General features: G+C 41.2%; 2 protein-coding genes, 1 non-coding gene and 1 pseudogene across 4 annotated transcripts; 1 reads left to right on the top strand and 3 right to left on the bottom strand.

The window, feature by feature from the left end:
* Positions 1 to 18313: 18313 nt before the first annotated feature.
* On the bottom strand, positions 18314 to 18444 carry LOC119051133 (small nucleolar RNA SNORA8). The gene has a single exon (XR_005082875.2). It is a non-coding gene; the product is annotated as a small nucleolar RNA SNORA8 (small nucleolar RNA).
* A 34700-nt stretch (positions 18445 to 53144) lies between these two features.
* CTNNA1 (catenin alpha 1) lies at positions 53145 to 274830 on the top strand. 2 transcript variants are annotated; one of them, XM_037147500.2, is made up of 18 exons: positions 53145 to 53224; positions 100843 to 100949; positions 102509 to 102704; positions 129523 to 129689; positions 130230 to 130349; positions 142076 to 142345; positions 144888 to 145091; positions 223178 to 223258; positions 224429 to 224581; positions 246476 to 246568; positions 258142 to 258298; positions 265953 to 266153; positions 266715 to 266866; positions 269449 to 269559; positions 270726 to 270907; positions 271064 to 271169; positions 272643 to 272777; positions 273641 to 274830. In XM_037147500.2, exons 1-18 carry the CDS (start codon positions 53209 to 53211, stop codon positions 273926 to 273928), a joined length of 2739 nt encoding a protein of 912 aa, XP_037003395.1. In that variant the 5' UTR covers positions 53145 to 53208; the 3' UTR covers positions 273929 to 274830. The 2 variants fall into 2 exon arrangements, with proteins under 2 accessions (XP_037003395.1, XP_037003396.1); XM_037147501.2 differs by lacking the exon at positions 53145 to 53224 and adding an exon at positions 60143 to 60251.
* On the bottom strand, positions 71655 to 75646 carry LOC119051100 (60S ribosomal protein L4-like; annotated as a pseudogene).
* Positions 205998 to 207879, bottom strand: LRRTM2 (leucine rich repeat transmembrane neuronal 2). The gene is made up of 2 exons (XM_037147503.2): positions 207876 to 207879; positions 205998 to 207544 (listed from the first exon to the last, which is right to left on the bottom strand). The coding sequence occupies exons 1-2, from the start codon at positions 207877 to 207879 to the stop codon at positions 205998 to 206000; spliced, it is 1551 nt and encodes a 516-aa protein (XP_037003398.2).
* Positions 274831 to 288358: the final 13528 nt, after the last annotated feature.

Genomic DNA, 288358 nt, shown 5'->3' with positions numbered 1-288358 from the left:
CCCTCTTACTCTTCGGGATGCTTCTTGTACACTACATCAAAGTGTCCCAGACTTACCTCTTCTTCTGGCCACTGATGTGACAGTTTCAAGCTGGCTTAAACCAGTTTATGTGGCCTGACCGGACAGGACCTTCCCCTTGGCCCCTGACCTTACCTTCTGGATTTCTAACCCAGTCCTTCTTTGTGGCTAGGGAACTACCCGCTGGCTTTACTGCCCGAAGGGCAGGGCAGGTGATAATCTGGAGACAACTCTTGACAATGGGGGTTGAGGGTTTACAGACCCTTCAGAAATCTTTTCTCAATGCTCCCTGGTTGCTTAAAGCTGTAACCAAATCAATAACATGTTCACATATTGTCTCTGACCTTTGTTCTATGATTAGCTTTCAGGGGTACTCAGGCTAAATCATTTCCCCTTTCCCTTTGTTCTCTCTGCCCTAGCCACATTGGCTTCCTTTCCGTTTTTCAACTTTTTCCCACATCAGGATTTTCAACTGAGATTTTCCCACCACCTGGAGTTCTTTTCTTTCTGCTGTGGAAGTCCCTTGGCTGAGACCTAAATGATTAGGAGGCAGCCATGAGAAGGAAGACCTGGGAGAACAATGTCCCAGGCAGAGGGCTGAGATTGAGACAATGCAAGAGACTGAGGAGGACACAAATGTGGCATGCTCAGGGGCCAGCAAGAAGGCCTTGGTGACTGGAGCAGAGTGAGAGGGAACAGCACAAAATGCTGTTGGAGAGGGCAGGGACCACTAGATCAAATGTAGTTTTATGGTCCACAGTAGGAAGTTTGAATAATATTTTAAATGCATCAGGAAGTAAGCTCCGCTGGAGGAGGAATTTTGTTGTCTGATACACTGCTGGCCCTCAGTAAGAAGTAGGCACTCAATAGGTGTTTGTGAAATAATGAATAAACATCCTTTCCTAAATAATGAATAAACCTCCTTGCCTGTATCCATTGTTGACATAAGAAATGTCCAAACTTGTAGAGAATTTTTATGAGTATATCTGAGCCAAACTGAGGACAATTGCCAAGGAGCCAAGATCTCAAATGCTCTGGAGAATAATAGTTTTGCAGTTTCTTTTATGCATTTGAAATTAAGGAGGGAATATAAGGAAGATTATTACATGGAGGTGGGAGAAAGCAAGGTGGGGACTGGAGTACAGGATGATAACAAGATTATATGCTCTCCTGAGGGTGCTTATGCTTATTCCAAAGGTGTGTCAACCTAGATGCACAAAAACAGTAAATAAGGCTTGCTTAAGACAAAGATACATGTTTTACTAAAAAAAATGTTATCTGCCTGGGGTGTGACTACCTAGCATGACCTGCCCAGTTAGGAATTTATGATCAGATTACCCCATCAGATTACTTTCCATAGGACCCCTTTTTCTTCTTCACCATGTCCCAGCCACCTCTTATTCCACACAAGGTGACAGATTAGTTCTCTTTTTCTAAGATGACAGCTCCAGGAGGGACAGGGTCAGGCTTGGTTTTGTTTTATCCTGAGAGAATCTTTTGGGAGTGAACACCCTGCCTGCTCTGGGCACTGACTCTTGTGTCCTTTCTTTTCTCCCGCACTCAATTCTGATGCCATCCCTCACTTCTCTGCTGTGCCGGGCTCTGCTCCTGACACCATTAGTCACCTCCCTCAGTTCTCAGCTTCCTTAATGAGCAGCTGGCTTGTCTTCAGGCCTGAAACAGGCCTCCCCCTGCTTGCTGTTTTCTGTGTAAGCCAGGGCCTGGGGTGGGAATGTAAGGCTCAGAGAAGGATCTCAATCTTTTTCCTTGTCTCTCCATTTTCATGTTCTGAAGGTGGGGGGTGGGAGTGGAGAACAAAAGGGGTTATCTCTGGGTAAAGGAGGAGGTAAGTGGAAGACAGCTAAAGTTTAGGGGTGGATTATAACGGTGGGCCCAGCTTTCCTGCTAGAAAGGGTCCATGGAGGGGACAAGGAACAGAATGAGATAGTAGCTGAAGTAACTGAGTCAGAGCTGAAGGGGAGAAATATCATTCTGGTGGGCAACTGAGGCCAGAGGGCTTTTGCTTGGCTGATGGCCTTTCCTGCGCTGGCCAGTTTCTGCCCTGTGACTGTTTCCCATGTATAGAGTCAGGGAGATGACAGAATAACTTCTTAAGGGCTCTGCCAAATACCAAAGTACATTTGATTGAGATTGTGCTTGTCGTTGGTTGATCTGAGGTGGCCCTGGGGAGGCACACGCCCCGAAGGGCCAGGGTAATAGAGAGTTTCCACACTCCTGTGCTGGGGAAAGAGGCTGTACCTGGCGGAGGCTCTGCAAAAAAGAAATGGCACACTCAAGTTGAAGAGAAGCTAATAAAGGAAATATTTCCTGGGCTGGGTTACAGGAAGCAACAAAGGATGCAGAGGCACCCAAGGCTTGGCCACAGAAGACTTCACCAGTTCTTGGCTGAAAAGGGAAGTAATAAACACAGTGGTGTTTTCAGAACCTGGTGAGACCTGTATGTGGGAAAGCCATTGTCCTATAGGACAATACCTATATGGTATTGTCCTATACCATACCAGCTCCTATAGGAGCTGTGGTCTTCTGCAAAAGAATATGGATGCTGCCAACAGTACGGCCCGGCAGTGCAGATTGTCTTTTGCCAGTGCCTCCCATTGGCCAAACCCAGCAGGCCGCTGAAGGCGAGAAGCCAGGGTGACTCTCTCCATGGAGGTCAGTTTCCTGTGGCCTGAGCAGGACAGAGAAGAACCTTCTCATCTCCTGATGTCACCCACTCCAAGGCCTACCTTGCCCCTACCTGGTCCCTAAATAGCTTCTGGGTCCCTGTGCAGTCTGTGTTCAGAATCCATACCATACCAGGCTGAGGGGGCCAGGTCTTGGCCAGGCTCAGGGGAGGCCTGGGAGGGAGGATTGCAGGGAGGATTTCAGTTGTCCAGAGTCTACCTCTACCTCGGCTGTTTAGCATTGGGATTCCCAGATGGCCCCATTTTCCTTGTGCCAGGATTTAGGAATAGACAGACGACATAATTACACTTTTCTAACAAACCTTTGCCCCCCTTTGAGTCTGTTTCAACCAGATGAGGCAGGAGGTTTCTCCCTGCTTCTCCCCTGCCTGGGCTCTGGCTTCCATCCCTTATCCTCTGAAATTCCATTTTGATCTGAGGAGCTGGGGGAAGCTGGGGGAGCACCCTGACCCTCTTAGATTCTTAGAGACTAAGAATAGGCATTCCTGCTTGACTTCTCCTAGAAGTGCTAAGATCCTTCCTCCTCCCCCATAGAACTATTAAATTATTAAGTTTCATGGGTTCATTTTTCAGCACTGTCCTGGGTTTCCACCTTGAACCTTAACTGATTCCTTCCCCCACACCAGATCATTTCTCACCCTGGGTCACCCTGAACGTTCTTAAGGGAGGAACTTGAGGTGGACTCGAAGCTCTGAAGCCTAGGGATCCAGTCATAAATGTGTATTATATCATTCAGAGTTCTCCAGAGAAACAGAACCATGAGGACTATACAAATAAATATAGATATAGTTATAAAATGGGAAATGAGATTTATTATAGGAAATTGGCTCATACAATTATGGAGGCTAAGAAGTCCCATGATCTGCTGTCTGCAAGCTAGAGACGCAAGAAAGTTGGTAGTATACTTTGAAGACCTGGGATCCTGAGAGCTGATAATATAGATTTCAGTCTGGATCTGAAGACCTGAGAACTGGAAGTGCTGAGGGCAGGAGAAGGCTGATATCCCAGCTCATAGAGTCAGGCACAGAGAATTCAACCTTCTTCACCTTTTTGTTCTATTTGGGTCTTCAACAGATTGGTTAATTTTATGTGTTAATTTAATTGGAATACAAAAGGCCCAGATACCTTGTTAAATATTATTACCTACCCACACTGGGGAGGGCAATCCTCTTCACTGAGTCTACCAATTCAAGTGCTAATTTCTTCCAGAAACATCCTCACAGATACACCCAGAAATAATGTTTAACCAGATTTCTGGGCATCCTGTGTCCCACTCAAGTTATATAAAATTTATTATCACGTAATACTTACCAGTTCAGGTAACTGTTCTATCCTTCCTTTTCCCAGCCTCCAAGACCAACTGGGCCTAGGTTTTCCTAGTACACACACCTTGTAATAGGAGACTACTGTTCTGGCCTGTCTAGCATTCATTTTCCCTGGCACCAGCTCTGGGGATTTGCCTTAGGGTACTACTTCAGCAGTTATAATTTTGGTGGGCTGTTAATGAAGACTCCCTCAGTTCATTGGATGAGGAGTTGGCATGTGACCTGAACTAGGCCAATTAGGTGGTCTTTCTACCTTGAATCTTGAATGGAATGATGCAACAATGGAACTCATTTATCCCCAAGGCTAAATGAAGAGATTATTTCTTAGCCCCAGCTACCCTGATTACACTGTCCTAGTTCTTCATCTTGCTGGAACAGTCTCTTCAGTGTTGTTGGGTTGTTGTTTTAAAAATCCTGTGGGCCACCCCCATTTTTTTCTAGTATAATCATTTTTTTTTGTTTAAGTTAGCTAAAGTTTTTCTGTTGCTTGCAACCAAATATTCTCAGCAATAAAAAATTCACTTTCTTAGAGGAGATAGGGGTTTGACTCCTCTAGTGGGTTCATGTCTAGAATCTCTGGCTTGGCTGAAAATCTCATCTAGTCCTCTAATGAAATGGAAAAAGAACTCCTGTTGCTAGTGTATGCTTGTCACACCTCATCTCAGGAACCTCTTCTCTGTTGCCTGACTCATCGACATCCACTCTCAGGTCCTGGCAGGGTAGCTCAGTTGGTTGGAGCATTGTCCCAAAATGCCCAGGTTGTGAGTTCATGGTCAGGGTACATACAAGAATCAACCAATGAATGCATAAATAAGTGGAACATCAAGTCAATGTTTCTCTCTCTTTGAGAGGGAATTGATTCCCTCTCAAATCAATTTTAAAAAATTCCCTCCCAGCCTGACTTCCAGGTCTCCACACTCAGGTCACAGCCTGAAATAGCCAAGCTTATCTTCCATGACTCCCTATCACAAGTTCTACAGTTAGGTCAGACTGGTCTCCTTGTCATTTTCCATAAATAGCAAACTCATTCCTGTGATTTTTTTTTGGCACTTGATAAGCTGGTAGCCCTCTGTTGAGTGTCTGAGTCCTTCTCAGCCTTTAAAATCTTAGGCCACAGCCTTCCTCTTCCTTTCCTAGTACATCAACCCCATAGCTGCTTCGGAAATAATCTTCTCAGTGGTTTCTCTCACTGATGTGGGCCAGAGCAAGTGATTTCTGTGGTTGACCTTTGTTTTCTTTGTAGACTTAAGTCTTTGAGGACTGAGGTGTCTTGGTACTTTTCCTGTACGGGTCTTGGTGTGTGAGCCTGAGCGTACAATGTGTGCTCTTATTTATTTCTCCACCCCAAGTTTGGTAATTGTATTGGTCTATAACCCATATTCTTTTTTTAAAAAGATTTTAAAACTTATTTTTAGAGAGAGGGGAAGGGAGGAAGAAAGTGAGAGAAACATCAATCAATCAGTTGCCTTTCATATATCCCCACCCAGGGATCTGGCCCACAGCCCAGGCGTGTGTGTTGACCTGGAATCAAACTGGCGACACCAGTTTGATTCACCAGTTTTGATCTGCAGGGTGACACCAAACCTACTGAGCCATACCAGTCAGAGCAACACACATTCCTTAAATTTTTTTTTTAATTTTAGAGAGAGAAGTGGGGGAGGAAAGAAACATCAATTTGTTGTTCCACTTATTTATGCTTTCGTTGGTTGCTTCTCGTATGTGTACTGACAGGGGATTAAACCCATAACTCACAACCTTGGTGTATCAGGATGATGCTCAGCCAGGGCAGCCATATTCTTCATTCATTCATTTACCCAACATTTATCACCCTATTACTAAGCGTGGGTTCTCTACTAAGCTCTGGAGGTACACAGTGAATAAAACATAGCCAAGGAGTTCAGTCTAGTAATTAAGATTTATTGAGAATTAGATGTAGCAGGATGACTTATTGAGAAAATAACCTCGTGTGGTTTTCTCAGCTGTAGGTTCACCTCAAAGGAATGAAAGGCATTCCACTCCTCTTAGGGAAAAGTCAGACTTTGTGTCCTTGAGGTTTGAATTTTTTAAAAATTTTTTCTCCATGAACTTAAAGCTCACTTCATGAGCTTCGTGAGGATTTGTATGTTTCCAGGTAGAAAGGAAAAACTGCAAGCAGCAGACAACCTAGATGACAACTTCTGCACAGGCTTCCCTAACAGAGATTAGGATTGGAGACATCTTCCCAGTTAGAAGAGGGATGGGCCCTACTCAGGAGGGTTAGTTGGAACTCTCAAGACTAGAAAGGGGATGAAGGTATGAATTCTAGGGGAGCAGAGACCTGAGCTCACATAACCGCAGATCTGAGATGAGAGGACCTAGGAAGAAGACTATTTGGGTGAGCCAATATATAATAATAATAACAGCCAGCCTTCACACTTTCTGTATGCCGGACACTGTGTTAAGTACTTTCTGTGTATTCACTTATTTCTCACAAGAACCATATGAAGTAAGCGACATTATTGTTTCCATTTTACAGATGAGGCAAATGAGTTGCCGAAGTTATGGATCTGAGGATCAAACCTAGATAACCACTGAGGGACATGAGTATCTGTGAGCTCTGACCACAAAAAGCCACAATTTTTGGAGCCTTGGCAAAGGTCACAGTGGCTGGACTGTTCACTGAGGGGAGAGAGCTGCTGCAGAACCCCATGTTCAGACGTGTGGCACAGCCCAGGTAACTGGCATGAACTGAGGACCCGGTAATCTTGCTAGGAAGGGGCTTATATCAGTTAACTATGGTATCAATAATGCTGTGTAACAGTCACCATATTTCACTGCACACAATAGTAAACACTTGTTTAGCTTATGTGTATGGGGCCCAGTGGGGGGCTAGTTGTGTGCAGATTGGCTTTGGCTGGGTGGTTCGGCTCTGTTCCATGTGTCTCACACCATTTTTCCAGGACCAGCAGGCTTATGGTCAGGGAATGTTTACTCATGGAGACGGACGAAACACAAGATTGATAGCCCCAATGCATAAGTCATTTTAAGTCACTGCTTATGTCAAGTCTGCTGAAATACCACTGGTCAGAACAACTCATATGGCCAAGCCCAGAGTTAAGGGATAGAGAAATGCACTCTATCCACAGGAGGAAACCCCAAAGGTACCTGGCATAGGATTATATAATCCTGTGACCTAAGTGGAAGGGAAGAGATGGAACAATCTAGTATTCCACAGAACTTATTTCTTCCTTTTTATTGAATTTATTGTGGATTTAATTTTGATTTTGAGTGATAATAAAATCCTACATTATATTGTGGAGCACTTCATGCCTCTTATAAAGATAAAATCTATCTTCGAGGATCACTAAAGTTTGCTATGTGACTATTTAAACCTTTAGTTTTTATTTTAGTGAAAATCTTAAAAATGCCTTTTAACAAGAATATGCTCTGGATTGTCTAGATGACTACAAGAGCTGCCTTACAGTTTCCAGAGCCCCAGTGATCACCAAGAGTACCAACATCTAACTTTACAATGCACGTTTCTCAAACTAGGTACCGTATTCATAGGGAGCCATGCATTTTCAAGGTTGGAAACATTTGTGAGAATGATATACAGCAGGCAACATGTAAAAGAGGCCCAGATACAGTTTTATGGGCATCTAAGGGTGTGGGAGCCAGGGGGAGCTATGGGACTTAGGGCAGAACTTAAAGCCAGACTTACTCAAATGTCCCCATACAGAGAAGCTTAGTAGCATTTGAATAGATCTTGAGGGATGATGCCGTGGAGTCCTGGGGATAGTCTCCAGGTTCCCTCCCTGTGTGGACATAACCAGATTTTTAGTTTCTAGGGCTTCTCAGGGCAGAAGGAGCTTTACTTTCCATTCCTGCAAATCTGGAATCTGTTTATGCATTTTTTTCATCAAGGTCTTCTTCTTTACTTTCACAAATATGCTGCTAGTTATAGCATTTGAAGAGGAGGCTGGGGAGTGCCAATGACTAAACTCCCTGGCTTTGAGCCAGGCTAACCAGGGCTCAGATCTTGGCTTTGGCATCTACCAGCTCTGGGACCTTCAGCAGTCACGTGAACTCTCAGAGCTCTGGTTCCCTCATTTGAAGAAGGGAATCTTAATGTTCTTATGGGGGTGTTTAAAGAATCAGAATTTGTCAGTGGGCTGTGTTTCCTTTGGGGAAGATTTTTTTACTTCTAATTCAATTTCTTGAATGATTATAGTTTTATTCAGATTCCCCATTTAAAATTGAGTCAGTATTAGTAAGTTATATATGTCAAGCAATTTGTCTATTTCACATTTATCTTCTATTGTATTGGTATGAAAATTTAGGCCCTGGTCAGGTAGCTTAGTTGGTTAAAGTGTCATCCCAATACACCAAGGTTATAGGTTTGATTTCCAGTTAAGGCACATACAAGAAGCAACCAATGAATGTGTAAATAAGTGAAATGACAAATCAATGCCTCTCTCTCCCTTCCTCTTTCTCTCTAAAATCAATAAATAGTAATTTATTCATAATATCCTCTTATCTGTATTTTCTTTCTAATACCTGAAGTATCTATAGTAATATCTCTCTTTTCATTCCCAACATTGTTTATTTTTGTCTTCTTTAACTTTTTCTTGGTCAGTCGCTTCAGAGATTTATCAGTTTTCACAGAACTGGCTTTTGGCTTGGCTGATCATTTCTGTTGCTTATTTGATTTCTATTTCTTCAATTTCTGTTTTTCATGTTGCTACTTCCTTCTATTTTCTTTGAGTTTATTGTGCTGTGTTTCTTTTTAACTTATTAAGATAGATCCTTAGCTCATTAATTTTCATCATTTTTTCTTTTCCAGGATGTATATTTAAGCCTCTACAATCAGGGGTGTCCAACATTTTAGTGTCTCTGGACCACACTTGGAAGAAGAGTTGTATTGAGCCACACATTAATTACATTGTGACATGCAATCACATAAAAAATCTCATAATGTTTTAAGTAAATTTACATTTTTGGGTTGGGCCGCATTCATAGCCATCCTGGGCTGCATGCAGCCCATGGACTGCAGGTTGGACACCCCTGCATCTACATTTTCTTTTCGAAGCTAATGAGAAAGATACCTTTAAGTGCCTGGTCCCAAATAGGCACTCAGTAAATACCTTACCCGTACCATCATCGTCATCATCACCATCATCATCCAGTGTCAGATGTGGTGAGACTCCCTAGCTCTCTTGCTCTCCAACTCTAATTTGATACATGTCCCCTGATTGTTATTCAGTATACTCTCTGAAGACTTATTCTGGGCCACAGATTTCCTTCTTTTTGGGATTTTAGGGAGGCCCCCTCTGAATGTTAAGGCAGGGCATAGACAGGAACATGTATCTCTGGCTCTATCTTCCTCAGAGAGCTCAGGCCACGTCTTCCTAGGATGGCTGGCAAGTCCCAGGCCTGGGGGAAGTGTGAGTTTAAATCTGAACACTGTGGCAGATTTTATTTTCCAAAAACGGCCACAATAACAACTTCCATTCTATATGCTCTTCTAGAATCTTATTTCCCCTCCCAAGAGGTGGAGTATAGCTCCCTTCCTCTTGACCTTGGTGGGCTTGTGGCTCCTTGTGGATTATGGATTTATAGACCAATAGGTTGCAGCAGAAATGATGCTGAGAAAGCTCTGATGCTTGGTCATAATAGGAGATGCAGCTTCCACTTTTTAGCTGAAAAACTCATGATTAGAGCCCCAAATCACCACATAGGAAGTCTGACTATCTTGTGGCTGCCACATGGTGAGGAAGCCAAATGCAGGCACTCTGGCCTCCAGTCCTCATCTTCAAGTCAGCCCAGATCAGGCCCCAGACATGTAAGTGAATGAACCTTTGGTGATTCCAGCCACCAGCTGGACATACCATATCCCTCTAATCTAACCAGTGGAGGTTCCAGACCTATAGAACAGAGACAAACCATAGCCCACTGTGTCTGTCCAAATTCTTGATCTAGAAAGTCATGAGCATAAAAAAGGATTGTTTTAAGCTCTGGGCTTTCAAGTATTTTGCTGCACAGCAACAGATAACTGAGACAGTGCTCGTTATTTGTCTGGTACCCAAGTTCCCCAAGTAGAGGCTATAGAAGCAGAGCACAGCAAAGGTCTTTGCATGAGTCCTGTGGGGACCCACTGGAAATGAAGATTCTTTAATGTTATCAATTTTCTAGAGTCACCTCCCCTAAAACCCTTGGTCCAACTTTTCCAAGTGCTAAGACTGTCCTTATCCTTTATCAAAAAGGCTAGGTGTCTCCCACATGACATTGGTGTGCTTTCAGTGTAGCTTCATCTACAGCTAACATGTATTGAGAACTTACTAAGTGCCAGGCACTATACCAAGTATTTTATGTACATTATCTCTCTGAATTCATATAACAAACCCATGACTACTATCATTCCCATTTTAAAGATGCGAAGTGAGGTGATCACACTGCTGTTGTATCGTACTACTGGTCTGTATATCAAATGCAGAGCTTATGAAGGAGAGCCTGTGGAATGATAATAGAGAGTGTTGTCAGCTCCACATTTGACCTCTACATTGTCCCCCAGACCTGGGAGCCTGCCAACACATTTTCTATTTAAAAGATGGCTTCCTGTTAGGTTCTGCCAGTTAGAACCACTGGCTGGAGACTGGAAGAATGGAATAAGGGAGAAGCCGTGTTCTTGCTGCATTTTGATGGCACCTCTAAGTAAAGGCCACATTGCTTGCTGTTGGTTTGCTCTTGGTGCAGGCAGGTCAGTTCCTAATAGTCTCAGCAGCACAGCAATTTTCAACTATGGTTATCATCGTTTCTAATTTTACTCTTCCAGCCTTAGGGCTGACAGTGACTTCCTGTAATTACTAATCTTTGGAAAAAACCTCATCTCCCTCTTTTTGCTCCTCCAGCTCTTTCAACATGTTTGTAACCATTTCCTCAAATTAAATTCTTTCTACTTGAAATACCTAGAGTGATTTCTGATTTTCCCTGATTATCTATTGACTAATATACTTGGCTTTACAAAATGTTGTATAACCTGTCCTTTTTTCAGCTCTCCAATCTGAACCGCATTCTCCTGCTTGCTCACTGTGTTTCACTCACACGTGTCCCTTTTCTGTTCCTCAAATAATTGCAGCCTTTTCTTGCTTTGGGGCCTCTGCACTTGTTGTTCCCAATGTTTAGAATGCTTTCCCCCCAGCATTTTGCAAAGCTGGCTCTTTCCCATGCCTCTGGTCTCACTATAAATATTAGCTTTGCAGAGCAGCCTTCCCTAACTAGAAATCTAGAATAAGCCTTCCCCTCACTCTTATCACATTACCTTTTTATTGTCTTCACGGCACTTATTACTAACTGACCTTACCTTGCTGATTTATTCCTTAACATGTTTATTGTATGCTTCCAGACCAAGATGACACTGACAGCACAGAGAGCCCGTCTCTCTTGTTTATTACTGTATCCAATGCCTGGCACAAAGTTGGTTTTTAATACATATTTTTGGTTAGTGAATGATGGAATGAATGAATAATATGCAAGCCTCTCCTCAGGCCTGAGATGTGCCCTGGCACCTACTGAGATGTTTGACAGTGAAGACATCTTCCTGCCTCCCTTGAGGCAGGACCACCAAGGTTTGTGCTCCAGCAACAGGGCCCTGAGCTCCACTCGTGCCTTCAGGCAGGCCCCTCCTGGGCATCGGGAGGCCTCTGATGGCCCTGCTGTTGTCTTCTGGCATGTCCTAGTCAGCCTGTTTCTTACTATGCTTCTTGCAGGCCGCAGGGCATTAATGATTAAAAGTGTAAACCTGCTAAGGGCCAGTATCAATTAGACCACACGCCCACCAGGTGGGCAGCCCATTAATTCCAATAATCCAGAACCCACTCTTACAAAGCTTTTTCCATCTGTGTACTGCATTTGATTACTACAAAGAAAACAAACAAGGTTGTTATAAAATTAATTACTGATCGTGACATTTGTAGCACATAATAACAAGCAGAAGGTTTCTGTTACATAAACATTTAACCCAAATCCTTGCTGTAATGACAAACTGAATCCAAAAAGACAGTGAAATACATACTGGCATGCACGACTAAGAGCCAATATATTTTTATTTCATGACATTATGAACAAAATAAATTATGGGATCTTATTCTAAACAAAACAAAAACTCATTTTACTGCTGCAGGGGAAGAGAGAAACCAGCAGGATGAAGACCGAGGCTTGCTTTGCATGGGTGGTATTTTGTCATCTTGTCCATCTCCCTGCCTTTGGGAAGATCTCTTTTTTGGTTTTAACACCTCCTAATTTGAGACTATCTTCTGGAAATCAGACTGGCTGACACAGGCAGAGGAAACAAACAGAAAACCCATAAGAACCTCTATAAGAACATTAGGATTATAGTTTCCAACAAAAAATTTAAAAAGTTTTGTATATTTATTCATTTTTAGAGAGTGGGGAAGGGAGGGAGAAAGAGAGGGAGTGAAACATCACTGTGAGAGAGAAACATTGATCAGTTGCCTCTTGCACACACCCTAACTGGGGACCATACCCACAACCTAGGCATGTGTTCTGACCAGGAGTGAGAGAGGTTTGAGAGAGAAAGTAACTCTGGGGTAGGGCCTGGACTTGGCCAACCAAGAAGAGCAGAAGAATCTGGCCAAAGGCCGGCCTACTGTGCACTAATTTATCAGCCATTGCAGGCACTTTCCCAACCTAGTAATCCCTGTTTAGGCAGTTGGATGGGGTGGGAATGAGAGCTTCCACATGCTCTCAGAGGCTGGCAGACAGACTCATTTTGTTGTCTTTCTTTTTTTTTATTGATTATGCCATTACATTTGTTCTATTCCCCCCGTTCCCCTCCACCCTGCATACCCTTCCCCCACTATTCCCCCCGTTTAGTTCATGAACACGTGTCTCAAGTTCTCTAGATTCTATATTTCCCCTTCTATTCTTGCCCTCCCCCCTATTTTCTATCTACTGTCTATGCTACTTATTTTCTGTACCTTCTCCCCCCTTCTCTTTCTCCCACTCCCCTGTTGCTAATCCTCCACGTGATCTTCATTTCTATGGTTCACTTCTGATCTAGCTGTCCTCTTAATTTGCTTTTGTTTTAGGTGTGGTTGTTGATAACTGCGAGTTTGCTGTTCTTTCACTGTTCATCTTTTTTATCTTCTTTTTCTTAGGTAAGTCCCTTTAACATTTCATATAATAAGGGCTTGGTGATGATGAACTCCTGGAATTTGGTCTTATCTCAGAAGCACTTTATCTGCCCTTCCATTCTAAATGAAAACTTTGCTGGATAGAGCAATCTTGGTTGTAGGTCTTTGGTTTTCATAACTTGGAATACCTCTTTCCAGCCCCTTCTTGCCTGTAAGGTCTCTTTTGAGAAATCAGCTGAGAGTCTGATGGGAACTCTTTTGAAGGTGACAGTCCCCTTATCTCTTGCTGCTTCTAGGATTCTCTCCTTCATTTTAATCTTGGCTAATGTAATGATGATGTGCCTTAGGGTGTTCCTTCTTGGGTTTAACTTCTTTGGGACTCTCTGAGCTCCCTGGATTTCCTGGAAGTCTATTTCCTTTGCCAGAATGGGGAAGTTCTCTTTTATTATTTGTTCAAATAAGGTTTCCACTAGTGACTGCTCCTCTTCCCCTTCTGGTACCCTATAATTTGGATGTTGGAACGTTTAAAGATGTCCTGGAGGTTCCTAAGCCTCTCCTCATTTTTTTGAATTCTTGTTTCTTCATTCTTTTCTGTTTGGTCATTTTTTTCCTTCCTTCTGGTCTACTCCCTTGATTTGAGTCCCAGTTTCCTTTCCATTACTATTGGTTTCCTGTGCATTACCATTCATTTCAATTAGTTTAGCCTTCATATGTTCCTCTAATTTGTGACTAAAATCAGCCAGTTCTGTGAGGATCCTGATCACCAGTGTTTTGAACTGTGCATCTGAAAGTTTGGCTATTTCTTCATTGCTTAGATTTATTGGCTCTGGGGCTCTGAGTTGTTCTTGAGCCATGTTTTGATCTGTTTGTGCCTGTTCCGTATGAGGAGCAGAGTCTTAGTTGTTTACCAGGGCTGGGCCACCCAGGTCACTGGTTTGTGAAGCTGTATGTGGGGGCGGGGTCAGAGAGGGAGCAATGGCGGTCCTCTCCACTTGCCCATTCTGTCCCACAGCTCGCTCCCGCCTGTTTATCTGAGTGGAAATGTGCGAGCCGGCCGCCCTGCGCCGTGCAGTCTCAATGGTCGCCTCTTCACTGGTTCATCTGCACACAAATGCTTGACCAACCACAGACAGCCAGCCGCGCCTCTTCCCTGTGTCCACCCATAGCTAGCTCGTACCTGGGATCCGCGCCTTCAGCTGCCTGCGCACCACCCCTGTCGGGGATCTTTTTGGCCAACCTGCTGCACTGCTGGCTTCGCCCCTCTTACTGGTTTAGGTGAGCATTTCATTGTTTTCGGACTCCGTATTGTCGATTTTCTGTGTGGTTTGGTTGCGTTTATTGTTGTTAAAACTTTGTTGTTTTTAGATTTGGTTGTGTGAGGACGCAAGGTGTTTCCACCTACGCCTCCATCTTGGCGGAAGTCTCATTTTGTTGTCTTTCCATTATTTCCTTCCAATTCCTCTGCTTTATGCTAACTAAACCACTCACCATTCTCTGTATAAGCATCTGACTGTACCTCTTCTGTGGCTTTCTCATATTGTTATTCTGCTAGCATGCCCTGCCTCCTTCTCCTATACCCATCTAGATATTCTAGTGTTGTTCAAAACCCAGCCCCAAAGCCACTTCCTCTAAGAAGCTTTCTTTGATCTCTCCACTGGAGAGTTTTGCTCTCCGCTTTCACTCCTAATGCCCTGAATTATAGGACTCCAGTCCCTTTTATTGTTTAATAATGAGAGTTCACATGCTTTTAACCCTTCGTGATGATTATATTATTTTTCCCAATGATTTACTTTTCCTCTCTGTGAAAGTATTATAAATCACCAAATATCCCCATGTGACTTTCAGTATTTCTTGTGGAAGGAGGATACTTCATTACCCCGTTGTTTCCAGGTTTTGCTATGTGGCTTGCTTTAGCTAGTCAAATGAGAGTAGATGTGAACACATACCATGATACAATTTTGCAGATGTCTCACTGAGCCTCAGGACAACCCTGTGAGAACAGTAGAGGATAGTGAACCTCTCTGTTGCCTTTTGTCTGTCTAACATCTCTGTTTTCTTTGGGGAACTACTCCTGCCCCACTCTGGGGGTTCTGCTGGGGCTGCCAGTCATAACACTAGCCCCTCTAGTCACAGCGGTAGTCATGTGACCAAGGCCTGCTTTATCCCAGTATCTCATCCTCTGGATAGAGTGATTGGATTGGAGATAGGCATATGACCTAACTAGGGCCAGCAAGCCCTTTCCTGAGAGAAAGTGCAGATCCAGAAGAAAGATGTCTAGGAAGAGTCCTAAGTATGAATGGGAAATCTTAAGAGGACACTTACTATTCCATAATCCTCCTCGTACTCTAATATGTTCACCTTTTCACTCTTCAAAACTTCTGCTTCATAACTTATCCTAGCTCTTCAAACATCTTTCACTCCTCACTTTTAGCTGATGACTTTTCTTCATACCTCACGGAGAAAATAGAATCAATTAGACAAGGTACTCCCTCATTTTCTTAGCCCCAATTCTACTTGCCTACCCGTATATGTACTCATATAATTGCCTTGCCCCTTTATACAGTAGATAAAGGCTCCACCCCTTACAGTATAACAGGTGTGCTGAGACAAAGAAATATGGTCCAAATGAAAGAACATATCAAAGCTCCAAAAATAGAAGCAATGAAGAGATAGCCAACCTATCAGATGCAGACTTCAAAACACTGTCAATCAGCATGTTCACAGAAATGGTTGGGCATGGTCGCAAAATAGAGGAAGAAGTGAAGGCTATGCAAAGTGAAATATAGCAAAATATACAGGGAACCAACAGTGAAGGGAAGGAAACTGGGACTCAAATCAATGATATGGAGTAGAAGGAAGAATAAACATTCAACCAGAATAGAATGAAGAAACAAGAATTTTTAAAAATGAGGAGAAGCTTAGGAACCTCTGGGACAACTTTAAATTTTCCAATGTTAAATGTCCTGAATCATAGGGGTGCAAGAAGAAGAGGAAAAGCAAGAAATTGAAAACTTATTGGAACAAATAATTCAGGAGAACTTCCCCAATCTGGCAAAGGAAATAGACTTCCAGGAAGTCCAGGAAGCTCAGAGAGTCCCAAAGAAGTTGGACCCAAGGAAGCACACACCAAGGCACATCATAATTACATTAGCCAAGGTTAAAGACAAGGAGAGAATGTTGAAAACAGCAAGAGAAAAGTAGAGAGTTACCTAGAAAGGAGTTCCCATCAGACTGTCAGCTGATTTCTCTAAAGAAACTTTGCAGGCAAGAAGGGGCTGGAAAGAAGTATTCTAAATCATGAAAGGTAAGGAACCTACATCCAAGATTGCTCTATCCAGCAAAGTTTTCATTTAGAATGGAAGGGCAGATAAAGTGCTTTCCAGATAAGGTCAAGTTAAAGGAGTTCATCATCAGGAAGCCCTTATTATATGAAATGTTAAAGGAATGTTAGACTTATCTAAGAAAAAGAAGATGATGAAAAATACGAATAGTAAAATGACAACTATCTGGTTTGGGACTCACAACTATCAACAACTGAACCTAAAAAAACCCCAAAACAAAACTAAACAAACAACTGGAACAGGAACAGAATCACAGAAATGGAGATCACATGGAGGGTTATCAGTGGGGAGGGGGAAAGGGAAAATGGTAGAAAGGAACAGGGAGTAAGAAGCGTAAGTGGTAGGTATAAAATAGACAGAGGGAGGTCAAGAATAGTTTGGGAAATGGGGAAGCCAAAGAACTTATATGTACAACCCATGGACATGAAATAAGGGGATGGAATGATAGTAGGAGGCAGGAACAGGGTGGAGGGGAAGAAATGGGAGAAAAAATGGGACAACTGTAATAGCATAATCAACAAAATATATTTTAAAAACACAATAAAAATACCAGTTTTTTTTTTTTTTTTTTCTCCCTGTGACCTCCCCCCCTGCCAAACCGCCCTCCCCCCCCCCCACCTCTTTTCTACTTCTTTTGTTTTTGTCACACCCCTATGTTTTTTCTTCTCTGTTTTCTCCCCCCCCCCCTCCCCTCCTCCCCCTGCAACCCCCCTCTTTTCCTTTGTTTCGCCCCTGATCTAGCTATCCTCTTAGTTTGCTTTTGTTTTAGGTGTGGTTCTTAATAACTGTGAGTTTGCTGTCCTTTCACTGTTCATCTTTTTTTATCTTCTTTTTTCTTAGGTAAGTCCCTTTAACATTTCATATAATAAGGGCTTGGTGATGATGAACTCCTTGAATTTGGTCTTATCTGAGAAGCACTTTATCTGTCCTTCCATTCTAAATGAAAGTTTTGCTGGGTAGAGCAATCTTGGTTGTAGATCTTTGGTTTTCATGACTTGGAATACCTCTTTCCAGCCCCTTCTTGCCTGTAAGGTCTCTCTTGAGAAATCAGCTGACAGTCTGATGGGAACTCCTTTGTAGGTGACTGTCCCCTTAGCTCTTGCTGCTTCTAGGATTCTCTCCTTCATTTTAATCTTGGCTAATGTAATTATGATGTGCCTTGGTGTGTTCCTTCTTGAGTCCAACTTCTTTTGGACTCTCTGAGCTTCCTGGATTTCTCGGAAGTCTATTTCCTTTGCCATCTTGGGGAAATTCTCCTTCATTATTTGTTCAAATAATTTTTCAACTGGTGGTTGTGCCTTTCCCCCTTCTGGTACCCCTATAATTCGGATGTTGGAACGTTTAAAGATGTCCTGGAGGTTCCTAAGCTTCTCCTCATTTTTCTGAATTCTTATTTCTTCATTCCTTTCTGTTTGATCATTTTTTATTTCCTTCTGGTTCTCTCCCTTGATTTGAGTCCCAATTTTCTTTCCATTACTATTGGTATCTTTTGTATCCCCATTCATTTCAATTAATTTAGCTTCCATATGTTTCTCTAATTTGTGACTAAAGTCAACCAGTTCTATAAGGATCCTTATAACCAGTGTTTTGAACTGTGCATCTGAAAGACTGGCTATTTCTTCATCACTTAGGTCTATCGGTTCTGGGGCTCTGAGTTGTCCTAGAGCCATTTTTGGTCTATTCGTGCTGTTAAGTGAGCGGAGCGAAGCCTTAGTTGTTTACCAGGACGGGGCGACCCAGGTCGCTGGTTTGTGACGCTGCGTCGTAGCTGTCTCTGTCGATCTGCGTGTGTTTGCGGAAGCCAAAAACCAGTTAACATGCACAAAGCCAAGCAAACCAATGATGCCAGATACTGATTTATATTGCACTGTTTTTTGAACACACAGCAGGAATAAAGTGCTGCATGCAGATACCATGCAGTACAATCATTATTTTTTTATTATTACTTTTTATTTATCTCCCAAGAATATGTTTATTGATTTTTAGAGAGAGAAGAAGGGAGGGAGGGAGAGAGAGAGAGAAACAGAAACGTTGATGTGAGAGAGAAACATTGATTAGTTGGTTGCCTCTCACATGTGCCCTGACTGGTGATCGAATCCTCAACATTTTGATGTGTGGGACAATGCTCAACTAACTGAGCCAGGGCTATGGTTTTTCTTATAGCAGCCCTAGGGTACTAATATGTCTAACCAGCATCTCAAATTTAAAATGACCAAAATAGAACTCTTATCCCCACTTGTGCCCAAGCCTGGTTTTGCCCCAGACTTTCCCTCAAACCCTCTTTCTACCCTGATCTCTGCTCTCCTTTTCATATGGTAACCAGAGTATTTTAAACAAACAAACAAACAAACAAACAAACAAAAACTTAAGTTAGATCTCCTCCCTCTGTTTTTTTTTTTTTAAGATTTTATTTATTTGTTTTTAGAGAGAGGGGAGGGGAGGGAGAAAGAGGGAGAGAAACATCAGTGTGTGGCTGCCTCTTTGTTCATCCCCTACTAGGGAACCTGGCCTGCAGCCCAGGCATGTACCCTGACTGGGAACTGAACCTGTGACTCTTTAAAAGTCTACAGGCCTGCACTCAGTCCACTGAGCCACAGCAGCCAGGGCCTTCTGTTGTTTAAAATCCTCCAAAGTCTTCCCATAATCCTCTAAATACAATAAAAATGCCATAGCTTGCCTATAATATCCTTTGTGATTTGGCTCCTGCCTCCTTCCAGGCTGTTATGTCTCTGCTCTCGCTGGCTCACTGTTCTCCGCTTACCCTGGCTTCTTTCTGTGTCTTGAACAAGCTCATTCCTGACTTGGGACCTTTGTACTGGTGATTATTTTACCTCTGTCTGGAGCTGCCCATCCAGAGGCCTGCCCTTAAATGACCTTTCCTGGCCTCCCAATGTAAAGTGGGTCCAATCTCTACCAAATACCAAGTTTTATTTTCTCCGGGGAGAGCATATCACTGCATGCTGAGTTCCTGGTTCCAGTCCCTGTGGTTTTGGTTCTGGTTCTTTGACCCTTTGATTTGAAACCTCTCCAAGCTTGTTAGTCAATGCATTCAATTTTTGCTTAAGAATCTGAGGGAGGTTTCTGACGATCTGAGTCTTACCTAGTTAAAAGCTGAGCCCAGTATCTACAAAGGAAGGCCCTCCCCACCCTCCTCAAGGAAGGCTGCTCATAAGTTCAGGCCGTTTCTGAGCAAGAAGCCCTGCTGGCTTTAGATAAACGCCCTCAATCCTTCTATCCTGGGATGGGAAAAAGCCATCTTCAGCTTCCACCGAGGGAAGAGGGAGGCAGACTCACAGTTTATCTTCCAAATGCCATGATGCCACCAACCAGCTATCGGAATTTTCAGGGAAGCAGAGCAGAGCAAGACAAAAGGCTTTAGGAAGAGAGGAGCCTCAGGGATATGTCTGTGTGATCTGCAATTTACTGCCATCTCCACAGAGTTGAAAGGAGCTCTGCAGCTCTGTGTGTCTTCTGGTGGGTGATGATCAAAATTGCATTTACTGAGCACCTTCCGGATGCCAAGCACTGTGATAACACATCAGTTGCCACCATATGGGGAGTACAGTCTCTGGACCATGCATGATGCTAGGCACTGTGGAAGCATTATAGCACCTAGTTCTCCAAACAGTTCTCTGAGGTAGGTATTATCTTTAACTATCAGATGAAGAAATAGACTCAATGAGCAGAAAGGACTTGCCAGGTAGTTTCTACTGCAAAGCTGTGATCTTCCTTGTACATGTCATTGCCTCTGCTGGTACCTTATTCCTAGTATGAGAAGAACCTGTGACTAAATGCAGGTACTGAGACCTGCAGTCTAGTCAATGAGTCACTAGAGTGAGGACTTGCCAGCTCAGGAATCTGATCCTCAGGGAAGCTGCCCCTAGCCCTACTACAGCTGTGCTTTATCTCCAAGGCCTGAGTCACTTCCCTGGAAACTCCCTTGCAGACACTGTCTCTGGAATAATATAATTCAGGAGTCTGAGCTGAACTGTCCATGGGGATGATTCTTGCCAATGCCTCAGGTTATTTGCTTCAGCCTGTTTGGGTAGCTGCATCCTCATGAGGGTGAGCATGGAGCAAGGGCCCAGCAGGAGCTTCCCCAGATATGGACAGGCTTAGTAGCTAGAAGCTGCCAGGGTGGGGCCAGTAGCATATGTAGAAGGCTGCTGGGGGCAGAGGTCTGGGAAAAGAATGGAGTGGGCATCTGTCACCAAGACTATGATTTCTAAGACCCCCTCCTGGGGGCCTAACCAGAATCGTAGCCTGAGATTCTGTGTCAGGGATATGGCTACATTAGTGAAAGGCCTATAGCTTGACCTCCTGGCAATGACAGTGAAGCCATTGGTATGCACATATGCCATGGCTAGAAACTCAGCAGGGACCTGTTGGACGAGAGTCAGAAGTCTTATCCTGGGTGCTGACACAGGCCTAAGGGCCTGAGATATTCATACATAGCATCTTAGCTACTGAAGCCTTTAGGTACATGGATTCCAACCTGTTTGTTGAACAGATGGGGAAACCACAGCCCAGGTAGGGGAAGTGGCCTGCTAAAGATACCGTAGCAAGTGAGTAATAGAGCTGGCACCTCTCACACTTTAATACTTTTAGAGGAGAAATTCTCTATCTCTTCTCTGCTCTAACACTAAAAATAGAACATGGAATATAGGAGGGAAGCAGTGTTAGCCTGGCTGCTTTGGGAGGGCCTATGTGTCTGAGCCCATGTGATGCCCCCTGAGTATTCCTGGAAAGCCAAGTGAGCATCCTGAGTTGTATGGATGGGGTTCTTGCTTATGCTAATCACATATGAACCCACCTCCAAATGCAGAAGGGTGTTCCCCAAACCCTCTGGGCACGGCATCTTTGCCTGTGATTTTCCTCTGATGATATCTTGTTTTGCCAACTAAATTAAGACTATGACAGAGAACAGAGACTACCTCTAGCAGTTTAGTTCAATTAAGGTTTCACATCAACAAATTAAAATGCGTCCTCAACTGTCTGCAAAGTAAATCTGCCTGTGTTTAGGAGGAGGCTCAGACATTTGTTGTTCAGGTACCTAGCCTATGAGAACTGAGCATCAAAGAGGGCCTAACCTTTCTGCGACTGATGTTAGGGTTCAGGGCCAGGGTTTGTCTCCAGGCACTTAACAGCTTCTGGGCCAGGGCTTCCCAATTGTGAATATGACAACTAGGCTGAACCATTGATGAAGTCCTCTGTAAAATGACAAAAATGTGAAGAATGTAGTCACATTTCTCATAAAACTAAGTCAATTTAAATTAAAGGACTATCAACAAATATTTTTCAAATACCTAATTTATCAGTCACTCTTCAAGGCACTGAGAATACAGCAATGTAGACAAAATAGACAAAAATCCTACCTCTCAGGGAGTTTTTTTCTATGGGGGAGAGACAGGTAATAAACAAGACAAATGATTGAAATACACAATAAATTAGAGTGATAAGTGCTATGGAGAAAAATTAAGCCAGAAAAGAGGACAGGGAGTGTGTAGGGCACAGGGATTTGTGATTTTAAATGGGGGTAGTTGAGAAGGCCTCCATTAGAAGGTGAGAATTGAGTCCAGTCATGGAAGGTGAGGAAGTGAGCTATGTGAATTTGGGGGCTGTGGGGAGGCAGTACTCTGGCGAGAGGGTTGCCCAATGCAAAGACTAATGTGTGACTGTGCTAGTGGTATGTGGCTGGAGCTGAGTGACAGGATGGTGAGGAGGTTGCAGGAACAGGACTGCTGGCCTGTAAGCCATTGTAGGGACCCTCTGAGTAAACGGGAGGCCATTTCAAAGTTGCTTCTCTGTCTTAGGTTTGAACAGGATGGCTGTGGCTGCTGCGTGGAGCACAGACAGAAGGAAGGCAAGGCTGGCAGCAAGGAGACTGGTCAGGAGACTATTGCAGTGACTGAAGTAGAGTAATATGGTGGCCCAGGTGATAGCTCAGGAGCTGGGGGAGACATTGACTCAAAACGTTTGAAATGAGTGATATCCCAGGAAATGCAACCTATGAGGTTGGCATCCCCTTGAAGTCTTTGCTAAAAGGCAATTCCACGGGCACTTAGCTGTGGGGAATTGTGACAGGGCCCTCAAGTCCTAAATAGCAATACATGGGGGCCACCCACAAAGCAGTGCTCCAAAAAGTGGGACTTTCCCTTTGTAAAATGAGATGGATAATTTTTCTTTTCTAGAGAAGGTAGGTACAGGGTGTTTCCTCCTTTGAAAATTAGAACAGAGAACCAGATAAAAGGCAAGCCCCAGAAAGGCAGTTACTGTGCCCACATCCTATTCTCAGGTGTTCTCCAGCACCTACTTCAAGGCCCGGGACGTGTGTACGCTCAAAATAGTTGTTGAAAAAATGAATGAGTACCCCTCCTCCCAAATTTTAGGTAGAAATTTAAACAGTTTTAATGAAACCCTGAAAATGTATATATGTTTTAAACCCAGAGGATTGTTTGTGTAAGATTTTTTTTGTTTTCTGTGAATATAAAGAATTATCATCACATCGGTGATGTTCTTGCTTCTGAGGGATACAAGCAATTTGAGGGTTTTTCTCAGTTTCTCCTTTTTTGTCTGTTTGCTTTCTCCCTCTTCTTCTATCATCTTAGTTGGCCATCATATAAAACTCAATAATTTTATGCTTTGTGTTCCTACTATTTAAAGTTGATAAGTGGAATGTTTTTTATTTCTATCTCTTAGAAAAAAACAATAACTAAATTTTTTTTTACTTGCATAACTCTCAATTGATTTTTTTTCTCACTGTGTGTCAGTGCCCCCACTTTCTGAGCCTAAGAAATTAATACCATTTCCTGGTGGGAAGGAAAACACACTCAGCAAGGGACTTTGGCCTTCTTACTACTTCAGACTTCTCCCCTATTTAACTTGCATGGTAATTTGCATAGATCTACATATGTTATGCAATCAGCTTCTCTCCTTTTATATTTAAGCCTAAAATAATTTTCATTTTATGAAATTTTTATTCTCTGCTGCCTTCTTTATTTCTTACTGGTCCCAAGGTTTAGATTTTTGTAAAAGGAGTTGATGAAAGGCCACGTACAGACATATCACCCAACAGCCATGTGGGAGAGGGAAACTGAGGAACAGCATGATGAGGTTGTTTTGGGGATTCATTTATTCATCTATTGAATGTTTTTGAGCACCTCCTATGTGGTAGGCTCTGTGCCAGGTGCTAGCAATATAGAGGTGAGCAAGCCAGACGCAGTTATTACTCATATGAAACTTGCACTCAACTGAGGAAAGTAGACAGTAAATAAGTAAACAAATAAAAACATGATTTCTGATGCTAATAGGTGCTGAAATGAAAACATAACAACTAGAAAACTTGTTTAGATTGGGTGGTTTGTAGAACATCTCTCCAGAAGAGTGACATTTGAGCTGAGGCCTGAATGATAAGGAGACAACCATGTGAACATCTGGTGGGAAAGTGTCCCAGATGGTTGGAACAGCCCTGCCATGAGAATGAGCTTGGAGGGTTTGAAGAACAGGAAGAAGATATATCATTCAGAGTAGTTTCAGTGCAATGAAAGAAAAGTTACCCCAATTCAAAATGGAGCCATTACTTCACATAAAGGAGCCTGGGGTCAGAAAGGGTAGGGTTGTAAGGTTGGTTAATTGAGCAAATCACTATCATCTAGGGCCAGACTATTCCCTTCTTTCTGCTCAGTCACCCTCTTGGGGTGACTTCCTTCAGGATGACAAGACAGATGTTAAAGCTCCAACAACTTCCTCATTTCTTGGTATCCAGATGCAGAAAGGAAGAAGGCAAATCCTTCCTTTTTCATAAAAAGGAGGCCCTTCCCTTGACTCTACACAGATTTCTCTTTGTATCTCACATCTCACAAAATTTCATCACATACTCATTCCTAAACAGGTCTTTAGCAAGAGGAATGAATGACTCAGACTGGTTTAGAATTTGGACAGGTAAGCAGCTCAGCTCCTACTGAACTTTGTTAGAGAACCAGTACTCCAAAAACCAGGCTTCTGAATGTAAAAGTAGGCTTCTGTGAGCAAGGAAGAAATGGGCACAGCTGGCTGTAAGTTGGTACTTGAATATTGGTCATAGGAAGTCAGTGTGGCTGGAGCACTGGTATAGGAGGAGCTTATGGAGATGGAATCGAGGGAATGCACAATGTGTTTCGGGTTCTTCAAATGTAATCTTTCAGACCCATGTAAGTCCCTATAGACTTTACTCCATTTTGCACCAGCTACTTCCTCCAGGACTCTGCCCACCACAGCAGCCACCCCATGTCTGGGTGTGGAGTTACAGAAAGACTGCCCAGCTTGGATGCCAGACATTGGCTCCACCACTGACTAAGAATACTGGGTAAATCATTTCCTTTCTTTAGGTTTTAGTTTCATTATCTATGGAAATGGCACAACATTTGTTCTCCTGGTCCTTCAGGGTGGTTGTAAGAATCAAATGAGCGAGTATCTATCTGCATGGCCTTTGAAAACTGTAAAATGCCATAGTTATTATTCTTGCTATTGCTGTCATTCAGGTTCCATGAGAAACAAAGGTGTTTTAAATTTTGAGTAGTCACATCCTCTAGCTTCTTGGGAAGGGACAGCGTCATTTTGGAAAGCTGTATACTCTGAGGGGGTAAGGAAGGCACCCTTTTGCTCTTCATGCCCCCAGACTTTTGCTCAGTGTCTTCCAGGCCCCCAGCAACTTTCTGTGCTTTGCATCAGGGATGTCCTTAGAAACAAGCTGGGCTGATGTTCAATGAAAGGTAAGCTAAAGCTGGCTGAGTTATTATTCTTTTTTCTTGATAAAAAGCGTGGATGTATTTTCATTACTGGCAGAGTGCTTTTATCTGGTGAGGACAATTAAGCCCTGGAAATTCAGCAGTCTGTTTCATACTGAGAGAGGATTTGAGAGATGACTCTCACCAAACAGGCCCCAGAGGAGATGGAAATGTGGCCACCATGTCCAATAATAAAAAGCCATAGAATTTTTGTGGTAATAAGGTAAAGCAGCCCCCACTACTTTCAAGTGATTTACCCCACAGTGGAGTGCTGCTGCTACTCCAGTGGGAACGGTGACCTTGACCCTTATCCTTCCCCTCCATATAACTCAAGACCTTTGGCTGTCTTATTCCCTATTCTCACCATCTCTTAGGAAAGTAGTCAGGGAGGAGTTCCATGTTATGGGAGCTGCTTCTATCAAATGTTACCCTTTAGTTTAGACACACTCTTCTTGGTTTTCTCCATAATTTTAAAAAATGATCTTATTTATTTATTTTTAGAGAGAGGGGAAGGGAGGGAGGAAGAGAGGGAGAGAAACAGCCATGTATGGTTGCCTCTCACGTGCCCTGCACTGGAGACCTGGCCTGCAACCCAGGCATGTGCCTGGACTGGGAATCAAACTGGCAACCCTTTGGTTCTCAGGCTGGCACTCAATCCACTGAGCCACACCAGCCAGGGCTTTCTTCGTAATTTTTTGATCTTCTGTACTCCTCAAGCCACATCCTATGACCAAAGAATCAGATATCTAGGACCAATTTAGTTGTCCGTCCTCCCTCCTTTCTCTTCCACTTCCTTCTTTCTATTTTAAATGATAAATTAGCAGCTCTAATTCCCAGCCCCTTGAAGAAGAGAAGAGAGATGACCACTTCCTCCCTATCTTCTCTGCTCCAGTGCAAGCTGAGAGGAAGTCTACTCCTCATATACTAGGGGATGGGGACAGTTTCTCCCACCTCCTTCATCTCACCATCTTCTGCAGCCAGCACTGAGCTCAGGACAGTCAGCTTTCAGATGTTTGATGAATGAATGAATGAATGAATGAATGAATGAATGAATGAAAAAAGCCACCTCTGTGCTGGTTTATATTTCATAGCTTTAGCTCTTTGTTCTGTTCAACACCCACAGCTCCTCGCTGTCCTAACTGAGAAAGTGGAAATTACTTCAGAGATACGGGGACTGAGTGTCAGTGGAATGATAGCGATCTGGTACATTATTACAATTTTTTTCTTAAACCACTTAAGCAATAGTTTTCCTCCTGTTTACTGTTAGAAGGGATCCCAAATCAGTTGTGAAATTTCATCTGCCTTGAGGGAGTAAGAGGAGAGGGCTGGGGTAGTTGTCCAAACTTATTATCATCTCCATTACTCAGATGTGTTCCCCTGAGCTTTTACATGATTTTATTTTAATGCTGTTATTTGTATTAGGCTAGTCTCCAGCTCAGCCAGGCCAAAAAGGGAGGTGGAGGAACCAAGAAGGAACTGATGGAAAAATAAATACCCTAAGGGTTCATGATGATCCGACCATGGCTTTAATATGAATTGAATTTGCTCTAATCTGCCTTCCCACAGTCAGCATTTCTGCTAGAAATAATTTGTAATTATCAGACTCCACTTAGGCTAGAAGACTCCTTGCAAAGGACTCTGATGTGATTAAAGGAAGGCTTGGAGATAAATTTGCATGGTTCTTGTCCTCTCTGCCAATGACATTCCTGGAGAAGTCATCTTGTCCTTCCTGGCAAGAGAAATTCCAAGGGCAGATAAGAACTGGGGACCAGACTTCAGGTTCACTGGGGTTGCTGCTCCAACACTGGCCCAAGAAGAAGATGCTTTCCTGGAATGATGAGCCTGACCAGTTTTCTGTCTCAGCATTCAAGAACTGAGTCAGTGAATGGTCCAGAGTGGGATGGCACTAGGTACCCAATAACAGCTGTGCCTAGCACTTTAGCATGAAAGTTCTTTTTTAACTACCCAGTACCCAGCGTGGGTCATCCCAGGGGAGTTCTGGGTCCTGGTCTTGCCCCTAGTTGAGAAAAGTGACAACCCTCTTTACTCCTTGTCACATCTTTTTTGTAAAAATCCTCACCTGAGAATATGTTTATTGATTTGAGAGGGAGAGAGAAACATTGATGTGAGGAACATCAATTGTTACTTCTCATATGTACCCCAACTGGGTATCAAACCTACAACCTAGGTATGTCCCTGACTGGAGATCAAACCCATGACTTTTGGTGTATGGAATGATGCTCCAACCAACTGACCCGCCCACCCAGCCAGGACCCCTTTTCACATCTTAACCCTTCAATTCTGCAGCAGCTGAACCAGGGAAGGGCAAAAGTTAAGCAAAGGTACACTGAAAAATAGAAAAATATTGTTTGAAAGAAAAGAAAGGAAAACTAAATAAATGGAAAGATACTTGAGATTCATGGAAGACTCAAAGTTGTTATGATGGCAGTACTCCCCAAATTACTCTACAGATTTAACTCAGTTCCAGTCAAAATCTCAGTTGCCTCGTAATAAAAAAAAAAAAGCTGAACAAACTGAAAATCAGCAAGTTTTCTGGGATCCATCAGAAACTGAGGTCATGGGACAAACTGCCACCTGCAAATTGGGGAGAGAAGTAAATACACAGAATGCAGATCAATTTACCTGAAACAAAAGCTACTAGAGCCAGGAACCGGGAGGGATGAAGTACTGATACATGTGAAGTAAAAGAAGCCTGCCACAAAAAAACCCCACATGTTATGTAATTCCTTTGATGTGAAATATTCAGAGTAGGCAAAGCTTAGAGACAGGCAGTAGGTTAGCAGTGGCCCGGGCTGGTGGGAGTGGGGAATGAGGAGTGACAGCTAATGGACACAGGGTTTCTCTCTGGGGTGATGAAAATGTTCTAGTGTTAGATAGTGGTGATGGTTGTACAACTTTGTGAATATATTAAAAGCCACTGAATTGTACATTTTAAAATAGTATTATGCTATGTGAACTATATCTCAATTAAAAGCAAAAGTTAACCAAAGATGATTTGGGATGGGAAGCTCAAATTTTTCTTCAGATTGAGACTGCAGACCATTTTCAGGAACTAGACCCTTTGTAGGTCATTTTCCTTCTGACTCACTGACCAACTCAGCCCCTCACACATGAGGGGGGGAAAGGGCTATGGGAAATGGCAGGGAGATATATCTTTTACATCCAAAGAGGCCTTGGAGGTAGTTTCCTAATAAAGATAACTCTCTCCCTCACCACAAGGACTTAATGAGGCCCAGCGGGGTTCAGGGACACCCCCGAGGTTCTCCCAGAGAGGAAGAAGTTACCATCTCCCCTAGGAAAGCATTGCACATTTAGCAAAAGCACCACAAAGCCCACACTGCTCAAAGCACTACAAAGCAGCATAAGTGAAACCCGCTTCTCTGTGCCACTTGCCCCACATACTTTGTTGCTAGGCCCAGATGACTGGGGAGTATTGTTTTTGAGAGAGGGTCAGAAGTGGTATTTTAGCCCATTAAGGCTTCTGCTTCACATGGCCTGATTTTCCTCTGGCATGGCATTAGACTTTTTCTCTAGCTTCCAAGGGAGGCAGGATTTCAGCTGAAGGTAATTTATGTTAATTTTTTCCTTTTCTGGTCCATTAAGTTTTGTAATGTTAATATATCTTATAAGAGGCCCCACTACATGAGCTGCTACATCCTTCGTGGGGTGCTGCAGGGCCTACTGCTGGCACAGCATCCAGGGCCTATGCTTGCCCTTCCTCCACTCTCCACCTGCAGGGGCATTGGTGGGGAACAGAGTTGGCTCCCATCTGCTCAGATGAAAGTTAATGGTTCCCTGCAGTAGGACCTCCAGAAACCCTGGGAGGACAATGCTACCAACAAAAACCTCTCCTGGGCAGTTTCTTTACAGTTCCCTTAACCACTCTTGTTCCAAGCTCAGCTTGATACAGTCTAGTGGGGGGATCTCCTGAAAGGAGGCTAGGGCGGAACAAATTAAGCAACATACATTTCATAACCATCTATTACACATGCTGTTGAGGGGTGGGGATGTGGGCCCTAGGTGTTAGAAAAGGAATACAAAAATACTTCCTGCCCTTCAGGTGTTTTTCCTCTGGATGGGGGAGAGGGCAAATGTACCCAAGGACAGTCAGTTCTGTTATAAAGTGACTTGTGTGCTCTTAAAAATCCCCCAAGGCTTATGGGGAAATGGGGTTGGGGGCTCAAGAGTGGAAACTTCATCAATGACATATTGAAAAGAAAAGGAGCCTAATACAAATGGTAGCACAGCTCTACAGATGTTAAATAGTTTAGAAAACAAATACTATAGTAATATGGCACTTTGATTTGAACAGGACTTGAAGTTTGCTTGTGGAAGTGGGAGTCAGAAAAGTTGCAGCATGTAATTGTGAAGTGGTGGAAGGAGGGTTATCTAAAATTTGATGAAAAGTTGTAATACCAGATGTGCGGATGGGTATGATTCATAACACATGTGCTGAGTTGAAGTAGCTCAATTACTTTGTACCAGTATATCAATCACTTTGGACCAATTTACTGTTTCAAAACAAGCCTTATAAAAGTATAATACCAAAATCTATACCAAAATCTATAATAAAGGTTTGTAACAGAATTTCTAATTCATTTGTTTTCTCCACATTTTTTTCACTCTTCCCCTTCCAAGTAGATGGCCAAGTCTTTTGTAATCCTTGGCCGCAGGGACATTTGCAGTACAAAAAAACATGCAGTCAATAAGTCAGTAAACAAGTCATCAGTCTCTCCTATACACCAGACAGGGTTCTAGGCACAAAGGGATAGAGCAATGAACAAAACCACAAAGCCTTTGTGTTCATGGAGCATTGGTTTTAGTGGGATAGGCAGACAATAAGCAAATAAATATGTAATAGAATGAGAAGTGAGAAGTTCTATAAGAAATCTAGAGCAGAATAAGTGGCTGGAGAGTAATTGGATTGGAGGGAGAAAACATGACTCCTTTTTCAAAAAGATGGAGTAGCTGTAGGAGAGAAAACATTTAAGCAGAGACTAAATGAAGCGAAGGAGTGAGCCATGTGATTATTTAAGGGAAAGTGTTCAAAGCAAAGGGAAGAGCAAATGCAAAGGTCCTAAAGGAGAAGCAGGCCTGGTATATTTGAGACCAGGGTCTGCAACTGAGTGAGAGGTAGAAATGAGATAGGATAAGACAAGACCTGATTACATAACATCATGATTACATAGATCATGGTCAGGTCTGTGGATTTTAAATTGTATTTATTTATTTTTAGAGATAGGGGAAGGGAGGGAGAAAAAGTGGGAGAGAGACATTGATGTGAGAGAGAAACATGGATCAGTTGTCCCTCACACACACCCCAACCAGGGACTGGGCTGCAAACCACAAATGTGCCCTGACCAGGAATTGAACCAGTGATCTTTCACTTTGTAGGATGATACCCAATCAACTGAGCCACACCAGTCAAGTCAGGATTTTTTTTTTTTGTAAGTATGATGGGAAATCATTGGAGCATTTTGAGCAGGTTGGAGAGACATGATCTCACTGAAGTGTTAAAAGGTTCACTACAGATCAGTGCGGTTGAACAGAACTTTCTTCAATGATGGAAAAGTTTCATATCTACTCTGTCCAATATGGTATCCACTGGCCAGAGGTGGCTACATGAGCATTTGAAATGTGGTATGACAAAAGGAATTAAAATTTAATTAATTTAATTTTAATTAATTTAAATTTATTTTTTAAATTTTATTTTTATTGTATTTTTTCATTATCATTTATCTGCCTTAAACCCTCCCCCCATGTGCAATCTCCACACTGTTGTCCACGTCCATGAGTCCTTTCTCCTTCTTGTTCAATCCCTCCACCTGCTGACCCCTCGCCCCAGAGCTGTCGGTCTGCTCTCTTTCTATGAGTCTGTCACTATTTTCTTGTTCATTAGATTCCACATATGGGTAAAATCATATAGTATTTGTTTTCCTCTGACTGGCTTATTTTACTTAACATATGTTCTTCAAGTCTACCTGTCATGTCACAAAGAGTAAAATTTGCTTCTTTTTTACAATCAAGTAGTATTCCATTGTGTGAATGTCCCACAGTTGTTTTATCACTCAAGTCCTTTAATTCATTTTGAATTTATTCGTGTGTGTGCATGTGGTGTAAGGTGATCTAGTTTCATTTTCTTGAATGTATTTGTCCAATTTTCCCAATACCATTTATTCAATAAACTATCTTTAGTCCATTATATGTGCTTGCTTCCTCTATCAAATATTAATTGACCATAAAGGTATTTATTTCTGAGTTCTCTGTTCTGTTCCATTGACCTATGTGTCTGCTTTTTAAAAAAGATTTTATTCATTTATTTTTTAGAGAGAGGGGAAGGAAGGGAGAAAGAGAGGGAGACAAATATCAATGTGTGGTTGCCTCTTGCACACCCACTACTGGGGACCTGGCACACAACCCAGGCATGTGCCCTGACTGAGAATGAAACAGGTGACCCTTTGGTTCACAGGCCAGTGCTCAATTCACTCAGCCAACCAGCCAGGGCTATTGATCTATGTGTCTGTTTTTATGCCAGTACCATGCTGTTTTGATTACTATGGCCTTATAGTATAGTTGATAGTAGGTAGCATGATTTCTCCAACTTTGTTCTTCTTTCTCAAGATTACTGTTTCTATTTGAGCCTTTTGTGGTTCCATATAAATTTTTGAAATATTTGGTTTAGTTCTGTGAAATATGCTATTGGTGTTTTAATGGGAATTGCATTGAATCTATAGATTGTTTTGGATAATACAGGCAATTTAGTGATGTTATTTCTTTCTATTCATGAACACAGTATGTGCATCCACTTATTTGTATCTTCTTCAGTTTCTTTCTTCAGTGTCTTATAATTTTCTGAGTACAGGTCTTTTACATCCTTGGTTAAATTTATTCCTACATATTTTATTCTGTTTAAAGCAATCGTGAATGGGATTGTTTTTTTAATTCTCCTTACTCACAGTTTATTATTGGCATATAAAAATATTACATATTTCTGGATACTAATTTTCTATCCTGTTACTTTACTGAATTCATTTATCAGTTATATTAGTCCTTAGTGGAATCTTTAGGGTTCTCTATGTGTAGTATTATGTCACCTGAAAACAGAGTTTTACTTCTTCCTTTCCATTCAGAAGCCTTTTATTCTTATTTCTTGTCCAGTTGCTCTGAGTGCAACACCCAGTACTATGTTGAATGAGAGGTGAAAGTGGGCACTTCCGCTTTCTTCCCCATCTTAAGGGGAACACTTTTAGTTTTTGCCCATTTAATATAATGCTGTTAGTGACTTTGTCATACATGGCCTTTATTATGTTTAGGTATGTTTCCTTTATTCTCACTTTGCTGAGAATTTTTATCATAAATGAATGCTGGATTTTATCAACTGCTTGATCATACTGATATGATCATGTGATTTTTTTCCAAAAGATTTTTATTTTTAGACAGAGGAGAAGGAAGGGAGAAGGAGAGGGAGCCTTTCTCACAGATTGAGAGGCATCAATGTGTGGTTACCTCTGGCACACCCGCTACTGGGGACCTGGCCTGCAACCCAGGCATGTGCCCTGACTGGGAATCGAACAGGCGACCCTGTGGTTCATAGGCCAGTGCTCAATCCACGGAGCCACACCAGCCAGGGTGATCGTATGATTTTTATGCTTCATTTTGTTTATGTGATGTGTCACATTTATTGACTTATGAATGTTGTACCAAGGTTACATTCCCTGAATAAATCCCACTTGATCATGGTGTATGATCTTTTTGATGTATTGCTATGTTCAGCTTGCTAATACTTTTTTGAGGATTTTAGCATCTATGTTCTTCAGGGATATAGGCCTATAATTTCTCCTTTATTTTTTTGTAGTGTCTTTATCTGTTTTTGGAATTAGGATAATGCTGGTGTAAAATGAGCTTGGGAGTCTTCCCTCCTCTCGAATTTTTTGAAATAGTTTGAGAAGCAGAGGTGTTAGTTCTTCTTGGAATGTTTGGTAAAATTCACATGTGAAACCATCTGGTCCATGGCTCTTGTTTGTTGGGAGGTTTTTGATAACTGCTTCAATTTCACTAGATACATTCTGTCTATTCAGATTCTTTGATTCTTCCTGATTTAGTTTTGGAAAATTATAGGATTCTAGGAATTTATCCATCTCATCCAGGTTGTCCAATTTGTTGACATATAGTTATTCATAATATTTTCTTATAATCCTTTGTATTTCTTTGGTGTCAGTTGTTATTTCTCCTCTTTCATTTTTTATTTTATTTATATTTAAATAGCCACATGTGGGTAGAAGCTACTGTATTAGATAGTGCAATTCTAGATATTGTGCATAAAATAGACTAAAAGGGAATGCAAAGGGAAGCAGGAAGACTAGTCAGGATTGCGGTAATTTGAATAAGAGATGATGGGCATTTGGACTGAGGTGCTAGCACTGGAGGTGGTGAGAAGTGGTTGGATTCTGGATATATTTTGAAGTGGTGTCAGCACACTGGTGGATTGAATATTATAGCATATTAAAGAAAGAAAGACATTGAAAATGATTCTTAAGTTTTTGGCATTAGCTGAATGAACAGTGGTTTCTCTGCCGTGAGAAATAATGAAAAATGAGCAGAAAGTTTCCATTTTGCATTTTGTTTTTTCCCTCAAACCTATGCTCATTGAGGGTTCTAGAGTTGGTGGTAGAGAGGAGGGTGCCCTATTGGCCAGCCAGATTGGGAAGAAATCTAAAGTCCAGGATCTTCCAAGCTGTGCAGACCTGACCCCACTCCCTGACAGTACCCCCGAGTGAGCTACTCTAAGATGTTGGGCCCCTAAGAACCTCCTGCCCCATGTCTGGCCCCAAAGCACCAGGACTTTCTGATACAAAGGGACCAGTGGGCTGGGATGATGGATGCGTCAATGGTGGCCTATATGGCTGACATATGGAGGAACTCCCGCTTGTAACACTGAGCTTTGTGAGGGTGGGAAAAAATAACTGGGCATCGGTGTTCAGCCTCAAGAGGTGGTTATTTGCAGTTATCTTTTAGTGAATTTAAATAAAAGAAGGAAGCGTAGGTACTTGAGAATCATTGTGGTTGGGTAGGCATTTGGGCTGATCTTGGTTAGACTCGAGGGAGATTAGGAGGCAGAGTTAGGAATGGTGGGTGCTTCCACAGCATAGATTCCAGGTTCTGAGTCAACTTTCAGAGTTTCTTCTGAGACATTCTCAAGGGGTATAAAGGATTCTTTCATTCAGGCCATTCTATAAACATGTTAGGAATAACTTTTATTCTCTTCCTTTTTCGTTTTGAGGAGGGTGGGGTTCACACACTGGCATATCTGTGTAAAGCAGGGATAACAAATACCTCTGTCCAGCAGTAGGTGAAGAGTGTAAACAAATCTGAGTTTGCATCCCAGGTCCCTCCCACACTAGCTGTGTAATTTAGGGCAATTAACTTCAATTAATTACTTTTTTCTGAGCCTCAGTTTACTCATTCATAATATGGCACCTCACAGGTTTGAAATGAGGAATACATAATGTATGTAAAATACAGGGTCCAGTATAAGTAAGGCTTGCTTGAGAGTGGTTGGTAGGGTAATAATATAGGTGTAATAATTTATAGTTTTAATTTGAACATTTCACCTATTATGTCATATGGTGTGCTTGAGTGTGATATTGTTATGTTACAGAATCACATGCTTATGATTTTGTGATAAAAAAAGGGATGCTATTCGAGCCAGACCCTGTATTTTGCATGGCATCTCACACGTAGTAAGAGCTCAGTAAATGCTAATTTCCTTTCCCTGAAAATTGGCCAAAGCTGCTCCTAGTAGCTTTGGAACAGAGTCGTCTTGCAGTATGTTTGCCCAATATCTCCTCTGTTTGATCTGTGTTCTCTGTGGCTTGCTCAGATCCCTTCATGGTGTTTTCTCTCCTGCATTAATTCTAAGCAACTGCTTGTTATTGGAGCAAAATTCCCTCTTTGCCTAGTACCTTGTGATCTGAAAAAGCAGCTGTAAATTGAAGGTGTACTCCCTATAATCCAGCGCTATTAGTAATTTGCTCTTTAAAGGTTAATGGCCATGGCTGCACCTTTGGAAAACTCGGCCTACAGCACTCAGCAGAAATTATTACTGAGGAAGGTGGGGATGGGAGGATGTGGTGAGGGAGTTGAAGAATATGTGTAGTATGAGATGATGAGCCTCTATGGGGAGAATGGTACATTCTGGGGAAACAAAGATGGGTGATTAGAAGTCCCCAGCCATGAGAGGGAGCAGGATTGTGGCTTCCATCCAGGCTCCTTCCTGGACTGAGTTTTCATTGCCTGTCTCTTTCTGGAGAGTGAGAGCTCCAGAGAGGACTTGTGATGATAAATTGGTGCCTGATTGTGCTTCGGTTGCAATTTATTTAAAGTTGACAATAGGGTTTCTGCCTTTTACAAGCAGGCTTTCAACACTTGAATTTCTGAGGCTGGATTTTTTTTGCCTTGATAAAAAAATGGTTAAATTTCACACTTATTATAGCACCTGGCATCTGGCACCTCCAGAGACTTTCTAAAACTAATAAAATGAAACCCTCAGCACTACTGTAAACAGGGAAGGCAGAGGAGAGATCCTATATCCCCTCCCAACAGGAGACAAGAGGCCAAACATACTCCACCTCCACCTCACAGGTGGACCCATACTTTTTAAAGTCAACCTTCAAAGGGTTTTTTCTTAAATTTTATTTATTTATCTTTAGAGGGGAAGGGAAGGAGAGAGGGAGAGAATATCAATGTATGGTTGCCTTTCATGCGTCCCCTGCTAGGAACTGGCCTGCAACCCAGGCATGTGCCTGACTGGGAATTGAACCTCTATCCTCTGGTTTGCAGGCCCACACTCAATCCACTGAGCTACACCAGCCAGAGCTTCAAAGGGTTTTTGATTAGTCTTCAGAGAGTTGCTAGCTCAGATCATCTCCTGGAGGTCAGGATCTGCCTGAAAAATGGGTCAGCCTGGCATCAGCCTTCATATTTTACCTACTGGAGATGAGGCCTTGAGATTCAGGAATTCTGCTTCAGCTCCCCATGATCTATATCAGACAATTACCAATCAGAGAAGTTGGGTTAATTTATGCCAAATGTCCCCAGGGGTTGAAGTATGTGAGCATGTCTGCTCTGAGATGGGAAGATGAGTACAGGATTTAGGATGTGGTTCATCTGAGGAAAAGTACAACTGAATGATTCTCTCCAACCCTACAACCCAGCCAATTCTGATATCCCATCTTTGATTGGGCCCCTATTGAAAAAAGCAATGAGCTTTATAGTCAGAGACCTGAGTTCAGATCTTCCTTCTGCTACTTCCTAGCCTTAAAACTTAGTAATCCCTCCAACTCTCAGTTTTCACATCTGTGCAACAGGAATAAAAGTACTGTTATGGTCATCTATTACTGTGTAACAAGCTTAAACCTAGTGGCGTAAAAAAACCCAGCCAATTTGTGATGGATGGTTGTTGGACTTATGTGGTGATCACTTTGCAATATATACAAATGTCAAATGATTATGTTATAAAGCTGAAATTACTATGATGCTTAAAAACAACAACAATTTGTCATGGTCACAGATTCTGTGGGTCAGTAATTTGGATAAGGCACAGTGGCAATGGATTTTTTTCTTCTTCATGATATTTGGCGCTTCAGCTAGAATGATGTGAAACTTTTCTCGATTGGAGCTGTGGACCAGAGCATCTATACATGGCATCTCCACATGGCTTGGATCTCCTCATAGCATGGTAACCTTTGGGATCTGGGACTTCTTACATGATGGCTCCAGGTTGCAAGAGTGAGGCCCAGCCAATAAGGCAGGAACTCATGGCCTTTTATTACCTGGTTTTTGGGGTCACATGCATCATTTCTACCATATTCTACAGTCAAAGAAGTCACCAGCCTGCCCAGATTTAAGCAGAGAGGATGTCAAATAGATCCTACCTTTCAGTGAGGGGAAAATCAAGGAACTTGAAGCCATGTTCTAATACTACCACCAAATCTCCCCTCACTTGGTTCCTGTGAGGAATGCAATAACAACCTGGTGCATAGTAGGGGCTCAATAAATAATATTCTGTACCCCCCCATCTTCTTTATGACTTTAGAATAATTTACACTCACTCCAAAGGAGAGGCACACAACCAACGTTGCCAAAATAACTAAAACTGCTTCTGTCTTTACTGTTTTATGTCCCACTCTGGACTGTCACAAAGCTTGGACAAATTGTCCTCCAATGCCAAATCTTAGGGTGGTGACCTGGAGCAGGAAGGTGGTTTAATGTTCCTTGGGAATTTCCAGACTTGCTGTTCAGAACAGAAAACTGAAGCAAAAAACAGAGTATTGCGGTTCAATTCCCAGTCAGGGCACATGCCTGGGTTGCAGGCCAATTCCCAGCAGGGGATGCATGAGAGGCAACCATACATTGATATTTCTCTTCCTCTCTCCTTCCCTTCCCCTCTAAAGATAAATAAATAAAATCTTTAAAAAAAACCTGAAGCAAAAGGGGGAAAATCAAGTCCAAACTGATAGAGAAATTAGCCCTATGATTCTGTCCTAAGCTCATCCAAGCCTTGTACTTAAAGCTTTAAGGTAATTCTGTGTTTGAGTGTGTCTCCTTCATGTCCTTCAAGGAAACCACCCACAGAAGTGTTTAGTTATCTCTGATGAAAAGAGCAGTCCAGTGAGGCAGAGAGTCTGAATCAGACGGGAGTAAGAAAGCTTTCAGATCTGGAGCCCACTCAGAGAACGCAAATTCCAGATTTAAAACTCAGCTCCTATTTCATGAGGTCCAACCCCACTCCTGTTTTCAGAAAGAGCACAAGCTCTGAGAGCTCTCTCTCTCTCTGACCAAATCAGTCTCACAAGGCCATGGGGAAGAACTGAGTGTAATGAATCAGGAATTTAGAGCTTCTTTTTTCTCCTTCAGTTGTACAAGGGAACATAAATTAAGGGAAAAGCTGCTAAGTGAAAGAAGAATGTGTAGGGTTTTAGCCAACTTTAAAGCTTTGAAAGCATCTTTGGAATCATATTGTAATGCTTTCTGTTGGCTCCCCAAGAGATCCTGGTGAGCAGATGGATGATGAGGACCATATCAGACAAGCAGAAAGGATATCCAGGAGATGATAAGGTGAACAGCAGTATATTAGTTATCTGTTGCTGTGTGATGAATTATCCCAAAATATATTGGCTTGAAAATAAACATTTATTATCTCACATAGTTTATGGGGGTCAGAAGTCAGGGAGCAGCTTAGGAAGGGGATTCTGCCTCAGGGTTTCTCAGGAGGTGGCATCACTTGGGTCTGCAGTGATCTGAAGGCTTTACTGGGGCTGCAGGATCTACTTCTAAGATGAGTGACTGATGAGGCTATTTGTTGGAAGTCTCAGTTTCTCCAAGAGATGCTTATGATATGGCAACCAAACCTCAGAGCAAATGATGAGAGAGAGAGAGAGAGAGAGAGAGAGAGAGAGAGAGAGCCTAAGACAGAAGCTGTAAGTCTTTTATTACCTAATATCAGAAGAGACATATTATTACTTGTGCCATAGTCTACTGGCCATATAGACTGACTCTGGCATAGTGTGGGAAAGAATTACACCAAATGTGAATACCGGGAGACCAGTATTATTGGAGTGTAAATACAGATGGGAGGTGTACAGAGATCAGGAGGGCAGGTGGTTCTGGGTCTTTTGAAAGGTTTTGGGCTCAGAGAAGGGCAGCCTTCCTATGATCTGTACTCTATCTTCTCTTCTTCACCCCCAATGTGCTGTAAATTCTGTGAGGAATGGGGACTGTGTTTGTCTTGGTCACTGCTCTTCCTGGTGCCTGGCCCATGCCTAGTACATATATAATAAAGCCCTCGATAAATGTTTGTTAATTTATGTGACACATAGGAAAAGACATCTGAATCCCAGGCTCAGGAATGTGGACTTGTTATCATGGGTCATCAGAAGCCACTGGGCAGAACACTCTTAGACCCAGTTTATGTGAGGGCTCTTGCTGCTTCAGCTGCCTGGAACACTCTCTTCTGAACTGCTGCTCATCATTCAAGGAGAACTGATAACAGTCTTAGAGGAAGTAGGGTGTGTGTGTGTGTGTGTGTGTGTGTGTGTGTGTGTGTACAAAAGCTCAGGTGGCAGAAAAATTCCAAGCCCAGAGCAAAGGAAAAAAGAATGAGTGAAGATTTAGGCATTTTGAGGTGGAGAAGAGGGACCATTTAAGGTCACAAGACAAGAGAAAGGGGGAGCAAGGGAGGTTTGCACTGCCTTGACGAGCTACTAGAAGTGTTGAGGAAAAGGGAGCGAGTGATATTTTAGTGAGGGGCTATTTAGTGTCAAGGAATGGAAACCCACTCAAACTGGCTGAGGTTAAAGGGTGTTGATTGTGAGGCTAATTACTCTTCTAAAGCTCCTGGAAGATCAGAGCTCCAGTTGTCCATCTAGTAACGCCTATAGCCTCCTACCCTTTAGTGGCTTCCTTCCCCTTGTCTCACTTTCGCACTTTTCTTGCTCCCTCACCAGCATTTCCTGGTATCACTTCCAGAAAAAACAATCTGAGCTTGAACTCTTGTTTTAGGGTCTGTTTTGAGGGAACCAAAACCATGAAAGATATCTCATCTAATTGGCATTAGATGTCAATTTTGAGGTCTTGCATGTTGGAAATGAAAGACAGAGGCTGCTTTTTCGATGCCCAGCATTGGAGTGAAGCATCTACAAGATGCTTTTCCTCTTATAGTATAGTTCTGGTGGTTATTCTGTTAACAGAGCTTTCCATCTTTTCAAAACTTGCCTAGTTTGGAATATGCCAGTCCCTGCTCTGTCACATATGCCCTTGAATTAATCTTTTCATGTCTGTTGTATCTGAAAGAGCATCAGACATGAAAAATAAAATGCTGAGCAAACAGAACAGGTGAGGAAGAGGAGAGAAGAAGAAAAGAGGAAGGGAGATGAAGGGGCTAGAAAGTAGAACATGTAATGTAATGCAGAATCAGACAGAAGCGAAGGCAGGGCGAGGGGAGGCAGGTTGTGGAAAGTGGGCAGGGCTTGGACACTGAGATTTTAGGAAGCCAATATTGAAATAAGGCCAGTGAAAAGCAGACGTGGGCCTCAGCTTGTAGTAGGTTTTTCAATTCTTCTTGACTGCATTTTAAGTAAACTCTTCTACCAGCTTGGCATGTGGCAGAGTGGAGATGCACTGCTGATGCTGGGCTGCTCACAGCTGCACTGTGCAGGGATTTCTTCATTGTCTTCTTTGCATTTACATCCACTGCATCGAGCAGGTTGGGTACTGGGATGGGTGGCTCAGATGACTTGCAGAATTGAGGCATATGCTCTCCTGGATATGTGGCACTAAAAGCACAAGGACTCCTCCCCGGAGCCCACCTGCAAACCACCAGGAATGCAGTATGGGCTTTGTTCAAGACTGACATCCCAGGGGTGAGAGTGGGCTGGGGAGTGAGTGAGTGTGGGGTTTGGGCCAATGTAGCCCCTCTGGAATTTCTGTGGAGATAACGCAAGGACTGAAGATGTGATGAACAGAGAATGCAGGTGCCTGGGGTGAAAGTTCCTTCATCCTTTTCCCAAGAGGAGGCTTTGTACTTCATGCCTTCCTGGAATCCTCCTGCCAAGGGAGTTGGACCCAAGAAAAAAGGCTGGATTTGCTGCTTCTTGAGGTTGGGAGGCAGAATATTGTCAGGACACAGAGGGAACAAGTGTGGGGAGGGACAGGGATAGAGCTAAAGACTAAAGTGAGACAGTATTTGGGTGGGGAAAGAGTCTTTGTTGTGGTCATGCATTCATGCAAATATTCATTCATACATTCATCTATTTGCAGGCATTTGTTAGATGCCTACGAGATACTGAGCTCCGATGCACAAAGCTTTCTGCTTGTGTGTTAGGACAGCTCCCTTGCTGTGGTGAAACTGTTGTCCTCTGTTCTCTGGGGAGGAAATTACAATTGATCAGGTGTGGGGGTAGGTATGAATTCTAGACTGCTGTCTATGGAGGGATGAGCTTTCAGGTATAGGAGGCCTGGCAGAACATGCAGACCCCTGGCCAATACTCTCTGCACATACCCCACATCCCCCTGAACCTTGAGAGAGGGCACATGTGTGTCTTTTGAAGCAGGCCCCTTTTACTCTGGGCAATCTGCCTTTTGCTTCCAGCATTCTTCCTTCCCAGATACGGGAAGGACTTGCAGAATGACATTTTTCCTTCCTTCATCCTTTCTCTTTCCTTCTTCTAGTACTTCCTGATCTTCTACCAAGAGCCCACCCAGCTGGGTGCCTTCCTTAAAGCTGTTGAGGAGAAGTATTATTCTGTCATTATTCCTCTCTCTGGCCTCAGGGAGCTAGGCAGAGACACTTTTCCTCCCTCTTTTCTCTGCCTCAGTTCGGCTCTCTGAGGTCACAAAAGCTGGTTTTTGGCTCCCTCCTTGGAGACAGTTCACTATAACCTTTCCTTCCTGTCCCCACTTTCTGTGGCACCTATGAGCCAGATGAAACTGAGGCACCACGAGTCCTGCTATCTGTGTTTGTGTCCATCCCATTAGCACTTGGGTCACTTTAGAGCCTCTGAGAGCCAGGGCACTTTTATAAACCACGGGAAGAGACTGAAGCTACCCCAGCCTTCTGGATGTCAAAGGTTCCCTCTCACATGGCTCCTGCCTCAATAACCTACCCCTGTGTGTGTGTGTGTGTGTGTGTGTGAGAGAGAGAGAGAGAGAGAGAGAGAGAGAGAGATTAATTTTTTTTCATTTTGGTTTGTTTCTGCCTCAGGCACATTTTCTCTGTAATTTTTGGAACCCAAATATAAGGGAAATCTCATTTGCTCTGTTCTGACTCATTTACAATTAAATACACTTGTTCCCATCTGTGTCTGTATACATCTGCATACATTTGCTATAGCATCGCCCTTAATTTTGGAAAATGATGTGGCTAGTGTTATTTTTACCCTGACTGTCAGATTGGCTGAGAAGACCAGTGGGAGTTTACCCCCCAGTGACAACACCCACACAGGCCTGTTACTGAGAGGTAGGGGTGACATTTCTTCCATGTGCAGGACAAGCAGACCAATAGTGGTCTTTGTGGTTGCCTATCTTAGTAGTTCCAGCTGCCAGACTGGCCGTTGCCTGCCCTTTTCAGTGCCAAGGCCTCACTGACCACACAGATGGGCCTTGAGTCCCTAGGCCACCTGCTGACAGCTGCTTCACTAAGCGTTGAATTTGGAGGTGGGTGTAGCAAGGTGAGGAAGGGGCGCTTTCTGACTCTCAAGTAAAGTGCCCACTGAGGAAGCACTGCCAGGTCATCTCAGCCCATTCCCTCCCAGCCTGGGAAAAGTGAGGAGCTGTCTTTACCATTCAGAGGGGTGTGGTGGTATGTGTGGGCACCAGTCTAACCTACGTACCTATAAATACCACACCATGATTGTCTACTGTTTCTTTTTTAAACCCAAGTTACATCGTAAAGATATTCACATTTAATGAGATGGTGGTGCCTGTCAGCACACTTTGAGCCCTTTTGATATTATCTCATTGAATAATGTTATTTATACCCATATGCCAATATAGAACTTGGCCAACAAAAATTATAGGATATAGAAAATAGATGGTGACTGCTGCTGATTAGAAAAACATTAATATCAAGATAGTATTTGAGCCCTGGCTGGTGTGGCTTGGTGGACTGAGCACTGGCCTGCAAACCAAAAGGTCACTGGTTCGATTCCCTATCAGGGCACGTGCCTGGGTTGTGGGCCAGGTCCCCAGTTGGGGGGGTGTGAGAGGTAACCAACTGATATTTTTCTTCTTCTCTTTCTCCTTCTCTTTCCCTGTCTCTAAAAATAATAGATAAATAAAAATTTTAATGAAAGATCATTCTTCCTGAAAAAAAGATTAAAAAATTGAAACAATACATAATTTCTGCTGATCTACAACCTCTCTTGGAAATTCTGTGATGGGCAGTGCTGCTGCTGCTTTTGATAAATAATTCAGATCTCCTCAGGGAAAACTGGGCTTTCTTATTTCTTCTTCATCACTTCCATGACCCCAGACTGCACACTTCATGCACCTCTAAGAGGCGTAAGATGATGTCAGCATTGTCCAGAGTGTCTTCCTGTTCCCTAGAGCATCCTTAAGCTGAGAAACAATGATGCCACGGGCACCAGTTACAACTGAGGGGTTTTTTTTGTACTTGGTGTTGTCCTGGGCCTATGGACTCCACAGAGGTGGAGAAGCCCCCATCTCTGCTTCAGAGAGCTTAAGGCTTAGCCAATATTTCTAATCTAAGGTTAGTTTCTATCCTCTGCTGGGTTCCTGGACATCTGCTTTTTCCATTGAGAGCCTGTGCCCAGATTTCTTTGACTGGTTAACGTCTTATCTTTTGTTCAGTCTGAATGGTTCACATACATAGTCATTAATCATTTCTGGCACTCAGGGGCAGAGTCAGGTGCTCCTTAGATAACCAAACCTATTATATATAGCTTCCTTTGCCTAGGTTTTAGCTTTACAATGCTTTTTAAAATTTCCTCCCTTTTGCCTGGTTAACTCCTTGACTTAGACACTACTTTCTATAAGAAGTCAGGCTGGGCTGGATGGCCCTGCTCCTGGTCCTCACAGCTGTGTAGTGTAACTGCCTGGGCATGTATCTATGGTTCTAATAGACTGCATGCTTTCTGCAGGCAAGAGCTGTGTCTGTCTTGTATCCCTTGTGCCTAGAGCAGGGCCTGATGCTTGGAGCTATTTGATAAATATGTGTTTAAAGTATGGATGGATGAATGAATGCATTTATAAACTAAGTCAATTTATAGACTCTAAGCTCTGCTTGCTATAACAGTTCTCTCAAAGGGAAACCTGAACAATGCATCTCCACGACTGTCATAGTTGTGCAATGCCCCTGAACTCAGATCTCCTGTGTTTTAGCACCCAGCTCTGACACTTTCTGACTCTGAGACTATGGACAAAGTATTCAACTTCCCTGTGCCTTAATTCCTATATCTAGAAAACAGGGGCGTTGATGTTGGTACCTACCTTACAGAGTGTTGCACAAAAGAGCGAATATATGTGAAGTGCTTAACACTGCCTGTCATATAGTGTACTGTTTGTAAGAATTTGCTAGTATCATTATGGAGCATTTTCTGTCATATAGGCATCATGATAATGCTTTACAAGAGACTACTTCAAAAGAGTCTCCTACCAACCCTAAGGGTCAGGTAATAATCTCCCTTGGGGAAACTGAAGCTTGGTGAGGCAACACACTCAGTAAGAAGTCAAGTCACAGGTAGCCCAGCCAGAGAGTCCTGCTCAACTGCTAGGCAGTGCTACCCAGATCTTTGCCTGTGCTGCTGACTCTGGCTTCATTCTAAGATAAGGGTTCCCTCCTGACCTTCGTCTTCAAGGATAGCATCTTCATCGTCATCATTGTTAAAATTGACATTAGCACCATCAGCGTCAGCTTCAGCCAAAAGGACTTTATTAAAAGCATCTAATTACACATTCTGCTGTTATGTATATTAGACAATAATAATTAGACTTCTAGGAGCTTAGCAACTAAAGCTTGGGTTAGCATGTTAAGGTCTCCCAAAGAGCAAAATAAAGGTAAAGCTATAGAGCAACTCATGCCTGGTGGTGTCTCCTTGGGCAGGCTGCTGGACCTCTTTGAATCTCAATGATTGGATGAAACCTACTTTTCTTTCCCCTAAACCCTAGTGAGATCAGGTCTGAGGACATGTTTGGTGGAGTGGGAAGCACTGTGCAAACTTTAGCTTGAACTTCTCTCAGGCCTCCTTGATTGATCCTGTGTAAGGTGTTAGTAAGAATACTTCTGTACTCCTCACCTATGAATTAACAGCTCTTGCCCAAGAGGGAGTACATGGATGGTTAGGAACAGGGTCTTTTTGGCTATACTCACCCACCTTTGCTTTTAATTATCAGATTTTAATAAGGTGTTATTTTTCTGGTTTGGCCCGTTGGAAGGAGGCTGCCTCTCTGCTGTAGGTCTAGATTTATGACAACCCCTTCTAACACTGCTATAAAATTGACCATAGTTTCCTAGTCTGTTTCTCTGAACCACATTTTTCTATCTAGTCAATCAATAAACATTAGTGATATGCCTACTGTGTGCTGGTGATTGTGTTATGTAATAGGGATAAGGAAGTGAATAATGTCTTCCTTTGGGAGCTCACAGATGTGGGCAGGTGGGGTAGGTAACAGGTAAAGGTATCATTTCAGTACAGTGAGATGAGCCTTGGCAGGGGTGCGTTCCAGGCTTGAATATCTGGGAAGATTTCAGAATCTGGAATAAAAGGCAGAATAAGGGACTTCGGCCAAGATGGAAGCGTGGGTAGAAACATTGTGCCTTTTCACACAACCAAGTTTAAAGACAAAAAAGGTTTAGTAACAAAAAACACAGCGAAAACACAGAAAATTGAACTATATGGAAGTCCGACAACAATGAACCATTAAACCAGACCAGTAAGAGAGGCAAAGCCAGCAGTGGAGCGGGGTCAGGCAGGAAAGATTCCCTGACCCAGGCGCACAGGCAGCTGTGGGCGGATCCCAAGCGTAGAATAGCAACGGGTGGACCCAGTGAGGGTGCTAGGCGGCAGGCTGACCACAGTCACACATTCATGTGCAGATAAACCAGTGAAGGAGTGAGCAGTGAGACAGACCGTGCGGCCTCAGCGGCGGGAAGCAGCAGAGGGGACCGCTATTGCCACTCTTTGACCCTGCCCCCACATGCAGTGTCACAACACAGCGACCTGGGTGGCCCCACCCTGGTGAACACCTAAGGCTCCTCTCCTCATACGTAACAAGCTTGAACAGATCAAAACATGGCTCAAGAAGAACTCAAAGCCCCAGAGCCGATAACTTTAAGTGACCAAATAATAGCCAAACTTTCAGATGCACAGTTCAAAAACACTGGTGGTCAGGATGCTCACAGAACTGGTTGATTTTAGTCACAAATTAGAGGAACAAATGAAGGCTAAACTAGTTGAAATGAAGGGAAATGCACAGGAAACCAATAGTGATGGAAAGGAAACTGGGACTCAAATCAAGGGAGCAGACCAGAAGGAAGAAAAAAATGACCAAACAGGAAAGAATGAAGAAACAAGAATTCAAAAAAATGAAGAGAGGCGTAGGAGCCTCCAGGACATCATTAAATACTCCGACATCCGAATTATGGGGGTACCAGAAGGGGAAGAGAAAGAGCAAGTGGAAAACTTATTTGAACAAATAATAAAAGAGAACTTCCCCATTCTGGCAAAGGAAATAGACTTCCAGGAAATCCAGGAAGCTCAGAGTCCCAAAGAAGTTGGACCCAAGAAGAAACACACCAAGGCACATCATTACATTAGCCGAGATTAAAATGAAGGAGAGAATCCTAGAAGCAGCAAGAGATAAGGGGACAGTCACCTACAAAGGAGTTTCCATCATACGGTCAGCTGATTTTTCCAAAGAGACCTTACAGGCAAGAGGGGGCTGGAAAGAAGTATTCCAAGTCATGAAATTCAAAGACCTACAACCAAGATTGCTCTATCCAGCAAAGCTTTCATTTAGAATGGAAGGGTAGATAAAGTGCTTCTCGGATAAGATCAAATTCAAGGAGTTCGTCATCACCAAGCCCTTATTATATGAAATGTTAAAGGGACTTACCTAAGAAAAAGAAGATAAAAAAGATGAACAGTGAAAGGACAGCAAACTCACAGTTATTAACAACTACACCTAAAACAAAAGCAAACTAAGAGGACAGCTAGATCAAGAGCAGAACCATAGAAATGAAGATCACATGGAGGGTTAGCAACAGGGGAGTGGGAGGAGGAGAAGGGGGGAGAAGGTACAGAAAATAATAGCATAGACAGTGGGTAGGAAATAGGGGGGAGGGCAAGAATAGAAGGGGAAATAAAGAATCTAAAGAACTTGAGACACATGGTCATAAACTAAAGGGGGAGAATGGTGGGGGAGGGGGTGTGCAGGGTGGAGGGGAATGAAGGGGGGAATTGAACAACTGTAATGGCATAATCAATAAAATATATATTATAAAAAAAGGCAGAATAAGTATATGACAGGGAAGTGGGTCTAGAAGAGAAGGAAAGTCATTCCAGGCTGAAGCCATTAAGGGCTTCAATTAGCAAGGCAAGACCATTCATTCATTCTGTACCTACTATGTATACAGACGATGTTCCACTGGGGATTAAATGGTGAACAAGACAGACAAGATCCAAGCTGTTAGACCACATCCTAGAGGGAGAAGACCAACAATAAGCAAGTAGACATGCACTTGCTGATTGACGTATGACATGAGTGATGACATGCGCTAAGAAAATATATTGGGGTGATGGGATAGTGACTATCTAGCTACCTTAGAGTGGATGGTCAGGGAGGCCAAATTCAGGAGGTGACATGTAAGTTGAGACCTGAATGATAGGAAGGCATTATTGCCTTGGCTGGTGTGGCTCAGTGGACTGAGCACTGGCCTGTGAACCAAAAGATTGTTGGTTTGATTTCCAGTCCGGGTACAAGCCTGGTTTGTGGGCCGGGTACCCAGTTAGGGGCATGTGGGAGGCAACTGGTCAGTGTTTCTCTCCTTTCCTTTCTCCCTCCTTTCCCCACTCTCTAAAAGTAAAATCTTTTAAACATTTTTTATTTTACTTTATTTTTTTAATTTTTAAAATATATTTTATTTATTTATTTTTAGAGAGATGGGAAGGAAAGGAGAAAGAGTGGGAGAGAAACATCAATGTGTAGTGCCTCTCACACCTTTCTCCAATGTGTGGAGAAAGAGTGGGAGAGAAACATCAATGTGTGGTGCCTCTCACATCAATGTGTGGTTGCCAGGCGGGGGACCTGGCCTGCAACCCAGGCATATGCCCTGACCGGGAATCAAACCAGCGACCCTTTGCTTCACAGACCCATGCTCAATCCGCTAAGCTACACCAGCCAGGGCTATTTTTTATTTTTTTATTTATAAAAAAGATTTTATTTATTTATTTTTGGAGTGAAGGTAAGGTAAGGAGAAAGAGGAGAAAAACATGAATGTGTACTTGTCTCTGGCATGCCCCCCACTGGGGACCTCGCCCCCAACCCATGCAAGTGCCCTGACTGGGAATTGAACCAGCAACCCTTTGGTTTGCAGGCCCACACTCAATCCACTGAACTACACCAGCCAGGGCAATAAAATCTTTTTTTTAAAAAGGCATTGTCACAGGGAAATCTGGAGCAAGATTCTTTCCCCCGTTCCCTGGCAGGGGGACACCTGGTGAAAGAAACAGATCACAAACAGCCCTGTAGGCAAGTTTAAATTGTTTAGATTTTATCCTGTAAATGAGAAGCCATTTGAAGCCCTGGTCTCCTGGGTCTCAGTCTCAATGGAGACACAGGACATCTCCCCACTCACTAAACCTAACCCCTTGGAGGGCAGGGCAGTCAGAAGATATTGCCCACCACCATGTAAAAAGGGCTTTGGTGCAAAGAGCCAGATGTCTGGTAGAAAGTTCAAGGTGAGAGCAAAATCCTGAGGGCAAATGATAGTAGTCACAGCTTCATCTAAAGCAAATTAATGAAAGGAATGAATAATTGAGATCTAAGGGGACCTTGCTCTGTGCACCACATCATGGCCCACGAGGCTGAGGAGGTTGGGTTCCCTGGAGTGCCCCTCGCTGGAGGCACTGATGGATTGTTGCTCAACACAGCAGGCAGACGTCTTCTGAGTCCATGACTTCTGCAGTCCTGGGCAGTGGGGAGGCAGTAAAAGGGTGGCCACTGTCATTTACTAAACTAGCTGTTGCTCAACAGAAAAATCCCCCAAATGGATTTCACTGAGGGCATAAAGCCCACTTTCCATAGGATTTGTTCTGCTGAAGTGTGGCATGTTGTGGGGGCTCAGCCCGGCCTCCTCTCTGTGTCCAGAGGCGTTTCTAATGCTCCATCTGGCTTGGTTACTCTCCTGCTTGGAATTCTGTAGCAGTTCCCTGTTCTCCCCAGAATAAACTTCAAAAGAATTTATTAGCGTGGCATGATTCTAATCCTAGTCACTTCTCCATTCTCTTTGACCTTGTTGTGCCTTTTTTGCTCTATATTCAGCTATGCTGAATGCCTTGCTTTCCCCCAGAATCCACTCTGCCTCCATGCCTTCGTACAGGCTGTTCGCTTGCTCTGGAATGCCTTCCCTTCCCTCTAACTCCTCTACACCCGGCTAACTCCTACTTGTCTTACAGGCCTTGGCTTAGATGTCAGAAAGTCTTTCCTGACCCACAGAGCTAGGGCTGAAGCTCAGTGGGCCCAAAGCACTCTTTCCCTTTTTTCCCCCAGCTTTATCGAGGTATAACTGACAATTTTCCTATTTTTCTACTTAATTAACTACTTACCTGCAGTTCATCTGTCAGGTCCCCCTGAGTCCTCCCAGACTGTACCAGGCTCCCCTCTTATATATTCTCATATTATTTTCCATTCATAGCTTATATCACAAAGGGTAATGATAGGTCTGGGAGAGTGGTTAATTGATATCTGTCTCCTCCACTAATCTGTAAGCACCATGGGGGTATATGCCTTGTCTGTTTAGCTCGCCACTATATCCCAAGAGCTTGACACATAAATATTTACCAAATGGATGCATAAATGAATTCCTCCCACAACACATGGAAATTATTTCCAGCACAACACTTAGCTCATTATATTATAAGAGCCTATGTACTTCTATCTCTCCAGGTGCCTTGTAAGCTCCTTGAGGGAAGGAATGATGTTTTGCTCATCATGACTTCCAGCGTTTGGCACATTGCCTGGCAATTAGGCACTCAAATAATATTTTTAATAGATGAGATGAATAAATGAATGAATGATAACAAGCAGTCACTCATGTTCCCTTATACTTCATTCTTAATCCAGCAAAGTGACCTTTTAAAAATGCAAATAAGATGGTGTTCGCTATACTTCTTAACCCCCAGGGGTTTCCCATTACTCTTAAAGGATACCCCAGACTCCATACTACCTACTTCTCTGACTTCATCTAGTACTACTGTTTTCCTCACTTACTGTACCCCTTAGCACACTGACTTTTCTTGTGTTCTTTGAATGCACCAGCCTTATTCCCACCCTAGGCCCTTTGCTCTTGCTATTTCCTCCTCTGGGATATTCTGCCCCATCATGGGGCTCATTCTGGTCCTTGAAGTCTCAACTCAAACATTACCTTTTCTGTGAGGCCTTTCCTTACTCCTCTATCTAAATGAGCACACCTCCTCCCCATCACTCTTAGCACTTACTCCTATCTGAAATCATATTGTTCACTTGATTGTTACTATCTTCTGCCTCTATAGTATGTAAATTTCATGACAGCTGCCCTCTACTGTATCTCCAAGGTCTAATACAATGAGTATCACATAGTAGGTGCTCCAAAACATTTGTTGACTGAGCAAATGAATGAATGAATGAATGAATGAATATAATAGCCTTCTGTGATGGACAGGCTGGTCCTGCCAGACTCGCAGGCAGATAGAAGAGTGATTTATTATGATTAAAGAAATTAAGAATCTGGACTGGTAAGAACTGATGGAGGGCACTGGATTCCACTGTGAGCTCTTGGAGTCTTGGAATACCAGGGCCTACTTAGCCCTGACCCCAGTCAACCCAGAATCAAATTCACCCTGAGTAAACCAAAAACAAAGGGGCCCCAGCCTCCACTTTAAGTTCTCTTATATTCTGAATGCCCACATGGGGATGTTCAGGGGCATGTAACGATTCCTGACAGGTGTACCTCTCTTCTGTGTTCCAACAAGTTTTCTTTTTCTCAAAGTTTCTTGGAGTTTAGAAAAATTGTTATATGACAGAAGCAATCAGTGGGATGAATGACTCATTCACCAATACATCTGAGATCTAAAGGGTATTAATTTAATTCAGTTTATATTACAATGTAACAATTCTTATGTGATAGCACTTTTCATACTCCTACAAAAATCTAAAAGTACTAGACAACAAATAGATTTTTAGAATGGTGAATACAAAGAATCAGGTTTCTACAGTAAAGCCCATTGGTATTTTAAAGACAAGAATAAAGCCCAATCAATCTCCTTTCTCCAGCCCCTCTACTTTTAAAATATTTCTTTTTAGATATAATTTTGCTTGGTTGTCACAATCTAACTTTTTTCCTTTCAGTTGTCTTTCCCCATTGTTATCAACAAAACTATGAGCATGAAGGGCGTGGGAAGTGTTTGCCTTTGTGTACATGTCTTTGACCATATCAGAGAGGAAAGAATGATGAACACTTACTGCTGTTTGGTTTTAAGAACCAAACGTTGATTTCATTTTCTGCAGGGAAAAAGAATAACATGAATAGAGAGAACCTTACACATTTTTCGTAAGTGTCAAGGGCCTAAGTTTGGTTCTTTTATATAGAGCTTAACTTACTGGTTAAAGCCAACAGCATTTTCTATTAGAAGTGGCCTGGGAGGGAAATAAGGGAGATCCTATATTTCTTACCCCCCCCCGCCCCAAAAGCCCCCAACCAGCCCCACTTGTCAAACTGCTTAAAGCTGTGCAAAAGGGCAAAATGTATACTGCATAAACCAGGTATTTATTTATTATAAAGCTTTTATTTGTTTATTTTCAGAGAGAGGGGAAGGGAAGGAGAAAAAGAGGGAGAGAAACATCAGTGTGTGAGAGAAATACCAGTTGGTTACCTCTCACACACCCCCAATTGGGAACCTGGCCTGCAACCCAGGCATGTGCCCTGACTGCAGATTGAACTGGTGACCCTTTGGTTCACAGGCTGACACTCAATCCACTGAGCCATACCAGCCAGGGCAAACGAGACATTTAAATGATCTCAGTCATGGTATAGTCTTGACATGGAAACTATTTTGAATGTGGCTTTTCAACAAAGATTTTAAAAAGTCACTGACATTTCAGAGGCTAAGTGGGGGGCAGTTAAGAGCCTGGTTCTGGGTTCTGGCAGATCTAGGTTTCAGCTCTGCCACACATTCCCAGTATGACCTAAGCCTGTTTACTCCTTTATAGGATGAGGAATGCAATAGTAACTGCCTTAGGATTGTTAAGAGGCTTGGGGAAAATGTGCAGCTCTTAGCACAGAGCCTGGCATGTACCAAAGACTTAGTAAGTATGAGCTATTACTTTTCGTCATTGAGTGTTAAAATAATTATTACTGTCTGAGCAAATGAATTAACGAGTGAGTTTTAAGCATACTTTGTTTTCAGCTCAAGCTTAGACTAAGTATCAGTGATTCTCAACTCTGGCTGCACATTAGAATCATCCAGGAAATGTTTAGACCCCACCTAATAACTGAGTACGAACCTCTGGGGTGTGTGTGTGTGTATTTAAAGATTTTATTTCTTTCGTTTTAGACGGGAGGGGATGGGAGGGAGAAAGAGAGGGAGGGAAATATCAATGTGTGGTTGCTTCTCTTGTACTCCCTACTGGGGACCTGGCCTGCAACCCAGGCATGTGCCCTGACTGGGAATTGAACCTGTGACCCTTTGGTTTGCAGGCCAGTGCTCAGTCCACTGAGCCACACCAGCCAGGGCTGGTATATTTTTAAAAAAGCTTTCTAATTCTAAGCTTTTTAGAAAGGTGATTCTAATTCTAATGTGCAGCAAGAGGTGTGCATTACTGAGCCACATAGAAATGAGGGAAATACCCTGCTGTTAGCTAAGCTAATCTAATAAATAAAACTGTCAGGGTGGGCAGGGCTTTACTGCTTCTCCCCAACCCCCCACCCATTTGAAAGGGAACTGAAAGGCTACCAGAACCTCTGGCCATCCGATTGCCTTTGACCATGATGCAGTCCCACACTTTGGTTCTACCTTTAGTTTTTAATTCTTGTCCAAATCTGACTTCCTTTCTTGGCTTTCCCCAGGCTTTCCCGAGTCTCTCTGATTTCTTCTTTGGAACTTAATGGGGAAAGGAGTGCTCATAATTTCATGGCTACAAGAAGAGGTAAAGATTTTTAAATCTTTCATTACAAAGCTTCCAAGTTGGTTCTCATCTTCATCATTCTTAGATCTTCACTCATTTTGGTTCTACCTTCCTGAAAAAATGTGGAGTGTCTCAAATGAGGTCACATTCAGGAAACTGTCTGTAAACTATAAAGCTATGTATATACACATATGTATATGTATATATACACATTATGCACAAGATATAAAATAATGAAACCCTCCTGATGTAGAGAACCTCTAAAATATTCATCTTTATTGACATTTTATATTACTTTTTAAAATACTCCATAAAGTCTTGCTAATTGACCTTTTTGATTGTTTTTTTCTCCCCTTAAAATTCTTGGTGCAGCTTTAACTCTCATGATTACGTGCACTATGTCAGTAACCTGAAGGAAGTTGAAACCTGAAGTCTCAACCCAAATGTCATCAGTTGATACTAGTGACCAAGTCCTTGGTTTCAATGACACTTGATTTTCTTTCGATATCTATGGCCATTCTCTTTCTGCAAACATTTTTAAAGTACATTTTATGTTCTAGGCACAGTAGTAAATTTTAGGAGCAGATAAGCGAAAAAGACAGGATTCCTGTATTCATGGGGTTTATAGTCTAATGTAAGAGACCGAAAATAAACCAGTAGATAAACAAGACAATTTTAGAAAGGGATGAATACTATAAAGAATAGAGATGCAGTAATGTGGTGAAGAGTGACTAGGGTGTGGGAAGTGTGGTCGGGAAGGGCCCCCTTGGACAGGTCATGTCAAAACTGGCCTTCAAGAATGAGAAGGGGTGGGGAGGGATAAATAGGCAGAACAGAGAATTTTCAGGGCATTGAAAATACTTTGTATGATGCTATAATGATAGAAACACATTATTACACATTTGTCCTAACCTGCAGAAAGTACAAAAGTGAAAGTAAACTATTGCCCTAGCTGGTGTGGCTAAGTAGACTGAGTGCTGGCCTGTGAAGTGAAAGGCTGCTGGTTCAGTTCCTGGTCAGAGCACAAGCCTGGGTTGTGGGCCAGGTCCCTGCCTGGGGGCATGTGAGAGGCAACTGATCCATGTTTCTCTTGTGCATCAATGGTTATTTCCCTCTCTTACCCTTTATTTACTTCTTTAAAAGTAAATAAATAAAATCTAAAAAATAAAATAAACTATGGCCTTTGAGCAATTACGATGTGTCAATATAGGTTCATCAGTTTTAACAAATGTGCCACTCTGGTGGGGGATATTGGTAATGGGGGAGGCCATGCTTGTGTAGGGATAAGGGGTATATGGGAAATCTCTGTATCTTCCTCTCAGTTTTGTCGTGAGTCTACAACTGCTCTAAAAAAATATTAAAAAATGGCTTACTGGTTAGAAAAAAAACAATGTAAGTGATTTCAAATATTCAATATATACGACACTAAATAAAACAGAGAATAAGAAGGAGCCAAGCTGAAGAGTTAGGGCAAAGAGATTCCCAAGTAATGGGTGCAGTAAATGCCAAGAGCCTGGTGTCAGAAAGGAATTGGTACATTTTAGAAGAAGAGAGATCTCTGGGTTGCAGTGGGGACCTCAGTCTCCTATTCTGGCTCCTCTTACTCTGGATGTTGGTCCTGGACTTCCACCTCTTTTTGCCATATATTCTTCAGGTGCAGATGACTCCCACAATTTTAGCTCCACTTGGGGCCTTTACTGAGTTCAGATTTGGATATATTGCTGCCTACAGGATATCTCCTCTTAGGTGTTTAGTAGGCACTAAAACTAAGCATGATCAAAAATAGCCCTTTGTCTGCCCTGGCTGGTGTAGCTCAGTGGATTGAGCACGGGCTTGTGAACCAGAGTATTGTGGTTCAATTCCCAGTCAGGGCACATGCCTGGGTTTCAGGCCAGTCCCCAGCAGGGGACACATGAGAGGCAACCATACATTGATATTTCTCTCCCTCTCTCCTTCCCTTCCCCTCTAAAGATAAATAAATAAAATCTTTAAAAAAAATAGCCCTTTGTCTTCCTTGTTTTCCACCCACCACCCCTATACACTTTACCTCCAGGGCTCTCCATTTGGGTAAATGGCACCACTATATCTGCAGCTGATCAAGTCTGAAACCTTTATATCCAATCTACTGGCAAGACTGAGGATTCTCTGTCTTCTTGCACAGCTCCCAAATCTCCCCACTTCTTTTCATCCCACTACATTTAGCATATACTATGTACTATCCTGTATGTTTAGTAAACCTAAAAGTCCCTCCATCTCTCTCCCTGCATTTAACCACTGTAACACTTTGCTGGGTATCCTTATAGACTTGTAACTCTTTATTCATTCAACTGAGTACCTGTTTCCTGCCAGGCACAGTTCTAGGTGCTGGAGCCACAACAGTGAGCAGAAAAAGAACAATATCTTTTAATGACACTACATTTCGTTGGGGAAAACAGGCAATAAGTAAATAGATAAACATATAATGTGTTAGGTGGTGACAAATGCTATGTAGAACAGTAGGATAAAGAAATAAAATGGAGAAGGGAGGGAAAGGAAGTGGGTGCTAGTGTTATTTTATCAGGGGTGGTTAGGGAAAGCCTTTATGACAAGGTGACATTTGAGCAGAGATCTGAAAGAAACTGTGGAGTGAGCTAAGGGGTATCTGGGGGGAAGACCATTCCAAGAGAGGGAACTGGAAATATAAAGGCCCTGAGGCAGGAAAGTGCTCAATGTGTCAGGGGAATGTCTAGGACCCCAGTGTGGGCTGGAGTGAAGAGATAGAAGGGGAAAAGCCAAAGATGGGTCTGAGGCTTCTGGGAAAGATTATGTAAATGTTACTTCAAGTGAGATGGGAAGAACTGGAGTGTTTTGAACAGATGATAAGTTTTAAATGGCTCAGCTGCTATGAGAAAAAAACATTAAAACAAATATGTGTTCATTGTTTAATCATAAAAGGGATATTATGTATATTGCTTTACAATCTGTTTTTTTTCAAAGTGAATTTATAAAAAACAAAATATGGTCATGTTATCTGTTTAAAATTCTTCATGGTTCCCCATTCCCTCACATTAAAGTCTAAAGCCGTACAAAGCCCTGTCTAGTCTGGTCTCTGCCTACCTTGCCAGCTCCCAAATCAGAGAGCTTCTTTTCCTGCAGTGAGGCCCAGGGCCTTCATATGCGCTTGTCTAGAATTGAATGCTTCCCTTCCCTCTCTATCCACCTTGTCAATGTCTTTTCTAGATACCAGTTACTCATTCTTTCATTCATTTGACTAATATTTATTGAGAGATCTGCTGTGTGCCAGGCACTAGGGACCAGGGACATAGCACTGAACAAAAGAGACAAAAATTCTAGCTCTTGTGGGGCTTAAATTGTAGTGGGGAGGAAGACAGGAGAAAACAATAAGTTAAAAATATGAATATATACATATTTATAATCTGTGACTATAAATCTATATATGACTCTATATGTCAGATGGTGATACACCCTAAGGAGAAAAATAAAGCAAGTAAGGAGGCATGGGATGTGGGGGAATGGGTTACAGTTTTAGATGGGGTGACCAAGAGGAAGCCTCACTGAGAAAGTGACAGCTGAGCAAAGACCGGGGAGGTGGGAGAGTGAGCCAGGCAGCTATTTGGAAAGCATTCCAGGCAGAAAACAGAGGCCTTAAGGTAAGAGCCTGCCTGATATGTTCCCAGAATAGTAAAGAGGCCAGTGTGTCAGAGAAGTATGTTGGGGGCAGGTGAACTCTAGAGGCTCTCATGAGGACCTTGCCTTTTACCGAGTGAGACAGGAACCACTGGAAGGTTTTGGGCAGAGCAGGAATGACATGTTCTGATTTACATTTTAATAGGATCACTTCAGCCACTGAATTGAGATTAGACTGAGGGTTCCTGTAAAATTCAAGCTAAGTGACCGACGATGGCTTGACTCAGGATGGTAACAGCAAAGATGGTAAAAAGTTGATAGATTCTGAATCTATTCTGAAGGTAGAGGCACAGATGTCCTGAGGAATTAGACATGAAATGTGTGAGAGAAAGAAAATAGTTAAGGATGACTCCAAAGTTTCTGGCCTAAACAAGTAGAATGCAGTTGTCATTGAATGAAATGAAGGAACCTGTGGGATTAGCAGGTTTTAAATAGAGATATGAGGAAATCAGTTGTGGCCATATAGACATATAAAGTTTGACATGCCCAGATGTGTACTGGATATTCAAATGGAAGTATCAAGTCAGGAGCTGGATATGGGAGTTCAGAATTCAGGGCAAAGGTTCAGGTTGAGACATAAACCTGGAATTGTCAGCATATTTAAAACCAAAAGACTGAATGAGATTATCCTTGGTTTGATGGCAGACAGAAAAAGAGGTTCAGGAATGGAACTTGGGACAGATACTCTAATAGCAGTTTTTACACTTTTTGATGTCAAGATCTGTTTATATTCTTAAAAATTTTGGAGGATCTCTGCCTGGGAGGTGGGAGGAAAATCAGAAGAGCCTGGTATCCTGGAGGCCCAGAGAACATAGTGTTTTAAGGAGGAGAGTGATCAAATGAAGTCAATGGTGGACAGAGACTGACCACTACAACTGGCATCAGGGATCTTTACTAAATCAGTTTTGGTGGAGAGATGAGAGCTAACTTCTGACTGGAGTGGGTCAGAGTGGGTCAGAGCATAAAGGTCACTGAACCCCAGACTAGGTAAATTTCCCTCCAAATCTACTTGTATCTCTTCTCTATCTTCACCTTGACCTTTTTTCCCATCCCCTCCTCCCACCATCCTTTTAAAAAAAATTATCTATTTTAATACCTGTCTCTTTCATTACATTTTAAGTTGTGTGAGAATAGGGATCAAGTCAGTTTTATTCACCGCTGCTTCCCCAGCACATAGCAAGTGCCTGGGACATATGAATACTCAAGTCTTCCCTAGTACGCTTTTCAAGCTTTCTTGGAGGTGGGGAACTGACTCCCCCTGGACGATGGGGTATACTGCAAGTCTCTCATCATATTCTTTCTGTCACCTGACCCTTTGTTTCCTGAAATAAACCTTGCACTTTAATTTTTAGGGTCTGTCTTAGTCTGTTTGGGCTGCTACAACAAATATACCACAGGCTGAGTAGTTTATAAACCAAAATTTCTTTTATTTTTAAAAATATTTTATTTATTTACTTGTGGAGAGAGGGGAAGGGAGGGAGAACAAGAGGAAGAGAAACACCAGTGTATGTGAGATACATCAATGGGTTGCCTCTGGCACTCCACCAACTGGGGACCTGGCTTGCAACCCAGGCATGTGCCCTGACTGGGAATGGAACCAGAGACCTTTCAGTTCACAGGCTGGTGCCCAATCCACTGAGCCACACCAGCCAGGGCAGAAATTACTTCTAACAATTCTGGAGAGTCCAGTGTCATCATGTTTTGGTGACAGCTTTCTTCCTGGGTCATGGTCAGAACATTCTTGTTGTGCAAAAGGGGCAGGTATCTTTCTGGGAACTTTTTAAAAAATTAGGGCACCAAGCCCTCATGATCTAGTCACCCTTCGAAGGCCCTATCTCCTAATACTATCGCCTTGGGCAGTAGGTTTTCAACATATGAATTTTGGGGGATACAGGCATTCAATCTATATCGCAGTGCTCCTTGCTTAGAAGGGCCCCATGCTTGGTTCGATGCTCAGCTGCTGGTGTCTTGAAATTGCTAACAATTTTTGAACAAGGGGTCTCACAAATTAAGTGGCTGGTCCTGAGTGAAGTGATGGATATACAAAGATATGAAGCATAATCCTTTAACTCTATCTTTTGTTAGTTCAAACACATATTTATTGATTGACTACAATGTTTTCAGGTAGCCAAGTATATAATGGGGAGAAGCCACAACCACTTCAGGCAGGGGAGATCGAAAGAGCAAAGATTTTGAAGCCAGAAACAGAATGGGGTGTAGTTGAATAAAAATGGCCTGGTTAAGGTTTTGGGCACATTCCCCCAAATGTTAACTGGGCACTGACAAGGGGATGAGCACTGTGCTGAGTGAGTGCCAAGGGATACAACATTTGCTTTCCTGGGGGAGAGGGAGGTGTGAGCAGTAAGGGGTGAACATGTGCAGGACAGATCTCTCTAGCACCCTGATCAGTACTCAGCACTAAGTCAGGAAAAACATCATTGGGGCTGATAGTGAATATGTAATTTTTTGGGTTGATTTTACAGGTTTTTTTTGTTTGTTTGTTTTGTTTTGTTTTGTTTTGTTTTGTTTTGTTTTTTGAGCATTCACCAGGGAGGTAAGGAAGACTGTGTGGTAATAAAATTTCCCTCGTTGCCAGAGGGACAGGGAGAGAAGCGAGATCCTTTCGGTTTCCTTGTCTGTCAAGTGAGGGGATGATTTCTAGTAGGGCTTTCATCTCACATTATTAGGTCCCTCGAGTCGGGTTCTAGTGTCACTCTGCCACAGGTCTTGAGGCCTGTTTCTCTTGTAAAGCAGGGGGTGGGCCTACGGCACTTTTCTGTAAGGGTGTGACTGGGGAACACCTGTGGCACTCCTCAGAGGAGTGTGCCCAGGTCCTTGGGGCACCAGTCACGGATGGGGCCTATAAAGACCGCGCCCGGAGACTCACCTGTGCGCTGAGCGGTGACTCACCTGCCCTCCCTCCTACTCTGGCTGTTCCTGGAATCACCGCTCCTCCTTCTTCTCGGGGCCCGGGGTGGGGTGGGAGGGCATTCCCTGCTTGAGAGCCCACTAGGAGTCTGGGAGGTGTTAACTGCAGTGGAAGGGCGGAGTGCACGACGTCCTTTTGGGGGTTCCAGCCCGGCGTCGCCAAGCTCTCTTGGTTGGGTACTCTCCCCCCAAAGTGAGGGCCGGGAAAGCAGGGCAGCGGCGGGAGGCGCCAGGAAGAGCGCGTCGGAGGGAGGTGCTGGGAAGGGCGGGCGTCGCCCGGGCCGCGGGGCGGGGGCCGCGGGCGGGGGGCGGGCCGGGGGCGGGGGCGTCCGGCTGCCCATTTCCTCTTTGGAGCCGGACGGGAGGAAGACAAAGCGGCCTTCGTCGGCATCGGGCTTCGGAAATTTTCCTTCCCTCGCCTCGTTCGCCGCAGGTAACTCTTCGTGCGGGCTTGGACTCCCCAGCCGGGCTGAAGAGCTCTTCAGGGGGTGGGGAGGGGCTCCCTGTCCCCCGTGACCCCGTGGGGAATGGGCTTCCTACGGGTGCCGTTGCGGCGTCCCGCCCGCTCGCCTTGCGGGACCCGGGCCTGAGCCGAGACCGGCCGGGCGGGGCGGGCCTCTTCTGGCGCTCGGGAAGTTGAGGGGCCACAGCGGCCGGAGCCTAGCGAGCCTCAGGCCCCGCGCTACCGACACTCTCCTTCTCGGGAAAGTTTGTCCGGGTTTCTAAACTTTGTTCAAGTAGCCTCGGTGCGCGCGCCTGGCCCCCGCTGGGCCCCCGCGGCTGCCGGTGGTGAGGAGTCTGCGCGTTGTTCCCGGTGCGGACACGTTCGGGAACTGAGTTTCCCGGGGAAGTGATTGTGGTTTGTGGTTTCCGTGGTCTCACTCCCCCGCCCCCGTCACCGAAACTTCCTGGTCTGCTGGCCAGAAAGTCTGATGGCCCGCACACCCGCATTCCCGGGCGCGAACGAATGCGAAAGTTTGTACGCTCGCTTTCTGACACTGTCTGCTTGGGAAGATGCGCCACACCCGTGTAGATTTTTGGCGTGTACCAAGTTAACCTTTGTTGCGCTGTTACTCAGGCTTCTGGCGCTGGTTAATTGGAAGCTCTTAACTCGGATCAGCCCTAGTTCTGAGTGGTGTTAGTGTCTTGTCGACTTTTAAAGGAGTGTGTGTGTAGTGAAGCACTTGTTGGAAAACATGTTGACTGAATGTCTAACCTTGGCCTGGCAGGAATGGCTTCCCAATAATGCAGGCGGCAATTGGCTCAACTCCAGGATTGACACCCTCTGTTGTTCTCCTGCGTCTTTGTAACATTTTTGTGTTTGTTTTGTACAGAATTCACAATTTAGAAAAGAATACATTAAGTCTCCAGCTAAATTAAGGGTATTTCATATTTATGTTGAAGGAAGTGATTACACGGTATTGTTACAACAGGATTCGAATTTCGGATATTTTGTTTAGCAGTGATTTTTTAAAAAAAAGAGACTGTACAGGTGTGTTACTTTAAGAAACAAAATTGTAAATCAAATTAATTAGGATGTTTTATTCGTTTTACAAGAAGAAGGAGCAGAGAAATTATCCATGATCTCTGCCTACTTAATTTATTCCTCTTGACTTTTATTAAGTTAAAAAATAATTTCTTAGCCCATATTCTTAAGGATCCACAGGTGACTAAGATATGACCTTTACCCCTGAGAGCTCACTGTGTAGTAGGGAAGGTGCAAACCGAGGTGTGTGTAGTACAAGGGAGGCAGATTGTTTTAAGTGCCATAAACAGTACTGATGAGTTACTTGTGTGTGCGTCTAATCTCATATAACATTGGGTTGGCCAAAAAGTTCATCTGTTTTTTTCCGTAGGATGGCTCTAGTAGTACTTTTAACTGCATTTGAAACAGTTTTGTTAGATTGTATTGTGTCAGCTATTATATCGGTGTGCATTAAAAAAAATTGGTGAATTTTTGTGTAGCCATTTTTAATACTGAATATGGAAGAAAATATGTAACATTTTTGGCATATTATGCTTTATTATTTTGAGTATGGTAAAAATGCAACTGAAATGCAAAACAAAAGATTTGTGCAGTGTATGGAGGTGCTGTGACTGACTGAACGTGTCAAAAGTGGTTTGCAAAGTTTCTTGTACTGTTGACATTTTGCCCAAATAATTCTTTGCTATGGGTCTGTCGTATGCATTGGAAGATGTTGAGCAGCACCCCTGGCCTCCACCCACTAGAAGCCAATAGCAGGAGGGAGCCAACATACTCAAAATATCTAAATCAGTAAAGTTATTGGTGAAAATGAAAATGGGTCTTTTACAGAAAAAAACCAAACAGACTTTTTGGCTGACCCAATGCTAATGATAAGAGAAAACTTATAGAGGCATGGAGAGGGGGCTTCTTTTGTTTGGATAAGGCCAGAAAGGCTTGGAGTGGGTGGGCGGGTGGTGGCATTTGAATTGGATGAAAAAGTAGGATTTTATCAAAGGAGGAAGCATAGAACTGCATGGGAATTTTTGGAATTGTGATATAACTCTCTCCTGTTTTCTTTTTTTTTAAATTTTTATTTATTTATCTTTAGAGGGGAAGGAAAGGAGAGAGGGAGAGAAACATCAATGTATGGTTGCTTCTTGTGTGTCTTCTGCTGGGAACTGGCCTGCAACCCAGGCATGTGCCCTGACTGGGAATTGAACTGTGATCCTTTGGTTCACAGGGCCGTGCTTAATCCACTGAGCTATGCCAGCCAGGTCTCCTGGTTTTCTTTATTCTTTTGGCTCTTGCCTCTCAGTCTCCCCCCACCCTGTCACCCAGGTCTGCTCATAGCCAAAATTCTATTCAGTATATCTCAGTCCTTCACACCACCGATGTGGCATTACCCTCATTTAGAGATCAGGGATGCCTTCTTCAGTCAAGTTGAGGATCACTTCTTAGAGCTGTCTTCCTGTCACCAAACTTGTGTGCTAAAGTCCAAGCTTCTATTTTGAGTGCAGGTCTTGAGAGCTATTGGGTGTCCCAGGTGCTTCTCAAACTGAACATGCCCATAATGAGACAGCTCTTTCTTTTGGAGATCTAAACAAGAGGTGGTGATCAGCAGTAACTGGCAGACCCTGGAATTTCTTAGAGAAAATAACAATAGTGTGAGACCTGACAGACAGATCTGGTTGTAGGGGTGGTGGTATGTGTGCTACTGAAGATTTGGATAGAGAGAACAGGGGCCTTTGCTCTGTAAAAGTCCTGAGATGGGCAAGAACTCCATGTGTTTAGAGGCCTAAGAGAAGTCTTGTATAGCTTGAACATTTTTTGGGTGGGCAAGGCTTCACATAAGTTTGTCAGGAAATGCCATGTCACATGTTTGGATTTTATTCTAAGATCTCTAAGAGGCCATTGTAGGGAGTTTCATGATCTCATTTCCTTTTTAAGAAGATCACTTTGCTAGTGCTTGTAGGGCTTATATTTGTGTACAAGTAGAAGTTGGCAGTTGAGCTAGGAAGATGGAGTGAATGTGTTGAGGATGAAGGAGCTGGTTTTGGAGAAATGAGACAGGGCTTAAATGTGGATTGGCTGTAGGAGCCTAGGTTTATCTGTAACTTGATTCCTCACTGATGCACCCAGCAGGAATACAGCCCCTGCCCCATTCGTATACCATCTTTTTCACATATTGCTCTTATCTTGGGACTCAGATTAGCACTTTACATTTTGATTGCAAACCTTCTTTGCTGTAAAGTACGCCAACCCCCGGATGGCATACTCCTTTATACTGTGCTTTTATTGATGTCCTGCTTGTTTTTGGTGCTACAAAGTGAGCCTATCAGCTTTGTGAAGACAGGGTTGGATAGCCTTAGTCTTTGGCACTGTACCCTATATGGAGGGCAGATTAGGTGCTTTGTTGAGTGGAAGAGGAAAGCGTCTTTTCTGTCTGGAGTCTGGCTTTTGGGTGGAACTGTGGCAGATGAGGATACAGATTATGGAGGATCTTGAATACCAAATTGCTGTTTTGGTCATATTGAGAACTATCTCCTATTCTTCTTCTTCCATTCTTCCATTCTACCCAGATCTAATCAGCGACGAAATCTCCATCTGGTGTTCATTTTACATAAATTCCTTTTCTCCATTCGTTGTGCTTTTACTCTAGTTTAGATTATCTTATATTTGAACTATGAAATTACTTGTTTTCTGGGTAAATTGTTCCATTTTTTCTCCCTTTTCTTTGTCTGGAGCACCCTTTTCTCTCCCTCATCCATCTGACAAACTGATGTATTTTTTAAAACCTACTTTAGATGTCAGTGACTCTGGATTTTCTTTTGGCTGTCAGGGCTTCTTGGGTACCTTGTGCAACTTCTGTGGTTGCATCTTTTATAAATATATATATATATTTTTTCGATAAATATTTTTAAGATATGACTTCCTCACACCTGGGGGTTTCTTAGAAGTAGGGTCTAGGACTTTGTTTTTGGTAAAATATTTAAACATTAAAGTAAAACACACATAAAAGTATAACATACACATAGAAAAGTACTCAAATCATGAGTAGCTGCTTCATAAATTATTTGTCTGAATACCACTGATATCCACCATCCAGATCAAGAAATAGAAAATTACATATATTCCAGGAATTCCATTTTGTTTCTTTGAAGTTACTATCAACCCCTGCGTTCCCTTCAGTTTTTAATCTGAGATGTTAAGGTTGTTCAGTAAGTGTTCACCAAAGTTAATTGAATTTCTTCCTGTCTTCCCCTCCATCTTTCAGTCTTTTACATATAAGCAGAACTCTCATTTGTGAAACTTACCTCTATCTTGTTGCTGCACCCTCAGACTCTTAGATTGGCATTGGAATTTAAGGTCTTCTAAATTCTGGCCCTTAAAAAAGTAAAAAATTACTTTTTAGCCTACTTTCTACTATAAATTGTTGCTGCATGTCTTTTGCATTTGCCAGGTATTTATACTGGGATGCTTCATCCTTTGACACAAATGTTATCCATCTCTGAAGGATGATTTACATTTTTTTTCCATTGAGACATTGGTTATCTTTGCTGGAAGTTTTTAATTTATCTGAAATCCTAAAATTTGGGCCTGATTATGACATTCTCACTCACATATCCTGTTTTTTTTTTTTTTAACATTAAAAAAAAGATCTTTAGAGAGAGGTGAAGGGAGAGAGAAAGAGAGGGAGAGAAACATTGGTGTGTGAGAGAAACATCCATCAGTTGCTTCTTGCATGTCCCCAACTGGGGACCTGGACTGCAACCCAGGCATGTGTCCTGACTGGGAATGGAATCAGCCACCCTTTGGTTTGCAGGCTACCACTCAATCCACTGAGCCACATCATCCATGGCACATATCCTGGGTTTTTTTGGTGCCAAAATATACATAAAATTTTCTATTTTAACTTTTTATGTATGTACTTCAGTATCATTAAGCGTATTCACATTGTACAACCATCACCATCATCCATATCCAGGACTTTTTTCATTTTCCCAACCTGAAACTCCATATTCATTAGATAATAACTTCCACTACTTTTCCTCCAGCCCCCTGGCAACCATGATTGTACTTTTTCCCTCTTTGAATTTGACTACTGTAGGAACATCATATAGATGGAATAAATTATCTGAATAAATTTATCTTAATAAATTATTTGTCTGAATACCACTGATATCCACCATCCAGATCAAGAAATAGAAAATTACATATATTCCAGGAATTCCATTTTGTTTCTTTGAAGTTACTATCAACCCCTGCGTTCCCTTCAGTTTTTAATCTGAGATGTTAAGGTTGTTCAATAAGTGTTCACCAAAGTTAATTGAATTTCTTCCTGTCTTCCCCTCCTAGAGTAATTTGAATACTCTAGGTAGTAATAAGTATAATAAACAAGAATTATGTGGTAGGGTGTCTTCTATTGCTAATTTGTTCTTTTATGACTAGCTTGTTTTACTTAACATAATTTCTTCGGGGTTCTCATGTTGTAGCATGTGTCCATTTCTTTTTAGGCTGAATGGACACTTGGGTTGCTTTCTCTTTTTGGCAAGTTGTGAATGTTGCTATGAACATGGTTGTACAAATGTGTGTTTGTATTCCTGCTTTTAATTCTTTTGGGTAGAGTGCCAGAAGTAGAATTTCTGGGTTATATCATACTGTTTTCCACAGTAGCTGCGCCAATTTACGTTTTTATCAGCAATACATAAGAATTCTCATTTCTAATTTCTCCACGTGCTCGTCAACACTTTATTTTTATCTTTAATAACAGCCATTCTTTAAAAAATTGTTTTATTAATTATGCCATTACAGTTGTCCCATTTCCCCCCTTCATTCCCCTCTACCCTGCACACCCCCCATTCCCCCCCTTTAGTTTATGACCATGTGTCACAAGTTCTTTAGCTTCTACATTTCCCACACTACTCTTGCCCTCCCCCTGTCTATTTTCTCCCCACCATCTATGCTACTTATTCTCTGTACTCTTTCCCCCTCTCTCCTCCTCCCACTCCCTTGTTGCTAACCCTCCATGTGATCTCCATCTCTATGATTCCACTCCTGATCTAGCTATCTGCTTAGTTTGCTTTTGTTTTAGGTGTAGTTGTTAATAACTGTGAGTTTGCTGTCCTTTCACTGTTCATACTTTTTATCTTCTTTTTTTTAGATAAGTCTCTTTAACATTTCATATAATAAGGGTTTGGTGATGATGAACTCCTTGAACTTGACCTTATCTGAGAAGTGCTTTATGTGCCCTTCCATTCTAAATGAAAGCTTTGCTGGATAGAGCAATCTTGGATGTAGGTCTTTGGATTTCATGACTTGGAATACTTCTTTCCAGCCCCTTCTTGCCTGTAAGGTCTCTTTGGAGAAATCCGCTGACAGTCTGATGGGAACTCCTTTGTAGGTGACTGTTTCCTTATCTCTTGCTGCTTCTAGGATTCTCTCCTTCATTTTAATCTTGGCTAATGTAATGATGATGTGCCTTGGTGTGTTCCTCCTTAGGTCCACCTTCTTTGGGAGTCTCTGAGCTTCCTGGACTTCCTAGAAGTCTGTTTCCTTCTCCAGATTGGGGAAGTTCTCCTTTATTATTTGTTCCAATAAGTTTTCCATTTGTTCTTCCTCTTCCCCTTCTGGTACCCCTATAATTCTGATGTTCGAACATTTAAAGATGTCCTGGCGGTTCCTAAGCCTCTCCTCATTTTTTGGAATTCTTGTTTCTTCATTCTTTTCTGGTTGGATGTTTCTTTCTTCCTTCTGGTCCATTCTATTGATCTGAGTCCCAGATTGGTTTCCATCACTATTGGTTCCCTGTGCATTTTGCCTCATTTCACTTAGTGTCGCCTTCATTTGTTCCTCTAATTTGTGACTAAAATCAACCAGTTCTGTGAGCATCCTGATCACCAGTGTTTTGAACTGTGCATCCAATAGGTTGGCTATCTCTTGGATGCTTAGAAGTATTGGCTCTGGGACTTTGAGCTGTTCTTCTGCTTGAACCATAATGTTTTGGTCTGTTTGTGCCTGTTATCCCTGTGAGGGGAGGAGGCTTATGTGTTCACCAGGGCGGGTCAGCCCAGTTGCTGGGTTGTGACTGAGGACAGGGTCAGAGAGTGAGCTGTGGCGTTTTTTCCACTCTCTCTTGGATTTCAGTCCCCTCTGCCCCTTCCCACAAGCAAATTGGGCCCTTCTAGTGCGGTTCCAGCGTGGGTGGGCTTGTGTACATTCTAGGACCCTGTGGGTCTCTCCTATGAACTCTCCTGTGAGGCTGGGAGCCTCTCCTGGCACCTCAACCCCCGTAAGTTTTTCCAACTGGTGCTTTCAGGCTTTTATTTCCCGTCACTGGGGCTCTGGGTTGCGTGGTCTCTCTCACTGTTCATTTTTTCACTTGGTTTATGTGTACATGAATGTGTGACCACTGTCAGCTGCCTTGTGCCCTCACTGGGTCTGCCCATTGCCACCCCAGGCCTGGGATCTGCCAACTGCCACCTGCACGCCTGGGTCAGTCTGGCGGCCACCGGTTTTTCTTGCTGTGACCTCTCTCCGCCAGCTGCCAGCTCCCCCCCTCTTACCGGTCTGGATGAATGGTTTGTTGTCGTCAGACTTCAGTACAGTTCATTTTTCTGTCTGTTTTGGTTGTTTTTCTAAATCTTTGTTGTCCTTTAATTTGGTTGGGCATTGTATCCACCTACACTTCCATCTTGGCCGGAAGTTCTAATAATAGCCATCCTGATGGATGTGAGGTGATAGTTCATTTTGGTTTTGATTTGCCCTTCCTTAATGATTAAGTGATGTTGAGCATTTTTTAATTTGATTATTGGCCATTTGTATATTTTCTTTGAAGAAATCTCTACTCAAGTCTTTTGCCTATTTTTATCAGTTGCTGTTGGGTTGTTACATTGTCTGGATATTAGTCCCTTATTACAGGGGTGTCATATTTATTTTCACCAGGGCTCCACATCAGCCTCGCAGTTGCCTCGTTCAAAGGGCCGAATAAAATTTTAAGACTGTGTAAATGTAACTACTCCTTAACAGTTAAGTGAGAGCTCAGCACAGCCACCGGGTAGAAACAAGGTGCTGGGCAGGGCCGGATTCAGCCTGTGGGCCTTGTGTTTGCCACCTATGCCTTATTAGATACATGATTTACAAATGCTTTTTCTTGTTTTACGGGTTGTCTTTTTACCCCGTTGATAATGTCTGTTGAGTCAAAAAAGATACTCCTTTTTGTTGTTGAGTTGTAAAGGTTTTTAAAATATCCTGGATATTAATCTCTTATATATCATTTGCAAAAATACCTTTTCCATTTTTATAGATTGCCTTTGTACTCTGTTGATAATGTCCTTTGATGCGCAAAAGTTTTAACTTTTAATCAAGTCCAGTTTATCTGGTTTTCCTTTTGTTCCTTGTGCTTTTGGTGCCCTCTTAGAAATCATGACCATATCCAATGTCATGGAGCCTTTTTATATTCCATGTCCCCCCCAGCTCCCCAGCTGAACTGTGGATGTCTTGAGGGCAGGAACTAGATTCCTAGATTCCTTTGTAATAACCACTTTATCCTCCAGCATATGGTAAGCAAGGGAGATATGGGGGAGAGAATTTTTAAAAAATGGAATTCTTAACAGGTCATAATAAACAATAAAGAATTATGCAGTAGGGTGTCTTCTGCTATTGCTATTTTGTCATTGATTATATGTCTATTATCTGATAAATGGTGATAATGTGCTTTTTGGAGTTTTTAATCTTGTGAGTTCCAGCTTGAGAGTTCAAACTTTGTCATCTTTGTAATGAATAAAATGATTTACAAAGGATATTTATTTTAGCTTCAAATGTGATGAAATGCTGATTTATTCTTTTAGTTATGGAGTGTTGGACAAGTTTTTATCCATATGAAGTAGGTTGTCTTACAGATAAAACCAATGAACTAGTTTAGTATTTAAATAACATTAAGTTGCTGATTTACCTTTCTTAAGACTCTTCTAGACCATAAATTCTTTTGCCAGAAGTTGAGCTTTAAGGCAATTACAGTCTTTTGTATCTTCCTGTCTCCTGTGATACCTGACTTATTTTTAAACCCATAGCAGATACTATTCAATAAATACCAAATTACTTGGGCTATATGTAGGATTGTGCCAGTTTGAGATGGTGGTGAAGGTATGGCTTTATATCCAGTTTATTAAAGTTTTTTTTGGGGGGAGGGGTAAAGTTAATTTATATTATTTATAAATACTGTTAACATTTTGGTGTATATCCTCTAATTTTTTTTCTAGGCATGTATATTGATTATATATAAGTTTTGTAAAAACCAGATTTTACCTTATATGTTATTTTATAATCTAATGTCCATTGGTCATAACTTGAACATTTCCCTTATTAGTAACATCACGTTAACCATTATGCACCACTAAGGAGAAAGAAATACTCCCAATAAACTAGGAAATGCCATCAATTGTAAGACATATCTAGATTTTTTAAACTTAAGAATATGAAATGCCTATACTTTATTTATTTTATTCTTTTTAAAAAAACTTATTTTATTGATTATGCCATTACAGTTGTTCTGTTCTCCCCCTTCATTCCCCTCCACCCTGCACACCCCCTCCCCCACCATTCTCCTCCTTTAGTTTATGACCATCTGTCTCAAGTTCTTTAGATTCTATATTTCCCATACTATTCTTGCCCCCCCATCTATTTTCTATCTGCTGTCTATGCTACTTATTTTCTGTACCTTCTCCCCCCTTCTTCTTCTCCCACTCCCCTGTTGCTAACCCTCCTTGAGATCTTCATTTCTATGGTTCTGCTCCTGATCTAGCTGTCCTCTTAGTTTGCTTTTGTTTTAGATGTGGTTGTTAATAATTGTGAGTTTGCTGACCTTTCACTGTTCATACTTTTTATCTTCTTTTTTCTTAGCTAAGTCTCTTTAACATTTCATATAATAAGGGCTTGGTGATGATGAACTCCTTGAACTTGACCTTATCTGAGAAGTGCTTTATGTGCCCTTCCATTCTAAATGAAAGCTTTGCTGGGTAGAGCAATCTTGGATGTAGGTCTTTGGATTTCATGACTTGGAATACTTCTTTCCAGCCCCTTCTTGCCTGTAAGGTCTCTTTGGAGAAATCCGCTGACAGTCTGATGGGAACTCCTTTGTAGGTGACTGTCCCCTTATTTCTTGCTGCTTCTAGGATTCTTTCCTTCATTTTAATCTTGGCTAATGTAATTATGATGTGTCTTGGTGTGTTCCTTCTTGGGGCCAACTTCTTTGGGACTCTCTGAGCTTCCTGGATTTCCTGGAAGTCTATTTCCTTTGCCAGATTGGGGAAGTTCTCCTTTATTATTTGTTCAAATAATGTTCCACTCATGGCTCTTCCTCTTCCCCTTCTGGTACCCCTATAATTCGGATGTTGGAGCGTTTAAAGATGTCTTGGAGGTTCCTAAGCCTCTCCTCATTTTTTGGAATTCTTGTTTCTTCATTCTTTTCTGGTTGGTCGTTTCTTCCTTCTGGTCCACTCTTTTGATTTGAGTCCCAGTTTCCTTTCCATCACTATTGGTTTCCTGTGCATTTCCCTTCATTTCAGTTAGTTTAGCCTTTGTGTGTTCCTCTAATTTTTGGCTAAAATCAACCAGTTCTGTGAGCATCCTGATCCACCAGTGTTTTGAACTGTGCCTCTGATAGGTTGGTAATTTTTTGTCCATTTAGATTTGTCAGCTCTGGGGTTCTGAGTTCTTCTTGAGCCATGTTTTGATCTGTTCGAGCCTGTTATGTATGAGGAGAGGAGCCTTAGGTGTTCACCAGGGTGGGGCCACCCAGGTCGCTGGTTTGCGATGCTGTATGTGGGGGCGGGGTCAGAGAGGGAGCAATGGTGGTCCCCTTTGCTCCTTCCCCCCCTCTGGCCTGTCTCACTGCGCGGTCTGTCTCACTGCGCATTCCTTCACTGGTTTATCTGCACGCAAATGTGTGACCACGGTCAACCTGCTTCCTTGCACCTTCTCTGGGTCCGCGGGTTGCTACCCCATGCCTGGGATTCGCTCATGGCTGCCTGGGTGCCTGGGTCAGGGGATCTTTTTTGCTCGACCCTCTCTGCTTCTGGCTCCGTCCCCTTACTGGTCTGGCTTTGGTTGGTTGTTGTTGGACTCCCATATAGTTCGACTTTCTGTGCTTTGGCTGCGTTTTTTGTTGCTAAAATGTTGGTTGTGCGAGAATGCACAGTGTTTCCACCTACGCCTCCATCTTGGTGGAAGTCCCCCGAAATGCCTGTACATTAAAATTGATGAAATAATGTAATTGAAGAATGCTAACATAGCAATTTTTGCCTTTGATCAGAGTTTTGCTCAAAATTAGCTGTGTAAAGTAATTTAACCTTTATGGAATAAACAAACCTAAGTTTATGCAGCAGGCTTCTATTTTTCTGTGATGGGTTTCTTTTCTGCAGGCTTCTTCTCATGCTGGTTTCGTGGTAGCTGCGGCCTTTATTTGCACCAAAGGTTTCTTCTTTTTCCTAATGCCAACAGGCCTCTTTCTTTTCTTCCCAACCACAGGCTTCTTTTCTGGAACCCCCTTCTTATTTGGTTTGGCTTCTAGCGATGTTGCTTTCTCCCTCTGAAGGCTGTGGTTCCTGACCTGGCAAAGAATGGTGTGTCTGCGCATGGTCTTTGTATATGGGTTTAGCTTCAACATGATTCTCAGGTTTTTCAGTGGATTCTTCCTCAGGACTATGTGATGAATCTTGTGTGGTTCTTGGAGGGCTTTATGGATCTCTGGGCTTTTCAAGATTCTGCTAAGGTTTCTATTGAGCATCTTGCACGTGGGAAGGTTATAGTTACTGTTGAGGGAGGCAGGTTAATGCCAGGTGTCGTATAATATTGTTCATCTAACTTGTGGAAAGCACTTTTAGTCCAAATGCAGAAATGGCCCACATGCCCACCAGGAGCAGGTTTCAAAATGTTCACTTTGCTTACATTAAGCACCATAATTCCATCCCCATAGTTGCCCTCATTATAGATGATGGAAGGTCCCTTGTGATCATGATGATTTCTCATTTTGCCCTTGCTAACTGTCATTTGCTGAGAGACATAGGCCTCCTGATAGGGTTCTAGGCCTTAAGTTTCTCCTTTCCAAGTACTAACCAGGCCCTACCCTGCTTAGCTTCCAAGATCAGACAAGATGAGTTATGTTCAGGGTGGAATGACCTTAGACCAGGCCTTAAGTTTCTTAAGATGCAAAACAGCTTCCCTGGTTTTCTTGTAGCCTTCAACCACCAAAGGAAGTTGAGGAACTTCCTGGGGGAGGGATCCAAGAGGGAACAATGCTGCTTGCTCTAGGCTTTCAGTCATTTCCCTCAATACCCACAAGCAAATTGGGACCTTCTGGTGCTGATCCCCAGGTGTGTGGGTCTCTCCATCAAGCTGTCCTGTGAGGCTGGGAGTTTCTCCTGCTGCCGCAATTTCCACAGGTTTTTATAGCCAGAGGTTGTTAGGCTTTATTTCCCTGTGCTGGAACCCTGAGTTGCACTGTCTGTCTCATTCCCCAGTTGTTTCTCCTGGCTTATCTACATGTGAATGTGGGACTGCTGTGTCTGCCAACCATGCCTCGCCTGCTGGGTCCTCTGGCCACCATTGCCTTGCCACGTGTCCTTTCCACCCCAGCTGTGGGTCTCTGCCCCTCCTACCAGTCTGGCTGAATGTTTCTTCTTAAATCCTTGGTTGTTGGACTTCATACAGTTTAATTTTCTGGCATTTGTGGTTGTTTTTTTTAAATTTATTGTTGTCTTTTTGGTTGTGCAAGGTGGCAATATGTATCTACCTACACCTCCATCTTGGCCGGAAGTCCCAATTTGTACTTCTTAATTCCACACCTTTTCCCCCATTTTGGTCCTCCCTCCCAGCTGATAACCTTCTAAATGACCTCCATATCTATGATTATGTTTCTGTTCTGCTTGTTTGCTCAGTGTATTCTTTAGATTCAATTTTTAGATTCAATTGTTGATAGTTGTGAATTTATTGCCTTTTTAATGTTCATGGTTTTGTTCTTTTTCTTAAATAAGTCCCTTTCACATTTCATACAGTAGTGGCTTGATGTTGATGAACTCCTTTAGCTTTACCTTCTCTGGGAAGCACTTTATCTGTCTTTGTATTCTAAATGATAGCTTTGCTGGATAGAGTAATCTAGGTTGTAGGTCCTTGCTTTACATCAGTTTGAATACTTCTTGCCAGTCCCTTCTAACCTGCAAAGTTTCTTTTGAGAAATCAGCTGACAGTCTCATGGGAACTTCTTTATATGTAACTATCTGCTTTTTGGCATTTAAATTATTTTTTATGTGTCTTCGTGAGGTCCTCTTTGGGTCCAACTTTTTGGGACTCTGTGCTTCCAGGACTTGTGTCTGTTTCCTTCACCAAATTAGGAAAGTTTTCTTTCATTATTTTTTCAAATAAGTTTTTAATTTCTTGCTCTTTCTCTTCTCCTTTTGACATTCCTATGATGCAAATATTAGTATGTTTGTAGTTGTCCCAGAGGTTGCTTACACTATCCTCTGGTTTTAGATTCTCTTTTCTTCTTGCTGTTGATTGAATGTTTTTTTCTTCCTTATGTTCCAAATCATTGATTTGATTCTTAGCTTCATCCACTCCACTGCTGATTTCCTAAAAATTTTTCTTTATTTCACTTAGTGTAACCTTCATTTCCACCTGGGTCTTTTTTATGCTATTGAAGTACCCAATGAGTTCCTTGAGCATCCTAATAACTGGTATTTTGAATTCTGCACCTGATAGATTGCTTATCTCCATTTTGTTTAGTTCTTCTGGAGTTACATCTGTTCTTATTGGGTCCATATTTCTTTGTCTCCTAATTTTGGCAGCCTCCCTGTGTTTGTTTCTATGTATTAAGTAGAGCTGCTTTGACTCCCTGTCTTAGTAACATGGCCTAATGTAGAAAAACCGTACCCATAAGTTGGATGAGGTGGAGCCTTAGGTAATCACCAGGGTGGGGCAACCCATATGAACCCCAGGTTGATGGGGTCTCATATATGGTGACTCTGTGTGGGAGAGGGCTTAGAAAAGGGACAGTGACTGCTGCCAGGCCTCTGGAGTTTAGTCTGAGAGGAAGCTGCCCCTGGCACTCATCCTGATGCCAGACACTTCATTTCTCCCCGTATGCCACTGCTGCCCTTCCAGCTGCTGTCCTGGTGCTGGAGCCCAGAGTGTCAGTCTAAGCTGTAAGTCTGTTGCAGGCCCTTTAAGAGGAGATGCCTGAGAATGTGCAGTTTCTTCTGCTGCCCCAACCTCCACTGGTTTTATAGCCAAAGGTTATGGGGACTTATTTTTCTGGCATTGGAGCCCTGAGCTGAATGGTCTGGTGTGGGGCTGAGATCCCTTACTTCTGAGATATCCCTCCCGATTTTTATCCACCACAATGTGTGGATGTGGGACTACTTGTTCCATGTTTCCATTCCTCCTATCTGTTTGGATGAAAGTGACTTCTTTAATTCCTTGGTTGTCAGACTTCATACAGCTCAATTTTCTGATGATTACTGGTGCGAGTTGTTTGGTAGTTTACTTGTAATTTTTGCTGTGGTTGTGTGAAGAGGCAAGCCCTATTTACCTACACCTCCATCTTTACTGGAAGTTATCAGATATTTTTATTGTGATAAAGTTCAACTTACCTGCTTTTTCTTTGTATCATACCCGAGAAATCATTGCCAAATTCATTGCCATGAACATTTTGCCCTGTTATCGTCTAAGAGTTTTGTTTTAGTGCATACATTTAGGTCTTTGATCCATTTTGAGTTAATTTTGGTATATGCTCTTAGGTAATGGTCCAATTTCATCCTTTTGCATGTGGATTTATCATCTCAGCACCATTGTTGAAAAGTCTGTCCTTTCCTCATTGAGTAATCTTGACACCCGTGTCAAAAGTTATTTGACTATATATCGTGTTGCAAATTTTGGTTCTATTCTTTTGCTTTTGTCTTTTTTTCTCTAGGCAAGTACCACACTGCTTTGATTATGTAGCTTTATGGTAAGTTGGTGTCAAACTAGAATTTGAAGTTAATAATGTTTTGTACATTTAAATTTTGTGGCTTAACTTTTCTATATTTTGATTGTGGAGATGATTACGTAACTGTTTGAGTTTGTCAAATGTCATAGAATAGTGTACCAGAGTGAATTTTGCTGCATGTAAAAAGTGAAAAAAAATGAACAGGTTAAAATTAAATTAATTCAAAATGTGTATTTTTCTGCTTTCTACATATAAAATAAGGGAATAGTGAAAAATGTGGAATCAGTTATCCTTTCTGCTTTCCTAGCTCAAATCTGTTTTTTCTCATGAGTGACTGAAACCACACCTTTAGAAGACTTAGGGGAATTTTGGTCATGTAGTGCATGTCGGAGGGTTTAAGTCTTGTTAGTACCTTCTGTTTTCTCAAGAAGTTAAACACATCAGGCATCTGGGAGAGTCTCAGAGCAATAGTTCTGAAAATTTGCCCAGTTGCTGGTGTGCTTGCTTCCAGACCTAGAAGCTTGGTGATCTGCTCAGTGCCCCAGTGATGTGGGCGTCGATTGAATGGGCCAAACATTGTGGGGAAGTGGACAGTCTGGACTGACTTGCCCTGTGTCATGCTGTTTGCTCACTTTAAGAGCACTATACTAAATTTGTCCATTATTGAAAGTTCAAAGTGTGCAGAAATAGAAATAACCATGTTTCAAAATAAAAGTTGCCCTTTTTCTGTTTGAGTTTCTAAATGTTCATTATTTTCTTCTTTATTTTTTAAACTGTCAAATATGTTTTTCTTTATATTCAAGCATGCCCCAACTTCATTTCTAATGGAGCTTGAAATTAGCATGCATTTTTATTTACTTGTTGATGAACTCTCATCTATCATCCCTACTCTTTGATTCAGATTTAATTTTTCTGAAAAAGCAAATTTTAATTTTGCTTTTTCACTGGCTGCAAGTTTGGAGTAGTGCATATAATGTAAATACAGTTCAAAAGGCACCTTCAAGTGTTATTCTAAATATTGGTAACAAAGATTTGAACATTTGGAACAGTTTTTATTATATGGGTAGTATGATTTGATTTTTAAAATTTCTTGTCATCTGTTCCATGTTCCAATTATAGTAAAAGAAGAGAGGGAATTATATCATGGAAGTTTTTATAATTTTCATCTGTGAGATTTTTTAAAAGACTCAGAGGACTTTACAGATAAAATTATCATTTTATTAAAATTTTATAATTAATAATTTATTCCAACTTAATCTTAGTATTAAATAACTAGTCTTATTCTCTTTTCCTAAAAGTTTATTGATTGACCTGAGAGAGAAAGAAGAAGGGAGAGAGAAACATCAGTTTGTTGTTTCACTTATTTATGTATTCATTGGTTGACTCTTGTATGTGCCCTGACCAGGGATCGAACCTGTAACCTTGACTTTATTAGGATGATGCTGTAACCAACTGAGCACCTGGTCAGGGCTAACTAATCTTATTCCTTAGTTGATAATTTAAAAACTTAATTCTTTCCTGGATTGTTTTGACTATTCCATCAAATTACATTGAGCTTTGGATTTCCTTCATATTCTTGTTCTGAGATTTTATAACTAAATACTGTAATACATAAATAGATCATCTTTGTATTTTGAAAATGTCTTATTGCTTTGGTTTATTTTGTTTTGCTAGTATTTGACATTAGGAATTGAAGGTGTGAGTTAGAAGCCTGGTTAATTATCAATTTCCATAATCCTGTACTGGTTTATTAACCAGGTTGGACTGCAGAGTGTTCTTGAAACTGAAAGTGCTGTCATAACTCAGGAAATGCATTTCTAGTGACATGAAGAATAGGAGTCTTTGTTAATAGTCCATTTGCCCTGTGTAGCTCCAATACCTGCTTTCTTTCCAAGCAAAGATGCATTGTTACTATTCTCTCCTTGTATATTGAATATTTCATAATGTTAAATATTTCACTATTAATCCAGGCTGTTAATCATGGTTCGTGAAAAATGATAGTGCATTGAATAAGGGAGAAGCCAAAAGGGTAAGCTACTATCACTGATGAATCAGTGTTTATGGAGATTTTCTATTCCTGGGGAATCTCTAAATTGGCAAAAGTTTTTTGTAATCATCTGTTGTCATTTTCTTGCTTCCTTGGACTTTCTATCATGTTCTCAGAGAAGCTCTGGACTGACTTTGAAGTGTATCTTTAGAAACCTGTCATTTTGTAGAGAAGTGGCTAAGTGAAATGTGAGCTTGATAGTTTGAGAGAAAGGGGGGAAAATTCAGAAGAGGGGGAAATCCAAGGAAATGAAAGATGGCAACCTTTGAGAGAAATTTAAGCTTCTTTAAGACCAGTGAAAGATGTGATTTTTGGGGGGTATCTGTATTGAGTCAGGGTCTAAGGCAGTATTTAGTTTGGTGTATCTCTACTGCAGTAGGAAGGATTCAGATAAATACTGTACATTTATTGTAAGTCTGCATTTCAAAGCAGGTGCTGGGAGAGATGTTAAAACTGCAGTTACCATTGCTAACCTCAAGGGATTTACAAACTAATGGGATTAGCATTAGTAATACCACTGATGGGTAAGAAATAGCAATCTGTACCCATTTTTGTTAATTTGTAATAAGAGACATTACTATTTTTTAAAAGATTTTGTTTATTTTTAGAGAGAAGGGAAGGGAGAAAGAGAGGGAGAGAAACATCAATGTGTGGTTTGCCCCTCCCATGCCCCACACTGGGGACCTGGTCTACAACCCAGGCATGTGCCTTGACTGGGAATTGAACTGGCAGCCCTTTGCTTTGCAGGTCGGCACTCAATCCACTGAGCCACATGAGCCAGGGCTTCCTTCTTTCTTTTTTTAAAAATACATTTTATTGATTATGCTATTACAGTTGTCCCATTCCCCCCTTCATTCCCCTCCACCCTGCACACCCTCTCCTACCCACATTCCCCCCCAAATTCCCCCCCTTTAGTTCATGTCCGTGTGTCTTAAGTTCTTTAGATTCTATATTTCCCATACTATTCTTGCCCTCCCCCTGTCTACTTTCTACCTACCATCTATGCTACTTATTCTCTGTTCCTTTTTCCCCTCTGTACTCCTCCCACTTCCATGTTGCTATCCCTACATGTGATCTCCATTTCTGTGGTTCTGTTCCAGTTCTAGTTGTTTTCCTTAGTTTGTTTTTGTTTTAGGTGTGATTGTTTTTTTTAATATATTTTATTGATTATGCCATTAAAGTTGTATTCCCCCCTTCATTCCCTTCCACCCTACACAACCCCTCCCCCACCATTCCCCCCCTTTACTTTATGACTACGTGTCTCAATTTTTTCAGATTCTTTATTTCCCCTACTATTCTTGCCCTCCCCCCTATCTATTTCCTACCTACCATCTATGCTACTTATTTTCTGTACCTTCTCCCCACCTTCTCCTTCTCCCACTCCCCTGTTGATAACCCTCCATGTGATCTACATTTCTATGGTTCACTCCTGATCTAGCTGTCCTCTTAGTTTGCTTTTGTTTTAGGTGTGGTTGTTAAAAATTGTGAGTTTGCTGTCCTTTCACTGTTCATCTTTTTTATCTTTTTTTCTTAGATAAGTCTCTTTAACATTTCATATAATAAGGTCTTGGTGATGATGAACTTGAATTTAATCTTATCTGAGAAGCACTTTATCTGTCCTTCCATTCTAAATGAAAGCTTTGCTGGATAGAGCAATCTTGGATGTAGGTCTTTGGATTTCATGACTTGGAATACTTCTTTCCAGCCCCTTCTTGCTTGCAAGGTCTCTTTTGAGCAATCAGCTGATAGTCTGGTGGGAACTCCTTTGTAGGTGACTGTCCCCTTATCTCTTGCTGCTTCTAGGGTTCTCTCCTTCATTTTAATCTTGGCTAATGTAATGATGATGTGCCTTGGTGTGTTCCTTCTTGGGCCCAACTTCTTTGGGACTCTCTGAGCTTCCTGGATTTCCTGGAAGTCTATTTCCTTTTTCAGAATGGGGAAGTTCTCCTTCATTATTTGTTCAAATAAGTTTTCCACTGGTGGCTCTTCCTCTTCCCCTTCTGGTAGCCCTATAATTCGGATGTTGGAGTGTTTAAAGATGTCCTGGAGGTTCCTAAGCCTCTCCTCTTTTTTCTGAATTCTTGTTTCTTCATCCTTTTCTGTTTGGTCATTTTTTTCCTTCCTTCTGGTCTAGTCCCTTGATTTGAGTTCCAGTTTCCTTTCCATTACTATTGGTTTCCTGTGCATTTCCCTTCATTTCAGTTAGTTTAGCCTTCATATGTTCTTCTAATTTGTGACTAAAATCAACCAGTTCTGTGAGCATCCTGATCACATGTCTTGAACTGTGCATCTGAAAGTTCAGCTATTTCTTCATCACTTAGATTTATGGGCTCTGGGGCTATGAGGCTCTGAGTTGTTCTTGAGCCATGTTTTGATCTGTTCGAGCCTGTTACATATAAGGAGTGGAGCCTTAGGTGTTCACCAGGGCGGGGCCACCCAGATCTCTGGTTTGTGACGCTATATGTGGGGGCGGCGGGTCAGAGAGAGGCCACTCAGGTCACTGGTTTGTGATGCTGTATGTTGGGGCGGATCAGAGAGAGGCCGCCCAGGTCGCTGGTTTGTGAAGCTGTATATGGGGGCGGGGTCAGAGAGGGACAATGGTGGTCCCCTCTGCCGCTTCCCGCTGCTGGGACCTGCATGTTCTGTCTCACCGCTCGCTCCTTCACTGGTTTATCTGCACTTGACTGAATGTGTGACCATGGTCAGCCCTCAGTGGGTCCGCCCACTACTCCACACCTGGGATCCGCCCGCAGCTGCCAGAGTACCTGGGTTGCACGCCCGGGTCAGTCCCGTGGATCTTTCCTGTCTGACCCTGCTCTACTGCTGGCTCTGCCCCTCTTACTGGTTTGGCTGCAGGGTTCATTGTTATCAGACTTCCGTATAGTTCAATTTTCTGTGGTTTTGGCTGCGTTTTTGTTGCTCAAACTTTGTTGTTTTTAAACTTGGTTGTGTGAGGAGACACAGTGCTTCCACCTACACCTCCATCTTGGTGGAAGTCTAGGTGTGATTGTTAATAATTGTGAGTTTGCTTTCATTTTACTATACATGTTTTTATCTTCTTTTTCTTAGATGAGTCTCTCTAACATTTCATATAATAAGGGCTTGGTGATGATGAACTCCTTCAGCTTGACCTTATCTGAGAAGCACTTTATCTGTCCTTCCATTCTAAATGAAAGCTTTGCTGGATAGAGCAATCTTGGATGTAGGTCTTTGGATTTCATGACTTGGAATACTTTCCAGCCCCTTCTTGCCTGTAAGGTCTCTTTGGAGAAATCAGCTGACAGTCTGATGGGAACTCCTTTGTATGTGACTGTTTCCTTATCTTTTGTTGCTTCTAGAATTCTCTCCTTCATTTTAATCTTGGCTAATGTAATTATGATGTGCCTTGGTGTATTCCTCCTTGGGTCCACTTTCTTTGGGAGTCTGTGAGCTTCCTGGACTTCCTGGAAGTCTATTTTCTTTGCCAGAATGGGGAAGTTCTCTTTTATTATTTGTTCCAATAAGTTTTCCACTTGTTGCTCTTCCTCTTCCCCTTCTGGTACCCCTATAATTCGGATGTTTGAATATTTAAAGATGTCCTGGGGGTTCCTAAGCCTCTCCTCATTTTTTGGAATTCTTGTTTCTTCATTCTTTTCTGGTTGGATTTTTCTTTCTTCCTTATAGTCCACTCCATTGATTTGAGTCCCAGATTGATTTCTATTACTATTGGTTCCCTGTGCATTTTGCTTCATTTCACTTAGTGTAGCCTTCATTTTTTCATCTAATTTGTGACTAAAATCAGCTAGTTCTGTGAGCATCCTGATCACCAGTGCTTTGAACTGTGCATCTGATAGGTTGGCTAACTCTTGGTTGCTTAATTATATTATTTCTGGAGCTTTGATCTGTACTTCCTTTTAGGCCATTTTTTTGTGTTGTTGGGCCTGTTATGTATGAGGGGCAGAGCCTTAGATATTTACCAGGGCGGGGCAACCTACAGGGCAACCCATGTGGCTGGGTTGTGATGCTCTATGTGGGGGCAGGGTCAGAGAGGGAACGATGGCACTTGCTCTGCTCTCTGTCGGACCTCAGTCCCTTCCATTGCTTCCCCCTAGCAAACTGGGTCTTTCTGGTGCTAATTCCTGTGTGGGTGCTAATTCCTGTGTGGGCTTGTGTACTTAGTAGGAGCCTGTGGGTGTCTTCCAATGAACTCTCCCATGAGGCTGGGAGTCTCTCTCTGCGCCTCAACCCCCACAGGTATTTTCAATCAGTGTTTTGAGGCTTACCTCCTAGTTCTGGGGCCCTGGGTTGCGCGGTCTGTCTTGCTCCCCAGTTATCTGTATGCAAATGTGGGACCACTGCCTGGTCAGCCAGCTGCCTTGCTTGGGTGCCCTGCTTCTCAATTGCCGCCTCACTCGGTCTGCCCATTGCCACCCTGTGCCTGGGGTCTGCCAGCCACCGCCTATGTACCCAGAGTTCACCTACTGGGTCTTTTGTGCCTGGGGTGCCTTTTGCAACCTGTGTCACCGCTTCCTGTGCTGCCACCCCCTTCTGCTCAGCCACCCAACTCCACCCCGCCTACCCTTCTGGATGAATGTGTCTATTTCATGTCTTTGGCTGTCTGAATTCCATACAGTTCCATTTTCTATCAGTTCTGATTTTTTATTTTGTTTTTAAATTTTTGTTGTCCTTATTTTGGTTGTGGGAGGAGGCACAGTGTATCTACCTATGTCTCCATCTTGGCTGGAAATCTCCTTACTTCTTTTTACATGCTAGGTGAAACCTAAAACAGTTGAGCAGTTTAGTTAGTAACTTAACTTACAGAATGTTTTAGATGAAGTTACCGTGTTCAATAAAGCGATGTCTGTCTCTGTGCTTGAGGAGCTCTCGGTTTCATGAGAGATAGACACACTGCTCTGTGGCAAGGGCTGTGAGAGAGATGAGATGCTTTTAAGTGCTGGGAGAATCAAGAAAGTAGGGAACAGCTCTTTCTGAGGAAGCAGTTCGCTTGTGTGCGTTTTGAAGGAAGATAGAAAAGTCAGGAAGGGTGGTTTGAGCAGAGGACAGGGCTTGCATAAAGCTCTGGGGAGATGCACAAGCACTGGGGAAGAGTCATGGTGTGGTGGCAGGTGATGAGGCTGACAGGGTAGCGTGGGGGTCACGTTTATTTGAAAGAGTTTTGGCTTCATCCTGTCTGGGAAGCTATTCCAAGTTATGTTTCAGAGGGAAGTTGACCCTACAATGATGATAAATAACTAGGCCTGTTAGGAGAAGATTCTTAGATAGTCTAAATCAGGATCTAGGAGAGCCCTGAGAATGGGAAGTTATTAGAGGAAGATTTTTATTGAGGTGCAGAGGTGGGGGAGGGAAGAGAAGGAAAGGGAGTTGTAGAACCTCATTCTATGGGACTTGGTTTGGTGGAACATTGATCAGTGGAGATGGGGAGGGCCACAGGGGAACAGACTGGAGGGAAAATGCTTAGTTTGGGGCCTGTGGATTTTTGAGGAACTCGGCTCTGCAGGTGTGTGTGAGTCCTTTAGATTGGGGAGATTCCAGTCTGGCTAGCAAGGCACTTTTGCTGGCTGCCTTTAGCCTTCACTTTGGTAACTGTAAGATGTGGGATGTGTTCCTTTGTTTTTTTCACCGGGGAGGGGCTGGGGAGAGCAGGGGTTTGATGGTTCAGGATTTCTAAACTAGTATAAACAGTAATGGGTCCCATGGTTTTTTTTTGTTTTTTTTTTTTAAGTTTATTGCCTTTTAATTTAAATTTCATTATTTTAAGAGATACTCTCTAGGACTTCTGCCAAGATGGAGGCGTAGGTACAAGCACTGTACCTTCTCACACGACTAAGCTCAAAAACAACAAAGTTTTAGCAACAAAAATGCAGCCAAACCACAGAAAATTAAACCCTTCAGCCAAACTGGTAAGAGGGGCAGAGCCAGCAGCAGAGCAGGGTCAGGCAGGAAAGATCCACGGGACCGACCCAGGTGTGCGACCCAGGTCGGGTCCCAAGTTGTTTTAAGTTAGGAAAGATGAGGTCTAAACCTGTAACCTTTTTAAGCTTCTTTGCTTATCATTTAGCCTTATCTTCTTCCACTTCACTCTTTATCTTCTTTTTTTCACTCACATTTGCGGTTCTTAGAAGGTGCCAAAGTTTTTTTGTGCCACTGTCCCTTTGCAGAGTCTGAAACTGCTGCCCCTCACACCTTGCCCCATCCTGTACATTGTATCCTCAGGGAGGACTCCTGGCCAGCTGGGGACTCTCCTGGGTGCTCCTCTTGTGCACTGATGGAGCAATTTGCAATATCATAGTTGCTGATGTATTGTAACTATTTTCTTGTCTAGAATGTGAGCATTTTCACCCAACTTTTTTTTCATCTTTAAATGTACAGAAAAGTTGAAAGGGTAATACAGTGAACACTTAATTTATCAGTTCACCTAGATTCACCAATTATTATTAACTTTTTCACAATTTGCTCATTTGCTTTATATAAACATTTTTCTGAGGCATTTGAAAGTAGATTCTAGGTACTACCCTTTAGTTCTTAAGCATGTAACTGCTAAGAAGGATGACATTGCTCTTACATAACTACAATATCACACAAGAAATTTTACATTGATGCAGTAACATTATATAATTAAAAATTAAAGAATGGTCTAAGAACCAGTGTTTGCTCTCCCTGAGCACTTGTGAGAAATGTAGACTCTTCCTACGCTAGACCTACTGAATCAGGATATTCATTTTAACAAGATTCCTAGAAGTATTCCTCTCCTGCATAGTCTTTATTCATATTAAATTCACCAGTTGTCCCAGTGATGTCCTTTACAGTTTTTTTTTTTTTAATCCAGGAATCAGTAAAATATCCCATACTGCATTTAGTTGTCATGTCTCTAGTTTTGATTTTTAGCCCCCTTTTTCCCTTATTATGTTGACACTTTTGGAGAGTTTAGGTCAGTTTTGTAGATATCCTACAGTGTAGATTTGTGTAATTGTTTCTACTTTTGGCAAGAATATCACTTATGTGAAGATGAATCTTTCTCAGAGCATTGCAGTTGTCAGGTGGTTCTGCTAGTGGTGAGGCTAAGTTTAAACACCGAGTGGCATCTGCCAGATTTCGCCATTGTAAAGGTACCTGTTCCTTTTTGTACTTAATGGTAAATTGCTGTGATGATCTGGTAGGGGTTTCTAATTGGTCTTTGTGTCTCTACCACTTAGCAGGATCTTCAGACATGGTAATTGGTCAGTCATGGATGAGTTAATGAATGACAAAGTAGGTCATCAAAGATATATATTCTTTTTTTTACTTTTTTATTTTATTTATTTATTTTCAGAGAGAGGGGAAGGGATGGAGAAAGAGAGGGAGAGAAACATCATTGTATGGTTGCCTCTCATGTGTCCCCCACTGGGAACTGGCCTGCAGCCCAGGCATGTGCCCTGACTGGGAATCGAACCATGATTGCATGGTTCGCAGGCCCGCATGCGCTCAATCCACTGAGCTACTCCAGCCAGGGCCAGAGATATATATTCTGCAGTACCAGTTTTAGAGACCATTCTTTCTTGTTTTCTCACTCAGTCTGGGTAACTTTGTAGACTCTAGTCAAGTGCAGGCATCTTTTCTCCTGGCTTTCCCAAGAAAACTACAGTCCTTTCTGTAGGCTTCTCCTCAGCTGTGTTAAAGTTTCTCTGTCTTTTAGCCCCATTGTTCTAAAACAAAAACCTCTTTTTCCTTTGTCTCTCTTTTCTCCTGTGCCTCCAATCCAGATGCTGGTTTCATCTTCCTTTGCTTTTTTTTTCAGAACAGAGTCATCCGGTTTCTTTTGGAAACTGGGACCTCCCGGGCATCCATATCAGTTGTCTGTCAGGAGGGCTGAGTGCAGTTTTCTGTTAAACACTTCCATTGTTAATGGTCTCAGTCATGTGGGGTGGAAGCTATGTAAATGAACATAGATATCCAGTCCTTACTGCAAATAGTCACTTCTGGAGCTTTTTGTTTAATTTTGTTCTTTCACTTGATCTCTCACCTCTTCTTGCTCTGTGCTCCAGCCACATTGTTTTCTTTTTTTTCTAAGTCCCAAGAGATGATGCCTTGTCTCTTACCTCTGCCTGTAATGCTTTTCCTCTAGACTCACTTGACTGCCTCTTCCAAGTGAGTCTTTGCCTTTTCCAATCTGTGTCTTTCAGATTTCACCTCAGATGTTTATCAAAACAGAAAGGCCCTTGAATGACTGTACAGAGTTTACATTACCATTACCCTGATTATTTTTTTTCTAGCACTGATACCTGTCGTATTTATGCTATTACTGCAGTGTATGTTTCATGAAGGCAGAGTTTTTGGTCCTGTTCTGTGCTGTCTGGAATAGTGCCTGTATGGATAAGACACTCAAGTATTTGCTGATTGAGTGGCTAAGTGGTTGACTGAACCTTTAAGGTTTACCTTTTACCCTTTGCTTAGTGTGTTTGGTAACTGTTGTGTCTCCTGATGCCTGTGTCAGGGCAGTTCTTTCATTTTGCTGCCCCTGTGTTTCCCATTGCGTCAAGAAAATGAGGAACAAAATGAGAGTGATTAACAAATAATTACCTTTAAAAATAACTATAATCATAATAGTCATAATCTTTAAACAAATAATAAATCCTAGCCAAGTGCCATTTTTCTCATCTATTTGTGTACCTGGAAGGAGATAGACAACTTCTATGTGCCATAATAAATGCCTGACGTAAAATGTATATGATGAGTTGATGGCATGTAAATGATGGCTTATATAATCCAGTTACTCTACAGTAGATGGGAAATTTTTCACTATGTGTTTGACTCTTAGTTTCATCAAGGCTAAGTGTTTTTTTTTTTTGTTTTTTGTTTTTACCATGACACTGTATTCGTGATTAGAAAGACTACATTTTGGGGGAAAATACTGTAAATTTTCTCTTGTTCACGTGGAACATTTGTAGTTTTATACCTCTTGCTTTGTTACCCCTCTCCTCCTCTCCTCCCCTCCTCCCCCAACCAGTTCGTATTTTAGAAGGTGACAGGCTTAGAGGATTTAGTAAAAGAGGCAGGTGAGTCTTAATTACAAGGGTTACTTTGGTGTTTCTTTCTTTCTTTTTTTTTTTTTTGACAGTTACTGGGAGATTTGAGAGTTGAGATTCAGGAGCTGTGTTAACTCTGTTTAATGCAAAAGCAGCCTGGCATTCTTGTGACTGCACTGGTAATCCACAGTTCTATATCTTCTGCAGTGTGACAGTTAATGTTACTGTGGGTGCTCTTAAGACTAAATTTTCTTATTTGCATTTAGATGAACCATCCTAACATTGCATTACCTTAACCTTGCCGTTAAAAAAAATTGGCATTGAGTAGCATGGTAAAGATATTTTAAAGCTTTGGAGCAGACGTGGTTTAAGAATGATATGGCCATTCTGTTGTAAATGAACATTTAATGTCTTTGAAGAAGGTATGTAGCTCTTTGCACGAAAGAGGCAGTTTGCCAGCAATCAGTCTCCTCAGTTCTGATGGAGCTATGCTTTTACTTTCTGCTTGCTTCTTCATTTCTCCATCATAAAGATTGCGGGTCAGACGCCTACATCTCTTCCCTTTCTGAATTTATAGCGAACTTTTGCTTTATAACCAGGATTGCTGTTTATAAGGTCATGAAGACTGAGTAACTCCAGTTTAACTTTTTATTTAGTTCCACTAAGCCTCATTTCTCCTGGAAAAACCTAAGGTTGCTGTAATTCATTAAGGTTGGCTAACTCTAGTAGGTTTTGTAATAGATCTTGTGAAGGAGTGCTCTGTAAGTTAATTGGAAAACTTAGAAACTGCCAAGAGTTTAAAACTTATTTGTTTAGCTACTCTAAACAATATCATTAATTGTAGAGAAGTGGAGATATGACTAAGATTAAGGCAGGAGGTTTGTCTTCCTAGGCTTGTAAATACTTTAAAATCAGGTTGCATAAGTTCAGTTCAACTAATACTGTGTTTGCTCTGCTTAAAGCATCTTCTTTGCCAGCAACTTAAGGGATATAAAGAAACATAAGCATAGTTATCACCCTTAAACTTAAAATATAGCTACAAAGGCCACAGGCTAAACCTGGGGAAAATTAATTATATTTAATGAGACAATACATAGGCTGTGGAGAGATAATATAAGTGAAAGGAATACTAGAATTTCAGGGCTGGAAGGAGTTGGAGCTTACAATTTAACTGCTTTCATTTTATGGATGAGAAAACTGAGGATCCAGAGAGGTGAAGTGATTGCCCAAGGTCAGCTAATAAGTTAGTGACAAAACTGGTACCAGAAGCTGTGTTCTTTCCAGATAACATATTCTCATTAGATTTTAAATACTTCTACTTTTTGAAATCCTTTTAGCCTTGGGGTCACCAAAAGCATAACTTGGCTCTTTAGTATAGTTTAATAGTGTTCAGTGTCACTCTTGACACTGAATTTTCCAGTATTAGTGTATTTCCAAGTTTCTCAGTGCGAGTGAGTGAGTGAGTGAGTCCTTTGCCTTAACACCTTTAGTAGGAGTGTGCATCTGGTGAACTTTTATGTGGATGCCTAGAGACCTCCTCAGAGACATTAATTACTTAAGAGGATGTGGAGTTCTGGAATGAAGAATTGGAAGGGATTTTAGGGGAGAATCTTGTGCAGTAGTTGCAAAGTGTTGTCAAACTGTTGTCAAACAGTGCAAACCTAGTACTCAGACATGTTTGCTTGAGCCACACAATGGTCAGTTAGTCTTCTTGGAACTAGTTTTGCCAGTGTTAAAGTTGGGAGGGAGATTTCATGTGAAAATCTGCATCTCTAAATCTCTCGAAATTTCATCTGATGACTTGATAACCCTGGGTCTACATGATAAAGATTGCCTTGAGCTGCTGGGCAGCTGGGCACATGTATTCCTGATTAACCAGTCCTGGTCCCTCTTAGCAGTCCCTAACATAGAGTCAGGTGTCATTGGCAGTTCATTATTATGCTTATACTCTGCCTTTATTGGAGTTAAGAAAGTGAAATTATTTTGTAACCCAAAGTACCAAAATTAGGAAAAGAGGAGTCCAAGAAGGCTTTGGGGTGTGTGTGTGTGTGTGTGTGTGTGTGTGTGTGTGTATGCTTTAAAAACTCATTTTTTAAAATTCAACAATATAAATACCTGAGAGGACACACATAGAGGGCTGCGCCGTACTCCTGGCCCTAACCCCAAAGGCAGCCTCTGCCAACGTTTGCTTGACTTTCTCTCTGAGGTTTTCGATGTGTGTGTCTAGGCATCTTTTTTCACTTCGACTTTACCTCCACCATCTCTCTCCCTACTGTTGCCCACTGGTCTCTTTTGTAGATCTAAATGCTGGAGAGCAGACTGTCTGTGTGAGGTTCATTGTCCCTCAGCCCAACGCCATGACAGGAAGCGTCCTTCCGGTACGCTGTGACCACGAACAGTCTGATGTGTACCTCTGCAGGGGTGACTGCCTGGGAAATCCTTGGGTCAAAGGGTGCAGGTGGTTGAAATGTTGACACGGACGCTGACAAATATTCTCTGAAGGCTGCGGCCTCTGCACTTTGCCCATGTAGGAGCAGGTGATGCCTTTCGGCACCTTCCCAACGCCCAGCACTGCAAAGCAGCTGTGCCTGCTCCTGGCGCAGGGCATGCTGGGCTCCTGTTGGACTGTTCCCTTTACTTGGCTTTTCAAGCACGATGCAAAAAAAAAAAAAGATAATTTTGATTCATTCACACCAGATGGCTACTGTTGTATTGACTGTTGTCATTTTTCATTTGACAGTCTGAGGAAAAAGAAGTCAGTGCCTCCGACTTAAGAGTCGAGGTATTGCCTGCTTTGAAAATTCTTGCAGCATACCTGTTGAAAGTTGCCGCTTTAGAGCATAATTATTCTATAACTTCTAGATATTTCTTTTTTCCTTATTGGTCCATTTAGGTTTTCTACTTCTTATTGAGTCATTTAAAAATAATTTTCCAGAATTTCTCTTCTTTCATCAAAATTTTCAGTTAATATGTAATTGCATGTAATCTTACATTTCCTTCCTAGTCATTCTTATGCCACTTTTCTAATTTCCAATCTTTAAAAAGATTTTATTTATTTATTTTTAGAGGAGAAGGGAGGGAGAAAGAGAGAGAAACATCAATGTGTAGTTGCCTCTCACATGGCCCACACTGGGGACCTGGCCTGCAACTCAGGCATGTGCCCTGACTGGGAATAGAACTGGCGACCCTTTGATTTGCAGCCCACACTCAATCTACTGAGCTACACCAGCCAGGAGGCTCTAATTTCCAATTTTATTTCTGCATGCCTTCTATTTCTCTAAAGTAGCTGTCCACAGTTTTGCTATCTTATTGGCCTTTCCATAGAGCTGTTTCCAATTTATTTCTGCTGTCATTTTTATTATTTTTTAACTTTTTGCTTTTCTTAAAAGTTACTCCCACATCTTGATTTGAATATTTAATTTTTTTGGTGATTTAAAAAATATATTTTTTATTGATTATGTTATTACAGTTGTCCCCTTTCCTCCCTTAATTCCCCTCCACCCTGCACACCCTCTCCCTCCCACATTCTCCCCCATTATTTTATGTCCATGTGTCTTAAGTTCTGTAGCTTTTACATTTCTCATACTATTTTTGCCCTCCCCCTGCCTATTTTCTGTCTGCCATCTATGCTACTTATTCTCTGTACCTTTCTTTCCGCCCTCCCACTGCCCTGTTGCTACCCCTCCATGTGACATCCATTTCTATGGTTCTGCTCCTGATCTAGCTGTCCTCTTAGTTTGCTTTTTGTTTTAGGTGTGGTCATTAATAACTGAGTTTGCTGTCCTTTCACTGTTCATATTTTTTATCTTTTTCTTAGATAAGTCTCTTTAACATTTCATAAAATAAGGGCTTGGTGATGATGAACTCCTTCAACTTGACCTTATCTGAGAAGCACTTTATCTGCCCTTCCATTCTAAATGAAAGCTTTGCTGGATAGAGCAATCTTGGATGTAGGTCTTTGGATTTCATGACTTGGAATACTTTCCAGCCCCTTCTTGCCTGTAAAGTCTCTTTGGAGAAATCAGCTGACAGTCTGATGGGAACTCCTTTATAGGTGACTGTTTCCTTATCTCTTGCTGCTTCTAGGATTCTCTCCTTCATTTTAATCTTGGCTAATGTAATTATGATGAGCCTTGGTGTATTCCTCCTTGGGTCTAACTTCTTGGGAGTCTCTAAGCTTCCTGGACTTCCTGGAAGTCTATTTTCTTTGCCAGAATGGGGAAGTTCTCCTTTATTATATGTTCCAATAAGTTTTCCACTTGTTGCTCTTCCTCTTCCCCTTCTGGTACCCCTATAATTCGGATGTTTGAACATTTAAAGATGTCCTGGCGGTTCCTAAGCCTCTCCTCATTTTTTGGAATTCTTGTTTCTTCATTCTTTTCTGGTTGGATTTTTCTTCCTTCTAGTCCACTCCATTGATTTGAGTCCCAGATTGATTTCCATCACTACTGGTTCCCTGTGCATTTTGCTTCATTTCACTTAGTGTAGCCTTCATTTTTTTCATCTAATTTGTGACTAAAATCAGCTAGTTCTGTGAGCATCCTGATGACCAGTGCTTTGAACTGTGCACCTGGTAGATTGGCTATCTCTTGGTTACTTAAAAGTATTGGCTCTGGGGTTTTGATTTGTTATTCTGTTTGAGCCATAATTTTTTGGTCAGGTTGTGCCTGTTAGGTATGATGGGCGGAGCCTTAGGTGTTCACCAGGGCAGGGCAACCCAAGTCACTGGGTTGTGAGTTGTATATGGGGGCGGGGTCCAGGAGGGAAAAAATGGTGCTTTGCTCCACTCTCTGTTGTACCTCGGTCCTTTCCGCTACTTCCCCCAAGCAAACTGGGCCTTTCTGGTGCTGATTCCCGGGTGGGTGGGCTTGTGTGCGTTCTAGGACCCTGTGGGTCTCTCCAACGAATTTTCCTGTGTGGGTGGGAGTCTCTCCCTGCATCTGGACCCCCACAAATGTTTTCATTTGGTGTTTTGAGGCTTTATTTTCTGGTTCTAGGACCCCGGGTTGCGCAATCTGTTTTGCTTCACAGTTACCTGCATGAGAATGTGGGACCTCTGCCCAGTCAGCCAGCCACATTGCACATGATGCCCTGCTTCTCAGTTGCCACCTTGTTGGGTCTGCCCGTTGCCACCCCATGCCCGAGGTCTGCCAGCAGCAGCCTGGGTGCCCAGGGTCTGCTATGGTGCTGTCTTGGCACGCCTGGGGTGCCTTGCGCGCCCGGTGTGACTGCTTCCTGTGCCTAGACCCCTCTCAGCTCATCTGCCCGACTCCACCCGGCCTGCTGGTCTGGATAAATATGTCTATTTTAATTCCTTGGTTGTTGGACTTCCATACAGTTCAATTTTCTTTCAGGTTTGTTTGTTACTTTGTTTCTGCATTGTTGTTATCCTTATTTTGGTTGTGCGAGGAGGCACAGTATGTCTACCTACGCCTCCATCTTTGCTGGAAGTCCCCAAGAAGGCTTTTTAAAAAAAATTATTAACATCTGTACAAATCTTCAGAATACTCTTGCTCTTTCTTTAGGACAAGCTTAGTTTTTTCTCCAAGTTTCAGAGGTCGTTTTCTGTTTCTTCTTTTTCTTTTTTCCTGACTGGGCCTGCCCAGTGTTTGCAGGCTCACCTTGGGCAGCTTCCTCCCTCTTTCCTCCTTCTTCCAGGTATCTCCTTCTTTTCCATTGCTTCCCTTCGCCTGAGACCCTGTCTCAGACCAGTGCTCTCACCTTGGTTCCCAGTTTTGCTCACGTAGGAAAAGTGGGCCTAAGCTGTGGGTTCTATAGCAGTAGGATGCTTGTGTACTGCTTGGACCTTGATTTGCTGGGTTTCAGGTGACCAACTCCTCAGGCCTAGTGGTTTTCCCCAGGCAGGGGATGGGCTAACTGGCTTTAGAGTTATCTCTTGGCTCCCTCCCTCTACAACCCTTGAAAGGTTTTCTGTTATATTTGTGTTGATGCGGTGGCTATGGAATGCTAGGATAAGAAATGCAGAATCCTTGGGGTAAATCATTCTTTCCGAAAAGTGTCACCTGTGACATTTGATGACATTTGCTTGAATCGTTATTAGCCCTTTAGCAATCTGGAGCACTCCATCTTTAGTTTAAACTTTTAAACTTTAAAAGTTTACTGATTTGGGCTGATCAGCTTAGTGGACAAATAACCTTTAAAAACTAAAGTATAGAGACTTCCGCCAAGATGGAGGCATAGGTGGATGTGCCGTGCCTTCTCACACAACCAAGATTAGAGAAAACTAAATATTAGCATCAGAAAACACAGCCAGAACACGGAAAATTGAACTTTTCGGAAGTCCGTTAACAACAAATTCTTCAACCTGACCAGTAAGGGGCGAAACCAGCGGCTGGCGGAGCAGGATTGCACAGGAGGACTTGGCCAGACACACTCAGGCCCGCGGAATCCAGGCACAGGGTCAGACCTAGTGAGCGACCCAGCGAGCAACCAGGCGAGCGACCTTGGGGGAGACAGCCGGCCCGGGGCTGCGTGTTGACTGAGGTCGCGCATTTGTGCACGGGTGGACAGGCGAGGGAGTGGGCGGCTGGACGGGCCCAGCAGGTCCCCAAGGCAAGCGGCAGTGGAGGGCGCCGCCATTTCCCTGCTCTGACCCCACCTCCACATACAGCGTCATAACCCAGCGACTCTGAGTGGCCCGGCCCAGGTGAACCACCTAAGGCACTGCTCCTCCGCACCCAGCTGTGAGAAGCGGCAGAGGGGGTCGCCATTTCCCCGCTCTGGCCACGCCCCCACATACAGCGTCACAACCCAGCGACCTGGGAATCCAAGGCGCCGCTTCTCACACTTAAAAGGCCCCGAACAGACCAAGAATGGCGCAGGAGGATCTCAGAGCCCCAGAGCCAATAGATCTAAGCGATGAAGAAATAGCAAAACTCACAGATGCACAGTTTAAAACATTGGTGATCAGGATCCTCATAGAACTGGTTGATTATAGCCACAAATTAGACAAACATATGAAGGCGAAACTAATTGAAATGAATGGAACTGCACAGGAAACCAATGCGATGAAAAGGCAACTGGGACTCAAATCAATGGAGTGGACCAGAAGAAAGCAAATAATGGCCAAACAGAAAAGAGTGAAGAAGCAAGAATTCAAAAAAATGAGGAGAGTCTTAGGAACCTCCAGGACATCTTTAAACGCTCCAACATCCGAATTATAGGGGTACCTAGAAGGGGAAGAGGAATAGCCACGAGTGGAAAACTTATTTGAACAAATAATAAAGGAGAATTTCCCCAATCTGGCAAAGGAAATAGACTTCCAGGAAATCCAGGAAGCTCAGAAAGTCCCAAAGAAGTTGGACCCAAGAAGGAACACACCAAGGCACATCATCATTACATGACCCAAGATTAAAATGGAGAGAATCCTAGAAGCAGCAAGAGATAAGGGGACAGTCCCCTACAAAGGAGTTCCCATCAGACTGTCAGCAGATTTCTCAAAAGAGACCTTACAGGCAAGAAGGGGCTGGAAAGAGGTATTCCAAGTCATGAAATCCAAAGACCTACAACCAAGATTGCTCTATCCAGCAAAACTTTTATTTAGAATGGAAGGACAGATAAAGTGCTTCTCAGATAAGATCAAATTCAAGGAGTTCATCATCACCAAGCCCTTATTATATGAAATGTTAAAGGGACTTATCTAAGAAAAAGAAGTTGAAGAAACATGAACAGTGAAAGGACAGCAAACTCACAGTTATTAACAACCACACCTAAAACAAAAGCAAACTAAAAGGACAGCTAGATCAGGAGTGGAAACATAGAAATGAAGATCTCAAGGAGGGTTAGCAACAGGGGAGTGGTAGGAGGAGAAGGGGGGAGAAGGTACAGAAAATAAGTAGCATAGACAGTAGATAGAAAATAGATGGGGGGGCAAGAATAGTATGGGAAATATAGAATCTAAAGGACTTGAGACACATGGTCATAAACTAAAGGGGGGGTAATGGTGGGGATGAGGCGTAGGGTGGAGGGGAATAAAGGGGGAATAGAACAACTGTAACAGCATAATCAATTTAAAAAAAAAACAAAACTAAAGTATAGGCCTGACACAGTATGTGTGGAGAACACATTTGCCCACAAGTAAATTCCCTGGAAACTGTCAATCTGTATTACCAGATGAAGCAAATCTGAATTCCTTTTGGCACTCCATCTTCAATGATTCTAAAATTTTCTGATGGTTAGATAAGTCTTGGTGAAATGTTAGATGATATCTACACTGATATTTTCAATATCTAAAAGGGTCTACCTCTTCATTATCACTCAAGCATGCATTTATGGGAGACGATGAAAACATATTTTTATTTTTAAAAAATTTTTAAAAATTTATTTAGTTTTAGAGGAGGGAGGAAGAGAGGGAGAGAATTATTAATGTGTGACTGCCTCTTGTGCACCCCCTACTGGGGACCTGGCCAACAACCCAGGCATTGTGCCCTGACTGGCAATTGAACTGGTGACCCTGTGGTTTGCAGGCCCACACTCAATCCACTGAGCCACACCAGCCAGAGCAAGATACTTTTATATGAAAGTTGTTAAGAGTGGGCTAGTCACAGATATGTGGTTTTCTGTCTTATACTGGTTATTTTAATACAGATTTTAACAAAGTGAAATTTTAAAAAATTCTTTAGGCACACTAGCCACATTCCAAGACATCTCTCTCCTCTCCCCTCTTTTTCTTCTTTTCCTGTATTCTTCTCCTTTGCTTCCTCCTTCCTCTCTATTCCTCCTCTCCTCCTATCCCTCTCACTTTCTCCATCCTTTCTCCCTTCCTGTCCCTCTTTTTCCCATTTTCCTCATACTTTCCCTCCCTGTCATCTTCCAACTGTGTCTTCCACTATGTACTCTTCACTGTATATATACATGTATTTAATATATTATTTTTTCTTAACTATAAGAAAGTTGTATACAACATGCTTATTACATGAAACAAGAAAGAACATAACTATAATATAATGGTGAAAGTTTGAAAATTTAATATTGATACAATATCTAATTCATAATCCATTTTCAAATTTTATCAATCGTTTCAATATTTTTTTTCTTCCAGAGGGTGGGCTGGGGGAAGGGGGCAAAGAGGAAAACTTGGGACAACTGTAACAGCATAAACAATAAAAAAATATTTAACTGTCAAAAAAAATTTTTTCTTACACTACAATTTCCATCCAGAATGACTGCATTTAGTCATGTCTTTTTAACCTCTTTTAGTCTGGAAGAATTTTTTAATCTATATTTGTTTTTCTTACCTAATTTTTAAAGACTGCAGTCAGTTATTTTGTAGAGTATCCCTCACTTTGAGTTTGATGTTTCCTCACGAGGAGATTGAGATTCTGTAATTTTGGTAGGAAATACTAACAGAAAGTCACACCTGTGACCTTTTGGTTCACAGGCCAGTGGTCAGTCTACTGAGCCACACCAGCCAGGGCTCCTCCATTCAAAAAAAGAGAATTTATTTATTTTTATGGAGAGGAGAAGGGAGGGAGAGAGGGAGAGAAAAGAAACATCCATTGGTTGCCTGTCACATGTCCTGCAACCCTGGCATGTGCCTTTACCTTTCTGTTTGGGAGACAACACCCAACCAGCCATTGAGCCACACCAGTTAGGGCTCCTCTATTTTTTTTAAAGGAGAAATTTTATGTATACAAAGAGGCTAAAAGAATAAATCTGTGAATAAGTCTGCCTATTGACGTGTTCTCCACCCAGAGTTAACAATTATGAGTATTTTTTATAATTTTTCACTGTAGTATGTTTTCACTTTTACTGAACCATTTGAAAATTGCAGTCATTTTGATACCTTACCCCTAAATATTTCAACATGTATCTCCTAAAAATAGTCCTTTTTGTGCATAGCCACAATTTCATTTTCACACCTATGAAACTGAGCAGTAATTTCATAACATCACCTAATATTCAATAAATTTTAACAATTTACGAATTTTCCTTCAACTGACTTAATGGCTGTTTGTTTCAAACCAGGCTTCAAACTGGATATATGTATTAGATTCTTATGTCTCCTGGTCCTTATAGACTAGAATAGCCCTCCCATCTTCTCTTCTCAAATATTGAGTGAATAGTTAAGGCCTCATTGTCTTTTTATAGCGCTGTACATTCTGTATTTGTTTCCTCGTGGTGGGTATTTTTTTAAACCATGCTGTCTGTATCCTCTGTAAACATGTATTTCCTATAAACTTGAAATTCAGTCTGGATTAGGGTGATTTCTTAATCTGCAGCTGACTTTACATTAGAAAAATTTTGTCTTTGTTTTTACTAACAGGAATTTAGCATTTCCTTCTGTATTAATGTAGACAACAAACCAGTTTAAGTTGAAACTGTAACTGTGTCACCAGTAGGAATTTCAGTGCTTTTTGTGTCTGTAGTAATTATAATATGATGTATTGAAAAAAACATGCATGTTTATTACTTTGAAGTAGATATAAGATTTCTCACCAGGTTTTGTTTAATGTTAGTAATGGAACACCTCTATTACTCTATTTAACATTTGTTTGTAAAGTATTTTTATAGCTAAATTTTAATGTTTTCTTTTATAAACCTTTGAATTGTATTTCATGTGTTTAAAACACGTTCCAAGAAATGGTCTCTAGCTGCACTGTGCAATACAGAAGCCATTAGCCACATGTGGCTATTGAGGACTTGATGTGGCTTGTTTATATTTAAATATGCCCTGTTTATATTTAAATATGCAAAACATCCCAGATTCTGAACACTCAGCATCTATGTAAAATATAATATCTCCAGTAATTTTTTAAAAATTCTGATTATATATTGAAAAAGTACTTTAAATATATTGTTAAATAAAGTATATTGTTGAAATTAAGTTTGTCCATTTCTTTTTACTTTATTTCAGTGGGACAAATTGCTTTATAGGTGTTAATAGACTGCATAGGGATTCATGGCATTGAAAAAGGTGTAGAATCCTCCCAGAGAGGCTTCATTAGACTGAGGTTGAACATTTAATTTTGCTGTTGCACGAGTATCTTTGCTCAGTTTATAGTAACATTGAGGCTCTTGAAAAAACAACACTTTTTTTCCATCAAGAATATTTTATAGGTAATGTAGGACACTTGATATTTTGTCATACTAGAGAGCATATAATATCAGGTGTTTTATTATTTGCAATGCTAAATTAATTTGTTTAAGGACATGACTATTAAATTTCAACATTGTAAAGGTTCTTCTTACCTCTTTGCAATTAGTGGGTAACCTGTCAGGTGATACTTTGGCACCTTACAGATATCCTGTTCCCTAGTACCCTTTCACCTAATGGTGTTAATATTCATTGATAATACTTACCTCAGTCAGTTATTACACTGGGGTTTGCAAAATGCTCATTTTCTAACCTTAGCTTATATTCATGGTAAAGAAATTTCTTCCTACCTTCTTTCTTTTCTTTTGTCATAGGATGGATCGATCTATCAGTCAGTCATAGTTAATAGTCATTGTTCTTGAAACTCAAATTGTTGTAAATTTGGGCAATAGAGCCTTTAGTTTGTATGTCTTTTTGATATGATCGTGTTAGTTTTTGTGCCCTCTCTTGCTTTCCGCAAAATATAATATCTCAGACATGGAATAAGCCTTTTTTTTTTTTGAGGAGTACTGATTGTTGGTTGGTTGAGATTTATTAAGTGATCTGTTGATAGGTAGTTTACAATTTTTGATGATTATATCATACAGTGCGGTCCAAGCTTTTTAATGTGCATCTTAATATTTCATTTAGATATAGTTCTAGAAGTTGAATTTTTTTAGTTCTAAGAAGGCACCCTTTTTGGTTTTAAAGTTCTGTCAGCAGTGCGTTGTTTGGAAAGTTGTGTTTACTTTAACTACATAGCTTTCCTATCTTTTTGTCTTTAATCTTTTTTTTTTTTTTTTTTTTTTTTAATATTTTATTTATTTATCTTTAGAGGGGAAGGGAAGGAGAGAGGGAGAAATAGTTCTGCCGCCAGGGTTGTTTTTAAGGCACTGTTAGAAGCAAAACCTAACTGCTTGGTGTTTTCATTGAAGTCTTTCCCCCTAGTCTTAAGACCTCTGTCTAATGGAAGTTTACTTTGATGCTGATACAGTGATGTTTGACTGAGCGTTTCTTGAGATTTCTTCTGGCTGTGATGGCTGTGAATGATAGTAGCTGTAGGTGCAGACAGCATAAGACTTAAGCCTTATGTTTTAATAGAGTGAGACAAGATGTTCTGTGTAATGTTTAGATAATACTGTACAATAAATATTATACAGTAAGAAAAATAAGATTCTATTGTATTAGTCTTCTTTCACTTTAGCTTCTCGTCTTCCTTCTAAGTTGGCATGGAAAAACTGGAAGTAGACTTCTGGCCAAGATGGAGGCGTAGGTGGAAACACTGTGCCTCCTTGCACAACCAAATTTAAGGACAACAAAGATTTAGAAACAAAAATGCAACCAAACAGACAGAAAAGTAAACTGTACTGAAGTCTGACAACAATGAACCATTCATCCAGACCGGTAATAGGGGCGGAGTCAGCGGCTGTGGAGAGGGGTCCCAGCAGGAGGAGGTGGTGAATGGTGACTCAGGCTGGTGCAGACAGAAACCCAGTAAGGCTTGGAAGGCGGCTGGCTGACCGTGGACACACATTTGCATGCAGAGAAACCAGGCAGGTTTAAAAACGGTCAGTTAGACAGACCACACAACCCAGGGCCCCCAGCAACGGGAAATAAGGCCTAAAAGCACCAATTGGAAAAACTTTCAGGGGTTGAGGTACCAGGAGAGGCTCCCAGCCTCACAGGAGAGTTCGTTGGGGAGACCCACAGGATCCTAGAATGTACACAAGCCCACCTACCCAGGAACCAACACCAGAAGGGCCCAATTTGCTCATGGGAAGGGGCAGAGGGGACTGAAGTCTGAGAGAGTGGAAAAAATGCCATAGCTCCCTCTTTGACCCTGTCCCCAGTCACAGCCCAGCAACTGGACTGACCCGCCCTGGTGAACACATCAGTCTCCTCCCCTCACAGGGATAACAGGCACAAACAGACCAAAACATTATGGCTCAAGCAGAAGAACAGCTCAAAACCCCAGAGCCAATACTTCTAAGCAACCAAGAGATAGCCAACCTATCAGATGCACAGTTCAAAACACTGGTGATCAGGATGCTCACAGAACTGGTTGATTTTAGTCACAAATTAGATGAACAAATGAAGGCGACACTAAGTGAAATGAGGCAAAATGCACAGGGAACCAATAGTGATGGAAACCAATCTGGGACTCAGATCAATAGAGTGGACCTGAAGGAAGAAAAAAGTGATCAAACAGAAAAGAATGAAGAAACAAGAATTCCAAAAAATGAGGAGAGGCTTAGGAACCACCAGGACATCTTTAAACATTCCAACATCGAATTATAGGGGTACCAGAAGGGGAAGAGGAATGGCCACAAGTGGAACACTTATTTGAACAAATAATAAAAGAGAACTTCCCCATTATGGCAAAGGAAATAGACTTCTAGGAAGTCCAGGAAGCTCAGAGACTCCCAAAGAAGGTGGACCCAAGGAAGAACACACCAAAGCACATCATAATTACATTAGCCAAGATTAAAATGAAGGAGAGAACCCTAGAAGCAGCAAGAGATAACGGGACAGTCACCTACAAAGGAGTTCCCATCAGACTGTCAGCTGATTTCTCCAAAGAGACCTTACAGGCAAGAAGGGGCTGAAAAGAGGTATTCCAAGTCATGAAATCCAAAGACCTACATCCAAGATTGCTCTGTCCAGCAAAACTTTCACTTAGAATGGAAGGACAGATAAAGTGCTTCTCAGATAAGGTCAAGTTGAAGGAGTTCATCATCACCAAGCCCTTATTATATGAAATGTTAAAGAGACTTATCTAAGAAAAAGAAGATCAAAAACATGTATAGTAAAATGACAGCAAACTCACAATTACTAACAGCCACACCTAAAACAAAAGCAAACTAAGCAGACAACTAGTTCAGGAGTAGAATCATAGAAATGGAGATCACAAGGAGGGTTAGCAACAGGGGAGTGGGAGGGGGAGAAGGTACAGAGAATAAATAGCATGGATGGTAGGTAGAAAATAGATGGGGGGAGGGCAAGGATGATATGGGAAATGTAGAAGCTAAAGAACTTAAGACACATGCACATGAACTAAAGGGGGGGAATGTGGGAGGGAGAGGGTGGAGGGGAATGAAGTGGGGGAAATGGGATGACTGTAATGGCATAATCAATAAAATATATTTTAAAAAATCTGGAAGTAGAACTGTCTTGTTTCCAGAGAAGCCCAAAGGTAAAAGCTCTCATGTTTGGGTGGGTGCCCTCTTATAGTACCTCTGATGTTTGTAAACTTGAAATCTTAAGACGTCCTAGGAATTATGGGGCCTTCATATGCAGGCTAGTAAGAATTTTTTTTATTTTGTCATTAATGTTGCTTTCCTGATACAAAAGTTCTTAAGTAGGAGATTTGTTACATATTTCATCTCATTGTTTGTGTTTAATATTTACCTGACTTTGGTTTTTTGTTTCTGTTTCAGAAATGACTGCTGTCCACACAGGCAACATAAACTTCAAATGGGACCCCAAAAGTCTAGAGATCAGGACCCTGGCAGTTGAAAGACTGTTGGAGCCTCTTGTTACACAGGTAAGAATCTGAAAATTCATATATATACAGTTGTTTGATAACATGGTTCCATAGCAGTAGGTCTTGGTAACAAACAGAGCAGGGTTATTAGGTCAGAGGTTTAATTTGAGTGCTTGAGTTTAGGTTGATGGTACTACATGATTTGGCTCCACTGATAATTAAATGTTAATGTGTGGATTCATTTAACCCTTTAGAAACAACCTTTCAGTCTTGTTGGCAGTAATACGGGCCAGTAGTATGTAGTGCAACTTTCCAGATGTTTGCACTTTGCAGACATTTTCTTGGCATCACTCTTTTCTTGGAATAACCAAGAAAGATGGGATATGGAGCCTTGACTGTTAAATTGCGTCATCCTGTTTAATACCTTTCATAGTCTATTAGCAGGTAATTTAATTTGAGGGTATAAGTTTGATATTTTCTGTTACAAATAGAATATCACAATGCAATGACATTTCATTAACTGTTAACAGCTAGCTTTGCACTTTTACTGTTCTGGCACAGTTTGCTAGTGTGCGTGAGAGAGAGAGGGAGAGAGACAAAATGTAGTGCCATGTGCTCTCTTTTAAAAAACCTTCATTCCAAATGATAAATATAAACTAATATTATAAATAAATAATATATGCACACACTCACACACATGTACATGTGTATATATACATGTTTTTTGAAATATGTAGGACTATGCGGTAAGACTCAGGTATATTTACTTTATTGAGGCCATGTACTGCAGCTGTCAGTAGGTCTTTGTGTGACAGATTATGCTAATAACCAATCTTTTGTCGACTTCATTGTACAGGTTGTCTGCTATTATATGTATTTATGATGGTTAATGTTCTGGGACCTAAAACGCCCTCATGGTAGGCTACTTTGGATAGCTGTTTCTTTCTTAAGGGCCTCCACTAATTAATTGCTGAAATTTTTGTGAATAAACTGTGAAAAGATTTTAGAAGTAAGTTATCTCAAAACATTTTGCATAGGTTGAAATGGGGAAAATGTGACCTCTAGATAAAGCTGAGTTCATTGTTAATCTCTTTCTTGAATTTTCAAAACAATATGAATTTATTAGGGGTGACATTAGTTAATAAAATTATATTGGTTTCAGGTGTACAATTCTGTAATATATCATCTGTATATTATATTGTGTTCCCCATCCCAAGTCAAATCTTCCATCACCATTTATCCCCCCATACCCTCTTACATCTCCCTCCACACCCTGGAGCTTATTGATGACATAAAAACAAGTAGAGTCCTGACCTGGTTCTAATTTAGTTTTTATTTATAAAATGAAGCTAAAAGCCAGATGATCATGTTTGAGGACTTAAAGTATTTATTATATTACTTATACATGGAGAGCTAAATTATTTTGGAAAGTAAATTAGAGTGTCATCATTATATATTTTAAATATGGAGAGAGTTCTGTGTTATATTTTTAAAGCTTGACAGAATCTCATAGATGTGATGTTTCATTTTTATGATTTATTCTTGCTGTCTTTAAAGATGTTAATCCTTCTGTTCATTTTAAATGACTGCAATTTAATTTTTTTAAATGGAACTTTTAGGTTACGACTCTGGTAAACACTAATAGTAAGGGGCCCTCTAATAAGAAGAGAGGTCGTTCTAAGAAGGCCCATGTTTTGGCTGCATCTGTTGAACAAGCAACTGAGAATTTCTTGGAGAAAGGAGATAAGATTGCAAAGGAGAGTCAGTTTCTCAAGGAGGAGCTTGTGGCTGCTGTAGAAGATGTTCGAAAACAAGGTAGGTTAATACTGCTTTTTCTATAGAGAGAGGCCTTTGTAGAAAATGAATTCTTGAAGGTGACTTGTTGAGGTTGTTTTCATTTTTAAAATAAATTTATTTTACCTATTATTCATTTGTTTGTTTGAGAGAGGGAAAGGGAGGGAGAAAGAGAGGGAGAGAAACATCAGTGTGTGATTACCTGTTGTGCACTACATACTGGGGACCTAGCTCACAACCCAGGCATATGCCCTGTCTGAGGATCAAATTGGCAACCCTTTGGTTTGCAGGCTGGTGCTCAGTCTACTAAGCCGCACCAGCCAGGGCAACATTCTCATTCTTATGGTTGCCAATTGCTCGATTACTAATAATATTCAGTTATTGGAAATATATGAAGTTGTACTGGCTGACATTTTAAACAGGAGAGATAGTAACAAAGGAACATTTTTTGGAGAATCTGAATCTACTTCTTAGTTGTTCCAAGTAAAAGTTGAGTCTTAGAAATGTAACAAAATTGGATAGAAAATAAATGTGGCCAAAGTTTTCATTTCATCCTATGTAATACCTTTTTTTAGTTCACGCTGAAGGTATAAGAGTGATAAGATAAAAAAAGGTATAGGAGTAATAAAATGAAAAGTGATAAATGTCCAGCAATTCTGAAAATACCATACAAATTGTCCCATTCTGTCAGACTGGTATGTTAAATCAGGTATATGTATTTGCACTGGTTTGAGTTTGAAATAAATTGAATGTGGGCCTAAAAAAATCATGTGTTGGGATAACTCAGAGTTAGTAGACGGTGGAATTACACTCACAGGTCACCTATAGTTACTGTTAGAAAAACTGTCATCACTCTGAGGTTACAAGTATGATAAGAGGACTTAAATGTCAAAAATTAACTTCTTATAACCTGTAGGTTTGTGTTAAACTTGTGATCCAGGAGGAGAACATCAACAAAGGCATAGCTTTCTGTAGGGCTGTTGGATATCAGCTAAGGGGAACTGAGACCATACTCTGTGCAGGTGTTTTCCTGGCCTTTGGGAGAATGTTGGTGGCTCTCTGATGGCTGACAGCAATGTGCAACATAGTCCTTTGGAGCATTATGTCAAGTACATCTCTGAGACAGTACCTCAAAAGGGGCAGTGGATTGAATGAGAGATGATGCCATCTTTAGTTCTGAATTTTTAAATTAAAAACCTTGAATGGTAAATATTTTTCTCAGTTTTCAGGCTGAAGATTAATATTTCTCATACTGCAAATGATGAGATTATTTGAATTCATAAGACCAACTAACTGGATGTATTGGTTTCATAGGGCTATGATATATAAATTATTACTCACTTGGCTCAGAATAACAGAAGTGTATTCTCTCGCATATCTGAAGCCAGATGTCTGAAGTCAAGGTGTCAGGGTGGATTCTTTCTTGGGTACTCAGAGGAAGAATCTGTTCCATGCTTCTTCCTAGCTCTGTGGTTACTGGCATCCTTGGCGTTCCTTGGCCTGTAGACACATCACTTCAGTCTCTGCTTTTGTTGTCACATGGTATTCTCCCTGCATGTCTGTGTTCAAAGTTCCCTGTGATAAGTACATCAGCCATTGACTTAGGGTCCACTCTAACCTAATATGACTTCATTTTACCTCGATTATATCTTCAAAGACCCTGTTTCCAAATAAGACTACTTTCACAGCTTCTGGGTAGACGTGAATTTCAGGAGACACTATTCAATCCATTAGAAAGGTTTTTTGAATTAATTTATTTTAAAGCAGTTTAATTGTTCAGTTCAAGACAGTTTTTTAAAAATATTTTTATTGATTATGCTGTTACAGTTGTTCTATTCCCCCCTTTATTCCCCTCCACCCTACCCCCCCATCCCCACCATTACCCTCCCTTTAGTTTATGACCATGTGTCTCAAGTCCTTTAGATTCTATATTTCCCATGCTATTCTTGCCCCCCATCTATTTTCTATCTACTGTCTATGCTACTTATTTTCTGTACCTTCTCCCCCCATCTCCTCCTACCACTCCCCTGTTGCTAACCCTCCTTGAGATCTTCATTTCTATGTTTCCACTCCTGATCTAGCTGTCCTTTTAGTTTGCTTTTGTTTTAGGTGTGGTTGTTAATAACTGTGAGTTTGCTGTCCTTTCACTGTTCATGTTTCTTTAACTTCTTTTTCTTAGATAAGTCCCTTTAACATTTCATATAATAAGGGCTTGGTGATGATGAACTCCCTGAATTTGATCTTATCTGAGAAGCACCTTATCTGTCCTTCCATTCTAAATGAAAGTTTTGCTGGATAGAGCAATCTGGGATGTAGGTCTTTGGATTTCATGATTTGGAATACCTCTTTTCAGCCCCTTCTTGCCTGTAAGGTCTCTTTTGAGAAATCTGCTGACAGTCTGATGGGGACTCCTTTGTAGGGGACTTTCCCCTTAGCTCTTGCTGCTTCTAGGATTCTCTCCTTCATTTTAATCTTGGGTCATGTAATGATGATGTGCCTTAGTGTGTTCCTTCTTGGGTCCAACTTCTTTGGGACTCTCTGAGCTTCCTGGATTTCCTGGAAGTCTATTTCCTTTGCCAGATTGGGGAAATTCTCCTTTATTATTTGCTCAAATAAGTTTTCCACTGGTGGCTGTTTCTTTCCCCCTTCTGGTACCCCTATAATTCGGATGTTGGAGCGTTTAAAGATGTCCTGGAGGTTCCTAAGACTCTCCTCATTTCTTTGAATTCTTGCTTCCTGACGCTTTTGCTTTGGCCATTATTTGCTTTCTTCTGGTCCACTCCATTGATTTGAGTCCCAGTTTCCTTTTCATTGCTATTGGTGTCCTGTGCAATTCCATTCATTTCAATTAGTTTCGCCTTCATATGTTTGTCTAATTTGTCGGTATAATCAACCAGTTCTGTGAGGATCCTGATGAGCAGTGTTTTAAACTTTGCGTCTGAGAGTTTTGCTCTCAGCAAAACTGAGATTTCTTCATCGCTTAGATCTATGGGCTCTGGGGCTTTGAGATCTTGCAACATTTTTGGTCTGTTCTTGCCCTTTAAGTGTGAGAAGTGGTGCCTTGGACTCCCAGGTCGCTGGTTTGTGACGCTGTATGTGGGGGCGTGGTCAGAGCGGGGAAATGGCGGCGCCCTCTACTACCGCTTGCCACGGGGACCCGCCGGGCCGATCCAACCGCCCACTCCCTCGCCTGTCCGCCGTGCACAAATGGGCGACCACAGTCAACACGCAGCACCACTTCTCCGCTGTCTTCTCCGCGGTCGCTCACTAGGTCCAACCCTGCGCTTGGATTCCACGCCTGAGTCCGTCTGACCGAGTCCTGTGCAACCTTTCACCAGCCGCTGGTTTCGCCCCTTACCGGTCAGGCTGAAGAATTTGTTGTTAACGGACTTCTGAAAAGTTCAATTTTCCGTGTTCTGGCTGTGTTTTCTGTTGCTAATATTTAGTTGTCTCTAAACTTGGTTGTGTGAGAAGGCATGGCACATCCACCTATGCCTCCATCTTGGCGGAAGTCCCCCTCAAGACAATTTTTGAGCCGCTTGTTGAGAAAATCGGGATGGCTATTACTTCATTGTCCTCTGTGTGGAAAATTTTATTCTGCAGGCTTTTTGCCCCCTGTAATGAGACTTATAATACTAGCAGATGAATTTGGCCAGGTGTTCATTGAGTCTAGTAACTAAGACTTTTTTAAAAAAATACATTTAGTCGTTGCAGGTACTTTTTTCACTCTGTAAGTGTTCCTTATTTCAGAAGTTTCTCTGATGCAAATCTGTAGCACTCATGATAAGAATACACCCCCCCAATTTTGAATGCATTTTTGAATTTGTTTTCTTGTTTTTTTTGTTTATATCTGAGAAAATCTTTTATGTGGCTCTGAATCATAAGTACTTGTCTGTTCTAGCCCAACTTTGCAATTAGTTATGATCATGATCTATTCACCATAAATTGCCTTTTCCTGATGGGGGGGACTAAAACAAATATAACCGCCTCTCATCATCATTACTGCATCAGATATAAAGAGCTGAAGTGCCTTGCTTTTTTTTCTTGGGTTATTTTCTTTGGAGATTTAATGAATGGTGTTGAAATGTCTCTCCTATCATTAATAGAACAAAGAATACATATTATGAAAATGGTTAAGTACAGATTCTTTAATCAACCAAGCCTTGTCAGTTACGATGTTGAAAGTGTTTACTTATTATTTGAAATGCTGTAGTGTTGTTAATATATCTACAGATTCTTTGATACCCTTTCTTTAAAAATTGAAGCCTAATTTTGATCCTTTTAAATGTGTGGGACTTAGAGACTCTTGCCTTTGTCAAAGATAGAATGTGGTGGAAGTGATACTATGTACTTTCAAAGGAAAGTCATAAAAAGTGTATAAGTCACGTGGCTCTTTCTTACGGATTATTCAGTGTGGGGGAAACTGGCTGCTATATTATGAGGACACTCAGGAACTCCAGTGGAAAGGAACTGAGGTCTCCTGCTAGCAGTCAGCACTAGTTTGCTGAGCATGGGAGTAAGCCACTTTGGAAGGAGATCCTCCAGCTCCAGTCAAGTTTCAGATGATAGCAGCTCCAGCCAGCCCCGAATTTCTGAACAGAAATCAGGGAGACAATAAATGTGTTTATTTTGAGCTACCAACTTTTAGGGTAATTCGTTAGGTTGAAAAAAATACAAACCCCTTTCCCAGGCTTGTCTTCAGTGGCTCTGAGTGCTTAGGCAAAACTGACCTAAATGATCTGAATTTTATTGGTGTATAAAAACACAGAGTAATTGTAATTTACCTAGAGCTTCATCACAGATTGACTAGTGGTGTAGTTAGAATTCTTTGTACTTCAGGTCTGTCGCTTTTCCACTGGAACTTTTTTTTTTTGACTATTTATTTATTTTCTTGTTTTTTAAAAAATTTTATTGATTATGCCATTACAGTTGTTCTATTCCCCCCCTTCATTCCCCTTCACCCCCCCACCCCCACCATTCCCCCCTTTAGTTTATGACCACGTGTCTCAATCCACTGGAACTTGATTGCTAAAGGATATATGGGACAATTTCATTTATTTATTTATATTTTAAAGTATTTTTTGATTATGCTATTACCGTTTTTCCAATGTACTGTAGGCTACATCAGTTACTTCTTGCCTACAGTAGCTCACAGGCATTTTGGGTGGATGGAGGAGGAGAAGGCCCAAAGAAGCTGAAGTACACCTTTACGTGATCTGGCACTGCTTCTAATGACATTCTGCTCAGTAAAGGAGCCAAGTCCACGATAGGTGTATTGGGTAACAATGGATTTCCCGGAAGAAAGCTTGTGTCAGAGAACCAGAATGGGGAAAGAGCTGCTGGACGACTGTGTTTGGTCTCTGATGAAGAGACTTCCTTCTAGCAGACAGGTGGTGATTTTTCCTGCTTTGTCCCAGAACTTATAATCAGGGTGCGTGGATATGAAAAGTAAATTAGTAGCATGAGTGGCATGCAGGGAATGGGATGGGAACATAAGCATGGAATTGGGAAAACTTCCTGAAGTTCACTGGATATTGAAAATGAGGGAAGGAAGGGGAAAGTCATCCAAGTAAGAAAAAGAGCAGATGCAAGCTGTGCATGAGAGTGAGGGCCCTAACTTGACTGGGTTGGTGGGGAGAGAGGTTGGAGCTAGCTTTAGAGGGTTGTTTGGAATGCCAGGTGAAGAAGAAGGGAGGACTGCCAGGGAAATGATACAGATTTGGAAGTTTGTGGTTAAACTAGGTCTTATAGGTTCCGATTCCCGTATACTTGAACATATCTATCTAGTGATGTAGCAAGCAGAACTTGCTGTTCCTGGGAACAGCTTTTTCTAGCATCGCTTTGTTTATTTTTTTTTAATTACTTTTTTATTGAGAAACATCGATTTATCGTCCCATTTATTTATGCATTTATTGGTTGATTTTTGTGTGTGCCCCGACCCTGGAGATCGAACCCACTACCTTGGTGTATCGGGATAATGCTCTTAACCAGTTGAGTTACCCAACTAGGGCTGCTTTTGTTTATTTTTAAAGGTTTTTTTTTTTTCCTTAAACTTAAATATGTATTAACTTAATTAAAATGAGAGCATTTAGGTCAGTTTTGCCTAAGCACTCAGGGCCACTGAAGACAAGCCTGGGAAAGGGGTTTGTTTTAAGAAGTCCTGCTTCCTGTTTTAAGAAGTTCTGCTTTGCCCTGACCACTGTGACTCTGATTTGGGCATCGTCCTGCAAACCAAAAGGTCGTTCAATTCCCGGTCAGGGCACATGCCTGGGTTGTGGGCAAGTTCCCCTGCTGGGGGCATGTGAGAGGCAACCAGTCAGTATTTCTCTTGCACATCAGTGTTTCTCTTCCTTTCTCTATTTCCCTTCTCCTCTCTCTAAAAATAAATAAAATCTTTTTTTTTAAAGGGGTGGGGATTGAGAGAGAGTCTGGTGGCAGGATCAGCAAGCATTCAGGAGAGATTTGCATAGTAAAAGTTTTAAATTTTGATGAACTTTAATTTATTGAGGGACCCCCCCCCCACCATTTGTGGATTATTCTTTTGGTGTCATGACTTAGAATTCTTCACCAAGCTATAGCTTCTGAAGATTTTCTCCAGTTTTCTTGTTTTGCATTTTACAGTTAAGTCTATGACTCATTTTGAGTTAATTTTTGTTTAACGTGAGGTTTAGGTCAAGTTCTTTTCTTCCCCCCTCGGGGGACACCCAGTTATTCCATTACAGTTTGTTGAAAAGACTGTCTTTTCTCCATTGCACTGCCTAACACCCTTGATAAAAGTCAGTCAGCTGTACCTGTGTAGGATTGTTTCTGAGTTCTCTATTTTGTTTCATTGATTCATGTGTTTTTCCCTCTGCCAATACCACACAGTTTTTATTGCTATAGTTGTATGAATGTTAGAATTGGATGGAATGATTCTACTTTATTCTTTTTTTCTAAATTGATTTAGCTGTTCCAGTTCTTTTGCTTTTTCCATATGAATTTTAGATAATCTTGTGTATATCTAGAAAAAACTGGGATTTTGATAGGAATTTCATTAAACTTATAATAAGTTTGGGGAGAGTTGACATTTTTACTGTATTTTGTTTTCCAACTGTGAACAAAATGTTTCCATCTCTTTAGATCATCTTTGTTTCTTTTTATCAGTGTTTAACATCCAGGATGGGCAAAAGTACATTTACAGTTGTGTGTATGTAAAACAGTTTATTCTTATATTTATTAAGTGTTATATTATTATTATTCATATGAACAGTTAATTGTAAACCTACTTTTGTCCCATCCTCTATAAATCTTGTACATGTTTTCTTAGATTTACGCTAATTCATTTTTTGAGCCATGGTTACATGCATATGCGTTTTACCCTATTTTTGAATTTAGCTTTGATATCATTTATTATTTTTAAAAAATTTAACACTAATTTCAGACTTAAAAACTAATATAACCTTGGAATTTATAATCTTTAAAACTGTACACTTTTTATTGCAGCATTTGTCTGTTACTGTACTTAAAAGTTTTTTTTTATTTTTAGAGAGGGAAAGGGAGGGAGAAAGAGAAACATCAGTGTGTCGTTGCCTCTCACATGCCCTCTACTGGGGACCTGGCTTGTAACCAGGCTTATGCCCTGACTGGGAATTGAACCTGTGATCATTTGCTTCTCAGGCTGGCACTCAGTCCACTAAGCCACACCAGCCAGGGCTGTTTCTATGTTTTTGATATAAATTATTAATGCTGTAGTGGATGAGCACCATATATATATAGTACTTTCCTTTTTTTTTTTTTTTTTTTTAAGAAAAAACCAATCATATATATATCCTTAAGGTATGTTTCCAGGAGTAGGAACATAGGGGCACAAATCTTTTTTTTACAAATTAAATTCATTTACAGCAGAGTGCACAAATCAATGTACAGTTTGAAGTGTTACATACATGTCTACTTATATAAGTACCACTTAAAAAGTTTCTTCAGAAACATAGGTTTTAGGGCTTTTAAAATGTATTAATAAATTGTTCTGTAGTAGGGTTATATCTTCAGTTTGCTAATGTTCACATATTAACAACTAGAAGTTGCAGAAATTCAGTTTGTTTACCCATAACTTGTTTATGCAAAGGGAAGTTTATGGGCCTTTATAATTGGGGATTTCAGGAGTACAGAAGTCCTCAGTGTCATTGATAGGCTCTTTGAAACCACGATTTTAAATGAAACAACATGCAATGAAATCAGTTTTACCGTAGGCTAATTGATACAAACAAGAGTTAGGTCCCTGTGGCATATTTCTAGTCACAAAAGCACTGTCAAACTTCTACATAAAGGCCCAAAATACTTCTAACATTAAACATTGACGTAAATGTGAGTTACACAAATAATTAAGAAAGATTAATAAAAACATGAGAGTTATTTTCCAAACTGCGTATTTTATAGTTCAGGGTTGTGGGTGTAAGGTGGGACCCACCCTGGACAGGACAGGGTGCCTTTCTGTTGCAGAGCCACGTACACCCCCACCCACCTTCTCTCATAGTAGGACAATGTAGATGCCTGAATTTACCTCATGTGCACATCTTTGGGATGTGGCAGAAAGCTGGAGTACGCAGAGAAAACCCATGCGGACATGGAGAGATGTACAGACTCCACACAGCAGTGGCCCTGGCTGGGAATCATTTTTTTAAAGTAAATGTTATAATGAAACAACATTGAACAAAATTACATGTTGAGGACCTATAGATCTTGAGTTCGGGCATGGCTGGATGAGACTGGCTCAGAGGGTATGAGGCTTTCTTCATCGATCGCCTCCTTGTATTTTAGTTTACTTCTAATTTCATGTGTACACATGGAAAAGATGCCTGCCTGTAGTTTGAAGGGGTTCTTCTAGCTTTGTCATTCCAGCAGAGAAAGAACTTTTCTTCCTCAGTGCCTACATCATAGTCATAGAGTGGACCGGTTAGCTTTGCTTGGGTTTGGCTCAGCCCTGAACCAGTTCTGTTGCCAGAGGAGACTGATTAGGCATCCTGGACCACATGTCCACCCCAGGACAAAAGAAAAGGGCAGGAGAGTTCTTTAAAGGAATAGGAGGTAAAGTAGAATGATGTCGAATAGAAATACATTGTTCTTGACAAGCACTAATGGGATAGTCCATTAAAATATTTTTGCTATTTTAATAGGTATAAAATGCTACTTTAAAAATTTTTGCATTATTTGGAGCTAATTGATTCTTTTTCTTCATGTGTTTTAGTTAATGTATCTGAAACATAATGGTGTTTGTGAGAGCCCATAGGGCAGTGATAGGTAATAACAGTCAGAAGTGCTTTTTTGTTGATTTGTCAAAGCCCTGTTATTTTTCTTATTCATTGCAATTCTGCTAGGTTTTCAAAAATTGAGACAAGGCCTGCTGGACCAGAGGTGCTAATTTTTTAGATTTCCAGTCACTTATTTATCTATTGGTATTGCAGAGATAGAATTATCTTGGGAGTTGAAACTCAATACATGATTTCATGTGTCTGTAGTGTTTTTTTAAGCATATTTTATTGATTATGCTATTACAGTTGTCCCATTTCCCTCCCTTCATTCCCCTCCACCCTGCACACCCTCTCCCACCCACATTCCCCTGCTTTAGTTCATGTCCATGTGTCTTAAATTCTTTAGCTTTTACATTTCCCATATTATTCTTGCCCTCCCCCATCTATTTTCTGCCTGTGTCTGTTACTTATTCTCTGTACCTTTCCCCAGTCCCCTCCTCCCGCTCCCCTATTGCTGCCCCTCCATGTGATTTCCATTTCTGTGGTTCTGTTCCTGTTCTAGTTGTTTGCTTAGTTTTTGTTTTTGTTTTAAGTGTGATTGTTAACAATTGTGAGTTTGTTGTCATTTTACTGTACATGTTTTTTGATCTTTTTCTTAGATAGGTCCCTTTAACATTTCATAAAATAAGGGCTTGGTAATGGTGAACTCCTTGAATTTGACCTCATCTGAGAAGCGCTTTATCTGCCCTTCCATTCTAAATGAAAGCTTTGCTGGATAGAGCAATCTTGGTTGTAGGTCTTTGGATTTCATGACTTGAAATACTTCTTTCCAGCCCCTTCTTGCCTGTGAGGTCTCTTTGGAGAAATCAGCTGACATTCTGATGGGCACTCTTTTGTGACTGACTGTCCCCTTATCTTTTGCTGCTTCTAGAATTCTTTTCCTTCATTTTAATCTTGGCTAATGTAATTATGATGTGCCTTGGTGTGTTCCTCCTTGGGTCCCACTTCTTTGGGACTCTGAGCTTCCTGGACTTCCTGGAAGTCTATTTCCTTTGCCAGATTGGGGAAGTTCTCCTTTATTATTTGTTCCAATAAATTTTCCACTTGTTGCTCTTCCTCTCCCCCTTCTGGTACCCCTATAATTCGGATGTTGAGACATTTAACCCATGTGGCTGGGTTGTAACGCTGTGTGTGGGGGCGGGTCCAAGAGGGAACAGTAGTTCTTTGCTCCACTTTCTGTTGCACCTCAGTCCCTTCTGCCGCTTCCCCCAAGTAAACTGGGCCTTTCTGGTGCTGGTTCCTGGGTGGGCGGGCTTGTGTGCGTTCTAGGACCCTGTGGGTCTCTCCAACAAACTCTCCTGTGAGGCTGGGAGTCTCTCCCTGTGCCTCAACCCCCACAGGTATTTTCAATCAGTGTTTTGAGGCTTTATTTTCGGTGCTAGGACCCTGGGTTGTGCAATCTGTCTTACTTCCCAGTTATCTGCGTGCAAATGTGGGACCTCTGCCCGGTCGGCCAGCCACATTGTGCATGATACCCTGCTTCTCAATCGCCACCTTGCTGGGTCTGCCCGTTGCCATCCCATGCCCAAGGTCTGCTAGCTGCCACCTGGGTGCCCAGGGTCTGCTCGGTGCCGTCTTGTGCTCCTGGGGTGCCTTTTGCAACCGGTGTCACCCGTTCCTGTGCCTAGACCCCGCTCTGCTCATCCACCCGACTCTACCCCGCCTACTGGTTTGGATGAATGTGTCTATTTTAGCTCCTTGGTTATTGGACTCCATACAGTTCAATTTTCTGTCGGTTTAGGTTGTTATTTTGTTTCTGCATTGTTTTTGTCCTTATTTTGGTTGTGCGAAGAGGCACAGTATGTCTGCCTATGCCTCCATCTTGGCCAGAAGTTCTCTGTAGTGGTTTTAATGGTGAGACCAGATTTATGATTGTTGTGGAGAAGGTGGTAGAGTTCTGTTGAACTGAGCAAGGATTGTGGGTAAAGCCAGTGACTTACTGATTTCCAGACCATTTTGCTTGATTTTTCTTCCATGACTACGACACCACTAACCAGGCAGTCATCTCTCACATATGTGCTGTTATTCAAATGATAGACAGCATGAAAACATCTTGAAAGCTCACTGTAGCCTCTTCTCCAATATTGAAAAAACATTGAATAGTAACACCCACATGGTGAATGGCCAGGAGGTGAAAATAGAGGTTTGTTTTTTTTTTGTCCAATAAATAGAAAGTAGATAACTTTAACGTTTAGCTTATTTTTCTCTTTTCATGTCTGTTTGTATCTAGGCACTATTTGTTGTAAGATGTGTTTTGGAGGCTTTCTTTTCAACTTACGGCTTTCAGATCATGATTCCATTTCAGGTAAACTTGGATTATAATGAAAGTGCATTCATTATTTTTGAGTAGGAGCAGGACTTCAACTTCTTGAGAACAGTCGTATTGTTCAATACTGTCTCACTTGTTATAAGAACCCCCTTTTTTTGTAGAAATGGCATTTTTAGAGCAAGAAAGTAGTATTTATTGGTCTACTAAAATGAGATTTAAAACTACTAAGTTCGCTAGCATGTGCATGATCTCAGCACACTCTAGTTGATTGGTGAGCATACTCTTTAATGTCTGTGCTTGTTGCATAGACAACCTCTTAGCTCTTCAAATCTTGAAAGCACAGAATTGCCAAGTCAGATAAAACTGATGGTTTTGTAGGACAATCTCATAAAGTAGGGACAGGCAGTGAGAGTTTTTAATTAAAATTAATTAAGAGGTATTCTTTTATATGTATTTCATTAATTGTATAGTAAAATGGAAGACATGGATGTCATCTTTCTTGGTTCAGCTTAAATGATTTCTGTATGGGGTAAACACATGGAGAGGGGAGTATGTGCGTGCAAATGTTCACATGTGTGTGCACGTATACGCATGTATATGTTTATGTGTGTTTGTGCACATAGTTTTTCATTATGAATCTTGGAAAGGCAGTTTTAAGGAAAATGACATATTTTATCCCTGACAGAAGGATGAATATTGAGCATAAGCTGTCAGGCTCTTGAGGCATAATTTTCTCCCTGGCAATGACTAGAGTCAGATTGAAGCAGGTGAAAATTGGTATCCTGTCCAGTGCAGATGTTGACAACTTCAGACTGACGTACCCACATCTGAAGTAGGCAGCCTGGAAGATAGATATTAAAAGGCACATGTGATCAGGACAAAGCAGCTGTCAGTGACTATTTGAGAGGTAGATAGGAGACATAGTAGTGTCTGGGTTTGCCAAGTTTATGATGTAAAGACTTGAACTATAGCTTTTAGAAGTTTTATGTGGGTATGTGAGAGATTGCATTGTAATTTGTCTGGTCTTACTAGTGTGATTTTAATCAGGTTGGAGTCATGAGCTTGATCTTATATATGGGCTGTTGACTGTTTCACAGGAGAAAAATGACAAGTATTCCTACCCTAGAATGTTGAGTATGGGTTTCAAAAGTGTTAATACTGATGCTCTAGAAGAGCAATAGTAGAGAAACATTTAACATTTTGAAAAAGATTTAAGTTAAGTTCATTAGGATTTCAGAGTAGTATAATCACTTTCTTCACAAGAAATTAAACCTTACAAGAAATCAGCTGATTTTTCTCATACTGTTGCTTTGAGTTCTGGCTTCTCATTTGTTATCCTGCCTTTTCAAGCCCTTGCCATCTTGGTAGATTTTTCATCCTGTTTTCTCATCTTACTTTTGTTTTCATGTGATTTCATCTTACTATTTCTTTCCATGTTATTCCCCTGGCTGAGGCTGTTGTTAGAAGTGCTCCTGCTTCAAATCCTACCCTTCGTATGTTTCTGAAGACTGAATAATTTAAAACTTGTTCATTATTGACCCTCATTCCTCCACTCTCACAATTTATTTTCTTTTGCTCTTCATTTAACTTGAGTAGAAAAGCAAAATATAAATTTCAAAAAATCATTAACTGGTTGTCATTTGGGTGTTTTATGTCTTAAAGTTGTCTGTCTGACTTAAAACTGCAAGTCTCTAGAATGGAAGATGCATTTTCTTTGACTTGGGGTGTGTCAAGGATGCTGTCTGTTTCTGGATCACTACCCTTGTGTGAGCATATGCTGCTCTGCAGAGACTTGGGTTCTGCCGTAGCTAGCTTGGAAGTGAGGAAAGGAAAATGAACTTATTAAATTTTAATGTTTCCTGTGATTTTGAAAAAGCTTCTCTTTTTAAGTATTTTTGGCTCTTGTTAAATGCACAAAAATAAATAACGCTAGCCAGGATAATAATACTTTCAAATTACAGTGGGTAATATTATTGCCTGAATACATTTGTCCAGTGTAGCCAAGGGAGTTAGCTCAGGTATTACAATTTTGACTTCAGCATGACTTCAACCATGATGTTGCAGGAACATGGTTTCTACTAGTTATTTTCTTAAGAAAGTGACTCCAAGTTGAGATGCATGTTATGCATTTATTTGAATGTGTAATCAGGAAGTAAGTGCCTCTCTTTGGAGTGTTTCTGAATAGCAGCGGGGCACACTTGAATTAATAAGAAAAATGAGAACGTGAATATATGTGGTGCTCTATTTTAACTTTTAAAATAAAACCAATCTATTCTGTTGACTGTTCAAAGTATTGACAGAAAATTCAAAGCTTTGTTCCTTACCCCTTCAGGATTGGAAAAGATACCAGTTGAGAGTTTTTCTGTCCGTGCTCTGAAGTGATTCTGATAGGCTTTTAATATTTAAATAACATGATATTAAATGTTTATTTCCTGGGTTGATTTTCCAAAGTTAAACATTTTTTGTGGATTAAAAATGGCACCTCAGGAAAGTTGTCTTAAAGCATCTGTCAGGAATTTTTGAATCATCAGTTTTTCTTTAATTATGGAGGTATCATCTAGAGGCCTGTTCCCTCATTGATGAATGGAAAGGTGAAGGTGGAAAGGGAGAGTGTTTTATTCAGATTTATTCTCATGTCACAGGGCATGTGGGTTATGCCAGGTATATACCACCATTTGGTTCCTTCCCAAAGGACTATGTTATGAAATGTTATTCTTGTAACTATATTGCCAGTTTATCTTCATTGACAAGAGTGGAAAATGTCTTATTTCATTAGAAGGTCATAGAAAATGAATTAAAAATATTTGGGGGGTGTGAGGGGAATGGAGTGGGATAGCTTGGGAAATGGGTATTAATTCTTGATTATTGTTTTGAAGTTAGCAAATAATTTTGTGAAGCCTTGGTCCTGTCAGTTTATTATTTTGTAAAACGAAAGTTGGTGGAATGATAAAATAAGAATAGTTACGTCACTTTCTGATGAGATCCCTTAATCATATTTTAGAGAATTTGGTATAAAGTAGTTTTATCAGTGGAGATAAAACAGAAAAAAAGTAACTCAACAATTAGGAGTCCCTTGATAAAGGAATTTTAGGTATTCAAAAGCCAGGGCTGGATTTTTTTTTTTTTTAAATTTCTACCATGTGAAAAGATGCCAAGCTGTTAAATAAGGGGTTGGGGGTGGTGGAGGGTATCTATTATAATATACTTACCTGTGATGATGGTTGGTTGCTTGCTGGTTTTTTTTTTCTCCCTTTCCTATGACTATTCCCTGGGTAGAATTGGAAACATTTTTTTAAACAAAAGTAATTTTTTTTTTTTTTTCAGTAAGCCTGCTTTTGATAGTAAGAGCAAAAAGAAGAAAATAAAAATCAGCTGTAATTTTGTTACCCAGAGATGAAACAAATGTTTAACATTTTGGTTAGACTTTCAGTTTGTTTTTTTATGAGTATATTCATGTGTATAGAAATATGTTTTGCTCCATTTTGTCAGTTTTTTTACTTAATGGATCTTGAATATCATTTAGTGTCATCAGGTATTTTCCTACAATGTACTTTTTAATGGCTGAATAATATCCTCTACAGAATAATAATGTGACTTGAGACTATTTTGAACTGTAAAACCAAAGACCTTTCTAACTCTCCAGAGTTTTATGCACTTTTCAAGTATTTAAAAGGAATATAGTAAATAGGATAGTTTTTACTTTAAAGACTGAATGCTGTTGTTGATAACAAATGTAGTATGAGGTATTGAGAAGAAAAAATTTTAGACATTTAAAATCATTTTGAGGTAAAGAGATCAAAGTGACTTGAGCAAGGGCATCTGGAAAATCAGTGGGAGAAGGGAAATCAGAATCCTCTTATGGCCACGGAATTGATTCTGTAATGAGTAATTTGAACGTGTTTAAGGTGGTGAGTGTCTTAACTATTCAGCTGGAAGCTTCTGTCATTTTTACATAGAGCTGTTTTTGCTGGTCGTCAAACACATATTCAGGTGGATGTCTAAAAATATCTTTCTCTGTTGGATTTGGCAATTGATAACAAATAATATGCTCTCATAAAATGTTTTATATAAGAAATGTCTACTTTAGTCTGTATAATAGTTGAACTTCTGCAGTAACTGAACAAAAAATAATGATAAAGTGATTGGGCTGCCTGTAGCCCCCTTTATTTTGCCACTTATCTATATTTTGGATAAGCTTCTCAAGACACCTGATTCACAAAGCTTTTATATTTCATACTGTGTGCTAATTTTACTTTTTCTTTTTGCAGTGACACTAATAGCCATGAGTTTTTATACCTTAAAAAAAGAAATTTGGGGTGTAGATTTTTTTAGTGTTTTAGGTTATTCCTTTCTAGGAAACCCTGAGATTTATGTATCATAGACATAAATTAAAGATATTTTACATTTTTTGATCATTTAAAAACTTTTTTCTTTAAAAGTACATATATTATAGAAAATTTTAAGAAACAAACAGCAGGAAATAATCACGCATCGGGGTGTATAACCTTGTGATATACTACCTATGTTAATATTTTCATGTATGGTGGTGTGGTCTCCCCACCCCACCCTTATAACATAACCACGTTGTGTTCTCCATTCTCATTGTGCAGTATAAATTGTTTTACATCTGCTATTCAAGGGGGAAATTTAAAAACAAATCCCCATTAATGAAGATTCTTGGAGTGGGTGGATTATGTAATTTACAGAAGATAAACCCATGTTCCCCTGCTGGGCTGGCAATATTCTTAACTTTTTCTGGACCTCAAGATAGAAAAGGAACATATTAGAAGTATTCTTAGTATTATTTTGCTCTATTTTTTGGGTCTCCTTAGAGGACTTTCGAAGGCTATAAAGATGTTTTTAGGTAGCTGAATTTCTGATGATTTTGGACTTTTTGCAGTGGCATTTTGGTTGGGAGCTTTTCTTGTAGTGTGACATGAACTTTTTTGTATGTGAGGTTGTAAATGGGATAGGTGAGGGAGATGACAAGTTCCTAAAAACAGGAAGGAACTTGGCTTGATTTCTTTAAAAAATAAAAAAAACACACTTGGGAGGACTTCCACCAAGATGGAGGCATAGCTGGAGACGCCGTGCTTCCTCACACAACCAAGTTTAGAGACAACTAAATAATAGCAACAGAAAACACAGCCAGAACACAGAAAATTGAACTTTTCAGAAGTCTGATAACAACAAATTCTTCAGCCTGACCGGTAAGAGGGGCGAAACCAGCAGCTGGCAGAACTGGGTAGCACAGGAAAACTCAGTCAGACGGACTCAGGCGTGGAATCCAGGCGCAGGGTTGGACCTGGTGGGCAACTCAGCAAGCAGTCCCAGGGAAACAGCGAGGGACCAGGGCTGCGGGTTGACTGTGGTCGCGCAATCGTGTGTGGATAGACAAGTGAGGGAGTGGGCGATTGGAGCCAGCAGCCCCAGCTGCAAGCGGAGGCAGAGGGCGCCGCCATTTCCCTGCTCTGACCCCGCCTCCACATACAGGGTCATAATCCAGTGATCTGGGAGTCCAAGGCTCCGCTCCTCAGGCTTAACGGGCGCAAACAGACCAAAAATGGCTCAAGAAGATCTCAAAGCCCCAGAGCCTATAAATCTAAGTGGTGAAGAAATAGCAAAACTCTCAGATGCACAGTTTAAAACACTGGTGATCAGGATCCTCACAGAACTGGTTGATTATAGCCACAAATTAGACAAACATATGAAGGTGAAACTAATTGAAATGAATGGAATTGCACAGGACACCAATAGCGATGAAAAGGAAACTGGGACTCAAATCAATGGAGTAGACCAGAAGAAAGCAAATAATGGCCAAACAGAAAAGAGTGAAGAAGCAAGAATTCAAAGAAATGAGGAGAGTCTTAGGAACCTCCAGGACATCTTTAAATGCTCCAACATCTGAATTATAGGGCTACCAGGAGGGGGAAAGGAACAGCCACCAGTGGAAAACTTATTTGAACAAATAATAAAGGAGAATTTCCCCAATCTGGCAAAGGAAATAGACTTCCAGGAAATCCAGGAAGCTCAGAGAGTCTCAAAGAGGTTGGACCCAAGAAGGAATACACTAAGGCACATCATAATTACATTAGCCAAGATTAAAATGAAGGAGAGAATCCTAGAAGCAGCAAGAGCTAAGGGGACAGTCACCTACAAAGGAGTCCCCATCAGACTGTCAGCAGATTTCTCAAAAGAGACCTTACAGGCAAGAAGGGGCTGGAAAGAGGTATTCCAAGTCATGAAATCCAAAGACTTAAACCAAGATTGCTCTATCCAGCAAAGCTTTCATTTAGAATGGAAGGACAGAGAAAGTGCTTCTCAGATAAGATCAAATTCAAGGAGTTCATCATCACCAAGCCCTTATTATATGAAATGTTAAAGGGACTTATCTAAGAAAAAGAAGATAAAAAAACATGAACAGTGAAAGGACAGCAAACTCACAGTTATTAACCACCACACCTAAAACAAAAGCAAACTAAAAGGACAGCTAGATCAGGAGTGGAAACATAGAAATGAAGATCTCAAGGAGGGTTAGCAACAGGGGAGTGGGAGGAGGAGAAGGGGGGAGAAGGTACAGAAAATAAGTAGCATAGACAGCAGATAGAAAATAGATGGGGGGGCAAGAATAGTATGGGAAATATAGAATCTAAAGAACTTGAGACAGATGGACATAAACTAAAGGGGGGGTAATGGTGGGGACGGGGAGGTAGGGTGGAGGGGAATGAAGGGGGGAATAGAACAACTGTAACAGCATAATCAATAAAAAAATAAATTTAAAAAAAAACACACTTGGAGAAACTAATCCCCAGAAAGTAGAACTAAAGTCAAGTTTTGCTTGCCACAAAAGGACCAGGTTTTTACTACTTTTTTTGCACTATAGACAATAGCATGAAGGAGGTTCCTTCTTTCTACTGCTTCGACATTACAAATTAGAAGCCATTTTTTCCTCCATCCTTTAGGAAAATTGTCAGTATGACTTCACATATACAGTTGGTATATGAGCAATAACCATGTTCTGAATAGATTTAAAAATTGAAGAAAGCGAATAGTAATGTGGAAAGGGCATGGAAGTATTTGTTAATTGTATTTATTGCTTCATTTAATTTTCAGAACAACACAGTGAAGTGGGAGATAGTATTCTCGTTTTACACAAGAGAAAACAAGTAGAGATAAAGCAACCCAAAGTCACGGAGCTGCCAAATAGCCAAGTTGGGATTCAGACCCAGTTTCATTACCTTTTTTTATCTATCTATCTATACTAGATAGTGTTCTGGGAGAATAAAGCGCAGTTGACTCTTAAACAACACAGGGATTAGGGGTGCTGACCTCCATGCAGTCAAATCTGAGTATAACGTTTGGCCCCCCCAAAACTTGGTTGTCTCTTGGTATCTGTGGGTGTTGGTTTAGGACCCCTGCTCAATGACCAAAATTCGAGGGTGCTCAGATTCCTTATGTAAAATGACGTAGATCAGTGCATACAGTTGCCCCTCCTCAGCTCCACAGATTGGAACAGTTATAGGTATTGGAAAAAATTTGTGTTTAAGTGGACCTGTGCAAACCCTTGTTCAAGGGTCAAGTGTATATTCATTAACATTACTTTGTAACATTTTTTGCCTTAAGGCATAACATAATAGAATATCTCATGTTTCCTAGGCTCATTTTAAAAAAGAAAAACCATGCTTTCTTTTTTTAAAAAAAATTTTTACTGTCTGTCTGTTTCTTTCTCAAACACACACCCACAGTTTTTGGGCCTGTCCTTTCCTTAGAACTTTATAAAGAGTTGGATTGCTTTGAAAAGAATTCACCCAAGATGTTTGATGATTCACAATGGTCTTGATCTTGTCCTTGTTCTGATGTAGAACTCAGTGTTTTTTTGATTTACTTGCTGTATAATTGCCCTTTGTCCTTATTTTGAACTCCAAAGAAACTTAACTTTTATCCCCTGCTTACTTAGGGAAGAATGCTAGTGGATGGGCACGTTGACAGATCTGATTCCTTGACAGAACAATAATAGTGCTTCTCTGAAGTTTCATCTTCTTTGTGTCTTAGTTAACACCAAATGTAGTGTAGCTGACTGGAGACAATTGGGACAGAGCCAGAAGACCCAGGTGTAATTCTCAGCCTTTACTGCTGATCATGTGACCTCGAACAAATTACCTGAGTCAGTTTTCCTAGTTTGTCTTTTTGTATGAGGAAAGAGTGCTTTTGATAACTCTTACAAGAATGCTTAAAAGTAATTAACAATTACAATATATTGTATTGTTGTTAAAGAAAATCTTGATTTTTTTGTATATATATTTTACATTTATTAAACATTCTAAGTCAGTCTTAGTGTCATGTTCCTTTTACAGAGATGACCCTTAAAAAGAAGTTTGAAGACCTTGTTTTTAGCTAGTGACTTATTAACAGATTTGTTCATAGTTGTGAGTAGAGAAAATTTGAATGTTTTAATCATCATACAGTATGTTTCTGATAGATTTTTTCTTTACTAATAGTGTGTTAGCCATGAAGTTAAGGATTTGTTAATAGTATAGCTGTGAGCTAAAAGAGATTAGAGTAGATATAAATATATTTCATTTACTTTGCTTCTTCCTTCCAGTCCCACTTATTTGCTGTCATTTGACCTGATATTATTTTGAAATGATACCATGCTACATGTCAAAGGCTTGAGACTGTTTAAAAAGAATCTGGTGGGAGTGAGAATTTAGGAGGAGGAGTAGGTTATGGTGAAAAGAGAAACTGAGAGTTGGTGAAAAATGGGGGATTAGTACAGTGAGGTTAAGTGATGAAAATTAACTTTAAAATTACTTAAAGACATTTCACTTGTCCATTCAAATACAAGCTAATCATTGAAGAGTTTTGATTCATTTAGATGAACTATAGTTTAAAGAAACTACTTTAAATTCATCCTGTTTGGCCTTATCTAGATCTTTACTTCTGCCCACAGTTCTTATGTTTACTTCAGGTTAACACTTGTTTTCATTTCCAGCAGCAGCTCCTTCAGAGTTTTCTACTATCCTCTAGCCTCATTTCTGTTTCCACCCTGCTCAGTATTTAGGAGAACCTTATTTACTGTTTCTGAGAAAACTGAGATTCCTCCAACTGCATGCACGTGCCTCTTGCTACCTCTGCTTTCACTTCTCATCTGAGGGTACAGGAACTCCTCCAACCACAGCTCTCACTTCCTTCCGTGGTCCTGATCCTGTGTGTTCCTCCCTGTTATCTAGAATCTTCATTCTTCAATTACGTTGTTACTGTCTCTTTTTTTTTTTGTTTTTGTTTTTTTAAAGATTTTATTCATTTATCTTTAGAGAGAAAGAGAAGGAGAGAGGGAGAGACACATCAGTGTATGGTTGCCTCTAATGCATCCCCTGCTGGGAACTGGCCTGCAACCCAGGCATGTGCCCTGACTGGGAATGGAACCGCGATCCTCTGGTTCGCAGACCTGTGCTCAATCCACTCAGCTACACCAGCCAGGGCTCCTCATTGTGATTTTGATATGCACTGCCCTTACAGCTGTTGAGGTTGAACATTTTTTGATGTGTTTATTAGGCATTTATGTATCTTCTTTGGAAAGATGTATATATAATTCCTTTGCCTATTTTAAGTCAAATTATTATTTTTTTAAAGATTTTGTTTATTTTTAGGGAGGGGAAGGGAAGGAGAAAGAGAGGGAGAGAAACATCAGTGTGTGTTTGCCTCTTGAACACCCGCCACTGAGGACTTGGCCTGCAACCCAGGCATGTGCCCTGACTGGAAATCGAACAGACAACCCTTTGGTTCACAGGCCCACACTCAGTTCACTGAGCTATACCAGCCATGTCATGGATTATTTATCTTTTTATTGTTGAGTTGTAAAAGCTCTTTATATGTTGTGGACAATAGATTCTTGTCAGCTATATGGTTTTCAAAAATTTTCTCACATTCTGTGGGTCTTTCCCCCCCTTCTTTAAAAAAATTATGTTTAGAGAGAGGGGAAGGGAGGGAGAAAGAGAGGGAGAGAAACATCGATGTAAGAGAGAAACATTGATTAGTTGCCTCTCATATGCGTCCCCACCAGGGACTGAACCCACAACTCAGGCGTGTGCCCGGACCAAGAACTGGTAACCTTTTGCTTTGTGAAATGATATCCAACCAAATGAGCTGCACTAGTCAGGGTTTTTCACTTTTTTTGGTAGTGTCCTTGGAAGCATGAAAAATTTGAATTTTGATTATGTTCAATTAATCTGTTTTTCCTTGTGTTTGTGGTTTTGGTGTTATAGCTAAGAAACCATTGCCAGAGGTCATGAAGCATTTTATCAATGTTTTCTAAGTGTTTTATAATTGTAGCCCAGTGTTTAGGTTTGTTCTGTGATATTTTTGAAAGTATCTGGTGTGCTCTGTCTCAGGACAACCTTAGCTTGAAATCTTAAGTAATCTTTGGTGCTTTCTTCCCCCTCACTGTTCATAATCAAAGGTTATCATATTATTTGACCCCTTGGCTTTATAATTTACTACTTTTCTTTCCTGGACTCTCATTGTGGCTTTCTGACCTCTGTCTGTGGTCATGTTTGTTGTATGTATAGTTAGGTTGGTTAGTCCTTTGTATCTGTGACTTTGAATTTGCTCTTTGCTTCAGGGATTTCTCTTTGTACTCTCTCTGTGGTCTTTCCATTCCTATCTGCTGCTACTTACAGAAGTCGGCTCCCAACTATGCCTTCTTTTGTACACCTCAGCTTAATAAGTGGTTGTAAGAACAAAAGCACTGGCATTACAAATCTTGGTTCTACCATTTACTAGCAGGTGACTGCGATTTAATTAACCTATCTAAGCTTTAGTTGTGTCATTTGAAAAGAAGGGTTAATACAGCCTGCTTCCTAGGAGGTCGAGAGGATTAAATATGATAGTGCCATAGAGTGGATATGTAATAAATATTGGGTGTTAGTGTGTTGCTTTTCCTTTTTTGTTCAGGTGCTCACTCTTTTAATACTATCCAAAGTCCTTCTTATCCTAGGAGGGTAGAGTCCATCTTGGAGTGTCATGTCTTCCATAAAACTTGTTGGTTGGTCCTCCTTTGAAACCCTGTGGTACTTTATGATTTTGTTACAGCTTGTATGATGTTACAATGTCACATGATTTCTGTATGATCACGTTTCTCTTTTCTAGATTATAAGCCATTTGAAAGCAGGAATACTCTTGTTTAGCTTTGTATCCCTGGCACTGGATTTGTTTGTTTTTAGTGTGTAATAAGCTCTCAGTAAATAGGTGAAATTCTGTTTATTGTATCTCTTGTTTAATATTAGTATTGCATGAGGCAAATATCTTTTTATTCAAGGCTTTTGAGACAATTTATTATGTGAGTAAATAGCTTTTCCTACTGTCTTTCCATAGCACCTTGTCCACAGGGCTGTTGTAATTCTGATTGCATTGTATGTACAGGTGCTGTGTTAATTAGCTTTTAATTGTGTGCTTGTCTGTCTTCCTCCTGCTGTAGAGCTCCATGAGGACATGGGCTGTTTCTTGTGCACTGTATCACTGGTATTTCATACAGTCTTTGATGTATCGTGGGTGCTGAAATATTTGTTGAATAAATAAATGGGCTCTGTCTTTTTAAGTACTATAAGATAACATTTGTAATGTCATATATCCACATAATAATTGCCATATGTCTGTATCTTATGTACAGAAAAACTTTTAATTGTGAAATTTTTTATTGTGAGTTATTCCTGACCTGACAACGCAGAACAGGAGCTTATCTTCATTTTCAGTATATATTGTGCTTCTAAACCTAATTAATATAAATCTGAGGGTGGATTTACCCCTCCCCCCAGCTCATATTATGCAAGTAAATTTGATAGCTAGGAGATATTTGGTAGGTCTCTTTAGAAGTAGCTAGATTCTTGAGAACGTACTTTTTTACATTTGTGGAAATGCTGATAGAGTGAATGGCCTTTAAGCTTAAACTGAAGTGGTCACATGCAGCCAAGGGAGGGAGTATATGCTTTGCAGAAATCAGTTTTTTTAAAATCCTCACCCCAGCACATGCCTATTGATTTTAGAGACAGGAGAAGGGAGGAAGACAGAGGGGGAGAGAAACATCTATATGAGAGGGATAGCAGTCAGTTGTCTCTCACATGTGCCCTGCCTGGGGGCAAAACCTACAACCCTGGTATGTGCCCTGACCGGGAATTGAACCCACAACCTTTCGATTTACAAGGTGGAGCTCCAACCAACTGGCCAGGGCCTTTTCTAGAAATCTAAACGTAGTCGCCATACAGGTACTGTCAGAAGCATAACTGGTGAACAGATGTAGCACTGGTCCTGTAGTTGCTTCCAGCTATAAAAAAAGAGAGACAATATAGGCACTTTAAAGAGGTATCAATAGAAACAAATGACAAAACTATACAAGTTTCTAGGGAATGTTACAAATAAATTGTTAGCATTGTTGAACTCAGAATTGTGTAAGCTGTATATTCCTAATAATCAGTAAAATTTATGTTTTTAGCTTAATTTTCTTTTTAAAATTTATTTATTTTTAGAGAGAGGGGTAGGGGGAGAGACAGAGAGAGAGAGAGAGAAACAAACATCAATGTGTGGTTGCCTCTTGTGAACCCCCTACTGGGGACCCAGCCTGCAGCCCAGGCATGTGCCCTGACTGGGAATCGAACCAGCAACCCTTTGGTTCACAGCCCGCACTCAATCCACTGAGCTATACCAGCCAGGGCCTTAATTTTCTTTATTATGGATATAATACCTGTTTGTTACAGAAAATGTTTTTATAAGTACAGAGTAATGTAAAAAATCAGATTGTAATCTAGTATATAACTATTATTTGCCTTTTGACTTCAATCATTTCTCTTTTTTTAAAACACAGATCACATACATTTATCATTTTGGGTTTTATTCTGCTTAAAGTTCCATCATATGCCTTAACATTTTTCATATATATGTTAATATTTGCAAAATAGTCAGTTATAGGTTAGACATAGTTTACTTAATTAGATGCTTATTGTGGAGCATTGGAGTTCTTGGCAGTGTTCCATTATGAGAAAAATGAGTTATTCACTGACTGAACTGCCTTCCACATACCAGTGAGTCTGTTACTGTTCAATCTGTGCACATAGATAGTTGGGATGGTTAGTGAGGTGTGCTGTTCCTACATAATGGTTGCTGTATTTCTGTGAATGTGAGGGTAAATTCCACTAGATCATTCTTTTCTCCTACTCAAATCTTTTTAAAATTTTTTTATTTTAAAATATATTTTATTAATTATGCCATTACAGTTCTATTTCCCCCTTCATTCCCCTCCACTCTGCACATCCCCTCCCCCACCAGTCCCCCTTTTAGTTTATGACCAGGTGTCTCAAGTTCTTTAGATTCTGTGTTTCCCATACTATTCTTGCCCTCCCCCATATTTTCTACCTACCATCTATGCTACTTATTTTCTGTACCTTCTCCCCCATTCTCCTTCTCCCACTCCCCTGTTGCTACCTCTCCATGTGATCTTCATTTCTATGGTTCTGCTCCTGATCTAGCTGTCCTCTTAGTTTGCTTTTGTTTCAGGTGTGGTTCTTAATAACTGTGAGTTTGCTGTCCTTTCACTGTTCATCTTTTTTATCTTCTTTTCCTTAGGTAAGTCCCTTTAACATTTCATATAATAAAGGGCTTGGTGATGATGAACTCCTTGAATTTGATCTTATCTGAGAAGCACTTTCTCTGTCCTTCCATTCTAAATGAAAGCTTTGCTGGATAGGTCAATCTTGGATGTAGGTCTTTGGATTTCATGACTTGGAATACCTCTTTCCAGCCCCTTCTTGCCTGTAAGGTCTCTTTTGAGAAATCCGCTGACAGTCTGGTGGGAACTCCTTTGTAGGTGACTTGTCCCCTTATCTCTTGCTGCTTCTAGAATTCTCTCCTTCATTTTAATCTTGGCTAGTGTAATTATGATGTGCCTTGGTGTATTCCTTCTTGGGTCCAACTTCTTTGGGACTCTCTGAGCTTCCTGGATTTCCTGGAAGTCTATTTCCTTTGCCAGAATGGGGAAGTTCTCTTTTATTATTTGTTCAAATAAGGTTTCCACTAGTGACTGCTCCTCTTCCCCTTCTGGTACCCTATAATTTGAATGTTGGAACGTTTAAAGATGTCCTGGAGGTTCCTAAGCCTCTCCTCATTTTCTTGAATTCTTGTTTCTTCATCCTTTTCTGTTTGGTCATTTTTTTCCTCCTTCTGGTCCACTCCCTTGATTTGAGTCCCAGTTTCCTTTCCATTACTATTGGTTTCCTGTGCATTTCCCTTTATTTCAATTAGTTTACCCTTCATATGTTCCTCTACTTTGTGACTAAAATCAACCAGTTCTGTGAGCATCCTGATCACCACTGTTTTGAACCGTGCATCTGAAAGTTTGGCTATTTCTTTGTTGCTTAGATTTATGGGCTCTGGGGCTCTGAGTTGTTTTTGAGCCATGTTTGGTCTGTTCACGCCTGTTATGTATGAGGCGCAGAGCCTTAGTGTTCACCAGGGTGGGGCCACCCAGGTCACTGTTTTGTGACGCTGTGTGTGGGGCAGGGTCAGAGAGGGACAATGGTGGTTCCCTCTGCCGCTTCCTGCCGCTGGGGCTTGCATGGTTCATCTCACTGCTAGCTCCTTCACCGGTTTATCTGCGTGCGAATGTGTGACCTCGATCAGCCCTCAGTGGGTCCCCCCGCTACTCCACACCTGGGATCTGCCCATGGCTCCTGGCGTACCTGGGTCGAGCACCCGGGTTGGTCTGGTGGATCTTTTCTGCCCCACCCCGCTCTGCTGTTGGCTCTGCTCCTCTTACCAGTTTGGCTGAAGGGTTCGTTGTTGTCAGACTTCCGTGTAGTTCAGTTTTCTGTGGTTTGGCTGCGTTTTTGTTGCTAAACCTTTTCTTGTTTTTAAACTTGGTTGTGCGAGACGGAGCAGTGCTTCCACCTATGCCTCCATCTTGGTGGAAGTCCTCTCCCACTCAAATCTTGGATTTAGTTTTTTTTAGGATACCTTTTTTGAAAGGAGTATTATTACATCACTGGAAAGAAGTATTTTTCAAGATTCTTAATGTATAATACCAAATGATTTTCTAGGTATTGTGCTTTCATCAGCAACATATGAGGGTGCTTTTTTTAGTAACAGCTCCAAAAAAAGGAAAGAAAGAAAAAGGCAACCACAAAAATAAAAAAACCCCTTAAACTAAATGGCATGCATGAAATATACAAAGTTTTTGTTTTTTTGAAATGTAGACTAGCTCATTGCTGCTGTTTGTTTTCTTCATTCTGTTAAACAGGTGATTTGATGAAGAGTGCTGCAGGAGAGTTTGCAGATGATCCCTGCTCTTCTGTGAAGCGTGGCAACATGGTTCGGGCAGCTCGAGCTTTGCTGTCTGCAGTTACCCGGCTGCTTATTTTGGCTGACATGGCAGATGTCTACAAATTACTTGTGCAGCTGAAAGTTGTAAGTACAGACCTATGTCTGAATTGTTTTTTTTTACTAGCACAGTGAGACTGTTGTTGGCCATACTTATACTTAGTTCAGCATTCCTAGGGATTTGGATTGGTTTTGAACTTTATTTACTTTAAAAGACTGGGAATGTTTTTGTTTAGTTTTCACTTACTCCTTTATTCCTTGTGAACAGCATACAGCTCTACTGTGAGCCTGTGTTGTATTGGTTTTAATGAAGAACTTATAGCAAATGTATTGTTTGACTCTTTCCTTTCTTATTTTAGTGATTAAACATTTTCTCGTTCCAGTAGAGTTCCAGAGTTGAGAAACCAATATATGTTAAATTGTAGCCTTTAAACAGGAGTCAGTCATACTGTCCTTTCTATCTCTCATAAAGCTCCCATGTAGTAGCTTCTCAGATGTCTGAGTGCCATGTAAACTAAAGAGAAAGTTTGGGTTGCTATGTGTGTTGTTGTTAAAAGGCATAAAAAGTTCTCTTTATATAGACTTACATTGTTCAGAATTTTACTTTTGGGGGGTTATGTTTAATAGGTGGAAGATGGTATCTTGAAACTGAGGAATGCTGGCACTGAACAAGACTTGGGAATACAGTATAAAGCCCTGAAACCTGAAGTGGATAAACTGAACATCATGGCAGCTAAAAGGCAACAGGTACAGTTATGATTGGGGATATATTAAAGTTGTTTATATTGTTACCTAGTGGGGAAGATTTATTTTACCTGAGTTTTCTGAAGTTACCAATACCTCCCTCTGCTAACATAGCTCCATTAAAACATTTAATTTACATGCCCTGACTGGTGTGGCTCAGTGTGTTGGGCATTGTCTCACAAACTGAAGGGTTGCCAGTTTAACTCTAGGTCAGGGCACATGCCTGGGTTGTGGGCTGGGTCCCTGGTTGGGGGCATGAAGGAGGCAGACAATGGAAGTTTCTCTCTTTTTCTGTTTTCCTCTGCTCCCCTCTCTCTAAAAATAAATAAAATCTTCTAAAAAACATTTAATTTACAGGTATCTTTTTAGTACTTTTTAAATTAAGTTGTATCCATATTATACTCCAATTTTCAATCCTGTAAAAATTTTCCTTTAAGTAGCTAGCCAATTTGTAATCATGTAGGAGGTGATAGTTACATTGCATTCAAGGATTAACTTGAGTTAGTAATGGAGTTTAATTCAGATTTTTAAGAAACCTTAAACTAATTAAAATGTAATGGAATTCTATATCAGAAAATACCTCTCTTTTCTCTCCATAGTTTTCACTTAAATTTTTAAAAAATTTATTGATTTTTAGAGAGAGAAAGACAGACAGACATTGATTTGTTGTTCTACTTATTTATGTGTTCATTGGTTGGTTCTTTTTTTTTTCATTGTTATCTATGCATTTTTTTTTTTTTAAATTGATTACGCTGTTACAGTTGTTCTATTCCCCCCTTCATTCCCCTCCACCCTGCCCCCCCATCCCCACCATTATCCCCCTTTAGTTTATGTCCATGTGTCTCAAGTCCTTTAGGTTCTATATTTCCCATGCTATTCTTGCCCCCCCCCATCTATTTTCTATCTACTGTCTATGCTACTTATTTTCTGTACCTTCTCCCCCCTTCTCCTCCTCCCACTCCCCTGTTGCTAACCCTCCTTGAGATCTTCATTTCTATGTTTCCACTCCTGATCTAGCTGTCCTTTTAGTTTGCTTTTGTTTTAGGTGTGGTTGTTAATAACTGTGAGCTTGTTGTTCTTTCACTGTTCATGTTTCTTTAACTTCTTTTTCTTAGATAAGTCCCTTTAACATTTCATATAATAAGGGCTTGGTGATGATGAACTCCTTGAATTTGATCTTATCTGAGAAGCACCTTATCTGTCCTTCCATTCTAAATGAAAGTTTTGCTGGATAGAGCAATCTTGGTTGTAGGTCTTTGGATTTCATGACTTGGAATATTTCTTTCCAGCCCCTTCTTGCCTGTAAGGTCTCTTTTGAGAAATCTGCTGACAGTCTGATGGGGACTCCTTTGTAGGTGATTGTCCCCTTAGCTCTTGCTGCTTCTAGGATTCTCTCCTTCATTTTAATTTTGGCTAATGTAATTATGATGTGCCTTGGTGTGTTTCTTCTTGAGTCCAACTTTTTTGGTACTCTCTGAGCTTCTTGGATTTCTTGGAAGTCTATTTCCTTTGCCAGATTGGGGAAATTTTCTTTTATTATTTGTTCAAATAAGTTTTCCACTGGTGGCTGTGCCTTTCCCCCTCTGGTACCCCTATAATTCAGATGTTGGAGCGTTTAAAGATGTCCTGGAGGTTCCTAAGACTCTCCTGATTTCTTTGAGTTCTTGCTCCTTGACTCTTTTCTGTTTGGCCATTATTTGCTTTCTTCTGGTCCACTCCATTGATTTGAGTCCCAGTTTCCTTTTCATCGCTATGGGTTTCCTGTGGAATTCCATTCATTTCCATTAGTTTAGCCTTCATATGTTTCTCTAATTTGTGGCTATAATCAACCAGATCTGTGAGGATCCTGATGACCAGTGTTTTAAACTGTGCGTCTGAGAGTTTTGCTATTTCTTCGTCGCTTAGATTTATCTCTGGGGCTTTGAGGTCTTCCTGCGACATTTTTGGTCTGTTCTGGCCCTTTAAGTGTGAGAAGCGGCGCCTTGGACTCCCAGGTCGCTGGGTTGTGACGCTGTATGTGGGGGCGTGGTCCAACCGCCCACTCCCTCGCCTGTCCGCTCGCGCGCAAACAGACAACCGCAGTCAACACGCAGCACCGCCTCCCTACCGTCTCCTCTGCAGTCGCTCACCCAGTGGGTTGCTCGGTCGCTCACTAGGTCCAATCCTGCGTTTGGGACCCGTGCGTCTGGATTCCGCGCCCGGGTCCGACCCAGTCCTCCTGTGTAACCCCTCACGAGACGCAGGTTTCGCCCCTTACCGGTCGGGCTGAAGAATTTGTTGTTAACGGACTTCCGAAAAGTTCAATTTTCCGTGTTCTGGTTGTGTTTTCTGATGCTAATATTTAGTTGTCCCTAAACTTGGTTGTGTGAGAAGGCACGGCACATCCACCTATACCTCCATCTTGGCGGAAGTCCTCTGGTTGGTTCTTAATATGTGCCCTTACCCAGGATTAAACCTGAAACTTTGGCATATCAGGACAGTGCTCTATCCAGCTGAGCTACTTTGCCAGGGCTTATATTTTCACTTTTTAAGTATATTTTAGATTCATGGGTTTGGAATCTGTGTAGGTGGAGAGCCAGCTAACTAGTTATACACAGGTTTCCAAGTAGGTCAGAGGGATTAACACCTGTAACCTCTTCACTGTTCAAGGGTCAACTGTATTTCTTATTAATCACTATTAGTAGTTTCCATTGTTTTGGGAATTTGTGTGGTGTACCATGTGGATCCATGTTCTCATTTCCAAGCTTTGCTAGCTCTTTGGTGTTTTTGCTGTTGAGATGCTTTGAAGTCTTTCCTATACCCTTCCTGTATATGAGATGTACGGTCTATAGGGGAGATGCATGTGACAATGTTCAGCTTCTTAACAACTTCCATAGTCCTGATCAAGCCTTTAATTCTTATTTTTAAAGAAGCTCTGAAAATAGGAATTCTTATTGTTAACCAATACCTATATCAGTTAGCATATTACACTGCAGTTCATAGAAAAGCCAGCTCCAAAACTACTTGAACAGTGGAGGATTTATTTTCTCACTAATTGGAAGTCCTGAGTTAATGTTTCTGAGTTTAGAGTTGTTAAATTTAAAGGCTTTGCAGTATCATCAAGTATCTAGGTGTTTTTTTTTTAATTTTTTAAAATTGATATTTCAGAGAGAGTAAAAGAAACATTGATTGATTGTTCTACTTATTCACCTGTTCATTGGTTGATTCTTGTATGTGCCCTGACTGGGGGATTGAACGTCCAACTTGGGTATATTAGGATGATGCTGTAACCAACTAGGCTACCTGGCCAGGGCAAGGATCCAGGTTCCTGGCATTTTCCAGCACTGCCATCTTCAGTGGGTCTGGCACTAGGTGGCTGATAAAGCTCTAGACATGACATTTATACACATCAGTATGTCCGTTGAGAAAAAGGGACTGTTCCAAATGTTTGTCCATAAGCAGACAGTCCAGAAGCCCCTAATACAGTTGCCTTAAATCTAAGTTGTGTAATACTGCCATTCCTCACTGATCATTGGTAAGAGGAAGTCAGTTACTATGTCTGACTCAGAGTAATGAAGATCTTCGTTGTGATCTGGGATGGAGTGGCCTTCCCGAGGATGGGAACACCCGACGAGCTGTGACGAGCAGGAGGAAAATGGGGTCAGTACTCTAAATGTCCATATAACAGCCTTAGCTTTGAAGACTTCGCAGTGACTTTCATTTGGTTATATTTCCATTAGTATAATGATGCTACCCTACAGGCTTGAGAGAATTAAATTAAATAATATATGTAAAGTATTTAATATAGTTCCAGGCACTAAGTACGCTCTCACCAGTGGGCAATTGGTGAATAATAGTTATTGCTCATATTTCAAGCTATAAAATGTGATCAGACTGAATCTGCACATGTGAGAGACCCTGGTTTTATATCTCTAGTACTTAATTTTACACATGATAATACAGCTAGATTTGGTATACTGTCTCAGTAATATAGTTAGTATATGCTCATTTGGTATACTGTCTCAGTAATATAGTTAGTATATGCTCAGTGTACTTTTAGCATCTGTCCTGGTGTTGGCTTATGTCTCAGTCACGTAAATCTCAAATCTCAAATCTTTTTGCTGTGTCTTATTGCTCCTTAGGTGTTATAATAGTACGCTAATTGTATTAATATGACAAGCTGGCCAAATTAGGTCTACAATTTATTTTACTTAATGTTCTTGATATAAGTTCTTATTTGAATACCTGAACTAAATGTTAGATATATTTAAAGAGTAAAGTTTGGCAAATAGTCACACTGTTTTCAAACCTAGTCGTGGTTTATGAAGACTTAATATTATTTGAGAATATTTAGACTGACACTATTGCTTATCTTTGTAAAATGATAGAGTAAGTAAGTCAGTGATGTTCTTGAGGTAAAACATAATAATAGTCCAGAATTTTGTATGCTTTTGGAGAAACTTACTGTAAATGCTGCCTAAGTTTTAAATCTGTGTGCCATGAATCCATGAAGAATTTAAAAATATATAATTTCAGATATATTAATTAAAAGGTAGTAAATTTCAGACATTTCCAAAATAAGATATCATAAAAATCTTGAAGATACTAGCTAACATGCTGGATGATCTCCTGTTTGTCCTTCCATATGTTTTCTGCTCTTGTTCACCCTTCTCTCTGTCCCAGGAACAGAGAGAGCTCACCTATCTGGATTGCATCCAGGCGCTCCTTTGCTTTCTGGCTCTTGGTTGCTTTGGCCAATAGGAGCACTTGTAGGAGATCAGAGGGCAAAGGAGAGTGAGGCTGGGGTTTTATTCCCCTGGCTCTCTCCCTGCTGGTTGTTCTGGGTGGCTAAAAGTCATATCCTTTGTCTGAGCTTTTCTCTACATACCTTGTTGCCTGGTTTCTGCTAACTGAAGCCTCTTCTTGTCTGTTAAGGCCTAGGTGGTCTAACAGCCTTGTGGTTTCCCTGCGTTTTGCCTGTACCTTTGTGGCATAATCCCTAAACAATCTTTAAATTACCTAGTTTGATTTTACTATCTGTTTACTGCTTGTATCTTGAATGATACACATTCCCATTTTAAAGTTTATATTGGGTTTGTAGTATGTCATGGTCATTTATAGTTTTCCTTGGGTCTGATTCTTTAACCTCCTACAGTAAAATCCATTCAGTAGGCTGGCTGTAGGTTCCTGTGTGCCTCCTGTTCATAAAATGGCCTTTTGTAGGATCTAGGCCTTGGTGTCTATTCCTATAAACTAATGTTTTGTTTTTGGGAATTAGAGTGCTACTTTCTTTTTTGAGTCATCACCTGAGAGTATGTTTATTGGTTGGAGAGAGAGAGAGAGAGAGAAAGAGAAAGAAAGAGAAAGAGAGAAACATTGATTGGTTGATTCTTGTTTGTGCTCCGTTGGGCATCAAACCTGCATCCTAGATATGTGCCCTGATTGGAAATCAAACCCGCGGCCCTTTGGTCCATGCGATGATGTTCCAACCAGCTGAGCCACTGGCCCAGGCTAGACTGCTACTCATATCCTAAGGTCCCAGCCTGGTGGAACCTTCATTTTCCCTTTTGGATATTGCTTACTGGCCTCCTTCAGTAATTGGCCCATTTTTCTGTGTGTTCTGGCAGGATTTCCTCTGTTGCTGTATGCTTAGCCCCCTGGACTTTTTTCTGTCCCAGGCATGGTGTGTAATAATTTTCCTTCTCATTGAGCCTCTCTTCTTTGCAGGCAACACTAGTCCAGAAAGGGGTATTTTCCTCAAGAGCAGTATTTGGGTTCAGTGTGTATTGGCTCCTTTAGCCTCTTTTGTATTGTTTAAGCAGCAGCAGCCACCTGTTAAGGAAATGCTAAATGTCATGAGGTCCTTACGCTCTCTGGAATTTACCTGTTTGTTCTTAAGGTTTTTCTGAGCACAAACGTGTGTAAAAGTTCTCCAGGGGCAGGGAATGTCATTCCATTTATCTATCTACCTGCCCAAGGCAAGCTGTTTTTTAAAAATAGGGAGAGAATCTGCTACAGTTTTTGGCAAAGTCTTTCCCATGCTAAAACTCACATCCTTATACATCCCCTCTTTCCCAGCTTTTTTGGGGCTCCCTGGGAGTTTACTCATAGGACCTGGCTGAACTACCATCTGGGTGGGGATTGTTTAGAGACTGGAGTCCACAAAACTAGGAGTTCCCTTCTAGTGAGAGATGCTGCTGAGAATAATGAATAACTCTAAAAGGTGTTTACAGTGTGCTAAACACTGTTATAGGCCCTTTATAAACATAAAGCTCATTTAATCTTCACAAAATAGTATGGATAGATACTATAAATGATCAGATAGTAAATTCTATAGATGAAGGAACTGTAGCACAGAGAGGTTAAATTTCGGCAAGGTCACTCATCTATTAAGTGGTTGAGTCACATTTTGAATTGGGCTCTCTGGCTCTAGAGAACAGGGGTTTTGTCTGTTTAAATTGCTACTATAATCCCTAGTGCTTAGAACATTGCCTGTATGTAGTAGCTCAGTACATATTTATTTAACAAATGAATGAATAAGTCACTTCTCTGTACTACACATCCATCTTGGAATGGGATTCTGCTTATGGCCCAAATCTATTACTTTCTTGGGCTAGAAAGTTATTGGCTGACTAGAAGTATTGAATTTCCATGAGGCTGCAGGCTCTTGTTACTGCTAATAGTAAAATAGGTGTGGCAGAGGTTAGGATGGGCCACCATTGACTAGTTCCTGAGTGGAGGATTACCTCTGCCTCACACTGCCAACTCTGGCTCGTTCACATATTTATAAATTCATCTTACCTAGTCTATGTTTGACTTCCATGATTATTTTTCTGAAAACCTGAACAGACACATTGGTGTTGGATAGTACTGCTAGTGTTGTATGTATAAATTTTCTGGACTGACTGGGTTTGACCATGAACTGTTTAAGTATAGTCATTTGAGTGCAAGAGAAGACACCTACTCAAATGTATTCGTGGCTATAATTTTATATTGAGAGGGAAATGAGAGGAAACTTTGACTTGAATTTCCAGCTCTTGGTAAGAGAGAATGTTATGGATTGCTTAAAAGTTAGTTTCTGATTCATGGTCACTGCATGTGATGGTTAGTTCACATTACATTGAAAGCAGTCACTTCTTCCTTCTGTTTTCCATTTGTTCCTGAATCTGCTTGAAACATAACTGAATAGGTGAAGTTGAATCAGGAAGGTTAAAGTATAAAGTAGACAAGGGACTCTAATTTCCTAAATACTCTATTGTTAATAGCTCACTTTTTTCACTAATCTGGATTACTTATAGGCACTATATATTTTGAGAAGAATACTTACGATTGATCATTATTTTTACAGTAAATAGTGTTGCCTGTGATTGTGTTCATTTTCTTATCTATATTTAAAAAAATTAGTTTCTTAGTGCTACAGCAAAAGCAGTTCTAAGGAAAGTAGACACTTTAGCAGTTAGTACAAATGATATTTGCTATTTTTATCATAGAATAGAATATATTCTCCAGTGTGGGGGCAACTTTGCCAGCAAGTCCCCCCGTCCACCATGGATGAAAGTAACACTACCAAGACATGATCTGCTTGGGGAGGAGAGGTGGCCAATCTCTCAGAGGAGAAAGGCCAAGAGCCCCTTCCTCAATGGCTTTCATTGGGTTGTAATACACAGGAATATAGGTGGTAAAGATCAAACAGTAGATAACATTTCAAAGAAATGTGAAGGCTTAGTCTGAGTCAGTGTCTGTCAGCAAAGGGTGTTGCAAAAACTTTGGGAGATATACTCATTTCCTGCTTGGACCTTTATCATATGAATGAAAATACTCTTAGCAAAGCAGGCTTCATAGGATTTTGTGAAATCTTTCTTATGCCTGATTACCCTGGATCCCGCTCTAGCCGGGCAAGGGGCTGCACCGCCTCCCCCATCACAGGTTTTCAGGCGTAAGTGGATTAGAGCCAGGAAGCGCTTGTCCCAGAGGATATGGGGACTCTGGCTATGTCAGAATAGCTGGGGGGCAAGGGTCCATCACTCCCTCTTTGTTGCAGCCCCCCAAGTCCTTCCATGATGGCCTCCCAAGTGATCGTGTGTGGCTTAGGTTATCCCTCCTCTGAGGAGTCTTGTCTCTCATGGACTATCTGATCATGCATTGGGGGCAGGGGAGTAAACGGAGACAAGCTTTGCAAGCTTTGCTTCCTTGTGGCTCGCATTCCAGAGGTCGCTCACTCATCCTTAGCAATGGGAGGCAGTTACAATTCCTGAAATCAGGCAGAGTGGTTTTCAACACCCCAGTACTTTGTAAATAGGAATTTATTCAGAGATACAGTATGGTATGAGCAAGACATTTAGAAAATGTCATACAAAGCATGTGCTTAAGCATAATGGTTAGCCGTAGCCCCATGTCATTGCTTGAGTTTTGAAGTGATCATCAATTCTTTAAATCCATGGGGCCCTGTTTTGGAATGTTTAACCTAATGTAGTCTATGGAAAGAAGGTAGAAGTTTATCATACCAGGCCAGGCAGTGGTTTTAGGAAAGTCAGGCATTGAATGGTAATTCTGACACTATTAACTTTAGGTAACCACAAGAGTCTTTGGTGACCTTTATAGGAGGCTGTACCAATCTAGGTTACAGGTGCTTAGGAAGAATGTCAAAGCTGATTGCAAAATATTTTATAAAGTGTAGAATAAGTACTTAAAGGCAAATTGCCCTCTAGCAGACTTAACATCCTCGAGGTTGTAGTGAGGGCAAGACATTTAGAAAATGCTACCTAGAACTTGTGCACCAGCTGTTTAAGCATAATGGTTAGCCTTAGCCCCCTGTCGTAGCTTGAGTCTTGAAATAATCACTGATTCTCTGAATCCACAGGGTCCTGTTTCTGAATATTTAGCCCAATGTACTGTGCTACAGGGCATTTGGAGTGCTGTGAACTATTACATGCAAATTCAGATTCCAATGAGAAAAGTATTCTAGGAGGAAAAGAAAGCTGTCGTATTATACAAAGTTTGAAAGATGCAAACCTAAAATATATAGTGAGATGAAGTTTCAGATAAAGGGAGCCAGTTTGGTGTCTGTAATGCTTAATTAGGACCACATCTAGAAAGATGAGCCATTAAATAGCTGGAGTCAGAGTTTGAGTAATTGACTGTGGTTTTTCTAAGTCACTTTGCTTTTACATATTTACACATGTAATACTTACTTTTAACACATTTAAATTTGTACTCTTAAGATTCAGTTGGTGGCATTAACATTGAAATTCTACAGTTACATAAAATAGAGTTGGAATAGCTCTGGTGGGCACTTACAAAGCCTATCCAGAAAGTATCCAGCCACACAATGTGAAAAATAGAGAAATTTATTGAAGAAGATACAAGAAATATCATACATAGGACAATGACGCCTCAGTCCCTTCAAAGTAGGCACTTTGGGACCTCACACAGGTCTCCCAGTGTATCTTCCACTGTTTAAAACACTGCAAAATCCTTTGCTGGAGTCTCCATCAGCTGCCCGTCATATTTTCCTGAATCGAATTAACAGTCTGAAATCTCTTTCCTTTCAAAGGTGATTTTAGTTTTGGGAAAAGCCAGAAGTTGCAGAGCACCTAATCTGGGCTGTAGGGGGGCTGAGTCACCAGGGTGATTTGATGTTTTGCCAAAAAATTCTGTACGAGACATGATGCATGATCTCTCAACCAATGAAGAACATTGAGGTAGTACTCCTTATAATTGTTTGGTCTAGAGGGGTGTACTGGTAATGGACAACAACTTCCCAGTCAAAAGATGCAGTTAACATGGTTTTGATCTTGGTGCAACTTTGCTGCACTTTCTTTGGGCATGAAGAACCAGGCGACTTCCATTGGGACAACTGGGCCTTCGTTACTGGATCATAGCCGTAGACCCATGAGTCATTTCTGGATATGACCTTCATTAGGAAATCTGGTTCATTGGTAGTGGTTTGAATCAAGTCATTAGCAACAGAAACACAATGTTCTTTCTGCTCTGGTAACAGAAGCTACAGAATGAATTTTGCCCTGACACATTTCATGACAAAACCTCTCATCAAATCTTGTACATAGTAGTTTTTGGAATCCCCAGATCAGCTTCTAGTTCTCACACTGTCAGTCATTGATCTTTGTTGATTGCAGCCCATACATGTTCCCCATTCTCAGGAGTTCTGCTTGTTGCAGGCCTTCCAAAACATGGATCACTTTTAACAGATTCCCGACCATCTTTGAAGGGTTTGTGCCAGACTGTTATTTGTGCTGCTCTCATTGCAACATCCCTGAAAGCCTTGTGAATTATCTGAATAGTTTCTGCAGAGGACTGTTCAAGCATAATGCAAAATTTAATGCAGATTTGTTGTTTACTTGCTCAGCCATTTTGAATGTGATGGCTATTTGGTACACGTGCTCACTTCAACAGTGCCTACCACCCCTGCTGACTAAGTACAGTGAAGTTGTCATTGTTTTCATATGCACATTGCAGTCCACTCTCCTTTGCTGCCAGGTTACACTGATGTCATGCAAATCATTCCTGTTATATTAACAATGGCTGGACTTTTTCCGGGCAGACCTCTTCTGTGGTGGTAATCTACATTTACTAAAGACTTAGCATTTTGATCCATATATATTAAAGACTTACTGTATTTTTCTGTGTATAATGCACACTTTTTTGCCCAGATTTTTGAGGGAAAAAATAAGGATGCACATTATACCTGGGTGTAATGATTGCATACCATGGATATAATAATCCATGCATAATGCACATAGAGACATGGGTGTACATTATACATGCCAAAATATAGTGGTTCTTTTTTCCCTTTGAGTAATGTCAATTAACAGTGGAATATCAGAAGTATTTCATTATCATCTTATTGTTGGTATCTTTTGTCACTACGCATAGCCACCTGGCTTGTCTGCTAAGTAGAAGCTGGTAGTGGAAACCATGCCAGGAACCTCAAATCCTTTTAACTGTGGATTATGTTCTAATTATGGGGTAGAGGAAATTGAAAAAGGGCAGTTTCACTTCAGACCTCATGTGTATAAAGTATTGCAGTGAGATACACACTGTTTGATTTAGTCATGGAGCACATGAGCCTCACTCAGCTTTGTGCCTAATGACCTGTGTCCTAAGGTGACCTTTGGGGTGGGAGAAGGGAGGGGAGGAGTTGCGTACTTGGGAGAACATCTGGATGATTTGCATAGTTCATGTACACCTGTGATATCCCATCCCAGGTTTCATAAAACTCTTGTAATGAATTTTTATAACTTAATAAAAAAATCTTCATAATCTTATTGTGTTTAGATGTATCTCTGAATAACTTTTCTATTTTGGTTGGACTATTCCAAACATTTATATGGTTATAATGAAGATGCTAGTTTTGTGTTTTACTTTTTATTTAGTTCTGAGCTTTATATGCATTATGCCATTTAACCCTCAAGACAATTATGGGTGTTTCTTGTTATCATTCCTATTTTATAGAAAGTGAAACTGACCATGGAAAGTTAAAGTAAGATCACAATAACCAGGAAAAAGTAGAGTTGGAGGTTGAAATCCAGGTCTATGTTGTTCGGAAAAGTTTGAATTCTTATCTACCAAGCCATAATGCCTTCTTGGTGATGAACTGTCAAGCCAGACTTAATGAAAATATTGTGTTTAATTAGTAGAAATTCTGACTTTTAGTATTTACTGACAAAGTTTTATATGAATAGAGCCCATATAAGAAGACTGTTTCAATTTCTTGTTTTTTGCTCTCGTAGGAACTGAAGGATGTGGGTCATCGTGACCAGATGGCTGCAGCCAGAGGAATCCTGCAGAAAAATGTTCCAATTCTCTATACTGCATCCCAGGCATGCCTACAGCATCCTGATGTTGCAGCCTATAAGGCCAACAGAGACCTGATATACAAGCAGTTGCAGCAGGCAGTCACAGGCATTTCCAATGCTGCACAGGCCACCGCATCAGATGATGCCTCCCAGCACCAGGGTGGAGGAGGAGGAGAGCTGGCATATGCCCTCAATAACTTTGATGTAAGTTATGCTTGGGAGGAAACTTCAGGCTGTTGACCATCCCCAAAGTTAACAGATTTTGGGGGAAATATGGTCAAGGTTTCTGATGAAAGCTCAATTTCTACTTAGATTTGCAATTTAAGTGGAAAGAAATTTTATTATTCATCAGTCTACTTATTTTAACTTGTTCTAAAGCATTTATCTTTTTTTTAGTTTGAGTTAAACTTCTGAATTCTTTTATGCATCTTGTGTTTCCTATGAGGTCATTCTTTTTTTTTTTTTTTAATGCTATTATAGTTGTCCCATTTTCCCTCCTTTATTCCCCTCCACCCTGCACACCCCCTCCTGCCCGCATTCCTCCCTTTAGTTCATGTCCATGGGTCATACATATAAGTTCCTTGGCTCCTACGTGATCATTCTTTATTGAGGATATTAATTCAGTTCATTTCAAACAAGATTTTAACCTTTTGGCAGATGTGAAACTATGGGAGATACAGAGGCAAACTGTACAGTTTGATGGGAGATCCAGGCACATCATAAATAACTAAAACAGAAATGCTATCATAATCTTATTTGTTTGCCTAGATAGACTTTTCTTCTTAATGACTAAATTGTAATAATAGACAAAATTTAATCATGTGAAAGCAGATTTAATCATGTGAAAGCAAATTAAACTACTTTTGTAGCATAATGCCATGTAATTACTTTTTATAGATGATGCCTGTATATTCTGTGTGCACACTGTCCTATGTATCTAATCTTTAATGGTTTTGTGATTTTAAATTTTTTACCCACAATGCCTCCTGATTTCCAGTAGATGGCGGCAGTTTAAGATTGAACTGTCCTTAAAAAATTTTTTTTTTAAATCAACTGTTGCGGTAATATATTTTTTTTAAGTAACATAAGGGAAAAATGCTTTTCAGGTGGCAAACATCTTTTCATAAGTAGGGGTGAAGGCACCTGCGAGGCTGATGTGGTCCCTGGTGAAAATGAGTTTGACAGCCCTGCTTTAAAGGAAAGAATTTGTACAGAGGAGTGCTTTTTTTGTTTGTTTAAACATTTTTTTCCTTGCCATTACCTTTTCTCTTTTCTTCTCTTCTCTTCTCTTCTCTTCTCTTCTCTTCTCTTCTCTTCTCTTCTCTTCTCTTCTCTTCTCTTGTCTCAGCCCTTTGTTTAAATTGTAAAAACAGTGTTAAGCCTAAAGATCATGGTGTTAGAACTGAATTTTTTACTCTGGAACCTTAAGCATTAATTTACTTTATAGCAAACTCCTATGTTGTATCTTATAATTTACTGGCATTGTTGCTTTTCCTGCTCAGATTTGACAGTGTTGGGTATTGGCCCTCTTTCAAAACATTAAGGGTTACTCTTGGTCCTAAGTTGAGTAAAATCAGAGGCCACTTAATTCATAAATGAGGGGGTTAGATTGAATGGTTGCGGGTGGATTGTAGCTCTGTGACTTCTTTTAAGTTCTGTGACCATTTATTCCTCATTCCCGTTAGTCCAGTACAAAAGTAATAAACTTAAATGTAGGTTAATAATGAACTCAATGTATTGCATGTTAAATTTTGGAACTTTTTTTTTTAAGGGAAAGAAGAAATGTACACTTATTGGGAAAGGGCAAGCTTTTTAAGAAAAACCGTGGCATTTAAGTTGAAATCAGTAAGAACATAGTCCCCATGAAGGAAAATTAAAGGCAAAATATTTGCACAGACATTTACTAGTGTAAAGATAAATCGTATCAAGTGAAGAGGTTGGAGGGAGACCAATAGCTGGTGTTCAGGGGGTGTTGATATTTGACCATGAACCTACAGCTTACTTGTGACCTGACCTCATTCACTGGTAAAGCTGGGTGTAAGTCAAAGGACTGAAGGGGAGACAGAGAAAGATTTATTCTTATTGGGGCAGTTGATGTCACAGATTAGTTTTGTTGGGACAGATTGTTACCATCTCTTATAGATAGGTCTTTGAGAAAAGAAAGTCTTGAATATAGACAGGTAACAGGATAAATTTGAGACTAAATTGTTTATAACAATTGATGAGATGTGTAAGTTGAGGAAAATATATTGAAATTGATTATAAATGCATTTTTTGAGAAACTTTGAGAATAGATGTCAATGTTATTAATTTTTTTTATGGTGCAACAGTTCTAGTGTCATGTAGCATTTTAATACTCTATATAGAAAAGAGAAAGCTAGCTTTTATTTTCCTTGTAATTCTCATTTGGTAACAATTTATAGTACTATATAGGCTGGCCTTTAAATCTTCAGATTAAGTAGTTCGAACATGACTTTTATTTTGGCATACTTTTGTTTGCCATTTGTGGTATACCTTATCCAGGCTCCATTCAGCTGGATAGTACTGCTTCCAGGGCCTTCTTTGAGAAGTGATCCGTAGGCCAGCTTGTGTGGGATGGCCTCTCATCTATCAAGGAGTATAACTTTTGGGCATTGTAATTTTTGTGTTAAGTGTTGATGTTTCTATAATCAGAACTTACCTCACCTTCTTGAACAATGCAGGGAACTGAGATTAGCAATAACATTCAAAAATGTTTTCTTTGCAGAAACAAATCATAGTGGACCCCTTGAGCTTCAGTGAGGAGCGCTTTAGACCTTCCCTGGAGGAGCGCCTGGAAAGCATCATTAGTGGGGCCGCCCTGATGGCTGACTCATCGTGCACTCGTGATGACAGGCGTGAGAGAATTGTGGCTGAGTGTAATGCTGTCCGCCAGGCTTTGCAGGACCTGCTCTCAGAGTACATGGGCAATGTGAGTTACCAGAACTTCATTTTTGAAATAAGAAAAGTTTTCCATAGTAAATGTTGAATCTGAGATTTTTTTAAATATAAATGGCAGGTATGTTCTTGACTCCTAGACTCTTTTGGGTGAGGCAAAATTTTCGAGGGATGCATGAATAGTTTTCTTTTTTTAAAAAACGATTTTATGTATTTATTTTTAGAGAGAAGAAAAGGGAGGGAGAAAGAGAGGGAGAGAAACACCAATGTGTGGTTGCCTCTCACATGTTCCCCACTGGGGACCTGGCCCGCAGCCCAGGTGGTGAACACAGCCCCACGCTCAGTCCACTGAGCTGCACCAGCCAGGGCCATAAATGGTTTTCTATGTGCCCCTTTCCTCCTCAGCTTTTTATCTTGAAAAAATTTAAACTTACAAAAAATAATATTATGAGCACTCATCTATCCTTTATCTAGACTCACTGACACTTAATAAATGTGTGCATGTTTGTGTGTATAAATATATATGTCTATATACACAACCTTTTAAAAAATGAAACATTTGAAAGTGAATTGCAGACATTGTGTCTCTTCACAACTAAATATTCCAGCATCCATCTCCTAAGGATAATGACCTTCAATGCCCCTAAAATTCTATCATCACATCTAGGTGGCCAGTTAATTTTGAGCAAAACAAAATGCTGAAAAAATGTATGTATAGTTGGTGAATTTTTTTTCATGAACCATGTAGAATGGCAGGTAGTTGCCAAGTAGAGCTGTATTAGGCAAACTGAGTAGTGGTTTTGAATTTTTAAGATTTGGATTTAAAAACCAGTGCTGTGAAATTTGACACCTGACTTTTTTTTTTGCCACAGAAAATACTGGTTGATTTTTTCCCCCTGCATTGTTGATGCCTTTCTTTTTCCTTCCCTAATCCTTCTTCCACTTGAGTTATTTAATGCTAATTTAGGGTTACTGTAGTTTAAACCTTGTACCCAATGTTTTACTGTGGCAGAGAATAAATAAATGAAATAAAAATTAAATAAAATCATTTTAAAGGGAAGAGGAACACTACAAATTAGTTCTCACTAGTGATTCTTGCCTATTTAGTACTTTTCAGGAAAAGATCTTGGTACTTTCTAATTTGCTTATTTGCCATACATCATCTTTGTTTACTTATAGGCCTGAACAGGCCTATAAGTGAACAGATTATAGTAGTGAATCACAATGGAATTCCTAGGGTGAAGATGAATGCCTTCCTGTGTATTGTGAAATTAGTGAAGCATATTGAATTTTTTAAGTCACTGCCATGTTTTGATCATGTGCAGTCTACCACAGAAAAATGAGATTAGACGTTTAAATCAAATGGAAATGATTGATAAGTCAAATGGTTGATAAGTCACAGTGAAAATGTAGGACCCATTTAAAAATCTGTATCTAAGCTAGAAAATCAGAAAACATGAAAAAACCATAATTCAAAGACAGGCTTACGATGGTGGAGATTTACAAAGGACTCATGGTACATATGTGGGTCACTTGTCAGCTGTATCATGTAGTGCTGAAGTGGTGCAGAAGTGTCTGATGCAGTTATGATTATGAAGCCACTTTAAAAACAGCCTTTGGTGGCAGAGAGTATGTGGTAAATCTGTTCTCATTGCTCCAGTGTATAAGATATCCCTTGAGCCTTGAGGTTGGTCAGATTTCAGGCCAGTCATTCTGGTCATGACCACACTTCTGGTTTCTCTGTAGAGTATCAGGCAGATAGTTCTTTATTTGGGCATGGATGTAAGTAAAGGTGGGAAACACTCATTTATACTGAAGACATGGAGACCATAACAGCACACTTACATAACATTTTATTATGTAAGTGAAAACTAGAACAATGATTGATGCTTGACTTATGGTGGGGGTTTTGAAAAAAGTGATCTTGACTCAGAAATACATTTTAGAAGATGTCTCTGGGAATGTTTCTCCTAAAGATAAAAATACTTAATTTCCTTGTGTTAACTCATGTAGCAGTGAGCAGGCTAGGTTCTGTCAAAAGTGATGGAGTAAGGAAAAGGGGGAGGGCAATGAAACACCTGAAAAGTTAGAACAGTGAGAGGGTCTGCAAGAAGAAGAAGCAACTGCGGATATATTGCATTTTTGCTTATTTAGTAAGCATTCAAAAGCATTGAGACCCTCTAATGACAATCAGAACTTAACTGGTAGTGTGTGCCTGTCACTCAGTTCATAACTGAGTATGTGTCACATGCAAAGTAGTATGCTGAGCGCTGTATAAAGGAGGAATGGGACACTGGTTCCTCTTTTCTGGAACAGACTTGGCCTGTACAGGGCATTTATTGGGAATGCTATCCTAGGTACTGCTAAAATTGCAAGGGGGATGAGAGTATTTCTAGCTGAGAAACCCAAGAGGACTTTATGGAGGATTTATTTTATATTCTTTAGATTGAGCTCTACCTTGACTTTTAAAAGATGGTTCAGTTTAAGTTTGGATTATTTCTTTTGAAAAATATTAGGCAAATAATTATGATATGTAGAGAATTGAGACAATCTGGATTAACTAAAACTGCCACATGGAACTTTGTAAACAGAGTATGGTAAAGTCCAGAAGAACCCATATATTTTTACTTTTTTCATATCCTGGATTCTCCCAGTAATGTCATTTTTTATAGATACATATTCTCAAAATCTTTCTCTTGAGTCTGTTTCCCTTATTCTGTGTTGCCACTTATCTAGGTACATTGGTTTTTACCTCTAAGGCTGTGGTTCTTAACTTTGGATGCACGTTAGAAACCCTGGCGAACTTTCAGAAATCCTGATGTTTAGGTTGTCCCCCAGTTAACTCAAAAATCACTGCATCAAAGCCTAGGTATCAGTGTTTTTATTTTTATTTTTATTTATTTTTTATTATTATTTTTTAATTGATTATGCTGTTACAGTTGTTCTATTCCCCCCTTCATTCCCCTCCACCCTACCCCCCCATCCCCACAATTACCCCCCTTTAGTTTATGACCATGTGTCTCAAGTCCTTTAGATTCTATATTTCCCATGCTATTCTTGCCCCCCCCCTTCTATTTTCTATCTACTGTCTATGCTACTTATTTTCTGTACCTTCTCCCCCCTTCTCCTCCTCCCACTCCCCTGTTGCTAACCCTCCTTGAGATCTTCATTTCTATGTTTCCACTCCTGATCTAGCTGTCCTTTTAGTTTGCTTTCGTTTTAGGTGTGGTTGTTAATAACTGTGAGTTTGTTGTCTTTTCACTGTTCATGTTTCTTTAACTTCTTTTTCTTAGATAAGTCCCTTTAACATTGCATATAATAAGGGCTTGGTGATGATGAACTCCTTGAATTAGATCTTATCTGAGAAGCACCTTATCTGTCCTTCCATTCTAAATGAAAGTTTTGCTGGATAGAGCAATCTTGGTTGTAGGTCTTTGGATTTCATGACTTGGAATACCTCTTTCCAGCCCCTTCTTGCCTGTAAGGTCTCTTTTGAGAAATCTGCTGACAGTCTGATGGGGACTCCTTTGTAGGTGACTGTCCCCTTAGCTCTTGCTGCTTCTAGGATTCTCTCCTTCATTTTAATCTTGGCTAATGTAATTATGATGTGCCTTGGTGTGTTCCTTCTTGGGTCCAACTTCTTTGGGACTCTCTGAGCTTCCTGGATTTCCCGGATGTCTATTTCCTTTGCCAGATTGGGGAAGTTCTCCTTCATTATTTGTTCAAATAAGTTTTCCAGTGGTGGCTGTTCCTTTTCCCCTTCTGGTAGCCCTATAATTCAGATGTTGGAGCGTTTAAAGATGTCCTGGAGGTTCCTAAGACTCTCCTCATTTCTTTGAATTCTTGCTTCCTGACTCTTTTCTGTTTGGCCATTATTTGCTTTCTTCTGGTCCACTCCATTGATTTGAGTCCCAGTTTCCTTTTCATTGCTATTGGTGCCCTGTGCAATTCCATTCATTTCAATTAGTTTCGCCTTCATATGTTTGTCTAATTTGTGGCTATAATCAACCAGTTCTGTGAGGATCCTGATGACCAGTGCTTTAAACTGTGCGTCTGAGAGTTTTGCTATTTCTTCATCGCTTAGGTCTATGGGCTCAGGGACTTTGAGAACTTGTGCCATTTTTGGTCTGTTCTGGCCCTTTAAGTGTGAGAAGCGGCGCCTTGGACTCCCAGGTCGCTGGTTTGTGACGCTGTATGTGGGGGCGTGGTCAGAGTGGGAATGGCGGCGCCCTCTACTGCTGCTTGCCGCCGGGACGCCGGGCCTGTCCAACCGCCCACTCCCTCGCCTGTCCGCTCGCGCACAAATAGGCGACCACAGTCAACACGCATCACCGCTTCCCCGCTGTCTCCTCCGAGGTCGCTCGCCTGGTCACTCGCTCGGTCGCTCACTAGGTCCAACCCTGTGCCTGGATTCCGCGTCTGGATTCTGCACCTGAGCCCGTCTGACTGTGTCCTCCTGTGCAACCCCGCTCCACCAGCCACTGGTTTTGCCCCTTACTGGTCAGGCTGAAGAATTTGTTGTTAACGGACTTCCAAAAAGTTCAATTTTCCGTGTTCTGGCTGTGATTTCTGTTGCTAATATTTAGTTGTCCCTGAACTTGGTTGTGTGAGAAGGCACGGCACATCCACCTATACCTCCATCTTGGCGGAAGTCCAGAAGAGTTTTAGAGTGTACAGCTCTCTCAGTTGTTGACACGCGTCAGCCGCGCCTCAATCTCACGTGTGAATTCCCGGGTGTTAGGCTCCAGTCCCTGGAGTCTCCGGAGTTGCCCGCAGTTTTCCTAGAAAGCTACGGATCAGACTATAGAGGGTGCGGGCCAGAGTACAGCCAATTCTCTCCAGCGCCGGTGCTCTTCCTGGAAGCTCGACCCCTCCCGGGGCCCAGGTAAACCTGCGGCCCAACTCCTGCTTGCCCTTCTGCTGCGACGAACCCCCCACGATCATGGTATCAGTGTTTTTAAAAGTTCCCTAAGTGATTCCAGTGTGCAGTTAAGGTGATGAAACTGCTGTAGTGGTTTATTGCATTTGTTTTTTTCTGTTTCCACTGCTGTTGCTTTATTTCAGGCTCTATTCACTTTCTCTGTTTTTCAATCTGTTCAGGCTAGTCTGAGGCTAGTTTCCATGCCTTTGGTAGGACAGTGTTCATTATATTTTTGAAATTCCCTTCCCAACTGTTTAAACCTAACATGTTCTTCCTTCAAGGCCCATATTCCCTCTACCCCTTATCTCTTTGCTGAAGGCCATTTAAACTGTGCTGCTTGAAGTTTTACACCTGTTTACTTCTTTGAATTGTTATTTAATTGTATGTACTTTACATAACTTCTACAATTCAGTTTTAAGCAATTTAAAGATGGGAACTATTTTAAAAATATTCTTTCAGGGTGTATGTAGTATAATGCCAGAAGAGGTACTCAGTAAGTGTTTGCCTAATGAACTCATGCTGATTTGGGAAAATTCATAAAATGAACGTTTTTGGATAATCATAGTGCTAGGGATACAGTAACAAAGATTCTTGCTCTTTCTAGTTTACATTCGAGAAGGTTATGGGGGAGGAGGCCATGGATGGTTTGCCTCTATTTCCCGTAGATCTTTCAGTATACACATGACATTTGTAGAAAAAAATTAAACCAAATACTCTAAAATAAGTAGTGAGTAAAAGTGGTATTTTAGATCAGAATGAATTTAAATTTAATTCTGATGGCAGATGAAGGCCAAACTCCCTTTCAAAGGCTCCAAGGGCCAGGACTCTAGCAGCCTTAATGGTCCCTGCTTGAATTGCTGCTGTTTGAAGGGTTGCAGGGTATTCTTGGCTCTGTTGCTGACTTGCTTTAGGATTGGGGATATTACTGTTAAAAATAAGGCATTTGACCCCTACTTACTTAACATGGAAATGACTCAAATTATTTAGTAGATCTTTGTAGTTCCACAAATGACTTTTAAGTTTCCTTGAAATGAAATGTGGTTATTGTGGTAAAGTTTAATTTGTTCCTGCTCTATCAGCCTAAGGTTACTCTGCCCGTGAGGGTTTTGGAGAAAGAAAAATGGCTTGAATGGGTGTTGTAATCTTAAAAGGTTTAAAAGTAAATGACTTGAATTAAAAGGAAATGTAATTGAATTTGAAAAAAGTTATTGCCACTTTGTTTATTTTTTTATAATTGAAAGTCATACATGTGCATTAAAGTACTGAACCACCATTGCTATTAATATTTGGGATATGTATTTCCAGTTCTTTTTCCTTTCTTCTGTGTAGGTGTTTCTTAAATCTAAAATAGTTTGACTTTCTTAATGTTCTCTGCATATAAACAAAACATGTAAGTAGGGGTTCAAACTATTAGGTTAATGGGTTAAAACAGACTATTAGGTTAATGGATTAAAATTTTTGTTCTTAAATATGTAGCTGACTTTGGAGCACAGTTGTATGTTATAATGGTTCAAGTTATTTCAGTGCCAAAGAAAAACCTCCTTTTGAAGAGCCCTGTACTTTATACAGCAGAATTCTTTAACATTGTTCATTCTGCTGAGGAACATACTGATTCTTAATAACTTTCCTTTCTCCCTTTGCTAGGGTGTGTGTTGTGAGTTGTTCTGGCAGTAGTAGAATGTATGAGAACCAAGCACATCCATCTTCAACTCCTGACTCTTCAAAAACCAAATGAAAAAACCCCGCCCCTGCAAACCTCCCCCCCCCAAAAAAAAACACGCAAAATGAAAACACTTCACACAGTGTCTGAAACACAGAAGACCCTCAATCTTTGAAATGAATTTCATTTGGTTTTGGCTTGAGCAGCCTTTGTGGTTGCCTGTTAAGTGACTTGAGTTAGGAGCTTAGAATTGATAAGAAGCTCATGCTTTGGGCTTGAGTAGCTCTAGCTCTTTGCGATCCAGCATAGTCGCCAGTATCTGTATGTGGCTGTGGAGCACTTGACATTTGAGTAGTCTGAATTGAGATGTGCTGTAAGTACAAACTACACAACAGACTTCAAAGATTTAGTACATGGAAAAGGGTATAAAATACCTGATGTCTCATTCGTAGTATTTTGGATATATTGTGTTAAATAATAAATTTACCATTAAAAAACTTATGGCTACTAGAAAAATTTAAATTATCTATGTAGTTTATTTTTCTTGCATGTGTTATGTTTCTCTTGGATAGTTCTGACTACTGGGTAACCAACCAGCTAAGGGGAGTAGATAGGAGTTTAACATCAACTTCTTTATTGATTGTCCAGAATGGTACAGTTATCTATACATATAGGTATCATAGCTTATATTTTTTATAGCTGAAACTATAGTTTTAGGCAGAAGAAAATTTGTACAACTTAGTACCTGGTGAGGATGGTGCTACTTAAGGATACATGTTATCTTTGTTCTTGTCCCGAACAATGGATGCAATGGTTGTAGAATCCTGGAAGAGGAATTCGGAAACTAGACATTTTTTGTATTGGACTGGTTATGTATTTGAGGGGGTTCATTATGTTAGTATATCAAGTATAATATTTTTATTTGATTTGGATAATAGTTTGACATGGAATGTATAAATAGGGTGCAGTTAATGTTCACTTTCAAAGATATATTGTTATTGTAGTGAAGGGAAGCACTTCATTTAGATGCTAATCTCTTCTCAGTTTTGCAAATGACTTCCTGGAATCACTTTAGCATAGCCAGAATTTCCCAGCCTTTGAAGGACTCAGGGAAGATCTTGCTCTACTGCATTATTTTATGGCTGGATTTTCTTATTTTCAAAATTAGAAAAGCTTAATATTTTTTTCTGATCACAGACTACGTTTATTACATATCACTTGTAATCCTACTACCTATTTTTGGTGTATAGCATTCCAGACATTATTCTGGGTGCATGCACACACACACACTCACACCCTTTTCTTACTGTTTCTTTTTTTTTAAACATTAAAAATAAGGATAATTTGTGTCATTATACTGTGTATCATATGGTAGCCATTGTGATAAGAGACATACATTATTGCTTATTTTACTCTGATAATAACATTTACTGAATTATTTGCTTGAAAATACACATACATACAGCTGACATTTGAACTCAGTTCTGTGACCTGAAAGTCTGAGCTGTTAATACTATTGTCATTGCACATCTTTGCAAGTTAGCAAATACAGTTTTAAGTCATCATCTTTAATGGCTGGTGGCATTTTCCACTGTAGAACTTTATAAATGTTCTGAAATCAAATGCTCCTTACTAAATAAAATAGAACTATGTCCAGTATAGCTGCTTGAAGTGAGCAGAACAAGAAAGCTTTTTAGCATATCCTTTTATTCTAGACTCTGGTATTAACTCTACTGTCATAGGTGTTTCAGTTGGCTCTGTGATGTGCAACTACAGGGGCTGGGTTTTGTTATATGTTATGCTCTGATTTCTGTCTTTGTTTGAACCCAGGGGTTTACTACAGTAGACATTCACCTGTATTGCTAGTCCATAGTTCTGTAGCTTTGTATGCCTACTATTTTATTGAGTATTAGTATAAGCTTTTCTGTGAGTTGCCTAGCATATTTGGGAGAATTTAGATGTAAATAGATGTTGCATTGAATGCAAAATTTGAGTGTATGTAGGACTTGCTTCTCTGGACAGAACAGCATTTATTTAATTGGAATTCCTTATTTGTTGAAAATTAATGTGTGACTTCTTGTATGGATGAGATGTTTAAAAGAGCTTCTTAACTCTGAGGAAGACATCTCAGCCTAGTTATATTTTGTATTGCTTTCTAAGAGGTTTGAGGTACTTCCTATGTATATTACTCTGGCATTATGATTGCAGTATTTAGTAGCCAAATTTTTAACCTTTTATATGCAAACAGGTGCATGTTTATATATTACATGAAATAGTACTGGTCTAATGGAGCAATAATGGAGTCGTCTCTTGAAATCAGAATGATGCAGACATGGAATCCTGCCCAGGTTCATGCTGCAGATGGATAGGGTTTTATCCTCCACAAGATTGCTTAGACTTTCCTTGTGTTGTCAGCAGTGAGAATGACACCAGGTGTTAGAACAGTGGAGACAGACCGGACCTTGGTTCAGTAACATTGGTGCTTGAGTTCTGGCTAAGAAAGAATTCAGAACCAAGACTCAAACTATAAGAGAAAGTTTATTTATAATGTCACAGAGGTAGAAGAAGTGAGTGATGGAAGAAATGGGCTCAGGAAACGAGTTAACAGAGATAAAAGAAGGGCCCTTGGAGTTCACGAAGAAAAAGTATTAAGGTACTGTCCTGGGTGGGGGTAAAGAGAAGGACCAGAAAAGCGCAGGTGTACTTCCTAAAGGTGTGTCCATCCATGGTAGTGGTCTCCACTGATGGGTGGGCTCTAGGGCAAGGGATCATTAGCCAGTGCAGCTGGTCTTGGGGGTCAGCCATGGCATTGCTTTTCTGGTTTTGCTGCTTTTCTGGGTCTGGAGTGAAATGTAACTGTGAGCTAGATATATTTGGTGTAGGTTAGAACCTCATTGTCCTGGGGGCTTAATGCTGAAGGACAATTCTCCATCCCCCTTCCTTGTTCCTGCATTAAGGGAGTCTAACCCACCTGACTAGTGACATGCCAGAGGAAGAAAGGTCAGGGGAGAGTCTGAGCTGCATGACCAGTGAGCAATATGTTAGGAGAGGAAAGTTTACCCTGCAGGTGAGGTCCTCGTTTTCCCAATTTTTCCCATTGCTAGGGACTCTGGGGCTTTCTTGTCTAGCTGACCTGCAGTTCAGTACCTAAGCTATTGTCCTTGCTCTGCTTTTGTCTGTCTGCCTACCACACTTGGTAATACTTTCTGCTTTTTAGATGTCTGGCAGGCTTGAAAAGATTTCATATATAGAAAATGTTTTTGGGTTAAAAGAGTAACCTCCAAATATATCAGAATATTAGTAATTGTCACTAGGTGATGGGATGATAGGCAATATAAATTTTCTTCTATATTTTTCCCCTACATCTTTGACATTTTCTTATGGCCATAATTGCATGTTTCAAAATAGAGTAGATCCCTTAGTTTTATGTGTCTTGGATTTTTAGGGTTTGTTTATAATCATATGCTATATTTATTTCTAAAGCATTTTAATAGGGAAACTTGAGAATATTTCACCCTATGCCTTGATTTCATTTTTGAAGTAAGGATTCATTTAATACTAGTTTGTCTGAAGTGGTGAGTTGTGTTTTCTTTTGTTTGTTTACTGTAGTATACATCTAACAAGTCAAAACTGAGTCACTAATCTTTGTGCAATAGCATTTGTTATTTATTTGTTTGTTGTTAATTAATTTATTTTTTAAAACCTCTTCTGAGAATGCTTTTCTTTTTTTAATCCTTACCCGAGGATATTTTTTAATTGATTTTTAGAGACAGAAACATCAATATGAGAGAGAAACATTGGTCTTTCGCCTCTGTACATGCCCTGACTGGATTGAACCCACAACCTAGGCATGTGCCCTGACCTGGGGTCAGACCTACAACCTTTTTGGTGTTTGGGACAACTAACCAACCACTTGACCTACCTGGCCAGGGTTGTATTAGCCTTTCTTGAACTATTATATATCAGAGTGATTTTTTTTGACCACAGAATTATAGAATTGTAAAGTTCAGAATTTGGAAGTGACATTAGTTGTCATCTAGTGCAGAGGTTGACAAATTATAGTGTTTAGGTCAAGTCTTGCTGCCACCTATTTTTGTAAATAAAAATTTTTGGGAACACATCCATGCCCATTTGTTTACTTGTTATATGTGTCTGCTTTCCCACCAACGGCATAGTTGAGTATTTGTGACAGAGACAGAATGGCTCCCAAAGCCTGAAATATTTACTATCTGGTCCTATTCAGAAGTTTGTGAAGCCTTAATCTAGTCCAGCCAACAAGTCTTTTTAAAGGTTTTAAATGACAAATTCAGTGTCTTTAATGGATATAAGATTGTTTAGGTTATCTATTTCTTCTTGGATAGAGTTTGGAAGTTTGTACCTTTTATTAAGTAAGTGGTCTATTTTATACAATGAGTCAAATACTGTATACAAAGAATTTTTTATATCATTCTCTTTTTTAATGTTTGTGGGGTGTCTGTAGCCATATTCTCTAATTCATTCCTAATGTTGGTAATCTATATCTGCTCTCTTTTTGTCAATCTGGCTGCAGGAGTAACATTGATACCTCTCTTTTGTAAGAACCAGATTTTGGTTTCATTGGTTTTTCTCTATTATTTCCAATTTCAGTGACTTCTGCTATTTTATTTTATTTTTGTTGTTTCCCTTGGGTTTATTTTGTTCTTTTCTAGTTTCTTAAGGTAGAAACTTAGGTTATTGGTTTGAGACCTTTCCTCTTTTTCGAATGTAAATATTTGGGGAGGATTTCCATATAAGTCCCGCTTTGTCTGCAACTATACATTTTGACATAATTTTTTTCACTTTTGTTCAAAATATATTTTGTAAAGAGTTTATTTATTTTTAGAGAAAGGGGAAGGGAGGGAGAAAGAGAAACACTGATTGTTGCCTCTCACAAGTACTCCCAATGGGGACCTGGCCCACAATCCAGGCATGTGCCCTGACTGGAATCAAACCTTTCAGTTTGTGAGATGATGCCCAACCCACTGAGTAACGGCTGTTTCAAATATTTTTAAGTTTTTATTAAGTCTTTCTCTTTGACTAGTGGATTATTTGGAAGTGTATTGTTTAATTTCCAAATATTTGGAGACTTTCTATGTTTCTGTTATGGATTTTTTAATTCAAATTCAGTATGGTCAGAGAACATACTTTGCATGATTTCATTCTTTAAATTGCTTATTGAGGTTTATATTATAATGAGTCAGATGCTGCCTTTGTGAATGTTCTGTCTGTCTGCACTTGCAAAAAAAATGTTCTTTGCTGTTGATTGACAGACTTTTTCTGTTTCTTATTATTGATTGATTTTCTTCTTGTTCTAAGTATTACTGAGAGAACTTACAGTCTTCAGGTACAATTATGGATCTGGCCTTTCTCATGTCCTTTCTGCCCAGGGTTTTTAGTTGCATTCAGTGGTGTAGCCAGGATGGAATGTGTTTACTTTACCTTAACTAGAACTGAGCTTTTTGATTTTTAGTTCAGAGCTACTGTAAGTGGTGCTCTTCACATATGGTACCATAGAAGGTGGACAATAAGCTGATGGTTCATAGAATAGGACTCATTAAAGCATGGTCAAGTAACCTCTCTGTGTTTATTCTGCTGTAAAATAGGCAATAATAGGTGCCCCTCTACCTGACTTTGTTAAAAGGTGCAGAGAACCACACAAACAAAGACCAGGTAAAATGACGAGGATGGAATAATGGTTAGGGGTTTTGTAGAAATACCAAATGCCATGAAACAAAAGAGCAGAAAATGTAGCCAGTAACAAGGTGGAAAGAGATCTGGATAGGCTGCTGTTCTCTCTCATGGCAGTTCTGTTTTCATTGTCTGCTCTGTTCCTTGTTCTGTGCCTGTAGCAAAGAACCAAAGATGTAGTCCCCATCACCAGTCCGCATGATCTTGTACTTCAAGTGTCTGATCACAGCTGATAGGTAGGGTCTTTTTTTTTCTCCTTACTTGAAGCAGGGGAGATAACATATTTGATGTGAACATAAAACTATAAAGTGCTGTGTATATATGCAAGTTGGTATTATTTTAGGAAATTATAATACAATTCTTTTTCCTCATTTATCCTTTTTGGCTCAAGGAATAGGCTTTACTTTTGCAAAGTTGTCATGTTGATGATAAGAAATTGACTCATTTAAAATAATGTAATTCTTTAAATGTAGCAAACTAGGTGTTTTGAGATGTTAACTCAACTTACAGTGCCCATATGTGATAAACCTGTAAAAGTAAAAGCTCATTGATCATAGCTTACCAAATATTTTATGTCTACTGATCTTTTAAAATTTTTTCTGATTAGGTGTTTTAGAGGACTTAAAGTGGTTAATAAGCACCTGTAAATTTGCCAAACTGTCCTTTCCAGAGTATAGCCCTCTCTGCTGGGACATTTACTCTTCTCTGAGTTCAGGCCTGCTCTCTTGAAAGTTACCTTGGTTTTCATATTTCTTAGTCATAATATAAAAATAGAAGAGTGAAAGTCTGTGAAATGTGATGTTTTTCTTCTCTGAGTGAATGTCCTTATTCTTTCTGTTTATTTAGGGGCCGAATCTGTGTTCACATCTGATGACCGCTAAGTCAGTACTTGACAGTCACTAATAGCTCGTGTATTTTAAAGTGGAATAGTTAGTTGCTACTTAGAACCAAAGACTGCTGAGAACTCACTTTTGTTTGGTTATTCTATACAAGTGTTATTAGGATTTTTTCATAACGTCATGATTTGGAGACATACTATAAGGAAGGTATTTCCTTTCAGTTGCTTTATGCTGAAATAACATCTGGACAGTAAATTATCTTACAAGTATTATTTCCAGATGTTGAAATGATTGTCTTCCTGTTCTGGTTTTACTCCAGTTGCAGATATTCTAACTTTTGGTTTTGTAATTTGCAGTTTGTAATAGTGTACCAAATAGAATGCATGTTATTTCAAGACTCTTTGCTAATTATCCTTTAAATTAAACTGCAAAGCATACTTGTCCGAGTTACTTCTCCTTGCTATAGGAAGAATTACTGGTTTTGTAGATTCAAATGTGAAACTCATTTTCTAGGAATAAAAAAGCTTATGTTTTGGCTTGCCCTTGATGTTGTGTCTATATGAACATTATTATTCCCTAATGTAAAATAACTTGAAATATTTTATAAGAAAAATTATAAATATTTGATCAGTGACACCCAGTTATAAACTTTAAAGCTTATAATAATAAACACGCTCCTTGCTGGGAAGCAGAACATATTTGTTTATGTTACATTTAAGATTCTGTATTTTTGCCCGGCTGGTGTAATTCAGTTGGTTGGGTGTCATACATTTCCGGTCAGGGCACATGCCTGGGTTGTGAGTTTGGTCCCAAGTCAGGGTGTGCGCAAGAGGTAGCCCACTGATGTTTCTCTCTCACATTGATGTTTCTCTCCCACGTTGATGTTTCTCTCCCTTTCTCTTTTTTAAAAGAGATTTTATTGATTTATTTTTAGGGGAGAGGATAAGGGAGGGAGAAAGAGAGGAAAACATCAGCATGTGGTTGCCTTTCGCATACCCCCTACTGGGGACCTGGCCTGCAATCTAGGCATGTGCCCTGCCTGGGAATCGACCTGGCGACATTTTGATTCCCAGGCCAGCATCAATCCACCGAGCCACACCAGCCAGGGTTCACTCTCTCTTTATTCCTCCCTTACCATCTGTAGACTCAATAAAAGGAAACAAAATATAAAATAAAAGATTCTGTATTATTGGTAAAAAATAGATAAAAGCCATTATATATGGAAAAATTGTTTGGCTTTCAAAAATTGGTCGTTCAGCCGGCCAGGTGGCTCAGTTGGTTGGAATGTTGTTCCATACACCTAGATTACAAGTTTGATCCCTGGTCAGGGCATACGCACGAGAAAATCAGTGTTCTCTCAAATCAATTTTTTAAAAAAGGTTGCTCATTCATGTATACCCTTATTTAGTGATCTCTATTGTAATAAAGGATCCCCTTGTCTCCCTCATCTTTTAGACTATTAAAAGTTTCTAATTGAGGAAATGGACTCAAAACTTTAAAAAGACATTTGTTGGGTTTTTCTTGTTTTAAATATTTCATTCACTTTTAGAGAGAGGCGAAGGGAGAGAGAAAGAAACATTGATTGGTTGCCTCTCATACCTCCCAACCGCGAGGACCTGGCCCACTTGTAGCCTAACTGGGAATTAAACCATTATTAACCTTATGGTCTGTGGGTCAACCAACACCCAACACACTGAGCCATACCAGGCAGGGCAGATTTTTCTTTTTTTTTCTTAAATATATTTTATTAATTTTGCCATTACAGTTCTGTTTCCCCCCTTCATTTTCCTCTACCCTGCACACCCCCTCCCCCACCATTCCCCCCCTTAAGTTTATGACCACATGTCTCAAGTTCTTTAGATTCTATATTTCCCATACTATTCTTGCCCTCCCCCTATCTATTTTCTATCTACCATCTATGCTACTTATTTTCTGTACCTTCTCCCCCATTCTTCTCCTCCCACTCCCCTGTTGCTAACCCTCCATGTGATCTTCATTTCTATGGTCTGCTCCTGATCTAGCTGTCCTCTTAGTTTGCTTTTGTTTCAGGTGTGGTTCTTAATAACTGTGAGTTTGCTGTCCTTTCACTGTTCATCTTTTTTATCTTCTTTTCCTTAGATAAGTCCTTTTAACATTTCTTATAATGAGGTCTTGGTGATGACGAACTCCTTGAATTTGATCTTATCTGAGAAGCACTTTCTCTGCCCTTCCATTCTATTTTTTTTTTTTTTTATTTTTTTTTTTTTTTCCCCCCGCCCCCCCCCCTTCCTGCTCCCTGTTTTCCCTTTTCCCCCCATCTATTTTCTATCTACTGTCTATGCTACTTGTTTTCTGTACCTTCTCTCCCCGTCTTCTCCTCCCACTCCCCTGTTGCTAACCCTACTTGAGATCTTCATTTCTATGTTTCCACTCCTGATCTAGCTGTCCTTTTAGTTTGCTTTCGTTTTAGGTGTGGTTGTTAATAACTGTGAGCTTGTTGTCCTTTCACTGTTCATGTTTCTTTAACTTCTTTTTCTTAGATAAGTCCCTTTAACATTTCATATAATAAGGGCTTGGTGATGATGAACTCCTTGAATTTGGTCTTATCTGAGAAGCACCTTATCTGTCCTTCCGTTCTAAATGAAAGTTTTGCTGGGTAGAGCAATCTTGGTTGGAGGTCTTTAGTTTTCATGACTTGGAATATTTCTTTCCAGCCCCTTCTTGCCTGTAAGGTTTCTTTTGAGAAATCTGCTGACAGCCTGATGGGGACTCCTTTGTATGTGATTGTCCCCTTAGCTCTTGCTGCTTCCAGGATTCTCTCCTTCGTTTTAATTTTGGCTAATGTAATTATGATATGCCTTGGTGTGTTTCTTCTTGAGTCCAACTTTTTTGGTACTCTCTGGGCTTCTTGGATTTCTTGGAAGTCTGTTTCCTTTGCCAGATTGGGGAAATTTTCTTTTATTATTTGTTCAAATAGTTTTTCCACTGGTGGTTGTGTCTTTCCCCCTTCTGGTACCCCTATAATTCGGATATTGGAGCGTTTATAGATGTCCTGGAAGTTCCTAAGCTTCTCCTCATTTTTCTGAATTCTTATTTCTTCATTCCTTTCTGATTGATCATTTTTTTCTTCCTTCTGGTTCACTCCATTGAGTTGAGTCCCAGTTTTTTTTTCATCTCTATGGATTTCCTGTGGAATTCCATTCATTTCCCTTAATTTAGCCTTCATATGTTTCTCTAATTTGTGGCTATAGTCCACCAGATCTGTGAGGAAGCTGACGACCAGTGTTTTGAACTGTGCGTCTGAGAGATTTGCTATTTCTTCGTCACTTAGATTTATCTCCGGGACTTTGAGGACCCCTTTTATTGCGTTTGGTGTGAGCGGCGCCTGGGGGTGTGGTGGCGCGGGGGGGCCGCGGCTCGCCGCCCCCCGCCCCTCGCGGGCGGCGCTCATCGCCTGTTGACCGGGGCCGGGGATTGGGGCTGCGGCTCCGGCCCGCGGGTCTCCCCCGCCCCGCGCCGGCGTCGCGGCCATTTTTTTTTGCTTCGATTACTTTTCCGTTTTCTGGTTTTTTTTTTTTTGTTATTTATATTTGTGTCCAACTTGTGGAGGGCGCCTCCCCCTAAACCTCCATCTTGGCGGAAGTCCTGCCCTTCCATTCTAAATGAAAGCTTTGCTGGATAGAGCAATCTTGGATGTAAGTCTTTGGATTTCATGACTTGGAATACCTCTTTCCAGCCCCTTCTTGCCTGTAAGGTCTCTTTTGAGAAATCCTCTGACAGTCTGATGGGAACTCCTTTGTAGGTGACAGTCCCCTTATCTCTTGCTGCTTCTAGAACTCTCTCCTTCATTTTAATCTTGGCTAATGTAGTGATGATGTGCCTTGGTGTGTTACTTCCTGGGTCCAACTTCTTCGGGACCCTCTGAGCTTCCTGGATTTCCTGGAAGTCTATTTCCTTTGCCAATAATGAAGGAGGGGAAGTTCTCCTTCATTATTTGTTCAAATAAGTTTTCCACTGGTGGCTGTTCCTCTTCCCCTTCTGGTAGCCCTATAATTCAGATGTTGGAACGTTTAAAGATGTCCTGGAGGTTCCTAAGCCTCTCCTCATTTTCTTGAATTCTTGTTTCTTCATCCTTTTCTGTTTGGTCATTTTTTTCCTCCTTCTGGTCCACTCCTTTGATCTGAGTCCCAGTTTCCTTTCCATTACTATTGGTTTCCTGTGTATTTCCCTTCATTTCAATTAGTTTAGCCTTCATATGTTCCTCTACTTTGTGGCTAAAATCAACCAGTTCTGTGAGCATCCTGATCACCACTGTTTTGAACCGTGCATCTGAAAGTTTGGCTATTTCTTTGTTGCTTAGATTTATGGGCTCTGGGGCTCTGAGTTGTTCTTGAGCCATGTTTGGTCTGTTCACGCCTGTTATGTGTGAGGCGCAGAGCCTTAGTGTTCACCAGGGCGGGGCCACCCAGGTCACTGTTTTGTGACACTGTATGTGGGGGCAGGGTCAGAGAGAGACAATGGTGGTTCCCTCTGCTGCTTCCTGCCACTGGGGCCTGTGTGGTTCGTCTCACTGTTAGCTCCTTCATAGGTTTATCTGCGCACAAATGTGTGACCTCGATCAGCCCTCAGCGGGTCCACCGCCTTGCACCCTCAATGGGTCTGCTCGCTTCTCCACACCTGGGATCTGCCCACACCTGCTGGCGTACCTGGGTCGAGCACCGGGGTTGGTCCCATGGATCTTTTCTGCCCCACCCCGCTCTGCTGCTGGCTCTGCTCCTCTTACCAGTTTGGCTGAAGGGTTCGTTGTTGTCAGACTTCCGTGTAGTTCAATTTTCTGTGGTTTGGCTGCATTTTTGTTGCTAAAACTTTGTTGTTTTTAAACTCGGTTGTGCGAGATGGAGCAGTGCTTCCACCTACGCCTCCATCTTGGCGGAAGTCCAGATTTTTCTTTTTTAAAACAATAGTAAATTTTGAATCATTCAGAAAAAAAAATTGCTATTTTAAAACTGAAATTTATAGTGACAGTATTTTAAAAAACTGACTTCATTCGCTAGCCTTATTTGATGGCTATATAGCTCTTACATTTAGGCAAACTTTAGATGCTAGAATCAAAGTATTCTTTTTGACTAGGTTTTCCCAGCTAATGCCAAATTATCTATTTTCTTAAAACCACTCTGAGTCAAGAATTACATTAATTTTAGGGTTCACAGTGATGAATGTCATTAAGTATATGTTTTTGGTTTGAGGTTTTAGTCAACTGGCAGTTCTTTTAACCTTCAAGATTTGATAAGATTTGAACGTTCATATATGGACATAGGCTTATGTGGAATGGTACATAGAAGAGAATCCCTTACGAAATGATGTGGTCTTAGTTTAAAATATTTCACCAAAAAGGAAAAAAAAAACCCTAATTGAAGGTGATAAATGAAACAAGAAAAGCGGAAAGTTGATGGTTAAAGCATGGTGATGTTACCTAAGAAAGTTCATTTACTATTCACAATCCATTGGGATATGTTTGGAAATCCCATAGTAAAATGTTTTAAAATGGTATAATTGTATCATTATGACTTTGAATAGCTGTCAGCATATTAGATATTTAAGAGCACAGTTCTTGCCATGTTTACAGCCCTTCTGAGGGCATTTGTCTGTGTTGCAGCCTCGGGAAGGCCTTGTTTTATCCAGTTCCCTTCTCAATCCTTAGTTCATAGGCTGACCTGTGATGTCTTTCAGGCCAATTAAATTCTCTTGGGAATTTGTTTGGGAAAATGATGCAGATAGTAAATGGGCACTTAGGTAGGAAATCATGCTGTTTGATGGAGTTAGAGTCATGAGGGGCCATGACAGAGTGAATTTGTGGGTGCATAGCAGCTATGAATTAGATAGGCAGCATAGAGGATAAGAACAGGTCAGGTATTTGAGACTGGGGAAGGGTGTGACCAGCTAAGAGGAGGACCTGTTTGGCTGCTTCTAAGGCCAGTTGCCCAGCTCTTGTGTACATGTGCCCTTGAAGTAAACCCTTTGTTACTATATCGGATTTGAGTTCCTTGTTTCTCCAAAGAAGGTGTAACTAGTATAATCATTACATAATGCTGAGTTTTCTTGGCTGAATTCTTAGTGATCACTTGTTCAGAAAGTCAGAAATCGTCATTGCTTAATCAACAAGGGGTGTCCAGTCCTCAGCCTGCGGGCTGCATGTGGCCCAGGATGGCTATGAATGCAGCCCAACACAAAAATTGTAAATTTACTTAAATTTGAGGCTTTTTTTTGTAATTATGTGTCACAGTGTATTTAATGTGTGGCCCAAGGCAACTTTTCTTCTTCCAGTGTGGTACAGGGATGCCAAAATGTTGGACACCCCTGATATTATATTATAAGAGTTTATTTGAGCCCAAACTGAGGACAGTTGCTAGGAAGCAAGATCCCAAGTACTCTCAACACAATTTTTAGTTAAAACACTATTTTATTGGTCAACATGATGTCAAATTCCTGCTGATTATTAAAAGACATGGCCTGTGACTAGGGAAAGCCTGTGTGAATATAAACATCCTATCCACTATTATCTTTTTCTCTTTTTCCTTTTTTGGTGCTGTTTCATGGGCAAAAATAAGAATGAGGAGATCTGGCTTAGAAGAGATAATGTTGGTACAATGTAGGTAAAAAATGTAAATGAAATTGCTTTATTATTATGAAGCACTGAAGAAGTATAGAACTGTAACAAAATAGGATATACAAAGCAGAAATGTAAGGCTGGCATTGATTGACATTGAGGAGTGGGCTAAAGGGGATAACAACAATAGATTTAGAATTTAGAATTAGCCCTAACTAGAGTGGCTCAGTTCGTTTAGCATCATCCTGTAGAATGAAATGTCGCTGATTGAATTCCTGGTCAGGGCAGATGTATGTGTTATGGGCCAGGTCCCTGGTTGGGACTTGTGCAGGAGGTGTCCAATAGATGTTCCTCTCACACAACTCTATTTTTCTCCCTCCCTCACCCTCTCACTAAAAATAAATAAATCTTTTAAAAAATTAGGAATTAATATGCAGGGGATGACAAACCTCTTGGCTTGGTGGGAATGAAAAACCATTAAAGCACCATTTTACAAGCAAGACTGACTCAAAGCGGTTTTCTTCCTCTATTGGTGGGTGGTTCACTGACATTGCCAGAGGTCTTGGGAGATGTTAGCCTTTTCCCCTTTAATGCTCATGTGTAGAAAGTTACTGTTTAGACTCTGGTGATAAGAGGCTTATGAAGAGAGGTGTTTTGATCATATTATTTTTATATTGTAACTCCTTTGATCAGCCGCATTCTTGTAGGTGGATTTAGCCTTTGGTACATTTCTTCAGGCCCAAGAAAGTGATCTGTTAAATGGAAAACGAGTAAAACTATTCCATTTAGCCTCTAGACAGTGACACATTAAGGACTAATGACTGCCAAAAGGAAATGTCAAACACTAAGCTAGTCTACTTTCTTTGGCAGATAAGAATCCGGTGAATCAACAGTTTTAGGGGGTGTATATGTGAGTGGAGGAAGAGAGTGTCTAACATTCTTTTAGGCCCTGTTAAATAAGTTGGGCACGGTGGGACTTGGAGCCCGTTTCTGCTTTCTAAACCCATGCAAGGCATGTGCCATAGAATAAGAGTAGTTATTTGTATATAGTATTTTAAAACATTTTAAAGTGTGTTTATAGGCTTATGTATTTTTAATTATTGGTAGGTGCTAAAAAGGTGTGCATTTGTATGTGTAAGGGGTGCATAGTTTTTCCCAAATAGGAGTTATCTAAAGAATCTTCTGAAAGTGACTTCTGCCTCGCGTAGGTGGAAGCACTGCGCCTTCTCGCACAACCAAGTTTAAAAACAACAAAGTTTTAGCAACAAAAACGCAGCCAAACCACAGAAAATTGAACTACACGGAAGTCTGACAACAACGAACCCTTCAGCCAAACTGGTAAGAGGAGCAGAGCCAGCAGCAGAGCGGGGTGGGGCAGAAAAGATCCATGGGACCAACCCCGGTGCTCGACCCAGGTACGCCAGCAGGTGTGGGCAGATCCCAGGTGTGGAGAAGCGAGCAGACCCATTGAGGGTGCAAGGCGGTGGACCCGCTGAGGGCTGATCGAGGTCACACATTTGTGCGCAGATAAACCTATGAAGGAGCTAACAGTGAGACGAACCACACAGGCCCCAGTGGCAGGAAGCAGCAGAGGGAACCACCATTGTCTCTCTCTGACCCTGCCCCCACATACAGTGTCACAAAACAGTGACCTGGGTGGCCCCGCCCTGGTGAACACTAAGGCTCTGCGCCTCACACATAACAGGCGTGAACAGACCAAACATGGCTCAAGAACAACTCAGAGCCCCAGAGCCCATAAATCTAAGCAACAAAGAAATAGCCAAACTTTCAGATGCACGGTTCAAAACAGTGGTGATCAGGATGCTCACAGAACTGGTTGATTTTAGCCACAAAGTAGAGGAACATATGAAGGCTAAACTAATTGAAATGAAGGGAAATACACAGGAAACCAATAGTAATGGAAAGGAAACTGGGACTCAGATCAAAGGAGTGGACCAGAAGGAGGAAAAAAATGACCAAACAGAAAAGGATGAAGAAACAAGAATTCAAGAAAATGAGGAGAGGCTTAGGAACCTCCAGGACATCTTTAAACGTTCCAACATCTGAATTATAGGGCTACCAGAAGGGGAAGAGGAACAGCCACCAGTGGAAAACTTATTTGAACAAATAATGAAGGAGAACTTCCCCTCCTTCATTATTGGCAAAGGAAATAGACTTCCAGGAAATCCAGGAAGCTCAGAGGGTCCCAAAGAAGTTGGACCCAAGAAGGAACACACCAAGGCACATCATCATTACATTAGCCAAGATTAAAATGAAGGAGAGAGTTCTAGAAGCAGCAAGAGATAAGGGGACAGTCACCTACAAAGGAGTTCCCATCAGACTGTCAGAGGATTTCTCAAAAGAGACCTTACAGGCAAGAAGGGGCTGGAAAGAGGTATTCCAAGTCATGAAATCCAAAGACTTACATCCAAGATTGCTCTATCCAGCAAAGCTTTCATTTAGAATGGAAGGGCAGAGAAAGTGCTTCTCAGATAAGATCAAATTCAAGGAGTTCGTCATCACCAAGCCCTTATTATAAGAAATGTTAAAAGGACTTATCTAAGGAAAAGAAGATAAAAAAGATGAACAGTGAAAGGACAGCAAACTCACAGTTATTAAGAACCACACCTGAAACAAAAGCAAACTAAGAGGATAGCTAGATCAGGAGCAGAACCATAGAAATGAAGATCACATGGAGGGTTAGCAACAGGGGAGTGGGAGGAGAAGAATGGGGGAGAAGGTACAGAAAATAAGTAGCATAGATGGTAGATAGAAAATAGATAGGGGGAGGGCAAGAATAGTATGGGAAATATAGAATCTAAAGAACTTGAGACATGTGGTCATAAACTAAAGGGGGAAATGGTGGGGGAGGGTGTGCAGGGTAGAGGGGAATGAAGGGGGGAAACAACAACTGTTATGGCATAATTAATAAAATATATTTAAAAAATGGTAAAGAATCTTCTGAAAGGGATTGGATAAATTGTGATACTGGAGGCATAAGGAACAAATTTAGACTGAATATTAAAAGTTAGTTTCAAGGAAAGGACAACAAATCTTGAGCTTTTAAACTTAAAATAGAGTTTTAAGTTTCCTGTGTCTTAGATATTTAAAATTTAGCACTTGCATATTCACATGCAAGGGTGTGGTAGTTAAAGGGTTCAAGGTGTTTTTGTTTTGTTTTTTGAGATTTTGTTTATTTCTAGAGAGGGTGCAAGAGAGGGAGAGAAACATCAGTGTGTGAGAGAAACATCAGTTTGTTGCATTTGTATGAGCTCCAGTCTGACCTGGGTCAGAACACACAACCCGGGCATGCGTGCGAGCTGCCCAGGAATTGAAATGTGACCTTTTTGCTTTGCAATATAATACCCAACATACTTAGCCACGTGGATTAGGGAGGGTAACAGGTGTTTTTTGGTTTGTTTGTTTCTGTTTTTTTTGTGTGTGTGTGTGTGGGATGACAGTGTTCTAATGCAAATGATTTTAAATATCTGTGAATATACTAAAAATGAGTTGTACACTTTACTGGCTGAATTGTATATGAATTATATCTTAATAAATTGCATATTTTTTATAATGAAAAATTTCAAGAATTTGTTTATTTTTAGAGAAGGGAGGAGGAAAGAGAGAGAGAGAAACATTTATTGGTTGCCTTTTGCATGCCCCTAGTCGAGGACCTGGCCCTCAACCCAGGCCTATGCCTTGACCAGGAATTGACCTGACAATTTGCGTGATGGTGCCCAAGCCACTAAGCCATGCTGGTCAGGGCAATAAATTGCATATCTTAATAAAGATGTTTTAAAATACATATTTTTTCACATATGTGTATGCTAATGATGTGATGTATATTTTAAATGATATTTCCTATTGGAATCAAGGCACTTTGTTTATCCTACATGAAGTAATGTCCCTATTTTGAAATGAGGTCTGTGTCTCTTATGCTATCAGAGTGACGTTGGCTGCACTAAAAACCTACATTGTGCACACAGTTGGCCTCTTTGATTCAGACAGACTAATGGCCTGCAATTTCCTTTGGCTATTTTATTTAAATTATGAATATGTCATATTAAGGTTGTTGAATCAAAAATATTTTTAAAATTCAGAAATCAGATACAGATCATATATCATTTCAAGCTATTATTTAAGTTTTATTTCATCTTAGTGAAAACGTGGTGGATCTATACAGTATGCATGTTGTTGGCCCTTAATTTATCACATTTTTGAATACTTTGTATTTTTAATTTGAAGATTCTGCACTAATTTGGTCATACAACTCTGATAAGGAATGAACTTTTACATTACTTACGTAGTTTTTTTTTTTTCCCATGGTCAGAGGAATGTAATGGATTTGGGCTGAAATAATGGTACTCAGAAATACATAGTAGTACCTATGGCTGTATTATAAACCCACTTGAACTTGAAGGAATTGCGCAAAAGATGTAACAGAGGTTGACCCTGGCTGGTGTAGCTCAGTGGATTGAGCACAGGCCTGAGAACCAAACATCCGGGGTTCGATTCCCAGTCAGGGCACATGCCTGGGTTGCAGGCCGGTTCCCAGTGGGGGGTGCACGAAAGGTAACCATACATTCATATTTCTCTCCCCCTCTCCTTCCCTTCCCCTCTAAAGAAAAATAAATTAAAAATCTAAAAAAAAAACAAAACTCGATGTAGCAGAGGTTGTAAGTTAAGTGTCTCGTTTTAAGCAACATTAATTATTTTGTTTCTCTACAATAGAGTTTTGCTCTTTTTACTTCCATGAGTAGTAGTGGTAGCTCCACAGCATGGACTTTGAGTTTGTGGCTCACGTGCTTTTCCTGTGATACACCTGCCAGACCAGCATCACTGGTCCTGTTACTGTTGACCCCTGGAGCTAAGCTGCAAATCTACCAACTTTGGTGAGTCCAAGGGGCTAGCCTTTTCTGTGATGAAGAGGCAACCAAAGTCAGCAGCCTCACAGCTTTCAGTGATCCTGAGGCCTTATCACAGAATTTTGTTCAATTCTATCATAGAAGCCAGCAGAAATGTTACAAACAGAAAATAAGTCTCATTCTAATCTACTCTGTATGTGTAATATACAATTACAGCTACAAACAAATGGTCAGTTTGACCATAATGACTTCTTTCTAGAGTTTTCCCATTAATGTTAACTTTCTGTGTAGTTAGTTCCTTTTATCTTCTGATGCTTTCTAGCAGACCAGACTGTAACAGACACCAGAACCAAATTCATGTAAGAGCAGGAATTTCTGAAAATTCTTGTGGGGTTTTTTTTCTGTAACTATTGGAAAACTGAAAATATTTCTTTTTAGCTATCATAATTTCTTAGTCAAATTGTTGATCGTGAAAGTCAAGTATTATTCTTTTGTTCCACTTCTTACTCTTATTTTATTTGGGGATACTTGCTTTTTAAAAAATATACTCATAGAGAAGCATGATGCTAGAATTTCAGGTGCTATGGCAGGAAGTAAGAGAGGTATGTTTTGGGAGAGACAGTCACTCTCAGATCAGTGGCAGGCAAGTACTTGTGAAGCCTGTTTGGGAGAGGGAATCTCTTTAAATTGATATCCCGGGAAATGGAGTGAGTCTTTGCTGCTCTGAGTAAAGTTTCAGTGACTTATAGAAAGAAAATATTTGGGCAGCTCCCAGTTCAGTTGTTGCTGCTTGAAGCTTGGTACTAATGAAGTTGGTGCTTTATTATCTGAGACTGAGGAGTTGAAGGTAAAAGCAGAAAATGACAAGAGATTGCATAGGCTAGTATATCTCTCCCTGACGTTATCAGGGATGGTTACTGTTACTTGAATATCTGGAGATAAAGCAAGTGGTTCCTCTAGATCTTTAAAATTTTCTTTGCTTAGTTGGGATTTTGTGGTCCTGCTTCTGAGGTGGTATAATTTGCCCAATTTGAAACTTTGTTTTTCCTCCAGAGATGTTTGATTTACATTTTCTAGTATACATAGATTGTTGGCTTAAGATACAATTTTCCTTGAAGGGGTTTTCTGTAGAGTGACATTGTGTAGCTCTTATTTAGCTCTTAACTGCTGCACCAAGCATGAAGAGGTATTCCAGTGGTATTCACACTAGGTATTCCAGTGTCTTTTTATACCACACAGGCAATTCCTAAACTTACTTTTTGGTTAATTATTTAACCAGCTCAAGGGTATATAAATTCTCTTAAATAATGAGTTAGTAGGTATGTTAATAATACCAGAATAACTCTTATTCATTACACTAATTTCCTCTAGTGCTAGAAAGATGTGCTAATAAACTAGAGAGAAAATATAAATATGACTTGTAGAAACGGAATAAGAAAAATTGTATGGATAGTTACAGTTTTCAAATAAAAAATCTATTTCAAGTTCAATCACCAAATAAATCCAGTTCTCAGTTGCTTCAGGTCTCTCCAGGTCTCAGTTGCTTCCACACTGAGTTGGGGATGTTGATAGTGTGTGATATGAACACAACTTAGTGGGGAGGGTGTAAACCATTCCCTGTTGTTAAAATACTGCTGGTATCATTACCAATAAATTTCAGTTTTTTGAATGGTTTAACTTCAGGTTCTCTGTTTTATTTTTGTTTATTTAATCTTACTTTAACCTTTTCCGCTGTTCAGTGGTTTCTTAGAGTAGTTGCATTTCTCATTCTGCTGAGTGAAAGAGCTTAATTCCTTCTCTCCCCGCCCCCCCGCCCCTGGTCTCTTTCAGCCGAGGTTGAAAATGGATGGAAAATTGTCCCTTTCTTATGTGCATTATGGTAATACTGTCTAAAGACTATATTAATTTTTAGCAAGTATGTTCCTGCTGACTGTGTTGCAGAGGTTATTTTATTGCTCTCTATTTGTCTTAACTGTCTTGCCTGAAGTTGGTGGCCTTGTTCCCAGATTCATAATATGTTCTCTTTACTATTAAAATGCACATTTTACTTGGGTCTGGCATACTTCTTTACAGTTAATTCTGAGTTATCTGGCATGGGGGAAGGGAGCTCTGGATTGTCAGTGTTCATTCTCTGAATTGAATTTTATATAGGCATCTCTGTAAAAAAAATCTCTTCACCATTCTTTCCCATTCATTTTGGATTTATTTGGTGATTGAACTTGAAATAGATTTTTTATTTGAAAACTGTAACTATCCATACAATTTCTTTTCTTATTCCGTTTCTACAAGTCATATTTATATTTTCTCTCTAGTTTATTAGCACATCTTTCTAGCACTAGAGGAAATTAGTGTAATGAATAAGAGTTATTCTGGTATTATTAACATACCTACTAACTCATTATTTAAGAGAATTTATATACCCTTGAGCTGGTTAAATAATTAACCAAAAAGTAAGTTTAGGAATTGCCTGTGTGGTATAAAAAGACACTGGAATACCTAGTGTGAGGTCTAGAAGTTTTAATTCCCTTTCATGTTATAATCATTGTCTCTCTTTAGAGCTGTAAAATGGCTGAAGAGAAAAATCTTATTAGGAAAAATCTTTATAGTTAAGCCAGGCTGACTTGGAAGCGAGGCATGTGGCTGGCCGGAGCCATCATTCTTCACTTAGGAACTTGCTGATTGGATTAATGGTTAGTTGCTTTGGGAATGATACTAAAGGTAAGAGTAATGGGAAAGCATTCCATTTGCTGACTCTCATAGGTTTGTTTTGAAAAAAAGGTAGGTCTTTGTTGAGCTGAGATCCTTATGGCTGCATTATTTCTTAATACCTAATAAAAAGTTTAAAAATTTTTTATAATAGGTAATATATCTAAATAGTTCAAAATTAGAAGGATGTAAAAGAATATATAGAGTGTATATAAAGTTTCCTCTCATTTTTATTTTCTAGCCATCCAGTTTCTCTCCTTATAGTTTATTTCTCCTTCCAGAAATATTTTATGTAGATACTGTAAAACACATACATAGATGCTCATGTTAGAGATTACATGTCAGTATTGAGAGTCATATTACTTGATTATAAAATAGGCTTTACTATGATAATTTGCTGACTTATTTTGTTTATTTCTGTTTATTTTGATTTTTCCTTGAAAAATGTTTTACTAAATATTATATATACTTTGCTCTCATGGCCACTGAGTATCATTTCACATCACTCACTCTCTTTGGCCAAAACCTTCTGCATTCTCTTTTTTTACCCCTAAGAAAGCTGTTTCCTGTCTGTCTTTGCCTTCTTCCTTCTTTCTTAGATATTTATCTGAGGCTTCTGTTCCTGTTCTCTGCTGTGTCATCAGCTTATGGTCCCTTGTTGGCAACGAAGTCCTCACATGTCTGGAATATAATCATCGTGTCTTGTTTCATGTTTGAATTGTTTTTCAACTGAGTCAGATGGAGTAGCCTTAGGTTAGATGCTTTATTATTGACTGTTCTGTTTAACATTGGGGTTGCTTCTATTTAACAAATAATTACTATTAATGATAGCACATCTTAGTGTATTCTCTACATAGCCAACAGGCATTTTCTATCTTTGAAATGTTTATTTCTGAGTATGAAGTCTCTTTACACTTCATAATTTAATATCTTTACTCATCACAAATGGTTTAAACTAGTCTGTATTCACCATAACTTTGAAAGTTTTGTCATTTTACTGTAGTCTCTTTTACTTTTGCTTATCTGACAATTCTATGGTCTTTAACTTCTAACCTTAGTTCTTGACCAGAAAACCTTCATTTGTTCTTTTTCAACTTTGATGCTTTCTGGTTTTGGAGTCCCAAAGGCATTATCTCTACAGATTTAAATTTTGTCTATAACCACTATTAAAGATGTAAGATACCCCCAATGAACCCTGTCTTATAATTCCTTTTTGGTGGCTTTATAGTAGTTTCTGCCTACTAATATTGGATCTTTAACTTTAGCCATGCATGAAGAGTTTTTACTTTCAGTTTAGGTAATGTTGAGCATCACCTAAAGCCATGGTAAAAACTACCGTGCTCTAGGAGGAAAGAAGACTGTTCAATAAACAAACAAAAAGTACTCTTTGCTTAGTCCAGTTGAAAACATGCAATGTAATGTTACCAGTGACATATGCCTGGGAAGTTTAGGTTCAGGATACTTATACAATATACTCTGTCTAGAGTATGTCATAGATAATAATCAGGAGAGGAGAACCCATATTGCCTTACTTGTTTTCTTTATTGGGCTCCTTTCTTCCTATCCTGCTAGTAACTGACCCCAGGGCTTCTGAAATCCTTGGCGTCCATTCTCTGGAGGTTATCTGGTTGATTATGGCAGCTGGTCATTACAGGAAGTGATGCTACATTGCCTGTCAGTAAAGGTGGACATTGCAAGATGGTCGACTAGCACCTGTTAGCAGGGGAGATCAGTCAGTACATGTACATCTGATTAGCATAGGTGCTACCCAGTTAGTAGTGCAAGAGTTCTGGATCAGGACTGTGGAGTCCTTTACCAGGCCTGGCATCACACTTTGGTGTGTGTTTGTGTGTAATACTGCAATATTTCTAACAGTGCCTCAGTGCGTTCCTATGAATATGAGCCGTGTCTGTGAGGTTGTGGGCCAGTAGCCAAATTTCCTCCACCCATATCAATATTTCCTGCTTCCAGGCTCAGCTCAAGGAGCTACTTTCTTTCATCTCTTCTTGGGCAGAAGTCCAGGACAATGATTTCAGCCTCTTCTGCACCGTGTATCTTCTCTGCCACTGCTTTCATTCTTCTTCCATTTTCTACTTTGTTTTTCCTTTTACATGATAGTCACTTCCTTTCTACGATCCAGTGAAACTGATGACCACTATAGTTCAATAATAGTTCTTTCCTACAGCCTAAATTGCCTTTTAAAATATTATAATCATAAGAAATTAAGCTTCACTTGTAACAAGAATAACTATGCAGTACAAAAATGTATAAAGGCAAAGATAATTCTCTTTTTAAATTCAGTGTATCTACTACTCACAGCTTTTCTGTAAATGGGATCTGTATACCAGTGCTGGGTCTTCTTATTTCCCCCGTTTCTCTCCGCTTCCTCTTTCCACTCAGATTTCTCTTCATCCCACATCTTTCTCTTCAAAGAACCAGTGTTATCTGGTATGAATATCTCCATGCTTTTCTCTGCTTCTGTGACAGATGATAGGTCACCAATCTCCTCCCTACCCTTATTTATTTTATTTATTTTATTTATTTATTTATTTATTTATTTATTTATTTTTGTGTGGATGTTTGCTTGATCAAAGTGGGATTATTGTTTACAGACTTGCATTTTGTTGTTTAGCAATACCTCATTAAAATTATTTAAAGTCTCCTGGTTTACCTCTAATTCATTCTTTAGTTGCTGAATATTATTTCATGATGTGGATATACTATGAGTTATTTGACAGCTCCCCTGTTCTTGCAAACGTTTGCTTAAAATTTTTGTTTTAAAACACCATGAACAGTGTACCTGGTGTTTGTGCTTTAGTTTTATGAGATAGGTTCTCAATTTTATTTCTATCAAATTGCTTGGTTGAATGGTACATACACATTTTTTCCTTTGAATGGATCTTCGTAGATTATTTTCCAAAAAAGGCCAAACTAGTTGAGTTCTACTACCAATATAAGCAAACAGTCTTTGTGTTCTGTTTAATAGTGGGTGTTATTTGCTTTAATTTTTCTAATCCGATGGGTATGGTGTAATAGCTCATTGTTACTCTAATTTACATTTCCCTGGCCACTTTTGAATTTAAATAATCTTTTTATATACTTGTCCAGTCATTGGGTTTGCTCTTTTGCAAATTGCCTATTCATAACTGTACTCATTTTTCTAATGGCTTGTGTATCTTTTTTTCCTGGAGCTCTTTGAATATTATAGTTGTTAACCTAGTATTTGCCATCTGCCTGGCATGTATTTTTTCTAAACCTGTCATTGTCCTTTAACATTGTATATGGCTTCTTTTCACCATATCAAAGTTTTATTTTTAGTTTCATGAATGTGTGTTTTTCTTTTGTTTTATGACAAGATTTTCTCTTTGGGGTAAAAATGTATTCCCCACTTCGGAATACTTACTGACACACACACACACACACACACACACACACACCCTTTTGCGTCACTTAGAGTTCAGTCACAGAAACAGAGCAACTATGAAAAAATAGGTAAGGAATTTATTATAGGGGTTTGATCTTATGCAGTCATGGGAACAGATTAAACAATTTATGTAAGCTTGTTTATCAGACACAAATGGTTCATTTTGTGTGTGATGCTGGAGTCAGAAGTTAGCAGGGCATGTAGTCAGTAATAGCAGATGCTATGTGTGAAGCAGGGTTACCCCGGAACATGAACTGGATCACATGAGGACAGTCTGAAACTCATTTTGGCCTCCTACTGTAATATATCTAAGCCTCAAGTCAGAAAAGCTGAAGGAGAAAATCCTGTTGCAGGTGTGGTCTTGGTTGCTGCCTCAGCTACCAAAGTGATCCAGCAGGAAATCAGCAGTGTGTATGATCCGCAATAGCACCTTGTACGTATACCTACCAGCCCAGCATTAAAAAGACGGTTTCTGCCCTGGCCAGTGTGGCTCAGTTAATTGGAGCATTGCCCTGTAAACCTGAAGGTCGCATGTTTGATTCCTGGTCAGGGCACATGCCTGGAATATGGGTTTAGCTCCAGGTCAGGGCACATGCAGGAAGCAACTGGTCGATGTTTCTGTCTTTCTCCCTCATCCTTTTCTCTTTCTTTAGAGGTAGTGGGCATGTCCTCAAATGAGGATTGGGGAAAAAAAAAATGGAATGCTGCATCAATTCTGCCTTCCAAGTGTCAGGCAAAGGTGTCTCGTGTGGTTCATGCTAACCAGGAATTGTACATAGAAGGGAATTCTGGGAAATGTATTTTCAGAATAGGTAAACCAACATAATACAAATTCATTTTGGTCTCTCATTTGCCTGGTATGAGAGAGAAGTGCTCCAACTTAATATTTTTTCCAGTTGGATAGTGACTTAATGTCTATACTAATTATTAATAAATCTTCTTTTTCCTTTTTATAATATGTTCGATTATGCCATTACAGTTGCCCCATTTCCCCCCCTTCATTCCCCTCCACCCTACACATACCCTCCCATGCACATTTCCCCCTTTAATTTATGTCCATGTGTCATAAGTTCTTTAGCTTCTACATTTCCCCACACTACTTTTGCCCTCCCCATCTATTTTCTCCTCACCATCTATGCTACTTATTCTTTGTACCTTCTCCCCCTCTTTTCTCCTCCCACTCCCCTATTGCTGCCCCTCCATGTGATCTCCATTCTGGGGTTCTGTTCCTGTTCTAGTGGTTTGCTTAATTTGCTTTTGTTTTAGATGTGGTTGTTAATAACTGAGTTTGCTGTCTTTTGAATGTTCATATTTTTTGTCTTCTTTTTCTTAGATAAGTCTCTTTAACATTTCATATAATAAGGGCTTGGTGATGACAAACTCCTTGAATTTGGTCTTATCTGAGAAGCACTTTATCTGCCCTTCCATTCTATAAATGAAAGCTTTGCTGGATAGAGCAATCTTGGATGTAGGTCTTTGGATTTCATGACTTGGAATACTTCTTTCCAGCCCCTTCTTGCCTGTAAGGTGTCTTTTGAGAAATCCTCTGACAGTCTGATGGGAACTCCTTGGTAGGTGACTGTCCCCTTATCTCTTGCTGCTTCTAGGATTCTCTCCTTCATTTTAATCTGGGCTAATATAATTATGATGTGCCTTGGTGTGTTCCTCTTTGGGTCCGCCTTCTTTGGGACTCTCAGCTCCCTGGACTTCCCAGAAGTCTAATTCCTTTGCCAGATTGGGGAAGTTCTCCGTCATTATTTGTTCAAATAAGTTTTCCACTGGTGGCTGTTCCTCTTCCCCTTCTGGTACCCCTATAATTCAGATGTTGGAACATTTAAAGATGTCCTGAAGGTTCCTAAGCCTCTCCTCATTTTTTTGAATTCTTGTTTCTTCATTCTAGTTGGATGTGTTTTTTCTTCCTTCTGGTCCACTCGATTGATTTTAGTCCCAGTTTTTGTCCCATCACTATTGGTTCCCTGTGCATTTTCCTTCATTTCACTTAGTGTAGCTTACATTTTTTTCATCTAATTTGTGACCAAAATCAACCAGTTCTGTGAGCATCCTGGTCACCAGTGCTTTAAACTGTGCATCTGATAGGTTGGCTATCTCTTGATCGCTTACAAGTATTGGCTCTGGGGCTTTGAGCTGTTCTTGAGCCGTAATGTTTTAGCCTGTTCGCACCTGTTACGTATGAGGGGCAGAGCCTTAGGTGTTCACCAGGGCGGGGCAACCCAGCCACTGGGTTGTGATGCTGTATGTGGAGGCAGGTCAGAAAGGGAACAATGGCACTCGCTCTGCTTGTATTTCTGTCCCCTCTGCCACTTTCCACAAGCAAATTGGGCCCTTCTGGTGCTGCTTCCCGGGTGGATGGATTTGTGTACGTTCTGGGATTCTGTGGGTCTCTCCAACGAACTCTCTGGAGAGGCTGGGAGTCTCTCCCAGCAGCTCAACCCCCATAAGTGTTTTCAATCGGTGCTTTTAGGTTTTATTTCCCTGCACTGGGGCCATGGGTTGCGCAGTCTGTCTGTCTCACTGCCTGTTTTTGCCTAGTTTATCTGCACATGAGTGTGTGACCACAGTCAGCCAGTGGCCTTGCGCACCTCACCAGGCTTGTTTTCTCCTGGCGCCTGGGTCTGCCAGTCACAGCCTTTTCCTGCTGCGACCCCTCTCTTCCCTCTGCCGACTTCGCCCCTCTTACCAGTGTGGATGAAGGGTTCGTTGTTGTCGGACTTTGGTTCAGTTCAATTTTCTGTCTTTCTGTTGTGTTTTTGTTTCTAAATCTTTGTTGTTCTTAATTTGGGTTGTGCGTGGAGGCACAGTGTTTCCACCTACCCCTCCATCTTGGCTGGAGGAGAGGTTCTTTTTCTAATGTTGTAAAAATGGCCATTAAAACCAGCTTTTATAGTTTATGTATAAAAATATTATTTTGGATGCAGTAAATTGCAGATTTATTGGTAGAAGCCCTTTATATAGCAATGACAGAAAATCCAGTACATGCTGGATGAAAATTCGTTGTTGTTATTGTTGTTTTGCCTTTTTCCTAAAAATTTACACCTTGTTCAGTTTTTACCTTTTGTTTTTGGTAAAGCATGGAATGCTGTTTTCCTCAGTTGTGGACACTTACTTGGAGGTGTGTGGGAAGCCCATATACCATACCATGTTTGGTGGGTGAAACAGGTTTACTTTGTCACTTTCTTAGCAGAGGGAAAAGCATGTTTCTTTTCTTCTCGTAAAAAGAGTTGGAAAAACTAACAAGAGTTGATTTCTGGTAGATTCTCCTTATTTTGGTTTTCCCCTGCTTTGGTTAAATAAAAATTAATATAGAATTCTTAAGTATTTGGAAAAAGCCTGGACATCTGACAATTTTGGTGGTTTGCCTAATTGGGCAAATTTATCAACTAGTCTTGATTGTAATGAAAATTTGGGGGCAAAAAGAAATGTGTGTTCTCATTTGAGACATTGAAGAGCTCTTTTATTTATAAGGATTTCTGAAAGAGTCTAAAGAAAAAGAAAGTATTTGATTATTGAGAGGGAACTAAAGACATGATTGAGTTAAATTTAGGTTGGGAATGAAGGGATTCTGAAATTTCAGAACTTGTTGCTATTGTTAGTGTAGCCCTTTAAGATGTCATTTTTGTTATTAAGATGGAAGGTAGATAATGGTTTGGGTCTTTTACTAAAATTGTATTGGCAGGCTTTTCATGTATTTTTAACAACAAAAAAGTAGTTCCACCAAGGTTTCTAACAGCAGAGGCATTAATGAACCTTGTTTATATGAAAGTAACAAATTAAACCTAACAATACAATTCTTTTGTAGAATGTGAGGAAGCAGATTTAACAGGTTGTCACTACACTGTGCTCCTGTGTTTCTGTTTAACATTTGTACCATGTTAGGAAGTCAGAAATTATTGTTCTAAAAGGTTTAAACTTTTATTTATTAATTTTAAAGATTATTTATTTATTTATTTATTTATTTATTTATTGAGAGGGAAGGAAGAGGGAAAGATGAAGAGAAACATCAAATGTGGTTGCCTCTTGCGGGTCCCCACTGGGGTCCTGGCCTGCAACTCAGGCATGTGCCCTGACTGCGAATCAAACCAGTTACCCTTTTGTTTGCAGCTCACTCTCAATCTGCTGGGCTACACCAGTTAGGGCAGTTTAAAATATTTAAATAGTTTTAGACTACCCTTTCTGGTCTTGCAAAAAATTTTTTTAATATATATTTTATTGATTATGCCATTACAGTTGTTCTATTCCCCCCCCCACCCTGCATACCCCTCCCCCACCATTTCCTCTCTTTAGTTTATGTCCACGTGTCTCAACTTCTTTAGATTCTATATTTCCCATACTATTCTTGCCCTCCCCCTATCTATTTTCTGCCTACCATCTATGCTACTTATTTTCTGTACTTTCTCCCTCATTCTCCTCCTCCCGCTCCCCTGATGCTACCCCTCCATGTGATCTTCATTTCTATGGTTCTGCTCTTGATCTAGCTGTACTCTTAGTTTGCGTTTGTTTTAGGTGTGGTTGTTAATAACTGTGACTTTGCTGTCCTTTCACTGTTCATCTTTTTGTCTTCTTTTTCTTAGGTAAGTCCCTTTAACATTTCATATAATAAGGGCGTGGTAATGAGAAACTCCTTGAATTTGATCTTATCTGAGAAGCACTTTATCTGCCCTTCCATTCTAAATGAAAGCTTTGCTGGATAGAGCAATCTTGGATGTAGGTCTTTGGATTTCATGACTTGGAATACTTCTTTCCAGCCCCTTCTTGCCTGTAAGGTGTCTTTTGAGAAATCCTCTGACAGTCTGATGGGAACTCCTTTGTAGGTGACTGTCCCCTTATCTCTTGCTGCTTCTAGGATTCTCTCCTTCATTTTAATCTTGGCTAATATAATTATGATGTGCCTTGGTGTGTTCCTTCTTGGGTCCAACTTCTTCGGGACTCTCTGAGCTTTCTGGGTTTCCTGGAAGTCTATTTCCTTTGCCAGATTGGGGAAGTTCTCGTTTATTATTTGTTCAAATAAGATTTCCACTTGCACTTTCTCTTCCCTTTCTGGTACCCCTATAATTCGGATGTTGGAGCGTTTAATGATGTCCTGGAGGTTCCTAAGCCTCTCCTCATTTTCTTGAATTCTTGTTTCTTCATCCTTTTCTGTTTGGTCATTTTTTTCTTCCTTCTGGTCCACTCCCTTGATTTGAGTCCCAGTTTCCTTTCCATCACTATTGGTTTCCTGTGCCTTTCCCTTCATTTCACTGAGTTTAGCCTTCATATGTTCCTCTACTTTGTGGCTAAAATCAACCAGTTCTGTGAGCATCCTGACCACCAGTGCTTTGAACTGTGCATCTGAAAGTTTGGCTATTTCTTCATCGCTTAGATTTATGAGCTCTGGGGCTCTGAGTTGTTCTTGAGCCATGTTTTGATCTGTTCATGTCTGTTACATATGTGGAGAGGAGTATTAGGTGTTCACTAGGGCAGGGCGACCCAGGTTGCTTGGTTTGTGACATTGTTTGTGGGGGTGGGGTCAGAGAGGGACAATGGCGGTCTCCTCTGCTGCTTCACATCGCTGGGGCCTGCATGATCTGTCTCACTGCTAGCTCCTTTGCCTGGTTTATCTGCGCACAAATGTGTGATCGCAATCAGCCTGCTGCCTTGCGCCCTCAGTGGGTCCACCCGTTGCTACTCCACAGCTGGGATCTGCCTATGGCTGCCTGCGCACGGATCTTTCCTGCCTGACGTTTCTCCACTGCTGGCTCTGCCCCTCTTACCAGTTTGGCTGAGTGGTTCATTGTTGCTGGACTTCCATATAGTTCAATTTTTTGTGGTTTGGCTGTGTTTTTGTTGTTCAAACTTTCTTGTTTTTAAACTTAGTTGTGCGAGAAGGTACAGTGTTTCCACCTACGCCTCCATCTTCCAAAATTTTTGAATATGTAATTAAAATCAGAAAAAGGGATAAAATTTACTAGAGTGAATGGGACCCAAACTAAGTGCTTTGCCCCATACTTTGCAAAGTAGAAAATGGTTCTGCCTTTTTTGTGTTTAATTCATGAGGGGAAGTCCTTATTGACACTTGAAAAGAAAGCTATAAATATGGAAGCATGAAGATGTTAATATATCTTTTTAGAAAGTAGTTTTAGAGATTAATCATGAAAATCTGAAATTTAACATGGGAACTTGGAGGCTTGTTTTATTTAGTACATCTGGGTAAATGAGTGATGCACTTATTTATTTTCTTACTTCTTTTTCCCTTATGCCAGTCTGTTGCCCATTTCTCTTTAACAGAGCTCTTGGAGAGAGTCATTTGTTCCATCCAACTGACCATTGGTTCCTCCCATTTGCCTGTCCATTAGATAAACCTCTTTCCCTTGTCCGTCTTCCTTAGCAGCCCTTTTCTGATAGTTGAAGTTCAGGGTTTTGTTTTTCTCAGTAAAAGAAGAAAAAGTGACAGAATATGTTTTTCTAAATCACCATTTTGGTCATCATAGCACAGCCATCTCCAGAAACCTGGAGTTGGCTGTTCTTGTTGACCATGTTAAATCTAAGCATCCTTCCTGGTCACAGAGGCCCTTTGGTATACGGTCCTGTCTTGGTCAAGCTGTGGGTAGCTGCACTTATGGGTATCATTCATCAGATTAGTGGCTTTGGCTATCCCTCTCCCCAATCATATCGAAATCCTGTTGGTACTTTTATACCAAACTTAAAGCTCATTTTTCCATTGCATTTTTCAGTACCGTCTCTGTTCTCTAAATACCAGTAATCTAGGTGGTACCATCTAGTTCACGTTTTGGGGCTTATTCTTTTTTATTAGTTATTTATTGAATATTGTAAGTTTTATTTCCAGCTAAATTTTAAAATCCTGAGGGCAAGGGCTTATCACCTTGGATAGTGGAAGTTAAAGTAGTATGAATTATTTAAAAAGTTTAGTAGTCATAACAATACAATAGCTTATACTTTAGCACTTGTATGGGCCAGGAATTGTTCCAAGTGCTTCACACATGTTCCCATTTTATGTTCAGAGCATGAGTTTGATACTTTTAAGGCATAGAGGTTAAATGACTTGTTCAAGGTCTTAACAGGTAGTTAGTGGAGGTGCTTGCTTGCTACACCTTCAACCCAGCCTGGCTCCTCCTGAGTCTGAGCTCCTAACTACCATGCAACACTGCAGGTCTAGTAGAGGAATAGTATGTTAGATTGACAATACCATAAATTATGATTGTAATTATATTTTTTCTTTCTTTCCAACATTTTATTACGAAAATTTTCATGCAGAGATGCTGAAAGAATTGTACAGTAAACACTCACATACAGAAGTAAAGCTTGCTTGAGTATGGTGGACAGGGTAATATGGGTGTAATGATTAATAGTTTTAATTTGAACATTTCACCTAAAATATCATATGGTGCTTGAGTGTGATATTGTTATATTACAGAATTACATGCTTATGATTTTATAATAAAAGATTTTGTAATAAAAAAAGGGGCAGTATTTGTGCTGGATCCTGTGTGTACCCATTTCCTAGACTCTATGATCAATATTTGGTATATTTGTTTACTAAAACAAATATCCCAGGGATGGGATATTTACCCATCCCTGTATCTGTGTTACTGTTTTGATGTATTTCAAAGTCAGTTGCAGACATTTGTATACCATATCTCTAAACATAGTGAAATGTACTAATTTTAAGTGTACTATTTCACAAGTTTTGATACATGTACTGGGACATACTTTGTAACCCAAAACTCTATGAGGATAGAGAAAATTTCATGGTAATTTTTTTAATTAATTATTCGGTGGTTTTGTAGTTCAAGTACATAATCTGTACATTTCTCTCCAAATTAAAACCTGCTTTTCGGATTGTTCTGTGATCTCTTATTTGTCTTTAGTTTTTTCACCTCACTGAGGGCAGGGCTCTCTACAACACCTACTGCACTTGGGGAACATACTCAGAGGTGTGACGAGCGGTTGATTCATGACAGTCATATGTATGCATATCCTTAATTGCTCACAGTGCCTTTGACAAGAAACGTCTCAGTTTATTTTAATGAATTAAGTTGATATATGCTCGTTAGTTTTTCCAATAGCACATGCTTTGCTTAAGTGCCCTTGATGTTGAGGGGGTGCTGTCCTTGAAAATCCTTGAAAATCACCCTTGGTGATCTCATTCATTCTCATGACTTTATATAACTCTCTTCACTGATGATGACTTCAAAATTATATTCCCAGCCTAGATCCGTACCCTGGACTTGTCATCTCTACTTGAATGGCTAGCAAACACTTCAGCTTTAACGTGGTGAAGACGGAATCTTATTGGGTCCCATCCCTTCCTCTTTGTGCCATCTGTAGTGTGCTTAATCTCAGCTGGTAGCAAGTCTCGAAATTCAGTTTACATGCTAGTTAATAACATGAGAATAAAGGAGGGCCACTCTCCTACCCAGTTTGATTTGAGGAATTTAAAGGAAAAAGGATTCGTGTCCATGGAAAACAGTGTGCGTGGTGGGGGGTATAAGGAGGCTAAATGGTAATGGAAAAAAACACAGTAAAGATTAAATAAAAAAATAAACTAAGAAATTTAACATAAGGTACTTAGAAGGTGAGATCTTTAAAGTATTATTGTTTTGAGAAGCCAGGAGATTTGTGATTTTAATAAAAATATATCTGCTTGATAATTTTATAATAGTTGATGGTGATGTATTGTGTTGGCCAAAACATTCATTTATTTTTTTTCTGTAAGATGGCTCTAATAGAGCTTAGTTGTCTTTAACTTCATTTGAAACAATTTTGTTAGATTATGTTGTGACAGTTTCATACCAGCATACATTTAAAAAATACTTAACAAAATTGGCAAATTTTGTGTAGTCATTTTAATATTGAAGATGGAAGAAAATACACATTTTTGGCATATTATGCTTTATTATTTCAAGAAAGATAAAAAAAGGCAACTGAAACACAAAAAATATTTGTGCAATATACAGAGATGGTGCTGTGACCGAAAGTATCAAAGTGGTCTGGGAAGTTTCGCGCTGGACATTTCTCACCTGATGATGTTCCATGTCCTTTAGGTGGACTAGTTGAAGTTGATGGTGATCAAATCAAGACATTAATTGAGAACAACCAACTTTATACCGCCTGGGAGGTAGCCAACATACTCACAGTATCCAGATTAATACAGTTATTGGTGAAAATGAAAAAATGTGTCTTTTATTTTATGTAAAAAACATATGGAGTTTTTAGCCAACCCAGTATTTGGTGGGAATGTCAGGTAGCTGAAGTAAACCCCTTTATTGTTTGTCCAGTTCTTCACATTCTATCTGTAATTCATCTCACATCTAATTCTAGTCAAGTGCAAATTGAATGGTGATATTGTTTATGCAGTGTAATGTTTTTTGACACTTCAGGAATGCTGTATCAAAAGGAAGGAAATTCCTGACTGCCTGCTATTAGATTTTCATGTAGAATAATAGCTTAATCTTCAACTGGCAGTTTTAACACAGTAATAAAAAGGGCTCTAGTTATTGGAAGATGGTGGTAAGTGTCAGAGAGCAGTTTTGTGCACACCAGCCTGAAGGGATTGTCAGGAGAAAAGGGGGAGAGATGAAGTGATGCGACACTGTCCCCGATGCCTTCAGGAGTGTGCTGAGGGTAGTAGGTTCTTTTTCCTTCTCCTTTCACTGCCATTTTTCCCCTGGTGAATTTCAAGGGGAAGTTGGGGAAGTTGATTGGAGAGAAATAGCAGTGTCAAGGTCACTTCTGAACTCACTTCTCAGTGTGTGCCACATGCAGGTTTTAGAATGATGCTACTGTCTTTGGAGCACAAATCGTGGCAGAACGTACTTTCCTGTGAAAAGTCAGTGTTTCCATGGTTGGTTCTTTAGAATTTTGATAAATTAGGTATGAAATTTTAGAGTAGAGATGAGAGAAATAAGGGTAACTGCTGGTATTACCCCAAGAATTTGACGTTTCTGAAAATATCACAGTCATGTCTTCTACTCCCATGTCCTCTTTGTCCCAAGGCACTTTCCCCATCCCCAAATAAAAGCAGCAAAATAGCTATTCATATTAAAGATGTGAAGGGTGTTGGGGGTTTTATTTGGTGAGAGAGCTGGAGTGAGTGCGAATTATTAAAAGGAAAAGGGTTTTATTCTTAAATGGTTGGCATTTCTGATCTTTTGAATATAAAAGCAAAGTGAACAAACATTATTTGATATTTAATCTATGCAAAGGGACGGGCAGACTGCGAAGACATTGTAGATGAGTGATTGTACTGGTATTTCTAGCAGTATTTCCTAATTTGTATGGATTGGTTCGCAGCTTATAGGAACTCAGTTTTGTGGAGTTGAGGAGTGTTTTAAATTACAGGTATTTCTTGGAAGGTAGATGCTCAGCAGTGGATATATTACCATTGAATGGCTTTTTATTCAGTAATGTGATTAGCCTTGGTATTCTGGGAGCCATGACAAGAAACAGGTATGTGAGCAGCTTGTTCGTGTGTTGGGAAATAAGAGAAAAGCCCCAGGTTCAAAAGATGTGAGAAAGTGGAAAAAAGTTGTGGATGAAGGAGAAGATGCAGTGATTTTTTTTTTCGTAGGATACATTGGGTCATGATCTTGGAAAGAAGGTACCAGGAAAGAAGTTCATGATTTGAAAAGTCTGGGCCATGTGATCTGCAAGTTCTGATAAGACTAAATGTGTGTATTCATTCAGACAGGTTAATTCTGAGGAAGCTTTATATTTAATAGAGATTTTGTTAATAATGGAGGATCACTATTCAACAACCACAACACATACCCTCCTGTGTGCACTGGGCTGATGGGTTATTTTTGTGTTTTTAAACTCTCATACTTCCCCCACCCCTTACCCCTCAATAATTCTGGCAAATCTGCCTACCAACCAGATCTGTCATAATTGGATGGGCTAATTCCTAAATTAGATGTGGTAGACTTGAAGTAGATTTTTTTTCTAAGCAAAAAAAGAACATCATAGTGATCTTTAATTTTCAGTCATGTATTTTGTCGTAAAATAAAATTGTCAGAAGATGGAAATATCAGTGAGGTTATTTACACTTCTTTTGGAAAATAGTATTTATGATAATGGGTAGTATATGTTGTCTTACATGATTTTACTGAACAAAGAAAAGGCACATTACTTGATTTTAAGTGACTACTTTCTCCAGAAGGAATTTTGGGATTAGTGATTCTAAATCTTTTGGAATTTATTAAACCAGAGAAATGTCATGTCTAATATTGTATATTTGATAAAGCAGATTACTTGACTATGAGATAATGTGGTCAGTTTTATATCAATATTAAATATTAAAAGTATAGCTAGGCTGTTGACTTGTTAAAAGCGCTCTAATTATTAGTCTTCATTTTGAAGGCTATACATTAGTGAGGAAGGTAAGTAGAAAGTAGAGTTTGGGAGAGCAATACGGGCATCTAACATGTCTTTAATGTGATTATACTCTCTACCTGATGAGTCTGTCACATCTAGTTCTCCACATACTGCTCTTCCATTTATTCATGTATTCATTGTTTGCTCCTCGTATGTGCCCTGGCTGGGGACTGAACCCACAGCCTTGACATATCTGGACAATGTTCTAACCACCGTGCTACCTGACCAGGCCTGGTCCACATATTGCTATTAAGAATAACAAACATTTATTGAATGTTTATTCTATTCAGCTTGTTCTCAGGACTTTATATGTATTAAATGCCCTTGTGGTTATTACTGCTGTTAATTTCCTGTTAGGAATGAGAGGCCCAAGGCATAGTGAGGTTGAAGGACTTGTCCAGGGTCACAGGCCTAAGTGTGGAGGAAGGCTGTTAATCACTGTGCTGTTTGTTCCTGTTGAAATATAGGTGGTTTTTCTGATGGCATGTGGAATGTGTTTTCAATTTTAAAGAGACAGTTAAATTTCTGACAGCTATTCAGATCACTGAATGCTTTATCTTTTTAAATCTGTTCTCTCTTAGGAAAATTAGTTATCATCTTATAGATTCTTTCCCAAGGAGTACATTTATTATTATCACCAGCACACCTAGAGGTGATGCATGAAATATGCTTCTCTTTGTTCATGACGTAGTGGAACATTTTTAAGTTTTAAATTATATTCCTTGTCTAGAAGATTTGTAATGTAATAGAGTATTTATTGGATGTCCCTTAATGTGATGGAACACGATAGTTGGGGTCCTGTAAGGAGGAAATAACTGCTTTTCTTAAATTATATTTTATTGATTATGTTATTATAGTTGTCCTGATTTTCCCCCTTTGCACACCTCCACCCAGCACCCCAGACTCCCTCAGGTAATCCCCACACCATTGTTCATGTCCATGGGTATAAGTTCTTTTTTTTTTTTTTTTTAGTTATTTTTCAAGTACACTTTTCTGTATATTTCTCTCATCCCAGCCCACCCCACCCCGTGCTCCCCACCTCCCTCCCATTTCCATCACCCTTAGTTCTTGTCCCTGTGTCCTTCATACTTGTTCTTCCAAATCCCTCCCCCTTTATTCCCCCTTAAATTCCCTCCCCTCTGGTCACTGTCCCCCTGTTCTCTATTTCAGTGTCTTTGTTTTTATTCTGCTTGCTTGCTTGTTTTGTTATTTAGCTTCCTGTTAAAGGTGAGATCATATGGTATTTGTCTTTCAACTCCTGTCCTGTTTCACTCAGCATAATGCTTTCCCGTTCCATCCATGTTGTTGCAAAGGGTAGTAGCTCCTTCTTTCTCTCTGCTGCACAGAATTCCATTGTGTATATGTACCACAATTGTTTGATCCATTCATTTACTGACAGGCACCTAGGTTGCTTCCAGCTCTTGGCTATTGTAAATTGTGCTGCTATGAACATTGTGATGCATAGGTTCTTTGAAATTGATGTTTTAGGATTCTTAGGATATAATCCTAGTAGTGGAATTGCTGGGTCAAAATGCAGGTTGATTTTTATTTTTCTGAGAAAATTCCATACTGTTTTCAATAATGGTTATACCAGTCTGCAATCCCACCAACAGTGAACTAGGGTCCCCTTTTCCCCAAAACCTATCCAACATTTGTTGTTTGTTGCTTTTTTTATTATAGCCATCCCGACCGGTGTAAAGTGGTATCTCATTGTGGTTTTAATTTGCATCTCTCTGATAGCTAACGATATTGAGCATCTCTTCATGTGTCTCTAGATCTTCTGTATGTCCTTCTTGGAGAAGTGTCTGTTCAAGTCCTTTTCCCATTTTTTAATTGGGTTAGTTGTCTTCCTAGAGTGGAGTTGTGCAAGTTCTTTGTATATTTTGGAGATTAAACCTTTGTCTGAGGTATCATTGGCAAATATGTTTTCCCATACAGTTGGTTGTCTTTTTAATTTAATATTGTTTTCTTTAGCCATGCAGAAGCTTTTTATTTTGATGAGGTCCCATTTGTTTATTCTTTCCTTTATATTCCTTGCTGTAGGGGACATGTCAGTAAAAATGTTGCTGAGTGAAATATCTGAGATTTTCTTGCCAATGTTCTTCTCTAGGACTTTAATGGTGTCACGGCTTATATTTAAGTCTTTTATCCACCTTGAATTTATTTTGGTGTATGGTGTAAGTCTGTGCTCAAGTTTCATTTTTTTGCATGTAGCTGTCCAGTTCTCCCAACACCATTTGTTGAAGAGGCTATCTTTACTCTTATTTTATGTTACTGCCCCCTTTGTCGAATATTAATTGACTGTAGAGAGTTGGGTTGATTTCTGGGCTCTCTTTTCTGTTCCATTGGTCTATGTGCCTGTTTTTATGCCAGTACCAGGCTGTTTTGATTACAGTGGCCTTGTAATACAATTTGATATCAGGTATTATGGTCCCTCCTACTTTGTTCTTCTTTCTTAAAATTGCAGCTGGTGTTCGAGGTCGTTTACGGTTCCATATAAATTTTTGAAGTTGTTCTATGTCTGTGAAATTATGCCATTGGTACTTTAATAGGGATTGCATTGAATCTGTAAATTGCTTTGGGTAGTAATGGGCATTTTGATGATATTAATTCTTCCAATTCATGAACAAGGTATGTGTTTCGATTTGTTTGTGTCTTCCCTGATTTCTTTCTTCAGTGCTGTGTAGTTTTCTGCATACAGGTCTTTTACCTCCTTAGTTAGGTTTATTCCCAGGTATTTTATTTTTGTTTTTGCTATATTGAATAGGATTTTCCCCTTGATTTCTGCTTCTGCTGGTTCATTGTTGGTATACAAAAGTGCTTTCGATTTCTGGATATTGACTTTGTAACCCGCTGTTTTGCCAAATTCATTAATTAGTTTGAGCAGTTTTTTGGTAAAGTCTATAGGATTTTCCATGTACACAATCATGTCTTCTGCAAACAGTGACAGTTTTGTTTCCTGCTTTCCTATTTGGATGCTTTTTATTTCCTTTTCCTGCCTGATCGATGTGGCTAAAACTTCCAATACTATATTGAATAGAAGTGGTGAAAGTGGACATCCTTGTCTTGTTCCTGATCTTAGTGGAAAAGCTTTTAGTTTTTGCCCATTGAGTATAATGTTGGCTGTACGTCTCTCATAAATGGCCTTTATTATATTGAGGAATGCTCCCTCTATTCCCACTTTGCTGAGTGTTTTTATCATAATTAGGTGTTGTACCTTATTGAAAGCTTTTTCTGCATCTATTGATATGATCATGTGGTTTTTGTCTTTGCTTTTGTTTATGTGATGTATTACATTTACTGATTTGCAAATATTGAACCATCCTTGCATCCCTGGGATGAATCCCACTTGGTCATGATGTATGATCTTTTTGATATATTGTTGGATGCGATTTGCCAGTATTTTGTTGAGAATTTTAGCATCTATGTTCATCAGCGATATTGGCCTGAAGTTATCTTTCTTTGTTATGTCTCTATCTGGTTTTGGAATTAGGATGATGCTGGCTTCATAAAAAGAGTTTACGAATTTTCTATCTTTCTGGATCTTTTGGAATAGTCTGTGAAGAATAGGGGTTAGCTCTTCCTTAAATGCTTTGTAGAATTCACCTGTGAAGCCATCTGGTCCAGGGCTTTTGTGTGATGGGAGTTTTTTGGTTACTGCTTCAATTTCTTTTGCTGTTATTGGTATGTTCAGATTTTCTGCTTTTTCATTGAGTTTTGGAAGATTATATTTTTCTAGAAATGTATCCATTTCCCCTAGGTTTTCAAATTTCTTGGCACACAGTTCTTCATAGTAATTTCTTACAATCTCTTCTATTTCTGTGGTGTCAGTTATATCTCTTTCATTGCTGATTGTGTTTATTTGTGTCCTCTCTCTTCTTTTCTTGATGAGCCTACTTAAAGGCTTGTCTATTTTGTTTATCTTCTCAAAGAACCAACTTCTGGATTCATTGATCCTTAGAATTGTGCTTTTAGTCTCTGTGTTATTTAGTTCTGTCTGATCTTGGTTATTTCCTTCCTCCTGCTTGCTCTGGGCTGTCTTTGTTGTTGTTCCTCAAGTTCTTGCAGGCATAGGGTTAGGTTGGTTTTTTGAAATGTTTCTATCTTCTTTAGGTAGGCCTGTATTGCTATAAACTTCCCTCTCAGGACTGCCTCCACTGTGTCCCATAAGTTTTGGGTTGTTGTGAGTTCATTTTCATTTGTTTCCAGAAACGTTTTGATTTCTTCCCTAATTTCATTCTTGACCCATTCGTTGTTTAATAGCATACCATTCAGTCTCCATGATTTTGGGTTCTTTGGGTTTTTTCCTTTGGGGTTGGTTTCTGATTTCCGTTCCTTGTGGTCAGAGAAGATGCTTGGTATGATTTCAGTTTTCTTGAATTTGTTGAGGCTCGTTTTGTGTCCTGTTATGTGGTCTGTCTTTGAAAATGTTCCATGTACATTTGAACAGAATGTGTATTTAACTTCTTTGGGATGAAGGGCTCTATATATATCAGTTAAGTCCATTTCATCTAAGGTGTTGTTTAATGCCGCAATATCTTTTTTGATATTTTGTTTGGAAGATCTGTCCATTTTTGACAGTGGGGTGTTAAAATCCCCTACTATAATTGTGTTGCTATCAATATCTTTCTTGAAGTCCTCTAAGATTTTCTTGATATATTTGGGTGCCCCTATGTTTGGTGCATATATGTTTACAATGTTAATGTCTTTTTGGTGGATTCTTCCCTTGAGTATTATGAAGTGACCTTCTGGGTCTCTCTTTATGGCCCTCTTTTTGAAGTCTATTTTGTCTGATATTAGAATTGCTACCCCAGCTTTTTTTCTTGTCCGTTTGCTTGGAAAACTTGTTTCCAGCCTTTCACTTTTAGTTTGTGATGGTCTTTTGTCCTGAGGTGAGTCTCTTGTAGGCAGCATATGTGTGGGTCGTGCTTTCTAATCCATTGAGCTATTCTGTGTCTTTTGATTGGATCATATAATCCATATACATTTAAGATTGTTATTGATAGGTACTTATTCATTGCCATTTTTGTACCTGTGTTCCTCTCTGTCTGTCTCTTTTCCTTCCTTTCCTTAAAACAGACCTTTTAGTATTTCTTGTAGGACTGGTTTGGTGGAGGCATATTCTTTTAGACTTCTTTTGTCTTGGAAGCTCCTTACTTGGCCTTCAATCTTGATTGAGAGCCTTGCTGGGTAAAGTGGCCTTGGTTGTAGGCCTCTGGTTCTTATTACTTGGAATATTTCTTGTCATTCTCTTTTTGCTTGGAGTGTTTCCATTGTGAAGTCAGTAGCTAACCTTATTGGGGCTCCCTTGTATGTTACTTCTTTTTTCTCCCTTGCTGCCTTTAAGATTCTCTCTTTGTCTTGGAATTTTGCCATTTTAATGATGATGTGTCTTGAAGTGGGCCTCTTTGGTTTCCTCTTGATTGGGACTGTCTGTGATTGCTGGATTTGTGTGACTTTTTCTCTCATCAAATTAGGGAAGTTTTCTGTTATTACTTTTTCAAATATGTTTTCTATCCCTTGTTCTTCTTCTCCTTCTGGTATTCCTATTCGGATATTATTACGTTTCATATTGTATTGCATTTCTCTTAATTCTTCTTCATTCTTTCTGAGCTTCATTTTTCTGCTCTTTTTGTGAGATGTTTTTTACTTTGTCCTCCAACTCGCTTATCTGATCCTCTGCGTCGTAGTTCTACTTTTGAAACTTTCTACTGTGTTCTTCAATTCGGAAATTGTATTCTTCATTTCCTCTTGTCCCTTGCTGATAGTTCCTATTTTTTTTTTTTCATGTCGTATAGTTTGCGGTGAGATCCTTGTAGCTCCCCTGTAGTTTCTGGTAGCTCATTGTAAGATCTTTGAACTTCGTGATAACCAGTGCTTTGAATTCAATATCTGATAGTTGATTAGCCTCTATTTCATCTAACATTCTTTCTGAAGCTTCTGCTTTTTCTTTCATTTGGGAATTGTTTCTTTGTCTTCCCATTGTTCGTGAGACTCTTCTTGTTAGCCTCAGCTTCTAAAATTGATCTGTTCTGACTCCCTGGGTTTATGGTGTGAGCTTCTGTGGCATAATACCTGTGAATTTCAGTGGTGCGGGCTCCTTCAGTTATCTTGATGTTCTCCGTTTCCACCTACTCCTTTTATCATGTATGTGTAATCAGTTGGAGGGGGAGGCAAAATGGTTTATGACAGCAGAAGAGTATTTTATGATATTTACAATCACAGCTGGTAGAGAGGAGATAGGTGATCTTTAGATTATATATAGTGTAACTGTATTCTTCAACCCAACTTGCCACTTTTACGAAAGGACGGACAAAAGATAAGCCTCTTGTTGGGGAGCAAAGGCTTGTTAGTTGGAACTAGAAAGCAGTGAGGTTGCAGACGTTCTGATTTTGAGGTAAGGTGAGTGTAAGGAACAATAAATAGGTATAGTGTGTTTCAAATAGAGTTAATCACTACAGTAATAGAATTCAGGGACCTGTACAGTGGGCTAAGATCCGGGAGATGGGTTGTAAAGTATTTATAGTTTTATAGATCAGCTATTATTTACACTAATATTAGAGCAGCACTCATATAACAAACTCTATGTGATCTGAGTGGGGGGTATAGAGCTTTGGGTAGTGTGCTAAAGGAAAACAAGTGGCGTGGAGTATAGAGGATTAGCCAAACACTGTGGAGGAAAGAACAGGGGAAACCTGTCTAATAATACAATATAACCACTCAAGACTAAGATGCCTATACGGAAAGAGGAGGGATACAGAGATACTATTAAAATATAAAAGAAGTGAGATTAATGAAAGAAATGCAGCAACTGGTGGCATCTCTGCTATAGGAAAGTGAAATTTGTCTCTCTGTTTCTACTGTTGAGATGCCCCCTCTTTGGGTCCCACTCTGGTCTTTTTGAAGTTCCCAGTTGTTTATGTCTCTTGTGGGTAAAAGAAAACAAAGCAACAAACAAACAAGCAAAAATTTTTGGCAGAAGAGGGGAGGGAAAAGTGCTAAGTTTGAGAGGAAAGGAAGAAGGACTAAAACGGAAAAAGAAAGGAGAGGAACGAGGTATAGAAAGATAAAGCAATAATAAAATTTAAAAAATATGTAAGATTACTAAAGAAATACAAAAAAGTTACTAAAAAAAAGGGGGGGGAACAATAACAACAACAAAAAACCCCTTCCCTTGTTGGTTTCAAACTGTCCAGACCAGTTTTTCTGGTTGAGGCAGGATCTCTCTGTGGGCTGGGATGCCGGTGCAAGTGCGCGCACCAGCCAGGCTACCAGACAAGTGGGTGCCCGCACACTGGCCAAGCTGCTTTGGTCCCACGGGTTCTGGTAGGGTCCTTGCCAGTCCTATGGCGGGACTCTACCGCTTTTGCGCCTGTGCACTCCCGTCAGGTAAAACCAGCAAGGTGCTTCCCAGTCCTGTGGCGGGGACTCAGAGGTTTCTGCACCTGTGTGCGCCCTCCAGGCTGTCTGGGACCCAAGAAACTGGCAAGGTGCTTCCCAGTCCTGTGGCAGAGACTCAGATGCCTCTGCTTTCCCCAGTCTTGTGGCGGGGACTGAGAAGCTTCTGCGCCTGTGCGCACCCGCTGTACCGTCTGGGACCCGAGAAACCGTCAGGGTGCTTCCCAGTCCTGTGGCTGGGACTCAAATGCCTCTGCTTTCCCCCTGGCTCACCGTAAGGCTGGGTGCGAAGCAAGCCAAGCTTCTGTGGCAGGAGAATTCCTCAGTCCACTTTCAAAAAAAAAACAAAACTCTCCAGACAGCCTGCCTCTCAGCCCAGCCCAATCCCCAGTCAGACAATGCGCCTCTCCGTTCTCCCGGGCTGGCGACCACAGAGTCTGCAGTTGAACACAGCCCTCTGTCTTTGTAACCCTCCCTGTTAATGCAAGCAGGCAAGCTGACAGGTCTCTGCCTGGTGTTGTCCAGCCTTGCTTAAATGGGGAGCAGGGGAGCTGCGGGCCCGCGCTGGTGGCCACTGGGGCTGCTGGGTGCCCAGGCTCCCGTGCCAGACACCTCTGATGCTGGTCTCAGACCGATGGCTCTGGACTGTGACCGTAGAGGCAGCACCTGGGCCGTCTGGCTGGGGGCGCCGGCCCCCGCCGCTGCTTTGTCTTTATTCCGGTCCCCAAGACCCCACTGACCTGCCGCTGCCTGGTGTTTCAGCATCGGTCACAATCTCTGGTCTTTCAGTTTAATAAATACTGGTTAACCGATGGTTTATTGCGCTGTTTCTTTGTAGATCTGCCAGGATTTTCACCCACAAGTACGGGAGAGCTAGAATCCACTCTGTCCTACTCCATTGCCATCTTCGGTATAAGTTCTTTGGCTACTCCATTTCCTACACTGTATTTTACATCCCTGTGGTTATTCTGTAACTATCTATTTGTACTTCTCAATCCTCTCATCTCTTTACCCATTCTCCTGGTCTCCCCTCTCATTTGGCAACTATCAACATGCTCTGCATATCCATGATTCTGTCTCTGTTCTTCTTGTTTGCTTAGTTTGTTTTTTAGTTTGTCCAATTGTTGATGGACATGTGTTTATTGATGTTTTATTGTCCATAGTTTTGATGTTCTTTTTCTTAAATAAGTCCCTTTAACATTTCATATAATAATGGTTTGATGATGATGAATGCCTTTAGTATTTTTCTTGTCTGGGCAGCTCTTTATCTGCCTTCGAATTCTAAATGACAGCTTTGCTGAGTAGAGCAATGTTGGCTGTGGGTCTCTGCTTTTCATGACTTTAATGTTTCTTGCCAGTCCTTTCTAGCCTGCAAAGTTTCTTTTGAGAAATTAGCTTATGGGAATTCCCCTGTAGGAGACTAATGTCTTTTTTTTTTTTAAGATTATTTATTTATGTTTAGGGAAGGGAAGGGAAGGAGAGAGGGAGAGAAACATCAATGTGTGGTTGCCTCTCATGTATCCCCTGCTGGGAACTAGCCTGCAACCCAGGCATGTGCCCTGACTGGGAATCGAACCAGGATTGTCTGGTTCTCAGGTGGGCGCTCAATCCACTGAGCTACACCAGCCAGGGCTTTTTGATGCTTTTAAGAATCTCTCTTTATCTTCAACCTTTGGCGTTTTAATTGTATGTCTTGGAGTAGTCCCTTTGCATCCATCTTGTTTGAGACTCTGTGCTTCCTGAACTTGCAAATCTATTTCTTTCATCAAATTAGGGAAGTTTTCTTTCTCGTTTGTCCCAAATAGATTTCCAGTTTCTTTCTGTCTCTTCACCTTCTGACACCCCTGTCATGCGAATGCCGGGCCTCTTGGAGTTGTCACAAAGGCTGCTTATATTATCCTCACTTTTTTGGATTCTTTTTTCTTGTTCTGACTGGTTATTTTTTGGTTTCTTATGTTCTAGATCATTGATTTGATCATCAGCTTTATCTACTCTACTGTTGTTTCCCTGTGAATTGTTTCTTATTTCACTTAGTGTATTCTTTGTTTCTGACTGAATCTTGTTTATGCTTTTGAGGTCCTCCTAAGTTCCTTGGGCATCCATTGTTTTGAACTCTGAATCTGATAGATTGCCTATCCCCATTTCATTTAACTCTTTTTCTTGAGTTTTATCTTTTCTTTCATTTGGGCCATGTTTCTTTGTCTCCTTGTTTTGGCAGCCTCCGTGTGTTTGTTTATATGTATTAGGTAGAGCTGCTTTGACTCCATGTTTAGGTAGTGTGGCCTAATGGAGTAGGTGTCCTGTAGAGTCTAGTGGCACAGCTTTCCCTATCACCCAAGCTGGGTTCTCGGGACATGCTCTTTTGTGGGACTGAGTACCCCCTTCTTTTGTAGTTGAGCCTTGATTGCAGTTGGCAGATCAATGGGAGGGGTTTACCCAGGCCAGGCAGATACAAGGACTTGCTGTGACCACTGACCACCAACCTTGGCCCTCCGTGAAGGATCAGCTGTGCAGGGGCAATGTGGTGGTGCTCTGACGTGATCTGTAGCTGTCAACTGGGTGGGTTGGGTCTGGAGTTTCCTGGGTGGTGCTGGCCAAGTTCAGCTCTCACCTGTGTTCTGCCTGGGGCACCCTGCCTGAGCCATAAAACAATCTGAGATGGCTGCTACTTGTGCTGGGCTTGGAGATTCCCAGGTGAAACCAAACTATAAAATCTAGGCTAGCTGCTGCTAGTGTTGGGCTGGGGCCCACTGAGGCCAGCTGTTGCTTGTTTGATAGGATTTAGGAAGTTGTGAAGCATAAGCCAAGACCAGCCCTTCGTATGGAAAAGCAGCTTGGGTGGGCCAGTAAATTGGGTAGGGTGGAGTCTCTGGGGATTTCCAGGGCTGGTCAAACCATGATAGCCAGGTTGATGGAGTCTCAAGATATGGCAGCAGCTTGCCGGCTCTGTGCAGGGAGAGTTTAGCAAAGGGACAATGGCCCACTTGCCTTAAAGCCAGACACTTGAGTTTCTCCCTGTATGCCACTGGAGACTTTCAAGCTGCTCCCCGGATGCTGAAGCTCAAAGAGAATAAGTCTGAGTAGGTGAGCCCGTGTGTGGGTTCTTTAAGAGGAACTGTTTGGGGCTGCAGTGTTTTCTTCCCCTGACTCAATCCCTGCTGGTTTTTGCAGGCAGAAGTTGGGGGGACTTATATTCCTGGCACTGGAATCCTGGGCTGTGGGCCTGGTATGGGTCTGGGACTCCTAGTTCCCAAGATATTTCTTCTGAAATTTTTCCCACTGCATGTGGGTGAGGGACAAGCCTGTAGCACGTTTGCACCCCTCCTACGTGTCTGGATGGATGTGGTTTAATTCTGTAGTTGTCAGACTTCCATACATTCTGACAGTTCTAAATAATAGTTCCATATTTTAATTGTTGATTAGTAGTTCTATATTTTAAGTAATAGTTGTTCTATACAACTATATATTCTATATTCTAAGTAGTAGTTCTATATTTTAATTGTAATTTTGATGTGGTTGTGAGAAGAGGTGAGCCATGTCTGCCTATGCTGCCATCTTGACTAGAAGTAAGAACTGCTCTTCTAAGTAGGTACATGTTCATTCTTGCTTACTTTATAGGTTCCAGCTTTGGGTCACTACAAAGGTTAGATCACAACAAAGTATGCGATATGTTTGTGTAGGCCCCTCATCCTGAGCTTTTTCAAGGGCTGACGTGAAGAACAAGTCTGTTCTCTAAAACCTTCTTGGAGATACTGTCTGACATGTTTCCTTATTGTTCCTATAGCTGGCTCTGTATTACAAATAATTCATAGACTTCTGCACCTAAGTGTCTCCCCCCACCATTAAATTAGTGTGTTCCCTTTATCAGATGAAGGAAGTATCTTCCCCCGAAAAGAGGCCAGTTTGCTTCTTGTATAGATGAAAACTGTTGATTTTATTATTTACCTTGGTCACCAGGAAGATGAAGGCCAAATTAGCATATACTAGAAACAACTTTTTCATTGTTCTACCAGGGCTTTTTTGTGAGTTATCAAAACCCTTAGGATCTGCCCTGGCTAGCCTGTGTGGCTTAGTTGGTTGGAGCTTTGTCCTATAACCGAAAAGTTGTGGGTTCAATCTCTGGTTTAGGGGCAGGTACAGGTGGACGCTTATGATCGATCCCTGGTCCTGGTCCTGGTCCCTACATTCCCTGGTCCGTATACTTATGGAGGCAACTAATTGATGCTTCTCTCTCCCCTCTGTTTCTTTCTCTCTCCCTTCCTCTCTCTCTAAAAACAGTGGGACAAAAATGTCCTCAGGTGAGGATTAAAAAAAAAAAACAAAACCAAAGCAAACCTGAGGATCTGCTGAAATCTTTATACTCACAGTATTTATATTATAATTTCAAGAGGTTCCTATATCCTATGAAATGTCCCATACTCTTAGAGTTAAGAATCTCTGCTTTTGATCTTTTTACATTCTTAGTTTAGCCATTCTGTGCTTATGAATATATTATACTAAGTTTACTTGGTTTTAAAGAAATAAGTTGTATGTAAATGATACATTGTTTTCAGGGGTTTTAAAACGCAGCTGAGCAGCTGCCCCGTATGTAGTTGGCAGCCTAGGCCATGGGAAGTGTTTTTATTTATGGAAGAGGAATTTTTTTAGTTCTCATGATGATGAAACAGGTGAGCCAGTATAACTGGCTATAGTGTTTTTGTCAAATGATTTTCCAGAAAAAGAAACCTGGAGATTGTGTGCCTGTGTTCTTGTGTACTAAACACAAATGTGAACAATACTCAGTAAAGTTACGACATTTTTACATTTCTGCACTGGGATTTTTTTGTGACGTCTGTTGTTGAAAGTTGTAAAAAGGCCTTGGATATTGTCTCTGGGGCCGCTGTTTTAAAGTTTAGTCCTCTGCTCTGTGGGCATTGGGTGAACCATTGGACCTGCTGTCTGGTTGTTCACAGAAGCTCCTTCCTGTCTGGTTTCTAGCAGGATGCCCTGAGTTGGAGGCCATGGATTAGGCTGTGCTCTTGGGCCTCTGTGTATAAAGGGATGGTGTAGTTTGAGTTGTGAGCTTTGTGGGATAGGGTACCCCACTGCACTTGCTTTTGGAGGTTTCTTGCTCTTTAATGTCTCCTTTCAGTAGGGGAACGGAAACTCAACATCTGTCTGTCAAGATTGTTCCCAAAATATTGGCTAATGAGGAGGAACTCATGCTACAGCAAGATGTTTGGAATAGCTGTGATTTTCACCTCTTTTTCCCTTCTCTCTTTGTGAAAGACAATTTGTAGTACATTTTGTCTCTAAGGGAGACTTGAGTACCCAGCTGGTTAGATATATTTAAAGAAAGAAAAATCTTTTTCAATAGACATTGAAAAAATCTATTATAAATTTGAGTGGGAACCTGAGAATGCTGTGGCATATAGGCAAAACTAATTAAAATTGTTGTAGACCGCTCTGCCTGATTTTAGGAATTGTATCTCTACCCCTTGTAGCTAAGGGTGAGAGATGACCTCTGGAATGCCAGCCACAGGAGACAAAGCCTGTCTCTGGTAGCAAACGCTGCCTCAGTTTCTCTCCCTGTCCCTAGAGCTTGGTCAGAAGTCAATGACGGGTAAGACCCCTCACAGCGGGGAGCAACCTAAGCCAGACTCAATCACTTGGGAGGCCTTCATGGAAGGATTTGGGGAGCTGCAATAGAGAGCAATGGACTCTTGCCCCCCATCTTTGACAAAACCTGAGTCCCCATGTTCTCTGGGAGAAGCGCTTCCTGGCTCTAATCCCCTTAAGCCTGAATACTTCTTGGGAGAGGTGCAGCTCCTTGCCTGGCCAGAGCATGTCCTGGGGAAAAATCTGGCACCACAAAGACTTGTTGATAAACCTGTGAAATCTGCTCTGCTAAGAGTGCTTTCATTCATATGATAAGGGTCCGAGAGGAAATGAGTATGTCTCCCAAAGTTTCTGCAATTCTCTTCCTGACAGACACTGACTCTGAAACCCTCAGATCTCTTCATAATGTTATCTACTGTTTGATCCTTGCTGCCTTGTATTCCTGTGTAATACAACCCAATAAAAGGCTATGGAAGAGGGTGCTCGGGGCCTTTTTTTCCTCGGAGAAACTGGCCGCTGCTAGCCTCTCTCTCCCCAGAGAAACTGGCCACAGCCCATGCCTCCATCCCCAAACAGATCTCATCATGTCTCGGCCATATTTACTCATTCACGCGTGTCCATGGCACTGGAGGGACCTCGCGAAAGTAGTCGCCCCCACATAAAATACCTGATAAAGAAACCAAATGTAGCTTTACATGGGATTTTCAAGGTTAAAATGTATGAGAATTATGTTAATAAGCTCTGCTTTTAACTTGGTAAGTGTAGGAATTTGCTCTTTTGTACAGTTTGAAACCACCATCACCTATGCCCCCTAGTTCATACTGGGTGAGTCTGGCAGTAAAATTTTGTTCCGTGCTTCCTGCCTGTGCCCTAGTTACTGCTGAAATTTTTGGTGAGAGAGCTCTCTTTGCTTTTCTGATTTCCTTTCCCCCGGCTGTTGGAGAAGTGGGCAGCCTTGTTTCTTCCTGTGTGTCTGGTTCTCTGCAGTGCTCTGGGCCTAGAGAAGCAGTAGGTGCGTTCTGGAGAGTATGGCAGATTTCTGACAGTCACCAGCTGAAGGCCAGGACAGTTTTTGCCCCCCACTGCTGCCCAGGCATAGCATCCTGTCCTGGGGCTGTTTACCTAGGCCAGTTGAGGGACAGTAGTTAAAAATCTTGCATTCCTTTCTCTTGTCCATACTTAGTGAGCTGGCGTCTGGTGTAGAGTTGGCCATGCAGGGATCCTAGAGAACCCAGCTGTTTAGCACCCATGGTCCTCCCTCTCAGGAGCGGTGTGCAAGGTGCTGCTGAGATGTACTCCAGTGGACCCCCAAGGTGGGAGCCAAGTTACTGTTTGCTGGGGATAGTCAATTGAGTGCCTTTTTAAAGCTCCCCAGGCTGTGGCAGTAGTCTACTTTGAGGAAGTTGGGGCATAGTGACCAGCCCTAGGCCCTGTGAGCCCCCTGGACAGCTGATGTCCACTTGCTAAGTCTTGTGATGGAACAACTTCTCATTGTGTGACTGTTGTTTATTGGCATGGTGGATTTTTAGCTCCTCTTTGCTCCCCTTACCTTTCCTTTCCTTTCTTCTTAGCCTACCAGTTTTGCCTGTCTCTGCATGCAGATAGGTGGTGATTAGCTGTCCTTTTTTCACCTGGCACATTTGGCATTATAGAGAATATGACCCAAAACAGCTGTTCATTTAAGATTTCTGTATCTGTCACAGATGGTTTTTTAGGTTTCACATATCAAAATAGGTTACCAAGAAAAGCTTAAAAAAAAAAAAAAGACATTCACTTTTTTCGGTATACACGCTTTTAATAACAAAACTTTCCTGTACACTGCATTTTGTTTACCATCTCCCCCCAGAACCCCAGTGTAATAGTATTTTCTTCCCACCCCTCCCAACCCATTTGCCACCCCCCCAACCCCCAATGGCTCTTAAGGTGATTGAACACAATGTGTTTTGACTGTACTTTCGGTTTCCAGTCTGTGTGGATAGAAAGGGTAAACAAACATTCCATAGATGAATTTTTTTTTTTATTACCAAGGAAGAACTGGTTGGTTGAAGGAGTAGCAGGTGTTTCCAGATGTTTGCAATAACAGGACGAAAGCTTAAACCATCATTTTCTGTTTGTTTTTGCCTTAAATAATTCAAGTTTTCCCTAGCTTAGGGACAAAAATATTTAAGTATCTATGGATGGCCTTATCACCTTTGTATTTTTCTGGTTGAAGCACTTTAACCAGTAAGATATGAAAAGCATATCCCAAAACAGATTTTTGAGACAGGTTGGTCACTATTGCTTTGCTCTGTTAGGAAAATGATCATGTAAGTTGGCTTCTAAAAATAGTTTTTCACATTTCATATGGATACCCACAATGTAGAGGGAGAACGGGGTATTTATATCCTCCCCCATAGATCTGTGTAAGAAGTATGCCTTAAGAAAATGTCTCTTTTCAATTTTAGGATTCAGAACTAGTGCTACATGGGGCTGGTTTTTATTGGAAAGATGGAGTCTAGCTCTTGGTGACTAGCATCAGAATAAGCAGGTGGATTTTAATAATTAGTGGAGTTGGGAAGTTCAGTCAATTCCATTCATTAAATCAGTACAGAACTTAACTTAGGCACATTAAGAAATTACATGTGTTAGAGCAGATTTTTGGCTTAAAAAATTAGTATCTTTGCTATTTGATGTTGGCAGTGGGTATTCTGTCTGAATTATGTGTGGATTTGCAATTTATCAGCCCACTCTCATTTTAGAGAGGTGATTGAATCCCTGGCAAACTACAGAATGAATACAAATGATTCCAAACTAGCTTTTGGTTACTAGGTGAGTGCAGTATCATAACCTTCTTTAGCTTTCCTTTTTGCATAGAGATTTATTATTTTTCTGGTTCTTGGTAAGGGGTCATTTTCCTCTAACCTTAGGTAGGGGGCACAGGGACTGGGTGTGTTGGGAGAGGAAGCTGAAGAGGGTACAACTAAACTGAAAACCAAGAGCCCTGACATCGCCTTAACAGGGTCTGCGGTGTGGCCATGATGCTCTCACCCTGGCCAGTTGGGAAGGAGCATATGTGGTCAACAGTCTCATCCTCAAACCTGTGCTGAGACGGAAACACAGAAAGACCAAAATTAAATGGAACCCTGTCCTTTATAGGCAATTTAAAAGGGAAGTTTGTGCTTTAATGAAAAAGGAACATGCTGTTTGTCATTGTTATTCACTTTTTTCCAGAGAACATTACCAAGAAAATGCAGGCCAAAAATATCAGTTATTTTTTAACTCGAAAGTATGCTGTGGTGGCCTTGGCTCTACTGTTCCCCCTGAATGACTCAATGGCTTGAGTTTCCAATTTACTTTTCTATTTTTGTTAGGGATTTTGCTGGTTGGTGGTCCATTTTACTAACTGTAATCTTTAGTACTAATGCGGGGATTCCCAGTCAGTAAGTACTTCTCACCCTTGTCCTCATAGTTTCAGTTAAATTTGATGTTGTTGAAATGATTAAAAAAATACTCCTTTGCTGTCCTTCAGGGCTAGTGGAATCTTGTGTTCAGAACACAGCTGTGTTGTGACAAAGCTTTTCTCTGACAAATGGCTGTGGCTTCGCTGATAAATGAGTTGGTAAATTTTACCTTGGGGAACTCTCGTTTGTAATGGGGACTTCAGAGCCAGCCCTTCTGTAGGGGAGCAGTGTGCTGTGCTCTGTGCCATAAAATCAGCTTTTGTCCCTTTCCGGGCAGGCCCTGGGTCTCATTCCACAGGAGGTGAATGAAGTGCTCACTGCTCAAGATCAGCTGAACTCCCCTGGGCTGAGACTTTGCCAAACTGATTTACCCACCTTAAAAATTTAGAGTGTACATTTTTATCATAGTATGTGATCATGTCTGCTCTTTACTGAGACACGTTTTCTTTGAAGTGTAGACAGACCCCCCTCTTTGAGTAGTAACAAAAGTTACAGTTAAGCCTTATGGTTAAACTGTAGTTGTAGCATGTTTCCAATCCAGTCCGATGAAGAAAATACGCCTTGAATGAAGGATGTCATGTTAAGAAAAAGCTAACTTTTTTCTTTTGTGGTCGCGTTTTTTCTTTTTCACATACAGTAAATGTCATTTGTAAAAGTGCTCACTTTTCTAAAATCAGGTCAGTAGTCTAATGTGTTGGGGGTTTTTTTGGCTGCTACATACATGGAACTTTGTTTATGGAAAAATTCTGTGTGAATTGGTAACTTGCATCTGAATTTGAAATATTTTATATTTTCTCCATGGAAATCATAATTGAAGAAATGTAATATATATATGGCTCTCTTCTACATGAAAAGTGTGGCATCATTATCATTTGTTAATTATGGGATATTTATATTAACACTAGAGAACCTCCTCCCCTTTTCAGCTGCAGGTCCTAGGGCCTTGCCCTGCAGATAGTGTACAGCTACCCATTTGCCTCACTCTTGGCTGCCTCTTTACTTCGGCTAACCTGTTTCTGTGAGTCAGATTTCAAAATGCTGCCTTTCCCTTTCATCCCCTCACCTCCATGCCACCTTTGGGTTACCACTGTGTGGCTGCATAAGCATGTAGATAGATTGTCCTCCCACGGAAAGATTTGCCTTGGTGGTGTGTTGGTCCCTTCACTTAGAAGGAATTGTTCTTATGGTGTAAATATGTATCTTTATCAAAAGGTCGGGTTTTAGTATATAATATTTAGAAAGTGGTTTTTTAATGGTTCCTTTATAATATATTCTAATAAGAATCATTGTTATGCCTGTTGCTAGCCAATTAATTTTGACTTGGCTGTGAGGCTTGAGGATCAGGAAAAGGCAAAAGAAAGAGGTTTAAAACCCCTTTCTCAAGGCAGCTTTGATCATAACAGCTGAGAGAGAGAGAGAGAGAGAGCGCGCACATGAGCGTGCAGGCTCCCATTTCATGTGTGCTTCCAAACTAGAGGGAGCAAGTCACAGGGTTGAGTTGACTCAGTTGCTCTCTTTTCTCTCCAAACTAATTTTTAAATCTTTCTCACATATAAATCTCACATATAGGATTTAGTAAACTAATTAGTGAAATGGTAATGTAATACCAGTTTAAAACAATTTTGTAAATGCCACAAAAATCAACATGTTAATCATGGCAAACTAGAGATGTATGATGCAAAGTCAGTATAATTATTTAGTATTGATTTCATTGTAATGAGACCTTTTCACAATCACTTGGATTCATTGTTTAAATATATCAAAGAGTCACATAGCTTATTAGAATTACATAAAGGGTTTGATTTTATGATGTGGACTTCGATAACATCTATTAACCCAGGCAAAAACTCTGGAAGAAGAGTATTTAATATTTACCAGACTTCAGCATACATGAAATTATACTTCCCACACTGGCAGTAAATTGTAGATTTCAGTAAATACCAAATTATCATACAAGAGAACTTTGCTAAGTCTCCTTTTAAGCAGTAAGCCAGTGGTGGTACTTGGGATGGAAAGCAGTGATCAAACAAGTACTGATCCATACCTTTTTCTACTCAGTAGCTTCTTTCCAAACCATTCTCAGTAGGAAAAATTAGCATATGGAGACCTTAGTGTAAATGTTTACACTCAATAGTACACAATAACATACATTAAATGTCTTATTTTGAAGTAAGCATTTTTAGACTTTCCAGCAAGAGTGCAAATTAATGTGAGCATTGTTTCATTTCACACTTAAAATATGATTTCATTTAAAAAATTAAAAACACTTCAATACTTCAAAAACTTAAGTCTCCACTTGCTTTTGAAAATTAGGCTTAATGTCACCATTGTTAAAAATTAGATATTTATTTAGCCCCTACTATGTAAAATAGGTTACTTATCTGATGTAATTTTGATGATGGGTAGATATTATACTTCACATTCTTTGTATGGCAGCTGCTGACACTTGCACTGTCCATAACCATTAATGATGATGAAGGGTCCTTCGTGGGTGGGTTCATATTCATTATACGGTCCTTGGTCTGACATGTTTGACATATGGAGTCGTGTTTGGGATCGGAGCTGCCTGTGGTTCTGAATCATTGAGCACTGTCTAATTCTTCTTAAAGTGGGAGGGCAGCACTTCCTGGAGATGAACACTATAAAAATAATAAAAAAGAAAGAAAACAATAAAGCCATTGTTCCTGTAATTACCCTCTGAGTGAAGATGGCATTGTCTGGTTCAGGAAAATGTTCCTCAGTAGTAACTGATATGCCTGCTGTAGTTGGGATTTCTTTGTCTCCCACATGGTAACTTGATGAGCTTATTCTTTTTGTATATTCAGTGGTCGGATCTCTGTAAGTTGTAGCCATGACTGTGACAGTGGTTGATAAATTCCAGCAGAGCTGAAATCCATGAACTGCATCTAATATATCCTCTCCTTGGGTGTGGTCAGGACTGTGGCATAAGATGGACTGCTCCCACCGACCTTGGAAACTGCCCAGCCAGGAGGCCAAAGCACATATTCTAGGGCTGCATTCCCACAGATTGCCAGAGAGGCCAACAGTTGTGAGGGATCTCAGGGAATTTAAGATCTTGGAATCAAGGCTGTTTAACTTGTTGTTATCCATTAGGAGTATTTTAAGGTTAGGCATTGTTTCAAACACTGTCAGATCGATGGCCTTGATTTCATTTCCAGTCAGGTCTAGCTTTTCTAAAGTGCCCCAGGTCCATTCCATCCCACATGTCAAGTTGCTGATTTTGTTCCATTGTAAGAAGAGGGTGTGCAGACTGCTTAGCCGTAGGAAATGAGCAAAATTAATCTTCGTCAGCTGGTTGTGCTCTAGGTGAAGCTCTCTCAGTTTGATTAATCCTGCAAATCCATTACGAGCCAAACTTCGCAAACGGTTTGTGCTCAAATCTAGAAACTCCAGACTACGACAGTCCCAGAATAGGCGTACTGGGATAGTCCGCAGAGAGTTGGACCGTAAATGCAAGGTCTGCAGCTTCCGAAGGCCGTAGAAGAGCTCTGGGTGCAGAGATGACAGCTGATTAAAAGACAGGTCCAAATTTTGCAGGTTAATCAGTTGAGTAAAGGTTGAGTTTGGCAAGTAAAATATTTTGTTGGAACTTAAGATTAATTCCTTAAGTTTATATAGTCCTTGAAAAGCATCTTCCTTTACTGTTGAAATTTGATTGTGGTCTAAGTGGAGCCAGGTAAGTTGACTGAAGCTGGCAAATTGATCTCTTTCAAGCTCTGTGATGTGATTGTGCCTCAGGGACAGGCCCAGGGAGCCCTTTTCTGTGGCGTTTGGCACTGAGTGGAAGCCCTGAGAGTCGCAGTAGAAGAGCAGCTTCTCACAGCGGCATTTGGGTGGACACGCCATTCCCAGGGCAGGCAGCATTTTTAAAACCATACTCATTGCATATATTGCTGCCAGCATAGGGGCCCCTAACGGCCACTTGAAATGTAAGCCTGCAGAATATAATTTAAGGAAAACAAGAAGATAGGAATTTTTCAGCAGAACATATGAGCCATTAAAAAAAAGCAAACCCATAACATTATGGTGAAAGATTTCACTGCATATAACTCATTTTTCATTTTGTGCAGAAAAGCTAACCTTGTTAGTATGACTAGAACAAAACTTAAACCATTAAGAAGATAAAACATATCCAGTCATCAGCAATATATGCTTTTAACTAAATGTCAAGATACAAAAATATGACAGTGATTCCCCTCATAGCAAGTGAATTCAGTGGTTTTTTTAAAAGCTGACTGTAGAAAACACATAAATGCATGGACTTACCCATTCTTCCGAGCACATTGGAGGCTGCATTCAGTCGCGGTTGTTAGACTCAACGCAGTGAGTCTGTAAAAGGCTCTAACATGCAGGAGCCTTTGACCAGTTTCCTGTTTTCTGTGTCCCAGGCTTTTTGAGTAAAACTGAATCCACCAGGGTGAGTTATATTTTTTCCTTAGGATATTCCTTTCAAAAGCATTGGTTTCATTTTCTGTGACCACTCTCGTCCCTTAAATCACATTTGAATATAAGTTATTAATTTCGTCCTCCTCTAACTGCTCAGCTGATTAATCAAAGCATCAGTCTTTCCTTTCCGCAGCTGTTAGTTCCCTCAGTCTTAACTTGTTGATGGCAGATGGGAGGCTTGTTGCAGAGAAGAGCTCCTGGAGCAGCATGAGTGCATTTACTGAAAAGCTTTTCCGAGAAATGGCACAAGAATGGATTTGCTTATGTGCTGCGACCACACAGAACTGTATATAGGCTGACGTCACCGGGTGACGTGTCTTTTGTTTGGGTTTTCCAGAAGCTTTATACTGTTATAAAGCACCGTGCTTTGTAACAGTATCGGGTCGTAAGACCCCTGGTTACAATAAAACAAGAAAGAACTCCTGGCTTAAAAACATGATATTCCTTCAGCGTAGGAAGCAGCAGTGAGGTTGTAATAAAGGCTGCATTCAAGAAGATCCGTCTGAGCTGTGAGTTGGGTTAGCAGAATGATTTTTAATGCCTGTGAGAGCCAGTGCTAGACTGTCGATTCTGCATAGAAAGATCATCTAAATAATCAGTAGCACGATTTATGAGGTGCTGATCTAACGCCAGCCGATGCAAGTTAGTGCCCTCTGCTCTGGTAGTTTGGGAAGCTACTCAATCACCTTGTTGTCATGCTTTGTTAAAATGGAAGTATGACTGCAATTTGCATTCAGTGTGTAGACTAGATAAGTGGATTTGGCTTCTTCCTCGCTAAAAGCTTAACCTCACAGACCAAGAATAAAGGGGGGGGGGAGCTTACAAAGCATTTGTTTATTTTTCTCTTTGAGAATTTCAGAGGAACTCCAATTTAAAAGATTTCTCCTTCTCTGTCCTATTTTATAGTAATATTTTATCACAGGAGGAGAAGAAAACATAGATTATCTAATACTGCATTCCCTAAGCTTTAACAGCGGAACAGAAATGGTTTAGTACAAGTGACAGCATGGCTGGATTCTGACACGATCCCTTGTATTTGCCTCAGAATCTCACCTCTTCAGCTGAAAGCCTCAGATGATTCTGGAATTGGGAGCTGTGGCACTCAAATAATAGAACATTTATTTGCACACTTACTAGCTCTTACTGACACATTTAAGAACTGACTGAGTGTCATACTGTCATCGGGCTTTGTCTAGTGAATACAAAAGGTCTCTTAAACTTTGGAATATTATTTTGCTTTGGTTGTTTTTACTTGACTTAACTCTGTCTTCTCCCTGTTGAGTAGTTTCATCACTTTTCAGAGCTTGGTTATGAATGTGCAGTTCCATGTTTAATTTTTCTTTTCAGTCCTTATCTGAGGATAGATATGTTCATTGATTTTAGAGAGAGAGGAAGGGAGAGAGAAAGACAGAGAGAGGGACATCGATGTGACAGGAAACATTGGTTGGTTGCCTCCAGACACGCCTGGACCAGGGGTTGAAACTGCAACGTTTTGGTGTAGGGGATGATGCTGCAGTCAAGTGAGCACCTGGCCAGGGCTGTACAGCTCCATGTTGAGTGTCCTGTAAGCCTGAAAGACACTTCTAGCATGAATCAGGGGCATGTTTTTAGGCCTGACGGAGGTAAGACCTCTTACACGCCGTGGCTTACTGGTACTGCCTTCTACGCCGGTTTCCTTTACATTGGCCTTTATTGTTACGAAGGACCTTACATCACACGTGAAGGCAGAAGTCTCAAAACTACCCGTGATATATGTGAAACATCGTTGGCCTATTGGCTTCTAGGGCCTTCATCCTACTGGGCAAGTCTAAGAAGTCAGTGTCTTAAGGGGGTATAGATTCTGGTACTGGAGTGAAGACTGGAAGAATTCCAGGTCTCCTTCTCAGGGCACTGTGTAAAGGTGCTATGAAAATGGCTGCAACTGTAGGTGTATAGTTTGAGTCTTTCTAGAGGAAGACTCCAAGATGGGACTAGAAGTATGAGTTTTATTGGGGAAGATGCCTGGGAAGTATCAAGGAAGAGAGAAGGCAGCGGGATACTGTGAGAGCTGGTAGTCTTCAGACTACAGGGCAGGTCTGGCACGTCTGAAAGCAGAGGAAAAAGAAGGATTTGACAGGCAGGGTCTTAGACTATACAGCACAGTTCTAAGGCAGTTTTCCCCAGGCCAAAGAGCAGTCCCCAAACCAAAGTTGCCTATTCTCAGGAATGAGCCTGCCTTAGTACTCCCATCATTCTCCTTTTCTGGTTAAGAAAGTGAGGAAGAGATCCTGTTTTAGACTTCAAGGATGCTGTTCCTGCTACTGACCTTGAGTCTTTCCGTAGTCTGTCTCTCTTTAGGCTAGAAGCTCCTAACATGGGTCCACAGACTGGCTTGTGGAATTTTGTTGCTTGTATATTATTCTGTGAATAAGGTTTAATCAGCTTCTTAGAGGGTCTACAACCCTAAATTTCAGAGTTACTGCTCTGCAGGAACTTGCTTCCAAAATTTCCAAGGGGGGAATCTGATAAAGAATTCTTTCTTTTTTTCTTTCTTTTTTTAAAGGGAAAGAAGGCCTTGGGATACTGTAAATGCCCTCATTGAAGTCAGCCACCCTCTGATGGGAAGGAAAAAAATCCCCCAAAACCGTTGCCAGGCAGGAGTATCTAGATTAATTCTTCCCTGAAGTAACCACTTTAGTTCCGTGTGCAGAAAAGCATTAGAGTCAATTGTATTAGAGCAACCACAATTAGGAATGAGTTGTATGTGAAAATGTAGAAGGAAAAGCATCTCCTTTTTTAAGTCTTCTTTTCTGCTCTCTAGGTTACTTGGCCTACCTCTTATATACTAACAAATAGGAAGTGCTTAAATTATATTTTCCCACTACCATTATACCAGATCTGTCAGCCAGAAAAATTGCCCAGAGAAGCACCAGTGCAATCAAGAGTAATTATTTTAGTTGCATCTGGAATAGAGGGCAGTAATGCAGTATCACAGTACCCAGAATGCACAGTTCCTTTTAGGTCACCAGACCACAGGGCAGGTGATCTTGCTCACTTGGCCTCTTTTTGGGTTCAAAAGGTCCAAGCAGTGGAACCAAAGACGATAATGGTTGTTTGTCTTAAAATTGGTGGAGCACACAGTTTCTGTTGATGGAATTTTGTATCATTTTTTGGTCTTTATCTTTCTTTAGCTAAGAGGACTGAACAGAAACCCATGGTCTTTCTGAATAAAACTTTTTCTTGGTTTCGTTTTAGAACAGCATACATATGTCTTTGACTTAAAGTGGCCCAACTACTTCTGGAGGGTCCAAATCAAAGGAGTGATAATATCTAACCTCACCATCTCTTCCCTCTGTAAATGGGCTTCAGCAGATTATGTGAGTAAAGCAGCAGAGCTTAGATGCTGTAGTTACCTGCATTCCCCTACCTGAAAGTTTGCTTTTAATGTGTCTTAATTGATTAGGGGGAGAATTATTTCCCCACTTGGAGAAGCCTGGGTACAGAAGTTCACATGGAATTTCCTTTTTTTTTTTTTTTTGTGGTAGAGACAGGGCTTGATTTTGCTTTATACTAAAAGGCCATGTGTTTAGTTGATTGTGCCCATGTTTTAAAATTGTCATACCCTAGCACCAAAGGTTTACAGAGTGCTCTGGGGAAGTATGTTCAAATAAAACTTGTTGCTGCCAGTCTTGATTGCTACTTGGAAGATACCGTCTCATTCATCAGAAAGTGGTAGTTTTCAGGGTGGAGGCCCTCTATTTTATGGATGCGAGTACATGCCCTACTAAGAACCTGTTGGGATTCTTAGTTGGTAGCCCCTTAATTGTGCCTATATGGTATCGAGACCTGTAAGTAGAGTAAGTGGATTTTACTAGTCTTTTTTTGGAGGGAGGTTGGAAAGATGATGGAAGAAGAGTATAGTAAATCCTGGGGTTGTTCACTGCTTTCAAACGTGCATGCATTTAGAGGCAAATGTAACAACTTTTAAATTTTTGGTTATTTAAAAACAAAATTTACTGGGGTTTGGTGCTAAATATTAGCTTGTTATCTTTGAAGGAAATGGAACCTATCTGACAGGGACAGATAGAATATGTCAGGATTAATGGTTTCACCAATCTGTCATGTTGGAGGCGAGCTAAAGGGAAGTTGATAATCACAGGTAGGGCCAGAGATTCTGAGAGCATTCAGAATTCTAGGCTTCTAGAGTCTTGTTTCAATTACAAGGGACCACTGTGTAAATAAGTACAGTATATCTGTGTTGCTGGGAATCTTTTCTGTTAAAAGCCTTTACAAAGAGGACTAACCCTGGCTGGTTTGGCTCAGTGGACTGAGTGCCAGCCTGCAAACCAAAAGGTTGCCAGTTCAATTCCTAGTCAGGGCATATGCCTGGGTTGCATGCCAGGTCCCCAGTAGGGGGCGTGTGAGAGGCAACTACACATTGACGTTCCCCACTCTCTAAAAATAAATAAAATCTTTAAAAAAAAAAGAGAGAGAGAGATGACTCCCCCCCCCCATGAGGGTGAGAATTTCTATGTGTGATTGGATTCTTGTCTCTATCACTGCTCTTGATTGATTTTGATTTTTTAAAGTCCTTTCGTTATGTTATTAGTAAATATAACTGAGAAAGCAGTAGGAAGGGGAGTGATGATTACATTAGTGATGGTGTGTGTTCCTTTTGATGCTGCATCTTAGGAAGTTTGGGGTTTCTATTCTATTTTGGAGGTGTGTGCTTCTAGCATTTCCTGCTGTTGGGGGAGTGGCAGGGCTAGGATCATGTGACAGCCTAATTTTGTTACACTAGCCTTGTACTCTGTGCCCATGGCTAAGTAATTTGTTAGTAAATCTCACCGTGATGCACCTGAGTCAGATGTTCGGCAAGGGGAAACCTAGAAGTTTGGGCAGAGGGTCATTTAAACCAAGAAACTCTTTTATTTCTCCCACCATAAACATCAAACCAAACCAAACCAAACCAAACTATCCTGAAATATTGATTAATGCACAGATTGATCAAAACTTAAATTGCCAAGCCCTTTTCTTATTTGTTGCCTTTGGTTCCATCATGTTTGTTTTTCTCTTCCTCTTTGCAAGGCAGGCTGCTGCTGCTTTTTTGTTTGTTTTTTCTCTTTTATTTTAAAACAAAGAACAACATTTTTATAAGTTGTATTTCTAGATTGGAGGAATTTGTTTATTTTTTTTTTAATTTAACACACAATTTTAATCTATATGAAGACCTAACAGTAGGCATGGTTTTAAAACACTGTATAGGATTTATGGAAATGTACATTGAGCATTGGGAACAATTCATAAATTCCCAATGTTTGGGTTACAAATATCCAGAGGACCACTGCTTGATGTCCCCACAGGAAACCATCACTCTTGGCTTGCCCAGTATCTTTTTTGGTTTTTTTGCATTTCTTTTTTTTTTATGTTGTTCAAGTACAGTTGTCTCCATTTCCCCCAACCCCTATTCCTCCTCACCCATCCCCGCCTCCCACCCTCAATTCTACCCCGCTTTGGCTTTGTCCATGTGTTCTTTATACATGTTCCTTGATGACCCTTCCCCCTTTTCCTCCCATTCTCCTCTCCCACCTCCCCTCTGGTTACTGTCTGTTCTTAATTTCAGTGTCTCTGGTTATATTTTGCTTGCTTGTTTGTTTTGTTGATTAGGTTCCACTTATAGGTGAGGTCATATGGTATTTGTCTTTCACCACCTGGCTTATTTTCACTTAGCATAATGTTCTTCAGTTCCATCCAAACTATAGCAAAGGGTAGGAGCTCCTTCTTTCTTTCTGCATGTGTTTCATTGTGTAAATGTACTATAGTTTTTTTATCCACTCATTTACCAATGGGCACTTAGGTTGCTTCCAGCACTTGACTATTGTAAATTGTGCTACTTTGAACATCGGGGTGCATAGGTTCTTTTGAACTGGTGTTTCAGGATTCTTAGGGTATAGCCCCAGCAATGGAATTGCTGGGTCAAAACACAGTTTCACTTTTAGTTTTCTGAGGAAATTCCATACTGTTTTCCACAGTGGTTGTACCAGTCTGCATTCCCACCAATGGTGTACTAGGGTTCCTTTTTCTCCACAACCTCGCCAACACTTGTTGTTTGTTGATTTGTTTATGATGACCATTCTCACTGGTGTGAAGTGGTATCTTGTGGTTTTATTTGTATCTCTCTGATGGCTAGTGGTGCTGAGCATTCTTTCATGTGTCTCTGGGCCCTCTGTATGCCTTCTTGGAGAAGTGTCTGTTCAGGTCCTTTGCCCATTTTTTAATTGGGTTGTTTGTCTTCCTGGAGTGAAGTCGTGTGAGTTCTTTATATATATTGGAGATCAAACCCTTGTCTGAGGTATCACTTGTAAATATATTTTCCCATATATTTGGTTACTTTTTCCTTTTCCTGATTTCTTCTTTAGCCATGCAGAAGCCTTTTATTTTAATGAAATCTCATTTGATTATTCTTTCCTTTATGTCCCTTGCTCTAGGGGGCATATCAGGGAAAATATTGCTGCATGGATTATCTGAGATTTTCCTGCCTGTGTCCTTTAGGATTTTTATGGTGTCATGACTTATATTTAAGTTTTTTTATCCATCTTAAGTTTATTTTTGTATATGATATAAGTTGGTGGTAGAGTTTGATTTTTTTGTATGTGGCTGTCTAATCTCCTGACACCATTTGTTGAAGAGGCTACTTTTACTCCATATTATGCCTCTGCCCCCTTGTTAAATATTAATTGACCATTGAGACTTGGGTTTATTTCTGGGCTCTCTGTTGTGTTCCATTGATCAATGTGTCTGTTCTCGTGCCAGAAGCAGACTGTGTTGATTACTGTAGCCTTGTAATATAGTTTGAAATGCAATATATCACATAAACAAAAGGAAAAACAAATCACATAATCATGATCAAATCACATGGATCATATCAATAGATGTGGGAAATGCATTTGGTAAGATACAGTCCCATTTATAATAAAAACTCTCAGCAAAATGGGAGTAGAGGGGGCACACCTCAACATAATAAAGGCAAGCTATATATGAGAAACCTACAGCCAACATCATACTCAGTGGGCAAAACTAAAAGCTTTCCTACAAGATCAGGAACAAGACAAGGATGACTACTTTCATCACTTCTATTCAACATTGTATTGGAATTCCTAGCCACAGAAATCAGATAAGAAAAAGAAATAAAAGGCATCCACACTGGAAAGGAGGAAGCAAAACTGCCAGTGTTTGCAGATGCCATGATAGTGTGCATAGAAAATCCTGTGGACTCCACTAAAAAATGCTCAACCTAATAAGTGCATTTGGCAAAATAGCAGGAAACAGAGTCAGTATTCAGGAACCAAGGGCATTTTTGTACACCAACAATGAAGTAGCAGAAGCAGAAATCAGAAAAAAATCCTATTTGCTATAGCAACAAGAAAAATAAAGTAACTAGGAATAAATCTAACCAAGGAAGTAAAAGACCTGTACTCAGAAAACTATACAACACTGAAGAAAGAAATTAAGGAAGACAGAAACAAATGGAAGCATGTACTGTGTTCATGGATTGGAAGAATTAACATCATCAAAATGTGCATACTTCCCAAAGCAATCCGTAGATTTAACACAATCTCTATTAAAATACCAATGACATATTTCGCAGAAGTAGAACAGGCATTTCAAAAATTTATGTGGAACGATAAACGACCCTGAACAGCCACAGCAATCTTAAGAAAGAAGAACAAAGTAGGAGGGATCACAGTATCTGATAGCAAGGCAGGCTTCTTCTTGTTCCTTCTCCCCTCCTCACCCCACTCCCCTCCCCCGCCCCCCGCCTTCCTTCTCCCACTCCATTATTCTGAAATACAGCCAAGTTTGGATTCGTCCTTCCTGCTTCTCCACTTTTCAAGTAGCGTTCTATTTAGATGTCTTTCCTCCTGCCTACATACATGGCCATGTGCTGTATTCAAAGCCATTTGCACAGAATAGAATTAAGAGTAAGATACACATTCATATTTTCTTAAAGAATCCTTTTTAATTTTAGAGGACTCTTTGACCCAATTGGCTAAATTTAAAAGGATGAATTTGCATATATATTGTCTAGGTGCTAGCAAGTTTTGGTTGCTAAAGCTTGGAAATGTCACATTCCCTCAGAACCTTCTTAAATTTGCTGTGGGGTAGAGGGACAGCGACATGAGCTAAGGCAATGAAAAAATATTGAAATATGTGATGTCATCAATGCAGGGAAAATCAGTAACAAGAATTTGGCTGAAAGAGTGAAAGATCATTTCTTATTATGAAAGGCTATTGCAACATGTAACATTATAGCTGCAGTTGAGATGTGTGTACCCGTGTTGCTGAAATGTGACTTGGTGAGGCTTGAGCTCTTGTGGGAGCTGATTCTGTCCTGCTACTTGTTTTGTGTAGGGGAAGACTGAGGGGGTCTGTCTGTCTTTCCAGTGGCTTCATAGTTTTTTTTATCTGTATGTTTGTAGATGTGAGTGTGTATCTAAGGACTGCATAGCTTTTTTCATATATGGCTATACTGCAACTTACGAACATGTTTGCCTTGAGGCTTTTAGCTTTTGTAAACAGTATGAGTATCTGTTTAATATCTTTGCATTCTTAGGCAAGTTTGTATTAAAACAAGTTTCTAACCATAAAATTTCATATTAAGGGATGTGTATCTTTAGAATTGATAGACATTGATTGCCATATTACCTTGCAAAAAATTTTAAACTATTTCACACTGCCTATAGTAGCCTGTACATATGCACTAGCCACCCCACCCAAGTTCTCCCCCAAACACCATATTGGAAGCCAGCAAACTTTTAAAATATCTGGGAATCTGATAGGTGAAAGATGCTTTTTGGTTTGTTCTAATTATGAGTAAGATTAAGTATCATTTTGTATGTAGGTATAGTGTTTGTTCTTTTCTGTAGACTATATTTCATTTGCTCATTCCACACCCCACTCCTAAAATTGGTCATTTTCTTAAAGGTTTTTACAATATTTTTTCTTATTAAAGAAATTAACTTTGCCAAATATTTTACATACTTATTTCAGTTAGTCATTTGTCTTTTAAAGGTATATGGTTTTGCTCTATGTACTTAGTTTTAATGAATGACTAAACCGATGAGAAGCTTTTTGAGTATTGAAACAAACCCATACTTGCACCAGTTGGTGAACATAAGATATTGTAGAATCTTTAGAAAATAATGATTCCCTGTTAAACCATTATCTTAAGTAGGGCAGAGGGGGTCTGAGCCCTTTAGAATTTTTTTTAAATCAATATAGAAACCAAAAGACTTCCCGGCTTTATCACAAATTTTAATCCAGTTTTGCCAGTTAACTGAGCATTTAAAAATGCTTCTGAAATAAACCCACAGTTGAGCTTTTTTATCCTCTCCTTCTCAGCTCCCTCTCCCTGGGTTTTTATTAGCTTCAAGTTTAAATTCTTCCTCAATTGACATTTGTATATTTAATTTGTATACCTGTTGGCTTTTTATACCTGTTTGTGCTTCTGAGAACTTCTCAGATTACTATGCACAGAAGCTCTTTAACAAGTAGATGATTACTTTCCTTTTTAAGGGGGAAAAAACCCTGGAGTCTCAAAAGAGATTGGAACATCTCAGCTACATGCTTCAGCTTGTGCCAGGTACTTCTTGGTTTTGGCTCTCTAACTTTTCTCTACCATGGATTTTTGTCATCCCCCCCCCCCCCCCCCCCCCCAGAAAGAGACGGAAATAGTTTACATGCTCATTCTTATCTCCCAAGATTTGATGGAAAATTGCCACAAATTCGTTGTGAGTCATTTAATGGCAGTTCTCTGCTGTAGCAGCCATGTAGCTGGACATGGTGTAGTTACACCATGTTGGAACGCCTCACAAGCCATATTCTATCATGTGTCTCTGGCCAGAGCTGAAAATACCAAAGCTTATTATAACTGATAGGACATTTAGATAGATGCCTGGGCATATTTTCAGGTGTGAATGCAGCATCAAGCTGAGTAAAATGTAAAGGTGGTATGTAAGGCTGGCTGTCATCTGCAGAAATTCCCAGGCAAACCAGTAAAGCTCATTTTTAGACTTCTGTTGTCTGTGAGGGGAAGAAAAGGAAAGTGGGGTAATATGCTTGTTACATTAGTGTTCCCTACTGATTTTTTTTTTTTAAATTTAGGGTGAACTAGGTAACATTAGGCAAGCTGGAAATTTCTGTTCTTTGCAATTGAAGGAGAGGGTACTCTTTGAAAGGAGTTTGGAAGTGCAAGTATATATAACCATTATATTCTAATATTGAGCTCTTAGTCTTTGCCTAAGGCTTTCAGTGACTCTCGTCACATACTCAGCTTACGCAGAGCCCGTCAGCCATCTGTGGGCCAGGTAGAACAACCAGGTCAAGTTGTTTTTCAAGTTATTCCCCAAACGTTTAGTGCATGATAATGTGTTGCCCAGTCAACAGCAAAGCTTTTATTTTAGTCATACTAATGAAGACATAGAATGAGTCTCTAATAGGTGATGCTAGTGTTCTTTGGTGTTCAGAGATTTTCCATGAGTGTATCTTTAATATTAGAGCTCTCTGTTCTTCACTGGAGCCTCCAGCAGCACCACAGATACCACATCCTCACCCCGGCTTTACTTAAAGGCCTGTGCTTTGTGGACAACAGCCTCATTTTTCCTGTTTTGTACCTATGGTGTTGCTTTATTAATTTCTCTCATTGTTTTGGTGGTGGGGAGAGGGGGCTGCTTCAGATGTTCATTCTGACTTGGGTCTTGTGGAGTGCTGTGGTTTTAGTTTTTAAATTTTGTTTAATTTTCTGGTGGCTGATTGAGACATTGTATCCAATTAGACCTTCCTGTTGAATTAATCATACCTTCTTACTTTCTTTTAAATAGTCCCTAAATGTTTCAGGATTAAAATTTTGGATTTTGCCCTTCTCTGTTACTCTCTCCAGCCTTACTCTAGATTAAAATGAAGGTAGAAAGCAGTATTTGGTATTATTTGAAATGCTTACATTTTCACTAATAACATGAGATCAGGAGACCAGTAATTTGCTGCATAGATCACACATTAAGTACAGTGACTTTGATACATTTCTCATTTCATTCATGTCCAAGAGACAGGTATGATTTGAAAACGGCTCTGGGGAAAAGTGTAAGGTGCTGTGGGAGCACTCCAGAGGGGCTTCTAACTTGAACTTAGAATCGGGGGTGGTTGCAGCAAGCATGCTGTCTTATCTAAAGGGTGGATAGGAACTAGAAGGGGAGAAGAGTATTTTAAGTTGATGAGAGCGCGTGGCATGCCTGAAGAATTAAAACACGGTGGGTGGGTCATAGCATAGAAGGACGGCAGAGTGACCACAGTCACTGAAGTAGTGGTGATGGCTGGGCTCTGACTGGGAGAAAGCAGAACAAGATGAGAAGGAAGCCTTTGGCTGAAGAGGCTTCGCTGAAGAGACCAGGTAGTCCCTTCAGCATATAGCGTGGTTTTTTTCCCCAGAGAGAACTGGATGTTTTCACTGTGTTTTTTTTCCCCTGGAAGCACTGAGTTTATCTTGTGCCTTTACCCTTTAGGTTGATTAGTTTTTTGTAGGCTCACCTGGGAACCTTTGTCACATTGTTTCTAGGGACTACAGTGCCCCCCGAGGTGCCACCAGTGATGCCAGGGACATACTTCATCCCTTCCTGATCGCTCCTTATTGTATCTCTTCTCATAGGGGGGAAGGGTTGGAGTGCAGTCAGGGCCTTCAGAGGTGGGCTCGGTTGTGGGTGACCTATTGGCGGACATGTGCACCGGCCACAGCAGTGAGACCTGCTACCATCTGTGGCAGAGGTGTGAGTGGCCAGGCACGTTGTACGCTTGTCATAGGAGAGTGCTTGCTCACTCTTTCTGAGGCAGGAGTCAGTTCCTTGGGGGGGGGGGGGGGGGGGGTCCTGTTATATCAGAGGTTACCTCCAAAATGGGTAAAATCCTCCATGAAATTCTAGTTCTTAATATTTTTTAAAAATCAACACCTAACTTAAATGTGACCTTCCACATAACTTTTACTTACTACTTCGACCCCCTGTTATGTCATGCAGAACTCTAGAGGCCCAGCATGATGCAGGGTATTGCTGAATTAGTGTTACTTTGAACTATTTTACCTCAGATTATAAAGCCTCTTATAGAAGGGTTATGGCTGGTCCTGCCTCCTCCAGTGGATGCAGAGTAGGTGCTCAGTAAACAGTGTGTCTAAACTAATAGAAGACTGTTCACACAGGACCAAGGAAGGTGGGGGACCTTCTTCAAGCTTCTATTAAAAATGGGTTTTGAACCTTGGCTGGTATAGCTCAGTGGATTGAGCGCGGGCCTGCAAACCACACGATCACGGTTCGATTCCCAGTCAGGGCACATGTCTGGGTTGCAGGCCAGTTCCCAGCAAGGGACTCATGAGAGGCAACCACACATTGATATTTCTCTCCTTCTCTCCTTCCTTTCCTCTCTAAAAATAAATTAATTAAATCTTTTTTTTAAAAAATGGGTTTTGAAAGCTCTTTACTGTGTCAGCCAGAACTGTGTTGCTGGAGACCCAGCCAATAACCTTTGCCTCTCAGCTGGCATTTACTTGCTGATGAGAAGCTTTATGTTAAAACCCCAAACATGCCTCATATTTTTCTTCTAAGTTCTTTTGTCACTGCTCAGCAGGGACCTACATATCAAAATTGAGTGATCTGTCTGGTCTCTCTGCCCAGTGTAATAGTCTCCAAATTAGGTGGGAGTCACAAGTCACTTACTTTAAAGATTCATTGAGCATTTTACTTTGGCTTACTTAAAACTAGAAATAAAAAAAAAAAACCCTAACAGCTGTAATTTCAAGGAGAAGTAAAGTTTTGTTTTACAGACCAAAAACTTTCTACTTTTATCAGGTTCATCATTTAGTTTGTGTGTGTGTACATGTATACTCATTCCGATTGCATTTTAAATGATTGTGTGACAGGCTAATAAGCCAAGACAAGCAGAATTGGAAAACTGAGATAGATAGTTAAACAAGCAGTTTGCAACCATCTAGTAAATCCTATCTTCCCTAAACCAAGGACACTTAAGAATAATGGTGTACACTTGTCTCTAACCAGAGGGTAAATAACTTAAATCCAACTCAGGGAGATAGATAGCAGAAATCCAATTAGTGCCATTTGCCAACCATACCCAAGGACAGATGAAGATAAAGGAATAAATCTCATGTCGGTACATCAGCAAACAGTTGATGCATATTCCATTGAGATCCCCCCGAAGAGTTCCCCTAAGTCCCCTCAAAAGGAAAGTTTCTGTTCCTGCTCTCTTGCCGCAGGCACACCAGCACTATTCCCTTCCCCTTCTTCTTTCCTTACAGGCATGCATCTCCTAAACTCTGAGGGACTCCACAGGGCTAGCAACCAGGGAGCAGTGGGTAGCAGCAGCTTGTCCCAGGCTAACCCCCTGACCCTGTCCCCAAGGCCCCCCTTTCTCTGACCTCTCAGTGAGCCAACAGTAGCCCTGCCAAAGCTTATTTCTTTACAAGGCAGCTCCGCTTAGGCTCTCCTGTTGCTTCCAATATCCTGAGTGTTTCACTGATCCCATCTTTAAAAAATGTCCTCTCAAATTCACCTGGACTCGTGAAGTCTTTCATACACGAAATTAAGAACCCACACACAACTGGTCAGCCCTAGGAAAACCTACTCAGGGCCGGGTTTCCTGTTCCACTAATAACTGGAACCCTGAACTTGCTATTTGGAATATATTTTTTGAAGAGATGCTTTGATTTAAAAGATGGTCTGACTAGTATAACCTAAAAGCTTTAGTAAATAACTGCTTCTGGAACTGCCCCCTCCTGATTCATTGGGGCATAAACCTCTTATTTCCTAAAGTAACAAGAAAGACAAATTGATTTTTAGGGTAATTGAACAAAGAATTAACAGATTCATGGTATGGCATCTTTAAGTAAATTTAAGTGAATTTATTGTGTGACTATAATTTCCTCAAAACCAAGTTGAAAGGTGGCTTTTATATAAGTTTCTAAGTAAATCTTCCCAATTTGAGGGAATTTCTGGGTATTTGAAGTTAAAGGGAATGGGGCTCTCATGAGGTTATTTAATCCAATCTTTGGGTTTTTGATGAATAAATGATTCCTCCCCATAAAACATGGCTAGGAGCAGTGACAAACTTTACTGGGTTTATATACAGAAATTTTCTTGGAGTACTTGAGTGTCTAAGAATATATTGAGACTTTCTTTATTAAATTTAAAAAAGATTGTATTTGTTTATTTTTAGAGAGAGGGGAGAGAAACATCAATATGTGGTTGCCTCTTGTGCACCCCCTACTGGGGACCTGGCTTGCAACCCAGGCATATGCCTTGACTGGGAATTGAACCAGTGACCCTTTGGTCAGAAAGCCAGCATTCAATCCACTGAGCCACACCAGCCAGGGCTTTGCTACCATCTGTTTTGATTCTGCTTGGGATATTCTCTGGGGTGAATATGAACTCATCCCCTTGACTGGTGAAGAAATGCTGATTTACATACCTCTCTCAAGAGTAGCTAGAATATTCTTATCTGTGCAACATAATTACATTAAGCTTAGCCTAGATTTATAAAAAATATATGGCTGAAGTAATCTCACAGAGCATTCTTATTCAAGCTGCATAATATTCATTGTTAACTTTGACCCATCATAGTATATCTTAGCTTTAAAATTCATTTTTCACATTGTTTTAGTGCCAGGTGCCAACTTTCATATTTTGACATTCTTTAAATCAGATGTAACCTGTTCTAGCCTGCAGTTCAAGAAGAGCTGGTTTGTTAATGAAATTTGTGTATGCCGAACCTTTAATTAAAATATAAATATAATTTTTTAAATGGAACTTGAAGTGACAGTCCTGTTTCTTGGCTCCTCTTATTTTGATAAAACTCCCTCAGTTCCCATCATCAGATGATGTGGAGCCTAAGAGTCATTAAGGTTATGCTTTTTTGAATAAAACCACATGGTTCCCTGTGTTCCTTGTTCTGCCTCCCCCTGGTGTATTTTCCAGCTTTGGGTTTTTTTAAAAATTGACTGTTTTTTCAGTGTTAATTTGAACATAAATAGCTATTGGCTATCATTAAATTTTTTGTGAATCACTGAAAGGTGCATCTCTTTTTCCTAGGCGGGACGTAAAGAAAGAAGTGATGCGCTCAATTCTGCAATAGATAAAATGACCAAGAAGACCAGGGACCTGCGTAGACAGGTAAGCTAAAGAAAGTGCTGATTGCCTCTCCCAAGTTTTCAGTTTTGTAGTTCTGGTTAAAATCTCAGCAAATACTGCCCCCCTCTCCACACACACACATTTTAGAAGGGTTAAGGATTGATTTTCACAGGAAACTCACTATCTCTGTTTTATTGCTAATAAGCTTCTAGGTGGCTAATAAAATCTCTTGGGGACCTGGACTGATATGGTCCTACTGGGATGGACTGAGTAAGTTAGCTCTTGTGTGAAAAGGATGTACAGGTGAGAAAATCAATTTAAAATGACTTGGGGGCCTGTGGAAATATACTGAGATAGAAATAGCAGCCATTCATCTGACTTACCCCGTGCTGATTACACACTCATAGTTTCCTTTCATCCTTGATGGAGGTGTATTTCCAGTACACATGCAGTGGGTATAGATATATTTGGGGTGCTCAGTTTTCCAAGTTAGTAAATAGAGGAAAGAATTTCTTCATTTAATATTAAATAATTCAGTTAACATTTTGGAATCACTGAGTTTTCATCTTTAAAAAAGGTAGGGCTGAATTTCTAAAACAATGTATTAAGACTTAAAAAGAAGTTGTAGTAGTAATACAATTTTCATATTTAGTGGAGAGACATTTTATTTTCATGTCTAACATAAAACAAAATGAAAGAGGGACTGTATCTTTGTATTTCTTTATTGAAGTAGCATTAGAAATGGTTTTAAAGATGACCTTTCGGTTTTAAAGGTCATAGTACGCCAACTCTGTTCAGATAGACCAGAAAATACATTTTTCCTCTCTTCTCAGTTTTATTTAGCCATTTAGGCTAATTACATACATTCCAAGGCTGTGTGCCAATTTAACTCAGAGCTGCTTCTGTTTAGTTTATTATTCCTTTAAGATATAAGCTTCCTGATTCCCAAGAAAATTTTGTAAATCCCAAGAAAAAAGGGTATAATGTTGAAAACTGAGTTTCTGTGTGGTTTCCTAAACCACTACCTGCACAATCACACATTTCCTGCGTCACAGACTGTGTAACTGCATGGGTTACGTAGGGAGGGGTTGTCCTCATATTAAGTGCAGCCAAGCTATCATAAGCTTCCATTAAATTTAAAAGTACATGAGAAAAAAAGCAATCCAGGTTCTTGTTAGAAATCAAATCAAACTTTTACAATTTAATTATTAGCTTCGCAAAGCCGTCATGGACCACGTGTCAGATTCATTCCTGGAAACCAACGTTCCACTTTTAGTATTGATTGAAGCTGCAAAGAATGGAAATGAGAAAGAAGTTAAAGAGTATGCCCAAGTTTTCCGTGAACATGCCAACAAATTGATTGAGGTAAGTGTATTAGCAGTTTCTTTAACTGTAAGTAATTTAATGGAGTATGGTGAGTTTTAGTCACATGATTTAATCAGCTAAAAATTTTAGGGGATCGCCTAATATACAATATGTTTAAGATGAAAGTCTTTTATTATTACTTGACATCATCTAAAACTACCATTTTTGTCAGTTTACATTAATTGTGCACATGATTAAATATAGATAGTCCCTACACTGTAAACGTAACATCTCTATTTAATGTTAATGCTAATAAAGATAGGTAATGACATTGATGAAACTCACAAGACACTATAAAAGGGAGTAGCAGCTAGAAGATGGAGTTCAAGAATCCCACTGCCTTGGTTTGCATCCTGGCAAATTATTGGGTTGGCCAAAAAGTCCCTTATGTTTTTTCTGTAAAATAAAAGACAAGTTTTTCATTTTCACCAATAAATTTATTGATTTGGATATATCGAGTATGTTGGCTATATCCTGCTATTGGTTTCTAGTTGGTAGTGGCCAAGAGTGCTGCTAAATGTCTTCTGGTGCATAAGACAGTCCCACAGCAAAGAATTATTTGCCTGAAATGTCAATAGCACCACGAAACTTGGCTAACCACTTTTGACACATTCAGTCAGTCATGGCACCTCCTCCATACACTGCACAAATCATTTTTTGTGTTTCAGTCGCATTTTTACCTTTCTTGAAATAATAGAGCATAATTACACTGGAAATGTTGCGTATGTTCTTCCATCTTCAATATTAAAATGGCCAAACAAAAATTTACCAATTTGATAATTTTTAGAAAAATGCATGCTGATATGACAGCTGTCACAATACAGTCTAACAAAATTGTTTCAGATGAATTTAAAGATAACCAAGCACTACTAGACCCATCCTGTGGGAAAAAATGTAACAGAGTTTTTGGCCAGCTCAATACTTACCCACCCTGAATTCCCATTTTTTGTATATAAAATGCAGATGCTGATAATACCTATCTTGGAATTATTTTAAGGTCTAAAATAGATGATGTATGTCAGGTGCTTAGCACTTACCTGAGACACGGGCTCAGCCCAATCATTTTGTTTTAAAATTAAAGACACTGAGCCCTAACATGCTGCTAATTCGATGTGTTTGAAAAGTAGAAATCTGTGTGTAAGTGGTTGGTTTGTAAGAAGAAATAGGAGTGAATTGCTATTTAATTTCCAGGTAAGTAAGTCTGGTCTTACCTATTGATAACTGAAATTATGCTATTGTTTGATTTATTAATTATTATTTTATTTCAAAAATTGGACACATAGTAAGCATATACCCAAGTTATTTGATTTTATAACCTAAGGTAAAACATCTACTGTTTGTAAAAGATTTCATAGACCATTTGGTTAGTCATTATGGGGCTTTTGTGTAAATAGGAAATGGGGCTTTTATGTAAAAATTTGTGTCTTATGTGTTTGAATTTATAGTGACATTAGGCCAATTTAATATTATAAAATATTCCAAGGAAAACATCAGTAATCACATTAAATGCATTACTAATTTTACATCTAGTTTTCTTTGAACATTATGAATTAATTACATACATAATACATAGGTCAGTCTGCTATTGAAGTTAATGATTCTGGCATTTGGAATTAAAATGGGAAGAATTTCATTTTCTGTCACCATTAAGCATAATCTTGTTCACAAAAGTTACATGGCAGCATGAGGTATAACCTCCTTGAAGACAAAGATTGTCTTCAGGAAGCCAGCCTCAGTAAGTAGCCTGCATATTAGGAAGTGCGTGTGTGAGGCAGGAAGCAAGGACACTACTAGCCCAAGGCCTGAGTAACAGGTTCCAGTAATGGCCTGGGAAGGGTGCAGTGTGGCAGCTGAACTTCAGCAGGAAGCCCTGGTCTGTACTGCAGCTGGAGGGCCCTGTGGGCCTCCCCTGTCATCCTTAGCCTCTCCAGCCAATGGAGCAGACACCTCAGGCTTGTATCTCTCCAACAGGGAGGGCTATGCCACTTGAACTTGCTGGTTTAATGGACAGCCTTTTGCCCAGTGAGAAGCATTTAAAGATGGGCCTTTGGAGACCTTGCTCTAGGAGCTTTGTCCATGGTTATTTATACTTTTTATTTCATTCTGAACATCAGTAAGCAAGGGCCCCTTAGAGTTCATAGTTTGGTGATCCCTCTCTCAACTTGGTTCTGACCCCTTTCTTCCCTTCCTCCCTTCTCTATCCTCTCCACTGCCTCATCCCTCACACAGATGTATGTACTAAATTGCTTTTCATTGCTTGAGTCATAACCAAAGGCTTTGTAGCACCATTCTGCAGTTAATTACATTTAAGGTGATAGAGATACTAGGATGTATAATTCCATATGTGCATGAAAAAGAAATGAGTGTTTAAAGTGTGAAAGCAGCAAGAGATAAGAAGTAAACTACAGGGGAGTTCCTATAAGAGTGTCAGCTGATTTCTCAAAAGAAATGTCACTGGCTAGAAGGGATTGACAAGAAATACTCAAAGCCATGCAAAGCAGGGACCTAAGCTGAGATTGCTCTACCCAGCAAAGCTATGGTTTAGAACCAAAGGGCAGATAAAGAGCTCTCCAGACAAGAGAAAACTAAAGGAGTTTTCATCCTTTAGTTCATACCAAACCATTATTATATGATATGATAATGGGACTTATCTAAGAAATAGAAGACCAAAACTATGAACAATAAAATGGCAAAAATACATATCTATCAACAATTGAATCTAAAAAGAAACTAACCAAACAAGAAGAACAGAGACAGAATTATGATATGGAGAGTGTTTTGATGGTTGCCAGATGGGAAGGGGTATGAAGGAATTGGTGAAGAGGTGAGGGGATTAAGAAGTACAAATAGGCAGTTACAGAATAGCCATGGGGATGTAAAGTACAGTATAGGAAATGGAGTAGCCAAAGGACTTACACCCATAACCCATGGACATGAACAGTGGTGTGGGGATCGCCTGAGGGAGTGAGGGGTGCTGTGCAGAGGGGGGAAAATCAGGACAACTGTAATAGCATAATCAATAAAATAGGATTAAAAAATAAAATCTCGAAATACAGTTGTAGCTAACTACCTAGAGTTACCACAGCTGCAAGTTTGGAGGTTCCCCTGGCCACCCACACTTCTAACTAATTGGTTACAACTTTTGAGGGTTCCCATGACCCATCTCAGATTCAATAAATTGCTATTAACTCATAGAACCCAGAACAGTGCTAGACTACTTATGATTACATTTTATTGTAAAGAATAAAAACCAGGAGCAGCCAAACGAAGAGACACATAGGGTGAAGTGTGAAAAGGTCTTGTTAAAAAAAAAAAAAAAGACAGTTCAGCCAAGTAAATATGAAAATCCAATGGCTTTATTAAGTGATTCATGAGTCAGGCAGCATCCCACCTAGCAACCAGGAGGGCACTCTCGGGGTTGTACAAAATGGAAGTGTTGTATAGAAGAGAGTGGGGGTAAGGGTGCTCTTAACAAAAGAAAAGAAAGGATTACTTTTGGGTGAAAGAGAACCCAAAGCAGATTGCTACTTCTTTGGGGGGGCAGTATGGTGAAGGACCCACATGACAGATTACCTCATTGGTGAGAAAACAGACTGGTTTTAAGATTATTTCTGAGAGAAGTTGAAACTGCAATTAAATCTAGGTTTGGTATCATGGGCCTTTAGGCCAAGTGATGCCATTTTGAGCCTGTGGTTTTCTCTTTAATTGTCTCAAAGATGGAGTTTTCTGCCCTCTACCCATGGAATCAGAGCACTTTACCCTCCTGGCACGTTCATGATTCAACAACCAGAGAGCTCCACTGAGTCTGTGTCCAGAGTTTTTATTGGGGTTTCATTATGTAGCTGTGATTTAGTTGAACTCAGTCTCCATCTTCCCTTGCTTCCCAGAAGCCTGGGCTCTCCTGAATATCCCAGTCATTTAATCACTTGGTTGACACATGGTCTGCCTCTATCCCCTATCAGCCATTAGTGTAACATATATCTAGGTGCCCCACCCAGAGTTACCTCATTAGTAACTACCTGGGCCAATGAAGAATAACAAAGACCCTCTTATGACCACTGAATTCCCAATAATTTAGAAGTTTCCTCCCAGGAATCTGGGCCTGAGATCAAATATACCTTACAATGTAACACCTCCCAATCTCAGAGGTACGTGGAATGCCCAGTTTTCAGGTACCTTGCTATGCAGCCGTACATACACACTACATGAGAGTGGTAGGGCAGCGCAGGGCTGCGTCTTGCAGCTTTCTGTAGATCCTACCTGTGGTCATTTACCGAGTGACTTCCCACTTCGTTTATTTGGTACTCCTTGCATTGTTTGAGCTTTCCATTTCTCTGGGGGCTCTCCCCTTTGGAAGCCAGATTTTCTGTCCTTTCCTGTGGATTGGGCCCCTCTCTTTACACTGCAGTGAGTGATTCTTAACCTCACAGAATCAGTGAGCCTCTCTCTGATGTATAAATTGTCACTTCTCTTTTCTTGGACTCCTTCTAGTGGGAAATGCCCTCCCTGTAGATATTGAAGATGTGGTATGGAAAAGGTATCTAAAATGTACATTCTTTGTGCAAATCTTCGCCTTTTTAAAATGTGTGGCTACTGAAAATTTTAAAAATTCTTACGTGGCCCACATTTTGTTTCTGTTGGACGGCACTGGTCTTGGTGATTTGCTCAGGCTTTCCAAAGGCCCTCTTCACTCCTGCTCTTCTCTGAATACCGAGCGCTCAGCCAGCGCTCATCAAACACCTGCTCTGGGGGCAGGCGCACGGACGTGGAGCAGCCAAGGCCTCCATCATTCCGGAAGGAGGCTCTGACCAGTGGATCCCAGGATGGTTTTAGCATTTTGGGTCATGGCTTCAGTTGTTGATTCCACTGAGCTCACAGTCAGTCAGCTCAGGGTTTTTCCTCCTGAGGTGCTCTGCTGAGTCCCCTCTATCCATTTTTGTCTCTGTGGGTGCAGGTGTTGTTTGGCTTTCAGGTGGTTTTGACAGTCGCCCAGTTTAAACTTCTTAGATTCAGTTTAGTGTTTTGTCTTATCAGGATTGTTGCTGTTAATATTGATGGTCCCTTCCAAAGTGTGTCCTCCCTCCCGCCCTCCCTCCCTCCTTTTTTTTTTTAAGTGTATCTTTTTTTTCTTTATTCAGTCTGATGTTTAGAAAATTGTCTAAGACAAGGCATAGGATAGAACCTTTTAGCTTGCTCTTAGAAATCATTCTCTTGATTGAACTGTTCTTTGTATAGTTGGCCTTTCAGGCAGTTAAGAATCCCTTTATTTTTGTCTTGCTTTCTAAGTTACCTAGGTAAAACATGTCCACGCTGTTACCCTCATGTCCTTTTCAGTATCTTTCATGTTCACCTCATTAAAATCGGGGTAACTATGTAGGAAACATAATTTCTATATGCTATTTTTATGTTACATAGCCTTTTCTGTAGATTCCAGCTGCTCGTCTGCTTCCCAGACCAGCAAACTCTGTTCATGTGCTGTCTAGTAATCTCCTCTCCCTCCCACCCTCACCAGTCTTCCCCTTGAACACTTCAAGGCTGTTGTGTATCAAATAGCTGCTCCTTGGGGTTATTAGATCAACTCCTCTCATAGCTGCTTCCTAAAGGGTATAGTCTGATTTATTGGGTGTTAGAAAACCTGCTCTTCAGCACTGAAGTTGAAGCCAGGCTTCTCCCTAGAACCATTTGGTGATGCTATGTGATTGCTGCAGCAGGGACCTAGAAGCACATAAAACTTGGACCAGCCAGTTTGCACAGGGTTGTTCTTTGGCGACACTGCTAGGCTTATTTACCCAACTGAAAGCATCTCTGTAGCAAGGTGCCGAGGAGAAAAGATGAAAGTGTCGGTTTAGGTTTGGTGCAATTTGGGGACACTGCCATTTAAAAATATGGCTTTAAATAAATAAATAAATAAATAAATAAAAGAAATACAAGTTTGGCCCTGGCTAGGTGCTCAGTTGGTTAGAGCATCATCCCACCAAAATTGTGGGCTCGATCCCTGGACAAGGCACATACAAGAAACAACCAATGAATGAGTGCATACATTAAGTGGAATGACAGATCGATGTTTCTCTCCCTCCACTCTCTTTCCTCTCTTTCTAAAAATCGATAAATAAAATTTTTTAAAAATACAAGTTCATTTTAGAAAATTTGTGAAATAAAGAAATCACAAAGAAAAAGTAAAATTTTGGAGTAGATTTACACTTATTTATATGTGGGTGTTTTTCTTAAATAATTTTACTTGTTTTTAGAGACAGGAGAAGGGAGGGAGAAAGAGAGGGGGAGAGACATCCATGTATGGTTGCCTGTTGTGCATCCCCAACTGGGCATCTGGCCCATACCCAGGCATGTTCCTTGACTAGGAATCAAACAGGTGACCTTTTGGTTCACAGGCTGGTGCTCAAGCCACCAAGCCACACCAGTCAGGGCTGTTTTGTTTTTTTGGGGGGGGGGTGTTTAAATGATGTACAAAATTGGTATCATACTGGTTTGGGGTTTTTTTAATAAGATTTTTTTAAATTTATTTATTTTTTATTGATTATGCCATTACAGTTGTCCTATTCCCCCCCTTCATTCCCCTCCACCCTACCTCCCCGTCCCCATTACCCCCCCCTTTAGTTTATGACCATGTGTCTCAAGTTCTTTAGATTCTATATTTCCCATACTATTCTTGCCCCCCCATCTATTTTCTGCCTACCATCTATGCTACTTATTTTCTGTACCTTCTCCCCCCTTCTCCTCCCACTCCCCTGTTGCTAACCCTCCTTGAGATCTTCATTTCTATGTTTCCACTTCTGATCTAGCTGTCCTTTTAGTTTGCTTTTGTTTTAGGTGTGGTTGTTAATAACTGTGAGTTTGCTGTCCTTTCACTGTTCATGTTTTTTTAACTTCTTTTTCTTAGATAAGTCCCTTTAACATTTCATATAATAAGGGCTTGGTGATGATGAACTCCTTGAATTGGATCTTATCTGAGAAGCACTTTATCTGTCCTTCCATTCTAAATGAAAGTTTTGCTGGATAGAGCAATCTTGGTTGTAGGTCTTTAGATTTCATGACTTGGAATACCTCTTTCCAGCCCCTTCTTGCCTGTAAGGTCTCTTTTGAGAAATCCGCTGACAGTCTGATGGGGACTCCTTTGTAGGTGACTGTCCCCTTATCTCTTGCTGCTTCTAGGATTCTCTCCTTCATTTTAATCTTGGCTAATGTAATGGTGATGTGCCTTGGTGTGTTCCTTCTTGGGTCCAACTTCTTTGGGACTCTCTGAGCTTCCTGGATTTCCTGGAAGTCTGTTTCCTTTGCCAGACTGGGGAAGTTCTCCTTTATTATTTGTTCAAATAAGTTTTCCACTGGTGGCTGTTCCTTTCCCCCTTCTGGTACCCCTATAATTCGGATGTTGGAGCATTTAAAGATGTCCTGGAGGTTCCTAAGACTCTCCTCATTTCTTTGAATTCTTGCTTCTTGACTCTTTTCTGTTTGGCCATTATTTGCTTTCTTCTGGTCCACTCCGTTGATTTGAGTCCCAGTTTCCTTTTCATTGCTATTGGTTTCCTGTGCAATTCCATTCATTTCAATTAGTTTCACCTTCATATATTTGTCTAATTTGTGGCTATAATCAACCAGTTCTTTGAGGATCCTGATGACCAGTGTTTTAAACTGTGCGTCTGAGAGTTTTGCTATTTCTTCATCGCTTAGATTTATAGGCTCTGGGGCTTTGAGATCTACTTGAGCCATTTTTGGTCTGTTTGTGCCCTTTACGTGTGAGGAGCAGACCCCTGGACTCCCAGGTTGCTGGGTTGTGACGCTGTATGTGGGGGCGTGGTCAAAGTGGGGCAATGGCAGCACCCTCTGCTGTTTCTCACAGCTGGGTGAGGAGCAGCGCCTTAGGTGGTTCACCTGGGCCGGGCCACTCAGAGTTGCTGGGTTATGACGCTGTATGTGGAGGTGGGGTCAGAGCGGGGAAATGTCAGCGCCCGCCACTGCCACTGGCCGAGGGGACCTGCTGGGTCCCGGTCCAATCGTCCACTCCCTCGCTTGTCTATCCGCACACAAATGCACAACCACAGTCAACCCGCAGCCCTGCTCCCTCACTGTTTCCCCGAGGTCGCTCGCTGGGTCTCTCACTAGATCCAACCCTGCGCCTGGATTCCACACGCCTGAGTCCGTCTGACCGAGTTTTCCTGTGCAACCCCACTCCACCAGCTGCAGGTTTCGTCCCTTACCGGTCAGGCTGAAGAATTTGTTGTTAACAGACTTCCGAAAAGTTCAATTTTCTGTGTTCTGGCTGTGTTTTTTGTTGCTAATATTTAGTTGTCTCTAAACTTGGTTGTGTGAGAAGGTCCAGTGTCTCCACCTATGCCTCCATCTTGGCAGAAGTCCTGTTTTTTGGTTTTTTTTTTTTTTTTTTGAGGCAAACAGTTATCATAATGTGTTACGATGTAATTTGTTTTTGCTCTGCTTATTATATCACATCCATTTCATTGTGTTATAAAGTGCTCATTTATAGCATGTATATCGATGGCTTAACTAGTCCATTTATTTAACCAGTCCCCTACCATGAGGCATTTAGGTTGTTTTCATCTTTTACTATTACCTATAACAGTCTGATAAACACCCTTGTACTTTTTTATTTGCCAATGTCCCTCTTACGTGTTCAAGCCAAAAGTAGGAGTTATCCTTGATTCTTCTTTTTCACTATTTATCCTTCATATGCCATATTTCATTCACAAGTCTCCATATCATCCTTTTCTTTATTTCCGTGGTCCACCGTTCTAGTTCAAGCCATCATCTCTCACTGGACTTGGCAAGAGCCTCTTAATCGATTCTTTTGATTTCAGTCTTGTCCCTCTCTAGTTTCTTCTGTAAAAGTATAATCTGATCAAATCAGATCATGGCATTCCTTTGCCTTGCCACCACCATTTTACCCTTATCTCTCAATATTACCCTTCTCACCACCATTTTCTGTGGCTTATAGTTGCACTTGGGATAAAATCCTAAAATCCAGGTTCTTAACCTTGGTCCATAAGGTACCCTGCCTGCCTTTCCAAGTGCCTGTTGTCCTCTCTCTCCTAGTTCTCTCCTCTTTCCCCCATGCCAGACTACTTCTTTCTCTTTGACCATAACCATGCCACCACCTTGTGTCCTCTGCACTCCCTGGGCCCTCTGGAATGACCTGCTCACTTCTCATCATAGAGGTCTCTGCCCAGATGTTGCCTCGCAGAGGGGCATTCCCGATCCCTCCAAATTCCCTCCACCCCACACTCCACCCTGTTTTCTTCCTGTCACCTGATTTATACCCCATGTAACACTTTTCACTTTCTGAAATTACTGGGTTTGCCTCGTTTTCTTCTCTATTCCCATACCATACTCCAACGGAACGTTAAATTCTTTGGGAATTTGGGCCTAGAACAGTGCCTGGAGCATGGGAGGTCCTCAATAACTATAAGAGGAGTGAATCTATTGGTCTCAAAGGTAATAAATATTAGAGTTACCTAGGCACTTTCAGATTCCTGGGCCACTATCCCCAAAGATTCTGATTCAGTGGCCTGAGAAATGTACTTTGAGAAATTCAGAGCTTTACCTTAGGACAGAACATCATTGTTAAGTGAGTTTTGCCTTTTCTGAAATATTTGTAAAGTTTCTTCAAAAAAGCATCATTCTGTACAATGTGTATATGAGATGAATTGTAAGATCTTTTAAGATGTAGAGATGGAAAAATTTTGGAAACTTTTTAAAGATTAGTTGACATTGATTTGAGCCATATATGTATGTGTGTGTGTGTGTGTGTGTGTGTGTGTGTGTGTGTATTTTGTTTTTCTTTTTGCTAGAACAAAGCTTTCAAAAACCTATAGCAAGCTTTTCAAAGTGGAGGGAGAAAAATTGTAATAGGTTTTTGTGGAGTTCCTAATTATCTCCCAGTCACTGTTCTGGGCACTAAGTTTATAGCAGTGAATGGAACAAAACCTATACCACGTGAAGATTACCTTATACGAGAGAGACAATCAAAATATGTATATAATGCATGTTTTTTTGTATAATGTGACGCAAATGATGCTGAAATTATATGTGAAAAAAGTTATCCATTTTATCAGCATTAGAAAGGGGAGCTGAGCAAAAGCTGTTAAACAGTATTTTAATACATGACCAAAATAAAATTGGAGCATATGTGTTGGCACTTGCTAACTTGGTTTTTTGGAAGTCTTATTTATTGCTTTAATAGAAATACTTTCCCTTTAGACTGGGTAAAATATAAAATGGTAATGCTTTAATTTGGAGTGTCATATAAAGTTGCTTCAAATGTATTAATAGTTTTTAAGTAGTCTTAGGGATAACACCCACTTAGAAATGGAAACCTATTATGGTGTCTTCTTTGTATAGCACATTATGGAAATGCAGGATTAGTCTCGAGAATGAAAAGTGCATACTGACTCTTGAAGTTTTACAAGAAGAGCAGATTTCTCCAGACCCTCTCTGTGGGTAGTGTTTAGAAGGCTGTGTGGTGCTGGCCTGCCTCTTGGATCCTTATTAAATGTCTTTTGTGATTTCACTTGAAAAAGCAAATAACAGTGTTTGCTGTGAAATTGCTTTTAACTTATTTTCTCAGAATCTGGCTAATAACCTCTGACTACCTCACACCACAGTTGCCAGTACCTCCCTACATATTGAAGGTGTTGAAGCCCCTTGTCTTAAGTGAGGGGTGTGTAGAGGTCGTGTTGTTCCAGGCCAGTGAGTAGGGGAGCAGGAGCTGAGGTCAGCTTTGGTGAGCTGGGTGACATTCTCTCCCTGTTCTCTGCCTTTTTGGTCGGCACCGAAGGCTTTGCTTTCTTCTGTTTATAAATGGGCGTGGCTGTGCTGCAGGAAGCAGGATGCCTTTTATACTTGACTCTCACATACCACGGTAATGATTTATGTTGCTCTTCAGTTTAAAGTATAGAGGTGAAAGTGTATTGAGGTGAAAAATTTTTGTCCGAAATACTAACTTTTTGTCAACAATGTAACACTCATGTGTCCTTTTTAATTGCTTCATTCTTTGCCTGCATCCTTTGGCTGTGATCAGCTTAATAACTAAAGAACAATCAGTTTTCCCTTTTAATTTTTCTCTGTTCTGAGTCCTTTTTCAGTTTCATGAGTTGAGAGGGAAATAGGAAAAATGCCATTTATGAAATCTTGCTTATAAAAACTATGTATTATTTAGTATCCTTCTCCCTTTAGCCTCAGACATTGTATTAAAATAGGCCTCTTATTACTTGCTACAGTAAGATATCTTGTTCATTGCCTTGTGAGTTAAGAACCAAAATGTAAATGTAACTGGTATGCTGTTGAGCTAGATTGTCATTACTTGTGGGGCTCCTCTCTCCTCCCAAGTATTTCCCATTATCTAGGACTTCAGAGGGTATGACTTTATTGGCTTGGAATGTGTTTTAACTGCAAATTGAGTAATCTGCATTTTAACTTTTATTCTGTGGTGTGCTGATAATGTGTAGTAAAGTGGCCTTGAAGAAGGCTCTGTAAGAAGAATTTGAATTAAACACTGACCTTATATGATCTACCTGTGACGCCTTGGGTGTTTTCTTAGTGCCTCTGTGTAGTACTGTAGGATGGAATTCTTGCAAATAACAAATTAAATGAAGGCTCAACTTTTTAGGACTGTAGGATGTTTGTGTGAAAATAGTCAGGCGTTCTTGGATGTTACACTGCACCTGGGCACCAGAAGACTTTTCTAAACATATTGAGGTTGGTCTTCTCACATTTTCAGAGGTATTTCAGATTAATGGGACTGTATGAGACAAAAGTCTTGCCCTTACTGTTTCATCTTACCCACTAACAAGGTTTTTGGCTGAACTTAACCACCTAGTTAATTTGGGGGATGGTCAAGTGAAGGCAGTGGATGAACCTTGTTCTCGGGGAGAATCGGTATTCTTTTCTGTTGAACCGTTGGTAGGAATGATTAAGGAAGCACTCTGCCTGGTGTTGGCTCTGCTTCAAAAGAATGTAGGCCTCCTATTTCCTCATCAGTATGTTACCGAACAAGAGGTCCAAGGGAGGGGCAATACAATATTTGGCCCACCTAGGGATGCCCAAAACTACTATACAACAGAGGCCCCTCCCAAAAACCAAAATACTAATATCTACTGGGCTCTTCTGTCCGCCGCCAATTGGAAAGACATCTCTCAGTGCCAGAGATTTGTGAAAAGGAAACAGAATGTTTATTTAATGCTATTCAGGCCTAATGCCTCCACTAAAATATCAAAGTCCTTTAGGTTGTACACCTACACCCACACAGCGCTCCCTTCTCCCACTGTCCCAACTCCAGGTACCGTAAATCAGGAAAAGAGCACACGTCTGTGTTGCAGGCCGCTGGCACCGTCAGCTGTGTCACTGTGCAGGATCTCGGGTTAATCCAAAGTACTGTGGTACCCTCTCATGGTTCACTGGCAAGAGTCCTTTGTACCCAGTTCCAGTCAAAGTCTCTCTTGCTTTCCAGGCCACGCGGCCAAAGGGGACACCCCAGAGCCGCGTGGGCCTCTTCTACCAGGGGTTCGCACTCCACCAAAAGCACGTGGCTTTCTTCTTCACCTGGCTGCAGGGATCTCCGTTCTGGCAAAGCTGCGTGGTTTTTCCCTTTCACCTGGGAAAGAGGGGGTCCGCACCCTGCCAAAACCACGTGGCTCCCTCTTTCACCTCACCAAGAGGGGGTCCTCACTGCTGAAACCGCGTGGCTCTCTCCCAATGGCTGCCGTGTCTGGCTTTTAAATCCTCGCACCCATCTTCCTCTGTACCCCTATTTCCGACTCCTCCCAAGATCAGTTACACATGCCAGAATTTCTGTATTAATACAAGTTTACTGGGCTGCCATCGTTAGTGTGGGCAGTAATCATCCCATGTCCTCGAGCCAATCTTCTCCAAGCCCCAACGCAGGCGCTGTAACTTGGGGGACCTGCCCCCCAGTTACATCTTGGGGGAAATGACTTCATCCCCCTAGCTCAAGCCTGGCCACAGCCATTTAACATATCCAAGTGACTGCCAAAGGCTATAGATATGTTAAAAGATAATGCCATGGATTAGCTGCCAGGCTGTGGCTGTACAAAACAGCCCTGCATGTTCCTGCTCCATGTGTCCCTTCCCCCCAATTCACACCTGTGGGGGGGGAAGGGGTGAGGACATTTATATGTCTCTCCATTATTCCTATACACTTTGAATTCTGGACACCATTCCAAATCTTTTTTTGGGGCCCCCCCTGGCTGCACCCTGTATCAAGTAGAGCTGATGGACTAATGTTTAGACAGGCACCTGTTTAGCTTTACTGATTATTCAGGTAGTTAGATAATAGGGGACTTTTATTTTTTATATTATTTATTTTTAGAGAGAGGGAAAAGGAAGGAGAAGGAAAGAAGCATCAGTGTGTGGTTGCCTCTCATGTGCCCCCAACTTGGGGACTCGACCTGCAATCCAGGCATGTGCCCTGACTAGGAATTGAACTGGTGACCCTTTGGTTCACAGGCCAGCACTTAATCCACTGAGCCACACCAGCCAGGACAAAAAATACAGAACTATTAAAGTGGTATGTATGAAACCATGTAAATGGAAATGATTACAGCATCATCTGGGTGGTGATCTACAAATGAAAGCTTATTATTTATTAAACAATAGCCAAATTGTTTAAAATAGTTGATGATGTCTTAGTAAATTCACTATTGCTAATCCTTGCTAGAGATTCTTATATTTATATCTTGCCACTTCCTAAAATTATATTTGACATAACTTATTTAGGACAAAAACATGAAATAAGGTAGATATTTTTAAGATGTTATTAAGAAATATGGTAGAAATAAGGTAAATCAGAATCTAGGAAAAGAGTAGTAGACAGTTATGAACTATAATTGTCATGCTTGAGTTTGGATTTGGCACGGCACTGCACTGCCTGGTAGCGAGGAGAAAAGAACGCAACACAAGTAGTTGTGTAGTTCTTGTCTTTAGAATGGAGGGCGGATGTTTGTTTTCTTCATGGAAAATAAGCCTATTCTAAAAATAAAATGTAAGAATTCTTACATGGGGCTTTTCTATAAGGGACAGTGAAGAGATGGGGCCCTCAGCATTTTAACATACAGCGACAAACTCCGCATGGTTTTCCTTTTTTCTTGTAAGTTCCTTCGAAAAAGGCAAGGTCATAACATTTTGTTCCTAATGAGTTGCGGTCCCTGCAGCTATGACCTTGTGAGGGGCTCGCCCAGCATGGAGGCTCCAGCTCCCCAACAACAATATTGGGAGGACAGCGCGCTGCGAATCTGTGCGTCACTTGCTTTTTCCTGCTCACCCCAGCATAGCTTTCTCCTTTCTTCTGAAAAATAATGTTCAGTCTTTGTTTTTTGGTTTAAAATGTACCTTATAAAGAGCATATGTTTAGTTATCTTATTCAGTTTATCAGGGTTCGTTTTTTTCTGTTGGAGTTTAGTATATACACATTTGTTATAGTTATGATGCTGAATTCATTTTTACCATTGATTTTGTTCTCTATCTCTTTTATCCTCTGTTTCTATCTTTCCCTTTTCGGATTGATTGAGACTTCCCACCTTCTTTTGTATCTTTTCTACCCCTTGTTTGGAAATCTATTAGTAGTAACTCTGGATATCTTAGCATGCATATTCAACTCAGATTAAGATTAATCAACTCAATATCTTTTCTTTCTGAAATAATGTAGGAATCTTAGAATACTTTAACTTTATTCTCCAGCTTAAATATTGTCCAGTATTTTGGTTCTCTTTATTTATAGCCCCCTGAGTTAGACACTGTTGGTATTGCCTTACTCATTTTTTCAACTTTGCATACATTTTATCTGATACCATATTTTCATTGCTTCCCACTTCTTCTTGCATGTTAAATCTTCCTTCTGGGATTACTTCCTTTCTTTCTGAAGCATATTCATTTGAAACTTCTCTAGTGGGCATGGGAGAGGGATATATCTGGAGTAAATGCTCTCAGGTTGTTTTTGCTTTAGTTTTGTCTTTATGTTTTTCTTGTGCTCTAATTCTTGAAAAAATAGTTTCATTGTATTTATAGTCCTAGAATAGATGATTCCCCCCTCCATCTTCCACCCTCCGTGATTTGAAGATTATTTCTCTATTTCCGGTCTCCATGATGTCAGTTGAAAAGTTAGCAGTCAGTCTCAGCACTTTCTTCATAGATAATTTGTATTTACTTCCTGGCTGTTTAAAAATCTTGTCTTTGTTGTTCTAAAGCTTTACTACAGTGTATCAGGGTGTGGATTTCTTTTTACTTACCATGCTTAGAATTTGTCTTCCTAAATCTAAAATTCGGATTTCATTCACTCTGAAAAATTTTTATTGCTGTTATTTCTTTCAGTATTACCTCTGTCCCAGTCTGTCTTTCCTCCTGAAATTCCTCATGGTTGAGTAGTAGGTCTTCTGAATTTATCTTGCATTTCTCTTAATTTTTCACATTGTGAAAAAAAAAATTTTTTTTTAATCTTAAGTTTGACTTTACAGGTTAATAATTCTCCATTACAGCACTGTTCTGGTCAAGGCTATTTTACGTTTCCAAGAGTGCCAGAAGTTACTACTTTTCTCTCGAAGCTCTATTTTGATCCTTCTCAAATTTGTCTAGTAATTTTTTAAATCTTTTTCTTTTTTTTTTTATTAGGCTAGCGATATTTTTTTATTGATTATGCCATTACAGTTGTTCTATTTCCCCCTTCATTCCCCTCCACCCTGCACACCCCTCCCCCACCATTCCCCCCTTTAGTTTATGACCATGTGTCTCAAGTTCTTTAGATTCTATATTTCCCATACTATTCTTGCCCCCCGCATCTATTTTCTGCCTACCATCTATGCTACTTATTTTCTGTACCTTCTCCCCCCTTCTCCTCCTCCCACTCCCCTGTTGCTAACCCTCCTTGAGATCTTCATTTCTATGTTTCCACTCCTGATCTAGCTGTCCTCTTAGTTTGCTTTTGTTTTAGGTGTGGTTGTTAATAACTGTGAGTTTCCTGTCCTTTCACTGTTCATCTTTTTTAACTTCTTTTTCTTAGGTAAGTCCCTTTAACATTTCATATAATAAGGGCTTGGTGATGATGAACTCCTTGAATTTGATCTTATCCAAGAAGCACTTTCTCTGCCCTTCATTCTAAATGAAAGGTTTGCTGGATAGAGTAATCTTGGATGTAGGTCTTTGGATTTCATGACTTGAAATACTTCTTTCCAGCTCCTTCTTGCCTGTAATGTCTCTTTTGAGAAATCCGCTGACAGTCTGATGGGAACTCCTTTGTAGGTGACTGTCCCCTTATCTCTTGCTGCTTCTAGGATTCTCTTCTTCATTGTAATCTTGGCTAATGTAATGATGATGTGCCTTGGTGTGTTCCTTCTTGTGTCCAACTTCTTTGGGACTCTCTGAGCTTCCTGGATTTCCTGCAAGTCTATTTCCTTTGCCAGAATGGGGAAGTTCTCCTTCATTATTTGTTCAAATAAGTTTTCCAGTGGTGGCTGTTCCTTTCCCCCTTCTGGTACCCCTATAATTCGGATGTTGGAGCGTTTAAAGATGTCCTGGAGGTTAAGCCTTTCCTCATTTTTTTGAATTCTTGTTTCTTCATATTTTCCTGTTTGGCCATTTTGTTCTTCCTTCTGGTTCACTTCCTTGATTGAGTCCCATTTCCTTTTCATCACTATTGGTTTCCTGTGCAATTCCCTTCATTTCTTTCTTTTTTTTTTAAGAATTTATTTATTTATTTTTAGAGGGGAAGGGCAGGAGAGGGGGAGAAACATCAATGTATGGTTGCCTTTTGTGCGTCCCCTGCTGGGAACTAGCCTACAGGGAATCGGCCTGCAACCCAGGCATGTGCCCTGACTGGGAATTGAACCGCGATCCTTTGATTTGCAGGCCCGCGCTCAATCCACTGAGCTACACCAGCCAGGGCCAATTCCCTTCATTTCAATTAGTTTAGCCTTCACATGTTCCTCTAATTTGTGACTAAAATCAACCAGTTCTGTGAGCATCCTGATCACCAGTGTTTTGAACTGTGCATCTGAAAGTTTGGCTATTTCTTCATCTCTTAGAGTTATGGGTTCTGGGGCTTTGAGATCTTCTTGAGCCATTTTTGGTCTGTTTGAGCCTGTTATGTATGAGGAGTGGAGCCTTAGGTGTTCACCAGGGTGGGGCCACCCAGGTCGCTTGGCTGTGACGCTGTATGGGGGGCGGGTTCAGAGTGGGGAAATGGCAGTCCCCTCTGCTGCCTCTCACCGCTGGGGCCTGCCCAGTCCCGTCTCACCGCCCACTCCCTCGCTGGTCTAGGTGCGCACAAATGCGCTACCACAGTCAAACCTCCGCCCTGCGCCCTCGCTGGGTTTGCCGGTCGCTCACTGGGTCGCTCACTGGGTCCGCCCGTTGCAACCCCTCGCCTGGGATTCGCGTGCCTGAGTCTGTCTGACCCAGTTTTCTTGTGCAACCCCGCTCCGCCAGCTGCTGGTTTCGCCCCTCTTACCAGTCAGGCTGAAGAATTTGTTGTTATCAGACTTCTGGAAAGTTCAGTTTTCTGTGTTCTGGCTATGTTTTCTGTTGCTAATATTTTGTTGTCTCTAAACTTGGTTGTGTGAGAAAGCACGGCGTCTCCACCTATGACTCCATCTTGGCGGAAGTCCTGCCTAGTAATTTTTCTGAGTGTATTCTTTCCTTGTCTCTACTTTGTATCCCTTTAAAAATTTCTGTTAACGTAAGAAACATCTTTCAATTTTTCATTTTTGATCATTTGATTATCTGCAGTCATTGCAGATCCAATCACTCAATTTTTTAGCTTACTTTTGCCCAAGATGGCTTATTTCCTTGTGTACTTTCTGCACTTTTTGTTGTGAATTCACATCCTGGTATTTTGCATATAGGAATTCTTTGAGGCCTGGAATTAGATTATCTTTCATCAGAGAAAATTTCCATTTAGATTTGCTTCTGCCAGTTATTTAGGGATACCACTAATACGTGATTGACCTCCTAAACCTAAACGCTTTTGGCGCCAAATATATAATATAATTTCTATATCTGAACCCCTGTGGAGGACTAGCTTTTGGTTAGAATTTGGGAAGGGAGACCTTTTCTTTTCTTGTTTTGAGTGAATGCTTAGAGCTTACACTGGCAAGTATTCTGCTATTTCCCTCTTCATGGTAACTTCTTTGTTCACTCTTATCACTAAGGCTTTTGGCTTTTAGCCATCCCAGCTCTCTGCAGAGCCTGTGATCTGAAGTGAAGGTCATGGTTTTGGTCTGTTAAAAACACAAGTTTTGACCACAGAATGGTATGTACCCCATTCCCTTCCACTCCCACCCTTATTCCACGTAAACACTGTTTTCAGTGCTTGCTTACCTCTCTGAAGTTCTGCTTTCTCATTTCTAGCCTCTGACAATGTCCTCTGATTACTCATCTGCTTAGCCCTGAATTTTTTTTTAATAGCAGTATTTAGATAATTTTATGTATCATAAAATTTACCCATTGTGAGTGTACAGTTCAGGGATTTTTACTGAATTTACAGAACTATGTAACCATCACCACAATCCAGTGTGGCACTTTTCTGTCGCCCATGCACACTTCACTTTTTGGTAACATGTCTTGTTCCTCCTAAGAAGGTAACAGCACCCTTCCCTGGAAATTGGGACGGTGGAGGCTTACCCTTTGTTTCATTGTCATTTTCCCTGTGGGCTTGGGAGTAATCGCTGGAAATTTCCTGAGTGGTTTTGAAATTTATGTGACGTACAGTTGGGATGTCTCAGATACATGACAAGTTTAGAAAAGTTGAGTTACTATTCTTTTAGAATTTTTGAGAGTTAGACTCAGTCATTTTAAAGGAGAAAATTCAGGCCGTAGTAGCTCGACCCAAGGCTGAATGGCAGGTGACGTAGGTTTTGAGCTCCAGCCTGCAGCCGGCTTCTCAGGTTGTAACGGTACCACTTAGACTAAAAAGACCCCTGTTCCACAGCTGTTCTGCTCATTTCACTCCACAGGACAGGAGTGAGTTTGTCATGAGAGTAAGTCATTAATTTATGGCCAAGAGCAGAATTAGCCTGGTCTTTAGAGGTTCCAGAGTAAGGGGCATCGTCGCACTTCAGCCAAACACAAAACCACGAGCACTTACTGAGGGCAGTGGGAACAGCCCGTGTGTGGTTTAAACAACTCTGCACTTTACTTCAAGTCATCAACACATACTGTATAATAGAGGAAAATGGTCATAATGGGGTACTTTTCTGTAGAACTTTGTTTCATAACTTTTATTTAAATAAAGAAAATCTAGTGTAGGGTGAAGGAGAGCGTTTCTAAATCTTTGAAATGTTACCTTTCTGTAATGTGCAGATGTCAACGTTTGTTGATCTGACATAGCCTGGCTCTGACAGTCCCCTTCACAGCACAGGCTGTTTGTTACCAAGCTCCTCCTGAAACCTGAAGCAGCCTAGAGCTATTTTTTTATTAGGGAGATGCAAGCTTTCCGAAATCCAGACTCACATGAGTTAGGCAGAAGCAGTGCAGTAGAGACACTGGTCACTCTTTCATGATGTCAGAGCCAGTGGTCATTGTGTCGGTTCTAGCCCAGTCCTTGGATTAGCAGGCATCAAAGACATTTACATTGTTAATAGTACCTCAAGTAACTGTGATAGCAAAGACAGAGTAACTTATTCCCAGAACAACTGTAGAGATACTGGTTAGTCCTCTACAAAGTCTCAGCTCAGCCAGGTTCTCTGGAATTTAGCTGCTCTGGGTGTTTTTAATTCAGACTTCAGAATCTCCAGTCTCTGTATTATTAACTGCCATCCCAGATTCCTAGAGCCCAGAAGAAGGCATTTAGGAAACCCTTCCCCTCACCCTAAGCTTTCCCTGTAGCCTGGCACTAATATACGAGATTAGCCCCTCAGAGAACTATGGTTGAGAGGCTGCATTTGCACATTTTTCATTGTTAGAAGTGAGTAGTAGCCTTGTCCCTGGAGGGTGAATTGAGCGTTCATCTGAAGAAGACTGTCAGTGACAGGTGCCCGCTACCTCCTCCCAGGCCACAGAGTGGCCTCCTGAAACTGGCAGTGTACCTAACGTTTTAAAGCAAAGCGTAAGTCTTCCCTAGCCTTTGTTTTGTTAGGATTATTAGGAAATAGGAAAGGTGGTTTACCAATGTCAGCCATTTCAGCCTCATCCACACTATTAGTAGACAGTACTTTATACAGTTTTTTGCTCCTTAATTTAAATATTTTTCTGGGTTTTTCAGAGTCCTACAATTGGGAGAATACAAATAAAAATGAAACTGGATGAGTAGTGGCTGAGTCGTGGAAGACAAACACAGTGGCAGACCTTTCCCCATCTGACATTCGGCTGGCTTCCCTACCGGTGGGAGTGGGGCGGGGGTGCCGGCATCAGTTCACTCCCTCACGGGACCGCTGTTAGTCCCAGCTGCTAGTTCAGTGGTCAGCCACGCATTTCGTACTTGGTTTGCAAAACCCCTTCATAGGGCATGAACACACCTAATTTGAGCTTTCTCCATTATAGCATCATAAAATGTGCAATTGAGGGATAATGTTTTTTTTTAAGTTTTCTATAAAATTTAGCTTAGGCCATATTTTGTAGCAATTTTTAAACAAAGATCTATAATCAGCTCTATTGATTGTCATCATGAAGAGAAAAGTCCCCCTTGGCTCAGGCCCAGTTGACATTAGAAAGTAGAATTGCAGTCTTCAGGGAGAATAGATGTCACTTCTTTATGTGATTTTGAAGGCCACTAAACATTAAAGACCTGACTTAATTTTCAGTTTCCTTACATTTTATTTTTAAACTGCATGTTCATTCTTTTGTTTCTTCTTGTGGTCAGACAGTACAGGATTCTGATAGTTTAGCAGTCTTGCAGAAAGCTGTTAATGCCTAACTGTGACACAGCAAACAACAGCCACAATAGTATATATTTTTTCTTGTTTTTATGTGCTTAAGTTGGGTGGAGGAGTGAAAAACAAAGGTTATTGCCATTGCCCTTGTTTACTCTGGCATTTAAATTCTTGGAAATTGCCTTTGGTATTCAACTGCCTACGCTTCTGTCATTCATAACTGAGTTTGCAACTGGGGGAAAGATGTGTCTCAGCCCTGCATGTTCAGTTGGTCTGTGTCATTACTAATGGAATTGGCAAGCTTACCATTAAGAAGCCCTAATAGTCACTACAGAGCAACATTATCAGCTTAACCAGAGCTTTGGCAAAGGAAGTATGGCACAGCGTGGAAATGCTGTTTTCTGGCTGCATAAGCAATGTCACTGAGACTGTTGGGTGGGAAGTTCCACTCAAGCCGTATAGTTGGGGAAGGAGTCCAGCTGTCAGTGCTTCTGAGCAGCCAGCTAGAGGACAGTTGTGCTCTTAACAGTGGGACATCATTGCTGTTTCTTACTCTTTTTCTGATGGGGATGGCTTTATGTCCATCTTGATGTCTTAATGCTAGTTTTTTAATTTGAAAAAATAAACTTGTATTAAAATAAAGCTCATTTTGGCTTAAAGTAAGCATCCATTCACTTGTCAAATGAGAGCAGTAACTTAGAATCTTGATTTTCTTTCTTCAAGAACAGTTCTTTCCTGGTGCATTTGGTTCCTTAGCTTTTCTTGTGTCACTGCCCCACTGGGAGAACTTCTTCCTGAAGTTGCTGTTCAGGCAGGTCAGAACCCATGGAAAGCCTGTGAGTTACAGGCCGTGGGATCTTTTAAGGTTCTGCCACCAACTTACAATGTGACCTGTGTTGTGAATCAGTACAATTTCCGTAGCACAGGTCTTAAAAAAAAAGTATCCATGTAGGTTGTAAAGGTCAGGGGTGAGGGTAAGTGTATGTTTGTTTTCCTTTGCAGTTTAAGAGAAAAATCTTCAAAGACTTTTTTATGATGTTCCTTCTTCTAGGTTGCCAACCTGGCCTGTTCGATTTCAAACAATGAAGAAGGCGTAAAGCTTGTTCGAATGTCTGCAAGCCAGCTAGAAGCCCTCTGCCCTCAGGTAAGGTATGACCAATAATGTGTGAGGTACCACCAAATTAGATTTGGGTTAGAATGGAGATGAGATTTATTTTGTTAGTTTTGTTTTTAGGATTTTAGATAAAAGTCATGGAGACAAAAACACTGATTTAGAGTCTACAGAGGTTGGAGAAATTTGTTTTAACTTCAAATGACATTTCCTGAGGGCATCCCATGCTACTGATCCCTTACCCTTCATTAAAAATGCGCTTTGTCCTCTGCTGCTCACAAATGGTGGGCAGTGACCACACCCTTCAGTCTGTACCCTTCTTGAACTAGGGTATCTGCAACACCTGGCAGTCCTGCAATCACAGTGGCTACCCCACAAGCCCCAAAGTGTAACAGCTACCTCCCTGCCCTCCACCTTAATGCCTTGTATTTGGGTTTCTGTGTTGGGGGAGGAGGGGGACATTTAATAGCTGGAACCCTTACTCTGAGGTCTTAAAGTAGCCTTATGATACAGATATTAGTAATGTAATCCAGCCATCTACCAAAGTAAATGCTTGAGAACTTTTCTCCATTTATAATGGCATTTTGGAAAACTGGTGACGAGGCTAGGTTAAGCCTCTGGGACACTAGAAAGACTTTGAAGCACACAGAAGAATGGTGTTTTTTTTGTTACATGCCCAGTGTGTTGTATGTGTCCCATGCGGGTACTGATCCTGTTCGTGTGGCTTGCTACTCTTTGCCACTCACAGGGATTTGTAGGCGGTGTAAATACTGTTTCAGTGGAAGAGGTTGCCTCTCCAATTTCCCAAGTAGAGAGTGCTCATGGGCATACTTTGAGGACTTACATTTACTTCTCTCTGAATGGCCTGCCAGATGGCAGTGCCCACAGATAAAGGGGAATAAGCAAGGGAACTGGAGTAATAGAATAGAGGTCACAGGAATGAAGTTTCTGTGTTATATCTGCAACCACCTTTAAAATATACTGTGACTAATACTCTGGCTCTTTGATATAAATAATTCCTGACATTCAAAGTAGGTGATAGAAATAAGTAAAGCCTGGTTACTAATAGGAGAGCTTTGCTGGTATACAGGTTAGTTAGGACATTTGTTTTCATTCTGAACCATGTGAATAGTTTCCCAATGAGAGTTGCTTTGTCTAAATATTAGTGTGATGGGCCAATTGAGAATTCACATTATGCGGTGGACATTTCTTCAGCTTTAATTCAGTCATGAAATCTAGTGATTGCTAGCTGTGCAGATAATAAGCACAATGGATTGAATCACCTGCGGAAAGTTAATGTATGACCAAGTTACATGAAATAAATTTAGAGCATATTTCTAAAGATTTGGCTTTTTTTCCCTTAAGTTTGCCATTTTTATCCTATCAGTATATGTTTTTCATGTCTTTGGTTCTCCATTTGGTCTTTAAATGCTTGAAAAACAACAGTGCTTTCACATATCAGCTTAAACAGATGGTAACATACGCTCATCACACCTAGCAAGAGTATTTATATAAATGATCTTAAAGCCTGCGGTGGGGGGGGGAATCACATGGAGAGTTTAGTAGATAGATCCTAATTAAAATGATGATGTGCATAAATCGTGCGTGGCCGGGCCATATCGCACAGGTTTGAGTTTGCCATCAGAAAGCATCCTTTGTCCTTCTCCTTTGTAATTTCATTTCTCCTACTAGAACAGAACTCAAGTGCTTAGACAGATGGTGGGCAGACCACACTTGTTATCGGATATATGTCCTGAATAAAAAGGTGTTTTCCAGGTGTGATTATTCTCCCAGTTTCTCACCTGGGCTCATTCCTACACTTGCTTACAAACAGAGCTGGGTAGGTTCAGTGATGGCAAATACAATAGCCATTTGCAGGCATGGTAATGACATTACATGCATTACCAGATGCCATTTCTAGACAAGGCAGCTGTGACACTGAGTATGGTGTAAGGAGGTGGTTTAATTTTTTTTTCCATATATCTGTCCAATTTTCCCATCACTATTTATTGCAGAGACTGTCTTTATTCCATTGTATGTTCTTGCCTTCTTTGAGAAATAGTAATTAACTCTAAAGGCATGGTTATTTCTGGCTCTCTTCTGTTCAGTTGATCTATATGCCTTTTCTTATGCCTGTACCATGCTGTTTTGATTGCTACAGCCTTGTTGTATAGTTTGATATTAGGTAGCATGGTACCTCCAACTTAGTTCTTCTTTCTTAAGATTGCTGAGGCTATTTGAGGTCTTTGTGGTTTCATAAACATTTTTGGAATATGTTTTCTAGTTCTGTGAGATATGTCACTGGTATTTTAACAGGAATCAAACTGAATTAATAGATTGCTTTGTGTAGTATGGATATTTTAATGATGTTAATTCTTCCTATCCATGAACATGATATATGCTTCTATTTTTTTTGCACCTTCATCTTTCTTCAGTATACTATAATTTTCTGAGTACAGGTCTTTTACCTCCTTGCTTAAATTTATTCCCAGGTACCTTATTTTATTGTTGTTGTTGTTACTGTTGTAAATGAGAATGTTTTCTTAATTTCTCCTTTTAATGGTTTATAATAGGTATGTAAAAATGCCACAATTCTTTTTTTAAGTATATTTTATTGATTATGCTATTACAGTTTTCCAGATTTTCTCCTTTATCCCCCCACCCTGCATTCCCCTCCAGCATTCCTCCTGCCCCTTAGTTCATGGATTGTACATATAAATTCTTTGACTTCATTGTTTCCTATACCATTCTTAATTTCTCCCCGTCTATTTTATGCCTGCTGATTATATTTCTTATCCCTGTACCTTTCCCCACCATTCTTCTCCTCCCCACTGAAAACCCTCCTCCATGTGATGTCCACTTCTCTGATTCTGTTCCTGTTCTAGTTGTTTGCTTAGTGTTTGTTTTCGTTGGTTTTTGTTTGTTTGTTTTAGGTTCATTTGTTGATAGTGGTGAGTTTGCTTTCCTTTCACTGTTCATATTTTTTTACCTTTTTTTCTTAGATAAGTCCCTTTAACATTTCATATAATAAGGGCTTGCTGATGATAAACTCCTTTAACTTGATCTTATCTGGGAAGCACTTTATCTGCCCTTCCTTTCTAAGTGAGAGCTTTGATGGATAGAGCAATCTTAGGGTAGGTCCTTGCCTTTCATGACTTCAAATACTTCTTTCCAGCCCCTTTTTGCTTGTAAGGTTTCTTTTCAGAAATCAGATGATAGTCTTATGGTCACTCCCATAGGGGGAGTTTGTAGGTAGCTCTCTCCTTCCCTCTTGCTGCTTTTAAGATTCTCTCTTTATCTTTTAATCTTGGGTAACTTAATGATGATGTGCCATGTTGTATTCCTCCTTGGGTCCAACTCCTTTGGTACTCTGAGCTTCCTGGACTTCCTGGAAGTCTATTTCCTTCACCAGATTAGGGAAGTTTTCCTTCATTATTTGTTCAGATAAGTTTTCAATTTCTTGCTGTTCTCCTTCTGGCACCCCTATAATTCAGATATTGGAACATCTAAAGTTTTCCCAGAGGTTCCTAAGCTTCTCTTCACTTTTTCGAATTCTTGTTTCTTTATTCTGTTCCAGTTGGATGTTTATTTCTTTCTTTTGTTCCAAATCGTTGATTGGAGTCCTGGTTTCCTTCCTGTCACTGTTGGTTCCCTGCATATTTTGTTTTATTTCACTTTGAGTATCCTTTAGTGGTTCTTTCATTTTTCAACCAAGCTCAATCAGGTTTATGAGCATCTTATTACCAGTGTTTTGAATTCCATATCAAATAGGATGGCTATCTCCTCATCACTTAGCTCTTTCTCTGGAGTTTAGCTCTGTTCTTTTATTTGAGCCATATTTTTTTGTCTTGGTGCATCTGTGGAAGTGTAAAGGGGGTGGGACCTTAGATTTTCACCAGCGCAGGGCAACCCTCTTTGCTGTGCTGATGAGCTGTCTGTGGGGGAGGGGCCAGAGAGGGAACAATGCAGCTCACCTGCTGGGCTCTACCCTACTTTACAACTGTGAGACTGGGAGCTTCTCCCACCATGGCAACCCCACTGTGGTCCACAGTCAGCTCTGAGTCTCAGTATTCCATTTAGCCAGCCCCACCTGTGAGGTCTCCCCGCCTCCCAGAGGGTCCTTTCAGCCAGCCCTACACGCAAGGTCCACTGCCTTGCCCGGGGTTCTCTCCATCCACCCCACTGCCTGGCTCCCTCCTACCAGTCTGGTTAGTCTGGTTGACTGTTTCTTTAATTCCTTGGTTGTCGGAGGTCCGTGTAGTTTGATTTTTTTTGGCACTTTTGTTTATTGTTTTTAGATTGGTTGTTATCCTCCTTTCAGTTGTGCAAGGAAGTGAAGGGTTTCTACCTATGCCTCCATCTTAGCCGGCACTTTCAATTTCTGAATATTAATTTTGTATCCTGCTAATTTACTGAAATTTATAAGTTTTAACTAGTATTGTTTTGGTGGTCTTCGGGACTTTGTATATACCATATCATGCCATCTACAAATAATGACAGTTTTACTTCCTTCTTTCCAATTCGGATGCCTGTATTTCTTTCTTTCTTTCTTTCTTTTTTTTTTTGTCTGCTTGGTACTATGTTAAATAAAAGTGGACATCCCTGTCTTGTTCCTGATCTTAAGGGAAATGCTTGTAGTTTTTGCCTATTGAGTATGATGTCTGCTGTGGTTTGTCATAGATGGCCTTTATTATGTTGAGGTATGTTCTGCTATTCCCACTTTGCTGAGAGTTTTTTATCATTAAATGAATGCTGGGTTTTATGAAATGCTTTTTCTGCATCTATTGATATGATCATGTAATTTTATCCTTCATTTCGTTTTTGTGATACATCATGTTTATCGATTTGCAAATATTGTACCAACCTTAAACCCCCAGAATAAATGCCACTTGGTCATGGTGTATGATCTTGGCAATGTATTGCTGGATTCAGTTTGCTAATATTTTGTTGAAGATTTTAGCATCTATGTTCATCGGGGATACTGACCTATAATTTTTTTTCTTTGTAGTATCTTTATCTGGTTTTGATATGAGGATAATGCTGGCTTCATAAAATGAGCTTGGAAGTCTTACCTCCTCTTGAAATTTTTGGAATAGTTTGATAGGGATAGGCGTTAGTTCTTTGAATGTTCAGTAAAATTAGGCTGTGAAGCCATCTGGTCGAGGACTTTTGTTTGCTGGGAGTTTTTGATTATTGCTTCATTTTCATTAGTTGTAATTGGTCTATTCAGATTTTCTGATTCTTCTTGATTCAGTTTTGGGAGATTGTGTGTTTCTAAGATTTGATCTGTTTTGCCCAAATTGTCCAATTTGTTGGCATATAGTTGTTCATAATATTTTCTTAGAAACCTTTGTATTTCTTTGCTGTCAGTTGTACTTATCCTCTTTCATTTCTGATTTTATTTATTTGGGTCCTCTGTTTTTATGAGTCTAGTTAAAGGTTTGTCAATCTTGTTCATCTTTTCAAAGAACTAGCTCTTGGTTTCATTGATTTTTTTTTTTTTTTTTTTTTTAGTGGCTCTATGTCATTTATTTTCACTCTGATTTTCATTATTTCCTTTCTTCTACCCACTCTGGGCTTTTGTTTTGTTTTGTTTTAGATCTTTTAGCTGTAGAGTTAGTTGTTTGTTTGAGGTTTTTTCTTGTTTCTTGAGGGAGGCCTATGATGCTATGAATTTCCCTCTTAGAACTTTTGCTCTCTCCCATAGGTTTTGGGTTGTTGTGTGTTTATTTTAATTTGTTTCAAGGTAGCTTCTGATTTCTTCTTTGATGTCATTGTTGACCCTTTCATTGTTTAGTAACATGTTATTTAGCTTCCATGTGATTGAGTGTTTTTCATTTTTTTAAATTGTAGTTTTTAGTTTCATACCATTGTGATCGGAAAAGATGCTTGATATGATTTCAATCTTTTATAGAGATGATCTCACTGTTTTACTTTTCTTAGTTCATTATGTGAGAAATGAGCATTGTACATTTATGTTCATACAAACTCAGCACTTTAGGAATTCATAAGCTTGATTTAAATAAAATGTGGCCTTTCTTGGGAATCTACACAAGGGTGAATTAAGTATTTGAAGCCACTACTTATCTACATTTCTTTTTGGTTTTTTAGTTTTCAATAAATTGAGAACTTACGAAATTGTACATTCTTTCTTCTACCTCCTTAGACTTCTATGTTACTTCTTCTCCTGTTGTGCTTGTGGCAACACTCATCATTTTTGTGGCTGACAGGCTCGACAAGCATCAAAAAAGTACAAACCCAAACAGGCCTGGTCTGTAGGTAGTGAGAAAATACACAGTGAAAGAACATCAGAGGCATATGGGCCAGGTAGCCTGTGGCCTCAACTCTCACTCATCTATTATTTCACAGTCATAGGACCATCTACTTTTGAATTACCTCACTTTTCTACTCCTCGTTCTCAAATCTTTTCCTACAAAGTAGTTTCACAGAAGAGCTCAAAGGAGATGCTTCCAACTAGAAGTTTTTTTTCCCTCAGCATTTTCCGTGTATCTCCCCTCTTCCCTCCTACTGTGCATACGGAGAGGTCTGTGGGTAACAGGCCTCCAGAGAAGGCTTACACGTTGACTATGGTCTTGTTTTCTTCTTTAGTAAAGTTTGACTTCCATATCGTAAAAGCTGAACGTGTTTCCTTCTCTCCTGTTTTTTTTGTTTGTTTGTTTGTTTTGTTTTTCTTGATAAGTCTGTATAATGGCTATTAGTCCTTTTTCAGTAGTTTGGAAGACTTTACCAATGAAGCCATCTGGCTTGGAGTTTTCTTAATGGAAAGGTTTTCAACAATGAATTCAGTTCTTTAATAGATATCAGGGTGTTCAGATTAGCTATTTATTCTTGGGTGAATTTGGATAATTTGCATTTCATCAATTACACTTTGTTTTTTTTTTTAAGATTGTATTTATTCTCGGGAAGGGAGGGAGAAAGAAACAACAGTGTGTGGTTGCCACTCGTGTACCCCCATAGTGGGGACCTGGCCACAGCCCATGCCTGTGCCGTTACTATGAATCAGGCTGGTGACCCTTTGATTCAAAGGCTGACATTCAATCCACTGAGCCATACCAGCCAGGGCTCTTATTATTTTTTTCCTTCTGCTTGCTATGGGTTTAATTTGCCCTCCTTTCTCTATTTTCTAAAGACAGAAGCTTTTAGATCACTAATTTGAGACTTTTTCTAATGAACACTAATGCTGTACATTTTTCTCAAAGCACTGATTTAACTGTACCCCACAAAGGTTGGAGTGAGATGGTCAGGAAAGGCCTCAATGACAAAGCGCTGTAGAAGACGTGTAGCCCTCCTGAGTTAGGGGTAGGTAGTATTGTCTACATTTTAAAAATAACAAGAGGAAGGGTACTTCCGCCAAGATGGAGGCATAGGAGAAAACATTGCTTCCTCGCACAACCAAATCTAAAAACAACAAAGTTTTAACAACAATAAATGCAACCAAACCACAGAAAATTGAACAATACAGAGTCCGGAAACAACGAACCGCTCAGCTAAACCGGTGAAGGGTTTAGCTGAGGGGCGAAGCCAGCAGCGGAGCAGGTCGGGCAAAAAAGATCCCCCGACCCAGGCGGTGCACAGGCAGCTGAGGGCGCAGATCCCAGATGGGGGTAGCTACGAGTGAACCCAGGGAAGGCCCGGTGTGGCTGGCTGTCTACGATCGTGCATTTGCATGCAGATAAACCAGTGAAGAGATGAGCACTGAGACAAGACCTCGCAGGCCCCAGTGCAGGGTGGCGGGCTCGCACATTTGCGCTCAGATAAACAGGCGGGTGTGAGCGGTTAGGCAGACCAGGTGAGCAGAGAGGACCGCCATTGCTCCCTCTCTGATCCCACCCCCACATACAGCGTCAGAAACCAGCAACCTGGGTGACCCCACCCTGGTGAACACCTAAGGCGCCTCCCCTCATACAGGCACAAACAGATCAAAACATAGCTCAAGAACAACTCAGAGCCCCAGAGCCAATAAATCTAAGCAACAACGAAATAGCCAAACTTTCAGATGCGCAGTTCAAAACACTGGTGATCAGGATGCTCACAGAACTGGTTGATTTTAGTCACAAAGTAGAGGAACATATGAAGGCTAAACTAATTGAAATGAATGGAAATGCCCAGGAAACCAATAGTAATGGAAACGAAACTGGGACTCAAATCAAAGGAGTGGACCAGAAGGAAGGAAGAAATGACCAAACAGAAAAATATGAAGAAACAAGAATTCAAAAAAATGAAGAGAGACTTAGGAACCTCCAGGACATCTTTAAACGCTCCAACATCCGAATTATAGGGGTACCAGAAGGGGAAGAAGAACAGTCACCAGTGGAAAACTTATTTGAACAAATAATAAAGGAGAACTTCCCCATTCTGGCAAAGGAAATAGACTTCCAGGAAATCCAGGAAGCTCAGGGAGTCCCAAAGAAGTTGGGCCCAAGGAGGAACACACCAAGGCACATCATCATTACATTAGCCAAGATTAAAATGAAGGAGAGAATCCTAGAAGCAGCAAGAGGTAAGGGGACAGTTACATACAAAGGAGTTCCCATCAGAATGTCAGCGGATTTCTCAAAAGAGACTTTACAGGCAAGAGGGGGCTGGAAAGAAGTATTCCAAGTCATGAAATCCAAAGACCTACATCCAAGATTACTCTATCCAGCAAAGCTTTCATTTAGAATGGAAGGGCAGAGAAAGTGCTTCTCGGATAAGATCGAATTCAAGGAGTTCATCATCACCAAGCCCTTATTATATGAAATGTTAAAGGGACTTACCTAAGAAAAAGAAGATAAAAAAGATGAACAATGAAAGGACAGGAAACTCACAGTTATTAACAACCACACCTAAAACAAAAGCAAATTAAGAGGACAGCTAGATCAGGAGCAGAAACATAGAAATGAAGATCTCAAGGAGGGTTAGCAACAGGGGAGTGGGAGAAGAAGGGGGGAGAAGGTACAGAAAATAAGTAGCATAGACGGTAGATAGAAAATAGATGGGGGAAAGGGCAAGAATAGTATGGGAAATATAGAATCTAAAGAACTTGAGACAGATGTTCATGAACTAAAGGGGGGATGGTGGGGGAGGGGTGTGCAGGGTTGGAGGGGAATGAAGGGGGAATAGAACAAATGTAATGGCATAATCAATAAAATAAATAAATATATTTAAAAAATAACAAGAGGGAATTCTAGAACAAAATGAAATTTCATATCAATTTCAAATTGGTCTCGGATCTTAGCAGGGTCATAGAGCCCTCTAATGTGCATTTCGCTCTGAGACTACGTTTCCCCCTGGTTGTTTCCTGGACATTGTGGCTCCCCTCAGGCGAGGCATCATGTCTTTCCCCGACTTTCTACTGATACTTTACCTCACATGATGTACTTCATCTGTTATATATACATACTTAAATGCAAAAGTAATATAGTTAGGTTTCTAAATTGACTTCTCCGATTGTTATTTGGAAATAGAGGAGAGTTTTCTGAGACATAAATAATTTCTATTTAGGTTTTTGTTTAGAAAGTGCATACATAAATATATTCTTCTACTCTTGTAATTTTCAATTTAACTCATTTGTCTGGATACAATCCTAGCACATAAATACAAGTATGAAGTAAAGCTATAACTTTTTCTCAAAATAGCCCGCCAGATATAAAATGGGTACCTTTTGCCACCTATATGTTACGTCACTTTTGTCATAACTGAATTTGTTTTATGATAGGGTCTATTTTTAGATTATTCTGTTCTAATTCCTTTAGCTTTATATTATAAACTATCTCTCCTCCTTACTGTTGCTCTCTATCCCCGGATTTTTGGGCTATTTTCATCAATCGATTGTTCCAGGTTAATTTGTGATTAAATGTCCGTCTTCTCATAAAAAGAATATATTTGTGTTTATTCAAGTTTTAAGATACTTGTTTATTTTTGGGGAGGGGGAAAGGGGGGAGAAACATCAGTATGCAAGAGATGCATCGATTAGTTGTTTCGAGGGCCCCCAACTGGGGACCTGGCCCGCAACCCAGGCATGTGCCCTGACTGGGAATCAAACCAGTGACCTTTTTGTTTGCAGGCCGGCACTTGGTCCACTGAGCTACATCAGCCAGGGCCATTTTCTATTCTTTTTGATAGCAGATAGAAAAGCTGCTGATTTTTATATATATTGTCTTTAACTACCTTAATGAATTCTTATTAATTCTAAGATTTCCTAGATAAAGATCATTTGCATGGAAAAGTAATTTTGTTGTCTGTTTTCTGATAGCTTTTTATATTATTTCAGTTTCCCACTTTATACATTTCTATTTTTAACTTTCTAGGAGTCATCAGAAATGAGTACAGTAGAATCGTGGTTCTCAAACGTAATTTGTTCCAGAAAACTGTTTGAGGAGCTGTTTGTTCAGAAACTGGATCTCCCTTGTTTATAGCGAGAGAGGCTTGTGACTGATCATACAGGGGTCAGCATGAGAGAGTTGTTGGTCAGAAAATCAAGTCCCGAAGTTTTGTTAGACAACTGAGATTTTTTCTGAGAACTGAATTGTTCAAGAGCCAAGGTTTGACTGTATTTGTCAGGCATCCTTTGTAAACAGTTTTGTAGTCAACATGAGAATGTTAACCTTGGGCAAGGGGCTGTTCTTCCATTATACTGTATGAGATAAGAACAAAAGAAAGCAATTTTCTCTTTGTAATGGAAAATTATCTTGGTATTTAAAACATATAATTAAGTCAGTGCCCATGTTTTACTTGGCTGTCTTTGGAAACATTTTCTTCAGCCAAATATTCTGACAAGGTCTAGCTCTACTCTGATCCATTGATACATGAATGAATTAATGAGTTAACTAATGAAATGTGTAGCCTACAATGGTGAAGCATCCCATGGAACTGAATGGCAAGAAGGAAAAGAGACAAAAAACAAGCCTCGAAATAATGAATATGGGAGACCAAAGCATTACACATGAGAAATATAGGATGGTCTCTTCTTCCAAATAATTTATTGTCCAAACTCACATACTTTTGAAAGTAGTGGGCTATCAGTAATTAATAACTGGGGTGGCATAGTCCCCCTGTGCCTAGGAATCTTTGATTGATTGTCTTGATAGTCTGTCACTTCCAGTTGTTCAGGGAGGAAGAGGAAGAGTCCACCAGTCTAGTGGTTCCTGTTTCATAAGATGGAATAATAAACAGTTAATGCTTTAAACAGATATTTAATGATATGAAGTATTTAAAAGAAGAAACAAGATAGTTTTATGTGCCATTTAATTCTTATTGTGTATTTTGTGGCATGTTTACATACATATGTATACAAGGAGAAAAAAGCCTAGAATATAGTATCAAAAATTACAGAGTTGCTATCGCAGAGTGGAAATACTAGATTATTTTTGTAATTATCCATAGTCTCAATGTATTACTGTATTCCTATATTTCAAACATGCTGCTTCTACAGTCACATATAAAAACCTATTGTTTAATACTTATGTCTTTGTGTTATGGTGAAATTTGCAGCGTCCTGTGAGAGGCATGTGAGACAGCCACAGCCACTCTACTGACCATATTATCCCGTCTGCTTTATTCTGATGCCTCTGAAAGGTCAGCAGTGAACTTTACTATCTTTGCAGGTTATCAATGCTGCATTGGCTTTAGCAGCAAAACCACAGAGTAAACTGGCCCAGGAGAATATGGATCTTTTTAAAGAACAGTGGGAAAAACAAGTCCGCGTTCTCACCGATGCTGTCGATGACATTACTTCCATCGATGACTTCCTGGCTGTCTCAGGTAACGAGCTGGCTCCCTAGAGAAGTATGTGAGGGTGTGCATACTTCTTTTTGCCGAAGTTGTAATAACTGACAATCAGAATGCCCCCAAGTCTGGGCAGATAAATTATTCTAGTGATATATTGTGCTGGTTTTCATTTTAATTAAAAACAAAACAAAAAAAGCTCCCACAGACCCCTAACCAGTGGAAGGTGGCATTGGAGGGTTCCCTCATGGTGGGGCTGGTCTTGATCTTAGAAGCATGAATTAGAAAGCTGGCTGCAGAGGTTCGCACTTGTGACCTGTACAACAGCACCATCCACCCCTCTTCCTGCTGTCGTGTTTAAGAAGAGTGTGTCCTTTGTCCTCGTAGAGGCTGTGGTTACTTGTTATCAGCGGGGGAAACTTAGGAGACAGGAATCCCAACACCATCACCTTTAGTTTCTTTTGTGAAATATTTTTTTTCCTTACTTGGAATTCTTCTCTCTCCCTCACAAGTGATCATAGTTGAACTGCCTACTTTTTGAAAGACTCTGTCTGCATGATGCACAGACAGAAAACAGAGAGGAAATATTTAAGTGCCATTTAATTATGAACTTGCAAAAATAAATATGAGTAATTCACCTCACAAAAACAGTTGATTTCATTATATAAACAAACTGGTAATGATAGTAAATTGCATTCATATAGAAAATGTCTGTCAACTGCAATTCACTGTTTATCATACAGAGATAAATTTCAATCCATCTCCTTCAAGTTGAGTGAGCATAAATGCATTTTCCATTTAATGGGGCCTCTGCTGCCCTTGGCTGCACTGCTTGCTGTCTGAAGGTGCCAGACTTCCTGAGGCCAGCAGCCGTGGGCAGTGCCGGCGGCTGGGTACTTGTAGGGCTGAAACTACCTGTCACCCCAGGGAGCCATAGGCTGGAACCTGGGAGAGGCAAATGGCAATGGGGCTTGAAACAGAAGCAGGCCCAGGAACATGCACGTGGCCCAGTCCTCCGGCAGTGACCTGTGTAAGGTGACAGAGTGTTCTGCATATCAATGTTCCCCCTGCCCTGCCTGCTTTCCTTGGGATTGGTGGCTCTAAATAGATCGAGTAAGGAGCAGGCAGTACGGAAGCCGCACAGAAGGGAATGGGCCGTGCCACTGTAGGAAGGCCGGGTTACAGGCGCTGGGGACTTCAAAACAAAAACCCATTTGCAAGCACATCTTTGCAGATGCTCAGAATGCAGCGTGGCTCTTTGGGCAATCATGGCCTTCGGTTATTTTTCCCAATGAAGTACTGAATTCTTCTTTTTCATAGGTTTAGAGAAAAACATTCCACCTTCACAGCACTTTTAAATTTGAGCAAACAACTAATTCTGAACTCTCGATGCAAAGCTCCCCTCTGGAGAAAGCTGCCATTCCTGAACCTCCTTTTTTGTGATAAGGGTGGGTGTCTCTCATGCTTGGTCTCAAGGGATTTTCCGTCTTTCTTAGAGCAAAATAAAAATGTAAGAGCATCAAAGGTCCCCTATGCATCATTCTTCAAAGAACAAAAGGGACTCTGCAGTGGCAGTTTGGGGATCTAGGCAGTATCTTTAGGATGTATAACTTAACACAGAAGAATGGCAGAGAGAAATCAAATTCTTTGACAGATGTACTTTTTTTGGTATGTTCAGTTTTTACACCAACATGGAAAGAATACGGGTTGACGATGGAAAGGAGTGTAGGCAGTTTCTGTTACTGTGTAAAACACAGAACGATTGTTCTAGTCGGAAAGTGGTGGTGGTTTCGGCGCTTCTGAATTTTGGAGGTCTGCCCGGTGTGTTTCTCTGATGTTTATCACAGGCTTTCTTAGCAGTGTCAAGTAATTAAATAATTAACAATTCCTATAATTTTTATGACATACTTCTTAGGGACGTGGGATGAAGGGAGGAGACAGGCAAATGCCTGTGCAGAGTTCTGCATTAACCAGTTCATTTCCAGCATTCGGGCTCCTTTATGTCTTCACATACCTGCCTCAATCTCAGCAGCTTTAGCACTTTTTATTGGGGGGGGGGGCACTAGAGATGTCTCCCCATATCACATGACACACGGCCTTTGTAGGAAAGTCTTGGTTGGCTCTCATTGAAAATAACCTCAGTTTTAGCTGGGCAGGCCCCCAATGGTCCCAGATCTTGGTCCTTGTGCGACTTGGCATCTCTGGACACGCTCGTGGGTTGGAGAGCAGGTGCCATCTGCAGTAGTCGCAGGCAGTCTTTAGATAAGAAGCCCTGGCCTGGCCTCATCCTGACCTGCCCCCTTGGCCAGTTTCTCCTCACCCTTACACACCGGTGCTTCAGGAATCCCCTCAGTGAGGCAAGTGTGTTTCTGAGTAGAAGCGCCACCAGGCAAGTGCCCAGCACGGGGTTTGGCTTAAGGCTGGTGGGCTTCATAAACTGTTGCCAAATGAAAAATGAAAATGCTGCTTGACTTCTTGGAGTGGTTGTTCTCTACTGTTTGGGGCCTGGTGGCCCTTTGGCATTGTGAGAGTTTTTGTGGGATATTTCCACTAATAATTTTCCACCATCGCATTCCCTTTTGGAATCTGTGGGGACTGGATGTTTGCTGTAGCCCATCCAAGGGGCAGTTATTTAGGAAATAAGACTGAGAGGACCCCATGCTGCTTTATTTCTGTTGTTCCTGATATTCTGTTCTATTGGTTCCAAAAGTTCCCTCATACCTACATCACAAAGCATATCCTAAATTTATGGCTCAAAAAGTAATTGTCAACCCTGGCCGGGTGGCTCTGCTGGTTTGATCATTGTCTCGTACACCAAAGTCTAATCCCCAGTCAGGGTGCATGTGGGGGGCAACTGATGGATGTTTCTCTCTCACACTGATGTTTCTCTCTCTCTTTCTCTCCCTCCCTGTAAATTATTTAAAAAACACCCTTGAATGAGGATTTAATTTAAAAAAAGGTCGTGATCATCTTGTGTATAAATCTAGTAATCTGGTGAAGTCACCAAGACCCTGATGCCAGTGTTTTCTGAATCTGCAGGGCAGGGGGAACTGGGGTCACTGCATCAGTATGAGACAGTGGCACTTGAAAATAGGCACATGCATGCCACCCCCGGGGAAGAGGGCATACAGTCTTCTTTTCCCAAGCCATTCTATTCATAGTGTTGCCTAGTAAACACTGGGGATAGTTTAGGATGCTACTGAGCATTCAGCAAACCGTGAATATATTTACATGGACTGGTCCCTTAAGGATGGTGGTTTGAAATTTATCAAAGTGATAAAGACTGTTTGAATTTCATTTGATAAACGTTTTCCGTGGAAGTGCAATTTACTTTCTCATTCGTTTACTCTGCTTACATGTGGAAGTCTGGGTTACTTTTTTAAAAATCTTTTATTTTTAAAGATGCAGTTGGTTCTAATTGGTTTATTACATTTTTTTTTACCAAATGTTCTTAGAAACATTTAATGTATCACATGAGATATTTTGGGACGACACACATGAGTGGTGTCAGTGTGCCTAGAGAGCTTGGTCTGATTTGGAGGACATTGAATGAAGGGTTATTGTATATAATTTTGTTTTGTTTTAATCGCAAAAGTGCAGAACTGAAGAGTTCCTCTCTTTTGAGGAGAAGGCATAGGTAGCTGACTCCCATGCCCACTAGCCATGTGACCTGTGTGACCTCTGGCAAGTCACTCAGTACTTCTGTCCTCCAATTTCCTCGTTAATTGTGATTTTTTAAAAAAAAGAAATGGCTACTGTTTAGTTAAATGTCAATCGCTCAGAACATTTCCTGTTATTTATTAAGTTCGTTATATAACACATTATCCCCCCGTGTGTGCGTAAGCTGGCATCAAGAAAGATGTTCGGAGCACAGGCCCTGTCCTATGTTGTGGATTGAAGTACTAGTTACGCATCCTTTTTGGAGAATGCCACTTGGCTTGGTTCCTGGGTGGTAATTAGGTACCAAATCATCTACTTCAAACATATAGGCCTTTGATTTAGAAAAAACCCATTGCTAGAAACTTCCCCAGAGATGTGTACACAAATGCTTGCCAAAATACCTGTACAAAGATGTTCACTTCAACCAAAATGTGTGAGAGAAGGCTAGATGAGTGAATTATGGCCCCTCCATCTATTAATAGGGTACTACATAGCCTTTAAAATAGATGAAGTAGGTCTGTAGAGACAGACCTGGAAAAGTTTCCAGATGAAAAACAGGCACCAAGGTGTCCATAGTACGATCCCTTATAGATAGAGCATGGTATGCGTGTGAGTCCCCGCCACACCCCCATTAGAAGCACTTACAAAAAAAGACTGCACTGAATCACCAGAGTCTTTGATGAATCGGGTACAGATCAGTGTGTCTACTTATAATGGACCCATGCTGAGTTTCCTGGGAATTTCAACTAAAGCTTAAGTAATTTTTGGTATAAGTCAGTGTGGGCACCTCCAGCCCTCCCATGTTTGCACATATCCAGCAAAAAGTCGGTTTCCTCCTAGCACTCCAGTGTAGAGAACAGGGTTGATGCTGTGTCCTGGGTGTGTGTTGGCCTCCGCTGGCTGGGACCTTCCTAGACACAGCTGGTCAGTGAGGGTAGAAAATATGTAGCCCTGGATAAGTCCCTTTAACATTTCATATAATAAGGGCTTGGTGATGATGAACTCTGTCCTTTCATTTAGAATGGATTTAGAAGGACAGATAAAGTGCTTCTCAGATAAGATCGAATTCAAGGAGTTCATCATCACCAAGCCCTTATTATATGAAATGTTAAAGGGACTTATCTAAGAAAAAGAAGTTAAAAAAACATGAACAGTGAAAGGACAGCAAAGTCACAGTTATTAACAACCACACCTAAAAAGCAAACTAAAAGGACAGCTAGATCAGGAGCAGAAACATAGAAATGAAGATCTCAAGGAGGGTTAGCAATAGGGGAGTGGGAGGAGGAGAAGGGGGGAGAAGGTACAGAAAATAAGTAGCATAGACAATAGATAGAAAATTGATGGGGGGGTAAGAATAGCATGGGAAATACAGAATCTAAAGAACTTGAGACACATGGTCATAAACTAAAGGGGGGTAATGGTGGGGAGGGGTAGGGTGGAGGGGAATGAAGGGGGGAATAGAACAACTGTAATGGCATAATCAATAAAAAAATAAATTTAAAAACATTCTTTAAAAAAAAAAAAAAAAGAAAATATGTAGCCCTGGCTGGAATGGCTCAGTAGATTGAGTGCCAGCCTGTGAACCAAAAGCTCACTGGTTCAGTTCTCAGTCAGGGCACATGCCTGGGTTGCAAGCCAGGTCCCCAGAGGCAGCCAGTCAATGAATCTCTCCCACATGGATGTTTCTTTCCTTTTCTTTCTCCCTTTCTTTCCTTACCTCTAAAAATAAAATCTTTTTTAAAAAGTAGAAGAAAAGTCCTGACTGGTGTGGCTCAAGGGATCAAGCACTGGACTCCAAACCAAAGGGTCCCTGGTCCCCAGTATGGGGGTGTGCAAGGGGCAGCCACACATTGTTGACCAGTTGCCTTTAGTACACACCCCAACTGGGGATGGAACCCACAACCCTGGCATGTGTCCTGACCAGGAATCGTGTGACCTTTTACTTTCCTGGACAACAGCCAACTAAGCTACACCCGTCAGAACTCCATTAATTCTTATAACTGGTTCAGATATTACCCCCTCAAATTTGTTTATGTAAAAAGTATAATGTGTAGTTCAATATGTTTTCTCTTTAAATAGTACAGAGTTTAAATCCTAACAAGTCTAATTTTTTACTTAGTAGGTACTAAATTATAGCCTTTTTAATAACTATATTGCAGTTGTTTGTTTTCCCCTTTTATAATAGGAATTCTTACTACATTTCCTTTTCCTTGGAAAGATATTGATTGATGGGTTGACATTTAAAGACTTACAGAGCAATTTTAGATTCACAGCAAAATTTAAAGGAAAGTAGAGAGTTTCCCATCTAATTTCTATTTGCACATATGCACAGCCTTCCCCATTTCAACATCCCCCACCATAGTGACACATTTGTTAAAATTAAATAACTCAAAGTCCATAGTTGTACATTATTGTTCACTGTCAGTGGTTCACATTGTATGGTTTCGAACCATTAGTCCCATCACTGTAGTATCATCTAGAGTATTCTCTGCCCTAAAAATCTCTGTGCGCTGCCTATTCATCCCTCCTCTTCCCGGCCTCTGGCAACCCGTGATCTTTTTACTGTCTCCATAGTTTGCCTTTTCCAGCGTGTCATGTAGTCAGAATCATACAGTGCATAGGCTTTACAGATTGGCTTCTTTCACTTAGTAATACTGTGCATTTAAGATTATTCCATGTCTTTTAATGGTTTGGTAACTCATTTCTTTTTAGTGCTAAATATTCCATTGTCTAGATGTGCCAGTTTGGTGTATCTGTTCACCCACTTGAAGGACATCTTAGTGGCTTTCAAGTTTTGGCAATTATGTGAATAAGTGCTATAAACATCTATATGCAGGTTTTTATACGGACATAAATTTTTATCTTCTTTGGATAAATACCAAGGACCGTGATTGTTGGATCATATGGTAAGAGTATGTTTAGTTTTGTAGCAAACCTGAGGGTCCCCTTTGTGTTCCTGCCCACCCACCCCGTGGAGCCCGGGCAGCAGTGTCATTCTGGCTGTCAGTAGTCTCTGGGTGACTGAGCCCACTCCCTTTCCAGTTCTGGGTCTGTCCCTACAGATCAACCTCATCCATTGTGACAGCTGTGTAGTGCCCATAATTTATTACCTGCTTTGCTCTTGAACATCAGGATCGTCTAAACTTTGTGACTGTTGATGAAGTTGAACCAAACTCCTTATTCTGAGGTTCTCAGGATCTACTGTGAAGCATTTTACTTTGAGGAAATACAGTTTTGATGGGCCTTCCGATTCTAGCTCTGGGTCGGTAGGAGGCACTCGTCAGCTTAATAGAATTCAAGGATTTCCACAAATAACACAACAGGCCTACCTGTAGCCCATAAAAAGGTTACCAAATGTTTCCCCTGAGGTACGCTCCCTCAGCACCTCCCAGAGGCTTCAGTCTGCTTCCCAGCGCCATCTTCTGTCCCAGGACAGTGCTGGCTTCTTGGTGGATTGTCAGACTGTTATTGTCATCTACTGGAGGAGGGAGGGACTGGGGGGATAGTCTCAGAGTGAACCTTGCCTTCTAATTCAGATTTCTTCTGGATACAAGGTCAGTGAAATTATTTAAGGTCAAGAGAAGTTAAGGTTTTTGTTCTCTGAATTGTCTGCCTGGCTGAATAGCTTAGCCTTAAAGATGGGCCTCTTTCTCTATTTTTAAATCTGAATGAAGATTGTTATGCTTGGAGGTGAGTGTAAGTTGAATTTCTATGGAACAGCTGATCCAATAGTTAATCTGTTCTCTTCAGTGAAATGACACAAGTACAGCTTTTGTCACCATAGCTGGCATTGAATGATACATACCAACTTACAAGTAATTGTCATTTCAGCATAGAGAGGTATAGCCAGTATTGTGATAACTATGGTGTCAGGTGGGTGTTCACTTCATAAGTTACACAAATGTCTAATCACTATGTTGTACACTTGAAAACTTGTATGTCAAAAGTAATTGAAAAAAACTTAAAGGAAAAATAATTGTCTCCTTCCTGTGGAAGGCCTCCTCCCTCACTCTTTTTGCTTGTTCCTCAGAGAATCACATATTGGAAGATGTGAACAAATGTGTCATTGCTCTCCAAGAGAAAGATGTGGATGGGCTGGACCGCACGGCGGGTGCAATCCGAGGCCGGGCAGCCCGGGTCATTCATGTAGTCACCTCAGAGATGGACAACTATGAGCCAGGGGTCTACACAGAGAAGGTGCTGGAAGCTACCAAGCTTCTCTCCAACACAGGTACGGGAATTCCCTGCTTTACTGGTGCTCCCCACACAGAGACAGTCTGGTGGGCTGGGCCATCTCATTAGTCCAGGCTCTGTGGTTGGGAAATAGGAGATCAGGACTCAGGTCTTAAGCCAAGAGTTTGGGGTTGTACATCATACTTGTCAGACAAATGTAGGCCTCACACACATATTCCTTTCATGTGGGTCCCAGGATTAATGATGGGAATAATTTTGAATACACTATTGAAGATGAATTTTTTAGTTAAGTCTTCTGTTAGTGAATAAATGCTAAATTAAGGAGGGCCCAATTCTTAAAGCAACACCTCACGTCAGTCTCACTTCAAGTTTGTAACCATCCAAATCCTATACTGTAGAATCTGGTCAGAGCCAAAAATGGTGATTTGAGTCTTTGTAAAAATGGCATTTATTTCACCCATTAATATTTGTCACATATGTAGAAGCAGGAGCTCCTCATTGTACACCTGGCCTCTTCCTGAGTGAGGGATTTGGGGAGGGCTGATGGAGTGACAGTGTCTGCTGGGCCAGCGGGGTCTGTCATGCCTCTTTTCTGCAGTTATGCCGCGTTTCACTGAGCAAGTAGAAGCGGCTGTGGAAGCCCTCAGCTCGGACCCTGCCCAGCCCATGGATGAGAATGAGTTTATCGATGCCTCCCGCCTGGTGTACGATGGCATCCGGGACATCAGGAAAGCAGTGTTGATGATAAGGGTCAGTAACTGCATTTCAGACTTTTTAACAGTTCTTTCTTATTATCTGCTGCTAAGCTTGAGCAATGCGTCACTCCGGAACTCAGTAGATGCTTTGGCAGTGTATTAAAACCATGAATCTAAAAGCTGTTAGAGTGAATATATTTAATTACATTGTCTAAAATGACTTTTAGTTGCACGTTTAGAGCCCAGAGCCCAAACTCAGGTTGAGAGTAGAAACTAGTATGAGCTGGTTGTGACGATTTAATTTAGGGCAAGCAGTCACCACAGTATGAAGTTTCCATTTTAGGTAGAGGAAAACTATGGAAAACCAAGGCTTTTCAGTTAATTTAGGAAGAAGGATATTTCCTTAATGCAGGATGACATTATTCTTCACATGGAGCACTCCTCTCTTTAAAGGGGTGGCAGGCAGGGTGCTAGAACGGAGTGTGTTCAGGGTGAGAATGGGGGACTGTGGCAGCTCTTGCTTGTATTCCCTGGTTCTCGGCCAGGTCGTGAGCTGTCTCACCACAGCTGAATGAAATGCTCCCTGCTCAGGGCCCTGACTGACCCGTCTGCTCAGAGAGCAGACCTCTCACCATCTGAAGGTCCAAAGGGCCCCTCCTGGGCTGGCAAAAACAAACAGGTTGAGAAGCTACCCACCGCTCCGTAATGCACACCCCCAGGGTGTTAGGCCTGGGTCTCCCAGCTACCCTTCACGTGTCGTTCTGAGCATAAGCATGTGGCTCTGGAAGCTGAGAGCAGGGCCTGCCCGTGGCATGGGTGGCTGTTTGCTGTTAATCTTGTTGGGTTCATTTACACACACCTTCAAGGTTTGCTAGTCAGACCTCCCAAGGTAGACAGGAATGCTGTCCCACTTTTTATCCCCTCAGCCTGGTAGCCTGTGGAACCTAGCCCATTGTCAGCTGGAAACAAAGGCCATTTATTTCTAAGGCAGTTGTGTTAGGCTGGATGCATTTTATATGCAGTGCAGAAGCTCCTGGGCAACACTGCACTGCTCTGGGATGTTCAGGGATTTTGCCTGGTCGGCTGCTCGCTGTTCCTGCAGGCCCCATTCTACCTGCACATGTTGGGGCTGGAGGCAGAGAGCTGGGGGCAGAGAGCTGGCCCCTTTTGCTTTCCTCATTCTTGGTGCTGCTAAAGAAAAATGGATGTTCTGCAGAGGCCTGGCTGAATGCAAGGTTAAACCCAGTGGCCCTATCTTAGTGGTGTAAAGGGGTCCTCTGGTCACATATATTGGTGTTATGAATGCAAGCCCTTTTCTCCAGAGTTCTTTCCATGGAGACAAGACACCTAGAAATAGACTAAAAGAAACCTTAATGATAAAGAGGAGGTTAATGCCTTTGGAGATTTCAGAGGGCTGAAACTTCATACTCTCCAAGAGATGCTTGCAAATTCCAGAGTCCCCATTCTAGGGAAGCAAGTAGGGTTGTGAGAAATCGCATCTTGGGCGGGGAAGGCAGGCCACTTGGCTTCCTCTTCCTGTTCTGGAAGGAGTGAAATGGGCAGTGGTGGCACAGTGTTTTGCACTCCCAGGTCAGACCGCAGGACCCTGCATTGGCATGCTGTCTGTGGCTCACTGGTGTCTTGTGTGTCCTCTGTTGTCCTCGCTTCATCTCAATGAGGGACAGGCCTGGCTGTTGCACACGTACACACACTGGGCAGTTTCAGATGCTTTCTCACATGTCCTCTCCTTTGAGCTTCACAGCAAGTCCTGGGGCTGGGTTTGGAGTAGGTCCTGATGCAGATGAGGGGACTTGCCTCATGCCCTCCTGTCACAGGCAGGCTGGGCATGAACCAGCCCCAGCCTTTCTGCGTGCTACCCCGTTCCTGATAACTTGGAGAAGGCATATTTCATTCAAGTCAGCAGCTAATCCTGCAAGGCTGGAGGTTGTGCAAAATAATTTTATTTAACAATTCAAGCAGAGCTAGGACCACCAATCAATCCCTTTGGTATTTGCTCAGACCTTACCTGCCACATTCTCTTTTTTCCTTTTATCAAAGGAAAAAAATAAACTACATTGTCTAATTTACCATAAGTTACCAAAGGCTGCTTCTCATAGCAGCCTTTGGTAACTTATGAGAAGGCCCATTATTATTTATTTCATTTTCTTTTTGTTATAAAGTAGGAGAGTTGTAAGAATCTGTTTAACATTGTGTAGAATACTTCTATTTTTAATACACTACTTTTTCTACCCAGAGCAGTTCTTACCTTTGTTTCTAGATGCAGCTATTGGACAAGTACATTAAAAAGTAAAACACATTTATCAAAGAGTCTTGACTCTCTCTGTTGAAGCCCCAGCCCCCAGAAAGGAGCCCCTGGGCTCTTCGGAAAGCGTGGGGTGGTGCTCTCACCTACTGCTTGTTGGGTGGACCAAGCAGGTGCACCTTACGTGTGCATCAGCGAGGCAGGGTCTCAGGTGACTCCTGAGTGATTTTAGCCTTATTACTACCCACACCTGTTTAGAACACTGCTCATGAAAATCCCAAACCATACATCAGGCCCAGGTGTATGGGCTGAGAGACTTGAGACATCTGGAAGCCTAAGGTTGTGTCTGACTACAATCTCTCTTTTGGGGACAGACTCCTGAGGAGTTGGATGACTCTGACTTTGAGACAGAAGACTTCGATGTCCGAAGCAGGACAAGCGTCCAGACGGAAGATGATCAGCTGATAGCTGGCCAGAGTGCCCGGGTGAGGAATCAGTGAAGCTTGTTCTGCAGACCTTCCTTGCCCCTCTCAGGTCTTAGCTTTTCTTTTCCAGGAAGCCACTCTCCATATTGTGAACCCTGTTTTCCGAACTCTTTTATTTTTTTGTGGCAGCAGGATGTTAACCTAAGTCGTGGTACCTACTAGTCAATTGTAGGTTCCCAAAGTGTCCCCCCAGTTGGGAGCAGGGCAGGAACACGGGCCTGGGAGCTTCAGTTGATGACTGAGTCCTGGGTCAGGAGATCCCTAGGATCTAACCAACACAACGTTTGTTAAAAGGGTTGTGAAATGAAAAACAACTGCTGCCTCTGCCCATCTCAATGATACCATGGGTATGAACTATTTATTTCAGGGTTAAAAAAAATAAGTGGTACATTTAAGAAAATCAGCGCCCTTGCATATATTTGAGTCATTAAATCTTCAGTCAATAGCATTTATGTTTTTGGGAGTATGCCTAGAAATATTTCTAAGGAGTCTCTTTTTCACTTCTCAGAAATAATTTTGAACACTGAGTACCTCCCTGCTTTAGGCCCCACTTGATCATAAGCCTTTCAGGAAGCTGAGTGGGGAGGAGGCCAGGGAGACGGCGGCAGGCCTCCTCGGGTTGCTTTGATAAGCTTTAAATGCCACTGAAATATGTGAAATGTCTATTCCTCACAAGGTTCTCTCTTGCCTTCTGTAAAATTTACACTCTAAAATCACTTCCAGTTCACCTTGAAAAGTCGGGGAGGCAGTGCAGCCACAGGAAATGGTTGTTTGGCACTGGCCAGGGAAGGGTGAGAGCATTAACTAGCCTGCCTCTCATCTCCACTCTCCACGGCAGGAGACAGAGGATGAAACTTTTAAAGAATTAAATTAAGCAGGTTCAGTTTATGTGCAAGTGTGGTCACAAAGCTTCCGAATTAGTCTTCTACCCCTCGCATTCTTGTTTTCCTCCACATTAAAACTTGTTCTTCAAAGTGGGTTGGGAATTCAGGCTGCCATAAACTTCTAGGCAAAGTGAGAAGAAATGGCCCTTCAGGCAAAATGAAACCTATTAAAGCATTATCCTACCTATGCCATAGAACACTCGGTGGAAATGTTTTTGGCTAATGCACTGTGAGAATGTCATATTCTCTTCATGTAAGAGCTTTCTGTGCTTCTGATTTTAGGCAATCATGGCTCAGCTTCCCCAAGAGCAAAAAGCAAAGATTGCAGAACAGGTGGCCAGCTTCCAGGAAGAAAAGAGCAAGCTGGATGCCGAAGTGTCCAAATGGGATGACAGTGGTAACGACATCATCGTGCTGGCCAAGCAGATGTGCATGATCATGATGGAGATGACTGACTTCACCCGGTGAGCAGTGCCCGGCCTCACCAGCTGCCCGCCCGGGGGCAGCGCTCCTCCCCACAGGTCACATCGGCCAGGCAGGGCCGCACTGCTCGGTAGCGGTCTTCTCTCTTCTCCCACCAAAGGGCTTCATCTGCAATGATCCTTGTTCTCTTTCTTCAGAGGTAAAGGACCGCTCAAAAATACATCAGATGTGATCAGTGCTGCCAAGAAAATTGCTGAGGCAGGATCCAGGATGGACAAGCTCGGTCGTACCATTGCAGACCACGTAAGTGACACACTTGCCATGTGGGTCTTTTAAGTTCACCCAGGGACTTGGGCAGCCCAGCACAGTCCCTTCCTGAGGTGGCAATAACAGTAATTTTCATGGGATACAACACTCTTCTCATCTAAAAAATTGTTCTTAGCTCACCAACATCGAGTTTTAAGGGTTTATGAATTCCTGTTTCTCCTCTGACATGTCTTGAGAGGCAGGCCCGGTTTGCAGTAGAGTACGTACCTGGAGCAGGTGTGTTTGTCCTGAAATCTTGACAGATAAAAGCCAGCTTCTGTTGGTGACTTGTTTATTCTGAGTTCCCTTCTGAATTTCAGCTCCAGGCAGGTGCTGCTTCTGCAGCCAAGCACACTGACTGACAGGTGTGTGAGTGCCTCTCCTGGTGGATTTACTTCACACAAGAATCTGCCTCATGTACCCAGCTGGGGACAAAGGTCGATGTTCTCAACTACCCGGCCTTCATAAAAAACCTTTTATGAAAAATTGTGCCTCGTAACTCCTGGAAGATTTACGTTTTCCTTGATGCTTCAAGACTTATTAGAGGGGCTGCTTCTCAGTTATAGTTCTACGCAGTTCTACGCCCTTCCCTCCATCCCCTTTCCCTGAGGTAGCCAGCCTCTCAGCCTGCATCCTGGTGCCTCCTTGCTCAAACTCTCTATAGGTTCGGAAGTCATCCTGACTCCACTCTTTCACAGAATCCAGTACTGAGCCCTGGCATTTCCCCCGGCCCTGAGAATCCTGACTCACCCGGTCTTTCCTCTCTTCCACTACCAGCTCAGGCCGGACGCCCACAGCCTGGCGCCTGGACGATTTTTTGTGGCCTCTCCCCTCAGCTGTCAGTATGGTCTTCCTACATGATCATCGTAAATGCTATCAGATATGGCTCTGCTGTGTAGAATAAAATCCAAAATTCGGTCTCTCTGCACCACCCTCACACTCACTGCGCCCAGCCTCCCAGAGGGAACCGCTTGCTATAAATACTTGAGAGGGCTTCTGTGTTTCTTTCTTTGGGTAAAGCTTCCTAAGTGCAGCCACCCTAGTGAAGACCTCAGGGTCCACAAGTGCTTTCTTTCTTGCTGCCATTACTCTTCCTCCATCTCTGCCTGAGGAGAACCTCTCCTTTCATCAGGTGTTTACAGTGTAGGTCGTAATTGAGCAGATAGCGTGCCTCAGAGCAGAACAACTAGTGGGATGGTTATTTCCTAGCTCAGAGCAGACTTTCCCCAGAACCAAGCTCTTGCTTGCTGAGGCTTTTTCTCACCTTCAGGGCCTGGGCCCAAGCAGAGTAGCCCAGGGCCATGACTGCCCCAAGTAATTGGGTAACTTGTCTCTCACGCCCTTTGCTCCAGCAAGGAGCGGGGAAGCCTCTTGGCAGTGTAGTGTGCTGAGAGGTTTACAAACAGTCCCTGGGGGTGTGTGGTTTGGGTCAGGCCTGGGTGCTCTGTGCTAAACCTGCTTGCCCATCAGTGTCCAGATTCAGCCTGCAAGCAGGACCTGCTGGCCTACCTGCAGCGAATTGCCCTCTACTGCCACCAGCTCAACATCTGCAGCAAAGTTAAGGCCGAGGTGCAGAACCTTGGTGGGGAGCTCGTGGTCTCTGGGGTAAGTTTCATCTGCGAAATGAAGTAGTTGGTGGGCGTAGGTTGGCTTTTGTCCACATACCCTCCTTACCAGCCCTGAGCTGGGGAAGTGTGCTGTGGAAATCCCTGAAGTTTCTTCCTAGTCCTTGGAGGCCAAGGGGCTGCCTCTCCAGTGCTCCCTGCTGAACTGCTGTTCTGTTTAGCACTGTGTGGTGTGTGACAACTGTAGGCCACTATCGAGCTGGCCTCTCGCTAGGAAAAGGTACTTACTTACCTTCCTCGTTTTTGTTTCCTCATGGAAGAATTGAGCCCATTCAAAAATTGCAAAGATGATGTGCCAGGGCTTTTTGAAATCCCCTCTCCCTGTCTGAGTGCCTGAGTAGCACCCCCTCCCCCGCTTTTACCATGTCACAGTTCTGACCTTGTCACCTGGGGCAGGGCAAAAGTGGTATCTGCTGGGCTCCACTAATTCCCTGTGGCTTCTGCTTTTCAAAAGAACTTTGTGTTTGTGGTACCTACAGATACCATTTGCTCACCTGCTACAAAGTCATGGCCCCTGGGCAGGACTGAAAGCGGCGGATTTCTGTCTATTATGGCCAACTCCTCCAGTTTGTCTTAGTAAATAAAAACTTGTTGAGGGGTGAGGGCAGGCAAGGCAATAATGCCTTAGGTTTTTGTTACTGTTTTAACTTTTCTTCTTCAAAAGATCTGAAACGGTTGTTTTTAGGGCATTTGGGTAAGAGCAGCAAGCCACTGGGGAGAGTTCATTAGTAATTGACTGTTGCCGAGCCCTGGAGCAGGAGAAGTGGGGCCTCCCTCCACGCCCAGCAATGGGGCTGCAGGTCAGACGTGTGCTCCTCACTGCCCCATGTTTGTGTCTCTTAGGTGGACAGTGCCATGTCCCTGATCCAGGCTGCCAAAAACCTGATGAATGCTGTGGTGCAGACAGTGAAGGCGTCCTATGTGGCCTCCACCAAATACCAGAAGTCTCAGGGTATGGCTTCCCTCAACCTCCCGGCTGTGTCATGGAAGATGAAGGCACCGGAGAAAAAGCCCTTGGTGAAGAGAGAGAAACAGGACGAGACACAGACCAAGATTAAACGGGCATCTCAGAAGAAGCACGTGAACCCTGTGCAGGCCCTCAGCGAGTTCAGAGCAATGGACAGCATCTAAGGCTGCCCTAGCCAGCCGTCCCCGCCTCTCGGCGCTCTTAAGATCAGTCTCTGTTCTTTACTCAAATGTATTTGCTAAGGAGACCATTCATGTTAGATTCCACAGGGAAATACATATTTGTGTTTAAGCCAGTCACAAATACTTTCAGCATTCAGGAGCATATTTTTAGCTATATTTTTATAAGCTTAAGTAAATAAAAAGTCCATAACCAAAGAGAATCCCACAGTAACTTGTTAGTAACACTCTGACCAGGTTGTGTAATGCGGCATTAAGGTTCGAGAAAAGGGGAGAGCTGATTCACCCTGTGTTCAGGGAAGGGCCTCCCAGCAGCCCTGGGTCCCAGTGGGTTGGCTGGTATTAAATGACCAAAGATGACCCAGGGTAAGCAAACTGGGTATCTCAAGAAGCTGTCCCCAGAGAAGAAACGTTCCCAGAAGGGTCCTGAGAAGGACAAACCACAGGAATTCAGTAAAACAATGTATCATGCAGAAAACTGATTACTTTTTTAAAAACCAATCCTATGACATGAATGAGAATTTTAGTGCATGGTCACAATTACTAATGTACCCTGCTGCAGGACATATTAATAAAGTTGCTTTTTTCAGGCTAGGTGTTGTGATGTGTAATCAGAACGTGCTTTTTTCCCTTTCTTTAGCTTCTAGTGCAAATACGTCACCGGGCTCACTTCTAATAACTGCAGTGTTTCCTGCCTTGGGCCCGCAACAGAAGCCTAACAAAATAGTGTTTGCTTAGGCAATAATTTAGACTTTACATTATTTGTGATTAATAATAGCAATTACTATAGCTATGAGGTATAGTTTTACTGTCTTATTTAAATTTTATGAATTTCAATGTTTTTACACTAACTTTTCCCAATAAAGTCTAGTCTACCTTTAAACCAAGCCTAAGAAGCCATTGTCGTTTTCCTTTGCCTCCCAGAAAAGCCAAGTTTTACACGAAACATCTGGATTTGCCCGCAGCATCTGCAGTGTCCCAGCAAGGAGACTATGTTTGTGGCTCCAGGCCACGGGCTGCACAGCCTGTGCTTACAGCTTCCACGGCAGCCCACCACCTCAGGAATTCACATGTCCACCCTTCAAAGGGAAGGTCAGAACCTTGGAGGCATCCTGAAAATCTCCATGGATAGCATCCCCTCTCTCTTCTGAGTTCCCACCAGCTTACAAGCATACCTGCATAATAGCAGCCTCCCAAATAAAACCGATCCTAACTCCACGTCCCTTCCCAGCAACACATCCCACCTTAAGCAAGACCCTAAAGAGACGTGTGTAGTCATCCCTTCTTCCTCATTCCCATTCTCTGCCATCCTGTTAGCTGTCCCCCTATGAAGGGAGCTTGCCTCCATATCAGCAGATTGATTGGCTTTCTTCATCTTACCAACTTCACTGTGTAAGTGCCCAGGTAAACCCTTCCCCCTTCCTGGAAGTTCCTCACTTGACTTCTGGAACGCCCCACTCTGGTTTTCCGTCTTCCGTTCTGCATGCTCCTCCTTCGCCTCATCCTAGTCACTGAACTGCTGTGCTGCCCCAGGGCACAGTACCTGGGTCTCTTTGGCTCTACTCACTTCTGATTTTTAACCAGACTCCTGGCTTTAAATACAATCCCGATGCCAACTTCTCCTGTAACTTGACTTTTGTAACTGCCCGCCAACTAAACTCTCCACACGGATCTTTTAATATCTCAAACTTGACCTGTCCATATAGCTTTAAAGTGTATGCTGGGTCCAACTACTTAACACTTCTGTTTACTTCACCTGGTTATCATACGTACTAGTTATCTATTGCTGTGTGACAAACTGCACCCTGAAGCTTAGCAGCTAAAACATTACCTCAGTTTCTGAAGGTCAGGAATCCAGTACAGTTTAGTGGGAGGTTCTGAATTGGTCTCGTGAGGCTGCTGTCTTTGAAGCCTCGGCTGGCTGCAGGGTCTGCTTCCAGGCTCCCTCACGTGGCTGCTGGCAGGCCTGGGTTCCAGGTCGTGCGGACCCGCCCACAAAGCAGCTTATAATCGGCTTCCCCAGAGGGAATGATCCAGAGAATGGCAACCAGATGGGAGCCACAGTGGTTTTTTAAAACCCGATCTCTAATGTACCATCACTGCCACCACATTCTGTTGGTCACACAGACACTGGGAGGGTACAAGGGAGAAAAGTGCCAGGAGGTAGACTCCTAGTCGTCAGAACCCAGACCACTACAGTCACCTCCCCACCGAGCTTCCCTGGTCCTGCTCCCCACACCCTCCCCCCAATTCAGTCACAATAATCCCTGTAAAACAAGTCTGACTGTGTCCTTCTCTGGGCCCTCTCCGGCCTCTCCCTTCACCATTTTTTGTCACTTGCCCTTTGCTCCTGTGGTTCCACTGCCCAGAATGCACTGTCCTCAGAGACCTACTGTGTTCTCTTAAGGTGCCCTTCAGGTGTCTCTTCAAGTCCCCTTATGGAGAAGACCTTTGATAAACCCTTATCATGTCCTCTCTTCATAGCACTGAACCTGCTTGACATTTACAAGTCAATCTGTTTCTATTGTAAGCTTCACGGGGTGGGAACCTTGATTTTGTTCATCACTGACTCTGCAAGGCCCAGGGCACTGACTGAATCTTGGGGAACTCCAGTGGGGCTGGACCCAGAAGACTGGCCTCCCTCTACTTGCCCGCCACACCCCAACTCTCAGCATCCAAGCCGACTCTTTGGAACATTCTCCCCGCTTCTGTTGCCATCATTTGTCACATTCCAAATTATCTTCCAGGCTTCAGCTCCAGATCGTCTGTCCTCAGCTGCTTCACCTCATCTGCTGGATGTCCTAGAGCCCAGGACCCCAGCAGCCCCAGCCCCTGTCCACTTCTCTCCAGCAGAGGCCAAGGCCCTACTCAGTTGCTGCAAAGGTTCCTAAACTGGCCTACATCAGCCCCCCAGCATCCATTACCCATTTTCTACCCAGTAGCAAAAGAATCTTACAGAAACACCTCCTAAAAAGTCAAGCTTCTACATGAAGCTTTCTGGGCCGTCCACCACCCCACCTGACATGCTGGCAGCCCTGTGGCTCTTCCCAGGGTGTCTGGCACTGTGGCCCTGCCTTCTACATGCACACTGCCCCCTGGTGGTGGTTCCTAGAGCCCCATGCTCTCCCTGTGAGCCCATCATTTCATGTCCCTGTCATCGCCTTTGCTATATCATCATCCCAAATTTAATACCATTATATACTTGAAAGACTAACTTTTTAACTACACCTCCTCCTAAACAACATCTGTGAAATCATGTGCTAGTTACATTCTAATATACATCAAAATATATTTTGATAAATGTTCACGTTACCACCTAAATCATCCAAGTACCACCAGTGAAACAGACAGTGTTGGTCTTGTCCAGACACCATCCAGCAAAGGGCCTGGTTCATGCTTGAGAAACAACTGTTGAACCATCCAAACCATTCACTGATTTAAACCCACCTATCAAAAGATTCTGGAAGGCAAAAAGTAGGAAATTGAGGAGGCACCGGGAGCCCTGCCCAGAAATGCCAAAATCCTCCATCCTCTCAGAGACGACAACCTAACGCAGCACGGCCTGGGCTGAGCACCAGGGAGACTTGCCTCTCCGTGACCTTGGAGTATCTGGTCCTTCCCCTTTGGCCCCTGAGAACCATCTCCCCTTGGCATCCTGAGGCTTTTTGCTTCCCAGCAGGGCAAACACAACCCTCAATGACACCCCCATCCAAGATGGCGCCTCACAAGCCTGGCACTGGGCTTGACCACTACCCACACACAGGGCTGCAGAAGCCGTCTCCTCTGCTGGGCAGGTGACTTCAAGGGCCCTACCTCACCTCTGCAGTCTGCTCACAGCTTCCAACCTCCGCCCAGGCCAGGGTCCCCTGTCCACTGAAGGGAGAGAGACATGGATGCGCCCACGCGCAAGGCAGGCCCAGAGCCCGTGTCAGGCCTTTGCTCACACTCTCCCATCTCAGCTTTACAACTCATGAAGTATCAGCCCCACTACCACCCCTCAGTCTTTGCACCCACGTCACACAGCTGACAAGCAGCCAAAATCCCCTCCCAGTCTCAGAATCCAGTCCCTCCAAAGCTCCCTAGTTGTGATCTTCCCTTCTGGAGCCCCGGAGGGCAGTACAGGGCCTGTGCTCCCCTCCGCCAACCCTAACCTGCCTCCCTAAAGACTAACTGGGAAGTCCCTCATATCCCAGCCACATCTGCCCACCCGGGTAGGAGACGGTTCTGTGTGGCGTGGGCCCAGCTCCCACTCGGAAATGCACAGGACCCATGCCCATGGATAGGTTCTCCCGTGGGGGATCAGGCCTGCTATGACCTAGGCCACTTTCAGTCTTGCTTTTTGCTAAAAACTCCCTCACCCGGATTTGTGGCAAACATTTACTGCAAAGTAACTTCCTAAAAACCATGCTAAACCTTCCAAAAACCAATGTAACCGGTTCAACCACTCTTGCCTTTTCATTTGCAAATCTCTCTCTTCTGTGATGTGATTACCAGCATCCTTTCCTTTATTTTCTGTAAAAGGTAACCACCTAAAGTGAACCTGTGCATAGTAAATGAGGACCATCATGTAATGTGCTGAGAAACCCAATAAAGGCCGGTCATAGCAAGGGCCAAGGCTTTTGTTCCCCTTGAGAGAAAAGCCATGCTGTCCCTTTTCCTCCACCAGACTCGGTAGTCCGAGCGAATGTCTCGTTTCATCCATAATGACGCAGACACTGCGGGCTGGTGCCCACATCACACCCCTGTGGCTGGTTCTTAGGACTTTGCCTGTCAGGATGCAGGGACTCTCCAGGTTCCTGGCTAAGGCCACTCCGTGGCTTGTTGCTGGATCCTGGCCTGCTCAAGGGTTTTGCCCCACAATTCTCCCCTCTATTTCCCACTTTGCCAAGTTTTCCTTCCTATCTTTCTCATCAGCATACAAAACATGCAGTTAAAGAGAGAAAAGATTCCCTTGAGTCCATGTCCCCCCTCCCTGACTTGCACAGAAGGCCTTAGATGACTGTCGGCCTCCAGCTCCACCTCCCTCCTCTTCCACTCTCCCCAGCTCGCACCCCTCCAATCCTCTAAGTAGCACGTGAGGCTGGTGGCCATCCCTCCTGCCTTTTCACACTTTCTGTAGATTTCCCCGTCCCCAGCCTTCACCAACCCCTGCTCCTCCCCACTCACCAGCTCTTTCTGACCTCTACCGGGGGGGCAGCCCAGGTCTTAGGCCTTGGTCCTCTTCTCTGGTCTGGATGACTCAGCCTCAGGGGCTGGTAAATGTGTAATCACCAGCTCTTGCACAGGGGATGTGTGTGTGCACAGTTATATACATTTAACTCCTATAGAGGAATTGTAGTACGTGATTCACAAACATAACAAAATACGCAATACTCTTTACTGTAAACTCTATATAGCCAACTGACTCTCACAGGCTCTCGTTTTTGTTGAAATCCTGCATCCACACCCAACTGACAGGCGTAACTGACAAACGAGTCTGATTCTGAAGAGAGTGCTGGTTGATCCTGTGTTTAGCTGCAGGAGTAAGATGGAAGTGAAACAACGAAAACACCAGTGGAAATGTCACTTGATCACCAGTGAATGAATGATTTCTTTGAAAATTCAGATAATAATAGCCAAATACTGTACGATAATTCTTTGACTGTTCTGTGCTATCAACAGATGACACTTGCAAGTTTGATTGACCTTATTATGTATTTAAACCATTTTCTTCATCACTTTCTTAATTCTAGACAATCAACGAATGATAAATTATGCCTTGATTTGTAGCATTTCCCAGTAATCATGGTGGAAAAATTCCTACCACATCTAATTTCCAAACATGATGTTGACATTGGCAGGATGGGCCGGGTAGGACAAAATGGCGGCTGGACTACAACCCAGAAAAGATGCCTGACGTCAAACCAGGGAGCTGAAAGGGCGGGCTCTGCCAAAACGGATATCCGCATAGCAATCTGAGTCCGAGGAGAACTACCAATGATATATTGCCGATTTGTTCAAAGGGGACCAACCCCCAGCTCCCATGAAGAGAGCCAACCAAAATAAAACTCCGTCACATTCCCTGCTTGGGCGAGGCTTCCCCTGCCACACTCTGCTGACCGGAGAACTTCGCCCCGGTGCGCAACCCCAATAAAGCTCTATACTGCCTAACTTCGTGGCTGATCGGCATTTCTTCCTTGGCGGAGCCTAAGAAAACCTTTCATTTGGCGCCAAAACCCGGGAGTTGTTGTTGTTTGCTGCAGACCGCTCCTGTCCCCACTCCCCAAGGAGGCCTTGCGGCCACCCCACCAGTCCGGACAAAGAACCAGAGTAGGTGCTGTTGCCCTTAAGTTTCTGGTCCCCAAACGTCGATTCCAGGCCCCCGTCTCCTGGGAGAGACTGCTCTCACACCAAATCCTTAGCACTTCGTCGGGGTGACCCCTCCGGGAAGGACTGCCCTCCCCCACTGAGGTTCTGGACACCAAAGGAGACGTCCCTGGACCCAGACCCCCATTTTTACCAGACCGGATCAGCAGATTGGGTTGAGGGACGCCGATTCCCATTTGCTGATCCTCATGGGAGCAGGAATGGGAGGAGTCCAAGCCAGATAGATCCTAAGTCACCTCTAGGGTGCCTTCTTAAAAATTTGAAAGTAATTGACCCTGGCCTCAACTGAAAATGGCTGACTTTTGTATCCACTATGGCCTGACCATTACATCAGCTCGATAATCGTGAAACCTGGGCTCCTGAAGGCACTTTCGATTCCGTTACCCTTAATGACATAGATAATTTTTGCAGATGGACTGGCAAATGGTCTGAGGTCCCCTACATTCAGGGCTTTTGGGCCTTGTGCTCCCGCCCCGATCTGTGCACATAGTGCTCCACAGCCCAAGTTCTCCTGGCCCGAGGGAACCCTGAACCCGTCCGGCCTCCTAAGCCTACTGCCCCAGAACCTCCCTCCTCCTTTTCTGATTCCCCTGAAGACCTTGCTTCCCCTCCCCCTCCTCCTTATCAGCTCCTGCCAACAGCTACTCCAGCCCCGCCCTCCCCTCTCAACCGGATTCTCCCCCTCCCTCTGAAGACCTTTCTTCCCCAGTAAGCTCACATACTCACTCCCGCCTGGATCTAGAGCCCCTAGACTCCCGCATTTGCCCCCTCTGGGAAGTGGCAGGAGCAGAAGATGTCATTCTCTTCCATCAAAAAATGCCTAGGCCCATTCTCCACTGACTCTACGAATTTTATCAGGGAATTCCAGTACCTAGTCCAGGCTTGTACCTCACATGGCATGACCTGCACATCATTTTAACTTCCACCATGACCCCAGACGAACGTTAACTGTGTCCAGACTGCAGCTAGGGCTCATGCAAACCAAACCCACGCCACCAATCCTCTCGGCCAGTAGGGGCTGAAGCCGTGCCAGAGGCAGAACCAGGCTGGGACCACCAGGTAGGACAGGCGGGTTGGAGGTGCCACCACCAAATGGTTGAGGGCCTGATAGCAGGTATGCACCAATGTGCCCAGGAAGCAGTCAGTTACGAGAAGCTCAGAGAGGTCACCCAATGCCCCAGAGAAAATCCGGTGCTGTTTCTCAACAGACTGACCGAGGCAATGATGTTCCATACCCGCCTTGACCCGGCTTCTAACGCTGGGGCCACTGTCTTAGCTACTCACTTTATCTCCTAGTTGGCCCCAGATATTAGAAGAAAACTGAAAAAGGCCAAGGATGGCCCTCAAACCCCCATCCGAGATCTGATAAATATGGCATTTAAGGTTTCCAATAACTGGGAAGCAGAGGCTGAAGCTGCCCGCCAGACTCACCTACAGCAAAAGGTAGCCCTGCAAACCCAGGCCATGCCAGCGGCCCTGTGGCCGGCGGCAAACACTGCCCCGGGGGGCGAAGCCTAAGTCCAGGTGGTGTTTGGCCACTGGAGGGATGCCTGTCCCCTTAGAGGCTCGTCCCGGGTGCCCCCACACAGGGGATGAGCCAGTCAAGGTGTGGACTCTTCCCTGGCCTTGCGAGAACTTCTCGGACTCCCAGATGACTGAAGCGGCCCAGACTTGAAGACCCCCATCAGCCTCGCTGAGCCCAGGGTAATGCTGCAGGTAGTGGCTAAGTCCATCTCTTTCCTAGTAAACACGGGGGCTACCTATTCTGTTTTACCATCTTTGTCAGGACCTCTTCCTCCTTCCCAGATCTCGGTCAGCAGGTTGGTTGATGGGACCCCATCTCGCCTGTGGCGAACCCCCCTTCTTAGCTGCAGTCTGGACGGCCTTCCCTTTTGCCATTCATTCCTTGTGATACCCTCCTGCCCTATTCCACCTAGGACAGGATGTTCTCCAATTATTAGGCACCACTCTTCAGATCGCACGAAACCCAACCCCTTCCTCCTCCCTCATCCTCCCACAGATACAGGGTGCAGCCAAGGGGGGGGGGGCAAAAAAGATTTGGAATGGTGTCCAGAATTCAAAGTGTACAGGAATATTGGAGAGACATATAAGATGTCCTCACCCGGGACAAATGGAGCAGGGCCATTGAGAGCTGTTTTGCATAGCAACAGTTTTGCAGCTAACCTCTAGAATGGTCATTTAACATATCTATAACCTTTAACTGGTTTCATAGATACGTTAAATAGCTGTGGCCAAGTTTGGAGCCAGGGAGAAGGGAGTGGCTGGGACCCAAGATGTAAGGAGGGGCTGCGCCCTGGAGGGAGAGCGCCTGTGTGAGAGCTTGGGCAAGACTGGCTCTGGGAAATGAAGGGTCCCTGCTTGGCCAGGCGAAGGGAGAACAGCGCGGTTTTCAGCAGAGTGAAAAGAGTACCACTGGGCTTTGCCAGATTGGGGACCCCTGCAGCCAGATGAAAGGGAGAGCCACGTGGTTTGGGGCAGAGTGAAGACATAGCAGTCATGTAGGGGAGAGCCACGCGGTTTCAGCAAAGTAAGGACCCCCTGTTGGTGAGGTGAAAGAGGGAGCCATGTGGTTTTGGCAGAGTGCGGACCCCCTCTTTCCCAGGTGAAAGGGAAAACCACTCAGCTTTGCCAGAATGGAGATCCCTACAGCCAGGTGAAGAAGAAAGCCACATGCTTTTGGTGGAGTGAGGACTCCTGCAGCTTTGGTAGAAGAGGCCCACGCGGCTTTGGGGTGCCCCCTTTGGCCGAGTGACCTGGAAATCAGGAGAGACTTTGCCTGGAAAAATTGTTACCGAACAACAAGAGGTGGTCCAAGGGAGGGGCAATACAATATTTGGCCCACCTAGGGATGCCAAAAACTGCTATACAACAGGGGCCCCTCCCGAAAACAAAATACTAAAATCTACTGGGCCCTTCTGTCCGCCGCCAATTGGAAAGACATCTCTTAATGCCAGAGATTTGTGAAAAGGAAACAAAATGTTTATTTAATGCTATTCAGGCCTAATGCCACCACTAAAATATCAAAGTCCTTTGGGTTGTACACCTACACCCACACAGCGCTCCCTTCTCCCACTGTCCCAACTCCGGGTACCGTAAATCAGGAAAAGAGCACACGTCTGTGTTGCAGGCCGCTGGCACCGTCAGCTGTGTCACCGTGCAGGCAGGATCTCGAGTTAATCCAAAGTACTGTGGTACCCTCTCATGGTCCACTGGCAAGAGTCCTTTGTACCCAGTTCCAGTCAAGGTCTCTGTTGCTTTTCAGGCCCCACGGCCAAAGGGGGCACCCCAGAGCCGCGTGGGCCTCTTCTACCAAAGCTGCAGGAGTCTGCACTCCACCAAAAGCATGTGGCTGTCTTCTTCACCTGGCTGCAGGGATCTCCATTCTGGCAAAGCTGCGTGGTTTTTCCCTTTCACCTGGGAAAGAGGGGGTCCGCACCCTGCCAAAACCACGTGGCTCCCTCTTTCATCTCACCAACAGGGGAGTCCTCACTCTGCTGAAACCGCGTGGCTCTCCCCCATCTGGCCAAGCGGGGACCCTTCATGTCCTGGAGCCAGTCTTTTCCAAGCTCCCACACAGGCCTTCTCGCTTAGGAGCGCAGCCCCTTGTTACATTCTGAGTCCAAGCCCTTCTCACTCAGGAGTGCAGACCTTAATTACATCCTCCTGAGTCCCCATCCACTACCTTCTCCCTCAGGAGAGCAGCCCTTAGTTCCCATCTTGAGTCCCCTAGTTCCATCCTCCTCTGCTAGTTCCTTCTCCCTTCTCAGGAGCGCCGACCCTAGTTACATTCTCCTGAGTCTCTGCTAGTTCCTTCTCTCTTCTCCCTTCTTCGCTCCCAACTTGGCCACTGCTACTTAACATATCTATGAAACCAGTTAAAGGTTATAGATATGTTAAATAACCATTCCTCCAGAGGTTAGCTCCAAAACTGTTGCTATGCAAAATAGCTCTCAATGGCCTGGCTCCATTCATCCCTTCCCCCTGAAGGGGGGGGGGGCGGTGAGGGACATCTTATGTCTCTCCAATATTTCTATACACTTTGAATTCTGGACACGATTCCAAATCTGTTTTTTTGGGGGCCCCCCCTGGCTGCACCCTGTATCAAAATGATACAAAGAACTCTTGCCAGTGGACCATGAGAAGGTGCCGCATGACTTTGGATTAATTGGAGATCCTGCCTGAACGGCAACACAGCTGAGAGTACCAGCATCCGGGAAAAACGGACGTGTGTTCTTTTCCTGATTTACAGTACCCGGAGTTGGGACAGTGGGAGAAGGGAGCGCTGTGTGGGTGTAGGTGGATATCCTAAAGGACTTGGATATTTTAGTGGAGGTGTTAGGCCTGAATAGCATTAAACATTTTGTTTCCTTTTCATGAATCTCTGGCATTGAGAGATGTCTTTCCAATTGGCAACGGACAGAAGAGCCCAGTAAATATTAGTATTCCATCCTTGGGAGGGGCCCCTGTTCTGTAGCAGTTTTTGGCATCCCTAGGTGGGCCAAATATTGCCCCCACCTTAGACCTCTTGTTCCGTAACACCACTGTTGGAAAACCTACTCGCCCCTCCCTGAGGGACCAGAAACGGCCGACCTCTAGCCCCTCCCCTCTACGCCCCCCTGACAGCAGGAAGTAGCCTGATAGAACATGGCCCCCCCTTATCCTATCAAAGAGGTCGGAATGTCAGGATGGGCGGGGTAGGACAAAATGGCGGCTGGACTACAACCTGGAAAAGATGCCTGATGTCAAACCAGGGAGCTGAAAGGGCGGGCTTTGCCAAAACGCATATCCGCCTAGCAACCTGAGTCCGAGGAGAACCACCAATGATGTATTGCCGCTTTGTTCAAAGGGGACCAATCCCCAGCTCCCACGAAGAGAGCCAACAAAATAACCTCCCCCCACATTCCCTGTGTGGGCGAGGCTTCCCCGCCCCCCTCTGCGGACCGGAGAACCTCTCTAGGGTGCACAGACCCCAGTAAAGCTCTGTACTGCTTAATTTTGCGGCCGATTGGCATTTCTTCCTCGGCAGAGCCGAAGAAAACCTTTCAGACATCTTGAAGGTGGAGCTGGGCAGACAGTACACACAGTTGGCTGGGATTTCCACCACCCAGATTCTACAGCGTAAGTAACCTCAACAGCACAGATCATAGTCAACTGTAAATTAACTAGGAAAGTTGAGTGTTTACTGCCTTTAAAATTTTTAGTCTTAAATTTACAGACAGTGAAGTCCACTCTTTCTTGGTGTACACTTCTGTGAGTTTTCACAAGCCCATTGAGTTGTGTCGGCACCAGCAGGTTCGAGACACAGCACGGTCGCATGGCCGTCCCCCGAAGATTCCCTTGCACTGCCCCAACATGGTGGGACTTCCCCCGACCCTAATCCCTGGCCAAACCCTTCCCCTACAATTTCACATCTTCTAGGATGTCACAGAAATGGAATCAGTCGGTCTGCAGCCCGCTGAGGCTGCCTGTGTCCTGTCGGCGTGATGCCTGGGAGACGCGCACCAGGGTGGGGCGCAGCCCTTTGTTCGTTTCCGCCGCGAAGCAGGGCTGCAGGGCACCCGCACGGGGTCCACCTCCCAGGGGAGGGGTATTTGCACTGTTTCCAGGTGGTTTATTTTTAAAAATAAAGTTGATATAAGCAGTTGAACACAGATTTTCATTTATCTTGGGTAAATACCAAAGAGCGCGACTGGTTAGGTTGCATGGCGTATGTGGAACTTTGTAAGAGACCAGCACACTGTTTCCCATGGTGACTGCATCAGTTCGCACTCCCAGCCAGGCTGCTCTGCATCCTCGTCAGCACGTCGCACAGTCAGGCTGTTAGGTTTTTAATGTTTTCAGCCACTTCCGTGAGTGTGCAGTAGTGTCTTGTTGTGTTAATTTGCATTTCCCTAACAACTAATAATGGTGAGCACCTTTTCACATGCTTATCTGTCATCTATATTTCTCTGGCGAAATATCTTTGAATCTTTCGCCTTTTTAAAATTGGGTTGACTATTTTTCAAAAGATTTTACTGATTTACTTGTAGAGAGAGGGGAAGGGAGGGAGAAAGAGAAGGAGAGAAATATTGACATGTTTGAGAGGCACACTCATTGGTTGCCTCTCACATCCCCCAACTGGGTACCTGGCCCATAACCCAGGCATGTGACCTGACTGGGAGTCGAATCGGCGACCTCTTGGTTCAAAGGCCAGCACTCAATCAAACTGAGCCACACCAGTTCTTTATTTTTTATTGTATTTATTTCTTTTTAGAGAGAGGGGAAGGGAAGGAGAGAGGGAGAGAAACACCCATGTGAGAAACACTGATCCGTTGCCTCTTGCAGGAACCCCAACCAGGGACCCTACCGTCAGCCCAGGCAGGTGCCCTGACCAGGAACCGAACTGTTTCCCTTTTGCTCTGCAGGATGACGCCCAACCAGCTGAGCCATGCCAGTCAGGGCCGGAATGACTATTTTCTTGTTGATGGGTCTTGAGTATTCTTGATATGTTCTGGATATAAGTCCTTTGTTAGATTTGTATGGGTCTACTCTCTACTAAGCTTTGGTAGCTGGTGTTTGTGGGAGGCAGCATAATGGCTCCCCAAAGACACCCACGTCCTATTTCCTGGGAGCTGTCCTTTGTGATTTGCAAATATTTTCTCCCTGCTGTGGCTTGTCTTTTATTTTCTTAATTTCTTTAACAGAAAAAGTTTCTAATTCTGAGAGTCCATTTTATTGTTTTTTTAACTTTATGAATTGTGCTTTTGGTCACTGTATTTAAGAAGTCTTTGCCTAACTCAAGGTCACAGAGATTACCCTTTTGTTTTCTTCTTAAAGTTTTATAATTTTTCATTTAGGTCTATGACTGGCTTTTGAGTTAAATTTTGTATAACACGATGAAGATCAAGATTTGTTTTTCAAAATATGACTGTCCAGCTGTGACCAGTGTGGCTCAGTTGGCTGGAACGCCATCTTGTGCACCAAAAGGTTGGGGGTTCGATTTCTGGTCAGGGCCCATACCTAGGCTGCAGGTTCAGTCCCCAGTCAGGGAGCATATGGGAGGCAACTGAGCAATGTTTCTCTCACTCTTCCCATTCCTCTCCCTCTAAAATCAATAAATATATTTTAAAAGTTTTTAAAATAAGACTGTCCAGTTGTTGTATTACCACTTACTGTAAAGATGATCCTCTCTTCACTGAAATGTCTTTGCACCTTTGTCAAAGATCAATTAAATGTGTTTGTATGGGTCTATTTCTGGCCTTTCTACTAAGCTTTGGTAGCTGGTGTTTGTGGGAGGCAGAATAATGGCTCCCCCAAAATACCCACATCCTATTTCCTGGAAGCTGTAAATATGCTGCGCACACAGCAAAGGGGAATTAAGGTGGCAGATGCCTGATGTTAAAATAAGGGTATTATTCCAGATGATTCAGGTGGGGCCAATGTTATCACAAGGGACCTTAAAGTGGAAAAGGCAGGCAGAAAAGTCAGTCATATGAGACCTGGACTTGCTTTTGCTGACTTTGAAGAAGGAACAAAGGTCCACAAGCCAAGGAATGCAGGCAGCTTCTAGGCACTGGAAAAGGCAAGGAAACAGATCATCTCCAGAATGACAGGAAGGAATGCAGTACTCACTGTTGATGGCTCTGATTTTTACAGTGAAAACTGTCGGATTTCTAACCTGTAAAACTAAGATAAAAAAGCTGGGTTGCTTTAAGGCTCATGCTACTTTGTTAGAAAGTAGCAGTACTTTGTTGCTGTAACAAACTAGCATGAGCTACTTTGCATTTCATCAGGGATGAGCTCATGCTACTTTGTTACAGCAGCAACGGAAAACTACTGCCCTGAAAGACAGTGTTTTTCAAGGTATTTGCCCCTCATTTCTTCTAAGTTGTCAAATTTATAAACCTAGATTTGCTCATAGTATTTGTTTATTACCCTTTTAATGCCCGCAACATCTATAGTGATATCACTTCTTTAATTCCTGATATTGGTCATTTGTGTCTTTTGTCCAAGAACCGTATTTTCATTTCATTGATTTTCTCTATTTAT

The sequence above is a fragment of the Artibeus jamaicensis genome, unplaced genomic scaffold, assembly GCF_021234435.1.
Source record: "Artibeus jamaicensis isolate MK-2021 breed Jamaican fruit bat unplaced genomic scaffold, CSHL_Jam_final contig_456, whole genome shotgun sequence".
Taxonomy (NCBI): Eukaryota; Metazoa; Chordata; class Mammalia; order Chiroptera; family Phyllostomidae; genus Artibeus; species Artibeus jamaicensis.
This window is presented reverse-complemented; position numbering and strand designations above follow the sequence as displayed.

Coding starts and splice junctions, on each gene's coding strand:
- CTNNA1 (XM_037147500.2), top strand. Junction 266,867..269,448: donor AAGCAGTGTTGATGATAAGG/GTCAGTAACTGC, acceptor TTTTGGGGACAG/ACTCCTGAGGAGTTGGATGA. Junction 270,908..271,063: donor GAGATGACTGACTTCACCCG/GTGAGCAGTGCC, acceptor CTCTTTCTTCAG/AGGTAAAGGACCGCTCAAAA.